Source organism: Peromyscus leucopus, chromosome X (assembly GCF_004664715.2).
Source record: "Peromyscus leucopus breed LL Stock chromosome X, UCI_PerLeu_2.1, whole genome shotgun sequence".
NCBI classification, from domain to species: Eukaryota; Metazoa; Chordata; class Mammalia; order Rodentia; family Cricetidae; genus Peromyscus; species Peromyscus leucopus.
In genome coordinates, this window is record NC_051083.1 from 99,225,486 (window position 1) to 99,513,843 (window position 288,358).

At 36.2% G+C, this 288,358-nt stretch overlaps 1 protein-coding gene and 1 long non-coding RNA gene across 2 annotated transcripts; both read left to right on the top strand.

Annotated features, from left to right (window-relative positions):
* The first annotated feature begins 6,061 nt into the window (after window positions 1-6,061).
* LOC119086609 lies at window positions 6,062-7,311 on the top strand. Its single transcript, XM_037198795.1, has one exon. It carries the CDS (start codon window positions 6,586-6,588, stop codon window positions 7,309-7,311), a length of 726 nt encoding a protein of 241 aa, XP_037054690.1. The 5' UTR covers window positions 6,062-6,585.
* A 390-nt stretch (window positions 7,312-7,701) lies between these two features.
* LOC119086718 lies at window positions 7,702-8,539 on the top strand. Its single transcript, XR_005090064.1, has 2 exons — window positions 7,702-7,750; window positions 8,362-8,539. It is a non-coding gene; the product is annotated as an uncharacterized LOC119086718 (long non-coding RNA).
* Window positions 8,540-288,358: the final 279,819 nt, after the last annotated feature.

Here is a 288,358-nt window from a genome sequence, read left to right on the forward strand (position 1 = left end):
TAGCATTTGGAAGGCAGAGATTCATCTGGATCTCTGTGAGTGGAAGGTCACACTGGGAACAGAGACAGACATGGTGGCACACACCTTTAATTCCAAAACTAGTTAACCATAAAGGTATGGAGGTCTCTACAGACAGAGAAGTGATAGAGCTGCAGAAATATGAAGTGATGTAGTTAGATGGAGAAAGGAACTAAGATGGCAGGGCACAGAAAGGTATATAGGCATGAGTATTCAGGAAGTAGATCTCTGTTGGGCTGAGAATTTCCTAGTGATAAGAAGTGGCTAGCTTGTTCTATACCTCTGATCTCTCAGCTTTCATCCCAATATCTGACTCTGTTTTTTTTTTTTTTTAATTAAAAGTCCATTTAGCAATTCATGTTAAACAAATCTCTGGGCCTCTTCTGAGATTACTTAAGGAACAGAACTTCAGACTAGACAATCAATTATTTTTTTCAAGTTTATCTGTTGGTAATTTCATACATGTATACAATGTCTTTCAATTATATCTACACTCCACTCTTCAGGTCCACTTTCTTACAGAATCCCCAACATGCCTGTCCTAACCTCATGTTCTCTATATTTATGATCAGCAGAGTCATGATTGTGGGGACATCTACTGGAGCTTGGGAAACCTATCAGAAGCCACACCCTAAGGAAACCAACTGCCCCTCCACTAAAAGTCATCAAGTGACAATAGTTATTAAGCTAGAAGTAGGGAACTGATGAAGCCTTTCACAATCCCTGCAGGAATGTCCACTGTCTTAATTCTGTGCATGTCTTATGAAGGCAACCACAGCTGCTGTGGGTTGATGAATGCAATGGCTTTGTCATGTCTAGAAGACACTATTTTGCAGCAGTCCTCCTAAACTCTAGCTCTTACAATCTTTCTGCCCCCTCTTACATAATATCCTCTGGGCCTTGGGTAGGGAGAGAATGGGATATCATTCTCCTATTTAGGGATGACCACACCATAGTCACCGCTTCTCTCAACCATATCCTCTTGTGAGTCTCTGAGTTACTTTCCATCTGCCGCAAAAGGGAGTTCCTCTGATGCATGGTAAGCATTATACTGATATGTGGGTGTAATGATAAGTAATTAGAAAGTGATTTGATACTATGCCTATTTTAGAAAAGTAGTAAAAGTAGGTTTTCCCCTAGCGCCTGTGACCTCCCCAGCCATGGATACTAGGCCAGGCATAAGTCCTTCTGTGAAATGGGTTTTAATTCCAATTACAAAGCCATGGTTTACAACCATAACATTCATGGCACTTTTGCACCAATGAACTTATCTAGTTAGGTCAGTCATTATGGTGGCCCACAGACTTCACAGTTGAGTAAGATTGCTGATAACTTCCCCATCCCCTACTAGTCAGCATAGTACCTTCTAGCACTATGTAAGCTAGACAGTTGGGAGGAATCTTCCAGGTCACTATCACTTGAGTTTGTTTTGATTTGCTTTTATGTCCTATGTACAAAATTGTGTGATGTCTTCGATCATAGGAGCTGACTGTTAAGTTCTGATGGATGACAAGAAGCAATGACAATAGCCTGAATTGACCCAGGAGTCTCTGGGGTGCCTATGACCACACTTTGTAGGGTTTCTCTCACACTTGGCACTAGGCTATTTGTTTGATACCCTATGGATTCTCAGAGCTGCATTATTCCCTTACATAGGGCAACTTCAATTTAAACTCCTTTGAGCCTATATTTTTTTAGGAAGCTTTTAAAATATAGGTTTCTATGTGGCTTTTTCAAGCATTCTTGTTGATAGCTCTCCCTCCTGATATGCCACCGTGTACCCTAGACTTCCATCCATCCTCTCCCAACTTAAACTTCCCCATTATTCTCTTTTCTCCCTTCATATGAACTGTATTCTATCACCCCCTGTTTTAATCTCTTTCTCATCCCATCCCGTGGCCTCCCTTTATAGGTTCATAGTCTCTACATGTCCTCCAAGTTAAACACACAAATCTGAAACTTTGCTGCTAGGATTCATATATGAGAGAAAACATATAGCATTTGTTCTTATTGGGCCTGGCTTACCCTTTTTTTTCTAGTTTCATTCATTTTCCTGGAAATTTCATAGTTTCATTTTTACCTGTAGTACAATAAAATTTCATTGTATGTTGGTACCACATTTTCAATATTCACTCATAAGTTAATGGATATTTAGATTTTTTTCATTTCTTGGATATTGTGAATAAAGCAACAATTAACATAGATGAGCAAGTATCTCTGTTGCAGGATATAGAGTCTTTTGGGTATATGCCCAGGACACTAAAGTTTGTCCATACATCAAATCTCTTTTTAGAAATCCACACTGATTTCCATCATGTCTACATCATTTTACATACCCACTAAGAGAGAATAAGGGCTGCTATTTCCCCCACAGCCTCAAAAGTATTTGTTGTCTTTGGATTTTTAATCATTTTTTAGCCATTTTAACTGGAGTTAGGAAATAAAAAACAGATTTTTAAATTTACATTTCCCTGATTCCTAAGATGTTGAACAGTTTTTAGGATATTTAGGATAAAAATATAATATTTTATATTGTTTTTTATGAAAATTCTGTTAAAAGCTAAAGCCCAATTTGTGACTGACTTGTTTTGTTGATGCTTTGTTTTTAACATTTTTATTCTATTTATTAATTTTCTAACAGATGTCTGCAAATAAATAACACACACTTAGATCATTAAGAGACAAGGAGAAGAGTCAGAAGGGAAATTAGAAAACATTTTAATATACATGAAAACGAAACATGATATACACAAATGTAGCAATTGTATGTTAAGTGATGTTTAAATTAATGATCATCACTGCAAGTGCCTATGTTAAAAGATAGCATTCTGCACATTTATTGAACCTTCTATTTTAAGATATTAAAAACATTTAAAGAAAGCTCAAACTAAAGCAAGAATAAGTACAGGTAATCAAAATCCAGCATAAGGCTGGGGATAGCTCAATCTGAAAAGGATTTGCTTTGCAAACCTTGAGGCTCTAAGTTTGATCCTGAGAACTTACATAAAAAATACCAGTTATATGGCTTATGCTTGTAATCTAGGGTTCACTGGTCAGCCAGTCTAGCCTATTCACTAGAGTGTAGGCAAGTAAGAGACCCTATATCAGAAAACTTGATTGATAACTGCAATATATATGCATGATCACATATAGGGACTGGCACACACACACACATACACACACATAAACACACACACATTTGCAAATAATTTTTAAAAATCAAGTATCTAATAACAAAACAAAAATCAATATAACCAAAGCCTCTGAAACTTTAACACTTTGCTTTTGGCCATACTAAGGTGAACCTGGTTTCCTCCAGTACATATCCTCAACATGATTTACTCAGTCACCACAGGTCCAAAACAACAGGGCCAAAACCATGGATTGAAACCACAAGTCAAAATCAACCCTTAATCCTTATTAAATATTTATCTGGAGCATTTTATCACAGGAATACAAAGCCGACAGACACACTCCCTTACCCCTTGTGAGAGAGACCTGTGGACCAAAGGAAGTTTGGAAAATGATGAGAAATCAATCTAATTTGTTTCTGGGCTCCAGTATGCCAGAATAGGTAATCATCCTATGGTTTACTTCAGTTAAGGGGCAAAAGCAATATTTGTCATGTTACTGATTTTGTCATTCTTACCTGCTCTCTAAGGGAATTCATATGCATCTCCTGATACCTGAATAGCCTTGGAGTAGGTCATGCTGGTGGTATATTCTAGATCTACATAGAAATCGTGCCTATGGAGATTACCATACCAGTGTATAACTGACCCAACCAAATGTCATAAATATTCTCAAGCTAAAGTACCCTGACCTGGTGTTATATGCTTGCATATGTTGTGGAGTTAGGCACAGACAGGCTTTACAATGTCAATTGGAATGGTGTCTGCAATATGCATCATTCTTTTTCACTGTTGATAGCATCATAGCTTGAAGCCATTCTTGAACCACTAAGAGAACTGTCTTCCTCAGGAAGATAGAGTGATTTTTGTGTCTATACAACAATGTGATTACTATTCCCTAGGTTCACTGTTTTTCACCCTAGAGACAATGTTCATGAAGCCCCATTTACTTTCTTCGCTATGGATATAATGACATAAGCAGTAGAACAGTGGTTCTCAACCTGTGGGTTGTGACCATCAGAAAACACCTATTTCTGATGGGCTTAGGATCTGATACATGATTAAGTAGCAACTTATACTTATGAAGTAGGAACAGAAATAATTTGATGGTTGAAAGGGGGAGGGCTGAAATACATGAGGCACTGTATTAAAGGATGATAGCATTAGGATCATTCAGATCCACTGCACAAGGAGGTCAGTGACTCTATATTAATTCCTTTTCCAGTTTTAATGGAAAGTAGTCTGGTCTTAGAAGACATCCAAGTTGAATAAGGTATGTTTGTGGTTGTTAGTGACTCCATCACATTTGACTTGATTCCATTCATCAAATGGAACAAGATAACTAAAACAGCAGTTTATGTTTAACACTGTATAGCTGTGGCTCTTTACTCCTGTCCCAAACCTGAAACTGATATTTGGTGCTGTACCTTCAAAATCCAGTGTGTAGCAAAAACTTATATGGGGGAGGGGTTGGAGAGGAGTGCACCAAACTGGCTATCCTCATATAGTGTTGCTATCTATGACATTTTAGAATCTTTCTCATTCCTATGGGGAAGTCTTTTAAGGCACAAACTTTGAATTGGAAGTTCCAACTACCACCTGGCTATTTTGGTGCCATCGTGGAAGTGGATCAGTAGGCAAAGGAAAGGGTTACTCTACTGAAGGGACAAAAGGACTTTATGGAAATGCACAATTAGAGTTACTGCCACACAATCAGAAAGAAGAAGTAACCAAGAGACTTTAGAGAGTTTTTAGCCCTTAGATTCTAGTGATAATGACAATTAGGAAGTTATGACACCACCCATTTACAAGGGGAAAAGAAGGAGAAATGCATACAATGAGTATATTGAGTAAATATCATGAATTTCATGGGACCGTTTGAACCCTCATTCATAGTCGTTGCAATGAACATGACTTAGAGTGATTGGCACCAGGACACTAGCATTTCACTGTTTTGAATAATACAGTAGTTATCACTTTTGACCTTCTGTTTCCTGGTCCATGTTGCACAAAACCTACAGAAATAAAAATTAGGTCATACAGCAGAGTAAGGAGTATGACCACATAAGGCTGTGGTTCTCATCCTGTGGGTCATGACCACTTTGGTTGAATGACCCTTTCACTGGGGTCACCTAAGATCATCAGAAAACACAGATATTCATATTGAGATTCATAACAGCAGCACAAATAATGTTATGGAGTGGCAACAAAACTATTTTTGTGATTGGGGGATGGCCACAATTTGAGAAACTATATTAAAGGCCCAAGAATTAAGAAGGTTGAGAACCACTGATTTGAGATCAATGGGATAGTGGCAGAAGATAGTTCTAGGAAAGGAAAACTAAAAGAGAATAATGAAATAGAAATTCTTCGTTTTGTTAGATAATCCTAAGAAGACTGTCCTTTGCATTTAACATGCTTGTCCTCTTTTTTTATGCATTTATGGGCCGATCAATGTGATTTTGGCAGTGAGAAAAAACACTTTCCAGGTCTGTTTAATTGTTTTTCACTTTCAACCCTTTTTTATGACTGTAACCATTTCAACATTTTACTATCTGGCTTTTTCTATCTCTTTTATTTTACCACTGCTGAAGCCTGAGCTACACAATCATTGGGTATTAAAGTTTTAGATCCATATTTTATACGTGCATAGGTGCTATTTCTTGAGTGTATGATTGTACATCATGTGTGTACAATGTCCAAGGACACCTGAAGACATCATATACCCTAGACTGGAGTTAGAAATGTTGCTAACCACCATGTCGGTGTTGGGAATCGAAACTCGATCCTCTGGAAGAGCAATAAGTGCTCTTCTGAGCTACCCATCTCTCCTGCCACTCTATACCTGTTTTATAACTCTGTCTATATTGGCATAACCCATGTCAAATAGAAGTCAGTGCAGGCAAGCTCATTCATATTGATACACTATCATTTTACTGACAATGGGATATATAGAAGACAGGGTTCCTATCGCCTTAAAAGGTATCCCAAGACAGTAAGGCCTCAGGGGAAAAGGTGTGATTCTGTGCAGTCCCCAGAATTTAAGGACCTTTATGGCTCATTGGACACAATACATGTCAATCACCATGTCTCAACCAATGAGCTTACAGCTGTGGTGACGTGTGAAATGGGCCATTATTACTCCTCAAGGCTCCGCCCCTTTATACCTGGTTCTCAGCCTTCTTGGGACTGGCCTCAGCAGGAGGCTTCTCCCTGGTGCTGTCTAGCCCTTCTTTTATAGGTACTCTACAAGTACCAACTCCATCTGCTGACTAGCGGAAAACTTTCCCTACTGCTCTCACTGCCTCCAAGGAGGTCCTTGAGGCCAACAGCCTCTCTCTACTTCGTGGTAGTCACCTTAACAACGCCTCATCCCCACCAACACCTTCAAAGCTCAAAGCTTCAGTAAGATCTTCATTGGCAGGAAATTCATGCCATGTCTGCTGTTGCAGAGCGGGACCTTGGATTACCTGACCAAGAGCAAGAAGGTGGTAGGATGGATCAAGACGCTGGACAAAGTGTCTTGCATGTGCTGACAATCCATGAGGCTGGTGATGACATCGATGGAACCACAGGATGTCTGGGTTCACAGGCAGGCTCGAGAGCCATTCTGGGGGAAGAGCCAGGGCAGGAGGAGATATGGCCCGATACTGAGGAGATCTGCACTCATGTGGAAGAGGTCTGGCCTGATATCAAGGACATCTGGCCTGAGGTCGAGGACATCTGGCATAAAGTCAAGGACATCTGGCCTGATGTAGAGGAAACCTGGCCTGAAGTCGAGGACATCTGGCCTCATGCCGAGGAAGTCTGGCCTTGTATCAAGGATATCTGGCCTGTTGTAGAGGACCTCTGGCCTGAAGTCGAGGACATCTGGCCTGATGTCGAGGAACCCAGGCATTCTATCCAGGACATCTGGCCTGCTATGGAGGACGTCTGGCCTGATGTTGAAGAACCCTGGTATTCTATCGAGGACATCTGGCCTGCTATGGAGGACATCTGGCCTGATGTCGAGGAACCCAGGCATTCTATCGAGGACATCTGGCCTGCTATGGAGGACGTCTGGCCTGATGTGAAGACCCTGACATCTGGCCTGCTATGGAGGACATCTGGCCTGATGTTGAAGAACCCTGGTATTCTATCGAGGACATTTGGCCTGCTATGATGGACATCTGGCCTGATGTGGAAGAACCCTGGCATTCTATCGAGGACATCTGGCCTGCTATCGAGGACATCTGGCCTGATATCGAAGAAATCTGGCCTGTTCTCGAGGAAGCCTGGCCTGATATTGAAGAGGACTTGTATGTCTGGAATAGCGACAAGGAGAATGAAGTAGTTCAGGAGGAAGCTGAAGAAGACCAGGACTGCAATAATGAAGAAAAGGAGGAGGAAAAGGGGGAGGAAAAGGAGGAGGAAGAGGTGGAGGAGGAGAAGGTGGAGGAGGAGGAGGAGGAAGAGAAGGTGGAGGAGGAGGAGGAAGAGAGGTGGAAGAGGAGGAGGAGGAAGGAGGAGGAGGAGGAGGACAATAAAGATGACCACTATGAATATGAGATAAAGGAGAAGATGGGGTTGAGGATCAGGGGAAGAAGATCATCCTGCATGCTGTGAGTTTACCTATGGGCTTTAGGTCTCGCTAGAGAAATTTCATTTTTTCTAATACATCATGCCCCTAAATTGTGTATGCATGCTATTAATGACCACATTCTGCTTCACCCAAGCTATGACAAGTTCAGTTATTGGAGCCCCATCTATTCAGGAGAGGGAAAGATCCTCCAAGAGGTCCAGACCCTGCCAAAGGAAACATAGAATTGGGAGGGTGTGTCTAATAGAAGGAGCTAACTCTAGGCAGTCTGTCTTTTATAATACCTGGAGTGGGATTCCAAGATATATTACACAGCTCAGAGGACCCTGAGCAGGACATGTTCTAGTACAGTGAGTCCTTGACTAATACTTCTGTAGTCTATCACCTGCTGATCTTTGCAACAAAGGGACCAAGGCCACCAAGCATTAGCAAAGTTGCTTATTATTCAATGTCTGTTGGCATTGGAAGCTCACTTGCAGGCCATGCGTGAGGGTTTGAGTTTCAAGAAGAAAATATGTTCAATTTTTGGTTGAAAATGCAGACAGATGTAAGGTACACTATATTCCTAAGATTGAAAAAAGTGGTTCATATCAATGTTTTACAATTGCCAATTATCTCTTATTCTTCCTACAGAATAAGGGCAAAGGAAGCCATGGATAAACATCAATGAATCGGTTCTTTGTGGATTTGAGACACATGGAAAGGTTTCAGTGATCCTCATCTAATATTCTTCATCCAAATATATGCAAATAAAACTTCTCAAACTGTTTAAATATTCTTTAAATTAAAAATAAATATAATTTGAAATGAATATATGGGAGAGTCTTTTATCAATACTACAAACTCAAGTTGATTAATGTCCATTTCTTTTTGAATTAGCCTACCAGTCATTGAAGCAGATTACTTTTAACTATTTTCAGTCTTCCAGTTACACTCTCAAGAAATTCCATTAGTCAGTTTAGCTGACTTATGAGAAAGAAAACAGACATGGAGGTCTAGCATAGTCTGACCTTTATTCACAGAAACTGAAAGTGACCCAGTTTGTCTGCAAGCAAGTTGGGGTACTTGAACACATAGGACAACAACAGTCGCAGCAGTACCTGGGAATTGGTGAGCAATGTCAACTCCTTAGCTCCATTCAAGATGTATTTGATAGTAAATTCTCAAATTGATCTGGCACAGGTTCTGAAGACCTTTAGTTTATCCTTCATTTCAACAGAGTATGAGAACTGCTAATGTAGAATATTGCTTCACTGTGATTGGACAAAGTTTATATCACTGAATTGAGGCCCTTTAAAATAAATTGAATAAAACAATAAATACCTGATGCTGGATACATCTAGAGATGGTACATGGAAATACTACAATTCGGAAAGGTCTAAGACACAGAGAAAGACCTAAAAAGGCAAATATTGGATAGTGTAGTGGAGAAAAATATATAAAGGAAAAAGCTAATTTCTGGATACATTATAATGTGCATATAAAGTTTAAAAATGTAAAGCAATAACTACAAGTATATATACATACACAGGAAAGTGAATATTCGTGATGCATGCAGAGAAAGTTCTATGGGAATGCAAGTACCTATTTAGGATTACTAGATATATTTTTAAGAAAAGGGAAGTATTTAATTGGATAGAAGTACATGGTTGACTTCAACAGCATCATATTATATCACTTAGGTTAGCTCAAGGGTGTATATACATGAAGTTCTCACTACACCTTTGTGTAGATTAACAGTGTTTCTTGAAGAAAAATGAAAAATAGGAAGGGTAAATTTAAAAAAACATGTTCAACAACTGGAATCTGCTTAAGGAAAAAAGTGTAGTTGGATGTAACTAGGTTAGGGATCAGAGGAGAAAGGACACCATTTTGAGGGTAGAAAGCGATGTTCTATGGGTATTTCCAGCTTCGTAGGTACTCATTTGCCTTAATACCTCCTGTTGTATTCTATGGGAACACATCTCATCTTACAACATCTTACTAGTAGCACTACTCACATGTGTACCTATATCCTACTCTTGGTCAACTTTCTAAATATTCAGACCTTTTAAAAGTTGGACCTATGCATCTTTCTTAAAGCATACACCATTGTATTTTTCCACTTGGTAGATACTTGGTAAACATGTCTTACAAAACAAAGCTTACTTAATGCACACAGAATTCCATTTTGTGTCACCGATATTGCCATTTAAAAACACATTATCAGTGATGAGATAAGAAGGACTAAGATAGAAAAAATCATCCTGAGTGAGGTAACCCAGACTCAGAAACACAAACATGGTATGTACTTACTCATAGGAGGATACTAGAGGTGGAACAAGGATGACTGGACTGCTACTCACATCACCAGGGAGTCTACTTAAAAAACAGGACCCCAAGAAAGTCATGAGGATCGCCCAATGACAGAGAAATGGCTGAGATCTACATGAACAACCTTGACATGAGTCGGAGGGAAAGAGAGCCTGTGGGACCAGGAGATCCCAGCTGGATCAAGAACAGAGAGGGAGAACAAGGAATAGGAGACCATGGTACACGAAGACCACATGAGAAAAGGAAGAAACAAAGTGCTAAAGTGGCCCACAGAAATCCACAAAGGTACCCCCACAATAGACTGCTGGCAATGGTCAAGAGACAGCGGGAACTGACCTACTCTGGTGATGGGATAACTTTGCCTTTTTAATGTTTTAAACTTTTTAAGTTAGCATACAAACCAATTCAGTATATTATGTAAGATGTTTTCTGTTTCTGAGATTTAGAAATTATGTGCATATTTTTTATATTAATTCCTTATCCACTACATGAAATTTTTTTATTTATTCTTTTATCATATATTACATCCTGGCCACAGTTTCCCCTCCATTTACTTCTCCCACTCCCCTCTCCCCTAGATCTATCCCTCCTTTGTTTAATTTCAGAAAATAGCAAGCATCTCAGGGATATCAACCAAATACAGCGTAACAAGTTACAATAAGAATAGAAACATACCTTCATATCAAGGCTAGACGAGGTAACCCAGTAGGAGGAAAATGGTCCCAAAAGCAGGCAAAAGTGTCAGAGAGACACACCCCCACTGCCACTATTAGGAGTCCCACAAGAACACCAAGCTACACAAACAACATACATGCAGAGGATCTAGGTTAGAACCATACAAGCTTTCTGATTGTTAGTTCAGTCTCTGAGCCCCTATAAGCTCAAGTTAGTTGCTTCTGTGGATTTTCTTGTGGTGTCCTTGATCCCTCAGTCTCCCATACTCCTTCCTCCCCTTCTTCCACAGGATTCCCCAAGCTCCACCTAATGCTTGGCCCTGGATCTCTGCATCTGCATCCCATCAGTTGCTGGATGAAGACTCTCTGATGACAATTATGCTAGGCTCCAGTCTATGATTATAATAGATTGTCATTAAGAATCATTTCATTGACATTTTTCAGCCAATCGTGTTTGTTTCTATTCTAGGTCTGGGCTATCCAGCCTAGGTTCCTGACTATTCAGGCAGTGTCAGGCTTGGGCTCTCTCTGGAGGCATGGGCCTCAAATTGGAACAGACCCAGCAAGACAAACAGGGTTTGTACTCACTTATCAATGGATATTAGCTGTTAAGTAAAAGATTACTATGCTACAACCCACAGACTCAGAGAGGCTAAGTAACAAGGAGGGCTCAAGGGAAAATACATGGATCTCCCTGGGAAAGAGAAATAGAATAGATTTCACAAGTGGACTCGGGCTGATGGGAATGGGAACAGGAGGGATCAGTTGGGAGGAGGATGGGAGGAAGAATATTAGGTGAAATGACTAGAATTGGGAGAGCATTTTGGAAGCAATGTAGAAACCTAGTGCAATGGAAACTCCCTATAATCTTCAAAGGTGGCCCTAGTGAAGACTCCTAGTAATGGGGTATATATGGAGCCTGAACTGGCCATCTGCTGTAACCAGGCAAGGTTTCCATTGGTAGAACTGGGACACTGGCTTCATATATACCATTTTATCTTGAACTATAAACTTCACCATGACTTTATAAAACATTAAATAATTTACTTTGACATTCACTTGTTGCAGCTACTATAGCAGTACCATGATTTTCCATCTCTTCCATTTACATTACAGTCAAGGAATATTCAACTTCAGGGAAATCTGTGAGTGAAGTGTGAAATGATAGAACCTCAGTATTGAGTGATACTTGTGAGAACCTGGGAAAATTATTTTGGTTCTGGATATGGTTAAAAATCTTAAATTGCCTATTGAAGTTATTGAACTACATATAGCTATATATAATATGTACATATAAAATATATATCAATGCATATATATATATATATATCGAGATGTGTGTAGGTTTGTATGCATCTAATATTATGTTGAAATTGCTCAAGACTAAAACTAAGTATATAGCTATGTTTTGTCTTCAGAAGAGAATATTGAGGCATGAATTTTAGAAATAAAAATATTCTTTGGGAAAATAACAGATTACTCTTATGAAAAATGTTCTAAACTGAAAAGATTTGGGGACAGCAGTGATGCCAGAACTGCTGATTGTCAATAAATGGAAAGGCAGCTGGAAGTCTGGGAAAGGGTACAAAACCAGGAATAATAGACAACAAAGAAAGAATCTGCCAACTGAACAGCATTGCCAAGTACTGGCCTTCCCAGTGGATGGTCAAAGAATCCATTGCTGAATGTTGAAAAGCATTGCTTGGACAAACCCACACAAGAGTCACTGCCATCTGTCTTTCTGGCATTTGCTGTTCTGCAGTTTACCCAGGTTTGCATGAAATATACAAATTTGGTCCTTGCAAAATCCCACTCATTGAATTAAAAAAAAGCAAAGTCAAAGGTTTCTTTTTACTTCTTTAAATTAAAACTTTATCAAAGCACATACTTCATTCAAAATTTAGTCCCTATGGTTTTTATGTGACAGCAGAGAGTATTTTAAATGTGTGCTGTTATTTTTCAAAAATTCTCTTATGATAACACAAATATTGAGATGAGGAACAATGTTGTTTATTAACTGTTACAGACAAACATATTTAGCCAATTAAATAATGAGAATAAAGTAATGCAGTTAGATTACACCCAATTCTAAATTCATAATAAAACATGAAAAGAGTTGTCATCTAGTGTCCTAATAAAGATTCTGATAAAATTCAATAATATACCTAGTTACTGGCTTTATTAAATACAGAGTTCATTGTAACTCAATCTTTTAGAATCTCTCATTGTACTGAGTTTCTATTATATCATGTGTTTCAGATTTTCAGTGTTTTTCCCTTTACTCAAACTTCTTTTAACTGGGCATGGTGTTATATAATACTCAATTAACATATTTTCACTGATTATTTATAATGAATCATTTTCATTTCTTTTGAAAAAGTGTTTGCTTCTTGATTTTCATCAATTCTCCAGAAACCTTAAATGATTGTTTGGAGTTTTGGAAAAACACTGTTCTAAAATTTTGAATCATTTTCTCCTCTCTGAGAGAAGAATGTCATGCTATTTCAATCCCTGAATAGATAATAAAAAGATGTAAGAGGCCCAGGTTTTCAAAAAATCTATAATGGTCTGTAGGCTTTTGGAGAGCACAGTTATGATTTTATTTCTATAGTAGCTAACATTTTTCATGTCCCTACAATATGTCATCTAGTACATTACTTTAAGTTTATTACCCTTAAGGAAATATCTGAATGATGACTGGGTTATTCAAGTGTCTTCATTATACAGATGTATCAAGCCCTAAACAGCTAAGAACTAGTCCAAAGTCACAAACTTAGGTCATAGTGGAAGGAATGATGCAGTTCAGGGGTATGCTACCAGAACCTATAACAGCTTCACCACATTTGCAAGAAAAAAATTAATAGTCAACCCTGAAATATGTCAGTCACTTTATACACTGTCAATGCTTCCAATTAGGTTTATTTCCAGGTTAATTTTTTTTTGTATAAGAGAGCACATAAAACCAGGCCATCAACACCAAGAGCTTATCTGCTATTTTCCTCCCATTTTATTAGCATCTATTAGTTGTACAATAGAGTGGGCTTCATTGTGATATTTTATACATGTATATAATATACTGTGATAATAGACTATTGTAGTGAGTTTCAGATTCAGGAATCAGTTAATATAAATTATTTTCCTTCTGATTCTTCTATATCCAGAGGTTATTTCCTATGAATTCCTTGAAAAGTACCCCAGAAGCAACTAATTCCACTTCAACTCCTACCAAGTAATAACAAGAAAAACAAAATATCCTGAAAACAGTTTTAATTTACTGGTAGAGTATTGGCATTATAAGAATTTCTGTCTCTATTTGGATTTCTAACAGTCATTGCAGTTTCATGTCATTTAATTTCAGTGTTGTTCCTTTTAATATCTGATTTTGGTTGAATTCAACTGGTTTGTTTTGTATATTGTGAAAATGACTTATAAGAAGACATAGCTCAAAGAGGCCAGAAAAGTAAATCTTGACCATAGCTAGAGGGAACATAGTCAAGAGGTCAGGGGGTTCAAATAAAATTTAGTAGTATAAGGCTTAAGCAGCATAGATAAGGAAAGGATGTACATCAAACCACCAAGTAGCAACTACACTGTACTTCTTCCTGTCTTCTGTGTATTACTTGATGGCACCATTATTTCACATTGTACAAGTGAAAAAACTAGAGAACATCAGATTCCATTCCAGTATAATTCAACAGTTACTGAATACTCTGAATACACCAATAATCATATCAGTGAATACCCTCTGCTCCCTGCAGTCACTGTCCTGGCTTAGTTTTAATCTAGAATGAACTTCTCAAAGTAATCTCCCTACCTTCAGTTCCTGTCCATAATTAGGTCCTTTATCCACTCACAGGAACAAATGTAAATCATGATATAATACTCACCTCTTGTAAACTTTTATTTATTTTTGATATTATAATGTATTTAAAAGATTCCTCCTTTCTCTTTCCTCCCTCCAAAGCCTTCCATATACCCCTTCTTCCTCAAATTCATGGCTTCTTTTTTGTGTGCATTTCCCTTGCTGAGACTATTTCCCCCAGTCTCAGCATTCTTTAGTTTCCTGAATTTCTTTGTTTAGGTTTGAGGCCTCAGACCTTTCCCCTGTCCACCTAGGCATATCTATTGTTCTTGTTCTGCTCATGTTTGTACCATCACAGTGGTGAGACTTTCTAGGTGTAGCTTTTTGTATATTGGTTAGTGCTACTTTAGCCACTCATGATAAAGTGAAATCTAGGCAACTACTCCAAGTGTATGACTATGTATGGCAAACTAGTGCAACAATTCATACCATTCATCAAGTGCTGAGATTTTATTGTTGTTGTTGTTGAATTGGCTTTGTTTGTTTGCTTGTTTGTTTTATAAAAAGTGTTAGCACCTGAGACTGACAGGTAGGTGGGAAATATGTGTTGTCCTCTCATGTATTAGCTAGTAGATGCTATATTATCATTAAAGACATTCTCAAGTTAAAATTCTATGTAATATTCAAATACATTCTAAGAAGGAGGCAAAAATCCTTATAACCTTGTCCGTAACTTCAGGAGATAGTGATTATTATATTTCAGTGCTATTTGGCCAACTTTGGGATGATTATTGCAATTCAGTGCACAATTGAAGTCCCTGTGGTATATAACATGCTTTTATGTGCTTGGGGTGGAATCCAGAGTTGTGTATATGCTAGGCAGGCATTGTACCACAAAACTACACCCACAGCTTTCAGATTGTTCTTAACTACTTTATGGGCAGTAATGAAACTTCAAACAATCATGTCATTGAATTTTGAAAAAAAGGAATCTAAATACTTTCATGTGTATTTTTGGAAGACAAAAATACCTACTAACTCTAGAAACAGTGAGATATTTGCAATTTATTCATAACTAATCCACTAATGTTTAATTTACAAGCTGGTGACTGTCCCAGGTCTTGGAACTATAGCAGCTAACAGGGTAAATATGTGCTCATGGTATTTATTGTCCAGAGGATATTCTGTTGCCCGCCTATCTATCTGTCTATCTATCTATATCTATCTATCTATCTATCTATCTATCTATCTATCTATCTATCTATCATCTTCAGTCTCAAGAATGAACTACTATGTCCAGAGAATAATACTCAATGATTGGCTAGCTGTGGATCACATTTTTATTTCTACAGCCAATGAGACATCATATTATGTTTTCTAGTTTCATCAAATAGATTGAAGGAAAAAACACTGCTCACATAAAGGGGGCAGGAGAAGAAAAACCAATAGAAGCCTAACTTTTATCCTTTGTGGTTTTTTTTTTTTTTTTTTTGGTAGATGGCAAAGCTGGAAAAACCTCAGTTCATATTATTATAGTCTAAAAGAATTCTGGAATCCTCAAAATGAAGGTACAAAAAGATGAGAGGGTGAGAGGGTAAATACAGTACAGCTCAGCTTTCAACGAAGTGAAAAAGATGTTGAGAATGTTTGTTGCTTCCAAAGAAATCTGAGGAATGATCAACTTCTTAAACCATCAGAAGAATATCCAGAGCTTAGTGGTGAAGGGGAAGTTGGTGGCTAAATGTTTCCCTAGCATGTGCAAAGTTCTACATTTATCCCTGGCTCTCTTTCCAAGAGAAAAAAACAACAGAGGCATAAACTGCCTTTTTCTTACTATATTTAACTTTAAGAAGACTAATGAATTTCCTTTGACTGTACATTTTTTTCTGAAATACATTTTAAAAATAATATTTTTATTATTCCTTTAACATTTTCATACAATGTATTTTGACCATATTCACCCTCCTCTCCACACTCCTCACAGATCCACCTCTACCTTCCTACCCACCAAACTTCATGTTCTTTCTCTATCTCCATTAAACCCACTAAGTCCAGTTTTTGTTGGCCAACAACTCTTGGGTATGGGTTCTACCATTAAAGAGAACTGAATATTCCTTTCCAAGCAGTTATTAAATAATAACTGCTCCTCAGTTAAGGGTAGGACCACATGATACCACCTCCCTCAGTGCTTGAATTTTGTTTGCAAAAAGCTATTATTTTCTTTTTTATTTTCTTTTATTTTATTTTTTATTTTACAATACTATTCAGTTCTACATAATAGCCACAGATTCCCTTGTTCTCTCCCTTCCTGCCCCCCTCCCCTTTCCCCCAGCCCACCCCCCATTCCCACCTCCTCCAGATCAAGGTCTCCCCGAGGACTGGGATCGACCTGATAGACTCAGTCCAGGCAGGTCCAGTCTCTTCCTCCCAGATTGAGCCAAGCGTCCCTGCATAAGTCCCAGGTTTCAAACAGCTAACTCATGCACTGAGCCCAGGACCTGGTACCACTGCCTAGATGCCTCCCAAACAGATCAAGCCAATCGACTGTCTCACCTATTCAGAGGGCCTGATCCAGTTGGGGGCCTCTCAGCCCTTGGTTCACAATTCATGTGTTTCCATTCATTTGGTTATTTGTCCCTGTTCTTTATCCAACCTTGGTTTCAACAATTCTCGCTCATACAAACCCTCCTCTTTCTCACTAATTAGACTCCCAGCGCTCCACCCGGGGCCTAGGCATGGATATCTGCATCCAGATTCCTCAGTCCTTGGATGGGGCATTGGCATAGGAGATCACTTCCTAAATATAACACCAGTAGCACAGACACTGAGACAAACAATCAATCAATGGGACCTCCTGAAACTGAGAAGCTTTTGTAGAGCAAAGGATACGGTCAACAAGGCAAAGCGACAGCCTACTGAATGGGAAAAGATCTTCACCAACCCCACAGGTGACAGAGGACTGATATCCAGAATATATAAGGAACTCAAGAAATTAGACATCAAAACGACCTACAGTCCAATTGAGAAATGGGCTTTAGAACTAAACAGAGAATTCTCAACAGAGGAAACTCAAATGGCTGAAAGACATTTAAGGAATTGCTCAACATCCCTATTTTCTTAATGACTATGTTATAGAGGCTAATTTGAAGTTCAGAGCATGAAAAGGTATAAGAAAGTCACGTTTAAGTGTTGAGATCTTTGTTGTCCTGTTATGTCTCCAGCATGTTTTAATCAATGTAAACAAAGAGTGGAAATGCAGTGTCAATGAAATCTTAAGTTGTCCCTTTCTCTCTCTCTTTGTGGTAGGGACAAAATTCGGGGCCACACATATGCTAGGCAAGTGCTGTGCCACTAAACTATACACCAGATTCCAGATGGTTCTTAATTAACTTATGGGCAGTAAAGAAACAGTCATATCCATGAATTTTCCAAAAAGTGAATCTAAATACTTTAATGGGTATTATTTGAAGGCAATATCATTTTATACTAGCTAAATCTTTAATTACTAAAATATGAAGACAAGATTTAGAAAACAATTTTATATCCATAATGAATATTTTGTAGAGATGTAAATGAATTAAATTTGTATGTCACTCTCAGATTATGCTAATAAGCTATTAAAGTGATTGCATACTCTAAAGGAGTTTTGATTATAATATCACCCCCTGACTTAATTTGATAAAAAAAATCAGAACTAGCAGGAAATATTTTACAATAATAACTATTTAATAAAAATAAATCTTTTTTCCATAATACTATTTATTCATTCTGTTTTTCTGGTCAAAGAGCTCTCTTTGTTGCTGTGTTCTAAAAAATATTCTCCCAAAAGCATACATTTCACATTTGTAAGGAATAAAATGATTCTTTGTTAATTTTCACTCTTCCCCCTCTCAAACTGACATTTAGTCCTTTCTCCATGTTCCTGATAGCCTACACATATCTATCAATGTATTATCCATATGGTGTATATTTCTAGCTCTCTTACAACACTGATCCAAACTATGACTGTTTAATTCATCTTACTCCCCCAAATATCTAACCCCACATCCACATATGTTACAGGAATTAAATAAATGTTGGTTGACAAAACTGTAGATTTTAAAGTCACTTGTGAAAAGCCAAAAGTCTGTGTCCTAAGATTTAATGAGTTCCTGTGACGGAAGGCTAAGGAAAACACTCCCAGGTGGTAAATACCTGTGTCTTCTGTCTGAGCAGTCCGCCACAAACAAAACTCTTAGTATACTAGCCATACTGTGAAACACAGAGGAACAAGAGTTCTTTGTCTGTGGTAAAATTATGACTCATAGAAAGAAAGGTAAAAACTTATTGGAAATTATTTGATACAACTGTTGTTGCTTAATAAATGAATACTCCGTGGACAGTATATTTTGTGATTAAGTTTGTAGAGTAAAGATGCTTGCCAAAGAGCCAAATGTAATCTTGCGATGTCAACTACTGTCCTAATTGGGCATCTGTACTGCTGACTTCCTTGGCTGATTTTTATCTTTGACGTTGCTTGATTTTTAGGTACATATTTTTTTTCACATAACACTGAACTCTAGTTTGATTTCTACAAGCATCTCCTTTCTATAATGGCTAGACTTCCTCCAAAATCTTGCCCACTGATGAAACAGCAGCTTTTGATTTGAATCCATTTATTCCCAATTTGAGTTTTTTTTTCCCCTGAGCTAGATTTTGGTTTGGGAATAAATGCTACTTTTTCTATAGTTGTTGGCTTTCCTTAGTCAGTACACTTCTTAAAGTCAATCAGTAGACATTTTTATTCTATTAGTTACATTGTTTTCCTTCACTTATCCTCATTTCTGGATATGAGTTTTTTTTTCTTTCAGTAATACAAGGACTTGTCAGACTCTATGAACAAATACCTATTAACAATTAATCCTTCATAATGACATTCATATGCATAATCCATACAATATATTAAACACCTGTACAAGAACAAATATTTATTTCATTTTAAAAATTCCATGTACTTTCTTGAATGTAATACTGAGCAAGTTGCCTATGCTTTCTAAAACAATTTTTATTCTATGTGGTAAAATATGTGGCATTTAAAAGCATTTTAGATTTCTGAACACATCAGTTAAATGTAAAACCTAAATAACTCCCTTCATTGTACATTATTATGGATAAATATATTTGAGGACATTTCTGGCATAGACTTCAGTTTGTTGAAAAAAAGATAAGAAACAAGACATTTATTTAACAGCATATGATAAAAAGACATTGGCTTAACAAACCTTTTCTACATTTATATAATTCTTTTAATTTTTAATTTTAATTTTTCACCATAATGTTTTTATTTTATATTTTTAAATTAATTTATTTAGTGTGGATGAACGTGCGTGTGTGTGTGTGTGTGTGTGTGTGTGTGTGTGTGTGTGTGGTGACAACATGAGCTGGTTCTCTCCTTTTAACATGTTTGTCCAGTGTATCAAGTCAATACATTTTCCAACTGACTCATCTCACTGGGACTTATTATTATAATCTTGTAGCCCTGTGACCTTAGGCAAGTCGTACTATCTATCAACCAGAGGAAATTATACCTGTTCTATTTCTCAGTATTGCTACATTTAAAAAGTACCTAAATCCCTCTCTGGCTCCTACAATTCTTCCTCCCTCTCTCCAACAAGATTCCCCAAGTTGTGCCTAATGTTTGGCTGTGGGTCTCTGCATCTGTTTCCATCAGTTACTAGATGAAGGCTCTCTGATGACAATCAATATAGTCACCAATCTGATTACAGGAAAAGGCCAGTTCAGGCTAGGAGTCTTAGCTGGGTTCATTCTTGTAGATTAATGGGAGTTTCCCTTGCATCAGGTTTTTACCTGACCCCAAAATGGCCCCCTCTTCCAGTCATATTTCTCAATACTCTCTCCCTCCAACCAGATCCCTCAAGTTCCCATCCCAACCCACGCCCAGTCCACTCAGGAGATCTCTTCTATTTCCCTTTCCCAGGGAGATCCATATATCCCCACTTGGGCCAATGGCATCACAAGAAAACCCACAGAAACAACTAACCTGGCTCATTGGAACTAACAGAATCTGGGCCAAGAACCAGGGATCCTGCATGGTACCAATCTAAGCACTTTACATATATGTAAGAGATGTGTAGCTTGGTCTACTTGTAGGACTCCTAATGATGGGAGCAGTAGTTGACCCTAATGCTTTGGCTAATTCTTGGAAAACTATTCCTCATACTGGATTGCCTTACCCAGTCTAAATACAAGGGGAGGTGCTTAGTCTTACTGCAACTTGATATGCCATGCTTTGTTGATATTCATTGGAGGCCTGCCCCTTTCTGAACAGAAACAGAGGAGTGGATTGTGGGAGAGCAGAGGAAGGGGGAGGGAATTAGAATAGAACAGAAAGGGGAAAACTGTTGCCATGATGTGAAATAAATAAATAAACTTAATTTTAAAAAGGACAAAAAAGTACATAAAATCATACAATTTTTAAAATTTACTTTACAAACAAACCTCAGTTTCCCCTTCCTCTCTCCTCCTGTTCCCTCTTCCAGACCTCCTTTCTACCCCCACTCACTCCTCAAAAAGGCTAAGACCTCCCATGGGAGTCAACAAGCATGCCATATCAAATTGAGGCATGACTAAAAAGCTTCTTAAGAAAACACTTATGGCTATTCCAAAATAGGCTGCTGCTTTAAGTTTAACAATTTAGACACAAATATTTGTGAATTATTCCAGCTACTTAATGAACATCAATACTTCACAAACTGGTAGTGCCACTTCTAAAAGCATAAGTGGCCATTCATAGTTAAATGTGTCTTAAATCTAATACAGGCATACAGTAGTGGGTTTATTTATTTTTTGCCTTAAAAATAAAATCTCATGACCTTATATGGTGGTATAACTGGATTTGACAGATTTTAGAAACTTAGTGAAACAAACTAGTCAAAAATTTGGTTTGTAAAAGGATTGATTTCACAACATATATAATTCATGATGGAAAGTTGCTTGCTCTATTAGCTGAGAGCTCATCTGAAACTGAGTATGCATAGAAGATAAATTTTAGTTCCTCTCAGAACTAAGCATTCAAATACTGTTATATAATTCATCCAGTATCCAGTTTCATAAATGTTATTTGGTAGCACTAATTTTTTTTAATGTTCAAGCAGAAAAACAATCTGGAAAATAAATACTTGATTTCCCCTTGATTCCCTGATTAGATACGGATTGCCTGTTCTGGGCAGGTGTCCTTAGTTACCATGCTAGTCAATGATAGTTTCAGCCAAAATCAGCCTTAAAGTCTTTCAAAGGCAAGAACTGCATGCCTTTCAAAACGTTATGGTTCGCTAGAGATCGTCATTGAATATAACAGCACATAAAATCGAAAAGAGTGAAAAATGTCCCTGAAGAACTAAATGTTAGAGAAACTTTCAAGTAAATAGCTCCAGGGTGAATTGGGTCTTTATGAGAGTGTGATAAAATCATATTGCCCGAATATGCCTGTCATGACCCCTTTAAAACAGATGGTGTTGAGAAAAAAATAAAAATTATTTTTGGAGGACACTAGCCAGAAGTAACACTGAACTTTAATACTTCCTACTACTATTTTATTGTCTTCTATTCAACACGGTGTTCATTTTCTTGGAATGTGTCAAGCACTAGGGTAGGTTCTCAAAATTATTTTCATTGGGCAAATATTAAGGGGCAAAATATTCACACTGTAGTTATATATTTCACTGTAATAGCTTATATTGTAAATAATCAAGAGTCAACTTAAAATTATCTCCCTGAATAGAAAATTTCAGATACCCACATCAAGGAAAACAACTGTGAAATTTATCACTCTAGAGGCAAGGAAAATTTCTAACAAACAACAAAAATAAATCGCTAAATTTAAAGTACCAAAAATTAGATGTGCTTCTGAGTTTTTCCATAGCAACACCAGAAGTTAAAAGACAATGTTTGAGATTCTGAATTTAATGCCTCAAGTCCACAATTTCATGTGCAATCAAGTCACTGAAGAGATCAGAGTCCTGTCCTTTTGTCCATGTGAAGACGTAAATTGAAGATGCTGGAGAGCAGGTACCTAACCTAGGTCATTGAATTCCCAGCCTCCAAATCTCTAAGATATTAACTTCTCACATTTATAAGCCTACCCAGTCTGTGATAAGTTTTTACATCAGTCCAATGTACTCAAACAAATGATATACTCTTTATCTCAATTATCATATTAGCAAGAACCTGAACTCACACAAACTTGGAGTTACCAAAGTCCTTCAACCATGAAGTTATTGAGTTAATTATCCAACCCTGAAGGATGTTTAGAGTGAAAAGTAGTGAAATAGAGGTACTATTAATAGTTAAAGTGGGACAGCAGGAATAATTTAGATCTGTCCTAGGCGAACTAGGACATATGGTGAGTCTAACTATTGTGAAAATACAACTCTCCACCTGGTGTTAGCTTATTTTTAATTAAAATCAAACAACTCAAGAAAATCCACAGTTTGTGGATCTTGGAAGACACATCCTAAAACATTATAAAAATATCACAAAGCCTTTTTACTGAAATGGTTTCTTTATTTTCATGTGTTCAGGCATCCATAGTTACTGTGTGAAAATAAGTGACAAAAATAATTCTAGCCCATGAAAAGTATTTTGATAAGCACACTCTAGGAATAACATTTTGTTGTTTGTTCTAAGAACATCATAAATTACTGGTTAGCTGCCATGGATATTAAGAAACGTTCCCCATAAGCCTGCAAATATGTAAATTCAGTTAAGCATCATTTTAGAACTCTAGCAACTTGACTTCACTAACTAATATATAAAGCCCATTTTACTATTTTTTGCTAGTCATTCTCTCAGTCTAATATATCAATTATATGTGAAGTGTTTCATAGCTCTAATACATAATTGCTGTGGATATTGCTCTATATAAATAAAACACTGATGGCCAGGCAGGAAGTAGGTTGCCAGGCAGGAAGTAGGTGGGACAAGGAGAGAGGAGAATTCTGGGAAGCGGAAGGCTGAGGGGGAGACGCTGCAGCCACCGCCAGGAGAAGCAGCATGTAAAGACTCTGGTAAGCCACCAGCCACGTGGCAAGGTATAGATTTATAAAAATGGGTTAATTTAAGATAAAAGAACAGTTAGCAAGAAGCCTGCCATGGCCATACAGTTTATAAGTGATATAAGCGTCTGAGTGATTATTTTATAAGTGCATTGTGGGACTGTGGGGCTTGGGGAACCTGGAGAGAAGCCCTCCAGCAACACATAATCACAATCTTCATTGGGCATGTTATTTTTAAATATGTATATATGTACAATTGGATCATAATCAGAAGAACAAATTGAAAATATACTAAATTCAACAGTCTTGCAACACTGCTCATTCTTCACCATAGAGGACACTTCATTTTTTTTTTTTTCTTGGAAGCAGCATGGTGAATATATTTGTATTTAAATTGCAATTCCTTGACAAGCCATCAACACATTGCTGCTGTTCCTGCCATTCAGACTTTTCTTCTTCAAGCATAACATGAAAAGGGAATAAGCTGTTACCCTACTGTTCACATTTCCATTGATAAACTCACGTGTGACTATTTTGATGTGCTTTGAATATAGAAGATTCATCACTTCAAAGCTTTTCAACATTACTGTAATATTTAGTATTTATGAGTATTTTATCCAAACGAGCAACATGACAATTAAATAAAACTACATACAAATAGTTTCAGTAATAAAAAAAAAACATTTCCATATTCAAGTTTACATACACTCTACTAGAAAATTCTTACTTCAAGAAAAGCTTTCCTTTGAATTTAAACCTATTATTCTTCTATTTCCCATATATTTAAAAGATTGTGTTTGTTTATATACTTTCATATTTATTTTGCTTTTCATTTTTTTCTAATTAAATGAGTTGAAAAGGAAAGTACATCGATGTTAATTTGCTTTTTGAATCTCACTCTTTGAGAAGAGTGGGTTTGAAACAATGTCACCCATGTAAACCTCTGAACCTGGCTTTTGCTAATGCTTGTAAAATTACAGAAATGTCAAGCACTCCTCTAAATTCCTGAATATGTCTAGGAAATTTTCCTTCAGAGAAATGTTTGCTTTTCTAGGTTGAGATGAGAGAAAAGAGGGTTTTTGAATCTAGGACTGTTTCTTCCCCTGCACGCAAACATGCAGCCTACCATATTAATCTAAATCACGAGGCCATCAGCATCTTAAACTTTTTTCTTTTTTTATTAAGAATTTTTTTCATTAATTTTAACACACCAATTAAAGATCCCCCTCTTCCCTCCTCTCAGCCCCCTAACCTCTCTCCTGCCAACCCACCCACCTCTCCCCCTCACAAGAAGGAAAGGCCTCCCATGGGGCATCTTAATCTTAACAAGCAAGACTGAACTGAAGCTATCCAGGAATAGAGAGTTAAAATGAAGTGAGTTAGCTCCAAAATCCAAGGTGACATTCATGTTGTATTTTAAAGTTATTAGTTTGTTACACTTTTGTGTATACATATACTCTTTTATTCATGATTTTTTGGTAGTGAAACATTTCTGGAACTAATTCTAGTTCTTGACTATAGGTAAGCCTATGATCACATCCATCAGGGGTTACTTACTGGAGTAATTGTCAGTTTCTGTCTATGGTCACACCAAAGACTATGCCAGGAAGAGTACATAGGAGTACCGAACAATATGGTGAGGGGGTAAAATCCCAGCTGGAGTTTTGACCATTTTTTCTATCTTCTGGAGAAAGCCTTAAATACAAGTGGTCTTTCTTTCCCTAACGGTTAAAGTCTGTTAACTGATAATTAGTGTACATTCTACCACAATTGTACAGCAAAAATACTGGCATTATATAAAAAAGAAATAAATTTCCGTATTTGGGTATTTGGGATGTGATAAAAATTAAATTGGAATTTTGTCTAAATGCCCATAGACTTGACATGCTTGTAAAACATTACCCATCAAAGAAACGGAGAATGACTCTGGTTTACAAAGCAAAAAGGCCTTCTGAGGAAGGGGCTTCCTTGCCTGAACATCAGCTGCTCTGGCTCAGTAAGGAAGTCCATCAGGTGTGCCTGTGCTGTGGTTACTGCACACTAGCAGGTGGCCCGCAGCACTTGTAAGGCACTTCAAAGCAACCGTTGTAAGCAATCAAGCAGCAATCAAGCAGCTGTCCTTCCTAATATCACTGTTCTGACAATCTGGAACAGTTCCTAAGCTGGGGAAAATTTCAAAATTGGAAACTAGGTTGTTTTTAGAGTTTTCTGCTAATTCGAGGACATTAGCAAGTTCTCTTAGAAATGATCTGTCTGTATCAAGGTGACTTTACTGCAAGACCCTCTTCCAGTGCACACCACATTTAGTGATGAGAGGTAGGACCAATAAAGCACTGGATTGTGGCCTTAAACTTTGCAAAATCAGGGTGAGTTCACAATGCATTATCACATAAACTTAAAACATTACTTCTCAAAGACATCATAAACCATGGAAACCATGCTAACATTGAAATTTCAATTCCAAAATCTGAATAGGTTAATCAAGCTAAAGCTTTACTGTACCCCAAACATAGGACTTGGACAATTAGAACCTACTGTATATGGGATTTTGAATTCAATTCTGAAATTAATAGTAATAATAATAATAATAATAATAATAATAATAATAAATCTCCTGTGAAATCATTTTTCCAAATTGAACTCACTATAGTCAAAATGTAAGCAAATTTCAGAGAAAAGTAATACTCCAAGTACAAAATGTCAAAACTCTTTTGAAAGCCAGTACAGTTTGTTTGGTGTGTGTGTGTGTGTGTGTGTGTGTGTGTGTGTGTGTGTGTGTGTTTTAGCTAAAATAGAACTCAAATAATTTTACTTCTTGTTTACATTCTTGCAGTTGCACTATTAGTTTGTTGGTGTCTTATAACAAGAAATCATTTTTAAGCCAAAGTTGTCAAAACAAATACAGGTTAGAAGTAACATATCTTTCCATCCAAGGTACTTTTTCAAATACCCTAAATTTTAATTGCTCTACACATTCATTTCCCAAAGGTGGATGCTGAACACATAGTACCTTTCAACAGTAATACCACACCAAATACTACAGCCTCTTGAATTTCAGTTAATTGAGATTAAAAAGTGGAGGAGTGCAGGTCATTAAAATATTTTTCCTTTTGTCATACAGGTTCTATTAAATGACATTAATATACCTCTTTTAAGAACAGGAAGCAGGAATAAGATAATGCTGTAAAATATAAATCTACAGTAATTTCAGAATTCAGAAATGACATTATCACAAGGTAGTTCTCAAAGTGGAGGATAGTGAGGATGAAAGGATACAGTGAAGAAACGGGGGGCAGAGAGATGAAGGGAGAAATGTATGAGAAATCCCATGAAAACTGATGAATATTCACTAAATAATAATTCCTAGTATTATACTTTGCTATGTTTTATTAAATGTTTCATTTTCTTTCCTCTTTATATTAACTCTATGACATTAGTCTTATTATCACCATACTATAAATGTTGAAATGGAGACTCAACTATGTAAAAAATAGCTTGGTCCTCACTAGTAAGTTCTAGATGCAGGACCAGAGTTCAGACTGTTCATACCCTCTCTTTTTGCAAGTAGCATCCATTATGTTTGAACTATAGCTCAGTAGCCAGACTACTTGGGCTTAAATTAATTTTAATTTGGTAATTTGTTTGGCCTATAATCTGTGTGACTATGAGGGAGTATATTAACTGCCAATGCCCCAGTTTCCATCTGTAAAATGGAATAATAATTGTTAGAGATGGCAGCAAACTTTTTCATTTTGTTAGTCATTTTTATCTAAAAGTATCTATATATTTCAGGGTTTCAAAGTGAAAGAAGTTCACATCTTTTCTTTTTTTAATATTTTTATTTTATAATTAACTTGATTTCCTCCCACGCCCAGCCCTATCCCCAATCCACCCCACATTCCCACCTCCTCCAAGGCATTGTCTCCCCTGGGAAGTCAGCCCAGCCTGATAGACTCAGCCAAGGCAGGTCCAGTCCCCTCGTCCCTACACCAAGACTGAGCAAAGTGGCCCAGCATAGGCCCCAGGCTCCAAAATGCCAGCCCATGCACCAAGGACAGGTCCTGGCTCCTATGCCTGGGGGGCCTCCCAAACAGTTCAAGCTAATCAACTGTCCCACTTATCCAGAGGGCCCGGTCCAGTTCCATGGGGGCTCCTCTGCCATTGGTTCACAGTTCATGCGTTTCCACTAGTTTGACTATTTGTCCCTAGAGGAGGAATTGTATGAGTGAGAGATATTGAGACCATTATTCAAATCTTTTCTTGTACTGACTGCAAATTAGGAAAGATGACTGAAGAAAGACACTGTTTACCATCAATGTATACAAGTGTTAGTTCATCTAATGCTTTCTGACGCAAGTCGACTCAAGCAAATTCTAACGACTATTTTTTAAGCATATCCTGTACAGATACTGTTTGTGTACTTTATGATACTATGAAGAGAGGGAAATACACTATGATCTAAAATGCTATACACCCTTTAGGGAACATTTGTAGAACTAACTGGAATGAACTAAAGACTAATTCAGGATGAATATATTTTTGGTAACTGATTGCAAGCAATTTGGGCTAATATACCACTTTCATTATTTGTGCAGTCTATCAATCGTTGCTATATTTGTATGTAAATGACTTAGTTTTTAACACCAATTTAAATGAATCCTCTATTAAAAACCAAGAACCAAATGTAAAACCACAGAAGAATAACTGTGGGCTGCTTTTATTATTTTCTTTTAAAAACTGTAGAAAGCTGTTGGCTGATTCATCTCATTTGCACATTCTCACTGGAAATGTAGCAAGATGAAGGTAAAATGGATATTATTTTATCTCATCTGAAATTGTCCTTTTTTTCAGTAGTGTTGAGTCTCAGAAATGGAGATTATGGGATACGGATTAAATTTAGGTTCTACAAAGTTCCATGTAGTTTATCTTGAGTAATTTTATCATATGTTTTGTATTAGGTACATCTGCAAAAGCATTTTATTCCAGTAAATGGAGATCTGCTGCACTTTGAATACTTCCATTTTTGTGTATGTCTTTCATTTTTATAGTTATGGAAGTTTTCATTGCATAATGGATATATTTGCTTATATACAAAGTTAAGAGAACATCTTATTACAGAAAAATCAAGTCTGTTACAGTTGAGACACCATCAGGTTCAGAGACATATAATAAATCATATGCTTTCTTATTTTTCCTGTTGTCATATTCATGAAATTATTCAATGCATGTATATCTTAGTCTCCTTATCTGTGAAATGGAGACCTTCAGTACAAGACACATGGAATCATGAAAATAACTGAGTTAGATAAATGTTTAAAGAGCCTGAAAAAAAAATAAGGTCAAGTTAGTGACATAAGGAAAGAAGAGGAGAGGGCAAATTAAAAGAACTTGACTGAGAAATTCAAGGTAAGGATTCTTGTAAAGGTTACAGCTGCATTAATGTGAATCAGCAGAACACAACAAAACTAGAACCAGTCATCCTTTCTCCCCATCATCTGTGCTTTCCACATACACATTGTCTACGAGATACCTTCCTTTAATCCTTTCTGACATTCATTTAAAGTAGAGACAAAAAATTACATATAACAAAATTACTACATTTTTTCATTTTTACATAAAAAGCAATGTTTGTGTTTTGCCAGGATGGAATTCTGATGTCTCCTTTTGTTGTTTTCCTTTTGAAATGGTGTTAACATTTTAATAACTTCACTTGATAATTATCTATGAATATAAAATATAAAAAAAGTGTGAGAGCGCTGTTGTCTTAGGGTTTCTGTTGCTGTGAAGAGACACCATGACCATATCAACTCTTATAAAGGAAACACATTTAATTGGGGTGGCTAACATTTTCAGAAATTTAGTCCATTATCACCATGGTGCAACAAGGTGGCATGCAGGCAGACATGGTGCTGGAGAAGGAACTGAGAGTCCTACACCCTGACCAGCAGGAAATGGGAAGTAATCTGAGACACTGGGCATGGTTTAAGCATATATGAGGCATCAAAGCCGGCCTCCACGGTGATACACTTCCTCCAACAAAGCCACACCTCCTAATAGTGACATTCTCTAACTTATGGGGGACAACTACATTCAAACTACCACAGCTGTAAATATTATTGCAAATTGAAAGCAAATCTAAAAAGCTTTGTCAGTGACTGGTTTATTTTAACTTTCCCTAACAAAGAAGATTGCTAACCAAATTAATATTTTAAGAGGATTATAGGAGAAATGGTGAATCACTGATCCACTAAATTAATTATTTTAGAACCTCTTTAATAACCGCTATTTACTAGTAAATAAATACTCAAAGCTTTGTACACCCTGAAGAAATATTATTTATACCTGATTATATTCTAGAAACATCTTTATTTTGTTGATTCTCAAGAACTATATGTATTTATGGAACAGTGTGACATTCCAATACATGTGCATGTTATGGAAGAATAGATCAAAGTCACTTGTACTTCCTTCACTTTGAACCTGTAAGGTATGGTCTATTCCAATTACCACAAGAATGTAAGAACTCTTCTACCAACAAATCTGAGGGCAGGACATCTATGCAGTATGGGTATTTTCAACTCTCCCTATGTATCCATAGCCCTACTTTTATTAATTCAGGGCGAGGAAATGCCAAAAATTGCTTATCATTTCAGAAAATTACACCTGATTACACTGCTTGAAAAAAAAACAATCTGTATTTCTTATGAAAATTATAATTCAGACTTTTCTATATATTGGTTTCCCATATTCTTTTTATTTTCTCAATATATTGGCTTCCCCTCAATCACTGACTGCTGATATTTCATCAGTCATTGTGTCTTTAAACTATTCTATTTGGAAGAGTAGGAATCTAGTTAATAATGGTAAGATGTTCTTTATATTTCCTGTGTTCTGTTTTGTATCCTTTCAACATAGTTCATAAATCAGAGTCACTCCCATGCATACAAAGTGAAAAGGGAGTTTAATAAAAATGAATTTTTAGAAAAGTTTTCTTTTAGAAAAGTTTCCTAAAATTTTTAGACTGTGGAATAATTTTATACCTATTATCTGTTTTTTACAGTGTAATTTTTTAAAATTAGTCACTCCCCAAAGCACATTCATTCTTGTGCAATTACAAATGTCAAAATACATTAATTCTTGCAGAAACCAAACCAAGTTTATAAAAATGTAAAACTTGAATACTTATTGAAAGGTTATTATTTTTTCTTTCCTTTTTTCTATCTTTCTGATGAGCATGGGATTGTATTGATCTATTCAATACATGTACTGGATATTTTATTTCGTCATCAGTGTTTCAGTGTCTTCTGGAATTTGCATGGATATTCTTATCCAGGCCGGTCTTTCATTATTTGACCTGAAATATATGCTTGTTTTTTTATGAAGGTGTTTCATTCTTCAGACATACATTAAATGTTATTAAATGATCAGCTGGTACATTGCATCTTATTATCCACAGTACTTCATATATTTTAAGACACACTATTATTTTTCTACATTTTAATGTCTGTGAAAGAAAAGTACCTGCTAAGTAGTGATGGTAACTTATTCCTAAGCATTTTTTATTGGAATGTCATTTGAAATCTGAACATAGCTATACTTATGGCCATCACAGTGATGTTTTATGCTTTTTAAGTACTACATGAATTACACTTAAAATTTCTACAAGATGAATATAAAGTTTCTGTGGGATAGAAAAAGGACAAGGGTATGAATTTGATATTAGTATTTTGATTAATCTAAATAACACCACCACCATTCTTCACAAACAAGTCTACATCCTATTCCTTAGAACATGTGAAAATGTTCCTTAACTCAGCAAAAGGAACTTAAAATTTCAAATCAGGTGAATTTTACTTAGTGGGATTGTTCTGGATTATCTTGGTGAACTCAATGTAAATACAAAAGTCATTAAAAATAGGAAGGGACAGAGAAGAGTCAGAGTCAAGGATGAGTATAACTTTAAAATAAAGAATTAAGAAGAGACTAGTATAAAAATATGGTCTAAAATATCCAGCTTTGAATGCAACCTTAAGTCACACAATATGGTGAACCTCTAGAAGATAGAAGACACCAGGAAATAGACTTTTTCATATACTTTCAGAATAACAGATCTCAATTTCATCCCTTTGAGAAATGTTTAGGACTGACCATTATATCTATAAGAATTTATGTTTTTATAGCCACTGATTTGGAATTTATTATATGAGCAATGAGAAATAAATAAATGATTAACAAAAATATTCACAGATTTTCAGACATAAAAGGCAGCAAGAAAGTATAACCTATAATGATAATTGACTTTTGACAAAGGCACAAATACAAATCAACAGTCAGAAAATAGTTTTCAATGAATATTATGGCTTACTTTGATATCAGTGTGCTAAATAATGAATCCACACTTTGCTGTAGCACACAGAAAAACATTTAATCAAAATGGATCTATATACTCAGATTTAAAATGTGAAAGTACAACATGTGTAGAGCAGGTCTCAAAAATTGACAGCCTATTGGATTGAATTCCCATTTTTGTGAATCAGGATTATTTGGAAGATGAGTCTCCACCCATTAGGTTGCATGTTGCAAATATTTTACATTTCTAAGACAACTGGAGAAAGAGCACAATGCAGTCTTTACATAATCTCAAATTGTTGCTGGTAGAAAGCAGTAGCCTAGGAGAATGCATTTCTTCTGGTTGAAAATTTCTAAGGACTATTCCTCATCTAAAGAATTATTGTGTATTATCTCTACATTCCCTTTATGCTATATCATTAGGAATTAATCATGGTGTTTTTTTTTTTTTTGTTTTTTTTTATTTTGGCCTTTGTTTTTCTTGGATTGATGTTCTAAGATTTGTAAGCTTAGTATTTATGTGATTGAATGAAGAGTGGAGGCAGCTTTTAAAGATTTGAGAAGCCCAGAAATTGTGCAACTTTGACATGTTTATATATAATGTTTTTTAAAACTGTACTGTGAAAGGGTTTATATAAAATATGAGGTCACCTTCCACTCAATGTAGATGAAAGTATGGTACACGCTGAAGATCAAAACAGCACAGATGAATCTAACATTTACAACTTTGGTGAAGCTGCCCCTGGAGACATCTCATTGAGATATGTTGAAGCCAGCAACTGGAGTTGCTGGAATTTTTCAGCATAAAAAAGACATAGCCTAATCACTATCACTTATTTAATGTCCTTCATTTGTTATAGGACTTACAACACCAAAAATGGTAAATAACTGAATAAAACTCACTTTTCTTGCTTCCTATAATGCCATAATACTCAGATAGGAAATAAAACATCGAGACTCCAATCTGGATCATTTGTCTCCAGGATGACTGCTTCCAAAGGGTTGAACTATTGATGACATTTGTTCCCTTTACAATATTTGGCATAGGCTAATGTCAGATCTGAGTCCAATTAAAAGTTTGAGTCTCCATCAAGGGCTCAAAATATCATTGGCAGCAGTCTCCACTTCACTGGGCCATGTTCATTTACTGACAAGTTAGTATAAAGGAGAAAAGTGTAAACAATGTGCCTACATTGCTAAAGTTGAAATACCTTTCAGCTTCCTGTTAGGTCCATCATATTACAGTGGTTATATAGCCTTTCCTTAACTTTTCTATAGCCATGAAATGAAGGTCATCAACATACCTTTCTGAGCTTTTGTTGCACCTATGGCGATTCAACTGAGTGAAGGCACATCATGAGAACTTAATAAACTATTATCCTTTTGTGATTCCTCTAATAAAGAATTCTAAAATGGTCTTAAAGTAACTGCCTCCATTTGTGAAAACAGATGTAGAGGGACTACAATAAAATAAACACCAATTCACATGGTGATAAAGTACAAGATTTTCCAAGTTTTCATCCACACCTGTCCATGCATGGGATCCCAGTCTTTCACATGCATTTGCATTGTGAACAAGGTAGAGGGCCTCTGTTATTTTGTTTAGTTAAATTACTTAAGAAAGGCATAACAGATGCTACTAATCTTCTTCAGAGGAATTTCTTCTTCGTCTTTTTTTTTTTTTTTTTTTTTTTGGGTTTTTTGAGACAGGGTTTCTCTGTGTAGCTTTGTGCCTTTCCTGGATCTCACTCTGAAGATCAGGATGGCCTCAAACTCACAGAGATCTGCCTGGCTCTGCTCCTGAGTGCTGGTATTAAAGGCGTGTGCCACCACTGCCTGGTTGCTTTTTTTTGGGGGGGGGATTTCTTCTTATTGAGCACCTTTGTCTTAAAATTCAGATGTAAGATTTTATAACATAAATGAAAAAGAGGGGGCAAAATAAGAAATTTAGTTTTGTAAATTCAGCTCCAAGTAAGCTTCAGAGGCATACCCTATGGGCAAGCTACTCCCTAGAGAGAGAACTATTTTTTTCTCCAGAACTCAGCCTTTGGCCCAACAGTGAAGGAGGACATTTTGATTTTTTAAGAGTTAGTCTATTTCCATTTTCACTCTTCTTTGAAATTGATGTAATGTCTTAGGCTCAGGTGTTCGTTACCTTTCTGATAGCCTAGATCCTCACAGTAAAGAAAGATTTCTATCAAACAGATAATCAATAAGGTGAAGTATAACCGAGTTTGTTATCTCTTCTTGAGAAATTTTCAGAGATTGCTTGCCAAAGTGATAAGAAGCACATTGTAAAGAAGTCTAAAGGAAAGAAACTGTAATGGTCATATACCAATGGCCTATTATACTGGGTGTGAGGCCAACAGTCTATTTTGCCTTCATCTAGTAGTAACAGAAAGCTAATTTTATGATACTAAGTACAATACAACTACCATTCCCTAAGTGTCTATGTTTAGATAGCCCTGGAAAAGATGCAATGTAAAAGATAAAAAAAAAAAAAAAAAAAAAAACCTGTCAATAAATCAATCTGAGTATCTTAACTCTTAGTATAGTTAAGATGCCCAAAGGTTGTTGTTATCAAGACACCCATTCACTTCCAGTCTAATGTCTGTAATCTCTTGGGATGTACAATTTTGGGAAGTCACTGAAGATTTTGGAATAGAAACTCACATTCTCCTATCTTCATAAAATCATTGCCCTTTTATTTTCTGTATGTATGTAATGCTAACCTGATAGGAGGCATGGCATACTTATAATATTGTTGTTTAAAACATAATGTAAAATAACCAATTATTAATTATGTCTATGCAACTAGCAACCAATGGGATTATCTGTAGTTTTAAAAATATTTTTATACTTCTTTTAGAATTCTGAACACATGTCCAAAACTATTATATCATTATCTGTATATATAACAAAAGAGCCAAGATATAATTTTAAGTTTTCATTATTTGAAGTGAATCAACATAAATTGGAATGATTTTCAAACAACAGAACTAAAAACATTATATTTTAAATGTAAACTGACTAGAACAGTCCTAGTTTGCTTGAATAGTGTGATGTATTGCAGCAGGAAAAAAATGAAATATTTTAACTATTACTGGATATGGGCTTACATATGTGATGCTTAAAATATTGAATATGTTAATATGCAAATATTTAGGAACTTACATTCTATACAGAGCATAATACAATTCCCTTTCTTTGACTAATCTTTTGAGGAAAACCTTATTCAAAATATGACACATAAATTCCATCCCCAGAGTGCTTTGCTTTTTCCTGATATAAATACTGAGTTTGGTGGTCAGTCTCCATTTTTAATGGCTATTGCTGAACCAAGAAGAGGATTCTATATCAGCCTTGACCATTACAAAATGAATAAATGTAACAAAATATCATAAGTTATCTCATAAATAAGTTCAATTTATATGCAATTTAAAAATACATAGTGAACAATGAGGAGCAATATTTATGAAAACCATAAATATTTTAATGGGTATTAGATATAAGGATGATGAATATTTGAATTAAAGAATACATTGACTTAAATAGAGCTGAAAGCTTCATTTAAATCATAAGTGTTATAAAAGAAAATTATAATTATATCAGTAAAAGAAATGTTCAATCATTATGCAATGTACATATATACTAAAACATTACATTGTAGCTCATAAGTTTTTGCAATAATTATGGGTAATTAAAAAAAACACAATTTTGGAAAACTATTATATATCAGTCATTTTCACCACACAAGTTGCCTTTCTGGATGATGGGAAGAAAATTTTACAATTAAAAATTATCCATTTTCTTCCATTTAATTACAAATGATGTCAAAAGAAGCCTGCTTTTGTAAAAGAGAACTCACAACGTTTTTTCTCTGCCTGAAGAATTTAAGTAGCTTTGCATGGAGTAGACTTCTGAACAAGAACTACATAAGTTTTGTTGAGACAGAAAATGTCCTCATGCCTTTCTGAGAATAGGATGTGCATTTATCCCTCACATAAAGAATACTAGTCTCCTATTTGTTATATATTTTCAAAAATAGCTAGAGACAGAAGTAAAATTTCTTTTAGGCAGTCTCTATATATAACCTATGATAGGCTCAAATTGGGACTTCTTTTATGCCTCATTTTTGCTGAGACATATATACCACAGTGACATATATAACATAGTGTTTAGCTTTAGTATTTTTACTACAAAACCAAAAATATCCCCAGAGAAAAATGAAAAATTAGTAAAAAATACCTATCTCTATCAACCAGGAGAGTAAGGTCCTGATACAGCTTGCTTTTGCCACTGTTCATTTAAAGAATTGAATTCTTAGTTATTCAGCTTGATTTTGTGCTCTCTCTCTCTCTCTCTCTCTCTCTCTCTCTCTCTCTCTCTCTCTCTCTCGTGTGTATACATGTGTGTGTACAATCTTAATACAATAAAATAAGACTGACATTTTCCAATAATTTCTTAGTTATGGAATTGTAATAATCAAAAACATTGCAGGCCACAGGCAGAAATAAAATAGGAAAATATATAATATTAATTAAATCAATTAAGTTATTTCTGATAAAGGATTTGGGAGCATAAGACATTAATTAGTATAGTAAGTAGGGGAATTAAACTTTGAGGAATTAAGTAATAGAGTTCTATGTAAGATGAGGTCTAGAGGCTGCCTCTGTGCAAGAAGATCAAGGCAAGAATGGGAATAATAATAATAATAATAATAATAATAATAATAATAATAATATAATGGATACATCTACAAAACATTGCCACACCCAAGGCTCAGAGAACACTGGAAGATGGAATAGAATGAATATAAGAACCAGAGGATCATAGAGTTAGCTATGAGACTGTGCTTCCTAGGAATTTCAGAAACTACACCCATAAAGTCTTATTAATATAATTGCTCACATAAGAGCCAAACAATGACCACTCCAATGAATATTTCAAAATAAACCAATCAGAGCCCATAGGGCCTTAACAAAAAACTATAGGCAACAGAATATTTGAAGCAAAATATTTGTTCTTCCACAGGGACGAAAACACCATTGGTTATCTAATACGAAATGTGCAGCCCTGAAAACACACACACAAGTACCATTATGCATACTGGACAAGTTATATTTTGGAACATACATATATACTCATATATAAGTAATTAATGAAAAAAGACCACAAATTTGGAAGAGTGCAAGGAGAGTTATATGGGAGGTTTTGCATGGAGAAATGGTATAATTGTAATATCAAAAATAAAATAAAAAGCAAAGAAAAATAGATAATATACCAAAGAGAAAAAGAAGAAACGATCCAGAAACCTATCACAGGAGAGAATAGATACCTGAAAAGAGAACAACAACAACTAATAATGAGTGATGAAGAGGTACCAAACAGAGTCTCAGGCAAGCAGTACTCTGGCATGAATGGGAAAGAGCATGGGAAAGGAATCAGAAGTATATTCAAAAGAAGTTCTCTTCTCCGTGCTAAGTGATACTGGACATTGAGGCTTCTAGAGAAGACTGCTGGGGAAAAAATGCCTAATAATGTCACAAAAGATAGACAAATAGGTGTAACAAATAGTAATTTAATCACCAGTGCAACATGCCAACACCGATGGAGGAAACTTCATGGGGCCCCTCCCATAGATGAAGTTCATAAACCACAGTCAAGTTAGTTTCATTCTAGGGATACAACATTTAGAGTGCAAGAATCAGTAAGTGTAATGTAACATGTGAATAGACTTTAAGGATGGAAGTCATCACTGAATGATAGACATTCTGAGAAAACTAGGAGAGTGAATGTATCTCAATTTAACATGTGCTATATATGATAAGACAATAGTAGTATTATAGTAAACAGAAGATAAATGATGATATTTATACTGAAATAATGATTGAGACAAGAATGTCCATTCTCTACTCTTATTTAGCACAGTGCTCAGTTTGAGTGCTTAGAACAAGACTAAAATACTAGGTATATGAATAGCACAAGAATTAAACGATCTCCATTTACAGATGGTGTGATCCTATACTTAAACACCCTAAAGACTCTACCCGAAAACTCTACTGAAAATTTTAATCCAACTAGCAAAATATTAAGTCAACACACAAAAATCAGTATCATTCTGTATATCAAAGATAAACATGCTGATAACCAAATTAGGAAAAATCACATTCAGAAAAATGTTATGGAAGATATATTATTACTATCTACATTTACACACCTAGTTATAGCATATTCATTATCATTATCCTAAAACATTATTCAACTCTAACAATGTGATATTGCTTATATCTTGTATTAGTTACTTTTCAATTGCTTTGATGAAACTACATGGTCAGGTCATTTAAGGCAGGAAGAACTGATTTGATGCTTATAGTTCCATTGCATGTATTATAGATATTTGGGGTATAAGAGTAGCAGTTGACTCATAACTGGAACAGGAAAGGGCTACCTCAAAATGGACCCGAGGCTTTTGAAACCTCAAAGCCTGCTCTCAGTGACATACTTATTCCATCAAGTTGTACCTCCTAGTCCTCCCATAGAGCCATAAACTGGGAAACAAGTATTCAAATACTTGAGATTATGGGAGTTAACTCATTCAAACCACATCATGTCTTAAACCTACTTTTATACATTTTTTTCAAGACGGGGTTTCTCTGTAGTTTTAGTGCCTGTCCTAGATCTCGCTCTGTAGACTAGGCTGGCCTCAAACTCACAGGGATCTGCCTGGCTCTGCCTCCAGAGTGCTGGGATTAAAGGCATGTGCCACCACAACCCAGTCTTTTACACAATTTTGAAGAGAAAGTATTATTATTATTTAAGTTGAACACTGAGCCAAATAAAAAATATTTCTAAAATGAAATACCTGGGTATTTTCAACCATGGACAAAAAAAGACCTTTACAGTGAAACCTTTAAAACACAGAGGAAAGAAACAGAGGGTAGTAGAAGATGAAAATGTGAAAATATGTATTAAATTTCTATTTGAGAAAGAATTAATATTTAAATTGATATTAGAACTACATTTATTCAGTTTGATCCAATTTATTCAATTTGACATTGTTTTTTAGTATATTAAAATAAATTGTCACTTAAAACCAAGCATTAAGTCTAAAAGGAGCATATATGTCAAATTTGGAAAAGTTCAAATAATTGCAATTTTTCAAGTAATTGAAGTAATTTTAGGTCCTGATAAACTATCCCACACAACTTTTTTTTCTATTCTCCATATTAAAAATGAATAAACAGGAAATATGTTCCTTATCTAAAATGTTTTGGATAAGGACTGTTTCAGATTTCAAAGATTTACATCTTGGAATATTTTCATATACATAATCAGATAACTCAGAGAGACACCTAAGGAATTCTATTTCCCACACCATTATCAACATGAGTGCTTTTTTCCTTTGATTTTAACTGTCACTGCAGTATCAAGTGATATCAAAAATATTTTTGATTTGCATCATGCTCACTGATACATACAATGGATATATTTTCAAATGTTCACAGATCATTTATACATCTTCTTTAAAGAAATATTCATGCGCATATTTTGTCTATTTATACATTAGTTAACATATCTCTCACATTTTGTCTGCAATAAATTATTACTTGCTTTTCCCCTTCTCTCTCTCTCTCTCTCTCTCTATATATATATATATATATATATACATATATATATATATGTTATGCTTTATATATGTTATTTGTCACAATATGATTAACAATTAGCATATTTTCTTTCATTATTTGACATGTCCCACCGCCACTGTGAGATAGACCCTTATTAGCATATACTGGGTTTGAACTCATGAACATAGGAACATATGATTTCCCTGCCTCAATTGATTAAAAGAATTCATCATTATGTCATTATGTCCAGATAATAAGCATACAAGTATATAAAGAGAGAGGGCAGTATGCATAATAACTGTATTATATTTCCTAAGCCTCCCGTCTACATCTTCCCAGTGCTGGAATTACAGGCTTGTGCTGCCACATCTAGCTTTGTCAAATTTATTCATTTACCAGAAAGAGCTAGTTGTTTTAACATCATTTGTTTTAAATATCATTGAATATCTATTTTTTGTCAAGACACAAATACGAGCTTATATCTGGATTTTTATTTTATTTCAATAATCTACATAGTCAGAGCCTTATGATAATTATACATAATTTTTCTGCACTATAGCAAGTTGGAAATCAGAAAATGTGAATTATCCATCTTTGTTTTGTTTTTCACTTTTCCTCCCTAATATAGGTATTATCATCCTTTGATATTTTAATATGGTCACTTTTTCCACTGGTTGGCAATAGGGCTATGTGCATGCTAAGAAAGTGTTCAATCACTGGGCAGTATCACCAACTCCCATATAAATTTTAACATCAACTTATGTAATTATTTTTATTCATATATATCTTAAATATTTAAAAGGAATTGTTTATTATTATTTTATGCATGTGTTTTGCCTGCATGCATATATATGTACCACAAGCATGCAGTGTCCACAGAAGTCAGAGGAGAATGTCAGATCTCCTGGCACTGGAGTTAGAGACACCTATCAACCACTATGAAATCTAAAGCCAGGTCCCTTGCAAGAGCAGCCAGTGTTCCTAAATTCCAAGACAACTCTCCAGCCCTAGTATCTTATGTCTTTTAATTTTATGCAAAAGGGAACTAGTTTATTAATTTTACTTTTGGATCTTTCACTAATAATATATAGAAACATATACCCCAAAATATCTATAATACATGCAACTCTGTGTACACAAGTACACATATAATTTAAATGAATTTTTCTCATCATAGCTAACAATTTTCTCCCCCAACAACCATAGACTATCTAACAACACCCACACACACACATCAGGCATGAGAAGCCCAGTATTGAGTTGTTGTCCTAGAAATTTCCCAAACATTATAGACTACTATCATTCCCCTTGGGTGCCCCCAGGAAGCAGAAGTTAAGTCCCTCGTGCCAAAGACATTATGTATTTCATGTACAGGACACAGAGGACCTGAGCTAGACCTGACCTTAAAGTCCTCACCCTGAGTACTAGCCTTCATGGTTATAGAAGCCATCATGGCAAGCTTCTTAATGAGGGAACTAATGAGTAATCTTACCAAGATATGTGATATCTATGAACCACAGAAATGGCTAGCATGATATGAGAACCCTAAGGATGCAGTAGTGGCACACATACATTGATGATGACCAACAACTCTCAAATTTGACTTAAGTCCTGCTCGACAAGAGAGAAATTATGCTCGGTACTAGAAACCTCGCCAACTAATGAAGTCATAGATGTTGGAGAAGAACCTACAATAGCCACTTCACTAAACCAGCATAATCCTGAAAAACATTATAAATATTTATCCTTATACCCAGAGATAAGTGCAGTTTTCATACCTCATCAATGAAATATATTCTTTCCACAGACAGAGAACCATTACAGAAGTCCACAAATGATACAAATGCATAGTTTTGGAGCCCACCCCCAACATCTACAATATAACTTCTGCAACTAAAGCTCAGGGATTGTTGCTGAAGACAGGGGAGAGTGAGGAATGGGAAATCTGCTGTGAGACTGTGTCCCCTAAAATTCTCAGAGAAGCTGTATCCATGTATGCAGTCTCACCAAAATGGCTGCCTAAAAATGACCTGACCAATGCTGATACACACACACACACACACACACACACACACACACACACACACACACATTTACATGGAAGGGAGAAAACTCATGAGGCCTCAAGCCTAGACAAAAAAAAAAAAAAAAAAAACTATAGGTTACTAAGAAATTCTGAAAGGAGGAGAAATATATTTCTTCCTCAGTGAGGAGTAACTAATTGGCTTTTCAATACCAAATGGGATGCCCTGACAACAATCACATATGAGTAATGTTATATACATGGAGTAAGTTGTACTTATATATTGATGATATATTGATGAAGAGACACATTCACTCACACACACACATACACACACACACACACAGACACATACAAATGCAACAATTAAAGAAATAGAGGCCATCTATTTGAATGAGGGTGCGTCTGGGAGGAAAGGGAAGTGTCAAAATAATGGGATCATATTATAATCTAAAAGGAATTAAAATTGTACAAATAAAATGTAACTAAACACTGTTATTTATTATAAATAACATTTGCAATCTTTATAACAATTTAATTTGACTGTTTTGATTTATCTCAAAATAAAAAAAAAAAAACCTATTTGTGTTCTTAGACCTAAGTATTTCTTTGGTAGACAGAATAGCTTGATCATGTTCTATATATTGACAATTCTATTAATTTGTACCTCTGAAGTATTTTTGAACATTGACATTTAATATAATTACTTAAAAATCAGATATTATATTGCTACAGTTTGGATAATACATTTTGAAAACTCAGTGCTTATACATCTAGAATATTTCTTATCAGATGGGCTTGACATGAACTATCATAGAAGAGTAGAAAAGTAAATAATGTTGGTTTCATTTCAGCATATGACTTTTCCAAGTAAATTTCAATGTACTATCTTTTAAAGGAACTCAAAAGTAATACTCAGTTGTAGTCTCTGGATTGTGTGTTCCAATTTTACCCTTCATTATATGAAGTTCTTAGATAATAACCAATGAGAATGATCACTACTTGTATACATGCTTACCGAGAGGAACATTTGATATTGGATAACCAATTGGTGTTTCTGTGCCTTGAAAAGACTCTTTCTCTTGCTGTCCATATTCCTAAATTGTCTGTCGGGTTTTTTTTTTTTTGTGTGTGTGTGTGTAAAATAGAACCCTTGTGGGTTTTCCTCTGTCCATGTTAGCTTCTCTGTTGTTTTCATCTTTGTTCAGCTCATATAGACTGAGAAGGCTATACGTAAGTATTTAGGAATATCTACTAACAATTAATGAAAAGGGGCCACATATTTGAAAGAGAACAAGTAATATATTGGAGGCTTGAAAGGAAAAAAGAGAAGAGGGAATGATATTCTAATCTCAAAAAAAAGTAAACAAAATAAAAATGATGGCTGCATCTTCAAATGCTGCTTGCCTATTTGAAATTTAGGAAATTTTCCACTCTGTGCATTCTAGAATTTAGATATTTTGGCATTCATCAAAACAAGAGAAACATAATTTTTGCCTATAGCAAACAGATGTTGAGCTTAAATTTTGAATCTCTTGTTTTCTTAAACCAAGAAAGTCAAGCACCTAAGTGATTTTTTTGTAGATTCATTCTATACTTCAATTCATATTTAAATAACTCTAAAAGATATACTCAGGTGTAAAATATAAAACACAGAATTATCCAAGGTCCACTGTTGTAGGATATACTCGGATTTATTCATCCTAATAACTCATTGTCCCAGTTATTTTTCTATTGCTATGTTAAAATACCATGTTGGAGTCAACTTGAGGAACAAATCGTCCATTTTTTATTGTGGTTCCAGAAGGGTAAGTGTCAATTATGATGGAGAGGCATGGCAATAGGCATGATATCAGGAGCATGAGGCTGGGAGATCACATCTGCACAAAGATGAAAGGGTGGGCTAGAAGTGGGGCTGAGCTAGGAACTCTCAAAAGAGAGGTAAGTAACAGTGAGCAAACAAATACATTAAAATCCATTCTGCTGATGCATTAAAATGACATAAGGGAACCCACAGTTATGTATAATGTTGTATTTGATTTTTTCCTTTTCTTCTTTCAGGATTGTACCTTTTGTTAGTATTATGGAGATTCTAACCATAACATTATTATTACTGAGATTTTCATTTCTGGTCATGTCTATTTGGAGTTCTATAGTCCTTTTGTGTTTTGATGTCCTCACTCGCCTATACATTTAGGAAGTTTTCTACTTTAATTTCATTAAATAGTCTATGTATTCTATTTGGTTTTACTTCTGCTCCTTTACATTATGAAATTTTGGTTTGACCTCTTGAATGTTTCCTTAAATTCTTGGAAATATCATTTATGCTCTTTATTTTTTCCTACTATACATGCATTTTTTTGTTATTGTCTCAATTTCATAGTTCATCCATGAAATTCAGTCTTCTATGTGGTCTAATCTGTTAATGATGGTCTCTGGTGTGGTTTTTATTTGATTGATGGTCTCCTTCATTTCATGCATTTCTCTTTGGTTGTTTTTCAATGTTTCAATTTCTGCAATAAATATTCTCCATATGTTGGAATTTGCCATCAATTTCCTACTGTTCCATTCATGTTGACGAATGTCTAGTTAAGGCCTTGGATTGATTTCTTTTATTAGTCATTCATCATGAACTTGTTATGATCATTAGTACTATCTCAAAATGGTAGCAACTTACTATTACCAGAGAAAAGAAGTTTTAAGGTAAATAGTAATATAATGATTAAAATTTTCATACATAAATGTCTGACTTAATTATATTTTGTGACTGATCTATTACTGTTCCTGAAGTCTTTCTGAAAATATTCTCCTAATCGTATATATATATATATATATATATAATTTTATGCAAGTCTTGTGATTTAATAACATAAGGCAATAAAAAGGGGGAAGATAAATCAGCTAGGTAATTTACTTAAGAACGTATTATTTTATAATTTTATGAATGAATGAAAACAATATGATAATTTTTGATGATAACTTTTTGTAAAAATATTCTATGCAACCAGAGGGCATAATTTTGGTACTTGCCTGGCAAAATTGATAATAATATGAGTTTGGGAGTGAAACACCTCTAGTTTTCTAGAGCTTAGACTTCATTATTTAATTATTTAGTCTCTGTGAATATTGGTTTATTATTCTGTAAATGAGATTATCAATATATACTAAATAGGTATCTTTTTAAATTAATGAGCAGCAATGAGTTACTATATCCTGATGTGTAGTAGGTAATCTCTATATGTTTTTGCTATTCTATGTACCTCCCTAAAAATTCCCAACATGTATATTTAAATACTTAATGTAAAATATGAATTCTCCACAATAATATTCCTTCTGTTATAATTATCCATGAATTTTCTACTGATGTATATAGGTGATCAACACAAAATAGTAAAATTCCTTGATATCTAGCATTATTCTTATGTAAAACTAAGTCAGTATACAAAACCATGCATCAAATTTTCCAAGGGAAACAAAATATAAGTTTTTCAATAGAATAATTTTCTTTTCAAGAAATATTGAACACATATGTTGAGTTAACTGCTGATCAAAGTGCTTTGATTATAAAGAATAAAGAACAATCATTGTTTCTAAGGATTAATGAAAAATTAAGCTAAGAAGATGATTTCAAAATATGATGGCTAACACTATGTTTAAATAAATGAAGAATTCTTAGCCGGGCATTGGTGGTGCACGCCTTTAATCCCAGCACTCGGGAGGCAGATGCAGGCGGATCTCTGTGAGTTCGAGGCCAGCCTGGGCTACCAAGTGAGCTCCAGGAAAGGCGCAAAGCTACACAGAGAAACCCTGTCTCGAAAAACCAAAAAAAAAAAAAAAAAAAAAAAAAAAGAATTCTTTAAGAGGAGTAAGTAAGCAAACAATTAGCTTTACTGGAGATTATTTTATTGAAAACTTATAAGAAAGGGAGTTATGTTAGGTGAGTCTCAATATGATTAGTAATTTATGCATATGTTTCATAAAACTGGAACTTGTGAACTAGTCCAAAAATTCTAGGGAATTTATATACCTGTGCTATGGATGGATATATGAACTATTGGTTTAATGTCAAGAGGTGAGTCTGGAAATGTTTAAAATAGCTTGGTAATAAACAGCTTCATATATAACAGTGCAAAGTTTGTATTTTATTCAGAAGTAAAGTAGAAAAAAGATTAAGAGGAATGACTTAGAAATATGATCCTTCAGCATTTAAGTTTTAAAAGGTGTTCTGAATAGTGTAGGAAATTACATTGGAAAATGATGGGGTTTGCAATATACTCAGTGTTTGGACATTATTACTATAAATAAGATAAGTACATGAACTGAGGCATTGGCAAAGGAAATGGGAGAATTTAATACAAGAAATAATGGGAAAATAAAATCAATACATGTTTCAATCATATCTTAGGCTATAGGATAAGTTTTCAATATTGAGGATTCTGTGATCACTGGCTTGGGACAAATATCAGTGGAGAAAACTCAAGAAGCCTATAGAACAAACCCATATAGTAGATAGCTAAGGCTTCCAAGGAGGTAAAGCCTGCAGAAAATTGAAATCTACTATCAACCACATGTGTGAGGAAGTGAGCTCAGTGGAATACCATTCAGTCCTAGTCAAGACTTCTGATTACTGTCCCTAGCTGCTCTCTGTACCAGAGGCTTATGAGACTGCCTGAATCATTATTTTGCAAGCTAACTCTAGTTTCTTGGTAGAAAGTACAGGATTCAGAATTTTTACATTTCAAGAAACAGATTATTTTCCTGTTAAATTAATTAACATTGCTTTGTGGATTGAATAGATATCCACTACATATTTTCTGTGTATGTATACCATATTAAAATATGCTACATATAACAGCTTAAATCATGATGGTAGCTTTGTGGTAGACTGGAAGGAATGACGCATTAAACCAGAGGATAGTTTTTAATGAGGGGTAATCTCTTGAAGGATTAGGTCAAGCCTAGCTCATATTAGTATGTTGTTGACCAGGTAGAGGTTTGGGGTCCAGACAGGGTTGCCATGCTTTGTTTCTCTTGTGAGTATATAGCTCTCTAAATAAAATCTTATGTGTAATACATAATCAGGAAGCTGCAGCAGAAGTAGCACCACAGTTTTGAGGCCAGCATGTTCCAAATAGCAAAGGGAAAACAAGATCTACAAAATAAAACAAATTCTGAATCACTATTTTCTTGTTAGCATGATATTGAATATGTTCCATATTTATTAATGTTTGATCAATATCAATGATAGTATCTGTATAGAAGACAACAACTCAAGTGTTTTGTGGCAGAACATTAGGAAGGAGGAAAGAATTCAGCAAAGAACAACCCCAAATGGAGGACTGAACTTGTATCCTTAAGTTAATCATCAACAGGCACTGACATCCCTAGAATATATCTGTGCTTTGTCATGAGGACAAATTGCTCATGATTGCTATTGCTAAGTACCTATCATTTTAATCTTATAATAAGACATTAAACTCTAATTCTAGGTGAAAGACATAAATAACCAGTAACATGTTTTATAACTTCAACAGCAAGACTAGCCATCTGAATATAGGAAGGTCAAGATATTTAAACAGAATAGTAGTTTCATTAAGGCTATTATTTAGTACTTGTCAGTGGAAAACGTGGTTTGACACCAAGCCCTTTACTATCTGACTCATAGACAAGGTCAGAATAATTTGTATCTAAATTACAAATCCAACTCTTCATTTTCAGAAAGAAAATCAGACCAAACCATCTATTTCTTTAAAACTATTCATCATCAAATTTGAGGATGGTGCTGAATTAGTCCTGTAACTATTTCCCACAATGGCTGAGTGTTTTTTGTTAAGTGAAGATAAATTGTCATTGACTAAAACTCATGGCTGGCTAGGTCTTAGGCTCTAGGGGAGTACTAACTATTATTTTTCTACTCAATGGACATAAAAATAAACTTCCCTATACATTCTTATCTTTATACCCATAGATTAGTACATATCTCACCCCTTATCAGAGAAACTTCTTTTCAAAGTAGCTGCAGTAATTCAGCTGGTCAATGTGAGACCAACAACTGGTCCATGTGCAGAGAATGAGACTGTAAAATATACAGCTCTAAAGAGAAGATAGATAGATAGATAGATAGATAGATAGATAGATAGATAGATACAGATAGAGAGATAGATATTATACATATAATATCTCCTTTTCCCTAGGCTCACAGATCGTTGATGAAAAGGGATCAGAAAGGCTTCATAAGTTCCAGAAGTAGTAGATATCTACAAGCAAGCTATGTTTGCCCAATATAATGGCTGCCTGCTTTACAGAAATCTTGGTGGGAAAGTCACAATCATTTGAAATCAACTTTATTAATTGGAATAGGAACTAGAAACAAGCAAGGAGTATAATAAAACTTAGAAGATATTTTTTATGTATTCATTAGCAGAAGGCTCTTCCTACATGATGAGTTAGTATTAATTTATTTAAGAGATATAATGAAAGCCAGACATAAATTTGTAGGAAATATTCATTGGTTATTTTGAAGTTTCTACTACTTTACAAAGGATCAAATATTACATTTGGAACCTACTGTGATATTTATAATGGCATATATTTCCCTCTCAAGTCCAGAACTGGTAAACAGATAAAATTTAAAAAAAAATTCACGTTATTGCTCTATTTTCTGTCAAGGTGTTGATATTTTCCAGAAGATTAAAACTAGTCCTTGTAAAAAAAAAAACTGATTAAGATCTTGAAAATGTATTTTTCATCTAGGTTGCAAAGGATCTACTTTTTCACATATTACACTTCTATTCTACTGAAATAAACTTGTAATATGGAACACAGACACTTCATTAAGCATGGAGCCATATGTCTAGGAAGAAAACAGATTCTTGGGTGAAAATATATTCCTATCTCTCTCTAAGGTGATATGACTAGTATACTAGTATACAGGGACTGAACGTTAATGATAGGTGATACACACTAGTGCTGTGTAGATTAGATAGGAGAACATATACTTGAGGTTTTAGCAATAAGACAACTGGAGGAGATCAAGGGGATACAACTTGGAAATGAAGAATTCAAAGTATTGTTATTTGCATATAATATGATAGTATATATAACTGATCCTAAAATTTCCACAAGGGAACTCCTATAGGTTATAAACACTTTCACTGAAGTGGATGGATAAAAGATTAACTCAAGTAGTCCATAGCCCTCTGATATACAAATGAAAAATAGACTGAGAATGAAATCACAGACAAACACCCTTCACAGTAGCCTGAAATAATATAATTTATCTTCGCATAACTCTAACCAAGCAAGTGAAAGACCTATATAAAAATTTCAAGTCTCTGAAGAAAGAAATTAAAGAAGAAATTAGAAGATGGAAAGATCTCCCATGCTCACGCATCAGTAGGATTAACATAGTAAAAATGGCAATCCTACCAAAAGCAATCTACAGATTCATTGCAATCCCCATCAAAAGTCTAACACAATTCTTTACAGATTTGAAAGGACAATTCCCAACTTCATCTGGAAAAAAAACAAAAAACAAAAAAACAGGACAGCTAAATCAGTCCTGAACAATAAAAGATCTGCTAGAGTCCCACCATTCCTGAATTAAAGCTCTATTACAGAGCTATAGTAATAAGAACCAAATGGTATTTGTATAAAAACAGACTCTTTAAACAATGGGATCAAATTGAATAGCCAGATGTGAATCCACATACCTATGTATACCTGACTTTTTTTATATGAAGCCAGAAATACACAATGGAAAAAGAAAGCATTTTCAATAAATAGTGCTAGTCTAACTGGATGTCAGAATGTAGAAGAATGCAATAGATTCATTTCTATCTATAAGGTGGATTGCTAAACAGACTTATTAATAAAAAACCCAGAGCCAGGTACTGGGGTAAAAATTGAGAGATCAGGGAAGCAGAAAGAAGCCAGTGACATTCTTACCACTAGAAATCAGCAGCCAAAGAGAGAGACCTACTTCCTGTATATCCATGTCTATATGCCTTTCTGTCCCTACTCTTTTACTTCCTCTCTCCACCCAGCTACATCACTTGCTGTCTGTCTGTACAGACCTTCAGATGTCCCTGGTTAGTACTTGGATTAAAAGTGTGTGCCACCATGCCTGGCTCTGTTCTCAGTGTGGCCTTAAACTCACAGAGTTCCGGATGGATCTCTGTCTCCTGAATGCTAAGACATGTGATACCATTGTCTGACCTTTATATTTAATATAGTGGTTGGTTTTTCCCTCTGATCTTGAGATAAGCTTTTTGGGGATGCGCAAATAAATTATCACTAGATTTAGGCAGGCAGCTGTCTCTGTCATTTTCAGAATTTTGGAAGTTGCTTACAATGTGCTCTGGGATGGTCTGTATGTCAAATTGCTCTGATTGGTCAATAAATAGAACACTGATTGGACAGTGGCCAGGCACAAAGTATAGGCAGGACTAACAGAGAGGAGAATTGAGAGAACAGGAAGTGTGTGTGGGGGAGACACTGCCAGCCACCGCCATGACAAGAAGCATGTGAAGACACCGGTAAACCACAAGCCTTGTGGCAAGGTATAGATTTATGGAAATGGATTAATTTAAGCTATAAGAACAGTTAGCAAGAAGCCTGCCATGGCCATACAGTTTGTAAGCAATATAAGTCTGTGTTTACTTGGTTGGGTCTGAGTGGCTGTGGGACTGGCAGGTGACAAAGATTTGTCCTGAATGTGGGCAAGGCAGGAAAACTCTAGCTACAACAATGCTCTTCCTGTTTACTTAGGCAGTATTATATCCTTCTGGGGTCTTTGAGGTAGTTGAAAACTAGATAGTTACAATTATAGTTTTCCTTAGTTATGACAAAAGACAAACTAGATATGAAACCTTAAACTCACAATTATAGGATAGATAGAATATTTTTTTTTAATTTTGCGAGATACAAATAGACTAGATATTATAACTGTAATTCCTGCTTGATAATTATTCTATTATATGTAAATTTATTATGTTAAAGTTAAAATCTTCCTTTTTGATTAGAGAAAAAAGGGGAAGTGCTTATGAGATGTCTTTCCGTATGCTGTGAATATATGTTGCTCTGATTGGTTGATGTTATCAGAAACATGACTTACTGCTGGCAAAAAATCCTTGAATGTTAGTTGTCAAGATTTTAAAAACCTACCTGTTTTACTTCAGGTTATATGGTGTCCTAAGCATAAGCACGTTTTACATTAATTTATGCTTCATATGAACAGTTACACACACATACACACACACACACACAGAGAGAGAGAGAGAGAGAGAGAGAGAGAGAGAGAGAGAGAGAGAGATCTTACATGTTTCAAAAAGCACAAGCTACACTGACTTTTCATTATGTATAAAATGATGATAAAAATTATTTTAGGGTACAAAAAAGAAAGGGAGAAAACCCAGACCTAATTTATAGTGAACAATTAAGGCAATATTTTAACTATTAACATCTATGAATTACTCATAACTTAGAACCCTTTAAAAGTACCCCAAATTAAATATTTACATTTATATGGATAAAGACAACAACTATGAAAATAGATAATAATGGTTACACCTCGTTTCTGAAAAAGCTGAATATAATATGAAGACTGATGCAGAGACTGGGATTATTTGGCCTTAAGAATGGGGAAATTATCAACCACCAGAAGCTAGAAGAGAAAATAATTTTTTCCCTAGGTCGTCAAGGAAGAGCACAGTCCAGCTGGCACTTTGAATTTTGAATTTATAACATCTATACCTATGGCAAGATAAGTCTATTCATTTCTGAATTATCCACTGATTAAATATAAACTGTCACAAAAAGCATAAGAATGTAATATAGATTTTTGTACCAGTATCTAGACGGTTCCTGTAGGAAGGCTCTAAGAATGTATAACTAGATTTGACATTGATTAAAGAGTAAAATCTTAGTTCTGAAGAACATGATAGAAAGAATAAAAGATGATTGATAGAATCGAGGATACTAACAACTTCCACTAAGAGCACAGAAAGAAGTGGGGACACAGTGGAGAAACTGTCATCTTAGAGAATGCATATATTACATATCATCATAAATAGAAGCTTGGTCATAATACATCCATCAAAGACCTCTGTGGGAGGACTCAGAAGGACAGAAGGAACATGCTATTGGAAACCAGAGAAAAGATCATCCTCACAATAGAATGGCAGATTAAACTACACGACTGTCTCACTTCAGTGGGTCTTGTCCAGTACTATTGAGGCTTCACAGCTGTTGGTCTAAAGTTCATGAATTTCCACTAGCAACATGCTTAGTCATCAGGGGAATGCAAATCAAAACAACTCTGAGATACAATCTGACACCTGTCAGAATGGCTAAGAACAAAAACACTGAAGACAGCTTATGTTGGAGAGGATGAAGTGCAAAGGGAACACTCCTCCAGTGTTGGTGGGAGTGCAAAGTTGTATAACCACTTTGGAAATCAGTATGGTGGTTTCTCAGAAAATTGAGAATCAATCTACCTTAAGACCCAGCTATACCACTCTTGGGCATATACCCAAGGAATGCTCAAACAAACATACCACACAGTCACATGCTCAACTATGTTCATACCAGCATTATTAATTATAGCCAGAACCTGGAAACAACCTAGATAATCTTCAACCAAAAATGGATAAAGAAAATATGGTACATATATACAGTGGAGTACTATTCAGCAGTAAAAAAACAATGACATCATGAAATTTGCAGGCAAATGGATGGAACTAGAAAATATTAACCTGAATGAGGTAATCCAGACTCAGAAGGACAAACATGGTATGTACTCACTTATAAGTGGATACTATATGTAAAGCAAAGGATAGCCAGACTACAACCCACAGCTCCATTGAAGCTAGCTAACAAGGAGGACCCAAAGAGGGTTGCATGGATCGCCCTGGGGAGGGGAAATAGATGGGATTTCCATGAGTAAACTGGAGGTGAGGGGGACAAAAGATGATAGTTGATGGGGGATGAGAACATAAGGGAATGGGATGGTCAAGCTGGAACAGGGGTGGAGTGGGAAAGCAATGGAGAGAGACATCATGGGGATAGGGAGAAACCAGGTGCTAGAAAAGTTCCCAGGAATCCACAAGGATGACCCCAGCTTAGACCACTAGAAATAGTGGAGAAGGTGTCTGAACTGGCCTACTCTGATAATCAGAGTGGTGAATATCCTAACTGTCATCATAGAGCATTCATCCTGTAACTGATGGAAGCAGATGCAGAGATCCACAGCCAAGCACCAGGCCAAGCTCCAGGAATACAGTTGAAGAGAGAGAGAAGAGGGATTCTATGAGTAAGGGGCATCAAGATCATGATCATGAAACCTACAGAGACAATGAAACCAAATTACTTATATACTTGTAAGCCAATTTGGCAATAGATTTCAAATTTATAATTCCCATTTACTTTCACATGGAAATTCCATCTTTAGTAATTTATCCTTTAAAAACACTCAATAATAATAACAATAATAATAAATAATAATAATATACTATTATGTAAAGATGTATGGCAGATCATAGTTTGTTTGGGGTTTCTTGGCACCAACATTTGTAACAGTTAAAATGAGAATATGAGAGAGAGGTTGTGGGGGGATGTGACAAGTTGGAAAGTAAAAGGGGAAGGAATAAAATGGTGTAATTACATTTTACCTTAAAAATTTTAAAAACTATTATTAAAAATAGAATAAAATAAAATAAAATTGAAGTTATGAACTGGAGAGATGGTTCACTAATTAATGGAATATATTACTGTTGCAGAAGGCTTGTAGCTTGAGAGTTTTCTCTCTAGGTCCTGCCAATCCCCGGCAGTCTAACAGCCCACTTACAAAATAAACACACAAAGGCTTATATTATTTAAACTGCTTGGCCATTAGCTCAGGCCTATCATTGTCTAGCTCTTACTCTTATATTCAGCCCATTACTATTAATCTATACTTTGCCACGTGGCTTGTGGCTTACTGGTACCTTACATCTTCCTTGTCCTGGCAGCGGTTGCAGTCTATCTCCCTGCCTTCCTCTTCCCTCAATTCTCCTCTCTGTTAGTCCCACCTATACTTCCTGCCTGGTTACTGGCCAATCAGTGTTTTATTTATTAACCAATCAGAGCAACACATTTGCCATACAGACTATCCCACAGCAAAGGCCAGAGTTTAATTTGTAATATACACATGGGGCAGCTCAAAACCACCTGTAACTAAACTCTTGGAGGTTCCAACAGCTTTGATATCTGCAGGTTCCGGCACTTGCAGGCTAATACCCACACAGACACCTTCCTAAATTCTTAAAGCTAAAAATTTTATATATATATATATATATATATATATATATATATATATATATATATTACTGTAGGTAGATTACAATTAGATGAGAGAATATCTCTGGTGCTCTATGGCAGAGTAGGGCAAATGTGGTTAAAAATAATGCATTATGTATCTCAATTAGAAGAAAATATTCTGAGTTTCTTCACAGACAAAACAGAAAAATAATTTAGGTAATGAATATATTTATTACATTTATCTGGCCATTGCCCAGTGTATATATGATGGATGTTATAAATTGCTATAGAGGTATGTATGAATGCAGATATTTCTTAAAGAGTATAAGTAGACTTTTTGACTGGCAGAAATATTTCCAAGTCCATGTGCTAAGTTACAAAAGTGTCAAATTCATTTGTTCAAACATGTTTCTTAAGAACATGCTGTGTTTTGTGCTCTGATGGTACTACATGTGTTAAAAAGAAAATGTTTATACTTTCCTGAAGCTTATATTATTTTCAAGTGGGGGAAATTATTTAAAACAAAAGTGATCAGGCATCACTCTCTTAAAACTTCTCTGTCTCTCTGTCTCTGTCTCTGTCTCTCTCTCTTTCACACACACACATACACACACAAAAAGAGAGAGAGACACACACATACACACTCTAATACCAGTACAAAGCAGGGAGTGGCAGGAAGAGCTTGAATTTGAGGTTAACTTAGGGTAAAAATGTGTCTCTAAAGAAGGAAAAAAGAGAGGGGGAGAGGGAGAGAGAAAAGAAGAGGGAGGGAATGGAATAGAAGAAAGAAATGAAGGAAGAAAAACAAAAAGAAACTAAGGGAAAAAGTACAGGGAGAAAAGGAACATGGGAAAAATAAGCTAATAAATCAGTAATAACATGATTAAGCAGCATTAATAACTGCAGGGGATAATTAAGTAGCAGACAATAAAAAATGAGTGTAATGACTATTGCAAAAAGCTTGGCAGTCCTCTTTCAGAATTTAATGAACCTTAATGAAGCACTGTTATACAATGGTGCTGTATGAGTTTGCAATAAAGTTATTTGTGTTGAGTAGAGTAATTCTGAAAGCTTTATACCCTAAACATTTCATTATAGCTGTGTGTGTGAGTATGTGTGTATGTGTATGTGTGTGTGTGTGTGTGTGTGTGTGTGTGTGTGTGTGTGTGTGTATGCATGTAGATGTCAGAGAACAACAAGTAGGAGTCACTTCTTTCTTTCCATTATGTGGATTCATCAGAATTTCAACTCTGAAAGTCTTGATAGAAAGAACCTTTACCCACCAAGCCATCCCACCAGCCCACGATTTAAAAAATATAATAACTGCTGGGGATATAATTCAGTGGTAGAAAGCTTACCTAATATACTCCAAACCTTGTGTAACATTCCTGAGGATACATAAAGGAACTTGTATTCACCTTCAACTAGGAGTAAACAGACAAACCAAAGAAAGATTCTTTCAAGTCAAAGTTGAATTAATAAATTTTGGGGGCTACTAACAGAAATGTGTGCAACTCAGAAACAGTTATACCATGTAAAAATCCCTACCAACTTTCATATAGCTGAGGAGCTGGGGACAGTGCTGGAATCTCAGATTAGTGACTTTTCTCTGCTTGAGGTGAAATGATAATAGCATCGTTATGGATAATGTCATCAAATTATTCTATAGATTCCCATTGCAAGAACAAAAGTAAACATTTTAAAAGATGGGTAAAGTTTTAATTAATAGAGTAATATCTCTCAGTTTACTACATGGATCAATGTTAGCATATTTTAGTGCTATTACTAGGCCTACAGAATTTCAAGATTCACTTACAGACATAGTAAATGAGAAGCTGTATGGATAGAATTAAGCAGTATGCCAAGTGATTCCAACCTCCATCCAATTACGAAAAAGAACGACCATAAAAATTTAAACATTAAAAGAAAGTAACCTGCCAGTTCTTCAGTGAACAGTACCCTGTCCATTCTGCACCATTCCTTTGAAGGAATAAAAGACAATCTAGGCTGGGGAAGCAGACAATTATTGGTGATTGTGGGCATCCAAATGACAATGTCGCTATAGTTTCAGATGTTTGAATAGTTGATCCCCCATTGGTAGTACGGTTTAGGCATGTTTAGGAGGATATAGCCTTGCTGGAGGAAGTATGTCACTGGGAGCAAGTCTTGAGGCTTCAAAACCCTGGGCTTTTCTCACTGTGCTCTTTCTGTTTTATGCTTGCTGTTCCACATGTGAGCTGTCAGTTTGCTTCTCCAGCTGCCACGATTCCTACTCCCCCTCCATGATGAATTTATATCCCTTTGGAATTGTAAGCACCAAAGAAATCCTTCCTTTTATAATTTGCTTTGGACACGGTGTTTTATAACATCAACAGAAAAGTAACTAATACAGTGGTTAAGATATTTAAACTCTATATAACTGAAAATAATCGAGTCTTGATTATTACATAGGAAAAATACAAAAGCAAAGTTTTTGATAATAATAGCAATATTTACAACACCAGTATATATCATTTTGGTATAGCATATATGCTATTCCTTTGGTTGCACTAATATTAGCATTGTTCATGATAAACCAGTAGTGAGGATATTGATAAGAAGGAAAGGTAAACAAAATCTGTGGCAATAGGACAGACATGTAGTGCTGTGATCGCTTACATAGATTACCAACTAGATAGGATCTAGTGGTGCCTGGGAGCCAAGCATCTGTGCATGGCTATGAGAGATTACTTAGATTATGTTATTTGACGTGTGAAGACTCACGCTTAATGTGAATGGCATCATTCTATGGCCTGAGGTCCCAGATTACATGAAAAGAAGAAAGAGATCTGTGCTTCCCAAGTATGGATGCACTGTGGCCAGTGTTCTTAAGCTTCTGCCATCATGACTTCTTTGCCATGATATACTACATTACCTGGAACTGTAGGCCAGAGAAAACTGTTCCTTCCTTAAGTTGATTCCTGTCAGGTATTCTGTGATAGCAATGAAAAGAGTAACTATTACAGGCAATAAGCATCAGGGATAGGTCACCTTCAGTAATAATAAAAAAGGAAGTAGTGATATGAAGAATAATGTGAAATAAGTAAAATGAAAATCTTGAATGATTTTTATTGTTGAAATGATGGGAAATCATCAAAAAAACATATTTGAACCCTAATAACTCACAAAATACACTTGCTGATAATCACATAAAATATTACCTAGCTTCATGGGAGTGTGCTCATAAATGCTGATATTACAACAGAAGGACATGGAAAATGAGAATGACTAAAGTATAATAATATAAATGCAAAACATCATAAAATTACATTATTTTGTGTCTTTACTAAGATACTATGAAAGAGAGTAATGATTATTTAGAAGCGTAGGAGAGAATGATTATTGCCTTGTTCCTGCAATTTTTCTACATTTGTCAGCAATTCAATAAATATGATTATAACCTTTTCTTGTCAACAATGTGAACTATCTCCCAGCATTTAGGAATCAATGTGCAAGAAAATAACTATGAAAATTATAGAAAACTGAAAGCATACCTTTACAACAAGTACTAGTTGCCTATTGTCAGAGAAATCGTTAGAAGTTAAATATACCTTTTGGGTTGTCTTTATCACCAGCATCTTGAAGCAATCCATTGCATCTTCACTTATAGAGCATACACTTAAACATAATGATACACTACACAATCATTGGGATTATTTGGTGATTTATGCCATTCACTTATCCTATGTAAAACAAAACCCATTCTTAAAAACTTGCCAGTTTAAGTCTGAAGTACATTTCTTAAAACAAATTGTAGTAGGAGTGAGAGCCATGCTTATATTTGGGTATAAGTATTTAGAATTCAATTTGGAATTATGTTAGTCCAATAAAGTAGCTGTAGTATGTTCTTCTATAATATCCACTACTTAATTAATAATGGGTATTTGGCTAGGTTTCCAGTACCAGATATGATTTCCCTCCTATTGAGCAGGCTTTAGGTCCAATTAGAGAGCTGTTTGTTACTACCCAGATGTGAAAACAACTATTACACCTTTAGGAGTATCTTGAGCTGGTCATTGATGTGGTTGAAAAGCATTACAGCTTGATAGGACTATTGATTGCTTTCACCTTTTAGCAGTTTGCAAAGAGCCTTCTGGAACCCTATCAACCTTAATCAAAGAAGTTTCTCTTTGCAGGAGGCAGAGACCATAACAGAAAACCACAACTAGTCAAAAATACAGACAACAACTGTTTTGAGGTAGCCAGTTCCTATAGATATATCAGCAACACAACTTGTGCATCAAAGGCTTCCTGGAACACTTTAGAAGACTGGGCAGAAATATTGTAAGGGCCAGAGGACTGTGATATTGCTTCTCCTAGAAATGACATGGAAGCTTCACCAATATAGCTGTCTCAATAAGACCTGAGTAGGAACAACATCGATAGACATGCTAACATGGAAGAAAGAAATCTCATGGAGCCCTACTTGTAGACAGAGAGCCACGGGGAACTAACAAGTGCTGAGAGGAAGTTTAGTCTTCCCCAGTGATAAGGACCTCATTTGGTTATCTAATATCAAGTGGTGAATCCTGAAATCATATACATACAACCAGTAATAATCATGGAAAAAGAGGTCATCCATTTGAGAAGTAGTAAGTGGGGGGCAGGGAAGGAGTGGGAGAAAGAGGACATAAGAGAGATTGGAGGGAAGAAAAGGAAGGGGGAAGTCTATTTAATTATATTTTAATTAAAATATAAAATTAACAAGGAAAAAAACTAAACAACACCCCCACAGAAATGTGGTAGGTCATGTTCAAACATAAAAAACAAAAGACTTGAGATTTTAGTATTCTCTTCACTGTAAATGTTTTCAGCTAAAAATATGAGGAATACATTTGTTAGCATCCTTTCTTTGTCTTTTTACATGCACACAGAGATGTACATATATATTAAATCCCATCTAGTACATTAATGCCTTTGGAATTTCTATGCACGTCAATATACATCTGTAAATATTTTTACTACACTTGTATATATTTCACATCAATTTTAATTAAATAAAACCTATTTTCTTTTTTCATTTTTTGAACAAATCATGTACTTCTCTTTTTAATGATTTTTGTCTTGATGAGAGACATAACAGGTAGACGAAACAGAGTATTTCCTCTATTTTCTTCTCAGACCAATCCCACAGAGTTGTACTTGGAGTTCTTTGGTATTTATGAGACTATTCTGTGTTAATGGATAAGTAAAAAGGAGGATGGGTTTAGCTTCTAGTAGCACCTAAGCATGTCCCATCAGAGCAATTCTGGCACAAGTAACATTGTAAGTTCTAAACAACACACACAGTTTATTAAACTAAGACATTAAGTCAAAACAAAGAGCTCACAGTGAATGGCATAGATATGACATCTTCAATACAGTTAATAGTTGAGATTGCTTATTTTTAATTAAAGCCTGTGAACTGATTCCAATCTACCGCAATGCTATGAAAAATATCTTGATACAAATCAGATGTCTAATTGGCTCAAAAATGTGGAAGAAAGAAGGCTGAGAAACTACAGCTACTGATAAAATGAGTGAGAAGAAATGTCAGAGAAAGAAAAGACAGGGAAGAAGATGGATAAATGGAGATATATGAATGAAAGGAGATATATGAATGGTCTTTGGCCACATGGTTGGCTATTCCCTGAAAATACACATTGTAAATCTGACTGCAAACTGCCAAGTTAAGGTAAACGAACGAAATTGGCTTTTGGTCTGACGACTACCACCAGGGAGACCTGTTTAAGAAAATGAATACCAGAAAACAGATGTCAAGTTTTTCTCACAAGTGGAAATTTTGCCTACACACACACACACACACACACACACACACACACACACACACACACACACACACCACACCCCACAACTATGTAGGGAGAAGAAGGAGACTACTAAAGGAGAGGAGGAGGTAAAGGAGAAGTAACAGAAGACGAATGTAATCAAAGCACAGGTTACTCTTGAACAAGTATGACTTCGTGAAATGCATAACTTTGAATAATGGTGTTCGCTAATTAAAATTTAAAATACTCAGGGAGAGGAAGGATTGTAGGAGCCAGAATGGTCAAAGATACTAGGAAAACCCCACCCACAGAATGAACAAGCAGGGCTCATAGAGGCTCACAGAGACTGAATCAACAATCAGGGAGCCTGCATGGGACTGACCTAGGCCTTCTGCGTATGTGCTATGGTTGTTAAGCTTGTTTTCATTGTTGCTGTTTTATTTTGTTTTGTTGTTTTGTATATCTACTCATGTTTATTTGTAAAGATTTTCCAACACATTTTTATTGATTATTTGGGAATTTCACATTATGTACCTCTATCACACTCACTTCACCGCACTTCTCCCAGGTCCACCTCTCAACCCTGCAAAAAAGAAGGAGGAGGAGGAGAAGGAGAAGAAGAACAACAACAACAGCAGCAAGAACAAGAAGAATAAGTAGAACAAGAACAAAAAAAGAAAGAAAAAGATCAAGTAGAACAAGAGCAAGAACAAAACGAACAATAACAACAAGAACAAGAATAATAAGAAGAAATTAAAAAAAAAAAACAAGTCCAAATTGTGCTGTTTATATACTCACTGGAGCATGGCCAAACTCCCAATGGCCAGCCCCTTCAGGAAAACTCAGTCCTTCCCCTGCATTCCTGCCAGCAACCATCAGTTGTGGAGAGCTACACTTTAACATCTCATCAAAATTTTTATGAGTTCTTTTTATTGGCTTCCTACCTAGGCTGTAACTTTTTAGGGGGTAGTGTGAAGGTAGGAATTGTCACATAGAAAGCCTTCTATGTCCCCTTTTTCAACTGTGAGTCTTCAGTCATGGATACCAATGTAAAGGTAGCTTCCTTGCCTTTCACAGTAAGTGGGAGCACAAATCATGGACTTGTACATGGTTTCTGATGATAGCACTAACTACACACACATTCACATGGTCTCCAGTGGCAGTGTAAACATCAACATGGCTCTCTGCTACAGCCCAGGTCACAGACACTATCATAGCCCGGGAGACAGCACAGCATCAACATGGCCCCTGGGACAACATGGGTCATGGACACCAGTATGGTTCTGGGAGGCAGCCTAGTCCATGGACAGCAACAGGACTGCTAACAGTAGGAATGAGAGTGTCTCTGACTCTCTTGCCTACTTGTGGGACCCTTTTCCTCCTACTTAGTTGTCTTTTCCAGCCTTGTTAGGTTTATGCCTAATGTTAGTGCATCATGTAATTCTGACTTCAGTTGATATCACTGGGAGGCCTGTTTTCTTCTGAAGGGAAATGGAGGACCATGGGTGGGGGAGCTGGAAGGAGCAAAGAAAGGGGAGGCTGTGGTTGGGATGTATTGTATGAAAGAAGAATAAAGGAAAAGAAAAAGAATCCCCAAATTTTACATGGAATGAGATATAAAGCTTCAGAATATAATTCAAAATGCTCAAAATGTGAAGAAGGGAAAATTATCAATTTTATAACAAAATCAATGAAGACAAAAACCTCAATATTCCATAACTATGTAGTAATTATAAATAATCACTTTGGATGTTAGGGGTCCTTTTAGTTTCCATATGAATTTAAGGACAGTTGTTTTCTCTATTTCTGTTAACAATGACATTGAAATTTTGGTAGGCATAACATCAACTCTGTAGATTACTTTGGGGAATAGAAATATTTTCCCAGTATTTTAGTTCTCCTGGCCCATTGGCATGAGAAATCTTTTCATGTGTTTGAATTTTATTCTCATCCTATCATCAATGGGGTGTAGATTTTATTTCACATTCCTTTCTTCCTTTGCTTCTTTTTCATACTTAAATATTTAACACTTTTGTTGCTGTTTGCAAAAGAAATTCTTCCCTTAATCCCCTTTTGGTAATTCATTGTTAGTATACAGTAACACTACTAGTTTTATATAATGATTTTTTCCGTGTTCTTCAACTTCCTGACTTCATTTATTTATGGTGATGTTTGGGGATTTTGGTAGTGTTTGGGAGTGTTTCTATATAAATTATATCTTCATTAAATAGTACCATATTCACTTCTTCCTTTCTTCAGATAGAATATCACATGAATGACCTTTAGCTCAATACCTAATAGAATCCCATTTCTTCTGACACTCTGTGAGCCTGGTCTTTCCTATCTGCATTTTTGTGAGCACTTTGGACTTACAAATTCTCATTAGAATATCCCACGAAGCTGTGCTTACATGATTCTAGGACTTCTCAAGAGTACAGCTACATTCCACATTCTTGCATCACACTTGTACCCATGCATCCATTTCAAGGATCTATGCACCCAATGATTGGGTTCATCACAGCAACAACCTCACTTCTAGGTGCAAATAGTTTGCATTCTAACAGAAGCAACATAAGAAAGGAAATGATCATTTTGACTTAGCCGTTGGGTATACATTTCATCATGTCAGAGAAGATATGCCAATGAAAGTTTCAAGTGGCTAGCCATAGTGCATCTTCCCTTAGGAAGTAGAGGAAGATACTAGTATTAAGTTCAGTTTCTCCTTTTTCCTTTTGTATGCAGTATGAAATGTCAAACTTTTGGATGATAGTGCCCATGTTCATGGAAGGTCAACCGTATTCAGATAAGCTGCATCCCTATTAGCTGGAAGGAGCTATGCTATCAGAAAAGGAAAGCCTTATCCAGCTATGAATCTTGGGAGCTACAGTAATGACTGTGCTGGCAAGATGTGTCTACAATTGTAATAGTGGCACAAATATCATGGGAACAAACCAACCTTTTTCTGAATGGGTTTAAGCCCTACTTCATAGGTCTAAGAACTTGTGGATAGATAGGTAATACCCCTAAGGGAGAAACTATTACTATTATGCTGCTAAATAGATGCAGTATTAAACTAACTTCTAGTGATCTGTTTTCAATACACATAGATTGCTGAATCTTTCAGACTTCACCAGAGAAGCCTCTATTTTCAGTTGTTTGTGATTAACACAGAAACCAACAATTTGTCAAGGTACAAAGAATGAGACTCCAGAATGCACATATATGAATCCATATTGTGCCCAACTTCCCATAGCTCAGAGATCGTTGCAGAAGACGGGGCAGAAAGACTGTGGCTGAATACAAGAAAACAGTGTCTTCAGGACACATAGGGGCAGTGGGACCTTTGAACTCACAGTGGTTACAACTGCATGCAGAATAACTGCATGAGAATAGAGCAAATCCGAGCATGGAGAGGGGATTCTCCACAAAGTCCCACTCCTATTCTCAAAGCCCTTGGCAATTGTTGACTGCTAGGAGACAGAGAGGCAGTTCTTTTCTAAAGGTGTATCCCCTGGTAAGTTGACCATGTTCCTGTGGCAGGGCACATACCCAAGAATCTTGGGACTGCATAAATTAGTCTTTTTTTTAATTCCTGACAAGTTTCCCCTCCCTCCCCTCTTCCCAGTCCCTTCAAGTTATCTCCCCTCTGCTCCCTGCCACCACTCCTCCTCCATTTCCCTCCAGAAAAGAGCAGGCCTCCCATGGATATCAAACAAACAGGGCATATCAATTTTTAGCAAGACCAGGCATCTCCCCGTGTATTAAGGCTGGACAAGGCACCCCAGTATTGGGAACAGGGTCCCAAAAACTTATAAAAGTGTCTGAAACAGCCCCTGTTCCCACTGTTAAGAGTCCCACAAGAAGACCAAGCTACACAACTGTCACATATATGTAGAGTGCCTTGGTTATTCCTATGCAGGCTCTCTGGTTATTGTTTCAGTCTGTGAGTCCTTATGAGGCCAGGTTAGTTAGTTCTGTGGTGTTTTGTGATGTCCCTGGCCCCTCTGGATCCTACAATCCTTCCTTCCCCTCTTCTGCAGGACTCCCAGGGCTCAGCCTAATTTTTGGCTGTGGGTCTCTGCATCTGTTTCCATTAGTTGCTGGATAAAGCATTTATGATGACAAATGAGCTAGGCATTATTCTGTAAGTGTAGCAGAATATCATTAGGAATTATTTCATTGACTTTTTTGTTATTTATTTATTTATTTATTTATTTATTTATTTATTTATTTATTTATTTATTTGCCAGTTCTGTTACTTCTATACTAAATCTCTGGGCTGTCAGGCCTCTAGTTCCTGCCCCTCCAGGCAGTGTCAGGGGTAGACTCCCTCTTGCTGCATGAGTCTCAAGCTGAACCAGTCATTATTTGGGACGCCCACAATTTCTGCACCACCTTTACTCAAGTACACCTTGTAGGTAGGAAAAATTGTAGGTCAAAGGTTGACTGCAGGGAATAGTCTTCATAGGAAAAAAAGTTGGTTGGGAAGAGGAGAGGAGATGGATCTGGAAAGAGTTGGAATTTGTGAATATGATCAAAACAGATGGTATGAAATTCCCAAAAGAACTAATAAAATGTATAAAAAACAAAACAAATGCACATTAAATAATAATTACTCTCAGACCATAAAAGAGCTTTTCTGACCATTGCTAAGCAAGATTTTTTCAACAAAATCTCAAGTGTTCATATTTCTTTTCTCTCAAAAGTACTCTTTCATCATGAAAGAAACAAAGTGTTGATATCTTCCTGGATCTAAACAAGAACACATAGAATGCCCAAAAATCAAACAAGCAAATTAATAAATGTAAAAAAGACTTGAACTATAATTTCTCTAAAGATAAATAAAGACCCAAGAAGCATAAGAAAATTGGTTAAACATTGTTAGTCACAAGAAAAAAAATCAAGTCAAAACGAAACTAAGGTTCCACTTCACAGTGACAGAGTAATATTTTCTTTTGTATCTATTTACTCATTAATAATATATTTTCTTGAACTGCTTAAGTAATATTTTACTTACCATATTATATTGTAATGTGCATTTTTAAAATTTATATCACTCCAATTTCTGGCTGCTTCACCCCTGGGACAGTTACTTACTAGATCCAAGCAGTTTTCAGGGAGCTATCTATGGCTTCTGGTGGTGAATGACCTCAGGGCTGACCACCAGCCCCTCGCAGGATCAGACATTTGATGTTAGCCTGCTCTCCATTGCTCTTCACTATGAAGACATTGCCATCCCATGCAACGATAAGGGAACTCACACAGGGGGTCTGGTGTGAAAGATGCTGGCCTGGGAATTTCTCCTTAAGCTTGACACTGTTGTGCTTGATCTCTACTATGACAAAGATCCTGGGAATACTGAGAATAAATAGCAGGCTACTGCTGAGATGGCTGTGGCCAATGAGGAGTTTCAGAGTGAATGGACTGCACCAACTGCTCAGCCAGAGGGAGTAGACTGGTCTGAGGGTGTGTACATGTCCTTTGTGCCCATCTAACAGTTCCCTACTGAAGACTGGAATGCCCAGTCAGCCACTGAGAACTGGTTAGCAGCTCCCACATCACAGGCCACCAAGTGGTTTGGAACCACCAGTGAGTGTTCCTGAACTGCTCTTCAGACACTTGAAGAAAGGAGAAAATGTGAAAAGAAAATAAAGTTCTCAAAAGCGGGAGGAAAATTATCTAGTTAGTCTCATCTGGAGCTGGACAGGTTAGAATTAGCTTTCATTATCTGCTTTTTTTTTGATGTATATGTATTGCTCACTATCCTTCATAGTACATGTTATTTTTTATTCATATGTTATGGAGATTACAGTTTTATATTATTCTGAATAGTATAGATTTACCCTAATACAGTTCAGTTTCTAATTACCAGACATTTGGAGAATTTTGGTCTTTCGTTTTGTTAAGGTGTATTTCTGAAAATCCCAATAGGTTATCAAATTGCCCACACACATGGAAAAAGGAAATAATCTTCCAAAGGCTTCTCATTGAGAATTTAAGATTTTCTCTCTGCTTGTTAATGAGATTCTGTCTTAGGCCTTATCTTTTGTCAGTTCTTCTTACATGATTTCCATAGAGTATTTCTTTTTACCCAACACATTTTTATGTAGCCTCAGATATATAGGTATATATAATAGGTATGCAAATCAAACCTGTACTTAGAAAACTTAAAAACAAATTTTGTTTTATTTATTGATAACCTGGAACTCATGATATAGACCAGGTCTCCACTTCACAAGTTCAGAGATCAAAAGTATGAGGCATCATGCCTGGCATGAAATTTGTTTAAAACAATTCTTTACTGTTTTTACTATTTATTAAGGATAAAATGAGACATCCTTTTGATGAGATGAATGTTAATTTTTAGATAAAAATTGCATCTTGACTGAATGCATAATTATACAGGATACTGAGCATTTCAACATTTTCCAGAGTTGATTGGTATTTTGATTTTGTAATTGTCAATTCTGTCTGGGCAACTTCATATAAATACTTAGAGCAAAGTGGCAGAGTATGTTTAGGGCTATTTCAGAAATGGTTAAATATTCTGTCTTGTTGTGGTTTTTTTTTTTTTTTTTTTTTTTTTTTGGTTTTTCGAGACAGGGTTTCTCCGTGTAGCTTTGCGCCTTTCCTGGAACTCACTTGGTAGCCCAGGCTGGCCTCGAACTCACAGAGATCCGCCTGTCTCTGGCTCCCGAGTGCTGGGATTAAAGGCGTGCGCCACCACCGCTCGGCAACATTCTGTCTTAATCCCAAGCCAAAATTCATTTAACCACTTCTCATGAGACTCAATCAGCAACTCAAAAGAATAATTCTTAAAATCAAACTTTCTGACACAATACAATCCAAAACTATAATAATAATGTAATGCTTACATTGTTTTCAACCATTAAGCCATTGTATTTCCATAAGAGAAAAAAAACTTTATAGCAAAAATAACACAACTCATAACATACTAAGGCTAAAATCTTATCCTGGATGTTATAGGACAGGAGAGCATGCATAGTACAAAGTAAACATATAGTATGTTAAGACACAGGCTGAAATGAAATGAAAACACAATACAATAACGGTGATAATTACCGTAAGAACAGAAGATTCAATGTATACTTGATTTTGAATTATTACCCCTTAGCTGATACACACTAAAAATTTTTCACTGATGTTGACTTTTTTATCATGTCCATATACAGTTGCATGGCCCTATATAAGATTGTGATGAACATTTTAACAAGCTGGACAGTGGAGAAGTAGAGAGCAAAGTACATGGGCATATTTTCCTATACCATTGAGTCATTGGTATTTTCTGTATTTCTTACTCTTCTTTTTAAAGACCACCTTCAAAAATACATAAAATATCCATAGCTCCATGGTATAGAAAAACAGGCCAATGTATTTTACTATCTTCTAAATTTCCTTTAATTAATGAATAGATAATGAAACAGTGGTAAAAATAGACAATGAATATTATTCAGCTCTAAATAAAAATAAATCATGAACATTACAGGTAAATGGATGGAGGTAGAGAAATATCATTTTGAGTAAAGTAACACAGACTAAGAAAGACAAACACTGCATGTGCCCCCTCACTTGTGGTTCCTAGCACCAACTATTCAGATGCAAGTCCACTTGGCATAACTACAGAAACTAGACACAATAATGAGTATGAGGGACACTTTAGAAAGCTGAATAATGATATACAAAAGAGATGAAGAAGGAAATGCGGGAAAACGGCGGAAGAGTTTAACTGATAAGGACAGAGAAGTCAGTGCAGAAGGAGAGGGAGGAAGGCTGGATGACTAACACTAAAGATATTTGAGAAAGTCATAGGTAGTCACATTATTTATATTTAATTAAAATTAGAATAATACATTTAAATAAATGAGGACACACATTTTCAAGGAAATTGTGCAACTTGGTAAAATAATGCTTCTCCCAAGAGCCATAGACCATTTGGTGGAAACCACAGTGCCAGGCATAAGAAACTGCTCCCCAGTAGTTGAAAGTGGGTCTCAGCATTCGTCAGTGTAGTCAGTGTTTTCTAAATGAGCAGAATATATATATATATATATATATATATATATATATATATATATATATATGTGTGTGTGTGTGTGTGTGTGTGTGTGTGTGTATGTATGTATGTATGTGTGTGTACATACATATGGATGATTGACTAGAATTACTTACAAGCTGTGATCTCTGTAGTTCAACAATGGCTATCTCTTGAAGGAAAGGCCAAGAATCCAGTAGTTGTTCAGTACATGACACTGGATATACCAGCAAACCTATCTGGTGGTGGAGTCCCAGGGAATTCCTAGAGATCTTCTGGTATTCTACATTGGAATTTCAAAGTTGGTTCTAATACCAGAGAAAGAATGCCTCAACCACAGTATAAACTTGCCAGTGAGAGTGAAGGCAAGCATGCAAAAATCCAAAGTTCCCTTCTCCATGTCCTTTTGTGTAGGTTGCCACCATAAGGTGTAGCCCAAACTTGGGGTAGGTTTTTTCACCTCAAATGATCCAACCAAGAAAATTCTTCACAGGTATGCCTATGAAGCATGGGTTTTAGTTGATTCCAGATGTTGTCAAGTTGACAGACAAGAATATCCATCAAAATCTTTTGCCAAGGTCACCACACACTTTGGACATAGGAATTGGAGGATCCAAGCTGGATCTGATCTGAAAACCTACTCCCTGAGGACTTACCCTTCATAGTACTGGACGGTGCTATGAAAGCTACCAAGGAAGGGGAAATAATCAATAGTCCTATCTGGCTGTGGTGCCCACAACCACTGAAACAAGATAACATTACTGCCCCATTCCTAAACCATTAAAACTCCCAACTGCATTCTAAATATTTTCTGATTCCCACAGATAAATACAGAACTAACCTTCATCAAAGTAACTCGATTTTACAGCAGACAGAGACTGTTACAAAAGGCCACAGCTGGTCAAAATGCAGAAACAACTGATTATGGGTTACACAGAACCAACTGATACATAGACAACACAACCCCCACACTGAAAGGAACATTGTAGAAGAGAAGGCAGAAAGACTATAAGAGCCAGATTATCAGCAAAACTATTGTGAGAGTGTCTGCTAAAAACAACAGGGAACTTTTACCTATGATACTTCCATGATATGGCTGCTCAAGCATATCTGAACGATGGCAATTCTAATGGACATGCTAACACAGAAAGGCAAAATCTCATGGGTCCAACAATTACACAAAGAATAGTCAATTAATGAATTCTGGGAGAGGGAAATTGAATATTCCAAGGGATAATTTCCCTAATTGACTATCCTATATCAAGTGGTCAGCCCTTAAATATCACACACACACACACACACACACACACTGTGTGTGTGTGTATATATATATATATATATTATATATATATATATATATATATATATATTCAGCAAATTTTGTTTATATACTAATTGTGTGATATATGTATGTAGCAATAATAATCAAAGAAAAAGAGGCCATAAATTTGTGAGGGAATGAGATGGAATGCGGGAGGAGTTGAAGGGGGTGAATTGTGTAGTTATATATATATTTTTTTTTCATTCGCCACAGCAGAATGCCGAATGCCGTTTTGAAAGTAAAAAAGAATGTAGCCCCTGGTAAGTTAAAAATGTTCCAGTCACCTGGTGATGGTGGTAAGTGTCTTTAATATTAGGTCTCAACAGGCAGAGGTAGAACAATCTCTGAGGTAGAGGCAAAAATACAGAGAAGAAATAAAAAAAGAGAACTCACCAGTGGAATGTCATGTACCTAACAATATATGAGCAGTACAAATTGGACTTGATGAGTATTAAAAAAAAGATGACACAATGAATTGGAAGAGAGTGAATATTATCAAAATATGTACAAAGTCATCAACAGCTTAATAAAAAAATACTTTCAAAAATCTTTTAAAAGAAGGATAAAGAAAAGAAGCAAAAGAATAAAGAGTTAGAAATATATATGGGCTTTAAAACATAAACTGTTTATTGCCTGATCCTCCAAACAAAAGGAGCAAGTCTCTGCTTCAGAGAATTGTCCTTCATTCTAAAATACACATCTTCAGTTTTCCACAGATGGGACACTAGGAATATCAGCATAGCATTGAGTCAACCTCTGTTTAAAAACTCCAACGTCCTAGAGCAGCAAGGGTCCTCTAATATCACAATCCCACAGCACCATAGTATTAAGCCACGGGTAGTTTAATTCTTCGTATTTGCAGTCTATTTTGCAGCCAGGGTCATGCAGGGGTTGTTCTCAGAGAGTGTTCTCCCCAGTCTTTCTATGGTGACTTACTGCCCAACTTCTAGATACTTGAGTTATTCTGATCTTTGTCTCTTAAGGTCAGCCACACGACTCTGTTTGCTTACTCTAGCTTATACACGCAGTTGGATCAGTGAATAGTTAAGAAGTGATGGTTATTTTACCCAAGAAGTCATTAGAGTCTTAAAACAACACTATAAATTAGACATAACAATTTCCACTTAAGAGATGTTGCAACTGAAGCTCACGAAGTTGAAATTACTTTCCATAATTCAGAGAAAATGACTCTCTTCATTAAAATACATGAGATAATACATGTGTGTAATATAATAGCACACATTGCCACTGATTTAGTTGAGGATATTAATGAAGGTGAAACTTTCTAAGATACTAGAAATCATTTCCATTATGAATGCAGTAAAAAACCAACCAAACAAAAACAAATAAGTCTCTTTCATTCTCAACAATGAAAAACATGGATTTTAAAATGTTATGTTGCATCAGTTTGTAAACATTCCAAAATAGAGAAGAAATTTTCAAAGCCTCAAGCAGTTACTCACATTAACCTTTGTAGCACTTAATTACTGGAATAATTACTAGAGTTATTTGAGCTAGCTAAATAAATGCTTTGTATCTTAATTAGTGTATGTAGCCACATTGAATACTTAATAAAGTAAAAGTTATACAATAGTTTATTTTCAAAAAATAATTCTAATTAGGTGATAGGTGAGCAACAAGACAAAACTACTTGGGAAAACATTACAATTCTATGAAGAATCATTTTGAAAAGGCAAGGTATTATGTTTAGTAAATGTGAATTGAAATGCTTTGCTATATTCTAGACAAAATACGTCAAATAAATTCTATCTGAAACTACTACAATTTTGCAAATTTCAAGATGCAACATTCAAGCTTGGGGAGCTAAGGTAGGAGGTTCATGAGCTTGAGCCCAGTCTGATTTACATGGTAACATACAGTGTAAAAACACGGCATTCACATTGGTATTTTAAATTCTCACCTCTTTTGTGTGTTGTACATGTAAATAAATTTAAGACAAACAGGGAAGTGAAAATCTAGTTGGAAAAGATACTATCATTCAACTTAATTCTGCCTTTACAAATTTTTGTTTAGGGCCATATAATTAATATTATATACTAAAAAGTATTTCCTTTGATTTTTTTAACCAGATCAAAAATCTTCTTTGTTAACATTCAAATTTAATATACATTAACTATAATATAATAAACATTATTTTAGGTACAATATATAAAATAAATATATAATATAACATGTAATATATAAGTAATAATATATGTGATTTCTGCTTTTTAGAAGACCCTGACAACTGAGAAAATAATATTTTTCAAAATATAACTCCTGAGTCTTCCAATCTGTTGTAATTTTTACCCTTGCTGATACAAAAAAGGCAAAAATGTTAAAATGAGATTTATATTATACACATAGTTCAGTCCCATGAAGAAGGAAGAGAAAGTTGGAAATACACTAACACCTGATTTTTGGTATGTGGCTAGCCTTAACCCTGTTAATGTAAATATATAATAAGATCAGAGAGGAACAGATTACTCTGAGATCTTTGAATTCTTTTGAATAATTTTTATGTTCTAAAGACATATTTCATGCAGTTCTATGAAGAGTTTATAATTAATGGAGAAATAAGACTGAGAAATCTAAAACCAAAGATCTATGTGCTTGTGCAAGCTCATTCTAATCAGAAAACCAGTAAACAAGTGATGAGGTCATTTGAGCAGGTGAGATATATTTCTGTAGAGTAATGTATCTACTCCAATTCTGCCAATGAAAATCAAACTATATAACATATATTTAACATATACTTTCATAGTGAGTATTTTAAAGGTGTCAAAATTGTTGTCTCACAGAGTACAGCACCAAGCTGTTTAGAAAGTGGTTGCAAATTAGCTTGCCACATATTCCATATTCTATAAAAATTAATCATGAAACTAAAAAAGCAAAAACTGCTATAGCCTAGATGTTGATGGTAGGAAAGGTGGTCCAAATGTGATGACTAGTCTGAAAAGGAAATTTTACAAAAGGGACCAATCTTTATCTTATAGTATTTCTTTCCACTATGTGATTGTACAACATGCCTGTAACTTTTACTTCTTACTACGCAGGAAGCAAACTATTCTCTCATTACACAGTGATAAATGTTCAACTAGAAACAAAGTGTGAAATCTGTTTAGTAATTTATTGGGGGAAAAACTGCTGTTTCAACCTCTGCACAGTCTCCGTGGGTGTACAGAAATGCCAGACCTTAATTACTCTACCTAGACCATGGGGGGGATTGTATTTGCATGAAGAAAGCTTTAAGGATAAAGTAATATATTCTCAGGTAAACAGCAGGTTTGTGTACACTTTCTCTGAAAGTATTGTCTTCCAGGTTCATACTCCATCCTACATATTGCCCCAGTGAGGTACGAAGTTTCCACATAATCCATAATGAAGACATGAAGGCTCCAGCCACTGTAAATAATAACTCCTTTATCCTTGACTCAGATATATCAGCTTATTAACATAGAAGTAATATAAAATTGTGGTCTCTGCTCAATACCCACTGCCATGAATAAGTGAACCTTTGTGACAAATAATGAGCTCTCTATTTCCATTATTAATGTGGGTTCCAGCTGTGTGGCAACCTCCTTTGCCCTCTGTGCCATCTCATCAGCCTTTCTTACAATTATTTTTAAATTGCCACAGTTAGTAGTAAAAAATATTGTAGATTCTTCTGAATCTCTAATCCTATAATTTAATTTCCAAATATAATAAAGTGAGATTTTCTGTAACATTTGATGCTTCAGACTCAAAATATATCTAATTTGTGTGATCTGGAAAAATAAGATTTAACCCTTTGAGAGTTTTTAGAATATTTTACTGTAGGTTTGTGACTGGATATTATGCATCTGAACATTTAGTATTTGTGTTCTCTTTGCTATGAGTCATCTTGTATTTATTATTTTTTGCCAGAAGAAGGAATATTATATTTACATTGTTAATTGAAGGGGATAATCTAGTGTCAATTCAAAAAAAGCACTTCAGTTACTTTTAAGATTCTTAGCTATTGTACTAAAGAAACCAGTGACAATCTCTTAAATAATTAGAAGTAATATGATGTACATTAGATGATGCAATTGAAATGTAGCCTTGCAGGGAATTTGAAAGAAACTTTTCTACACTTAATTTATCAATAGATTATAAAACAAAGAAGCAAATCTCCAGAAAGAGTTAGAGTATCTGTTATAATGGGCTGCTTGGAAAAGCATAACTTGTAGAAATACCATAGATCATCCATGCTGAGAAGGGAGGTTGGAGCCTGCTGAGAGCAGATAGCAAGTTCCTTTGCCCAGGGGAGGACTGATTAAACAGTGTCTCCACTTAACCAACTTATATTTTGCTTCTCTCTTGTGGTAATGCAAGTAAACTGTGGGACTTTCACAGGAACAATACAGAGGAGGAATCTAATTGTCTCACTTTGGCAAAGTTCTAAATAAATACATTCTATTTTATCAAGTTTTGCTTCCTAATTTCTTTTGAATGAAACAAAAACTAGGGATGGATTATGTACCTAAATTTCTGATAACAATATTGTTTGGGCTCATATTTAGTTTATTTATTTTCTGTTGTGTCTGCACTTGAAATCCGTAGCAATATTTTTAAGATGAATCTTTAGTTTTCAATTGCCTAGAGTTGTAAAATGTTACTAAATATTTCAAAACCCATTATACAAAGTTTACTGAAGAACTAGTAGTGTGATTTATAAGAAGTATAAAGTTCATCTTCTCCCCATATGTGACCTGTACCTCCTGAAACCTTCAGAATTTCTAAAGTGACAAATATTAGCGAATATATGTTGGCTGAGCAGCCATAGTTGCCAGGATATGGAAAGTGTTGGAATTGTCAACTCTATCCCCACACACACCTTGGATAGAGACAAAAATTAATGTTTAATGATTTAAACAGTTGAGACTATGTAAGAAAGCCTCTGAAAAATACAAACAGAAAGGAAAGCAGAGCATATGAAGCCTGTGCCTCTCTTCCATCTGAATAGACCTTAGTTGTAACCTATTGAAATAAAATGATAATAGTAAATAAATTGCTTTATTGTATTCTGTGACGCAGTTAACAAAAATTCTTCAACTTGAGCTAAATGATCTTGAAAACCCTTAATTTATAGCAGCCTAGACTTATGATTGATATCAAAAGAGACAATATTGTGGAACTGGGACATTTAAAATAAGATATGACTCTAGTTCCAGGTTTAGAAAGTCAAATGAAGTGAATTATAGGACACCCACTTGGTATCTACCTTAGAACTGATGTGTAGAAAAAGACATATAACATCTGTTGTCAAAAGTTAAGTATTGATAGGGATCAATACTGACGGAAAACAGAGGGTTTGTTTGTTTCAATTGTGTATTATTTAATATTCTAGTACCAAAGTTTGTCATTTTTTTAAGAAATTAAACACTTAAAATAATGGAAACCTCAAAATACAAAAATGAGAAATGAGTGAGCCTAAAATTCAGGTACTCAGGATGATAAGGACACAAACATTGAAAGGTGAAAGCAAGCCTGGGCAACTCTTCACAAAATCTGGAAATGAAAGATGAAGAGATACCTAAGCAGTTAAGAGCAGTAGCTGCTCTTGCAAAGGAGCCATATTGGTTCCCCACATTCACATGACTCTAATTCCAGGAGTTATTACACCTCATTATGGCCACTGTGAGCACTGCACACTGGTGGTGCACTTACATACTTGCAAGCAGAACACTCATTTACAAAAGAAAATAACTAAATAAAATTTAAAGGGAATGAAAGAGGGATATATCCCAGTGACAGTACACCTGCCTAGTTTGTGCAATGCCTTATTACCAATCTTCAGTACTGAAAAGAAGAGTATCCAATCAAAACTAACTTTAAAAATACTAGAAAATGGAGCAAAATGAGAAGCTTCATACCAAGGAAAGTTCTAAATATTTTTAAAAACATATATCATAGGGTTGAGGGTGCAGTTCAGTAATAGAGCATCTGCCTAGTAGGCATAAGGCTCTGAATTAGATCTCACCTATGCAAAACATGTGTATTTATTATATATATATCCCATTAGTTCTGTCTTCAGAATACCTAGAATATCAATTTTATGGTGCTCTGAATATAATATAATTTCATTTCTTTCTTTCTTATTTAACTAGGTTTAAGAGAATGAGCACCAATTTTATTGTTAGATATTATCATTCTTCGAGTATATTGAGACTAGACTCTTTTGTCAGATTTGACAACCAATAAAACAAGGACTAAAAGTATGGGACTCTAGTTAGTGTTTGAAAGAATCAGACCTGAGCTATAAATCAAGGCGTAGGATGATATGGACATCTTGAGCTACCAGAAGGGCCATTCATACATCAATAATTAAATCCAACCCTAAGGGCCTTAAATCACACAAGAATATTGTGTAAGAGGAGACTTTCTGATAAGAGCAAAGATGTATCATTCAACCCACTGTTAGAATCAAAACAAAATGGCCTGTCTGCTATAAGGATGACAAAATGCCTCAGGGAAAGCTTGTTATTCTTGAGAATGCACAATAGTCTCTTTGGTCATTCTCCATTCTCACCCATTGACCATCCTCTACTTTACTCTGCAATAAACTCGTCCTATCGTCTACCTTGCGCTCCATACTTCATGTGTCTCTGAACTCATCTAATAGACTTTGTAAGGACTAGAAATCTGGTAAGTCCAAGGTGAGGTCCTGATTATATTACTACAGGAAAACCCTAAATTCCTTTCATTTAAACCAATATATAATAGACAAAAAACTTGGTATTTTGATTTTACCATCAAATTTTACATGTTTTTCTGACTAAAATACCTTTTCCTAACATTCTCTCTATTCCTAAGTCTAAGTTACCCTGAGGGTCTTAACAGAGTCATTATTTTACAGAAACCTATCTTAGTACTCTCTACTGGCAATCAATTTTGATTAATTCCTAATTCCTTTATGCTACTTTTTATCATATCATCAGGTATCGCTCTCTTCTAGGACTCAGCAAAACATAATCAGATATATTGCCATTTGATGGTTGTTTCCTCTACATCTTAACTGCAAACTTGCTTTATGAAGAGATTCTTTTCTTCTTTGACATAAATGAGCTTATTGAACAATGTTCATCTGGTATAATATGTATTTTTAAATACAAATTAACTAGTTTAGCAAAATTTTTAATTTTGAAAATCAAATTAATATTCAAAAATAAAAATTCACAACCATTTCAAAGCACCATGGCTTAAAATAATACTATTAGATCAGAAGTTGAGGAATAATATTAGACTAGCAATTGTCAAGGATCAAGTTACACCCTAGATATATGCAGGATAGAAAAAGAGACTTTGTTCTGAGACTGAGTCATAGAGGAAACATTGTCCTCTATGTTTTAAAAGGGAACATTTATGATGGTCAAGAATAAAATCATTTTAATTCTTTAGTCAACAAATACTTAAATGTATATATATATATATATATATATATTTCTGTTTCATCTCTGTATTTATATCTATATATCAGGTACAGGACTAAGCAGTGGAGACATATTTTTAATGTGATTATCCAAAACAAGAACTCATTATAATGGAAACTTAGAAATAACATTTGCTAAAAAGCACTGATACCTCACTTGGTCCTACAAGATAGCCCAAAACAGGATAAAAGCTTGGCACCCATGCATAGGCATTGATCTCTTTTTCTTAAAACTTTGGATCTTGATAAGGGAAATGGGAAAAAGGGGGAAAATACTCTAATGAAGGAAAGGGAGAGAGATAAATACAAAATAAGGGAGGTAAAATAACAGTAAAGATGTCTATAAAAGTCATAAGGAATCATACCTAAAAAATCATAAAATACACATAATTCTGTGTATAATATACATATATCATTTAAGTAAAAATTTCTTATCTGGGCTGACAATGCTCCTTTCAAGAGCCAAAGAACATCTAATAAAAGCCCCAACATGAGGCATGAAAAGCTCTCCTTTTAGTAGTTGATCAGATTTGATCAAGAGACTCCCAAAACATACAAACTACTGCTATTGTCCCTGGTTACCCCCAAGATATGGCAGGTAAATCACTGTTGCTAAAGATACCATGTGCTTCAAACACAGGGCCCATAGGCCCCGAACTGTAATTAACTTGGATGCCTCCTCATCAAGGAATAGCTTTTATGATACTAGAAGGCAGCATGCAAGCTTCAAAAGGAGGGAAGCAACCAAAACACCACCCATATGATGTGTAAGAACCACAACAATGATCAATGTGGCATGGTACCTTTAAGGGTGCAGTAGTGACATGCATACCTTGGTGGTAACCAACAGTTCTCTAATTAGACTGAATACCTGATCAACAAAAGGGCTATCATGCCTGACACTAAAAACCTAGCCACTACTCAGAGCTAGTTAGTAAAGCCAGAATCTTGGAAGAAAACCTACAAGCACAATTTTATTAAAGCAGCCTAATTTCTAAGTACAATCTAAAGAGTTGTTCATATATTCTCAGGCAAGTGTACTCTTCACCTCTCATCATCATTGCAACAAATGGAGACAGTTACAGAAAACTACAACCAATCAAAACATAGAGTTCTGGATCCCAGTCCTGATAGATATATTTATAAAACACCTCCATACCTGAGACTTAGGGAATGTTGCAGAAAAGAGGGTGGACTGATTGTGAAAGTCAGATGAACATGGAATTTGCAATGAGATCATGTCTCCTAGTAACGTCAGAAGCTACATCCACAAAATCTTCCCAAAATGCCTGCCTAAACATGAGTGGAATATAGACAACAATAGACATACCAAAGTGGATAGTGGAAAGCCCATGAGGCCTCAACTCTACACAAAGAGCTAAAGGCAGCTGAAGAAAGCTGGAAGGAGCAGAGGTGGTCTCACTTAGAGAAGAGTATACCAACTGGTTGTCCAATACCAGGTGGTCTACCCTGAAAGCATACATAACAGTAACATTATACAAACTGAACAGGGTATAATTAGGAAGATATATACATATATTTACATAACAACAATTAATGAAAAATTTGCCCATGAATTTGAAAGAGGGTTTGGATAGAGGAAGGGAAAGGGAGAACTGATATAATCATGCTGTAATCTCAATAATAAAAGAAGACATTAAAAGATGAAGGCAAATTGCAACAAAAAAATCCTTTGAATCTATCATCTTAATTCTAAAACTGTTGATCTCTAATCTATTTCATTCTACTTCAAGCAGAAGAAACAAATATAATCCTGAGACATTTGATGCTATCAGCTTTTACAATGTTCTCTTCTCCAGCCTTATCCTAACTCAGCAGTCACTTTAGATTCCAGATAGAGCCGAGCCTTACAGAGAGATCACTCCATGGTGAGATCATTTTAAAGCAGGGACAATCACTGCATAGAAACCAATTTGTTGTCATTAGTAAAAAGGACTACTTTGAAACACTTTGCAGAATCTGAACTGAGTCATGATCAACAAGACCACATTTTGACCAAGACTGTGCATATATAGTCCTCAAATTCTGCCCCAGTTTTTCTTCTATTTAAACCTAAAATTCATATCAATACCCCAAAGACAGACTTGGTTATCATTGAAACTCTTTACCGATACTCCCCAATGTGGCCACATTAGTATAAACTTCTTTTCTGCCCTTCACTACAGCTTACCCTGTATTGAGATGGGTGTCCAAGCCTAGTCATGCCTTTTCCTAATGAGTCCAATGACATCATCTATTTGAAAGGGATATGTATCCAAAAGGAAAGAGGAAAGATAGTTTTTATGAAGGCTAAGTTACTACTACCATTCACCACTCAGTTTCTACAAATATTTGACCCAGTATCTGTTCTTCTCTGAAGAAAAAAGACAGAAAAGGAGATTTCTTCAAAGGAAGTGAACTGGAAACCTAGGATTTCTTGGGGATTGTCCCATAAGCTCCCAAGAAAATTCCCAAAATAAAAAAATTCTCTTCCTCATATATGTAAGCCTTTATGAAGATGGAAAATTTTTATTTTGGTGGCAATTCATAAGTGGAAAAAGACTCTGAAAGCTTTCTTGTCTCCCTTATCTCTAATTGCAAGAAGATGGGCATCGGAAATAAGTTTCATTTGGAGACAAGCAGGGATTTTAACACACTTCTTACTCATAAGTGACACACTGGTTGTTTTGGGAACGGATATTTATACAGTTTTGCTCTAGAACTATAGTTTCATGTAAATGTCTTTAAAGTGCTACAGCCTCTCAATCATTTGTTTGCAGTCAGCTCAAGACTCAAGAAACCACAGTTATTTTAAAGACATGATCCGTAAAATATATACATCTCTTTGTATTCTTTCCCCTTATCTCTCTATCTCAGTGGTTGACCCTTTGAGGGATCAAATGACCCTTTCACAGGGGTTGCCTAAGACCAAAAGAAAACATAGATGTTTACATTGTGATCCATAACAGTAGCAAAACTGCAGGATGAAGTAGCAACAAAAATAATCTCATTGTTGGGGAGTCACCACTACATGGGGACTATATTGAAGGGTCACAGCATTAAGAAGGTTGAGAACCACTGTTCTCTCTTTATTCAAAGGCTAGAATACTAAGTGTAGGGCTTTAAAGCATGTCAAGTTTCTATGTGTAGTGGTAAAATAAAACTGAATATATATTTTCTGACAGCTGTCATTGATGAGCCTTTAAGAGGTTTTTTCCCCAAAGGTATCTACTAAATAGTCAATTTTGGATAAGATTTCTCGATAAAATTTTTAAGTTGAAAATTTTAAATGTAGACACAGTTGTGTGATTTTCCAGTTGCAGGAAGAATCTTGCTTATACTTCTTTATTTACGATGCTGTGGATTAACCCCAGGACTTTGGATATACTAGTTAAGACTCTAACCTTTGAACCCCCATACTCCCAACTTCTGGTTTGAAATTCTGAGACCTTGTTCACTTCCACTTATGCTTACAAACCGAACAAATATTGCTGAACTCCAATCAATTTTAGGTCCATTTCAATTTCCCTGCATCTTTTCTGTTAGAAACATATAAGTTAAGTACATGATCTTCCTTGTCATTTACCACAGGTGGGAATTGTGTTCCCATAACCTGGATCATAATGAATTTTCTTTTAAAAAAATTACATGTGAGTTAACTTTGAAGGATGAAAATGTTTTGACCAATGGAATGAAGGTGAAAGAATTGGCTTAATCCTCTGAAAAGATCACAATTGATTCAATAATGATAGTAGATGCTAGGGACAACACTTAAAATAGGAGCTAGAGAGATGGCTCAGTGGTCATGAATATGAGCACTGGTTGTTCTTCCAGAGGACACAAGTTCAATTCCCAGGACCTGCATGGCAGCTCCCAACTGTCTCTAACGCCATTCTGTGGAAATACAAAGCCCTGTTGTGGCTTCCTCTTCTGGCCTCCTCAGACAACAGGCAGCCATGTGGTGCACAGAAACACAAATAGTTACTGAAATTGGAGGAAGTCTTGGTGGCCCAAGTTTCTGGGTTGTGGTGGTGTACACCTTAGTTCCAGCACTCAGGAGGCAGAGGCAGGCAGATCTCTCTGAGTTTGAGGCCAACATGGTCTACAGAGTAAGTTTTAGAATGTCCAGGGCAATATAGAGAAACCCTGTCTTGAAAAATAAAAAAGAAAGAGAAAAATTTCTGCATTTTAAACTCATTTATAGTGTACACAATACATGAGGCTTAATCGTGCATTGTGTGTGATATAACGAAAGGAGGGCAAAAAATATTTCTTTGTTTCTGCATAATGATAAAGGTTTATTAGTATTATGTATTTCTAGTGCCAAAGTTTGAATGTAGGGGTTTTTACATTCTATGCAAACACCCTCAAAAATAGATATATATTCTAAAACACTGTTGTTATTTTAAGCTAACAAAAATTATGTTCATTCATGAAATTCTTTTGCTTTGCTTTTTCAATTTTAGGGATCAAATTCAGGGTCTTATACATGCTAGGCAAGACCTCTACCACTGAGCTTTGTCCTTAGCCTTATAGCCTTATATTTGTAACATTCAACATGATTTTTTGAAATGTGTATATATATATAGTAGAATAACTAAATTCAACTGGCATTTTATTAATTCATACACCTAATATTTTCAAGTGTTTAAGACACTGCTATTAACTGCAGACTAGATCTCTTGAATTTATTCCTCCTATCTAAATGAAAATGTGTATCATTTGACCAATAGTTCTCATTCAGTTTCTCCCTCTAGCCTCTAGTAATCACTATTCAGCGTTCTATCATACTTAATTCACTTTTAAAGATCTGTGTGTATATGCACGCACGCACGCGCGCGCATCTGTGTGTGTGTGTGTGTGTGTGTGTGTGTGTGTGTGTGTGTGTGTGTGCCTGTAGTGGCTATAACACGACAAGAAATCCTCTGGAATTGGAGTTACAGGCAATTGTGAGGCACCTGACACAGGTGTTGAGAGCTGAACTTGGCTTCTCGACAAGCGCAGAATGTGTTCTTAACTACTAGACCATGTCTCTAGCCCCAAGATTAACTTTTAAAGGGAGATTAATCAATGCTTTCTTTTCTATGATTGGGTTATTTTTACTTCACATGATGTTCTCCACGTTCATCTACTTTGTCACAAGTGGCAGCATTCCCTTCCTTTTAAAAGACTGAATAGGATTAGGTTGATTATGCATGCTTGTATTTCTGAACATTTAGGTTATCTATTTCTTAGACACTGCAAATGATGTAATGAATGCAAGAGTACACATATACTTTCGATATAATTAATTTGTTTTCTTTTAATATATAATTAGTGTAAGAGAAAGAGTTCAATTCTGTTGCTAATTATTAAAGTCAATGACACAAGATACAGAGTGACAGAAGAAAGATTAAAAAGTGCTAGGCTTTGCTTCAAAAGAAACCAATCAGCTCCAGAGATATGAAAAGCTAGAGCTAGCATATGAATAAGCTTGAAGTGAGACCAAAAATAAGGAAGAATAGTCACATATTTTCTGGACTTGCCATAGATATAAGGTCTCTTGTCTTATGTGTTTTCATTCCTTTAATGATATGATGTTGTCTTTGGAGTAAAGGTTAAGACCAAAAATGAAACAGACACAATATGAAGACAGCTGTCAAGCCTACTCATCTTGTTCCAATCACCCAATTGCACGTCAATTGGCCTAAGTAAGGACTCTGTGTTTGCAGCAAGAATAGTCTTCAACTCTGAGAAGCAGTGTAAGGACTTGATATCATAACCCACACAGCAAAGCTGCTATGTGAAACAAAATTAGTGAGAGACAAATTATATATTTCCAAACCGCATCAGAAATAAGAGATGCATAGAAGTCAACAAAAAGCCAATGATGCTATAGGCTTTATTTATGATTCTCCTTTGTCACTAGTCATGGGACTACTGGGTCATATGTCATGTCTATTTTTAATTTTTTGAGGACCTCTAAACACTTTTGATGAGGACTGTAGCAATTTACCCTCCTACCAACAACAGACAAGGTCACAGTCTTGAGAGCTTCCCAATACCACCCTTTTATTCATTAATTCTGTGCTTTTGGAATGTGCCAATTCTGTTTCCATTTCCTCTGTCAGTTGAGATAAGCTCCATCTGAAATAATAACACTGAAATTTTATCAGCATCATGAGAGAGCAAATTATTCTACCCAAGTGTGTTTCTTTGGTATATTTTGAGTACATTATTCACAGAACCTTCAGAACTCTGCAGATAAGAAAACAGCTTTGAAAAGCTGTCCTTCTGTAAAAGAAAATGATTAGTAAATGAAAAAGCAAATGTAGACTGCAGAATTTCTATCAGATCATACCCCAATTTTTCTGTTGAGGAGTGTCTTTCCATAGGAAGAAGAGGCCAGGACATAGATGACAACAGATGACTGTCATATGGAGACCATATATGTAACACGTTTTGTGCTAAGAACATTGTCCCCAAACCTTTCATAGACAGCACTATTTCCTTTCATTCAGGGCAAGGCCATTATCCATTTAAACCCTTTGAATTCTAATTCTCCAATGCTTTAAGCATATAATAAGTTTGATGTGATTTTCCTTTTATCTATTGTCAGTATATTTAATAGACTAAACATATAGAGTCTTCTGAGGAGAAAGAACAGATTTTAAGTTTCCCTTGTGCTTAATAAAACAAATTTATATCTCTTTTTTATTTAAAATGTTCCATGTCCCCAAGAAAGTTGTATTTCATATAGTGGCAGATTGCATCGGGTGGCTTTAATTCCATAATCTTTTGGATCTGGGGAAGGAGAACCTGAATAATTGGGTAATAGTTCATTGACAAGAATTAATCATACATGTATACCTAAATTAAAGGTGAAACATGTTTGAAAATAGATGAGAACTAAAAAATTTTATTAATAGTAGTATTGTCTATTGCATAATAAGCTTAATATGTAATTGGACATCAGCTGAAAATTATGCAGGCTTATACAACACAAAAGCTACACAGCTACCTTCAATATCCCTTTCATTTACTATATTGGAACATATGAGGACAACCATGAGAATGGTATGGGGAAGTATATATACAAGAGGTAAATTGGCTTCTAGCATAAGTGGGAAATGATATATATCACACTAGTTGAAATGTGTGTGAATGTAAAGATGTATGAAAAAATAAGATATCTGTTCTTACCAAATATACATATCAGTGAGAAGATTGTGTGCTTATGTTCAGATCAAGAGAAAATTCAAGACTTATTTTTCATGAAGAAAGTAATTATAAAGGAAAGCAAAATCCAATTTGAGATTCAATACCTATTAAAGATCTTGGTTATCAGGAATCAGTTGAAGGAAGAGTACGAGGATTAAAGTTAAACTTGCAAGGCAGGCATGATGGTCATTGAGGTGGAGGCAGAAAGATGACTCAAGGCCAGCTTAGACTACATAGTGAGATACTTTCAATAAACAAAAAATGTACAGTGACATTTACATTTTCAATCACAGTGCTATATAGATATTCCAGGATAAGATGGGCTGCATAGGAGTGAGTGGTGTGGTGATATTGTGTACCCCAAAATATTGTGCACCCTAATAAACTTACCTGGGGTCAGAGAACAGAACAGCCACTAGATATAGAGGCCAGAAAATGGTCTTTAATCCTAGCATTCCAAAGGCAGAGATCCATTGAGATCTCTGTGAGTTCAAAGCCACACTGGAAACAGCCAGGCATAGTGACACACGACTTTAATCCCAGAGAGTGATGTCAGAAAGCAGAAAGGTATATAAAGTGTGAAAACCAGGAACTAGAAGCTTTTAAGCTTTTAGGCTTTTGAGCAGCAGTTGAGCTGATATCCATTTGGATGAGGACACAGAGGCTTCCAGTCTGAGGAAACAGGATCAGCTGAGGACGTGGCAAGGTGAGGTGGCTGTGCCTTATTCTGCTTCTCTGATGTTCCAGCATTGACTCCAGTACCTGGCTCCAGGTTTGTTTTTATTAATAATAACTTTTAAGATTCATAATACAGAGTGGTAGTTTGTGCTACAAGGGAAAATGCAGAGAAGATATAGAAACAAAACAATTATCTTTTCCCCAGAGTTATTCATCTTTGAAACAGTCTCATTCAAGCTGTCTTTAAACTTAATCGTTGCTATGCCTAAAATGACATTCTTTCCCAAGTCACTCTTGCTTATTTGGATAATAATTAAATATACAACATGTAAACTGCCTCATATCAAAATAACAATATTAACTTATTTCCATGTACAAAGAGGTAATTTTGGAAGAGTATCTCCACTGTTTTGAGAAAACTTTTGGAAAGCATCCTCAAATTTTTAAAACTTGTTGTTTCTGATCAAAACTGTGTAAACTCAGGCAAAATAAGAGACTAAAATATTACTAACCCAGGGTGGTGGGACTCACATGTAATCTCAGCCTCAGGATGCTGATTCAGAGTATCATTCATCAGTGGCTGATGCCACTCTGGACTATGTAGCAAAGCCTGGGGAAGGATGGGAGGAAGACAGGAGGAGGGAGTAGGAGAGGGAGAGAGGGGAGGGAGGGAGTGACAGAGGATAGGGAGGGGAGGAAGGGAATTTCTTAATGAGATTTAAACCTACCTGTGCCAATGCCTCACAAATAAATGGTTTATAAGTAGAACTTGCCTCTCCAAATGCTCTAAGGAAATTTTATGCATGGAGATTAAACTTTCATTCTTTCTTTTGTTTGGAATCTCAAAGATCAATTTCTCAAAAAGAGGAATAAATGGCAGAGGGCTACGGGTGCTAGAGTACCGCAGCTTTGAACACAATTCTGTCAACATGGCGGCAGGATTATCAAGGGGCAGGTAACGAATCTGGTTCCTTTCCCTAGTGACAGTTAGCAAAGCGTTTTCCTGAATTAAGAGAGAAAGGTTAAAAAAAATGAAGGGACACAAAATAATAATTCAAATAATGAGTGGCATGCCTGAAATTACACTTTTTTCATGAAAATGTCATTTTTAAATGCATCAAGGTAGTTTTGAGTTTAATAAGATAGGCAGTTGGGATTGACAAGATGGTTCAGTGAGCAAAGTTACTTGCAGCCAAGCCCGGCAGCCTGTGTTCAATCTTTGGGACACACAATGTGGAACAAGAGAGCTGACTTCTGCAAGTCCCCTGACCTCCACGTGTGCTGTGGCATTAGCCCATTGCCACTCTTAGCACTAAATAAGTATGTGTAAAAAAATTAAGACGAAAGGCCATCATGATATCTGAGGACACAGTAGAATGTTAGTGTGGAGAGAATAGCTAGAATGATACAGAAACAAGAAGGTGCATAAAATGGGGCATAACTTCACCCACAGACAAACAGTGGCTATGCCGTGGTAATAAAGTAGGAAGTATATTTCTTAAGTCTTCTTAAGTCTGGATCTCTCCCTACACTTACACACAAGTGCACCTGTACTCACGAGCATATACATATATACAACACCATCATACATATCTTTGAAAAACTCAAGAATATTTTCCAAAGACAATGATCATTGACTGAGTCAGATGATGTGACTTCATATGTATACTGCACTTTCCATTCTCAGGATCCCCAGGTTTATACTTTCTGACCAAGGCAACACTGATGATGATGCATAACAATTTCAGAAAGGGACACATCAAGGGACATAGAATATCATTGATTACAGTGTTTGTTGTGTGTGCATCAGTACCAGAGTCCCTCTGAGTCAAGAAAAGTGGAGAACTTCAGAGAAGTGTGTGGGAAGGTAAACATCAGGAGAATGGCAAGGAAGCTGGTCTTACCTTTGTGAGTGATGGTGAACTCATGATTTGGCAAGGATGATGGAAAAGAAGGGCAATATACTGTTTTTCATCACATAAACAGCTATATTATTTAGATTTTAACTAACTCAGACAGTAAGGAAATAGAATATAAGACAAATATGGTGTTGAGAATAATGACCTATCAAAAATATATTCATGTCCTAAATCCTAGAAACCATGTACATACATATCTTTTAAGTACAAAGATGTGACAGATTGAAGGATTTTGACATGGAGAAATGATTGCTGCTCAGCTTAGTCCATTCAATGTAACCACAAGACTTCTTAATAAAGACCATGGATACAGAAGTAGAGTGACATGATGTTGATGGCCTTGATCTTCTCTTGCTGCAATGAAAAGGCAATTTTTTGTGGCATAGAGTGAATCTTAGAAGCAGAAACAAAGACAAGATTTCAGTATGAAGATTATGTGGCATAGGCATGCTGATCCACCATGTACAAAGTGTGACATCTCACTATCTGGTTTTGTAAAGCAAAGTTTGGTACAGCTGAACCATGTCTTATACTCTATCTGAGATCTTTGCAATCCCATCAAATCTGAAGCCTTATAATTATAAAATCCGGAGGCAGATAGAAGATAGCATACATAGATTCATATCTCATGGTTTTGAAAGAAAAGAATTTCTTAAAATATATTATACTTGAAGAAAGCAATGAATTTTGCATTCCAAAGTATTACTTTCCTTTAAACAAATATGTGGTAAATACAAAATATGTAAATAGTCAATAACTAATTAAGTCTATAGATACCTGATTTGTTTTTAAATCATTTTTTTTTTGGTCTGGAGTAAAATATTATTTGTGCACTATAAGGTTCTGTTGCTGAAACTCGCTTTTAAAGATACTTTTTTATATTTTTCATTACATTTATATTTTTGGAGTGAGTATGTGTAGTGTGGTGTGTACATCATGGTGCCTGTGATGTCTAATCACAGCACTCAGGATATATTTCACCTTCCATTGTGTAGGTAGCAGGATTAGACACAAGTCTTCAGGCCTGGCAACAAATACCTTTATCCCTAGCTTTTTCTCTGGCTCTCGCTTAAGTATTTTTATCTGCACATTTCAATGTAGACATAATGTGAACCCATTCACACACTATGTAGATAATGCACAATGAGAAGTAGAAGGCACAATGAGAAGGAAGAAGAGCAGAGTCAAGATCCTCAAATGTCTCACCAAGGGGAAATACAACAATAGCAAGGAGGGAAGAAGGGTGGGTGGCAACAGTACAGTCAATATGATTGGGATTTACATGTGGCCAGCAAAGCAGTAGTAGGTACATAGAACTCATAACTCCAGTTCCCATAATTACTAGCTAGAATTCTCCCTGCTCTGGGAAACTCATTCTAAAAGAATAAAAGCAAATTTCACTACAATGCATTGAAAGGAAAACAAAATGAATATGCTTATTTTCTTATATCAGACAGACAAGATATTGTCACAGTCGTAAAAAATAATGAGGGCAGAGGCAGAAGGTTACATGATTTTGCAATATTTTAAAGAAAGGTGGGATAATATACTATGGAGATTTCTGCAGATATAGTGCACAACTTTAAATTTTAATTCTTTCAATCTTTTTTTTTTTTTTTTTTTTTTGGTTTTTTTTCAAGACGGGGTTTCTCTGTGTAGCTTTGTGCCTTTCCTGGATCTCACTCTGTAGACCAGGCTGGCCTCGAACTCACAGAGATCCCCCTGCCTCTGCCTCCCGAGTGCTAGGATTAAAGGTGTGCACCACCACCACCCAGCACTAATTCTTTCAATCTTGATGGGAAAGAGACAAATAATATTTTGTCCTCATTTGTTACAAGGTTCATGGTCAGCACCCTTATAATAAAATAAGAGATTACAAAGAGAAGAGCATAATACATTTTTCAATCAAATATGTGTATGACACAGTAGTCTTCACATGTTAGTATGAAAAGATGGAGAGAAAACTATTTTTGGTCATCTGATGAAACAAGTGGATGATTGTGAAAAATATGATTGCTTAAAAATGAGTGTGTTCTAGTGGTAATAAATCACAGTGTTAGAAGGGTCAGGTAAAAACTTGTTTATTAAGATTTTTTTAATTTTTAATTGTTTTTCAGATTAAAATATACTTACATCATTTCTTCTTCTCTTTTCTCCAATCTCTCTCATATATCCCCTGCTTCCATTGAAATTCATCAACTCTTTATCTTTAATTGTTATACACACACACACACACACACACACACACACACACACACACACTCCTAAATATATAAATACAAACTGCTCAGTCTGCAAAATGTTACTGGTAAGTATGTGCTTTCTGGGCTGACCATTTTCGCTATCTCTGTATGTTCCTGGTATAAGTCATGACGCTCATCCCATAAAGGTTTTCATGTAGGGAGCATATTAGATTAACCTTCCTAAATTTTATGGCTTGCTTCCCAAAAAACAAATCCTAGTTTATATAACCTGTTACACAGACAAAGGAAGACAGAGCAGAAAAGTTCAGGGAGACGCTCTTGCCTCTGTAGCCTTCATTATCTCCTCAAGCTTAAAAGATTCAGTCTGCTGAGTGAAAACACCGACTCTCCTAAGATGATACAGGGAGCCCTGAAAGTGACCTTCAGCATACTACTCAACCTCTTTTTAAATCTCACTTTCATCATCTGTAAATTTGTACAATACCACCTATCCTTTCAAACAAGTTGATAATATTGCATTCAAAACAGTTCCAGATAGATATCAATTTTGCTTTTTGTGTTTTATAACTAATAAAATAAAACAGAAGATATTTTTAGAATTACCTTACCAAAAAAAAAAAAAAAAAAAAGAAATGTTACCAGAGGACTGAAAAAAATCATCTTAACATCTTTCCTAGAGCACCTTCACAGGCAATGAATGAAACAGAGATGAGAGGATTGATCAGCTAAAGGGTTAATGATGTGAAAGTAAGAACTAATTTATACAGAGATGAGAGGATTGATCAGCTAAAGGGTTAATGATGTGAAAGTAAGAACTAATTTATACCTTGCAAGAATATCAAGGTAGACAGAATGCAAAGAATCAGTTGTCCTGTTGATTTACTCTTGAAGCTTTTACTGAAGTGACTATGCAGATTTTAATCCACAATGAGATAAGCCTTGTGTGTAAAAATGGTGTTTCATCCTTTTCAGTGACCCATTTATATGTAGTAGCTATGGAGACTACTAATGGAAGGGGCAATCAATGAAATATCACATGCCTGTACAATGCTATTTTTTAAGTATGATTTCAGAACTAAAAAGTCACAAAACTGTTGTTTGCCTTCAAATGGAAAGTTGGGCCTTTGAATAGTATAATCACATTTAATTATTATTTAATTATTATTCTGCTTACCTGATTCAATTTCCTGGCTGAGGAGTAGACAGTTAATCGCAATTTACATCATTGATCTGATTTTATAGTCAAATAAGAACTACTTAGTATGGCCTATACCCAAGATATGTGTTTGAAATAGGAAATACCTAACCACATTTATTGTTTATCAGTTTGCATTTCATCCTTGCATCCAGCTATAAGCTGAACTGGCTAGCTTATTTTTAATTTTGCAATGCAATAGAAAGACTTGGAAGTAAATCACAACAGCTTGGGGATTTTCCATTGCTTAATGAAAGATTCACAGTTGAAAGTTTTAAGCTGCCTTCCTGACAATCTGTCTCCTTTATCAATTTCTTAACTGTTTTCCTGCTTGATAGTCTCTTCTTCAAATAGTAGAAGACACTTTCTTCTAAGGAGTAGCTTCTTCCTGCTGATTAGGGACATTGTCTCTACTCTGAATGCCCGTTCACTGGCTAGAGCAGGAGACAGATTGGGAGATGAAGAGATGGTATTTTATTATGGTGAGAGTTGTATATCTAGTTACTTGTCAGAAGGTGCAGGGTGGTTGATGACATCCACAAAAGCATGAAGGAGGAGTATAGGGAGGTGAGTAAACTTCAGTGATTCCCAGATATAATCATTTTTTTTGAGGCAGGGTTTCTCTGTGTAGCTTTGCACCTTGCCTGGAACTCACTCTGTAGACCAGGCTGGCCTTGAACTCACAGAGATTCGCCTGCCTCTGCCTCCTGAGTGTGGAATTAAAGGTGTGTGCCTCCACTGCCCAGCAATTTTTTAATAAAATTTTGTTTTGTGTCTATTTGACTATGATGGTTTCCTCTGAGTAGTGAGAGTGGCTGCATTGAGTGTGGAGGCAGCACAGAAGAGGATTATTTTATTGAAAAGAATCTTTGGCTTTGTCCCACAAGGAACAAGGCCCCTCATTTATATTCCCAGAGATGAGTGCAATTAGGAGATGTATGCGTTTTAGTTAGAAGATAGCAAAGGGAAATTCAAGACAATTGGCTAAGAATCCAAGAGGAGGAATCATGAGAAATAGGTCTTCCTCAGAAGAAGTTGATCCCCAAAAATAAGTTTTAGTATGCAGTACTAAGATATAGTTGGTTAGGTTGAAATATGGGATCTAATTTATCCAGTTGTCCTTTCAACTGGTTTAAACCTAGAGAGCCTTGGATGTCTCTGTTGGTTTAGAAGGGAATGGAGAAATGAGACAGACATTGAGTAATGAGTACAGCTTTATTACAGAACATGAAAAATGAATGCATTGAGTAAGAAATCCCAGAAATGGGAGAGAGTAGAAAAGGAAACTTCCAAAAACTGGCACAAAAATAAGCAAAATTAAGGATAGTTTAGTTATGCATGAATACAAATGCTAATTGGAGAGAGGGGAAAAGGAGGGATGGAAATAAAAGAAGAAAGAAAAATAGAAGGCATGCTTTGTGTAGAATGATCTACAGAACCAGCATTAGAGAAAAGCAACTAGTGCACCAACTTATAGGTTATGTTCTAACTTTGAATTGAGTTGTGGGTCCATGTATAAATTAAAAAAAAAAACAACTAAAGGAGGTTTATGTCCCAATACAATATACCTGAATATAGTCCTATGACTAATATAAGAAGATGAATATGGTTAAAAATATAAATTTGGAAGACATGACTAGATACTTTGGAGAAGCTAGTTTTCAGTATCTCTCCCCATGTCCTCTGAGAAGATAATTGGAGTTGAGATGGAGTATTGGCCAAGAAGAATGTAAGTTAGGGTATCACATATTCCCACTTCTTGGCACTTAGACAGAAGTGTCAATTTATGTTCAAGAGGTGGGTCTTTTCATTGGTCATGATAAAAGAATCAGTTAAAAGAAGTAGGGACTAGGAACATACACAGCAGAAGAGAGTTAAGATAGAAGGCATATAATTTCTTCAGGGGAGATATCTTGGAGTTCCCCCAAGAAGGAGAAGATCTCCTATTAAGTTTCTGAAAAGCTGATATAAAAGATACTCAGGTAAGGAAAGGGAGGGGAGTGGGGGTTGAATAAAGAGATATTGGAGTAAATTGAGTATAAGGCCTCAAACTTTGTCACTGTAGGCAGGAAGAAACCCATCAGAATACTTATCAACTTTCTTCAACAGGAATCTGAGGTCCTCTATTGGCTCTCAAGTATATGGGGGACAGGCAATGACTTTCTTAGCTGTGGTGTTAACATATCCCTCTCGCTTGACTCTAGAAATGTGAATCCAAAGTATGATGCCTGGAACCTTAATAGCAAAGAAAATAAAAAGAAATGTATAAGAACTTTCCCATGGGATATCAAGTCAAGAATTAGGTGATCCCATACATCTCGGTTAGGGCTGAAAGGCAAAGCTAGTTTGTGAGTCAAAAAAAAAATGGAAATTTTAAGAATGATTCAGAAATTATGAAGTTAATAGTCTCAGAACCAGGGAAGGGACTTGTAAATAGAAATGGCCTAATGTGTTGGATAACCACGTTTCCTGGCAAAGTAGGATAGAGGTCCTTTTCAGGGTCTACTTAACTCATTGTACCTTATCTGGTGCCTGAGGAGTATAGGGAGCACTTTGACTGTAGAATTCTCGAGATTAGGTATGTAATTTAGGGCATGAACAAGGACCTATTGTCAGCCTAGTTTTAACAAGAAGGCTAAATCATGCAATTATTTCTGTGAGTAAATGTTTCATCATGACTGAGGCTCTCTTGGCTATGGTAGAGAATGTCTTATCCATCTAGTAAAGGTATGTCTATAAAAGTCAAAAGAACCTAAATCTTCAATATAAGGGCATCTTGGTATAATCAATTTTCCAATTATCTCATAGTTATGATTCTGTGTTAAATGGATCACAGAGGGCCAGTGTTGCATATTCACCATTTAAAGAGTGAACAATTTTGGAATATTACCTTAAAGCACCTCTTCAGTGAAAAAAAAGAAAAAAAGAGAGAGATATAAGAAAGAAAGAGAGAGGAAGGAAGGAAGGAAGGAAGTGGGAGAGAGAGAAAGAAAGAAAGAAAGAAAGAAAGAAAGAAAGAAAGAAAGAAAGAAAGAAAAGAAAGAAAGAAAGAGAGAAAGAAAAGAAAAGAAAGAATGAACAAACTGGGGAAGCTTGTAGAATCTCAATAACTTTCCATTGGATAACTTGGATATCTGAGCCTTCCATCTGCACAGAAATCATGCTTGAATGCCTTCCCTGTAAAACCCATTTTTTTTAAGAAAAATTCATGGCAAGTTTGTAGAGACTGAAAAAAATGAGGGATCAAACTACAGACAAGTTGGCTCTATGGCTGCCTAGTCAGGTAGGTAGTTCTTTCAAGTTACTTTGTTTTCTCCCTCTGATGTCTCTGTAATGTAGCAGATTTTGTTGAGGCAGCAGTGTGGCTTCTAGAGACTGGAGTACTTACAGGTCATGTTTTATGGGGGAGTTTCTAAATGTCAGGAAGTACATACCACCAATATGGATGCACGGTTGAGAAAGTCTAGAGAGGCATACTTAGAATTTATATATATGGTAACCCTCTTCTCTTTAGCTGAAGTCATTGATTGAGTGAGAACTATAAGCTTGATCAGCTGGTGTCTTACAGCACCTGAGCCTCGGGGATCTCAGGAAGGAAGACCACTGACTAGCCCTCAAGTCATTACCCTTCCACAAAACTACTCCCATCTATGAAGCCAGGACCATCTGTGTCCAGTATATTTGTGCTAGTGAGGACATTTGAACTGGATGAATTACTTTATACTTTGAGTATGTTGATGCACTGGAGTGGAGGGATCTGGTATTAGGATCATGGTGGCTCAAGTAAGAAAAATGAAGGTCTAGAGTAACTTTGGAATTTTCAAAAAGTAAGCTGTTGTCAATCAGCCAGATTGCCCATTCAAGATAGAGAAAATCTCCTACTTGTTTTGAGGTATATGCTATTACTGGATGTCCTATAGTAAGCTTGAAGGACTCTTCTCTTGGAGAGTGCTATGCAGTAGTAGGCTGAAGTCAGCTGGCTGATCTAAAGCTATTGAGTCTAGTGTTTCAGCCACATATCTCACAATATCTTTATGACCTCAATATGCAGGTTAATGTTCCCAGGACAATCCCTCTTCTCTGAGTTACAAAAGGGTGAAAGGGCATGTCTATCTGGGAAGCTAAGTTCAGGGTTCTGAGTAAGAGAGGTTTTAATTGGTTATATGCCTCTTCTTGTTGGTTATATGCCTTCTCCCACAGCAGACTCTCCTTAAAAATACACACACACACACACACACACACACACACACACACACACACACACACACAGAGTCTTAGCTACTAATCTATAAGTAGGTATCCAAACATAATGAGAAAGGACCAGCGTTGTCCCTAGGTATTAAGCAAAGAAAAATGTTTACTTAATTTAATTTTCTCTTCTGATATACTTCTTTCACTGAAATGGTCTCTAGTCCCATGACTTCAAACTTCTGTTGCACTTGCTGGGTTTTAGAGGACAAGAACTTGTATTCCCAATTAGTATGGAAGTTTTGAGTACATACATGTTGTTCTGATTGTTTCTGAGTAGGGATATAGGAAGCAAGTCATCTAAACACTGGAGTAGCTGACTCACTCCAAGGAGTTAATCATGTAAATCTTGGCAAAGGACCTGGCTGAACAAGTGGGACCTGTCCCTGAATCCCTGGAGAAAGAATGTTCAGGTCAACATATGCAAATTCTATTTTAATCCATTTCAAGTTTAAAATGGGGCGTGAGGCTAAGAGTTATGGTATGGTAGTATGTAAAAGAGTATGTCCTTTAGATCCGAGATGTAAAATAAGTTGTGATCTGTAGATTTTTAGTACAGAGAAATGGAGAGTTGGGGGATCATTGGACTGAGCAAGAGAACAGGTTTATAGATATCCCTCAAGTCTCACTACCCTTTAAAAAATCTTTTTCTAGATAATAATGTAACATTGATCCATTCTCTTTTCTTCATCCAATACCCCTTCTGCTCTCTTTCAAATTTATGGACTTTTATATTAATTTCTATTGTACACACACACACACACACATACACACACACACACACACACACACACACACACACACACACACACACATACTCCTAAAACTAATGTTTGGCCTGTGTAATATTACTTGTATATATGTTTTCAGGGCTACCATTTCTTTTTTTTAATTGGGAAGACCAGAGTCCTCTAAGGGAAGTTGCAGAGCATGAAGAGGCCGTGTCTGATAAGTTAGTAATTACAGGCTCCAGATTTCTCTAGGGTTCTTGTGTAAGGAACACTGTTTCCTATTAGGAAAGAAACAGAAGTTCTGTAAGGCAATCCTAACAGTTTGACAGATTTTGCTGTTCTTGGAATTCTTAGGGTCTACTTCTGGGAACATAGGAGAGGAGTGAGGAATATATTTTATTTCCTTACTTTCCTTTCATTAAAAAAGAACCTTGCCTTTGGTTTCCTGTTTCATTCTTTGTCTTGGAAAGTGCTCTAACACAGGTGCCCTAAGGGGATCTCAACCAAGGACAGAAGTGATTTTGCAGTTCTCTGGTAATAGTATTTAGGACATGGCCTGGTGAATATTAAGCACCTAAAACTCATATCCACTGTTATTCATGAAGAACCTTAATAAGAAAGTAAGATTAAGCTTCACTCCCAAGAAAATGTTCCAGGAGAGTCAAAAAAAGAAAAAACACATGAGAAGTTATACTTGCCTCTCAACAAAGAAAATATCATGTCATTTGTCAAGATCTCACTACAAAGTGGGGAAGCAGTTCAGAACTTATATTCCTAATTTGAATGGATGGGTTCAAATCACAACCTTTGTCTTTATAAATTATTAATGAGCTTTGAAAGTTGCTTTTCTCACCTGCCAAATGGGTAAGCCTCAAAGCTTGAACAGACACTCATTCTAACAGCTAAGCAAGCAATTGCTAACAGTGGTACTGCCTTAGTCTTTGCTAAAGCCCTGCTTTCTAGAATATTGCCTGATAAGTACCAAATGCCCTTAATGGATTATCTCAATCAAAGTGCTACAGTGAATGTTGGTTATCTTCTCTATCCCCTGCCCAAACATAACACACAGAGCAGAAAGCATGGGAACAAATCTTTGTGGTACTGTTTGTAGACAAGATAATGTGGAAAGAAAGAAATAGCTAGATAAAGCCTTGTACCTCATCTCCTAGATGCTGATGTAGCCTTCAGAAAGAATGAAGGGAGTCCCTGATAGCAACAGAAGTTTCCCAAACCATATTATTAAAGATTCTTTTAAGGTTACAGGAGAAAGTGAAAGAGGAAATCAGGAGGGTGAGGCATGGATTCTATGGTTCAAACCTTATTTTGAAGTCTTAATCCTTTTGTAAAGCTCTGACTATGAGGCAGTTAGTTGCTTGCCTGAACCTGACTGTGAAGAGGCCAGTGAAATATGTGACAGGATGGTGTGGAGAAGAACCAGCACTAAATAATTTTAGAGTCCTCCCTTCCCCTGTAGTTTCTGCTTGGATAATTCAATCCACAGATTCTTTGCCCAAATAGCATTTTTGTAAGCTTGGGGGAAGTGAACTTTCTCCTTTCTGGTCTTCATTATCCCTTTTCTCTAAGGCCATCTAAGAAGCATGACACAGTGAAACAGACAGTTTAGGAGCAAACACCTTTAAAGGTCTTTGGGAATTTAAATTGATTGAAACTGCCCGAGGGAATGTATTTTCTGAATGGTTTTTGATAAGCCATTCAAAGAAAAGAGTCCTTCAAATGACTCTATTACAAAGTTTCCCAAACTAAGCACTATTTGTAGGAACTCTTTCTTTTCCAGTGACGGGCTTAAGAATGAAGAAAAAAAGCAAAAAAGTACAAAAGAATGAGAAGGAGTTGGGGATTTCGCTCAGTGGTAGAGTGCTTGTCTAGCAAGCACAAGCCCCTCCCTAGGTTCAGTCCTCAGATACGGGGTGAAAGAAAAAAATGAAGAATGAGAAAAATAGAAAATATGACTATTTAAAGGACCTGAAGCTAACAGAAAGGCATCCCACTTGAATAAAGGATTTTTGTAGTTGTTTTGGGCAAATAGGTAGAGAAAAAACCCTCAATGTTTATCTTTACATTAGAAATAACTTTCATGGTTCAGTTTCATTTTATGTAACAACTTTCTAAATGTAAAGTGAACAAGGGAAAGAGCTCATAGTTATTTCCGTCCTCATGTGATGCTTCTCTTGGGTAGGAAGACAAAGATCTAGGCGCACTGTGTACCCAGTGCTTTGCTTCAATGCACTGCAGTTTCAGAATCTCATTACCAATTTAGTAGTTACAGGAAGGGAAAGACCTTTCATGGAGCCAAACAAATTATTTCCTCCCATTTTATTCAGTCTCTCCTTTCCCCGAGGAGAAGTGGTAGACTAGGAAGTTTACCCTTGAACTGCATTTATGTTATACAATGGTTTTTAATTCACAAATTCTAAAACCTCTTCAGCATCAAGCAATTTTTCAAAGGCTCAGAGATAACAATGAGTGGGAAAAAAGGAAGCTAGGCAGCCCAATAACAGGAACAGTCGTGGCAAGAGCAGCCAACAGCAAGTCACGTTCTTTCAGTGGTGCCTTTAGGAAACACAGTCTTAGAGGAAATCGACAATTAAAATATTAAGTCAGAATTGCAGTCTCTGAAGTGGTGACCTCTCCCCCTTTCTGGTGTGTTTTGCCTGCAAAACAGCAGGCTTAAAACCCCCAGTTAGATGATATACGAGGAAAATAAAATTTGCAAGATGAAGCAAAATTTGTTTTCTATTTGAAGGTTCACAGGACCTGGAACTGATTAGATTTTTTTTTTTTTTTTTTTGAGAAAATCAACGTAACGATCATTACTGAAATGTAACATACATTGAATTCTGTAACCAGCTGAACCACAGGTGATTAATCATTAAGGCAATCACTTATTCTCTACTATTTTTAGGAATTTTAGATATTTCATTATAAATTCAAACTAATAAAAGCACCTCTTTAGAGGCAGCTGGTTGTAAATGGGTCCTGAACTATATAAAATATAGATACAGTTAAATTAGCTGTCTTTTCCCATTAAAAACATACTGAATTTTAATGTATACAGTGCAATAGAAAAGATTGATTTTTTTGTATATAAATGACTTGTTCCTGTTCAAAAATTTCAATGATGAAGTTTTTAAGAGAAAGTTACTTAAATGGACAAGTGACATGCATTGGACAAGTGATGTACATTGTGGGCATAGCAGTTACCTAAAGCTGAAAAAGCAAAACCTTGCTCTTCCTACCAGTGTGGGACAAAACTAAATGAAAAGGCTAAACATTAGAAATTCTAATTCTTAAAAAACAAACAAACAAACAAACTTCCTTAAGTATAACTAGACATGTGGCTGATAATATGTTCAGAAGCTTTATTGATTCTACAATATGAAGCCCCACTAAAATGATAAATGAGGACTCAATTTCTATGAGTTGTTATACAAAAGGAAAACAGTAATGCACCATTTTATTAGATATTTCTTTTGTCTTTTAATTTCTTCCAAGGTCTCATTATAACAGCAGGAAAATATATATATGGGGTCCAGCTAGTGGGCAGTGCAGTGCATTCTCTTGCTTTAGTTGACATAAATTGTTTTCTAACTCCTGCTGTCAAAACAAGTAGGGGTGAACATGATTTCATTTATGATGGGATCCTTTGATAGAGTTTTCTTCCTATGAGCTATTTACGGATTATGCTTTACAGCCTGTTAGTATTTGGTGGGAAATGGAGAGAACGGGAAGGACTTATGAGTAACAAGTCTTAAAATTATGAGAGGTCTTCAGCTAACCAGTTCAGCATTTCAGCAATTTTAGTAGCAACAGTGCTTGCGGTTTTGTAAGAAGTGCTTTAAGTTCAGTAAGCAATTGGTTCTGAATATGGGCTTAAAACTGCATTTGCTACCAACATGGATACCATAGCGGATCAATTAAGAACAGGGATGTGTTATTGAGCACATACTTACCTAAACAGCTGGATATTACAGGTGCTATCTCTAATGTTCCTATAGTATCTGTTAACCCTTGTAGTGACAGCATGATGTCAGGTAACCTTGTATGTATGTATATGCTTGTGATAGTACATGTAATAAATCTTAGAAATTGCTTAACTGGAATCTTGGTAGAGACATAAGAGATAGTTATTTCTACCTTCATGTTTTCACCTTGCTGAATCACTGAGGAACAAATTAAGTCTGCAGCTTCCTAGGTAGTACTCCCCTGCTGAGCTCAAAGGTAGGTTAGGCAAGCATAGTTTTATTATACTAAGTGTCAAACATAGTTTAATGCTACTTTCTTCGTCTTTTTTATTATTTTTTTATGCCAAATTCCAGTTATTGAAGGAGGGAGGTGGTCTTAAATACAGGCTTACAGCACAATGGAAGAACCCTGGAGGGCAGAAGTTCCCTACAGATATTTTACAATCTTGCATCTAAGCTGTTAACACCCATTATGCAAGATACATAGACAAGGAATTTCCCTTAAGCATTCAGGAGGGTGAAACCTGGGAGAGAATTAGCATATCAAGGTCTAGGTCAGCAAACAAGGCAACAGTTTTCTTCTTTTTTTTTTTTTGTTTTCTTCTTAATATACTTTCTGTAGATACTTTACTAAGTGTGTATACAAAGAGAAGACTTCTTTTTAAGTTGTTACAAAAATATTTCATGGGTGTGAGACAGGCCAGTCATCTATTGATGAGCATTTCATTTGGTTTTGATCTTGACTTTTTTTTTTTCTTTCATCAAAAACAGACAATTTTAATAGAATATATTCTGATTATGGGTTTCCCCTCTCACAACTTTTCTGAGATTCGCTCTACCTCCCCTCCCATTCAAATCCATACCCTGCCATCTAAAGAATAATAATAAAATAAGATAAGACAGAACAAAATCAAACAAACCTTAATAAGACCAAACAAAGAAACAAAAAAAGCACAAGAAACACATCTACATTAACAGTATCATTGTATGTATTTCTTTGCTTACATGTAACAGTAATTTTGAGAAGTAAAAATACTGGGCAATTCAAAAACCTTTATTTTCAACTTAATCACTGGCAAATATTTGAAAGACATTCCGTCATCATGATGCTATCAGATGAGGTGAGCTCTTTCGGCTGCCATGGTGGATTATGTTCCCAGGAATTCAGTTTAAACACATACAAACAAGTGACAATGAATAACTGGAAGTCTGAGTATACATTAGGGCTTCTCTTTTGAACTATAAAATACAGTAAAGTAAAATATTTGTGGATTAGGCGAGAATGGAGGAATCAATGCAGGTTCCACTGGCACTGATGGTCTTGGGATAGCTGGATCTTTTCTTCTTAGAACCATAGTTTTGAAGATCATTCCCCTTCTTTGTGCTACTGGGAGATTTTGCAAACTAGCCTGGTGGGAGGTCTTCTGGTTATGGCCATGCTTCATTGAGGATGATAGTAGGACCCTTGCCCTTTGGTCCTCCTGTCCCTCTTTTTTTTTTTTTTTTTTTTTTTTTTTGCCAGTTTGGTACCATAAAGTGAGCTGATTTGCCCTATCACATTCTTCCACCATGGTGTCCTGCCATGGATGAAATAAGTGAATCCTACAGAAGTGAAAATCATATTCCCTAGGTTACATAGCATAACAAAACCTGATTGAACAGATTTCTGTCTAATTTTCAAAGACTACATTTCTAAGTAATATGCACCTTACCATGTCACACTAGAAAGACAGGAGGGAAAAAGAAACTTTTGATTTCAATAGGAGGCAAGTTTAGAATGAAATCTTAAAGACTGTAACTGAGCTAAGGATCACACAAATTTCACTTATATCAGGGCTAATAACATAATGCTTCAAAGCATTTTGCTTTGCTGTGCTGACTCTTTTGACCACTAAGCCATCTAATGGCCCTGTTTCTCTCCCTCTTAATCTGTCTTTTTCCCTTTTGTTTTGGGCCTAGCCAGGACCAGTAAAAGAGACAAGGAAGTTTGTGCTATCATTATACTTTATATTATATTATTTGTTTTTTAATAATTTCTTTATTTAAAATATTTTCTTTCCTTTTACATACCAACCCCTGTCTCCCTCCCTCCCTCCTTCCAATCTAGTATTATCTTAAGTCACTTTACAATGCCAAGTTATAATATAATGTCATGACCACACTATGAAGGAGATACTATCTTTTCCAAGTTTGATTAAGGACACAGAAGCATAGAGTTTAATAGTATGTCCAGAACATGATGCAGGCACTTTAATGGAGAAGTCTCCTGTTTCTGTGGCAGACAGCAAATTGCTGGGTTGTTGTTGTCTGTTTTCTGATTTTGTTGTTGTTGTTGTTTATTAGTGAACCTTCAAATTTTTTTATTTTCTTTTGTTTCTACCATGGCTCTTTGGAAAAATTTATAAAGACCAACTAAATTCTATGAGCAAGAATATGAGTACCCTCTTCATGTTAGTCAAGCCTAAGGACCTAGACCTCAGGCTGTACATGCTCAGCAATGTGCCCAGCTCTCAATGTGATAAAGAGTCTTCCCTATTATAGTAATAGGTTTGAGTTTCCCCTGCTTTCTTTTTTCTGGTAGAACACTGATTTGCAAGTTACCTCCAGGGCTCCCTTATTTGCCACAAGCAGTACACGTCTCTCTACTACTCTTTTCCCTTATGATTATTCTTTTTTGGTTCACACTCACATTGTGATAAACTTCTTGAGTTCCATCTTAGTCACATAATTACTAATTGGCAGAACATATATGTAAAACATGGCAATCTAGAGGCCAGACTACTCATTTAAATACTATAATTTCATCGTTTTGGAGCAACTGCAACCAGAAGAATTGTCTAAGAATCAATGAAAGAGAGATTTATAATAGGGAGAAGCACATGCTGTCATAAGAAAAAGTTACTTCTATACTTACAAGAAAAATTAAAAAGAAAGAAAATTAGTTTGGAAGAACTGTATGTGAAGATAGGTAATATATGATAGAACCTGCAGGAAAAGAAAGATTGTTTCTGCCTACAGTGACAAGTTCTTAGCCTATGAATTAAATTATTATAAGATTGAATTAACAAGATGAATTATGAATAGGACTCCTCCATATATGAAGTGATGGACAAGCACATGGAAATTTCATAGACATAATTCTTATGGAAGGGGCCAGATGATGGAAGGTTATATAGTACATTGAGCTACAGGAAGGAATGGGTCTTGGGGCATTTGAAGGAGAGAAGATAAAGTCAAATTATAGGAAGGGGTTACAATGCAAAGGGGCCCTTTTATGCAGATAAATGTCTCTCAGGTGATACAAGGCTGTTTTGTATTAGCTTTTATCCTGCAGCAGATATCTTTACTAATGTACATTATGACTATAAATATGGATTTATCTTACTAAAAGGCAGTTTTTCAAACTCTCCTCTTTATACAATTTCTCAAAGTAACAATATGACAACAAAGGGCACATTTTGGAGTGGTGATTGTCCTGATCTCTAACGAAGCCAGCATATTCTTCCACTTGAAGCATGTGAGTAAAGAGAAATAAAGAAACCTGTGAGCTATTTGATCCCCAGTGGAAAAAAAAATAGAAGTTAAAGTAACAGATGGTTTTCTCAAGAGGGCAGCTTGGGAATATTAATTGAAACTAGTTAATTGCTTTCATTTGATAATCAGTAAATAATGTATTTATTATCTCATCAAATAGTCATTGAGAGACTATTAAGTGCCAGCTTTGTGGAATTGATGCAAGGTAGAAAGATGGAAGTTGAGAGATATGAGAACAATAATGATGCCTTTATTCCTACTAGTTGAAAAAATCCAAGATTTTGTGGATTCACAAAAGACCATGAGTAGCCAAAGCAATCTTAAGGAAACATAACACAACTGAGGTATCACAACATCTAAACTCATATTATACTATAGTGGCGTGCTAAAAAAAGACAGCCTAATACTGACATAAAAACAATTCAGGTAGACCAATGGAACAAAATAAAAAACTTGAAAATAAATTTTCAACAGTATGGAAACCTAATTTTGGACAAGGGTGTCAAAACCAGACAGTCTATTCAGTAAATGGTGTTGGCAAAACTGGACATCTGCATGAAAAAATAACGAACTTAGATCCCCATTTTTATCCTGCATACAAATGAACTCAAAGTGAATCAAAGATCCTAGTTTAAATCCTCAAATAGTAAAACCACTATAAGAAAACATAGCTAATATACTTCAAAATCTATGTTTAGGCAAGAACATTCTAAAGAAAATCCCAACTAATAAAAGTATTTACTCTGCCCAAAGAGAGAGTAAAACAAACTAGCTTTGAGACTCAGACAGAATTACAGGAAATTAAACAAATTATCACTGGAGCAAACATACTACAAAATAGGAAAAAAAAAATCACCAAGTATACCTCAGATGAGAAGCTAATATGTAGAACTACAAAGAACAGCAAAAAATAAACACTGTTAATAAAAAACTATTCTGAGAATTTGTCTGGAAATGACCTTTGGAGTATCTGGCCTGACATAGTCATGGCTGTGGTGATATTGTGTTCCCCAAAAATATTGTGCACCCTAATAAAATTATCTGAGGTCAGAGAACAGAAAATCCAATAGACATAGAAGCCAGAAAATAGTGGCACACACTCCTTTAATCCTTGCATTCCAGAGGCAGAGATCCCTCTGCATCTCTGTGAGTTCAAAGCCACACTGGAAACAGCTAGGCATGGTAACAAGAGCCTTTAATCCCAGGAAGTGATGGCAGGAAGCAGAAAGGTATTTAAGGCGTGAGGACCAGGAACTAGAGCCTGGTTAAGCTTTCGGGCTTTAAGCAGCACAGTTCAGCTGAGATCCATTTAGATGAGGACTCTGAAGCTTCCAGTCTGAGGAAACAGGATTAGCTGAGGAACTGGCGAGGTGAGGTGGCTGTGGCTTGTTTTGCTTCTCTGATCTTCCAGCATTCACCCCAATACCTGGCTTCAGGTTTGATTTTATTAATAAGACCTTTTAAGATTTATGCTACACATGGCTCTTTCTGGGTATGTGACTGCTTAAAACTGAAGAGGGGCATACCATTTCTCTGTCTGTTTAGGTGGTCAGAGACTGGACAGCTGGTTTCAATCACCCCTGGGCAGAAGAGAAGACTACAACAGCTATTTACTTTGTTTTGTATCCATGAGTGTATTTCTCCCCATTTTGTATCTTAATAAATCATTAATAACCCTTAACACACTCCCGTGGATTAGCTTAACAAAAAACTGGGCTGATAAAATCAACAGACATATTTCATGTGTTTCCTTTCATTTGTATATTTGTCCCTGTGCTTTTCTCAACCTTGGTCTCAACAAGTCTCACTCATACAAACCCTCCTCTTTCTCACCAATTGGACTCCTAGAGCTCCACCTGGGGCCTGGCCATTGATCTCTGCATCTGGTTCTCTCAGTCATTGGATGGGGTTTCTAGCATGACAATTAGGATATTTGGCCAGGTGGCCTTCGAATACTTCAGAGATCTATTCAGAGGGTCTGATCCAGTTGGGGGCCCCTCAGCCTTTGGTTCATAGTTCATGTGTTTCCATTCATTTGGCTATTTGTACCTGTGCTTTATCCAACCTTAGTTTCAACAATTCTCGCTCATATAAACCCTTATCTCAACTGGATCAGGCCCTCCAGATAAATAAGACAGTTGATTAGCTTGATTTGCTTGGGAGGCATCCAGACAGTGGGACCGGGTCCTGTCCTTAGTGCATGAACTGGCAGTTTGGAACCTGGGGCTTATACAGGGACACTTGGCTCAGCCTGGGAGGAGGGGACTGGACCTGCCTGGACTGAATCTACCAGGTTGAACTCAATCCTCACGGGAATCTTTGCCCTGGAGGAAATGGGAATGGGGGGTGGGATGGGGGAAAGGCGGGGGTTGGGGGGGTGGGAGGGGGGAGAACAAGGGAATCCGTGGCTGATATGTAAAATTAAATTTAATAAATAAATTTAAAAAATGAAAAAAGTCAATAATACAATAAACAATACAGTTAAATACAATGCAGCCACAGTTTAAAAAAAATCAACAGAAAACTCTCAAAAGAAACACATATATCCAATAAGTATTTTTTAAATGTTCATAATCCATGTTCACCAGGAAAGTGCAGTTTGAAACTAGTTCAAGACACCATGTAACCCAGTCTAAATGGCTATCATCAACTAAGAAACCTGATAACTAATATTGATGAGGATGTGGACAAAGAAAACCTAGTCACTGATGGTAAGAGTCCAAACTAGTACAATGTTATAGAAACTAGTATTGAGTTTTCTCAAAAAAAAAAAAAAAATTGGTCTGCCACCAAACAAAAATAAAAGGTGGTCTATACCACTCCTGAGGATATAGTCAAAGGACTCATATCCTGTCACAGAGACATTTTAACATCCATGTTATTTGCTATGCTATTCATGATAGAAAGGAAAAGGAGTAGATGACCATCAACAACTTACTTGATTAAAAACTTGTGGTACATATGCACAATGGAATTTTTTCAACTGTAAAGGAAGCTAAAATCATTAAATTTTGAGGAAAATGGATGAATATGGCAAGTATAATATTAGGTTTCCAATAGTTTGGATAAATTGATAGAAATATAACTAGTCTTTGAAGTAAGGGCAGGTTTTAGACATAAAGAAGGTAGATGGGTCATATTTAGGCACTAGAACAGTGCTGGAAGGATGGGAGTCATCAATAGAGTGAGTGGGTCAGGAGAGTTACATCTTTGTGAATATATTAATGCCTTAACAAGGAGTTTAGTTCCTGATACAAGAATGAAGTCAGCCCCTCTTCTCTCCCATATATGTTGTCCTCTGCTCTGTTTAGTGCTCTGGTGCACTTCTAACATTATCTTACACTATAAATTGAGATAGTAAGGAGATTCTCACTAGGTAGATGTGCACCTCTTTTCTTTGCTCTTCCCAGCCTCTAAAACAATGAGAAATAAATGACCAGTTTGTTGTATCGGTGTGATTACAGCACAAAATTGTCTGAGGAATGTTATCCCTCACTTCTCAACATATGACAATCTAGAACTAGAATACACAGGCCTTGAATTTGAAGTATAATATTCATAGCTCCACTGTTTTCTCTGATTTATTTATAGATTATTTATTTAAAGATTAGCATTTATTAAAATGGGAGGAAATAAGGCAAGGTATCTGTTAAATTAGCACCTTGTAATGCAATGATTCCAAAGCAAATCTAGAGCATTTCTTTTCTACCCAGCAAGGTATGGCAACTTTACCGGTGAGAACTATGATAAAATCTGTGTCTGCATTAAAAATATACACCTGTGGTCCTAAACTTTTAGGTGGTGACTGGAGATTAAACTAAAGCTTCTCAGTATAACCCACTCATAGAAACTGCAAAAGGCAGCTGTGGAGTGGTATTCCTATGCAGATAACCAAGGCCTGAGATCGCTAGAGGCTCCTCTATCTTAACCATAAAGTTAGTCCTGGTACCAGAATTTAAGAAGCATATGGGACAAGGCAGAACAGTATACCAATAGTTGCTGACATTCTTCGAGAAGAGAATCTTTATAGCTCCCAGGAGACGTATAAGTTTAGCTTTGTAAGGATGGATGGAGAGGGTGGCCAGCTGTTGAGAGGCAAAAACAGGTCTGAGAAAGCAGGGACAAATATTTTTTCTTAGGAATTGCAAACTCCTCCATTGAATCCTTCTAATGAAGGATTAGCACTAGGACCGCCTTTCCAGTTGTTTGCCCTGAAACCTTATACATTAAAATGGTATGGACTTTTGCTGGCTTCATTCTGTAAAATACTACTGAAGAGAGCTTGCTGCAGGTTAATGTTTTAAATGTAATAAATAGAATTCCAGTCTTCAAAAATATTGAAAAGTGCATTAAAAACCACTCTGAGAATCTGCAGTGTCATCAAAGTTCTTCTATTACATATATGGAAATGGCTTGGAATTTGTTTGGTAAACATATATTCAATATATTTCATTAAAGCCAAAAAATGCTACATGCACAGCTCTTGGATGATATAATGTAATTTATAGTGATAGCAAATGAGATTCTTGCTGTCCTACTCAACTTCAACTTTAAAATATATACAAAGAAAGAAAAATGGGCCAGCATTATTTTGAAATCCAAGGCCTGTTGCTGTGGGATGTTCTGTATGTCCTGTGGGAGCCCATTCTTGGGTTCCTTGTGGCTTTACCCAGCAGGTCCGCATAGAGGATGATTAGGACCACAAGCCTGAGTGCAGGCATCTGAGATGGTCTGCAGTTGGCTGTGCTGGGGGATGGTCTGTATGTCAAGTTATTCTGATTGGTCAATAAAAAAAAACCTGATTGGCCGTGGCTAGGCAGGAAGTATAGGTGGGACTTACAGAGAGGAGAAATAAAAGAACAGGAAGGCAGAAGGAGTCACTGCCTGCAGCAGCCCCCCAGGACAAGGAAGATGTAAAGTACTGGTAAGCCACAAACCATGTGGCAAGCTATAGATTTATAGAGATTAATTTAAGATATAAGAACAGTTAGCAAGAAGCCTGCCACAGCCATACAGTTTGTAAGCAAAATAAGTCTCTGTGTTTACTTAGTTGGGTCTGAGCCTGTGGGACTGGCAGGTGAGAGAGATTTGTCCTGACTGTGGGCAAGGCAGGAAAACTCTAGCTACAGCCTGTTATTTAAGAACTGGCCACTGAGAGCAAGGCAGAAGAGTCTTGAAGCATTGATATAATTAATCTTTATCAATAAAAAATTGGGAGTCAAATACTAGGGTAAGAACCTAAAAGATCAGAGAATAACTGCCAGTTGCTCCCTTCCTCTCCAGTTCCTCTGAACAAAAGGGCCAAGACCCTCTCTTAGCCCCACCTTACCACTTTCTGTCTCCTCTCTCTACAGTCCTCCAAATCTCTATGGTCAGCTAGTGGCTAGCTCTGTGTCCTGAACACAATCAAAATTCCACATAACAGAATCTTTCATGAAATTGCATACATAAGATTGTTTATGATTTCCTAAAATAAGATTGCTTTAGGATTACTGAAAATTCATAAAATGGGATTGTTTCAGGGTCTACCCAAATTTCATAAAAGAAGATTGTTTCAGGACTTATCAAAAGAGTTGCAACAACCAAGTAGGTTTCTGTAAGCCAAGGCAGGCAGAAGAGATTTATATACTGTTCTAACAAGAGGCGTGGGAGCCAACTACAGTGTTAAAATATTAAAATAGTTATTATTTAAGGTGTGTTACTTTTGCTTATGTTGCATTTGTTTAATTCTGTGAAGCTGTGTTACCATACCAGTGTAAAACACCTGATGGTCTAATAAAGAAATGGCCAACAGCAAAGTGGCAGGGCTGGCAGGGAGTATATATATAAAAGGAGGGGGACTCCAGGGGTCAGCCATCCAGCTACACAGCAAGCCACAGAGTAAGAGTAAGATGTACAGATGTAAGAAAATGGGAAAAGCCCAGAGGCAAAAGGTAGATGGGATAAGTTAAGTTACAGAAAGCTGGCTAGAAACTAAGCCAGCTGGGAGCTGGGTGGCAGGTCCCTCAAAAGAGCCAAAAAAAATCAACCAACAACACTACAGTGTAATTAATTGGGCTGGCTCAAAAAATACTAACATATTTAATGTTAACATGAAACTGTACAAGCATCAATGACTGGCAAAACATGGTCTGATGACTATCTTAATGCTTTCAAAACTTTCTTACAAGAATTGGGAAGCACGCCAGGGTCACATGTGTGCCAAATGTCTTTAGTCATGACAGTAATGTCTACCTCTTCACCTGAGATTTAAAAAATCTCCATTGAAATGTGTGTGTTTACAATTAATATTCATACCTGATACTGTTCCTGGCCTCTCAAGTGATTTTTATGTACTCACTTTTGAAAGGTAAAATACAGAGAATTACAATCATTTGTGATTTTGAGAAATTTATCCACAAATGATTTCAGATAACACGGTTGTATTTTAAAATGCCAGTTCTAATTGCTTATTTTAATCTACATTATTTTTCTTTTTTTATTAACAAATTTTATTCATTCCATATACCAACCACAGAAGATCCATCCCTCATCCATTCTCCCACTTCCCCCAGCCTCCTCCCCCCCCCCTCCCCCCCCCCCATCCCCTCCTCTGAAAAGGTATGGCCTCCCATGGGAAGTCAACAAAGCCTGGAACATTTAGCTGAGGGAGATCCAAGTCCCTCCACCTACATCAAGGCTGTGCAAGGTGTCCCAGCATAGGCAATGGGCCCCAAAATCCCAATTCATGCACCAGGGATAGATCCTATTCCCACTCTCAGGGGTGTCTCAAATAGACCAAGCTACACAACTGTCTAGCCCATGCAGAGGACCTAGTACAGTCCCATGCAGGCTCCACAGCTGTCAGTCCAAAGTTCATGAGTTCCCACTAGCTTGGTTTGGTTGTATCTTTAAGTTTCCCTATCATGGTCTTGATGCCCCTTGCTCATAGAATCCCTCTTCCCTCTCTTCAACTAGACTTCTGGAGCTCAGCGTGATGCTTGGCCTTGGCTCTTGATAGAGGAAGACATCATGAGGATAGGGAGAAGCCAGGTGGAAGGGAAGTTCCCAGGAATCCACAGGGATGACCCCAGCTTAGACTACTAGCAGTGGTGAAGAGGGTTCCTGAACTGGCCTACCCTGGTGATCAGATTGGTGAATACCCTGTTATCATAGAGCCTTCATCCAGTAACTGATGGAAACAGATGCAGAGAGCCTTTATTCTACTTCAGCTCTTGCAGATTTTATTTAAAAATTGAGTAGTTTAATTTTTTTTTTCTTTTGGAATCATGATGGTCTTGAGAACGCTACAAGTCATACAAATACATTTTATATGTCAGAGAGAATTTTTTTGAACTATGTGAAGGAAGGTTGGAGATACAATTTCCATCTGTCTCCATATAGCACACTATTCATTTCCTTAAAGCATATGTATTTTGGGCAGTGAGATAGTTCACCATCTAAGCCTGATGACCTCAGTGTGATCCCAGGTCTTGCATGGCAGAAGGAGGGAACAGACTTCAGCAGTTTTTCCTCTGACTTCCACCCCTGGGTGTGGGATATATAATACAAACATTTACACACACAACAAATAAATGTAAAAAAATACACTCCATTATATACAGCAAACACACAAAAATCATGACTATAAAAGCAACAAAATTATGTTCAGTCCTATTCATTTTTACCAATTATCATATATGAAATGAAAAATCTGCTCCAAGTTCCATTCCTAAGATCACACATTGCTTTTCATATTCACAAAACCTTATTCTCTATTAATAACACTTTGTCTCTTTTCTTTCACAACCTTCGTACTTTTGAATGCTTCAGACCTGTTCTTTTGTCAAAAGAGGCTCAGCTTTTTTTGAGAATTTACTTTGGCTCCTCCTGATTAAATATAGTTTATAAATTAATGACAGCATATCACAGAGATAATATTGATTCTTCTTCTCATTATTGTATATCACCCAATCCAGGATGTCAATTTGCCCCATTACTGGTGATGCTAACTTTGAGACTTGATTAGAAAGAGTTCTGTCAGAATTCGCTATGGCCATTAACAAATTTCCTTTGAAATTAATGAGAAACTCATGGTCAGATACTTTGAGACTAATTAAATATTGTGCCCTCTTGCTCTATCATTTACACTTTGCTTTACACTAAAGATTCTTTCCCAAAGCAATCACTGCTATGAAACTTGTCAAATTACCATTTTCTAATGTGTTCATTTCTTTATTGCTTGGGATTCTGTATAATGATGAATTTTCTTTTCTCTCTTGCTAACTCATTTGTTTATGTATGCTAGCACAAGCTTTTGGCTTCGTGTTTTACTGTATGGGCTATTTTGTTGCTTTATTATTTAATTACGATTGTCCACTTCTTTGAAATTTGATCAGTATCAGCAGCTTCCAGCCAATTTCTGTGTACTTTTAAGATGTCTTTACAGTTACTTAAACATTTTCTAGCTTTATGTTATGAATCCATATAAATTCATCTACCACTTCCTCTGCTATGAAATTCTCCAAGGAGCCTAGCTCTTTGTAGTAGATAACTTTATGTAGGCTGGGCTTGGACACACAATGAGATCTTTTCTAAGAAAGAAGAAAAAAAGAGGGAAGAGAAGAGGAGAGAAGAGAAGAGAAGGGTAGAGAAGAGTAGTGAAGATTAAAGAATGGAAAGTAAAAGAAAAAAGAAAGGAAAAGAAACCAAGATACTGAAATTTGGGTTTAAGACCTGCTCTTTTTTTCCCTACTGGTCTATTACTGCTTCTGTGTGTGAATATGGAAGTTTACAGAACCTGATTTTAATAGTGATGCTTTCATAGACATCAAATAACAAAACAGCAAAGTAAGAATGTGGCATTTTACCTCCCTAAAAGTGAAAAAGTATGTTCTAATTGTCCATGATATATTTATTTGATCAGTTCAGTATTACAGTGTATCTGGTTTCAAAATTAGACATCAAAATGCCCAACAGTCCAATTAAAAATGGGCAATAGAACTAGACAGAGACCGTATCCTTTGCTCTACAAAAGCTTCTCAGTTTCAAGAGGTCCCATTGATTGATTGTTTGTCTCAGTGTCTGTGCTACTGGTATTATATTTAGGAAGTGATCTCCTATGCCAATTCGTTCAAGACTACTTCCTACTTTCTCTTCTAGCAGGTTCAGAGTAGCTGGATTTATGTTGAGGTCTTTGATCCACTTGGACTTAAGTTTTGTGCACGGAGACAGATATGGATCTATTTGCATCCTTCTACACGTTGATATCCATTTATGCCAGCACCATTTGTTGAAGATGCTTTCTTTTTTCTATTGTACACTTTTGGCTTCTTTGTCAAAAATTATATGTCCATAGGTGTATGGGTTAATGTCAGGGTCTTCAATTCGATTCCATTGGTCCACATGTCGGTTTTTATGCCAATACCAAGCTGTTTTTATTACTGTAGCTCTATAGTAGAGCTTGAAGTCAGGGATTGTGATGCCTCCAGAAGTTGTTTTATTGTACAGGTTTCTTTTAGCTATCCTGGGTTTTTTGTTTTTCCATATGAAATTGAGTATTATTCTTTCCAGGTCTATGAAGAATTGTGTTGGTATTTTGATGGGGATTGCATTGAATCTGTAGATTGCTTTTGGTAAGATTGCCATTTTTACTATGTTAAACCTGCCTATCCATGAGCATGGGAGATCTTTGCATTTTCTGACTCTTCAATTTCTTTTTTCAAGGACTTAAAGTTCTTGTCATATAGGTCCTTCCCTTGCTTGGTTAGTGTTACCCCAAGGTATTTTATGTTATTTGTGGCTATTGTAAAGGGTGATGTATCTCTAATTGCCTTCTCAGCTTCTTTGTCCATTTTATATAGGAGGGCTACTGATTTTTTTGATTTGATCTTGTATCCTGCTATGTTGCTTAAGGTGTTTATAAGCTTTATCAATTCCTGGGTGGAATCTTTGGGGTCACTCAAGTATACTATCATGTCATCTGCAAATAGGGAAAGCTTGATTTCTTCCTTTCCAATTTGTATCCCCTTAATCTCCTTATGTTGTCTTATTGCTCTGGCTAGAACTTCAAGTACTATATTGAATAAGGATGGGGAGAGTGCACAGCCTTGCCTCGTTCCTGATTTTAGTGGAATTGCTTTGAGTTTCTCTCCATTTAATTTGATGTTGGCTGTTGGTTTGCTATATATTGCCTTTATTATGTTTAGGTATGTCCCCCGTATTCCTGATCACTCAAAAGACTGCTGGCAATGGTCAAGAGATGGCAGGAAATGACCTACTCTGGTGATGGGATGGCCAGACACACTGTTAGTTGTGCCATAAACCCCATCCAAGGAAGGTCTGAGGAATCTGGATGCAGACATCCACGGCTGGGCCCCTGGTGGAGCACTGGGATTCTAATTAGTGAGAAAGAAGAGGGTTTATATGAGCGAGAATTGTTGAAGCCAAGGTTGGATAAAGCACAGGGACAAATAACCAAATGAATGGAAGCACAGGATCTATGAACCAAAGGCTGAGGGGCCCCCAACTGGATCAGGCCCCCTGAACAGGTAAGACAGTCATTTCGCTTGATCTGTTTGGGAGGCAGCTGTGTGTTGGTGCCAGGTCCTGGGCTAGTTGCATGAGTTGGCTGTTTAAATCCTGGGACCTACGCAGGGACGCTTGGCTCGGTCTGGGAGGGGGGGACTGGACCTGGCTGGACTGAGTCTACCAGGTTGATCCCAGTCCTCGGGGGAGACCTTGATCTGGAGGAGGTGGGAATGGGGGGTGGGGTGGGGGGAGGGGGAGGGGGGGCAAGAGTGGGAGAACAGGGGAATCTGTGGCTATTATGTTGAACTAAATGATGTTGTAAATAAATTTACTTAAAAAATAAAAAAAAAGAACTAGACAGAGAATTCTCAACAGAGGAAACTCAAATGGCTGAAAGACATTTAAGGAATTGCTCAACATCCCTAATTATCAGGGAAATGCAAATCAAAACAACTCTGAGATACCACCTTACACCTGTCAGAATGGCTAAGATCAAAAACACTGAAGACAGCTTATGCTGGAGAGGATGTGGAACTAGGGGATCTCTCCTCCACTGCTGGTGGGAATGCAAGCTTGTACAACCACTTTGGAAATCAATATGGCACTTTCTTAGAAAATTGGGAATCAATCTCCCCCAAGATCCAGCTATACCACTCTTGGACATATACCCAAGGAATGCTCAATCATACCACAAGGGCACTTGCTCAGCTATGTTCATATCAGCATTGTTTGTAATAACCAAAACCTGGAAACAACCTAGACGCCCTTCAACTGAAGAATGGATAAATAAAATGTGGTACATATACACAATGGAATACTACTCAGCCGAGGAAAACAATGACATCATGAGGTTTGCAGGCAAAGGGATGGATCTAGAAAAAAATCATCCTGATTGAGGTAACCCAGACTCAGAAAGACAAACATGGTATATACTCACTCATAGGAGGATACTAGATGTAAAGCAGGGATGAATGGACTGCTACTCACAACTCCGGGGAGGCTACCTAGAAAACAGGACCCCAAGAAAGACACAGGGATTGCCCAATGACAGAGAAATGGATGAGATCTACAGGAACAACTTGGACGTGAGTGGGGGTAATGAAGGGCAAGGGTCGAGTGAAAGAGAGCTTAGGGGAGTGGGAGATCCCAGTTGGATCAAGAACAGAGAGGGAGAACAAGGAATAGGAGACCATGGTAAATGAAGACCACATGAGAATAGGAAGAAGCAAAGTGCTAGAGAGGCCCACAGAAATCCACAAAGATGCCCCCACAATAGACTACTGGCAATGGTTCAGAGACAGCCCAAACTGACCTGCTCTGGTGATAGGATGGCCAAACACCCTAATTGTCAAGCTAGAAATCCCATCCAATGACTGAGGGACCCAGATGCAGAGATCCACATCCAGGCCCCAGATGGAGCTCCAGGAGTCCAATTGGCAAGAAAGAGGAGGGTTTGTATGAGCGAGAATTGTTGAAACCAAGGTTGGATAAGGCACAGGGGCAAATAACCAAACGAATGGAAACACATGAACTATGAACCAATAGCTGAGGAGCCCCCAACTGGATCAGGCCCTCTGAATAAGTGAGACAGTTGATTAGCTTGATCTGTTTGGGAGGCATCCAGGCAGTGGGACCAGGTCCTGTACTCTTTGAAACCTGGGGCTTATACAGGGACACTTGGCTCAGCCTGGGAAGAGGGGACTGGACCTGCCTGGACTGAATCTACCAGGTTGAACTCAATCCTCAGGGGAGTCTTTGCCCTGGAGGAGATGGGAATGGGCGGTGTGCTGGGGGAAGGCAGGGGGGTGGGAGGGGGAGAACAAGGGAATCTGTGGCTGATATGTAAAATTAAGTTAAAATAAAATGAAAATAAAACAAAGCAAATTTACAACTCGGTCTCCCAGGAAAATACATTTACCAGCTACAGTATGTACTGTTTACACTTCTAATTATCACTGTTCTGAATGCACATCAGAAGACTGTGCACACAAGCACCATGAGTTGAGGCCTTGGAATGTAGCTCAGTTGAGTGCTTGCTAGCCTAGCATGTACAAGGCCCTGAGTTCAATTCCCAGTACCAAAACAAACAAACAAACAAAATAATTACTATGTTATATAGTACCTCAGTTTCTTTGTATTTTTTTGTGTGATTCTTCTACCTATTGTCATTTTGTTATATAAAATAATCATTTTATTCATGGAATTTAATTATTTGCAAGTACATTTCATATCCTACAATCATTACTAATGTTTGATGTCTCCATATTCTATCTAAAGGTTTAGACCATATAAAATTATCAAATGCTATGATTGCTTGTGCTAAATGAAGAAAATCATTGTTGGAATACTCATAAGATCTCCTGAACAATTATAGCCTGAATGCTGAATGCTTTTGCCAAAAGTAGAAACTTTATAAATTTGACAGCACTATATTTTTTCTAATTTTAATGTTTTAATGTTCTATATGATAATATGGTTATAGTTATTTGATTTGTTTTTTCCCCTCACATAATATATCCTAATTATAATTTCTCTTTTCTCTACTCCAAGTTCCTCCCCACCTCCCCTTCCATTTACCTACCTCTTTCTGTCTCTCATTTAAAAATAACAATCTTTTAAGGAATAATAGTAAGATAAAAATTAAGCAAATCTAATATATCAGAATATGACAAAAGAAACAGAAGGGGGATAAGCACAATTGGGTGTTTCTCAAATAAACTTAATCATGTAATTTTAGTAATAGTGAAAAATTCACATTTTAGTGACTACACAAATGAAATGAAATTAGGTAAAAGGACCAGGAAATACTCTTCCATATCATATATGCATAGTAGTGATTTTGAAGCATGGATGATGATGGACAATTGAGAGATAGTTAATCAACTTTTTGTACTAAGAATGTTTTATACTTGAAACTGCAATTCAAAACATAAACTATATAATCAGAACTTCTGCAATTATTATTGATGCTAATGGTTTATTGCAAGTGTGCATGTGACAGTATAATAGGCAGCTACTATAAACTATTAATGTTGAACTGAAAAAGGAATTCCTTAGGCATGATGATGTCATATAAGTGGAAATTCTATGTAAAAATCCTTAGACACACTTCCCTTGCACAAGCCAACCAAAACACAAAACTCTGATAATAAAATACTGTTGGTACCCTCTTTTATCATTGATTAACAATAATATAACTCCCAAATGCAAAGGGCAGTGAAGGACTTTTTGTGGCCCACAAATGCCCTATTGCCATAGCTGGAAATCAATCTAATGTCAACTGAATGTCCTTAGGCCTTGGGAGCTTAAGGGTGGAAATTAAATCAAGCTGACATTTGTGCCAAAATTAGGTCAACTTATTGCTTCCTCTTGTAGACAGGATTTTTTGAGGTTTCTGGGATGGGACCAATTCTCACTTTTGCTTGCAAATCAATCAGAGTCAATACTCCCCCATAGCTGATACTTGTGGGTTGCTCAGCTCATGTCTCACCTCACTGTTCTTTCTTTGAGCTAAAATGAACTTCTTTCAGTTCCATAAATGCATCATGCTTTTTCCTATTTTGCATTCTGTCAACTTCCTATTTATTCAGTGAGTTGTGTTACTTGTAACATATTTCGGGAAGCATTACTTGACTATAAATGAATGTTAGCTTCCTCTCAGAAGTAGTCATTTGAAACACTATATGAACATACATTGCCTCATTCATCACACTGTACTTTAGTGTTTTGTTGGGAGAAACAATAAGTAAACAGCAAGATAAATATATATTATATTTAATTAAAATATATAAAAATATATTAGTTTTCTTTTGTGACTTGAATAGGACCTGATATGTAGAAGGATATTCACTGAATTCATTTACTACATTTTATTTATTAGCTAGTAATTGTTTTTATAATATTAGAAAATGAATATAATTCAAACATAAATTTGAACAGTAGTTAAATTTTGTGCTAAGAAAACCCTCATAAAAACATACATATTTGGCATAATATAATTATGGATCATTATGTAGTAATCTATATTTTATGTCCATATAATATTTACTTTGGGGCTTATTTATGGTTAATGTGCATTACTTATTATTTAATGATTCATGCCATAATGGGATAATTTGTAGTAGAATTGAGAACTCAGCAATATCACTTTAGAAGAGCAAAGAGAAAAAAATGAAACAAAGCAACCACAGAAAAACCAGCAGAGAATATTAAGTATAATATGAAAGGCCTAACAAGGTCTGTTTTTCTAAAATACTAAGCAGTATTTTAAAAATTGTATACATATTTAATATCACATTAAATATTGAGTTGCTGCCTATAAAAATCAATATTTCCATTAAATAATGAAATACACATGCTTCAAGAGGGAGAACTTAATAGAATATTTAACTAGAAACTAAGTTGTTCAATGGATAATTGCAAAGATAAACATTGTTTTAACCTGGTGAATTAATTTTCTATTTATAGCTCTCTACTATCTTAACATAGTGTCTATGCAGCATAGTCAACAATTAACACCAGGGTTCCATCCCAGGCCTACGGTGAAACATTATTCGTAATCACAAAAATTTTAAACCCATGCAACAGGCCTGGTCTTGGAACCACTAGTGGCCACAGCCTCTTAACAATTGTTACAAGGGACTAACTTTCCAAATTTTATGGAAATGTATTTTAAAACATTCCATTTCCAGAAGACCCATCTATTTTAATTGCTCAAGTAGGTTTCTCTACCACAAGGAGAAAGTACTGGTAAGTTATTCCAAATCTTTCATTTCCTGAAGCAGGTAATCATACTCTGAATACTACAATGCAGTTCCATTTCATTTTAGCCTTTCCAAAGTCCAAAGCTTTTAGATTATTGAAAGAATCTTAGTCTATCTGGTATAAAATGGCTGAATTGGGGCTCAGTGGGTAAAATCCTTGCTGGGCCAACATTAGCACTTGAGTTTGGATCCCCAACTCCTGCATAAAAGCTGGAAGTGACAGCACATTTTCTGAAACCAAGGTTCTGGGAAGGAGTCAGAGACAGGCAAATCCTGGCAGGGGGGCATTCCATGTTTAGCCAGTGAGATACCTTGTCTCAAAAAAAGTTTGGGGACAACGGAAGGGGACTCCAAACATAGTGTCTATAGGTACACATACATTTACACAGCAACACCCACACACATATACATACACACACACAAACACACACACACACACACACACAGAGAGAGAGAGAGAGAGAGAGAGAGAGAGAGAGAGGGAGAAAGAGAAAGAGAGAGGCTGACCTTTGCTGTATTTTCAAGGAGAGCTTCCTGCCTTTGGACTATAACTTTAGAGTTTGCCTTTGTATACTGCCATCTTATCTAAGTATAGTGTCCTGTAACAGATGGTATTTGGCACTTGTATTAGCCTCAAGTGCTCAGAGCCATTAAAGCTGCTCACAGAGGTACAAATACAGATTATGTATTCTGTCTAACTAAAGACAGCCCTTAATGTGCTCCCCTGCCCTCAACGGCTAAAATGAGCACAGGTCTTAGCTATCCCCACTGTCAACATTCCAGACCTATATGAACTTCTCCTTTTCAGCTATTTCTATCTGATTATTGACAGGTACCTATAATTCTGATATCCTTTTGCAGTGAAAAACTACCCTGACAAAAACAATTTAAGGAAATAAGGGTTTGTTTTGGTTCCCACTCTGAAGGCACTGTCAATCAAGTCAGGGAAGTGAAGGCAGCAGGCCTTGGAAATGGCTAGTCACTTTCCTCTGTCAGGAAGCTGAGGCAGGTGAATGGTGTTTATCCAGCTTGTTCCTTTTTCTATAGTCCAGGACCCAAGTACATGGAATGGTGCTGCCCTATTTTAGGATGGGTCTTCATCCCTCACTAATCAAGAAAATCCCTCATAGATCTGCCTAGAGGTGCCTCTCCTACATGATTCTAGATCCTGTCAAGTTGACAGCACTAACCATCACACCATCAGCATTAAGTCATGAAAGACTTCACCTATATAGAGACAATTTTAGATTACTGAAAATGTATTATTAATAAGTTAACTCAATCTTTAGTAAGTTTTAGAGATATTTTTATTATATATGTTTTCTGAACATTTTTGCTTGTTCTTTTCCAGACAGGGTTTCTCTGCTGTCCTGAAATTCACTCTGTAGACCAGGCTGGCCTTGAACTCAGAGATCTGCCCATCTGGGATTAAAGGCATAAGACATCACCTTCAAGCATTCTGAATGTGTTTTAATTAAACTAAAAATCAATACTCTTCCCCTCCTTTACCAGCCAAAATTCCCAAACAAATGAAACACTCGGCTGAAAGGAAGGATTTTTGGGTGCGAGAGAGTTTTTATGTTTGATATAAAAAGAACTAGAATTTCCTGGTTTCGTTTTTGCCTATTCTTATGACTATTGGTACAGTATATATTTCTCCATTCTTTTATTTTCAGCCTATTTGTTTATTTGAGTCTAGAGGATGTTTCCTGTAACACTGCATTCCATTTACAGATCATCTCTTATGCTATTTTAGAAGCCCAAGTAAATTTTTCTACTAGAAAGAAAAAACTTTCTGTAAAATTATTCCATAATCCAACTTTGCTGGTCCTTTGCTAATTTTTATATGTGTTTGTTATTGTTGTTTTGTCATTACTACATTTGTGCATTCTTTTGTGTTAGTTATTTTTCCTTTCTTTTTAGTGCACAACTGGAAATTCCAAAGTCTCTTATAAGTATTGTTATCCCTAGATCTTCTTTTTGAATTTTTGAGGAAATTTTTATTTCAACTTATATTGTTTTGTCTAATGAAATAGTAACTGACTTGGAATAAATTAGTCCTTTGAAGTGACTGGGATGGATCCTCCACTGAAATAAAATGGTAAAATGGTCCAGGAATGAGACTATTTGTGGAGCTGTAAATCCACTCTGTTGTCTTTGGAAAATCAGGAAATCATGATTTTCCTGCCTAAGCTAGAGGTATAGACATGAGTCACCATGCTCAGATTTAAGCACTTGTCTTTTCTTGGACAACTCAGAGTCATAAGTTTTCTCTTAGCAATTGTTTCCTTCAGGATCCCTCCATGAGAAGGTTGTCTCATAAAAGAAATTGTAAGTGGCCTTCTTATGCCCTACAGAAATAGTCTAGATATTATTGCTCTGTAACAATAAAAAATGTGATATTCCTCCCCTGAGACTTTGACTTTCTCTACAATAGGAGCAGTGTCTTTCCTGTATTCAAACACATATAACATAAAGATAAGGTGAGATGCATATAGGGCATTCTGTTTAAAGATTTAAAAGCCAACAGTCAAAAGCAACAAAAGGAAACTTGAATCCAATCCACTTTCTCAAAACAGTTCTCTCAAGAATAATGGTCATTTTACTTATCCTTGTTACTAAATTAATTGCTGCTTTTGATCCTTCTGATCTATGCACAAGGTTCTCAACTGACCCTGAGGCATCTAAGCTATTACCATATGAGTCATTGGAAGTGTAATAAATATGCTTGACGCCCTTCCTCTCACCTCACTTGAGAGTTGCTGCCTCTAAAGGGAGTGTTTTTCCATAGGCAAACACAACAAATTCATTCCTAATTCAATTAGTTGAGACAAGACTAGTGAAGAGGAAAATAGAAGTCTTAAAGATGGAGCAGGACAGTTTCACTTTCATTCTTCTCAGTGAGATGGAAGAATAGAACAAAAAAGACAGCCATGGAAAAGATTCCCACAAGAACAGAACATATTTTAAAAGCTAAACCTGGGCATGGCAGCCAGTCTCCAAACCCATCTGCATACCAGTCACCTCCGTGAAATGTAATAACTGCCCTGTCACACATCAGCATGAAAAGCAACCTTCGAGTTTTGTGTTCTCTATTTCATTAAGCCGGTGCTGTTGGTTGGTATCAGGTGTAGGCTTGGAATGTATAAAGGAAACTGAGCACATGGGCAGAGGAAGGGGGAAGGATGACCGGGAATGTGGGAGGGAAGCTGGGGGTGATAATTGCTGTATAAAATGAGGAGAGAAGGCAGAAGCACCAGCTACATGCTGAGTTAACAACTTTCTGACTACTGTTGGCAGGGCCTATAAGGTGTTTTGAGCTTAGATAGATACTTTTAATTGGTGTATAAATCAAAATAGCAAGTAACTTTGGCTGTTTGGATTATGTTAGCTTTGCTTTTCTGGTTTTACTAATTTGGAAATAGTTTTGTGACATATCTGTGGTTGAGAAGAAAATTTTAGGTAGGGTTTAGCTAAAAGCCAGAAAACAGAGCACTGCAACTGAATAGGATACTTTTGACAATTAAATAAATCTATAAAAAAATACAGTGGCTGCAAAAAGAGTTTTCTTAGGGGACTATCAATGCTATGTTCCAGATAAAGATGCTTTACTAAATCTCAGGTTGTACCAACTTACTTAACAAACCTTCTATACTGTGGCATAGATTTCGGCTTCTGCACTGTATTTTTGCCTGGTCTAAGATACCTTTCTCCAGCTTTTCATACCTGACAATTCTCTTTATATTTCTCAGTATCAGTTTCTTTAAAGTGTGGTTGGTACCTGCAAGTGTTTGCTACTCACAGGTATGCAATATTAAGAAAGTCACATAAACTCTCTGTGCCTCAATATCCTCTTGTTAAAAATGAGTATGACATCAGAATACTTGCATCTCAGTATCTAAGAGACTACTCAAGGACACATCAAAGATACTAAGGCCCAAAGATGCTACATTCTTTATAGGAAATACTATTCTATGTGCATATTACATACACTAATTCCCATGTATACTTTATTTGTTTTTGAAGATTTATTTTTATTTTAAGTGCATGAATGATTTGCCTGAATGTATATTTGTGCACCACATGAATGCTTGATGCCCACATAGACTAGAATAGGGACATCGGATACTCTGAGACTAGAGTTGATGACTAGATTGTGAGGTGTCATGTGGGTGCTCACAAACAAAAGCTGGTCATCTGGAAGAGCAGCCAGTACTCTTAACTGGTGAACCATCTCTCCAGATTTCTACCCCATATACTTTAAATCATCCCTAGATTATTTATGAAAACTAGTTTGATGCTGTCACACAATTCATGTGCATCCAGTCTAGTATTTATAAATGTAAAAATTCAAGTTATCTTAGAAACTTTTTCAAATATTTTCTGTCTTCATTTTTTTGAAAATATGGATGCTGAGCCATGACAAGACTGTATCTGACTTAAATCAGATCTAAAAAATACAATAGCATAAAACCCTCATTGGTTACTTATGCTTGTGATTTTGGTGTTTGAGGTCTGCAAGCTTTATAGTGCTAAACATGCATTGTACAAGGAGCTACAAAGCACAGTCTGAAGTAACATTTATATCAAGTACTCTATGAGTGTTTGTCCATTTTGCCTCATCATGCTGTTATAATGTATACTGTCATTCATTCCTTGGGAATCCATTCCTCTGGACTACACTGTGGTCATTAGAGTAGCGAATATGTTTTAGCCATCTTTGAAATCCCAGCATTTAGAATAGTAACGTACTAATTTCATGCTCAAACATGTCATTTGATTCCCTACCCAACCCTCTCTATGTCTCTGTTTCTGGTTGTCTCTCTCTCTGTCTCTCTGCTCTCTCTCTCTCTCTTTCTTTTTTCTCCTCTGTATGCCTGACTCCTATGCTTTCTGCTCCCCACTCTCTACCTCTTTAGTATTTGAGGGTAATGCTCCTATTTGCTCTCCTGCCACGTATCCCTACTGGGCCTTAATTTCTGGATTGCTGCTACTGGCAGATCTCTTTCATTTCTCCTGAAATGCTGCCGCCATTTCAAATAAACCTTGTTCCAAAATCCAGCATCACATCTCAAGCTGCCCCCTTTCTCCCAGCATTGCCAAGGCAAAACTGCTTTCATCATACTACATTATCTTGTGTTGATTTTTTATATATAATATGAAGTTCAAACTTGTGAAGATCAGAGCCTTGTATTTCTGAATTTAAACATAATAATCCATAGTAAATTATAGCTCATCATTACATGTAAGTAATGAAAAGTAGTATTGATTGAAAATATAATCATTCTCCTTGCTTACTTCTTCTTACCATAATGCTTTTCTAATTGTCCAATTTTTCCTGCTGCAATTCTTTTGTTCTCTTTTATATTTTACTCCCTTGCAAGTTTTTCTTTCATATTTTATCAAAGCTTTGGGCTCATTTTCTCAATCCATCTTTCTCTTCTTTGTTTTCTTGCTTTTATGAACATGGCTTATTGTAAAAAAAAAAAAAAAAAGTAATTCTTCTTCAGCCTCCTAACCCTGCAAGCCTTTGGTCGTCCTACCACACACATCAAAATAAAACAAGGTAGATACTAAATTGCCCATGAAGGCTTATCAACATGATTCCCTAAACATGAGCTGAATGAGGACAGTACCAACAAATATGCCAAAGTTGTCAGCGAAAGTCCAGGAGGCATGAACCTTAAACTAAGAATTACAGGCAACTAATGAATGCTGAAAGAGGGAGAAATAGTCTCACCCAGGAGAAAGTACACCAAATTTGGATTTCCAATGCCAAATGGTCAGCCCTGTAAACATACATACAAGTAACACTATACAGACTGAGCAGTTATATTTAAGAATTTACATGTAATATATGCATATAAATATGTAATAAAAATTAATGAAAAAAGAGGGCATGGATCTGAAAAAGTAAAGAAGGGCGTGTGAGAGGATTTAGAGGGAAGAAAGGGATGGGAGAAATGTTCTAATTTTATTGAAATCTTAAAATTTTTAAAATAGAGGTAAACTTCCCATTTCAGTGGTGCTTTTGGTGTTTTGTATCTGAATGTGGGTTGAGAAGGATTGTTTCAGATTTTACACAGAGGGTTGGGACAGAGAGAACGGAATGGCAGTTTCAAGAGTGCTTTAGGTAAAGGTAATTTTTTATTGGTTTAATTGGCATATGAAACGGTCTGCTTAAACATGAGCTGATCAAGAACAACAATAAGTAGGCTAGAGTGGAGGTCAGAAAGCCCAGGAAGTCTCAACCCTTCACAAAGAACTACAGGAAGCTAAGAGCTTCCAGGAAATAGAGAAATAGTCTTCCCAGAGAAAAAGCACACCAATTGGTTATCCAATACCAAATGATCAGCCCTGAATATATACAGACAAGTAACATTATGTAGACTGTGCAGGTTTTATTTATATATTTATGAATATATGTGTATAACATATATACGTATAACAACAATTAATGAAAAAAGAAGCCATAAATGTGAAAGAGAGCAAGGAGATACATAGGAGGGTTTGAAGGGAAGAGGGAAAAGTTTTAGTTATAATTTCAAAAAACAACTTTAAAATTTTCTCATTATTGGTTAGAGAGAAGAATCAGTGGGTAAAGCACTTGGTTTGAATCCTCAGAACCCTGTAATTTCAGTGTTCCTGTGGAAAAGGGGGAGATAGAAACAGTACAAACTGACAGCTTGTCAGCCAGCTAGCCACTGACAAATGACAAAGAAACCTTGTCTCAAACAGGGTAGAAAATGACCAGTACCTGAGGTTGTCTTTCAGTCCTTGCACATACACCATAACATGTTCACACCTGTATTCCCACATGTGAAGATGCAAACATTTATATCACATATACACATGTATGCACACATGCAAAAATTTTTTAGTTAGGTATCACAATGAAACTAGTTTGTGGTCATTTACTTATGGCATACTGGTGATACATGTGCTCTTATATTTAATGCTCTAATTCACTTTCTTAGTCAAGACTGCCTCCATGGCAGCACATCTTGGATTATTCAGAAGTTTGCTTATACTTAGGTTACTTAATATTGATAAGCATAACTTGATATAAACATAACTTGATAAACAGGACATGCAATTGATAAACATATAACTTGATAAATTAAATAATATGGATGTGAAAGTTAGAAAAACATATGGAGATTACTTGTTGAATCTGATTCTGAAAATCAGCAATAAGAAATAGAGTGTCAAAAAGGGTGCTCTGTTTCAAATTTATCATATATTCTATTTACAGCTCCTTGAGAAGCCACAAAAGGTTCTAAGATTGCAATTTCAGCCATCAAAATTAGCATATAAGTTAGCAAGTACACTTCTTGTGATGGCATGGAGGCTGGTATCACTGAAATTAGAATATCAAATTTAATAATTATTTTGAAATTCTAGAACAAGAATAGGGAGGGGTAAGTGACTCAATTTCTCAGGAGACAGACGATGATGGGCAGAAATCATTCAAGAAAATTAGAATTAAAGAACAGAAAGTAAGCCTGAACCTAACTGGAATGAAAGGAAGAAACATTAAACAAACAAATCAAGAACAGAAATGAATGAAAGAGTTGTATTTTCAAAATTTGCAATCATAAAATAAGCTTCTGCTAGTTCCAGTAAATAACTTACAAAGGGATTCTGGGACTTTGCTCTGATCTGAATGAACCTACTGCAGCAAAACACAAAGTGTTGGGAGGAGGAATGGGGGCTAGAAAGATGGCTCAGCAGTTGAGAGGATTTGTTGTTCTTGCCCAGGGCCCAGGTTAAGTTCCTGATAGCAACATGGTGGCTCATAACTGCCCATGACTATAGTTCTAAGTGATCTTATGCTTCTTCTGATTTCTGCAGGCAATAGGCACATACATGGTGCAATACATGAATGCGGGCAAAGCACTAATCCACATTCAATTCAATTAATTAATTAAAAACAGAAAATTTCATTGCCATTTCAATCTCACAGAACCCTGTGAGTGTGTTTGTTGTTTGCATCTCTGCATCTATGTACAGCCTCAACATTTATGGTGTACACATTCTCATTTTCCAATCAGCTAACATTTTTTCTCAGAAGTAATAACAAAATAATATTCCCCAAAAGCTAGAATCTGTCCTTCTCCCTGAATGATAGACATTCAGTTCCTGTAGCCATACCAGAACATGCTGTTGTACCATTGTATATGTACTGTTATAGTTTTCTAATTGGTCCTGATGTATTTGAACACTCAAGAATCAACTTTCTAAATAGTTGTTATTAGGAATACTTCAAAAACAATTCTCAAATATTGTATATTATACATCTTACATATACACACACACCTAAGTATATGTAAATGTTGACCTAAGTTAATATGTTCTTTAGCAAGGTGTTGTTTGACTGTTACACATTTTCTAAGCAATTAAAAAACAATAATCGTTTCAGAACATGTTCATTATTTGAAAGGCTACATTGGAGTGGCAGATATATTTATTGCAACATCAGTCTTGAAATGAAAATTGATTACTTTAAGAAGATGAGAGACAAAAGCAAAAATTACTTTAGCAATAAAAAAAATTGTGTTCCTTTTCCAACTGGCAGAGATATTAAAACCATGACCATCTTACTAGACTGAATTTTTGACAGATCTAATAAAAGTGAAACAGCTTATGATGCAGGTGGTAAGAAATTATTCTCCTGAGTGCTGGCAAGGTTATGAAGGGTACATTTTGCAGAGTGAGTTTGGGTGAATAGATTTCAATTACATTGTGATATGGAACTGTCCTCTTTTACACAGTAAAGATTCCTTTATCAGCAATGACTAAAGAGATCTGAACTGAAATATAGATCCAATTAATTTCAGGTTCCTCTGTCAGTGATACTCCTTCCTGTTTCATAAAGAAACTGGTCATTTAGATTATACAGAAGATTCCAGAGCAACACCTTTATCTCACTAAAACAAAGACCTCGGCTCACTCATTGGTTGGATTCCAAGCAGATGAGGATTGAGGGTTTGATGCATTTTGTGTCAAGCTGAAGATAACGTTCTTTTTCCACTGTGAAGTGATGCATGAGCTAGCAAAAAATGTCCACCTCTCTCTAATTCAGTTTCTCCATATTGAGCATCCTGCAACTAACTATTCACTGAGAATAATCTAATAAGCAGTTGGAGTTTTTAGGGGGAAAATTCCTTTGCTTTTTTACTTATATTTTACAATTCTGCTTTAAAGTTCAGCAGCCTGTTTTAAAAGGGTCAGTTTTTAGTTGTGTCTAGCTAAGTTGTGCAACTTGCAGTCAGTTAGCTTGGAAAATGAAAACTGTGCTTTTATTTCTGGTGAAGATGTTAGTGATATAGGCCATGTTTTGGATTTAATGAAGGTAAACACTAATAATAATCATTTTCAGACCATAATTCTGTTGTGGATATAAAGTGTTCCTCTTGTACAGTGCAAAACAGTCAGCTCTGAAAACATATAAAAAAGGTACATTATCAGGACCAAGCAGGATATATTTAGGAATAAATATGTTTATGCTTATATGCATTCAATAACAATTAGTAAAAAAAGAAAAGAAAAGAAAAGAAAGGCCATGAGTTTGAAGGGGAGTGGGAAGCATATATAGGAGACTTTCAAGGGAGGAACAGGAAGGGGAACTGTAATTATAATTTCAAAATTATTTAAGAAATAAGAACAACTCTTCTAAGAGAATCTGAGAGAGAAGAGGTATGATTAGCTTGCATTCTGAGGCAGAAAAAATTGTTGATAATTCCTTGCGCTTGGGTTTATAAATTCTACTTTATAATTGTACAAAAAAACAAAAGGGATCTCATCAGAAAGCAAAATGCAATTGAAGGCTTAGTGGATGATCCTTAGAGTAAGGATGCAGCAGAGTTCTAATGGCCTCCAGTGCTGCAGGACCAGGTATTTAGGAACTAGAATGTTTTCAATTAGCTATGGTTAACATTCAGATATTTTTGTAACAGTGCATAATATAGTAGTTCCACAAAGCTTATATTGAAAGAGAAGAGAAAATAGGCAGAAGATTATCCCAATAGTCACACTGCTTGGATTTGCACTGTGATGTGTTTCTGTGGGAAAATGGGGGTGGTGGTGAAAGCACAGCTGAGTCACAGGTATGAAGTTCAATATTTAATATTTAATGTTCCTTCAATTTAAATTCCATTCCTTCAATCGCAATTCTTCTACCGTATTTTATTTTTCTAATATCACGTAAAATCTCTGGTTATTATGCTATTTATTTCTAATCTAAAAATCATAATTGTGAACTTTACTAGCTGGCATAGGACTAGCTTCAAAAATATGTACTCATTGTGAAGGAGATTAGAATATGGCATTTAGAAAATATGGCACTTTGGTAAAAGTTATTTTCAACTAAAGACAATTAAGGGAAATCAGCTGCAAAGATAATTCTCCATCCTTCTGCAGTGTGCCCTAATGCAGAATATAAATGTCCCTCATGAGGGGGCCTCTCTCTTATAACAAGGTGAGGACGATCACCTTTATCATCAGAGACAAATTCTAAGATGAGGCACCAGAAACACATCTTACTAATGCCTTACCTCCAGTTTTTCTTATGTATCTCTTCTCCCACAATCCTTAAATCTTGTTTTCTACTTGTCTAATCACCTCTGAAGAAGTTGTTACCCATTGTCCAAGTAAAACATAATGCCCATTTTCATTACTTCTTTGAGATTTTCATTTTTTCTCTAAAGCATTCTTTAACATCAAATAATTCTTAGCTTTTTCTCTCATAACTCTGCCTTTTATTAGCATTTGCAGAAAGCAGCTATAAAACAATGATAGTCCAGAAAATAGTTGTCCTCTCCTCTAATGAAAACAGAAGCATTTATATTTCTGTGCCGCAGTCTATGTAAAGTTCTATTATTAATGTTAGTCACCGAATAATTACAGATATTAGGTGTTATTTGCTTCTTTATCATTACAGAGAGTGAGGTTTAAAAAATGAAGATTATTTGCTAGCTATGTATCAACCCCCCAATCCTGTTTGTCTGAGAGGGAAAGGTAATGACAAACAAAATTGTTTGGTTATGTGATTATCTATAAAAATAAATAGTATTACTAGTCCTGTTTCACAGACAAAGGCATTGACTTGTGAAAAGCCAAGGAATTCATTTAAGACCCAAACTAAGAGTATGTATTTGAAGTTAGGAAAACCTGAGGACTGTACATATATATCTCCTTGCTCTATTGAGTATGTAAGTGTGTAAACACTTAGCTACACTAAATCAATTGAGTTAAAAATTTGTTGAAAGGAGGAGTCACAGGAGAAGTTACTTTATCTGATCATAATGATATTAGAAATAAGCAGATAATATCCTTCTGTACTTCAGTAACAATGTCGATAAAGACAACCTTATTTCACTTTTGAACCTAGTTTCTTAGTTACTGTTCTATTGCTGTGAAGATAAGATATGACTAAGGCAACTCATAGAAGAGCAACAAATTTTAATAAGATATGACTAAGGCAACTCATAGAAGAGCAACAAATTTTAATAGAGGCTTGCTTACAGCTTCAGGGGGTTACTAATTGATCATTATGGCAGAAAGCATGATGACACACAGGAAGGCATGGGACTGAAAACTTACATCCCTATCTGCAGGTAGGCAGGCAGAGAGGGAGGGAGGGAGAGAGGACAGGGCAGGAGAGAGAGAGAGAGGGAGACATGGGCATTGAAAACCTCTAAGTCCATCCCCAGAGACATACCTACTCCCAAAAGGTCACACCCACTCCAATAATGCCACACTTTCTAATCCTTCTCAATCAGTTCCATTAACTGAGGATTCAAACATATGAACTTATGGGGTCCATCCTCCTTTAAATCACTAAATAATAGCAGTAATAATTCTTTAACATCTACTAATGTTGAGCAACTGTTGTGTGAGAGGTTGGGTGGATGGCAGCAATGCGCTTAATATATTTATTAGGAAAGGAGAATCTAGTTAACAAAATAAATAGCAGTGAAGATAAAGATGGGTCAAAACCCTGTCAGTGAAGAAAAAGAGGAACATTTAATCATGGCACTGAATTTTCCCAGAGAATTTGAAAAGTGACATGGGTAGCAAAGATGAGCAAGGCTGAGGAAGGGCTGCCTAAATATGCACTGGAAGAACAGAAGGGATTTCAGTTTTGCAGACTTAAAAATCACAATTTTTAACAAACTTATAGTAAGCTCATCTTACTATTTTACAGTAATTTGATATTAAATAATAGATCGGTCATGTGGGACAAGACCCTGCATCTTCCCATTGCTCATTCTCTCCCCACAGACCTGCTATAGGATTTTCCTAAATATCATCAAGAGTTTAATTAGTCAACAAAATATTTTACCTTCTGACTGAAACATGCTGAATATTGCTTATTTAGGATTATCTCTGCTAGTCTCAAGAATGCTTCATTTCTACTTTTTTCAGACTGATTAATTTCCCTCATTATTGTCTTTGGTTACTTTAATGATTTGTTACCAGAGTCCAAAGGCAAAAAGCATGGCTCCAGAGGTCCCAAGCATCAGGTTCATTTACTTTCACCAAGGAAAAGAAATCAGAAAGATGAGTGATAGTTGAAACAAGAAAGGAACTGATCTCTGTTGACCATACCAGGAAGGACAGTGGTCTAGGAACTTAAGTTTTGCCTTTGAGATACTAATGATATCTTGAAGACTAAGTGAAGGAAAAAGGGGTAGGATGGAGATGGCAAGAAGTATAATTAGTCAGGCAGTTTGATCAAACTGTCCTGGATTTGGGATATCCCAGGGCTGCATTTGAGGTCTTCCTGGTCTACAGAAAATTTACTACTGCTTGAAGGGCAGTTTCTGGTCCTATCATGATACAATTGCCTACATGGCTCACTGTGTCTAGAACATTTGAAATAAGCTTGGGAGAAGAAATAACTCAAAGGGAAAACAGGTTTCAGAGGGAAAAATGGAATTTGTCAGTAGTAGGGCCACTTTTAATTTCAGTTCAGTCACTGTTAAGGCTTTTGTTCCAGAACTCACTTTATTTTAGTTTTGTGACCTTTTTTGTCATCCCATTGCCTAGTTCTGACACTTAAAACTTCAATTTTGGACAGAATTTATGTTTCACTTGTTTTCCTATTTTCCTTGTTTTGGTGTAACTCTAGCTATAAATGAAATCTTTATATCACTTGATCTCGACTTCACTTGCTCTAGCAATAGCCTACTTTAGTTGACTGAGAGTAAGCTATCTTCTACTTCAAAACTTCCATGAAGGGTATGAATTTCTGGAAAAGCAGACACCTCTTCTTAACTATTAAGTAACCAATTCCTGGAGGTAGAGAAATGGCTCAGTGGTTAAGAGTGCTTGCTGCTTTTGCAGAGGACCAAGAATTGGTTTCTAGCATCCACATTAGGCAGGTCACAGCCACCTGTAACTCTAGCTCCAGGGCATCTAGCATCATCTTCTGGCCTCCACAGACACACACACACACACACACACACACACACACACACACACACACACACACACACATCAAATCAAAACAAAACCGCCAAAAATCTTAAAAAAAAAAAAAAAAAACAATTCTTTCTCATTTTTCAGGATCTATGTCAAAAGCAATAATCCTGAGACTAGATCAAGGTCCATTTACTATTTTCTTGCATGATGGCTTCATCAAAACATATAACTAAATATTGATATGAATGTCTATTTATTTTTTGCTACATAATGATGGTAGGGTGAATATAGATGAAAAACAAAATAAGAGCTTAAATTATTCTCATTGAAAATAAGAAAAGGGACCTCTTTCTCTTTTTTGCTTTCAAAATTTCATTCTCTGTTCTTTACAATTGCATCTTTTCAGGGGCTAAAAAAGCTTTTTCGAGTTGCACAACTTAGGAGTATTTCCTCCAGGACTGGAGATGCATCTTTTTGAAATGCAATTGTCAAGGAAGATAATGATCTGTCTTCCAATTTCCAGAGGGAATATATGATCATAATTTGATTCAAACAGGTAAAGCCCAATTTTGATCATAAGATAGAAAGAAATGAGCAACTTTATATGGGAATGAAAATATGACTTGCATCCACTTTGTTATATGAAAGAGGAAGTCGTCTGGTCTTTGCAAACTCTTTAGTGAATTGTCTATGTGGTATATCACATGCTGATTTCTTGATTACAAAAAATAAAAATAAACTTTTTACTCCCCTGTCTTCACTGAGAGGTCTCCTGAACTAGGAGGAATTTTGCTGTTATTGTTGGGAATGAACATAGAGCCTGTACATGCTAAGTGCATACTTAACCACAGAGCAACCATAGTGCTGGGAATCAAACCTAGGACATCACACATAATAGATAAATTATTGTAGTTATATTTTCTCAATATATCTAAACTCCAGATCTTCTATTGATTTTTTTTCAGTTTGTACACACTGAGCCATCTCTTATGTAGGAGATCCTAGCTCAGTGTAGTACTATTACCTTGGTAGGAGCTCCTGGGCTGTGTAGCAGGAGTCTTAAAAGTTCTTATTAATAAAATGAAACCTGAGGCCAGTTATTGGGGTGAATGCTGGAAGATCAGAGAGACAGAACAAGCCACAGCCACCTCACCTTGCCAATTCCTCAGCTAATCCTGTTTCCTCAGACTGGATGCTTCTGAGTCCTCATCCAGAATGAATCTCAGCTGAACTGCTGCTCGAAAGCCTGAAAGCTTAACCAGCCAAATGCTTCTAGTTTCTGGTCTTTGCGCCTTATATATCTTTTTGCTTTCTGCCAACACTCCCTGGGATTAAAGGCTCACTTCTTGGGATAAAAGGTGTGTGTCACCATGCTTGGCTGTTTCAAATGTGGCCTCAAACTCACAGAGATCCAGAGGAATTTCTACCTCTGGAATGCTAGGATTAAAGGAGTGTGTGCCACCATTTTCTAGCCTTTGTATCTAGTGGCTGTTCTGTCTCTGACCCCAGATAAGTTTATTAGGGTGCACACTATTTTGTGGAACACAATACCACCACAGAGCTGCATAAGAAAGCTTGCTAGGCATGCTAGGAGTGAGTCAGCAATCAACATCCTCCATGGTTTCTGCTTCAAGTTTCTCCTTGAGTTCCTCCACTAACTTCCCTCAAGGATAGATTGTGACCTAGAAGTAGAAGCTGAATAAACCCTTTCCTCCCCTGAATGTTTTATCAATGTGAAGGAAACAACACACACCCAAATAAGTCAACATATTCCTTGGGACTCAAGTACCATGAGGATAAAGTGAGCAGCAGCTTGTAAGAGGCGTGATACCTTTCTCATCTAGGCAGATTTGGTGATTGTGCTGCCTATTCAGAGACATGCTTGAGCTTTTCATTAAGCTGATGAGAGAGGACAGAAGGTCTTCTCCCAACTGCTCTCCTTACATTTCCCCAGTGATCCGGAAGTTATATCTCACTCAGTCATGAATTCAGTCTAAATCCGAGGCACGACAGCCACAGGTAAAATAACTGCAACTGTATGTTTACAGACCGTGTCTTTCCATTTTCTTTACTGGCGAATAGTACATTCTCTCCTCTGAGGTTAATCTTCTGTATCTGTGTCAGCAGGTGAGCTGTTCTTGTGCTTTTGGGTGGGTAAGCTCCTCAGGAGGATGACTTTTGGGTTTACAGGTATTTTAAAAGCCCCTTGAACAGATCTAGAACAAACCATGTTATGCATCCAACCTTTTTATTGTGTGTGTGGGGGGGGACGACTCTCTTTTCTCTATATTCCAGGTGACAAATGGATAATTAAAAAGTGGCCAAAATGAAAAAAAGAGAACATAGCTAATGAAGATGCGTGATGATTGAGACTCATATACTATCTGAGGTTAAAGGTTAAAGAAAATTGGGCTTTGAGATTTGGGACAGGTGAAAAAAGTTACACAATGAAATGAGGGATGAATGGGAGTTGGCGTGTGATGAGGATGAGAGATTTTCATTTCACAAGAGTTGTGTCTTGAAGTATATAGCTCACTTCCCAGTAGGAGATACCATTACAAATGGAAATCTCTTTTATAATTAAGAAGGCCCCAAAGAGTAGGTAGAGAGCTTTTCTTGTCTCTGCTTGTTGCTCAAATTGGCATCTCATGGAATAGTTCACTTTACTCCCCACAACCCACATCTCTATACCCTGATCCAAAGATCATTAAGTAGATACAACATGATTCACAAAAGCCACATCAACTACCATGATTTTAAGTATTTTAGGAAAGACACTTACAGAATGATGTCTCTGGGGGCATGAGAGAGAAGAGTAATTTTCATAAATGGTTACTGAGTCAGGATATTTTAAAAATAGCTTTCTCAACTAGGCTTATCATGTGTTATTATGTGAACCCATTCTAAAGACTTAATTTCTTAACTACTAGCACTGGTATTGCAAATGCTTTTACGGAAGCAGCACTAGTTAACAAGCATTCATTAAAACCTGTAGCTTAATGGACTGCTTCAGAGGATAGTTATATTGGAAAATGATGATGGAGTCAAAGACCACAGGATAGAAGCTTTCATTGCATTTAAGCTAATATACTGTGCCTCACCATAGTCCCATCCTCAGAATGCCCCATTTTCATCCTTTTAAAATAAAGCTGTAAGAACAGGTGCCATATTCTTTTCAACCTTTTAGCATTTTGGTCTAATATAGAAGCACTATACTCAGGAGCCAGCTTAGGAAACCTGTGCAAAGAAAATGGGATGCTGAGATGCTTTTCCACTCAGCTGTAAGAACATATCTCACAGTGAGCTACTGTAATAACAGTGATTTCCTTGTGTGACTCATGCAGCCAACTCCAGAAGTAGTTGCCAGAAAAGTTCTCCACGCTGTTAGAATAACAGCCTAACTTCTGTAACCATACTTACTGAGCCCCAACTCACAATACAATTACAGGAAGTATTCCCCCGGATTTGTAATATCTGTGAAAGTCATACATTTATTCACATGTTTGTTTCATTCTGCTTTTAATGAATCACCTTCATTGAACATAATACAATGATAAACCATCTGGACGATCTGTCCTGGATATTTTGCAAGGGATAATTATCATGTGTTTAGCTGGGATAATTGCTTTGAAGAGCACAAAATTCTCAGAATGCAATTGTACTTGTATATTTATTTAAGTACTGGCCTTACTGTTTTATAGCCATACATTTTATTAGTGAGAAGAAGATGCCTTGAAAAGAGAATAATAACAAAATGACTAAAATGGTTGTTTTTGGACCCAGAATTAGTAGATTGCCACAGTACAGAATAATTCTATGCTCCCCTGTATTAGAAAAAAATTGTTAGTAGAGCATGGGGTACCTGTTACTCAACTAAACTCCATAGAGCAGGCAAAATGGCTCAGTGTATATTTATCATCTGGCAAAATGTTGACCTTTGTCACTGAACTTTCACAAAAGATCAATCTGTTTTTTCAGAAAATAGATATTCTGCTATTTCTCCTGGCATTTACACAGGTGTATGAGACCTGTGATAACACTTCCCTTTATGACCATTATCTTAAAGGATAAAGGAAAGCAAACCTGGCCCTTTAAACTTTCTTCTTTCAGAGGTTGCATTTCAGCATCTAAGATTTTCTTCCCCTCCCTCCCCACCAGTAGTCTTAGCCTCTTCCTCTTGCTATGTTGCCCACTTGTGCATTCATACACTTATTTTCAACAAGTCAAAATCCCTGTGGCCCAACAAGTTTGTTCCTTTCTCGACTACATACTGGCATGAAGCCCAGGGAAATGTAGGGCAGGGATGGCCAGCTAGAAGAAAGAACTATTTGGACCTGGTACTATTTGGACCATATTTATGCTTGCCAAATTCAGAGGCCCACTGTGAGGTCAGGAGGGTATAATGACAGAATTAGCTAATGTTTGGGAGTTTTCCCAGATTCAGCTGGAGTGAGAGGTTACTGTTAAATATGCACACCAGCAACAGTTTTATTTAAACTTACCATCATCTCCATTTTTTTTTTAACATTAAAGTCTTTAGTTTGTATCCAAATGAGTGCCTTAGAAAATAGGTGAATTTGGACAGGGGAGTACAAAAAAATCAAATTATTATTTAGTTCTTTGGTCCAAAAGGAAATTGAAAGCTTTCAAAGTACTGCTAGAAAAATGAAATGGGCAACACATGTTATTATCATACAAATTTAATTTTATGCTATTGTTACATAAACCACCGCTATTGAAATGGAAAACTAAAGCTTCGTATAGTCAGGAGAATTAAATGTACCTTTTCCTGATGGGTTATTGTTCTGTAATGTTTGGAGACATATGAGGGAAATTCTTTTAAGGGATTTGGGCAATAGCAACATACTGGAGCTTCATAAACCTTGTCACTTGCAACCTCCTTTTGCACAATAAATTTTATGTGATCACTGGGTTTTATAGTTATATAGGTAGACAAGATAGGTACACAAATTTTTTACTGATAAAAAAATAAAAAAAAATGTTTTAAACTATTCTTTGGTACATACATAACTTTACTATATATTAAAGATAAAACAAATTTGTATAATGTACCATATTTTAAAGATGAAACAAATTTATATACTAATGAGATTAATCTAATTGGACTAAGTATTGGTTGAATATTTGATACTTCAAGATACAGAGCAGTTTCAATGCTTTTCAGAGTTGATTGGTTTAATCTTAAGAATGCTACTTGGCATAATTGTGTAGTAGAAACTGGAAGAAATATGTTTTGAGGCCTTTTTAGTCATTGTTGGAAATTGCCAAAATTCTTGAACAATTTTTAGTGAAACTTTAGTCAAATTTCAAACAGAAATTTTAAAAATGAAGCATTGTAACACAGCATATTACAAACATATACTAATTTAAGACTTACATATTGAGGACTGGCAGTAAGGAAATATTTAAAGTCTTTGTTTTATATGATTAAATCATTATGGTTTAGGGAATTTTTCTTTTGTTTATAGTTTCTGAATCAGGGTCTTACTTATGTAGTACAAGATGGTCTAGAACTCACTATGTACCCCAGGTTGGCATTGAACTCATGGTAGTCCTCCTGCCTCTTGAATGTTAGGGGAATACAACCCTGAGCAACCATAATCAGAAAAATCATGATGTTTCTGTAATAGCACAAAACAATAAAATTATTGCAACTTATGGCATGTAACCTGAACTAGGGTCTTCAAGCAGGGTTTAATTGTCATCACATTACATGACAGCATGCGCAGTGCAAAGTATAGTTCACATGCTGTGTGTTCAGAAACAATGCTTTAGTGGAGCTGCTCTTAAATCTTTTTTCTTCTGTAGTTGCAAGTATTCCTGTGTCCCAGCTGACCAGCAGTCAAGACTAATCTCTCACACTCGCATCCCCTACGTAAACACACAGAGGCTTATATTAATTATAATGGCTTGACCATTAGCTCAGGCTTATTAGTAACTAGCTCTTACACTTAAATTAACCAATAATTCTTAGCTATGTTTAGCTATGTGGCTTGGTACCTTTTCTCAGTTCTGCCTTGTCATTTTGCTTCCTCTATATCTGGCTGGTGACTCCTGACTCAGAATTCCCAGAATTCTCCTTGTCTGCTTTTCCTGCCTATACTCCCTGCCTGGCTACTGGCCAATCAGCATTTTATTTATCAACCAATCAGAGCAACACACATTCACAGCATACATAATCTCATTCCACAGTACTTCCCCCTTTTCTGTCTAATCAAAAAAGAAGGTTTTAACTTTAACATAGTAAAATTACATATAATAGAACAGTTATCATTCAAGAATTACAATTACAATATCTAGTCTATTTGTATTTGGTAAAATTAGAGAAAATATTCTATCTTATATTTATGAGTCTAAAGTTTCATATCTAATTTATCTTTTATCATAACCAAGGAAAATTATAACTACTTTGGTGTAGTCTGTAACTACACCAAAGACGCCAGAAGGATACAGCATTATCTAAATAAACAGGAAGAGCATTGTAAGCAACTTCTAAAAATTTAGAATGACAGAGACAGCTGGCTGCCTGGACAGTCACCCAAAGTTCTTCTGCAATGTTGGGGCATCCTTCTTCAGCCTATAGGTCAGTTACTTCTGTTCTATACTCAGTTACTTCTCTCTGTGTCCTGTAGGATGTCTGGCAGTTTCCTCTGTGAAACAGGAATCTGAAGGACCATCTCATCTTGCAAAGTTCAGTGGTTATCTTCCTATTATGGTGATATATTATTTGTGCTGAAATGTGATTTTATTTTTATACTAACAAATAATTTTTCTTGGGGGGGGGTCAGAGCTAATAGCAAGCCATAGCAGAAGTCTGGCAGTGGTAGCACATACCCTTAATCCAATCACATGGCAGTCAGAGTCTGTGTGTTCAAGGACATAACCAGTTTGGGGGAGACATGGCTTTAATCTCAATACCAACCATAGAGTCCTGGAGGTCTGTATAGACAGGCAGTAACGAGGAGGCCATGTGGTTGGGTTACAACCAATGAGAAGGCAGAACAGAAAGTCAATAAAAAGACAGACACATAGGAAGTAGGTCTCTTTTCTCAGAGGAAGGACGGCAGCGGCAGCAGGTGGTAAAAGGTGATCTCAGCTCTTGGATACTGCTCTCTGATCTCTGGGCTTTTAACTCTGCATTTGGCTCTGTGTTTCTTATTTAATAAAACCATTCAGAATGACATCTGCATCCCATGGGTCCTGCATGTCCAGTTTATACAACATATTGTCATCAGTTGATTCAAGGGCACTTTTTTGACCAGTGGCTAACTTTTACCACAAAGAAAGCAAACTCCACAATGAGTTTCTTCAATGCCCATTATCTTCTCTGAAGTAAATTGGTGCTGCCAGGAGGACACATGTCTCAATGTCCAGAAAGTTGAAGTTCTTAAAACATTTTAAATGCCATATTCTGTAGGTCTTTGAAGTGTTTGATGATTACCTACCTAACTGAAATATATCTATGTATACCTAAAAAACTTAACATGACTATAAGTTTGATTATCATTGGTGACTAATTATTAATCTGTGTTTCTTAATCATACAATTTTAAACGAGTTGAACAGACATAATACCTTAAACAAGAATAGAAATATATATAAAGTATAACAAAATCAACTTTAATTTTGTATCAATAAAGTAAAATATGTATCTTATCTATGTATACCTAGAAAACTTAACTAACAACTGTAAATTTATCATAGATGACTAATTATTAATCTGTATTTCTCAACTAGATACTATAATTTCAAATGAGTTGCATAAACAAAATACTTTAAACCAGAGTAGAAATATACATACAATATAATAAAATTAACTAAATTTGTATCAATAAGCTAAAATCCATAGCAATGTAAAACATTTTAAGCAAGTTGTTGCTCTTTAAAAGTAGATTCAATAATCTACCCATTTATCCTATCATATGTATATCCTATATTCCTATATCATATCCCCCTTTCTTCTTTTAGAAAGAGATTGACTATGACCAATAACAATTTGTAACCAAAAACCTAACAAAGACAAACATCCATAATCCATTTTTATGGGGGTGGGTAATGTGGGTATAGTGTTCTAGGCTACTTCCTGCTGATAGTGGGTTTTGGTAGTCTTATGGGGATCCTGAGAAAATTCGAAATAATGGTCAAGTCCTGGGAAGACTGTATATAACCTCTGTTGATAGGTACCATCTGTTAAGTTTCAGGAGGTCTGGCTTGATCAAATCTGATCCATCTTCTGGAACAAATTCATAGGTTCTCATCTTCTGTGGAAACATCTTTTCCAAAGCAACATATCCTTAGACATAAATTTTGAAGTCAAGATAACTTTAATATAGATATACATATGTATATCTATATTAGAGTTACCTTTTTTTTAATTCACATTTTAATTTTCAAAGCAGGTTATTGGGCTATCAGTTAAACATTAGTGTTGGAGAATGACATGTTTAATGTACTTACTATATTTGATAATTTAAAATAAATCCCAGTACTTATGAAGATGACAGCTACAGGTAACCATTCATGGTAAATACATCTTTGAGTCTCTCTTATTCAGACATCGTAGGTGGACATTTTAAGTGGTAATGGAGCCACACATAAGTCAGACAATATATGCATATTAAAATTCTATATCTCTTGATAAGGTAAAAATAAAGCTATATAAATTGATAGACATTTTTTCTGCAAAATTAGAATCACACTTTCATAATACTTCCAACATACACATCTTCATTAAAGCTTTGTTTAGACATAGTATCTAGGAAAACATGTCCCTACATCCCAGCGATCCATTCCTGAGTACAAGCAGACCAAAGGCCACACCCCAGGAGCTCCTGGATGGGAAGGGGCTCTGAAAGCTGAGGTAGCAATGGGGGGATGGCCCAGACAAAGGCTGGAAGGTCAGGGTGACTTTGTCTTTCCTGAGCACATTTCCTAGGATCAGCTCCTGAATGTGATTGTGCTATCCTGGTCACCAGGTCACTGAGCATCAGCCAGGTGTCTGGTGGTCTGGAGGGAGTTCCAGCCTAGGTCTCTGAACTCCCAAGTTCAAGGTGTATCTGCACTGACTGGTCCTGGACTCACCCATCCACATTTATTTCATCCTGATGTAATTTATTGGCAATGCCATAGAACAGTAGGCGCTTGTGTTCTACATTTCTTTTGGAAGTTTCCCACTTAATGACTGTAAAAACAGGAAAAATATCACTTGGCGAATGCAATCTCTCTGTTTTCAAAGCCAGAAGACAGGTGACTGGGAATGAGAGCAGTTCTGATACTGTGATTTCCATCTTTACGTGGCTTATTTTATATTACTTTTACTGTCTCTTTAAAGACTTTAATTTTTAAAACTATCTATTTCTTTATATAATTGCAAATATTCCTTTTCCTCTCTCTAACAAGCCTATGTACATTTTTTTACATACACTTTAAACTGTTTAGGGTTTGTCCCATCTAAATCTGTCTTACTGTAAATCTATTGCTTTAAATTGCAGTATTACTAGGATTGCAATGGTAGCTTTGGCTGCTGGCTCTGCCCACCTCATCTTTCCAACGTGGCAGAACTATGTTTACCAAGATCTCTGGGGGAGCCATGCTCATGGCTGACTCTGTGAAACAGTGCATCTATGCTTCTATCCAGCAGCATCTAGCCCAAAATCCTTTTCTTTTTTCCTTTATTTGTCTGTACTAGCAAAAGCTATATCCACCAAGCACCATGCTGTACAACTTGCAAATGCCACTGTGTACAGTGGCAGGAATCTGCCATGGTGCACTCAAGCCCATATGCTCTGAACCTGCCATACTATAGCTCAAGTCCGCATGCCACAGTGTCTCTGTACCTTGGCATCTCTATATCTCAACTCCTACGAGACATGAAGTAGAAAGCTGTTTTTGGCTCCATTATTGTCTGTTTAGAAGCCCTTTTTAAACTCTTTTAGGCCTTAGGGAAATTTGAGAGTCCTATGTTGGTATACCAAATGTAGCTGAAGATTTCTCCAGTCCCACCAGGCCCCAAAATCCCACTGCCTGCTTATAAAATAATCACTCAGAAGCTTATATTAATTATAACTGCTTGGCTATTAGCTCAGGCTTATTACTGACTAGCTCTTATACTTAATTAACCCATAATTATTATCTGTGTTTAGCCACATGACTTGATACCTTTTCTCAGTTCTGCCTTGTCATTTTGCTTCCTCTGTGTCTGGCTGGCGACTCCTGACTCAGCCTTCCTCTTCCCAGAATTCTCCTTGTCTGCTTATCCTGCCTATACTTCCTACCTGGCTACTGGCCAATCAGGATTTTATTTATCAACTAATCAGAGCAACACAAATTCACAGCATACAGAATGACATTTCACAGCATTTTGTTTCCTTTTCTTCTTTTCTTTCACCTTCTATTCTTTTTACTTTTATTTTTTATACCAAGTAAGCCACAGATTCATAAAATATATGCTACAGCAGTACAGACTCATTTCTATTGATGGTCACAGTTTGCTGGTCCGGGAAGTCCAAGATGATACTTCAGTTGAACCCAGACTTCTTTTTCCCATCAAAACATCTACCATGATCTTCCTATAAATACTTAGGGAGGAGAAGGATTCATGAGAACCTTCTGTAGCTGGATGTTGAGAGACCCAATATTTTTCAGATCCTATTCTGGTAAACAAAACTTTTGAGAGATCACATATGCGGTGGCATTGGCATGCTCTGTAGACAGCGTTCTGCCTCACTCCACTCTTTTCTTGAGCTCTTCTATCATTTCCACTCCCTCTTCTGTGATGTTTCCTGAGCATCAGTGGGCTTGGTAGTATAGATGTCCCATTTAAGCCTGAACATTCAATAAGTTCTTGTTCTTATCACTTTGAACAGTTACACGTTTCTACATTTAGTGTTGCTCAGTCTCCAAAGAAGTCCTTCTGTCCAAAGCTGACAGTATCACTAATCTATGGACATAAATGTAATTACCTAGAAAGCAATTTCATATGAACACCATGTCCATTTAGCAAAACAACAGCCTAGCTTCCTTACTTGGGCCTATCTCCACATCAGCTACAAACTTTTAACCAGGCTTATAGTGCCAGATGTGAATTCTCTCCTGTAGAGCAGGCATCAAAATCAATGAGAAAGCAGTTGTAATTTTGACAACACACTTGCCACTATAATACCAGTGAGCATTTTCTGCATGGCTGGTCAGCATTAATACACACGGGGTCCACAGCTGAATAAGATCATTGGTGATAATTGTCCCTTAGTAGCCTCCATACACCTTGGATCAAGATGAATGCTAGCTGTAGGTCCAGCTATTTTTCTCCCTATCCTGTGACCAAGACATGTGATGTCTTAAGCAATAGATTCTTGCCATCTTGTTCTGGTCAGCAACCAACTGACAGAACAAATGCCTTTATTATTTTGAACACCTCTGAGGCCTTCAAAGGAAGGTGGTTCACACATTGCTCTGGACTTTTCATTTAATAACCTATGGATTCAGGAAGTATCATTATATATCCATGCAAGGTCCTTCACTTTCAAACTCTTAAATTATTTTTTGGTTAGGTTACTCACTTATTAAGTTTTCTTGTGACCTTTCAATACATCCTTACTTTTGTTGATTCACCCTCCCCATAGCCTACCCAATGTCCTCAAACTCTTCGGTGCTCACTTACATACCTCCCCCCAGCATCCCCCTGACATTTTCATATCACACACATTTTACTACTCCTTTTCTAAACACTCTTCATTCCCTTCTTATGGGTCCCCCTTTAGTTTCTCTGTTCAACAGAGAAGTCCTACTATGCAACCCAGTCAAATACTGTCAGAAGAATCTCAGTTTCATTGCATATTTGATTTTGAACTAATGTGTTTTTTTTTGTGGCATTTTTGAAAGACTTTTGACTTTTGCCACATTTTTCAGTGCCCACATCCAGCTGCATGAACTCATGTGGGGTCTTAATCATGGTTGAAGAATCTTATATCTTTAGCATTCCAATGCTGCTTCTCACCTACACTGGATCTATCAATTCTACAAGCTCTATTTTATTATTCTCTCTGGTTATACACAGATAATTCCAAATTCAGAGTTGGATAGTATAGTGTGGCATTTCAAGGGGATATCTAAGCGGCAGAAACAGTGAGCGAGTCCTCAAAGAATGTGGGGTTTTGATTTAATCAGATGACCTTTGAGAACTTCTTGACTTATTTGAGTTTCAGTTTCTTATGACAAGAAAAGTAGATCTCTGCCACATCAAATGGCTACAGAGGTTAAAGAAAAAGTACTTAGGAAATATCCAGCATGGTTCTTGGAACACACTGAGTGTTCAAGAAAAGGTATTTGCTCAATGGAAATTTAAGCTACAGATTTTAAAATACATTCATTAAATATATACAACTTTTTAAAAATCAGTTCATATTACAAACTATATTTGTCATTAAATTAAGAGTACTGTTATATGAGAAGTACCTGTTTGCAGTATCATTTACAAATAGCAATTCGTAAGAGCCTTGTGTGTATGCAACTTATCCAACCTAATCTACTCACTAGTGGCAGATAGGATGACAACACAAATATTATTGGTCTCAGAAAACCATTTTCCCATGAAGAATTATCACAAATGGGGTAGAATTATAATACAAGTATGAAAGGAGATAAACTGGAATTAAAAGTAATTTGTCATTTATAACCATCCCACAATTTTATAAGTAGCATTTATCATAAAACAGGAATTTTGGACAGGCTGTATCTTACCTGTGAAATTAAAGATAAGAAAGAACTAACTTAGTGTACATAAGAAAGGGGCAAACTTGGAAGTAGGATGCGCTTGAATTTTTGAGGCCAACACCTGTCAGACAAAACTTGCTGATGGATCTTATCACAATAGGAGGCTTTGAAGGAGCAGCAAAAATGTAACTCTAACCTCAACTCCCCTAACAAATCATTGGCAAAAGTATAAATTCCATAATGGTGTTAGGAAAGTGGATTTTCTTTATCAGGATGAAGAAAAGGCCACAATAAATTTCTTGGTTTGATGGAGTAAATTCTATCTTCGTTCCCACAGTCTTATCTGGGTCATGAAAAAATAGCCTGTCTTTTAACTTTCCCAGTTAGGGTTATTTGAAAGGTCTTTGTGTGCTGTGGAGCAGGAGCCTTAAATTCTAGTACATATAAAATAGCCAACCAGGTGATCAGAAAGGGCGAGCCATGAGTATGCTGAGGAGTGGATACAGCTTCTTAAGGGAATTGCCTCAACTAAGACATGGTACATGAGGAATGCAGTACAGAAATAAATGTTGCCAGATATTGTATTATTTTTCAAAAGCAAACAAACAATGTAATGATCTAAATTATTTTTATGTAAAAAATTTCTGATTTTAAAACATCAACCATATTTTTAAAAATAAAATGGAATAAATGAGTAAACAGAAAACATACTAGCCAAGAAAAACACTCCGCACGCTGACACTGCTTCTAGAACACCTTTCTGTGACTTCTATAAATATTCCCAATACTTCCACATACTATAAATTAAATTTGAGAACAATGATATGCAATGTACTCTCATTACCTCATGCTATGTGTTTGATAAGTAATTGTATAACTTGGAACCTGACCTATGTTCTTTTTACCTCAAGGTTTTCTATTCTAATTTAAAGGAAGATACATTATCCTTTCTACATAGGATCCTCCTTATTTATGTTTTATTAACTTACCCTCTCATTCATTACTTATTCATTTATTTGTATAATTTTTATATGAATTTATATGAAAAATTATATATTTATATAGTTTATGAGCTGCAAATTTGGTTACAACTCCTGGCCTCAAGATGTCTTCAGAACCCAACCTCTCAAGGTCATTAATTTCCTAAATCATTCCAAGTCTGAATTGAACTAGTTGAACTCTAGACAGTAATGTTATTTCTTATCAACAGCAATTGCCTTCAAGTGGTAAAATTCCTTCTCTTCCCTCTCTTCCTCTCCCTATTTTTCATTCTTTCTTCAGTTCCCTCCCTACCTCCCTCCTCTCTCTCTCCTACCCTCCCACCTACCTGTCTGTCTGCATGCAGTGCTTGGGACTGAATCTAAAACCTTGTTTGTGCCAGGCAAGTCCTCTACCACTGACTTATATCCCAGGCTATTTACTTTATTTTGAAGTCAGGATCTCAGGTGGGCCGTGAATGGATGTTTCTCTTTCCTCAGCCTCCTGAGTAGCTAGGGTTACTGGCCTGCTCAACCAGGCCTGGCTGTGTGTTCTTTTCTTTCAATGCTTTCATTTACATTGCAGTGATAGTCAAGTACCAAGGTATGTTTTAAATCCTTGCAAATCTCTCTAAATTTTCTGAGGGCCACAGATGAATATCGATTTGAATTCCAGAAAGATGTTCAATGCCAGCAATTCTATTCTATTTTAATTTCATTGTTCTAACACTAAAGATTCTGGATTCCCTCTTTACTTACTGTTTAAGACCAAGCCAACATTTTTTGTGGTTTATAAAAACAAATGCTTAAAAAATCAAACAAAACAAGAAATTATGAACATTTTTAACCAATGAAATCTTTACAACCACATAGAACTACCACATTTCACAAGCCGTTTAACAATCTGTTCTTGTAATGAATCATTATGCTGTTAGCATTCTTTCTAGTCAATGAATATTATTAAAATAAGCATCATTTGCAAATAGCTTTCAAACATTCTCTCATATGTGTTCAACTACTTAAGGTGAATATTTAGATCTTCTCAATAGTTTTTTTTTATTTCTATGCAACACAATGATAACTATTTTACACACACACACACACACACACACACACACACACACACACACACGAGGATATATACTTAGGTAGTTTGAATGTAGTTGGTCCCCATAATCTGGAAGTGGCACTAGCAGAAAGTATGGACTTGTTGAAGTAGGTGTGGCCTTGTTGGAAGAAGTGTTTCACTGTGGGGACAGACTTTGAGGTCTCCTATACTCAAGCTATGTGCATGGTGTAGACACAATTTCTCTTCCTGTTGTCTGCAGGTGAAGATGTAGACTTCTTAGTTCCCTCTCCAGCACCACGTCTGCCTCAATGCTACCATGTTCTGCCATGAAGATGATAGATGAAATCTTTGAAACTGTAAGCAAGCCTCAATGAAATGTTTTCCTTTCTTAAGAGTTGCTATGGTCATAGTGTCTCTTCACAGCAATAGAAACCCGAAAAAGTGGGTACTGGGACTGGAGTATTGCTGTGATATGTCTGACCATGCTTCTGTTTAGAGGAATTTGGTCTTTGGTATTTTGGGTTAGGAAAGCAGTAGTGTAACACAAATCTTCAACACTCTTATTAATAAAAAAAAAAACAGGAGGCAGGTATTGGGGTGAATTCTGAAAGACCAGAGAAGCAGCACAAGCCACAGCTAATCTCACCTCACCAACTTCTCAGCCAATCCTGTTTCCTCAAACTGGAAGCCTCTGAGTTCTCATCCAAATGGATCTCAGCTGAACTGCTGCTAAAAGCTTAAAAGCATAAAAGCCTCTAGTTCTTTTTTTTTTTAATAAACTCCAAACCTAAGAGCACAACAATATGGTTTAAAATATTTTACATAATGGGAAATTTCTAACTAGTCACCTTTTCTCTCATCATCATTTACATAGCAGTATAAGGAGCAAATATGTGTTAAGGTGGTATTAGTCCCTATACATTATCTCATTCATCCATTAAAACATAAATACAGGAAAACATGTAATTTTATATAAATGATAAAATGTTCAGACAAACATGAAAATGTTAATAGAAAAATTACAATGAGGAAACAATATAGAAAAATGTTTTTCAAGTTTAATAATGTGTTTTAAACAATATATTTTGTGCACTGACTGAAAATGATTTTATGTAGATGTGCACATAAGTTTAAAAAAATATATGTATGTGCAAGTATTGTATATAGAGATTAGTGTGTCAGGTACCAAAAATGAATATAATTTTGTTTAAAAAAAGCCTCTAGTTCCTGGTCCTCATGCCTTATATACCTTTCTGCTTCCTGCCATCACTTTCTGGGATTAAAGGTGTGTGCCACCATGCCTGGCCCTGTTTCCAGTATGGCCTTGAAGTCACAGAGAACCAGATGGAGCTCTTCGTTCTGAGTGATAGGATTAAAATGATAGGATTTTCTGGCTTCTATGTCTATCTAGTAGCTGTTCTGTTCTCGGAACCCAGATAAGTTTATTAGGGTACACAATATATTGGGGGACACAATATCACCACACAGTAGAATGCTTTACGCATTGTTTACTGGGTCATACTAGTCAGAGCATGGAATACAGTGATGTTGAGGGTGATTCATACTGGGGGACTGGCTCAAGAGGTTTCACATTAATATGTAGCCTAGAGATTGTTATTTTGCTATTTTGGTGAAGAATGTGACTGTTTTTTGGTCTTGTCCAAAGAGTCTACCTGAGACTAAAGTGAAGCGATTTGGATTAATTCCATTGGCAGAGGAAATCTCAAAACAGACTAGATAGACTCTGTCATTCAGTTATTAGTGTTAACTCTAATGAAGATTTATAATGAAAAGGAGCATGCTGAGTAAAGAAAAACACAAAATGTACATTTGAGGAGAAAAGGAACACCAAGAGGTAGAATGGAGCTAAGTTCTGTGTTTAAGGAGATTAAAAAAAGGAATAAAGGGAGTGGAGACCTCAGGGTAAGATCCCATACAGCTAAGCTTCCAATTTGTGAAAAGGGATTAAAGAATAGCTCAGAATCAGGTGGTGGTACCTGCCTTTAATCTTAGCACTTGGGAGACAGAGCCAGACAGATTTCTTAGCTTGAGGCCATCCTGGTCTATGGAGCAAGTACCAGGACAGCCAAGCTTAGGCAGTGAATGTAATCATCAAAAACAGAAAGCTGGTAAAGATGTAATTAAATGAGGGGGCTGTGCTCCAGCACAAGCAAGCAGCAAAATGTGGCAGCTTCAACCACATAGTGCTGGCTTTAGAGTCAAGGATAGGAGGAAGAATTTAGGAAACCTTCTTCTGAGACTATGGAAAGCCTCTGAGGCCAGGCATGTCTCAGGGACATCCCTGAATGGAAGCTTAGAGAGACTACTGCGTGAAGCTGTGAAGGTGAAGCCTGGATTGCCTTGGAGCCCCCAAGATGTTGGAGTTGCCAGAATAATGGGATACTTGCCAAGGAGAGCTACAAACAGGGAGTGGAACCAGCCCAAGAGAAAGAAATATGTTGCTGTCAAGAAGGCAGAATGGAATTGGAGATCTGAAGAACATTTTGACATCAGACATGGAGATGCAGAATTTGGAGTTTGCCCAGCTGTTTTTCAGTCTTGCTTTGGTTCAGTATTTCCTCATTGTGCTCCCTTCCCTGTGTTTTAGAATAGTAACCTATATCCTGTGCCATTATATGATCGAAGTATGTGATCTGTTTTTTATTTTGAATTTATAGCCAATTACAATTAAGAGATTGCATAACTAAGAGACTTTGAACTTATAAACATTGTTGAGACTATCATAGACTATGAGGACTTTTGAAGTTGGACTAAATTCATTTTGCAATATGACACTGTTACAAGCTCATGGGGGCCAGGGAGAGGAATGTGGTAGTTTGAATGTAATTGACCTCCATAAGCTCATAGGGAGTGGCTCAATTAGGAGGTGTGGCCTTGTTGGAGTAGGTATAGCCTTGTTGGAGACAGTGTGTAACTTTGAGGTCTCCTATGCTCTAGCTATGCTCAGTGTAGACACAGTTTCACTTCCTATTGACTGTGGATCAAGATGTCCAATCGACGAGAGAGAAGAGGGATTATGAGCAAGAGATATTGAGACCATGATTGGAAAAAGTACAGGGACAAATAGCCAAACTAGTGGAAATGCATGAACTGTGAATCAAAGGCAGAGGGAGTCCCATGGAACTGGAAGAGGCCCTTTGGATAAGTGAGACAGTTGATTAGCTTGAACTGTTTAGGAGGCCCCCAGGCAGTGGAGCCAGGACCTGTCCTTGGTGCATGGGCTGGACTTTTGGAGCCTGGGGCCTATGCTAGGACATTTTGCTTAGCCTTGGTGTAGGGATGAGGGGACTGGACCTGCCTTGGCTGAGTCTACCAGGCTGGGGCTGACTCCCCAGGGGATACCTTGCCTTGGAGGAGGTGGGAATGGGGGTGGATTGGGGAGGGTGGAAGGGCTGGGGGGTGGGAGGAGGAGGATGGGGGAATCTGTGGCTAATATATAAAATTAAGTTAATTATATAAAAAAACAGGTAGAACTCTCAGCTCCTTCTCTAGCACCATATCTGTCTGCTAGCCGCCATGTCCTGTCATGTTGATAATGGACTAAACCTCTGGAACTGTTGAGAATCATAAATTCAAAACTACCTCCAGCTACATAGTGAGTTCAAGTCCAAGCTTGGATATATGAGACATTGTCTGAAAAAAAAATTTAAAGAAGAAATAAAAGTCATTTTTCTACTAATAAAAAACTCCTTTAATTAGATCAACTGTAGTACTGATTTTCTTAATCTGGCTGTGGACACTATAAGTGTGTTTGTCTCGTAAAACTGATTAAATTATATAGACTTCTGACTTGTGTAATTTTATATACGCACACATATACAAAACATTTACACAACTGCTTCTGGTATTGTTTTCATATTTGGCATTTGGTGTTGATGAAAAAAATCAATAATAGTCCCATAATTTTCCCCCATACTAGTTAAATATAGTAGATATTTTTGGTTATGTATCCATTAGCCAGTCACATTTTATCTCTTATTTGCTGACAGAATTCATTTCTATAAAAGAGCATAACCATGTCAGACTCTCATACTACCAGCATTTACTAAAATTGGAGTATAATAATATGATCATATTCTAGCCACATAGGATTAGGCAAAATTTTGCCATAAGGCTGTGAGAAAGATTTTCTGCACTAATACAAGATAATAATTTTCATTATCTTATAACTGACCATCAATTTGGAGTCTATTTCAATAAGTAATATGAAATTTGTTCTCTAATTTCTTTTCTAGATTTGATTTCTGAGCTTAATTTATACCTGCACAGTTTTATTTCTGTTGTGCTAAGCTATTATTGGCTATAATCCGGGCTAGTGGTTTTAATATGTGTACTTTAATTATAAGAATATTTAATACAATCTACTGTGCAATGGAATTTAAATCATAAAGATTTTTTTTCCATCACAGGCAGTTTATTTTGTTCTATTCATTCACAGTTAATACAGAAAATACTTGGAAACATTTCCATATAATGTTTGACACAGAAATCATCAAATAGGAGTATACAATGTTGACAGGAGACAGTACATTTATAATTTATAACCCCAAATGTATTTATAAATTAGAAATGGAAAGATCTACAAATGAAATTATGAAGGTTCACCAAAGTCATTTAATCTGTCAGTTTCTCATTCATTTTTATGTCTTAATAATATTCTATTGTATGAATAAGCCACATTTTATTTCTCTCCAGTATTTGATAGCTATTTGAGTTGTTTTAACTTTTTTACTATTAGCAACACACTGCTGTAAACCTTCATGTACATGTTTCATAGGTGCACATTTTCAGTAGTTTGAAGATATATTCCTAAGGGTAGAATTGTTGAGTAACAGAGTAACAATGTTTTGCATTTTGACCAACCACCAAACTGTTTTGCCAAAGTGGCACACCATTTTACAATCTCACCAAATCCTTGTTTTTAAGGCTCTCATTTTTGTACAAAAGCATTCAATCATTCTGTCAGACCAAACCAGGAAAAGTAAGCTATAGTTCAGAGCTGTTCTATTCCATTTACTATGCAAAGCCATTCTTGGTGTTTGCAACTCTCAGCCCTTTTTAGTATTCTTGCAGTGTTCACTTTTTCCCCCACCACTTTTTTTTTCTTCTTTTTTTCTGGTTTATTTCTATCTATTACAAATGTATAAAAAAATCCTCCATCAACGCTGCTGATAGCAGCAGAACCTTGAGAAATATACCTTTGGTTTGCCTCAGAAAAGGAACACATATTGCACTGTAACGTTTATAAAATTGGCGCAAAACATTGTGATAATGTTACAATACCAGTTTTAAGAGTTCAGTGACTAATGGGGAGCCGATGGGATACATGCACAACTGTGAAAGCGATCTCACTTAGCCAGCTGTACGCATAGACTATAAATCTACATTCAGATCATTTCTGAACTAAGACTATCATCTCAGTTTATCTGTTGAGGTCAACCAGGAAACCCTAGAATATACCTTGATTTTTGCAAAAAACAAAATAGCGGGAGGGGTTTCTTCAGCATTTCAGTCCACGAGTAACAGTATCCTAACAGGCAAAGTGCTCTCTCACTGTCAACATAGAATAAAGATAAATTTTTAATCTTATGGATTATATTTCCACACTAATGACATCTACATATCATAATAAATAAGTGTATTCATTGAACTGTTAGAGATCACTATGAGTTTTAGTCATAGCTGACAAATGCCAAAAAAAGGTATGAATCAAGGAAGAAATTTTCACAGTAGTTAAAATTTGTAGACATATTGTGATAATGATTAAGAAAAGAATTAATATTAAGATTAGTTGAAATGACCCAGGTAGATTCCATTACACAGTGGGGAAAGGATAGGTAAGAACAATGAAGAGAAATGGCTGACCTAACCATAAGACTAATTGCTGAGAAGACAGTCGTTAGTTGAAATTAAAATACTCTATCAAATTTGGTTAATGTGTCCTTGATCTTAGCTGACAATCAAATTCTCTGAAGTGTGATCTAATATATAAGGCTGTAGAAACAAACCTTCAAACACTAATGGTTTGTGATTTCAGACTTAATGTAGTACTATATTGTAGGTAATGTATTAGTTTTGAGCACATATGGAAGAAACAGACATAAAGAGAACTGGAAGTACGTGGGAACTTTGCAAGACCTTCAACTTCACTGGTATCCACTATTCTCACAAGGCTTCAATTCCAGTCAGTACATTGAAGATCTACTCAAAAGGCAAAAATTTCTTTACTAAAATAGGTATATACATGTTTTTCTTTAGTTTGTTGAAGATTGAACCCAGAATCTAATTAATGAAAAGCATACACTCTACCACAGTACTGGATGGATATAGTTTCAAAGAAAAGTTGCAAGACAAAAGGCATTTGACTTGCAGTAGTAGGATAAATTCAACATTAAACTCAATGGCAGAGATGTGTTTCCTTATGCACAGCTAAATTTAGTTGGCACATTTGCTCCAGATTCATCAATATGAAGATTTAACTCCCTATGAAGGGCCAATGCTGAGAGTGTTATACAACTTGTGACCACCTGGAATCAAGGATGCTTCTTTTATTCATTGTCTATATATTACATATTTTATCACAATATATAGTCATTGCCACATGGCTCTGGTATTAAAAAATATCTAAATTTATGGGCAACAAGATGGAACAGCAGGTAAAGGCACTTGCCTAGGGGCTGTCAACCTGAGTTCAGTCTATGAACTTACAGGGAACTATGGATGGGGGTCAGTACAAATTGTTCTTCTTATGAAGTGGTCTTCTAAAAAGAATCATATAAATTATGATAAATGAATGCACTTTACAAAAGGACATGAGGAGAATGCCCTAATATATTCACATTGTCTCTGTGGGAAAGGCAAATGCCTGGGAGAGCTATTCTTGGTACTTTTCACATGGCCAAAGATGTTAAGACATAACACCTGGTATATTCCCTCACTGTACTTGTATTTGTTTAAGCTAACTGTAGATGTAACCAACCATCTTATTGAATAAGAAACAGAACCAATGTAAAAGAGAAAGCTAAGAGGTTAGAGCTCAGAGCTAAAACCTTACCCTTCCTCCTGTGGTGATCCTACCTCTCCAAAAGAGACCTACTTCCTGTGTGTTTGTCTTTACATAGTCTTTTTGTTCTGCCTTCTCATTGGTTGTAAACCCAAACATGTGGCTGCCTCATCACTGCCTGTAAGTACAGCCCTCCAGGTCTTAAAGGCATATGTCTCCAATGCTGGCTGTATCCCTGAACACACAGAGATCTACCTAGCTCTGTCTACCAAGTGCTGGGATTAAAGGCGTGTGCCACCACCACCATGCTCTTGCTATGGCTCTAATAGCTCTGACCCCCGGGGCAACATTATTTATTAACATACAATTAAAATCACATTTCAGTACAAATAAAATACCACCATAGCTAACTGCAAACGTCACCTCATATTTTACTAACTTTAACAATAAAAATGAGAGATACATTATTTGAAATACACTTGAACTCATATTCCTGGAGTCCCCTAGTTTATCACCACTCAAGTATTTGGAATATCCTTTGATCCTAGGAAACTTATCCTTGCTGGCCCAAAGGCAGGTCAACACTCTAGAACTCATATGATCATTGAAAAGAACCAACTCTCAAAAGTTACATTCTGACCTTCACAGACATGCTGTGTTACATGTAATGCATGTACACACACGGTAAAAATATCTTTTAAAGAATATTCAGATTGAATTATAACAATGATTATGTTGTTTATGATGGTGTTTACACAGGGTGATATTTTCCATGCATTGATTATTAACAAGGCCAGGTTTCCTTTCAGGGTATTTTAAACTTTTCTCTTCTTACTTGGCCTCCTTCTTTCAAGAAGGTCTCAAACTTAGAGAATGAGATAAATTGAGAGTTTCGCAGGTCAATTGATTATTTAACTCTGCTATCAAAGTTTATCAGGGAAGATGATTGATTATATATTTGATTGTTTGTCCCTAAGTACTCTCTGTTGGTATTCTTATTCAGTTCCCTGAATATGTTGCCTTTGTGGACAAAACCATATTACTTTTAAAGCATTTTCTACATTTTTATATCCATTCCATTTTTTGGAAACCCATGATAATTAAAATTAAATTGTCAAGAAAACAAAACCTTGTTATGGTTACTACTGTGTTCTTCCTCTAGGAGGAACCAACTTGTCTAGTAAAAACATAAAACCAGCTAGTCTAGAAAAAAGTTTTTAACACTACCTATAAAAATTGATGTAAATGATTTTTGGCTTTTAACAAAAGTAGGAAATTGGACAGAGAAATCTTTTGAGCTTCCTGGCAACTTGTCGGCAGCTACCTATCTGAGAATATTGGAGCTGACAGGTGTACTTGAATAGAGCTCAAAAACATCAAGGAAATGCTCCTGCTAGACTTGTACTTTGGATATAAATATTAGAAGTTGGACATAAAAACCTAGTGAATGGCTTATTACCATTCTATAAATAATGCCATCAGTTTCTCTATGGAAGAAAACAACTTTCTTCCTCTCTGGCATTTATGAAAAATGAATGACTTCTATATATGCTGATATGTTTTTGTATTGTTCAGAACTATCCACTGATAGCTAATTGGGCTAATGTTAGTAGTGCTATTGTTGCAAGCTAATGTGTTGTTATGGTTTCTTATTGAGAATCAAGATGAAAAGAATACTAATTATTGCAGTCTAATTAGCATAGATATTTAATTTCTTTCAGTACCTGTCCTTATCTTTAACTCCACTCTCTGAGACATCTCTGGCAGTTAGGGAAAGTTGGTATGATCTGCCTGTTTTGATGAAGACCTTGAAGCACAGAGCTGTGGCTAGTTCATGAGCACACAGCTAATTACTGACAGAGCAGTGATGAGTGCTTTGTATTTCATGCTGCTGCTCTGATGACAAACACGTACAGGAGGAAAACAACGAAAGAGACCTATTTGTTTTTATTTTATTTTTCAATTTACAATCATAGTGTCATAATAATATTATCAGTCATCAATACTTTTAGACTCTTTTTATCTAACCAGAACTAAGAATGTTAAATACTAGGTCAGTGAGATGGTTCAAGGATAAGGTACTAGCTGCCAAGCCTGCTAACTTGAGTTCAATTCCCTGAATCCACATGGTAGAAAGAAAGAACTTATTCCAAGAAGTTGTCTCCTGACATCCACACACATGCTATGACATGCATGCTCCAACATACATACATACATACATACATACATACATACATACACACAATAAAGACTAAATATAAAAATGTAATAAAAATTAAATACCTTCTGTTTGTCAACATGGTTTTCAGATGGTGACCAGAAATAATTCACCAGTTCTTCCTAGTACCCTCGATTATTTTCACAGAATAAGTACAGGAACACTAAGATATTTATTCAGCACTAGGATAATTGGGCTTTTCCTTTAAAGTAACTATAATTGTCACAGAAAAGTTTACAGTTTTACCTATTGGAAATAGTAGTTAATATTACTGAGTTTGAAAATAGTACTTAATGTTACTGAGTTGTTATACACAGAGGATTTTTTTTTTTTTTTTTGGTTTTTCGAGGCAGGGTTTCTCTGTGTAGCTTTGCGCCTTTCCTGGAGCTCACTTGGTAGCCCAGGCTGGCCTCGAACTCACAGAGATCCGCCTGCCTCTGCCTCCCGAGTGCTGGGATTAAAGGCGTGCGCCACCACCGCCCGGCCCTACACAGAGGATTTTTAATTAAAATACTTGAGTCTATACAATAGGATTTTAATGTGTATGCTGACTAAGACTGATTCAACTTATGGGAAGTTTATTACTACTTGAAGTACTTTAAATTGGAATTGACAAAACAAAAAGAGTTAGTATTTCCAATATTATTATCAAAATCGACATGGGAGCATTTAGAATTAGAATTAGAGATGTGGTGTCAAGAATGATATACAGTAGAACATTGGAAGCATAGATCTCCATGATAACTCATATTCTAAACTCTGTATTCATTTTATGTCATTCTTCACAGAAGATTCTGCTACCTTGAATGAGCTAATTTGTTGTTCTTGATACAGAAAATGTGATTAGATTTCAAATTCCATGTGAATAGAAAAGCTTTTGTGCTTATAAATATTTGTACACATGATGATTTTTTGTCAAAGATGTATGGTGAGGTTTGGTTATGGATATGTACTGGCCTCATTAAATGCTAAGTATTGAAATCTCCTTATAACAAAAGATCTTTTAATTGCTGAATAGCAAAACTGTTGCAAATGCTTTACAGAAGACTGCTTATAGTATGCCAACTGCTCTACTAAGTAGATGGTTTACTTTCTCTTAACTTCATAGCAATTCCATAGCTGTACTGTATCGCTACATTCTAATTTTTCTGAGGAAGAAGCATGGTTATGGAGATTAGGTAACCTGGGTAAGATTTCCCAAAGAGTAAAATGAGAGAAAAGTTCATTAATCGGATCACTTTATGAGAATGAGCTAATTTTTGTCAAAATGTAAGAGTGGTAAATTGGTAGCATACCGGGATTATTTTATGTGATAAGCAGGTATTGGTTTTAAAATTAATGACTACAATTTTCTTCATAATGCTTTGTTATTTTTTACTTTTCTAATTTCCCAATTTAAAAATATGCCATATCCAAGTCACTTTCTTTCACCTATTTCTATTTTATTGTCTAAGTGGCTGTAGCTCAAATTAACTGTTCATATTTATGGCTTTCTTCCATCTTTTCCCATTAGGACCTTAATAGGGTCAGATACTTTGCATATATATGTGTACATAGAGAGTCTAGTAAATATTCATTATATAAATGAATAAATAAATAAATGAATTATAATGAGTTAATCCCCCAAGTTTGAAGGACCTGAGGGTTAAACATCTTTTGACTATTCGATAATATTTCTTTTTAATAAAACAGAAGCAGGTTTGGAGTAAAAACATTTGACTGAATATAAGTATAAAATTTAGAAATTATTTACACTCTTTATTCCTAGCAACTCAGCTGTTTTCTTTTAAAGTAACATAACTTAAAAATATTCTGAGTGTTAAAAAAGACATTAGGCAGTCTGGAATATAACTCAGATTGTTTTTTAATATGTATGAGGAAGTGGATTCAAACCTTACTATCACCAACATATTTTAAAGGGAAAAATAAGTAAATGGGTTTTGGGAACTTATGCAGAGATGGTGAATATCATTATTAATGAACATAGGTAGAAAATACTCTGTAGTGTAAAAGCAAATAAAGTGTGTTTGAAAATATAGTTCAACATTTCAATTGAATAGCAAGGCTCCAGGAATGCTCCAACAGAACACTGTGGCATTGTTCCTAGTCTCAATTCAAATGGGAAGCCAACATGTAATCATACTGTTACAAATGATTGAGATGCAGATCATAATTCACAGGGAATTTTCATAAATGAAGAACTTACTTTGATCTTAAGATGACAAGAAAAAGATAGCTTCATAAAAATGGGATTTAGTTGCACCCTAAAAACAGGATTTTATTAGTCATCTACTGACTGATTCAACCAACATCAAATGAAAGCCCACAGTGAGGACAAAAATGTACCAGGCCTTCTGGAAGACTGTTCATTTCAGGGAGTACTCTCCTGCTCTGAGAGCTACCATGATCTAAGGGAAATAGATTTAAAGTTCCTAACTCATATGTAAGTCGATATAAAAGTAAAAACTTAATCAGAGAAAAGGATGACTAAGTGCATCTGAAGAAAGATGATCAAATCAAGAATAATTTACTATAAATGAGGGTTTTTGAGTTAAATCTTTGGTCAGATGAATTAAGGGTAAATAGCAAAGTAAGCTGAATGCAAGCAGAAAAGGGAGCCATCATGGTTAAACCAAGAGGCTACAAAAAAGACCAGCTTGATTTATACAGATGGACACAGATGGAGAATTCATATTGGGAAATAGTGGAATATAATTGTATATTGATAATAAGTAGTCAGACCACAGTCATCTACATTAATTGGAACAATCTCTAAAATAAATTCAATGAAGTAAAAGATGCTATATTTGTTGTGAATAAAATTATTCATAGAATTCAAAGAAATAATTTTAAATTTTAGAATATTGAGATATATTTCTAAATGTAAAAAATAATCTGGGTGCTATGCTGCATGCCTTTAATAACTGCACTTGGAAGATAGAGGCATGCTGATATCTATGAGTTCAAGGCTAGGTGGGCATGGTCTATTTAGTGAGTTGAAGCCAGACAGAGTTACACGGATTCTACTCCCCTAACAAAGAAAGAAAGAGAAATACACAATAAATGATGGCTTGAAGATTTTTCATATTATCTTTTTTCATATAGCTTTCATGTAATTACCTATTGCTCTACATAAGACATTATTTTGTCATATAAATATGTATGAAAAAATAGATTAATTGTTATTCCTAGTGTAAAAACAGTTTTATTTCTGCTTGGTAAATCATTATCAATAACATCATGTCACTTTTTTGAATTGTTATATCAAATTTGGTAGAACTTCAATCAAACTTTCATGTGTGAGCTGGCAGCTTTCTTGGCACTTTCCATTTTTGTCTGCAATGACTAATTTTAGACACCTTTTGAATTGATGACATTCATTAACAAATTGTCATCAATGTCCTAGAAGCAATAGTTAAATTCTGAATTTTATGCTATCTTCTTCAGCATCAGATGACTTGCCAACTTCCTTTCAGACGGATTACAAACAAATCCTGGACCTATAACCCTATGTGCAAGGCAAAGCAGAACACAGTGACACAGTGGTCTCAGATTCCATAGTAAATGTATGGCACTTGTATTCAGGTTTAAAAAGAAATACATAACCCTTTGAACACATTGCTGAAGATTGGCCAGCACATACAAGAAGTTGAGATTTAATGAAGACAAACAAAATTGGTAAAAAACAAACAAAAAAAAACAGAAAAAAAACTTGGCAATTATGGACCTTCAGTCTGTGGACAGTGGAGTTGATCATATTATTCTATCTCTTTCATGTATGCTTGGAAAGACCGAGGCAGAGGCGTAGTTTTCTCTTCCTCAATATTTCCTTTTTGTTTGTTTCCTGTGGCCCTACCATGCACATCTTTTTTTCTTTTTTCCTCATACAAATTAACCTCCCAAAGGCTAAGCTTTGTTTTTAGTAGCTTTTCAGAAATTCCACATTAGGGTAAGAGTTTTGAGTTCTTTGGATGCCTGGATGCGGACAGTTAATCCACGAGCGTATTGAAAGAAGTAAGATAGATTTGAATAAAACATGCAAACTAGAAGTCATAAAATACTAGAGTAACATTTTCTCAAAAGCAATTAGTGGCAAGTGTTTATATTAGGTGATAAGCTAGTGGCACAAGAGCAAGTATTCTTCTAGGGATGAACTGAATTAAGTTCCCTCTGAGAATGTGCGCCTTGTGGCCACTGGCAGTTGGTCCATGCTGTAGTGGACTACCTCATGCCTATGTGCTTATGGGCAGCACTAATTGGATTTGGTGTGTTACAAAAAAATAAAAATAAAAGTAAAACAAATAAATAGTAAAGAAGGACATGTATTTGAGTGTAAGATGTGATGACATGGTCCTGTGAAGAGTTGAGAGACATTGGAATGATATGATAAAGATATGCCAAGCCAATAAAAGGACAATGAACAGAGAGTGAGAAACTTTGGAACACTGAGTCCTCTATAGAATATCTTCATCAAAACCTCCCCTCAGGGCTCAAAGAACTCTGCAAAAGTGGAGGGGCTTATTCATTGACTGTGAGAGGGGATACAGGTAGGACTTCCCTGTTTTCCTTACTGCTTGTAATAGAGTATGTAATCTTGTCGTAGGATGTCATAGTATCCATGCCATCATCTAACTGCACAAGTTGCTTAGTTATGTTGGAACTCTGTTTCTTCACTTACACAGAGAAATTTGGAGAAAAAGATGGAGTAAACACAAGTATGAAGGAGCCTTGGATCTACCCTACATAGCATGTCTGAGTGTGTGTGTGTCCCTGCAAAGTATGCATGCTCTCTAATGAAGGCAACAGATAGAAATACAAGCATACATAAAATAAATACTAAGATTTCCACTCTAAAAATGATACATTGTATACATAGGTAAACTTTTCAAAGAATAAATTCAAGCAAATATAAACAAAAATATGTAAATTATACCAGAGAAACATTAAAATGTTTTAGAAATAAAGCCATTGTTGGAGGCATATTTATGTTCATTTAATAATTTGTGATATGGTGATATTCATTCTCATACTCAGGTACTGTATAATAATACATTGCAAATACAATGACAGTTACCTTATCTTGAAGCAAACTTTCCAATATGTATTAATTATGTCATTGACAGTATTCATTTCAAAGCCTATAGAAACTAAATAGCAATAACAAATTAAGGAAAGTGTTCCAGTGTGGAAAATAGTAAAAAATACACATCATTTTAGGTGTTAAAAGCCAAATCCACACTGAGATTAAAATGGTCATAGGAGAATGAACTCTGTGTTATACAGAAAATTAATGCTTGGAGCTAACTGTCACCAAAGATATGGGGAAGATAAGTATAGTAAACAAAATTAACCACTTCAGTGTTGCACCTTATTTACTTCTGCAGAATCTCAGTTACCTTTAGAAAAGGGACCAATGATACAGAGGAGTAAGTTGAATCGACAAAACTAAGACAGCTTTTGCTTCGTTTTTCTGCTTTTCTGTTTTGATGCAGAGAGCACTCAATGTTAACATTCAGCAGGAACACTCAAATTTTTGGTATGTATAAGTATTCATAGAATACATATAACTAATAATTACCACTATGTCTGAGGATCTCTAATGAAGCTAGCCCGATCTGTACCTTTACAGTACCAGGCAAATCTCTGTGTTAGGGCCACAAATTTACTCATAATATGGTTCAGAAAGGCAAAGGAAATGAAATGATTCTTTCAGAACCAAATGACATTTTGAGACATACCAATTAAATGTATTGCAGGGGTTATGTTAGAATCATGATTAGAACAAAATCATGTTTTTGTTCTAATCTATGAAGATGTTTTGACATAATTAGATACATTTAAATATCAGCTATTAGTTGATACTATGGAATTAGTGTTTGTTTGGGGGGTATAATAATGGCATGGCATCTGTATTACTATGAACTCTATAATACTATATTTGTATGTAAAATGGTATTACGTTTATGCTTATTTTAAAAATAAGCCAGCAAATGAAAGGAGTTGACGCTCAACGGGTAAAGGGAATTGGTCAATTTTGGTTGTCATTCTACCTCAGTATGAGGAGAGATGAGTTCATCACACTATTCCGTCTCTTTTGTGTATGTCTGGATGGACAGAGGCTTAGTCTCCTCATCCTCTTTGTTACCTAGTTCTCTTTTGTTGTGGCTCCAGCACCTCAGGCCACTTTCATTTCAGCAGCATAGTTAGAAATGGCTATTGTCTACATTGAACAGCAGGCCTGAGGACATGCTATTATAGGATAGAAACAATAATCTAAATGCTATATATATACACATTACGAGTGAAGGCCTACACATAGTCCCATGGATGTATCACAAACACATTCAAGAACTGTTACCTCTTAATTAGAATCCCAGATGATGGATACATATTTTTTAAAAGGTAGCTGAGTTCATACTAAGGAAGAACTTCGGCTAAACAGAATATTATAACAATAAATTTCCTGTGTTGAACATCTGGTCCAAAGCAGGCAATTTCACAAATGCTCTGCCTAGACTGTTCTCATTTTATCCAGCCATTATTTTGTCAGTTATTTTCATTTTGATAAAAAGTATTTTTGAGTTTATAGTATTACTACATTTCTCCCTTGCCTTTCCTTCCTCCAAACCCTAAAATATAGCCTTCTACACTCTCCTTTAAAGTCATTGTCTCTCTTTGCTAATTTTACTGCACATATATATGCAGTAAACTTAATATGTTCCTAAATATAACCTGAAGTAAAGACTTTGATCACTGTTTAAGTGGGAATAAGGAAATATGCCACTTACTGTTCAGAGTATATTCTAATATATGTATCCTTAAACAATTTTGTTATATAAACATCCTAAAATATATTTGCATACATCTATATGACAAAACCCACTATATACATAGGCTATCTTATATAGCTTTTCACTCTCAGCTACAAATCTATACAGCATCTAACTTTACCATGTAGGTAATTATAGTACAAGAGTCAGACTTTTGTATGAAAAAAACAAAGATATAACATAGGAAAAATAGAATGATAAGGGGAGTTTTTGGTTCCATTATATTATGTAATATTATCCCATTATTGACTTAAACACCATGCAGTGTGCAGCACTAAAACAATTCTCCAGTGATAAGAATCTCAATGTCCCATGCCTCATCACACTGTAGGAAAAATGCAATCCACAACCATCCACCTAGTTATATGCTCTTCTCTCTCCTTCTGTCTCTCTTTGACCATGGAACATCTTTATCTATTTTTTTGGCAGATATAGTCATTATAATAGGCTCAACTTTATATCCCATTTATTTAGCTGAGAACCATTCTGTCAGTTCATTTTCTATATTCTCTTCTGTTTATGACAACACTGAGTTTCTTCAAAACAATTCATGTAGAACAAAACTTTTTCAATTGTCTTGAAATGGTCACTCACCTGATGTTAACAAAAATTTTTAGATCATTCCATGGCAGATAGGCATGTCACCTTGAATATAATTTGTATCTCTAAAACAATGATCCCAGGAATGACACAGCATTCTACTTAATCATTACATCCTGAAAAGATGAAAATTAGTCATGCAAAGGTCAGTTATTCCCCTGTTGTATACGCAAAATATTAAAATTCTAGTGCTCTTAAAAAAACAAGCAATGTCACAGAGTTAGGGAACAATTATGCAAATGTGCTAGTTAAAAATTAACACTTGGAGAGCAAGAACACTCTATTAAGATTAGGATAGGTGCCAGGGATTCCGTCTCTTGAAAGACACTGGCCAAACCAATTTCAAAGCGTGTTGGAAGTATTTAGTCCTCCACAACTCAAGAAGTACTATATAAGTACAATATCTCGAAATACGTTTGTATCATTATGGAAGCACAAATAGAATTCAATTGCCTCCACAGGAGAAAAGGAAGAAACAAAGTGCTAAAGAGGCCCACAGAAATCCACAAAGATACCCCCACAAAAGACTGCTGGCAATGGCCGAGAGACCGCTGGGACTTACCTACTCTGGTGATGGGATGGCCAAACACCCTAATAGTTGTGCCAGAAACCCCATCCAAGGACTGAGGAATCTGGATGCAGACATCCACGGCTAGGTCCCGAGTGGAGCGCCGGGAGTCTAATTAGTGAGAAAGAGGAGGGTTTATATGATCGAGAATTGTTGAAAACAAAGGTTGCATAAAGCACAGGGACAAATAGCCAAACGAATGGAAACACATGAACTATGAACCAAAGGCTGAGGGGGCCCCAACTGGATCAGGCCCTCTGAATAGGTGAAACAGTTGATTGGCTTGATCTGTTTGGGAGGCATCTAGGCAGTGGTACCAGGTCCTGGGCTCAGTGCATGAGTTGGCTGTTTGAAACCTGGGACTTATGCAGGGACCTTGGCTCAATCTGGGAGGAGGGGACTGGACCTGCCTGGACTGGGTCTACCAGGTTGATCTCAGTTCGCAGGGGGAGGCTTTGCCCTTGAGGAGGTGGGAATGGGGGGTATGCTGGGGGGAAGGGGAGGGGGACAGGAAGGGGGAGAACAAGGGAATCTGTGGCTGTTATGTAGAACTGAATAGCATTGTAAATTAAAATTAAATTAAATTTTTAAAAAAAAGGAAAAAAAAAAAGAATTCAAAGTAGGTTTCTATCCAGATGAATGAATGGGGACAAAATATCTGCCAGAAACTTCTATTTGGCCATATTCCTTCAGACTGCCTGGAAAAAAAAAATGATACAGCTATCCTTCTCGTTTATGTCACTATACAGTCATAAGCTGTGAGGCAAGGGGTTTAAAACTCAGTTCCAATTTTCTCTGCAACTACCAATTTGTTTCTTTGAATGTAGCATATTCTTTTAATCTAGCACATTGCTTTGAAACAGTCTCAAGTCTCTTTATGATGTTGCTGTGGAAATGAGTTTGATGCTAGGATTGGATTATCATTTTGATGAAAATTAGCTTCTTGAATACAGACTTCTAAACTAATTATATGAGTAGTGTTTTGTCCCTTAGAATAGTTAAAAGAATGAAAACAGGCATCATTTGACATTGAATGCTTTTCCAGATACAGGAATGTGGGCTACCCCATTGATTCCTACACTCAAGCCAGTAGGTTTACCTCCATAGGTATTTGGCTATATATATTGCTCTTTCTCCTTTTACTCATTATTTTTGAGATGCTATCAATTTACAGCCAGCATTACTACTAAAGGATACATCTTTAAATAAGGAAGACCTTCCAAGGCTATCAGAAGCAATACCAAGAAAGATAGGGGCATTGGGTGATGAGGGAAAGGATGAGAACTGCAATTTCTAAAATGGACTCCTAAATTGGGGAAATGGGAAAGGTTTTTTTTTTTTTTTTTTTTTTTTTTTTTTTTTTTTTTTTTTTTTTTTTTTTTTTTTTTGTACCTGGTGAGGTAGCACAAATACTCAGAATAGATTTTCCTTAGTGGCAGAGAATCTTAAGTACAAGAAAAATGTTTTCAACACAATCCCTCCTATGAGTGTCAGCTGAGTGAAACTCAATATCCAATTGTTGATGAGTCTCTATTACTGTCAGCTAAACCCATTTATCACTGCCAAATACTGTGCAGTTTCATGAGCCTTCAGTAGAATCCTTTAACAGCCTCTGTTGATGTAGAGTTCATACCTAAAGCACAGAGAGCTGATCATTTATCATTTTGACTTACAATATAGAAGAGAGAACAGCCATATTTAACTGGTGCATATTTATGGGACTTTGATTGCACGCATTTGACTTTCTGTGCACCTGAGGAAACGTACAACAAGCCATTCATTTATTTTTAATAGATTTGACTCTTTTTGTTTGTTTGTTTAGAGTACCTTTATGTCCTTGGAAAAACTGATCATGAGGCAAGAGATATCTTTCCCCCTTTCCTGTATCCCATAAAATGTAGCAGTAATTAAGGAAGGCTGGGTGTATGCACACATATGTGTATGGTGCATGCAATGGAATGCAAGGATTTATGCATGCAAAGTAAGCACAGTACTACTGAGGTATAACCTTAACCAGTTATGCAAATTTTTAAAGTTGTCATGTTGACTGAAGATCCATTTTCATTATTTGGAATATGATATATGGAAACAATTGTAGATGTAACCAACCGTCTTATTAAATAAGAAACACAGAAACAATGTAAAAGAGAAAGTCTAGAGGTCAGAGCTCAGAGCTAAATCTCACCCTTCCTTCTGCTGTCCCAGCTTCGCGAAAAGAGACCTACTTCCTGTCGGTTAGTTTTTTTTAAAGTATGTTGTTCTGCCTTCTCATTGGTTGTAAACCCAAACACATGACTGCCTCGTCACCGTCTGAATGTACAGCCCCCTAGGTCTTAAAGGTATATGTCTCCAATGCTGACTGTATCCCTGAACACACAGAGATCTTATGGGATTAAAGGCATGTGCCACCACCGCCACACTCTTGCTATGGCTCTAATAGCTCTGACCCTGAACACACAGAGATCTTATGGGATTAAAGGCGTGTGCCACCACCGCCACACTCTTGCTATGGCTCTAATAGCTCTGACCCCCAGACAACTTTATTTATTAACATACAATCAAAATAATATTTCAGTACAATTAGATTACCACCACAAACAATAGATTTAGAAAAGTGTGAATATGTGTTGATACTGGATTTGATCTCTCTCTCTCTCTCTCTCTCTCTCTCTTTCTCTCTCTCTCTCTCTCTCTCTCGTCTCTTCCCCTCCCCACTGTGTGTGTGTGTGTATGTGTGTGTGTGTGTGTGTGTGTGTGTGTGTGTGTGTGTGTTTGGTGGCATGCAGCACTTTCTCCCTTTTCTATTCAATATAGGTTTTATTCCAATATTTATGATTTAAGTGTGTTTTGGTTGTACAATTTGCAAATATGTTCTACCAATGTGTAGCTCAAATTTTCATTTAACAGGGCTGATAAAAATGCAAAGGATTTTAAATGTGATGAAATCTAATTTTCAAATTCTTTTGTATCTCCTGCCTTTAACATCATGACTAAGAACTCTGCCTATTCTTGAATCATGAAAGCTCTTCTATTATTTTTAATAGCATTTTGTATTTTTACATTTTTCATTTAAAACTATTATCTATTTGAGCCTAATTTTTACATGAGGTACACAGCATCACACAATCAAGCTGTTAATGAATTAAATGAATGGAATCTGTTTTAGTTACCAGGATAATCATTGTGTATGGCCTGCTCAACACACAAAATCCCTGTTTTGATAAATTTTATTATATATCAAGTAAAGAAAATATTTAAAATAGTAATATAAGCGAAATTTCCATTAAACAGGTTATGAAGAATACAGACTATGAAGTTTATATAAGGCTGGGTACAATTAGGGAATGCAACAAAGTATACAATATACAGGTGGCCCATCCAGGAAGTGACATTTAATCTGAAATTTACAGCTAAGGGGAGCCACTATCCAGGTAAAGGTGGAAGATTCTTTACAGACAAAGAAATTAATATACTGAAGCTTTTAAGTTACAAAAGAAGAGTTTGGCAAATTTGTGGAAGTAAAATGTGTCTGAAGGGAAGTAAACCATATAAACAGTAAAGAGAATTTGCTAAGATGGAATTCAGGTAGCTAAATTCAGATCTCACAGGTCAGGAAAGATGTGTGGATGTTATTCTTAGTACAATAGGAAGCCATCAAGCTATTTCCCACAGAGAAATGACAGGATGGAAATGCTCAGGGTTTTAAGAGACTGCACATACTACTAAAAATCAAATGTGGCGTTAGGAAAAATATTGGTATTATAAAAGTATTTGAGGGCCGGGTGGTGGTGGTGGTGGCGGCGGCGGCGGCGGCGGCGGCGGCGGCGGCGGCGCACGCCTTTAATCCCTGCACTCGGGAGGCAGAGGCAGGTGGATCTCTGTGAGTTTGAGGCCAGCCTGGGCTACCAAGTGAGTTCCAGGAAAGGCACAAAGCTACACAGAGAAACCCTGTCTCGAAAAACCAAAAAAAAAAAAAATGTATTTGAGAATATATATACATATATATATATAGACACATATATTATTTCTTGACATCTTAATGCTTTAGAAAAAGCACTAGATTCATCTAAGATCATTGGTGCCTCCTTCTCCATGATAAATATCATAACTTCAAATATATGAATAAGAATATTTCCCACTTTTAGTATTCATATTTTTGCAAAATAAGTGTATATATGTATTTTATTTTATCTTGCAAAATTTTCAATAATTGTCTAGAAGAGTTTTTTTATAATTTAAAAAGCACTATGATAAATATCCATTCAAATGTCAAGAAACAAGTAAAGGTATAATGAGGAACCAAGATTTAAATTTTTTCTTTACATTGGTATGGTATTTATACAAAGTGCTTTTCAAATTGTATGATCTGGTTGCTTGCCCAGTATTTGTTCTACTTCCAATGACTTTCCTAGTCTCTCTTCATTTGTCTAATGGGCTTTCTGTTGTCTGTTTCAAATGAGATAAAGAACATGCAAACTGTCCCAGAAGTATGAAATACTATGCAAATGTAGTATATTATAAAGCTAAAGTCCCCTATTTCTACCAATGCTGATAAGAATTAGAGATGTAAATGCTTTCATTCATAAATAACATGATGAATGAATGAGCTCCAAGGAAATGTTACCCATGTGTAGGCCATCATCAGGGAAGAAATGGTACTTTATAACATACTTATTGAATCAATGTGTGTGCTCATCAATGAATAAACTGATAAAGAAAATGGGGTATAAATAAACAGTGGAATAGAAATAATTTAGCTGTGAAAATAATAAAATCATGTCATTTGTAGCATCATGGATGTAACTAAAGAGGTTATTATACAGAAATTAGCTGGACAGAGAAAAACACACACTGTATAGTCTCAAGTATTTGTGTTATCTAAATATTAAAGTTCAAAGAAACTTATAGATCAATAACTAACACAAAGAGAATAAAAGTCTTTGGTCAAAGGATGTGTCATTTTAGTTAGATGCAAGGAAAACTTCAGGAGATCTATTGTATAATATGGTTATTATAATTAACGTTCTATTCCTCAGAAATAAAGTTTTGGGGAGTTATTTGTTCATACAAATGCTACACATAAATCACATTTTAATAAAAAAAATTATAAGCCTTAATAATTATATTTTTACTTTGACGTTTTCATACATGTATAAAATGTACTGTGATCATACCCACTCCCATTACCCTTTTTTAATCCCCCTACCTCTACTGTGGAACCGCTTTTTCCCAATTCTTCTCTCTCCATTGTTCATGTCTCTTGGGATATTTTGTGACCTATTGAATTTAATTAGGTTTGTTTATGTTAGCATGGTTATGGAGTTATTAACTGGAATATTGGCAACTTATGAGTGGTTATATCAATGAAGAAAATTATATTCTCTATGTCTGCAATCATTAACTGCCAATAATAGCTCTTCAGGGAGAGGTGGAACTTCATGAGCATCTCTGCTGTGGGATGTTCTGTATGTCCTGTGGGAGCCCGTTCTTGGGTTCCTCGTGGCTTTACCCAGCAGGTCTGCATAGAGGATGATTAGGACCACAGGCCTGAGTGCAGGTGTCTGAGATTGTCTGCACTTGGCTGTGCTGTGGGATGGTCTGTATGTCAAGTTGCTCTGATTGGTTAATAAATAAAACCTGATTGGCCATGGCTAGGCAGGAGGTAATGGGCGGAACTAACAGAGAGGAGAAATAGAAGAACAGGAAGGCAGAAGGAGACTGCCTGGAGCCACCACCAGGACAAGGAAGATGTAATGTACCGGTAAGCCACGAGCCACGTGGCAGGGTATAGATTTGTGGAAATGGATTAATTTAAGCTATAAGAACAGTTAGCAAGAAGCCTGCCACGGCCATACAGTTTGTAAGCAATATAAGTCTCTGTGTTTACTTGGTTGGGTCTGAGCGGCTGTGGGACTGGCATGTGAGGAAGATTTGTCCTGACTGTGGGCAAGATAGGAAAACTCTAGCTACACATCTCCACTACCCATGATGGAACGTTTATTATTTCAATTTGAAGTAATTTTATCTGTAAAGAAAACTTCTTAAGTGTGCTGGAGAGATGGTGCAATATTTAAGAGCAGTGGATGCTCTTGAAAATGACCCAAGTTAAAATCCCAGCATCTCGATTCCTGGCCAATGCATGACTTACATTTTGCCGGGCGTTGGTAGCGCACGCCTTTAATCCCAGCACTCGGGAGGCAGAGGCAGGCGGATGTCTGTGAGTTCGAGGCCAGCCTGGTCTCCAAAGCGAATTCCAGGAAAGGCACAAAGCTACACAGAGAAACCCTGTCTCGAAAAAAAAAAGAAAAAAGAAAAAAAAAAATCCCAGCATCTCAAAGTGGCCCACAACTGTCTGAATCTCCAGTTTCAAGGGTTCTGAAGCCTTCTTCTTGTCTCTGCAGACACTGGGCATGCACAGGTTTCACAATAATACATGCAAGCAAAATACTCATACACATAAAAATCAAATCAAAATAAATCATTGATGTTCATGATAATTATGGGTTTTGAGACATGAGAACAATTATTTTCCTTGACAGGGAAGTATGTGTAAGTATTATTCTACATTTATGTTTCTTAAAATTGTCAATAAGTTGCATAATTTCAAAAAATTAAATGTTTTTTGAACTAAAATATATTGAAAAATTTATATACTATTATTTGCAATAATAATAAGAGCTGAAATAACACATGTTCAAAAATATAATGCTTAAAATAATTACTATAAATTCATATGAGGAAATATGTATAAATAGAATAAATTACAACATAGAACAATATAAATGAATAATTTACATTACTGTTTAATGGAAGATTGTTTACTATAGATATTTCATCCATTTGAAGTTTATTGACAATTGAGTATAAAGTTTCTATATATAGAATTCTGAATAGTAGCTATACTGGAGATCTGTTTACTGGAAAGTGGACTGAGGATTGAGGTTTTGGATATATATATATATATTATACTAGGTGGTAGTTACTGTGACATATCCAGGGAGCTACCCTATCACGGAGAAGAAAAGAGTAGCAACCTAAGAGAAAGTTATACCTAAAATATCTTAGAAGTGGTAACCAATGAATAACTGTCTATAGGTGAGCAAGAGGCACTAAGGAACAACTTCAAAACAAGCTACAGGGAGAGGAAAGGGTAAGTGGGAAAAAGGGACCAAAGGGACCAATGCTCCTGGTACATAGAAGGTGCTGTTCATGATGACCTGCTCCTTTTTCTATTGATCACTAAGCTGCATACGAGCTTCAAGGATTTTTAGGTGGTAACATGCTAGTATGCTCTATCATTTATGCTAGCTTCCCTGTTGACTGTAATAATTTAGAAATTATTTTGGTAGTCTGTCATTATGAGACTCAAATAAGAGTTACCAGTTAGTCATAATTACTTAATCAGTGTTGAAATTCCCCATGCTTTTACACATCTCCTTGTGACTTTAATTTAAAAGGACCAATAAGAGATTGATTGGAGATGAAAAAACAATTAAACCAATGTCAGGTTATATAGTATTCTAAGTAACCTGCTCACAATTTATTGGCATTAAAATAATTTTAAAAGACGTGGATACAAACCATAGGGTAGAATTAGTATTTCAACATAGAGAGTCCATGCTTCATACCTTTTACAAATTAAAAAAATATGAATTTTAAGCAGCTGATAGCTAACCATATCTCCTAGGACATGACTAGATAAATTCATAAATGGTGGCCTCGAGATTTTCTCTATTCATTTCTCCTGAAAATGTAGTTGCATTTTGACCACTTTTAAAAATTCAGGTTGGATGTATTGGATTTCAGTCTCCAGCAACATTTTCACAGTCATCCACTTCTAGGATCAACATGTTGGAATACTTTCCTTTATTCACTAATTAGTTTTGCTTTTTTTGATTAATAATTAATATTTCTTTCCTTTAGAATAGATTTTTTATCACATAATATACCTTGATTACAGTTTCCCCTGCCTCTATTCCTCCCAGTTTCTCCCCACCTCCCATCCCATCTGGATTCACATCCTGTTTATCATTAGAAAACAAACAGGCTTCTATGGGACAGTAATAAAATATAGTAGGATAAAACAAAAACTCACATATCCGATTAGGACAGGAGTGCGTTTCAGAAAGGAAATGAATGAAAAGCTTGATCGCTTTGCAAGTCCCACAACATAAAGCTGAGAAGTCAGCTTCTAAGTTTGTCAGTTGCAGAATTCAGGGCTTCATGAAAAGCAACCATGCTTTCAATCTACTTCAACACTTCAGTTGTGAGGAGTCTGATAAGAAAAGTTTCCAAATTATTGCAAATGGATCCTCACTCTGTACTGAGTTGGGTTTATATAAGTTTCTGGCTTTGTGAAGTGAAGTATCACATAAAACATGTGTTAGAACTTAATGCAACTCTAGAGGAAAACAGTCCGAACATAACAGGCAATTCCTGACTTATTTTATTTGTAGGATTACTATATGCCAAACATGGTTCTCATTACTTAACAAATATTAATATAGTTAATCTTCACTGCAGTTCTATGAAGTAGTTTCCAATGTTAATAGTTAGCACCGTTTAACAAATCAGAAATTTGAGGTTCCAATCACACAGCTTGTAAAATGTCAAGTTCAACTCTAACTTAAACTATGTAGTTATAGCACCCCACCCCACTAACCATTGCATTAGTCTGCCTTTTTACTGTCCAAGACTCAGAAACTCACATACAACATGATTTTTAAAATTCTCAAATTTGTCTTTTAGTAAGAGGGTAAAGGGGTGTTGGGAACCCATTAAGCAGTGGTTCCTGAGGTGTGTTTGTTGGAATACCATGGGTATAAACATGACTGAATGCTGAAGTAGTTTAGATTCTACACTATTCAGACTGTAAATACAAGGACAGTAAGGTTCATCAACTTGAAATTGCTTTTTGAATGATGCCAATGAATTTCAAGTCAATTTGAGAGGATTAAGGGATAATATGGATTTGCCAAATACTCGGAGATGCCAAGGAACCGTGAGGGCACTTGTAGGCTTATACAGTGTATTTAAGAGCTTTAAGTATGGTTATGAGTTTTTAATTCTTTGACTTCACTTTTAAAAGCAACTTTCCAGAGTCAAGTGCTGACTACATCTGTCTCTAAAGTGGAGGTTATATTTGAATAGTGGCTTTTCAGTATTCATTGCTTTCCAACATTCCTTAAGGTACCACAGTAAGAACATGGATAAAAGCCAATAAAATTGAAAGTTTTCCTACATTTACCACCATTTCAGACTGAGTGGAAACGTGGTCATCTTTTAAGATAATCCTATGATATAATGAATCTTGATGAATGAAAATGTAAAGGAAAAATGGCCAGTATTATAAGTTCTTAAGTCACGAAACTCATAGTTCAATCTGTTATCTATATGCTAATTTTATATTAGGTATATTTTGGCTCCAGGATACTGCTTTAAATATGCTGGTGTGGTTGCTGAGAAGAATAAGTGCATCTTCAGTTGTATCAACTAATGTTTATTTTTGTTAATATTTTAATGTGGTATCTGGTATTGTTTAAAATAAATGTAGTTCAATGCATAAAAAAGGAGTATCTGTTGCAGGAGGATGAGACGGAGCTATGGGGGTTGTGAAAAGCCTCAACTTCAGAATATGCATGTATGAAATTCTTGATGAATTTTTGAAGGGGGAAGAAAAGCAGAATGGCAGAAATTAAACATGCAGAATAAAGGTGAAAAGTTTGGTCAAAGACTATCAAGGGAATCATTTGCCCATGAAAGACAGTACAAAGCACAGATATTTTTAGAAAGTTGCCATTTTGGAAAAGAATTTTGTGTTTTTCTTAGTAAACAGAATGATTACTAAACATTAAAGAAAATTAAAAGAAGGATTCACTCGGGTTAAAAATAGAAAAACACTTCGACCAAGCTAAAATAATCCATCCTAATTACTTATTAGGAACTGTAAACTAAGTTATTAATGAGCCACATGGCTGACTTGATGGTTTGAATACACCAGTTCATTTGTACCAATCATCTAAGCTAGTTCCTGAATTTGGGTGCAGCACAAGGGATTGATTCCTGATGGGATAACCCTGTTCTTTCCTCTAACTTCAAAAAGTTTAATAATCTTGCTTTGCATTATTCAAACCTCAGGACAGTTTCAGATCTCAAACCATCCACTAGTGACACCTTGTTTAGTTAAAATCATGCCAAACACATGGATTAGGATCATTGATTTTATTGGTCTGAGGTGGAAAACACTCACATTGGAAAATTTAATACTCCTGAATTAACCCATGTTATGCAGCTGGCTGTTTCCAAAGCTAGAAATAAAACCACACTGTTTAAAGCCTCAAATAATTACCTTTCCTGTGGTTAAATGAAATCCAGATTGCATTCCACCAAACAGAGCAATTTAGGATGTGAGTTAAATTGCATTTCTGGAAAAAAAATGAAATCAGAGAGCTGATTTTTCTTAACGACATGGTAATGAAGTTGGAAGGAAGGAAATGTAGTATATAAAAAGCCTTTTCTACTTTATACAATTTCTTATCTGCTTCCCAAAGGGAATTCTAATACAGGTAGAAGGTCCGTTGGAATGTTTTCATTTCCATCTTCTGCCATAATGATAAAAGTTTCCAATGTAAAAAGGAGTTATTAATCCTGAATTAAGGTTATATGATTCCTTCCTATATACTATAAATTAGAGTCTCCATAGCAAAGACTTTTCTCATTGAATTTTTAGATAAAATTTGAAGTTGGTTTTATTTTTAATGAGATACAATCATTTTTAAAGATTTAATTTTAGTTCTTAAAAGTATCCCATTCTGTCTCCACATTGAAACTGAAGGACAAGGTGACTGGAAAATGGGAAGAGGGGACTTTGTGTCTTTCTTTGGGTTTACTGTAAGAGGGAAGACACGGAGTACTAATGCCTAAATCAATTGTTAGCCTTCGAGGCCTTTGTTGATTAAGAACTTTTGTTACTACTGTTCTCTTTTCAAATTAAATTAAGTTTTTAACATAGATGACATATTCTCATGATTCAAAAAACAAGATAAATAAAAATAGATGAAATAAAAACATCTTATTTGCTTCCAACTCCATAGCACCCAGTTAGTTATGCACAATTTCCTAGAGGCTGTTATGAGTGTAATCTGTTTCTTTCAGAAAAATTATGCATATATGTGAATGTAAACATGAATTCCCATAAAATGATTTTGGTTTCTGAAACACTACCATACACTCATATATAGTACTTTTCACTATGAAATACACAAAATGTTTCAATATATTTGCTTGTTTCAGCTGCATAGTATTCTATCACATGATTGTAGTGTTCTATCACACAAGTCATTTAAGTCAGTTCCCTCCAGATGGAACATAGGCTGTTCAAAATTTGTTGTAAGCAACAATTTTATGTAAATTGCCTTGCACACATATCTTCTATGCAAATCCGTGTGATAGGTACATTTCAAAGATTAGCCCTCCCTTGTTGTTTTCTACATCTTCTCTGGGGAGTTTCGAAATGTTAACCTTTTTTAAAAAAATATTAATTTCACTGTTTCAACAGTTGTGTAGAATATTTTTTTCTTTCTTTTAGCTTAAAGTTATGTTTTAATTAAGTCACTTTTTAATTTTAATTTGATTTCGTTTTGTTTTTTTGAGGCATAGTTTATCTTTGTAGCCTCGGCTCTCATGGGACTCACTTAGTAGACCAGGTCGGCCTCAATCTCAAAGATCTGCTTACCTCTGCCTCCCAAGTGCTGGAATTAAAGGAGTGCACCACCATGCCTGGGTAAAATTTTAGTTAACTTGTTAACTAAGAAAAAAAAACATAGTTGTTTGCATACTAATTGGACACCATATTTTGTTTTACTAAGTGCATAGGTTGAACAATGTCTAAGGTTAAAACTATCATTCCAGTCATTTGTCATTCCTTTTCTTTTTAAATTGAAAATAGATTCTTTTCTCTTACAATATACCCTGATTGTAGTTTCCTTTCCCCTTTCTCCACTACTCTCAGTTCCTCCCCACCTTTCTCTTCTCAGGAGCCACTCCTTTTCTGTTTTCTCATAAGAAAAGAACAGGCTTCTAAGATATAGCAAACATGACAAAATACAATCTAATAAGATGAAGAAAAACCTATCATATGAGAGTTGGACACAGCAGCTCAGCAGAGAAAAAGAGTACCAAGTACAAGTAAGAGTCAGACCCACTCATAATCATAGTCAGGAACCCATAAGAATACTAAGCTAATAGCTATACTATACACACAGTGAACCTGTATAGACTCACATAGGCCTTGTGCATGCTGCTTCAGTCTCTGTGAACTCATATGAGCCTGGCTTAGTTGATTCAGAGGGCCGCCTTCTCCTGGTATCCTCCTTTCTCTGTGATACAATTGTTGTTCTTCATCTTCCAGAGAAATTCTTGAACTCAGGAGTAAGGTGGGGAGATTTGATGGAGACCTCCAATTTAGACTCTCCACATAATCTCTGGCTGTGGGTCTCTGCACCTGCTCCCATCTGCTGCAGGAGGAAGCCTCTCTGGTGATGACTAGATAACACACTGATATATGAGTGTAGCAGAATATCATTATGAATTATTTTATTTATTAATTTTATTTATTTATTTATTCATTTATGTTATCTATTTTTAACTAATTGTGCTTGGTTTTACCATAGGTCTCTGGTACACTTTGTCTCTAGTTCTTTGTTAATGTTAGTTCTAGTGCAGTATTAGGTATGGGTTCCTTCTCATGGAGTTGGCCTTAAGTAAAATCAGACATTGGTTGGCTTCTACCACAAGTTCTCTGCCACTATTGCCCTACCATATTTTGCAGGCAGGACAGATTATTGGTCAAAGTTTTCGTGGCTGGTTTTATGACCATGTTTCTCTTTTGGTAACCTGTAGAGTACCTTCCTGCACCAAAGAGACTAGAACTACAGGTAAAAGCTCAATGTAGGCACCAGCTCAAATTCTCCATGTTCAATGAATTATATGGCTGCTGTGCTCAGCAATGAGGACCCACTGTCAGTTTGCAGAGAGCAACCTTTTGTCTTAGCATCAGCCTGGGTTGTTTGGGAATTTTATGGAACCCCCTTGGCCAAAAACTCAATTGAATGCAACCCAGACCCACAAATTGAAGTCTTGTCTGGTTACAAGAGATGACCAGTTGATGTTCCATATGCCCCATTACTAGGAGTCCTCATTAGGATCACCTTCACAGATTTCAGGAAGTTTACACTGTACTAGGTTTCAACACATACCCCAAGTGGCACCCAATTCCAGTCATAGCTCCCCTTCCACTCTATCTCCTCTCACACAACTGATCTCTCACACCCTTGTCCCCTTTACCCCCAAAGTCAACCCATGAATTCTATTCTATTTCCCCCTCCCAGGAAGATCCAAATGCCCACCCCTTCTAATCTCCTCTATAAGCTTGGTTTATCATTTATTTAACAGCTAATACCCACTTATAAGCAAGTAGATACTATATTTGTCTTTTGGGGTCTGGGCTAGCAAACTCAGGATGTTTTTTTCCACTTTTATACATTTTTTTCTGAAAATTTTATGTATTTGTTTTTAAACAACAGAGTAATATTCCAGTGTTTAAATGTACCACATTTTCTTTATCCATTCTTTGGTTTAGGGACATCTAGGTTGTTTCCATTCTCCAGCCATTATGAATAGAGCTGCTATGAACATAGTTGAACAAGTATCCTTGGGGTAGGATGGAGTTCCTTTGGGTATATGCATAAGAGTGGTACAACTGGTTCTTGAAGTAGATCGAGGTCCAATTTTCTGAGGAACCACCATATTGATTTCTATAGTGGCTATACAAGTTTGCAATTCCACCAGTAATGAAGGAATGTTCCCTTTGCTCCATATCCTCTCCAGCATGAGTTGTCACTTGTGTTTTTGATCTTAGTCATTCTAATAGGCATAAGATAGAATCTCAAAGTTATTTTGATTTGCATTTCCCTAATGGCTAAGGATGTTGAACATTTTTATAAGTGCTTCTCAGTCATTTGAGATTTCTCTGTTAAAAATTCTCTATTTAGATTTGTACCCCATTTTTAATTGGATTATTTGGTTTGTTGATATGTAGTTTCTTGAGTTCTTCATATATACAGGATAAAAGTCCTCTAGCAGATATGGGGTTGAAGAAAATATTTTCCCATATGTAGGCTGCCATTTTGTCCAACTGATGGTTTCCTTTGTGTTTTGGGAGGTCACATTTATTAATTGTCAGTCTTAGACGCTGCACTATTGGTGTTCTGTTCAGGAAGTTGTCTCTTATGCCAATGCTTTCAAGGCTACTCCCACTTTCTCTTCTATCAGGTTCAGTGTGTCTGTTTGTGGTCTTTGGTCAGTTTTATGTTGAGGTCTTTGACCCACTTGGACGGGAGTTTTGTGCAGGGTGATGCTCATTCTACTGTGTGACAGCACACAAACATTTCTTGCTCCTGCCTAGTTATAAATTAGCATTCCTTAATCAAACTCTTCCCAATATTTATTTCTTCTTATTCTCTATTGTTATTTTAGCAGTACTGTGTATTGCTGTTTAGCACTCTTAAATTCATTTTAATTATGTTAGCTTAATCATTTACCACATTTTTATTCCAATAAACAACTTCTTAAAAACTCACTTATTCATATTTTATTTGTCTAAATAAATATGACACACTATTTTGGTTTTCTTGTTTCTATTTTTATACTTTTATTATTACATATTAATTATATATAGTAACTAATATGTTTTGTTATAACATTTTCATGCATGTATTTCAATGTATTTTAATCCTATTTATTTCCCATTACTCTTTTGTTCTCCACTGTAGCTAGAAGGTTTCACTGCTCTGCCCAGCCCCACAGTCCTGTAGCTGCTTATAAAATAATCACTCAGAGGCTTAATATTATTTACAAACTGTATAGCCAATAGCTTAAGTTTCTTGCTAACTAGCTCTATCATCTTAAATTAACCCATTTCTATTAATCTATATTTTTACCACATGGCCATGGCATTACTAGTCTGCTGTCATCTTGTTGCTCCTTGGGTGGTGGCTTGCATTTCTTCTACTCTCCTTTCTCCTTCCACTATCTGTCTTAGATTTTCTCGCCTGGCTCCATCCTGCCCTGCCATAGGCAATGCAACTTTATATACAAACCAATCAGAGAAACACATATTCACAGCATACAAAAAGATACCACATAGCACTCCACAACTGCTATTTATCCTCTACATTTTCCCAAGTAGTAGTCCCCTTTCTTCTTTTATCCATTGTATGTTGTGAAACAATACATTTTATTAGCGTTAAAGGAAGATGGATGCAGGGTCATTTATAGGAACATGGGCAATTTATCAGTGGCTATACCACTGAAGAAATGTTTTGTCTGTTATCAAGCATCCATCTGTCTATAGGCACTAAGAGATGACTGGAGCTTTGTGAGCTCATCTTTTCAGCAACCATTAAATGACTCAGTACATGAAGAATCAGTGGGTGCCTCACAAGCCTTTCTATCCCACGTAAGGGAATGTTGACAGACCCAATATTGACCATATCTTGTGTAGGCGACTACAGATTCTGAGAGTTCAAGGTTTTATACAGTGGCCATGATAAGACAAGAATGTAGCATTCCACAATACTCCATTCCTTCTGTCACTATTAAGGCTAGACAGTAGGGAAGAAACTTCCAGCCCAGTTCCAAATAAGACAATTTTTTTTAAGATTTATTTATTTATTATGTATACAGTATTCTGCCTGCATGTGTCCCTGCAGGCCAGAAGAGGGCACCAGATCTCATTACAAGTGGTTGTGAGCCACAATGTGGTTGCTGGGAATTGAACTCAGGACCTCTGGAAGAACAGTCGGTGCTCTTCACCACTGAGCCATCTCTCCAGCAATTTATTTATGCATATAATTTATTTTGACTATATTAATACTCCATACCTTTCTCTTCCCCTTTACTCTCCCCCTACTTGTTTTCTTTCTTCCCACAGGATACTTTCTGCTTTCATGCATATATTTTATACATTAATAAAAATATAAGACCCAGAAATGAGAGAAAATTTTGGGATATTTATCCAGAATGTGAATTATTTGATTAACTTGAGGATCTCTACTTTCATCTGCTTCCAGGGAAAAGCATAATTACATTCTCTTTTATGGATGAATAAAACTCCATTAAAGACATTCTCAAACAAAATAAAATTAAGAGAATTTGTCATCAGACTCTTATCTCCACAGAATGTTTAAAGCAAACTGTTCGAACAAAATGGAGAAGAATTCTGAGGTCTTTAAAGAAAAAAGTACAGCCACCAATATGGCTTGGTAGATAAAAGCCTTTTTGCCACCAAGCTTCATGACCTAAATTCAATCCCTGGAGCCCACATCCCACATTGTTAAAGGAGAAAATCGACACCCACAAGTTGTTCTCTGAAATCTACACACATACCATGGCATACACACACACACACACACACACACACACACACACACACACACACACACACCAAAAATCATCAGAAAGGGGGAAAATGATACAAACTTCATGGGTTAAGTCTATTCCCCTTTCCTTTTCTCTCTTTTCACTTCTTTTACTTTTCTGTTTTTATTTTCTGTGTTTTTGCTTGAGACAGGACCTCACCATGTAGACCAGGTTGGCTTCAAACTTGCTATATAAAGACAGCTGACCTCACCCTTAAGATCTTCTGGTTCTACTTTCTTGAACATTGGGATTACATAGATATACCAACATGCCAGGCTTTATGAGTTTCTTTAACAGATGTCACTAAAGTATAAGTTATATCACCATCTGATGTGGCAGCCAACATATATAGGAAAAATGCTTAAGGAAATAATGTCTTAAAATCAAGTTACATTCATTGAAAACTCACTGAACCTAGAGAAGGAAGACTACTGAATTCAGCAGGGACTGCCTGATTACCACCTTGTGTCCTGTCCTGAGTAAAGATGAAGAAGTCACACTTTAATGACTAGACATCATAATTATTGATCTTATTCATGTTTCCTCTTAGGGTATTCTATGTATCAGTCTTTAAAGAGATACATATGAATTATTAAGTAAATAATAGTGAGATAGTAAATAAGTAAACAAATGGAAGGAAAGTACCGTTGCTTCACTCAGCACTGGTAAAGAGTGGCAAGTTAGGCCTGGTGGTGGTGGTGGTGGTGGTGGTGGTGCACGCCTTTAATCTCAGCACTTGGAAGGCAGAGCCAGGCGGATCTCTGTGAATTCGAGGCCAGTCTGGACTACCAAGTGAGTTCCAGGAAAGGTTCAAAGCTACACAGAGAAACCCTGTCTGGAAAAACCAAAAAATAAATAATAGATAGATAGATAGATAGATAGATAGATAGATAGATAGATAGATAGATAAGTAGAAAAGTAATTAAGACAACATTGTAAAAAAAAGAGTGATAAGTTCAGAACAGAAATCTTAAGATGTTCAAGTAACCCATAGGGGGCCAGCAAGACAAAAACAAGAGGATGAAAGTAGCATGAACAATCTCAAGATAATTCAGTGGTAAACTTCAACTCTAACATCTTGGTAATACTTCAAAGTTCACGATCTAATCTTTTCAATTAAGAGAAAATAGAAAAATGACTCAACTATAAGGAACTCATTCATGCCACATATAATTTGAGGCCTAAGGCAAAGTCTAGTAGTGTATGCCTATAATCCCAGCTACTAGAAAATCTGACACAGGCTGGTGGCAAGTTCAAAGCCTGCCTTAGATAGATAGCAATTCTGGGCAATTTAGCAAGCCCCTGGAAAAAAAGAAAAGAGCAAAGATTAAGTAAGATATGCAGTTCAGTAGTAGAACTAGCCTTGATTACATGTTCTGTTCAAGATATACCTGGACTACATGACACTCTTTCAGAAAAATAAAAATCTATAATGATTCAACAAAGAAAGAATATCCATGTCAAATATAGAGGTGAACCAAAGACTCAGGATGAAGTGAAACATATAGTATCAGACTTCCTCTGCTTCATTCTCCTTTCCCTAAATTATCCCTCATTCTCTTACATTTTTTGTTGCTTTGGATTTCATCACTTGAACATTCTGGCCAAATTTATACTATAGCATGAGCCATAAAATTTTTTTACCACATGTTTAGGTTACTTATTACATTTCCATTGACTCTAAATGTTTAAGGACATAGTTTTTCAGGCAGAAAATCATCTTAGATAGCTATTTTATTTATTTTTATAGAATGTATATGTCCTATATCCAGGAAGACTCATTAAGTTATCTTTCCTTAATTCCAGGAGCAGCCCAAAATAAGGAAATAAAATTATATCACAGAGAGACACAACTCATTAACAGACTACAATTAAAGTAATAAAAAAGTGAAAAATAATGAAATATTAATAGGTATAAATCAATCTGACCAAAGGATAGATTATTTAGAAAACTGCAATAGCAAGGTGGTGGTGGTGGTGGTGGTGGTGGTGGTGGTGGTGGTGGTGGTGGTGCATGCCTTTAATCCCAGCACTTGGGAGGCAGAGGCAGGTGGATTTCTGAGTTTGAGGACAGCCTGGTCTACAGAGTAAGTCCTGGGACAGGCAGGGCTACACAGAGAAACTCTGTCTCAAAAAACCAAAACAAAAACTAAAGCAAAATTCCGTTTATAAAATACCTGGGCATGGTGGTGCATGCCTTTAATCTTAGCACTCAGGAGGCAGAAGCCAGAGGATCTCTATGAATTCAGGGCCAGCCTTGTCTACAGAGTTCAAGGACAGCCAGGGCTGTTACTCAGAGAAACTCTGACTCAGAAAACCAAAACCAAAACAAAACAAACAAAAAACAGCACCCCAAACCAAACAACAATGAAAAACTATAATAATATATTTATAAGAGCTTCAAACCATAAAACAATGAACAAAATTGCAAAGTGAAATTGAGAAATCTATATTTATATAAAGATATAAAATATTAAAACTATCTGATTTAAAAGCTTGATATAGAACATTATATATTTGTTCCTTATTTACTTACCTTCTGAAAGTAAATTTATTTATGAAAGTGGATTATTATACTTTAATTTTCAAGTTCATCCATTCTTATGTGACTGGTATATTGTTATTAGGTACTTTAATTAAATTTTTATGGAAAAACATCTTACATTGAAAGCATATTAATTTTAGATGAGTACAATATGAATTTTTACTAGCTAGAGTTTTGTTTAATGTAGATTTATGGAACACAGAGAAAGCACACTTTTCTGGTTTGATCAATTATGTGAAAACCTTAAGAATTAAGAGTACATTTGTAACTTAGACAGCTGAGCCTCATGAGGACATTAATGAAAATAGTGGTTGGCATTTCACTCCTGTAAATAAAGCTGCTGAATAGAACTACTTCGGTGATCAATATTGCCTAATTCAAAGCCAGAAGCCTTTGTAATTGTAAAGGACAAGGGAAAATAAATCAATCAAGAGAATGTTCTAACCTTCTTGTTAGATATCTTAACTTAGAAATGCCATTGTTCTCTTATTTTCCAGTAGCACCTATGAAGTAATGTAAGAAACACACTTTCAGAACAGCAGTGTGCTCATCCTTCAATAGAGACATTGAAACTTCCTAGAAGGCTCTGTCAAGGCTGAAAATACTTTTATGCAAATACCTGTCAAAAGTAGTGTTGCCGCATTGACATGTAATCTGTTACTTTTCATAGTGCAATAATGGTTTATTTCTTTTTATAGCTTAGAAAAGGTTCATAACAATCTCTTCAATGCAGCCTTTATCATTAATGAGTATTCTGATGTGTTTTAAGGGGAAATAAGATGAAAATTACACATTATATCTGGAAATTTTGTTATACCCAGTTACATTCTCCAGCTAAAATGCATTTGCTATGTATTTCCAAAAGGATTGCAATATATTCAAATTTCTTAAACCATCTCATGGAACTAGAGTTTTTTTCTTCTACTTAAAAATACAAAGCTTCATAACTAATGAATAAGGAGTTGTTATTTTTAAATAAGCATTGGAATATGTTTTGGTGCATTAAGAAATATGTTTTTATTTCTGGTAGATTTTATAATAATTACATTCCTTTTCTTTTACATAGTTTCATTATAATACACACATGTGTTTTTTTCTGGGTACATCTTTGTACTTCTTGAATCTGAGTTTACATATTTTATCTATCTATCTGCATATATATCTGTATATCTAGATATAGATATAGATGTAAAAGTAGGTAGTCATGAATAGTTATAGATAAAAGAAGTCATAAGGAATCACCCAACTATTTACTTAAAATTATAATATAATACACATTGATATGTATGTACATACACACATATACATATATAGTTTAGTGATATTTTTTCTTCTGAGCTGGCAATGGTTCTCCCAACAAGAGTCCTAGACTATCAAAAACCTCCCACCAGGCATGAGGAATCCCCAGTTTAGCTGTCCATTAGAGGAGTCCAAGAGACCCAAAAACAGTATTGCTGTTGTACTTGGTTGCCTCCCAGATGTTGAACTTCAGACACGGGATCCTGAGGATCTGAGCTGTATCTGACATGAGAGTCTCCCTAAGGACTAACTTTCATGGTACAAAAAGGTGCCAAGAAAATTTCCAAGGGATGCAGTCAACCAATAATCCTACCCATCTATTATGCCTTTAAAGTATAACAACAAAGCCGGGCGGTGGTGGCGCACGCCTTTAATCCCAGCACTCGGGAGGCAGAGGCAGGCGAATTTCTGTGAGTTCGAGGCCAGCCTGGGCTACCAAGTGAGTTCCAGGAAAGGCGCAAAGCTACACAGAGAAACCCTGTCTCGAAAAACCGAAAAAAAAAAAAAAAAGTATAACAACAAACATCATGGCAAGATATCTCTAAGGGTAGAGTAAAGGCATGTATACCTTGGCAGTAACCAATACATCTCCATTTGGACTTAAGACCTTCTCAACAAGGTAGATATGCCTGATACTAGCCAGGGATGGTAAAGTAATTGGATCTTTAATGAGAACCTCCAACCACCATCTTACTAGATCACTGTAATTTCGAAATACATTCTAAATATTTATTGTTATACCCACAAATAAGTCTCAATCATCATAAAAGAAACACCTCTTTGCAACAGATGGAGATCATTAAAGAAAACCACAACCCATTCAAAATGCAAAGAGCACATGACTAGGTGGTGCACAGTCCAACAGATATTTCTATAGCACAACTATTGCATCTAAGGTTCAGAAATGATAGCAGAAGTATGGTGATATTTTATTTGTACTGAAATGTGATTTCATTTGTGTGTTAGTAAATAAAGTTGCCTGGGGTTCAGAGCTAATAGCAAGCCATAGCAGAAGTCTGGCAGTGGTAGCACACGCACTTAATGCTGATCACATGACAGGCAGATCTCTGTGTGTTCAAGGATACCACCAGCATGGAGACACATGCCTTTAATCTCAATACCAACCATAGAAGACCTGGAGGTCTGTATATATGGGCAGTGATGAGGAAGTCATGTGGTTGGGTTTACAACCAATGAGAAGGCATAACAGAAAATCTATGAAAAGACAGATACACAGTAAGTAGTGCACTTGCTGAGGGAAAGGACAGCAGCAGCAGCGAAGGGTAAGCTCAGCTCTCAGCTACTGCTCTGACCTCTTGGGCTTTTAACTCTGCAATTGGCTCTGTGTTTCTTATTTAATAAGACTGTTCATCTACAAGAAAGATTATAAGAGCCAGAGATACAGAAATTTTGCAAAGAAATTGTATCCCCTAGGAATGTCAGAGAAGCCACACCCATGAAGTCTCATGAATATGGCTGAATAAACAAGGATAACACCAACAAACACTCTTCTGAGGAAGAAGAAAAGTCTCATGCAGCACCTATCCTTAACAAAGAACTACAAGCAACTACTCAATGCTGAGAAAGGGAGAAGTAATGTTGCCCAGGGAAGAGTATTCCCAAATTGTTATCTAATACCAAGCAGTCAGATCTGAAATAATAGACATACAAAAAACCTTAAAAGGAGTGAGCAGGCTTTATTTATATATTTAGAGGCATGTGCATGTATGTGTGTGTGTGTTTGTGTGTATGTGTGTGTAAGGATACATAAGAAGGGTTGGAGGAAGAAAAAGGAGGCAGAAAATCATATAATTATTTTTGAATTTGAAAAAAAATAATTAAATTACATACATAAAAGAATTTAAATAAGAACCACAAAAAAGAAAAAAATCATTAATGAAAATATAATTATATCATTTCCCCCTTCCATGTCCTCCCTCCAATCCCTCTCATGTTCCCCATTCACTTCCTCTCAAATTGATAGTCTCTTTTTGATTATTATTGTTACATATATATGTGTGTGTATGTATATATATGCAACAAATATATGTGTATATATGTATATATATGCAACAAATATAGAGATATAACATTGTGGGTTTGTTTAATGTGACTTGTGTGTATACAACTACAGGGCTGACCACTCTGTATTGGATAACCAATTAGGGGGCTCATCACTAGGAAAGACTAATTCTGCTCTGAGCAGTCATTGTAGCTCTTCATCTAGAGGTGGGGCCTGTGAGTTTTTCCCTTCCAAATTAGGATGTATACTGATATTGTCATTAATGTGTATATTCATTTATTGAGCATAAATTTTTAAATAATCATGTATCGGGCACTGAAGAGACAGAGGTATATCATATGTTTTCCCTACTCCGAGGAATTATCTGCCATTTCTTTTCCTACTACTTTTATGATGTATGGTTTTGGATACAATCAGAAATATTTAAAAAACAGAATTCATTAGCTTAATGTGTAGTAAGAGTATTAATGGGAAGTCTTTTAATAAGACATAGATAAATGTCACCTAATGAGAGGGAACAATTTTGACTTGGATTGGCTAGGTTGGAGTCAAGACAAAATTTTACACAGGCAAAATGAGATATAACACCCTTGAAGGAACAAAATTAGGTTAGTTGTATTATTGATGCAAGGACCATAAAGGAATGGATGGTATTGTAAAACTCAGGCTCTACTTATGCCCTTGATGCTAAAAATGGGGAAAAAGTGATTCCTAGGCCGGCAATTCTAGGCTGAGGCTGCATTTGCTTAAATATAAGTCAAAGTGGCAGCTCCAGTTTCTCGGCCTTCAAATCGTCTTTATGTGGTTGTGCAGTAATAATCCATTTCTCACACTCTATGGAGAAGCAATGTAACATGAAATCCCCTTCACAATTCATTTTTAGGATGACATTGACCACTGAGGTATCAGTTCAAAAATTTGTTTGAGGGCAAACTAGAAAAGTTACTATCTTCAACAATTTTCACTGCTGAAATTTAATGTGGTGGTATCATTATAGAATGGCCCAATGGTGTCATATAAGCCTTCGGCTTAGTGAAGATTATAAAATACTGGAGAAAAATTTACTAAATGACGATTGAAAATATAAATTCCTGTATGTTTTTTTAAAGATAGAAATATATTCTACGACAGAAGGAAGATAATTGTCTTTGCACCAGGTTCATATCCTATTATCACTATCATTATATTAGACATTGTGTAATTACTAATTTGGCACTTTCGTGATAAAGGGAAGCTAGCAGAATGCTTAACACAGTCCCCAAACATGTCAACTATCTAGAAGTATGTGTGAAAATTCTTTTGTCACCCAGTATTAATTATTCAAAGCAGTCTCAAAATTCTAATAAGTAATAGTCCTTGGATAATTTTGGCAAGATATCAGAGAGCTGGTCTACATTTAGTTGATGTGTTTTTATTTTATATAGCACTATTTTCAGTTACATATGCTGAATCTCATATACACAAAAAAATAAAAACTGAAGTTTTGTTTTTAGTATTTGACAGTTTTATATATGTGTATAATACATTTTAGTTGTTTAACCCCATTATCCTTCCTCAGTCCCTCTCCCTTTTACTCTAAATACCTTCTTCCTAAGAAGTCCCTGTTCTACTGTGTTGTTTTTTTAATGTGTGACCCTTAAAGTTTAATTGCATTTACTTGCATGAAAATGAATGTGTGGTTATTTATTGGAACATGTAGCAACTTTTCAGTTGCTTCACAAACAGGAGAAGATGATAGCCTACCCGCAGTCACTCAGAGTGAGTAGTCCTTCCTTTGCAGTTAGCTATGGTGGTATTTTATTTGTACTGAAATGTGATTTTGATTGTATGTTAATAAATAAAGCTGCCCGGGGGTCAGAGCTATTAGAGCCATAGACAGAGTGTGGCGGTGGTGGCGCACACCTTTAATCCCATAGATCTCTGTGTGTTCAGGGATACAGCCAGCATTGGAGACATATGCCTTTAAGACCTGGGGAGCTGTACATACAGACAGTGACGAGGCAATCACGTGTTTGGGTTTACAACCAATGAGAAGGCAGAATGACTATGAAATGACTTACACACATGAAAATAGCTCTCTTTCGGGAAGCTAAGACCACCACAGGAGGAAGGGTGAGATTTTAGCTCTGAGCTCTGATCTCTTGGCTTTCTCTTTTACATTGGTTCTGTGTTTCTTATTTAATAAGACGGTTGGTTACATCTAAATATATGCAATATTTCTTTTGAATAATAGTAATTTTCATCATTTCAATAATTTTAAAGCATGTAATCCAGCTCATCTATAACACTGAACAACCAAAAAAATCTAACTTCTAAATGCAAAAAGGAAATCTTGTACCCATTAAGAGGTTGCTTCTTATTTTCTACCCATACTTCTTGAAAACAATCTAATTTCTGTTTCTATGGACTGGCCTCTTCTGGACACTTACATGTAAACAGAATCATATAGAGTGCGAATTTTTGCCTAGTTTATTCTATTTTGCACACCATTCTCTGGGTCCATCTACATCTTTATATTGTAATATGAGTCAGTACTTTATTCCTCTTTGTTTAAAATATTTTATTTTTAATTAAAATATAATTACATCATGTTCTCCCTTCCTCTCCTCCCAGCATGTTCCATGACTCTATTCCTGCTCTCTCTCAAATTCCTGGCCTCTTTAAATGTTACTGCTCCATTTATACATATGAATGTATAAAGTAGTTGTTGAGTCATCTTTGTGTTGCCTGTATGTTTTTGATTTCAGGTAGATCACCTGGTATTAAATAACCAACTATGGAGCTTCTCCCTGGTGGAAGACTATTTCTCCTACTCTCAACATCCTCTAGTTGCTTCCAGTTCTTGTCTAGATCCACCCAACTCCATGTAAGCATGTCTGTTGACATTGTCATTGTTCATGTTTTTTTTTAATTTTTTTCAGGCAGCAATATTCTGAAAGGTTAAGTTTCTTTGTCACTCACAGCAGACTTTTTGGTTTTCTTGGTCTTACAATCTTTCAGTCCCTCTCCCTCCAAGTTATCTGAGACTTAGGTGCAGGAACACTTCAGTTTTAGACCAATTGTGGTTTTCTATAAGGGTTCCCATCTGCTGCGAAGAGATGTTTCTTTGATGAGGGGTGGGAGCTACACTTATCTGGATATAAGGATAAATATTTAGAATACAGTTAGGAATTATGCTGTTCTAGTAAAGGTTCAGAGGTAGGTTCTTTTCTAAGTTCTGTGCCATCAATATCCCTGGGCAGTTGGCTAGTTTTCTAGTACCAGGAATGACTTCTGTCCTATTGAATGGACTTTAAGTTCAACATGATAGCTCTTAGTTACTGTCAAGATAAAAGTGCCAATATTACACCTATAAGAAAATCTTGCTATGTTGGCAATTGTTATGTTTCATAGTCATCATAGCTAGGTAGGACTATTAATTGCTTTCCCCAATTTGAAGCTTGCATAGCACATTGTGGTACAATGAAACTACTCCTTGTGGGCGGGGGGAGGCTTTGGGGTTAGATCCAGTTCAAATCATCTAAGTCTTTTGAAACACATATATGCTGTCTTCAGCAATGGGGACTTGTCTTCAACATATAGGAGGTAACCAAGGGCAACAGCAATAGTCTATATTCTTTAGAGAGATTCTTTTAATGCCATTACCAACAAGAGAATGTTCTCATATGTGGTATTGTTAGTCTACAGCTCTTGAGGGGAGCATTATCACTCCAAGTGGCACTTCATATATATATATATATAATATATATATATATATATATATTTATATATATATATATATGTGTGTGTGTGTGTGTGTGTGTGTGTGTGTGTGTCTGGGTGGGTGGGTGTGTACACTTATATACATACTTATGTGCATTAGATATAATTTTATGTTATAACAAAATATGATTCCCTATTGCTTTTTTCTTTTCTTTTTCTTTTTTTTATTGGTTTTTTGAGACAGGTTTTCTCTGTGTAGCTTTGCTCCTTTTCTGGAACTCACTCTTTAGCCCAGGCTGGACTCAAACTCACAGAAATTCTGCCTGGCTCTGCCTCCTGAGTGCTGTGATTAAAGGCGTGTGCCACCACCGCCTGACTCCCTATTGCTTTTTCAAACATCAGTGTTATTTAGCCCTTCTCTGTCTCATTATGTCTTCCCTCCCCCTCCTCAATTATAGCACGATCCAGGTGATGTGATAGGGGAAATATGAAAAACTTCACATCTGTATGTATGAATATATCACATTAATTAATTACTCGATTCAATTAATATCTTGCTGCTTCTACTTTAGGATAATAGATGAAAATGCTGCTACAATCATTTGTGTTCCAATTATTTTAACACCTTCTGTATCCAAATGGAATTTCAGGTTGTCATGGTAATTCTGATAAGCTTTTGTGGGTAATTGCCATATTGATTTCCTATCAGCACTGTCTGAGTGTTTCACTGTAGCCAGTTCTTCATCATTATGTTTCCTTTTCACTTTTAGTGTATTCCTTCTGATGGGTGGTATCTTGTGGTGGATTTCATTTGCATCTTAAGTACTTATGCATGGTCTTTGAAGAAACATTTGTTTAAACTCTTTGCCTATTAATAACCAAGTTGTTTGTGTTTGTTCAGCTGTAGATGTTCTTTGTTCATTTTTTTTTATACTTTTATCAGATGAATGCCTTGCAAATATTTTCTTCCTTTCTTAGGCTACTATCAATGTATAAATATTTAAAAATTTTATATAAAACCCCATTCATTTGTCTGTTGTTGCCTATACTTTTGGAATCATATCCAAACAAATCTGACTCCTTGTATAATATTGGCATTTATAGCCCTGTATGGGGGTAGAGTTACTCTTTCTCATAAATTTTGATATATGATTATTAGGAAGTATGAGAATTTCTCTGCACAGTGCAGATCAACTGTGTACTTGGGATCCTGCTTTACCAGCTTCCTGAGTGCTAGAATTATAGGCATGTCCCACTATACCCAGCATAATGTGTTTCACTTTAATCAACCTCAAAGAATTTTCTATTTTTATTCATAACTTCCTCATTAACTCAATTTTTAAAAGTACATTTAAAATTTTTCATGTTTGTGAATTTTACTGAGTTCCTATTGCTACTATCTTCTGGTTTCTTTCCACTGTAGTCAACAAAAATATTTCACATAATTTCAATGTTTTAGTTTAAAAGTAATTGTTTTGTGACTAGTTATATGGAGTATCTCGGTAATTGTTTCATGTACATATAAGAAGAATTTGTATATTATTGTTTAGGAGTAAAGTGTCATATACATAGGAAATTCATAAAGCCTTTCTTATTCCAAGTAATATAAGTAAGATCTTTCCTTATTTGCTAATTTTATTTGATTTGTTCCAATATTTACATAAGGATAGACCACTATTCAATCATCTCACTGCCAATGCCAAGTAAAAACATTTCAAATCCCCTGTGGACATCTTACTACACAACTTTTCCTTTTAATGCTTTTTTTCATTTTTGCTGTCTCTCCCCACATCCCACTGACAGGCACCATCAAAAGCAACTGTAAATTTAAGTATTTTTCTCTAGTAAATGAAATAATTGGAGATTTTTCATAAGTCAGGTCCCCAATTATTTCAATTTTTTTGTATTTTTCAATTAGCTTATACCTAGACTTCTTTTTCTGGGTAGCTCTCTTTTCTCAGGTTTCTCAGTTTCCCTAATTCCTCATTCTTCAATTCATAGATATAATCTAGTTCTGCTTGAACTCTTCTCTCCTACTTTAGAGTGTGGAATATAGTTTTAGGGGAAAACAATGGGATTCAGGGACCCACCTCATTTATTTGCCTTGTGTAGCTTGTTGCCCACTGTGTAAAATTAGTTACAATCAGGGACCATTTAATGATAGGGATAAATTCTGAGAATTGTATTATTAGGCAAGGTAGGATTTTTTAATGTGAAAGCATGACAGAATATATCTATACAAACTAAGATGGGAACATGGCCACTAGGTGTTATATATTATGAAAATTATAGTATTATGAGTATATCATGTTATATGGTCAGCTAAAACACCATTATTTAGCAAGTGACTAATTTAATACATTCAGCTCTCTTTTCAATTCTCATTAGAGAAACAAATCTAGATTCCAGTATTCCAGTATTTATCTTATCATAACCAGAAATAAGAAACATGTTATCTGCCTTTTGTTTGTTCATAGCATAATGTTATGTAAAAGCTGAACCAACATGCAAAAATTAAGAAGATGTTTGGGCATCTAGAACGCACTTAATTTCTATATGATTGTGACCCAACCCTATGGTGGTATTTTATTTGTACTGAAATGTGATTTTCATTGTAAGTTAATAAATAAAGTTGCCCAGAGGTCAGAGCTATTAGAGCCATAGCAAGAGCGTGGTGGTGGTGGCGGCGGCAGCGGCGCATACCTTTAATCCCAGCACTTGGTAGAAGAGCTAGGTAGATCTCTGTGTGTTCAGGGATACAGCCAGCATTGGAGACATGCGCCTTTAAGACCTGGAGGGTGGTACTTACAGGCAGTGATGAGGCAGTCATGTGTTTGGGTTTACAACCAATGAGAAGGCAGAACAGAAAGACTATTTAAAGACAGAGATACAGGAAGTAGCTCTCTTTTGGGGAGGTAGGAACACTGAAGGAGGTAAGATTTTAGCTCTGAGCTCTGACCTCTTGGCTTTCTCTTTTAAATTGGTTCTGTGTTTCTTATTTTAATAAGACAGTTGGTTACATCTACACAACCCTAAACTCACCTGTTAATAAATTATGCATTTGGCAAGAGATAATTCTTTTTTTCACTTGAATTTCCTGGTTTGTTATTAAAATGCACATATCATAAACATACTAATTATATGTGAATGATGACATGGCATCAAGAGATTTTCCTTGGAGAGATATGAGTGACCCAAGCATGTATGCATACACATTTTTTTACGTCTAGCAACTGTTAACTTCTCATCAATAAGTATTTCCTCTCCCTAGATAAAATCATGATCATCCAAACCTTAACTAAGCTTATAATTGACTCATTGCCCTTGATATTATTCCACTATTTGATTTGTTGTGTTTTATTTGAAATAAACTAATGGCAAGGAACAAATTGCTGTCTTTAGTCAGAAATAATGGAAGAAATGAAGAATTATGGTAACTTATATAGAAAACTTATCTTCCTGCTTTTCCTAGGATCCCAGATGGTAGACAGAAAACAAAGATGAAACATACGCATTCTCTCAGCTCCATACAAAAGCTCCATGAAAAGTTCAGTACTGCTGGTATACCTTTCCATACTATCATCTGGCCATTCTTGGATAACATTATTCTGCCTTCCATGTTATCCTTGAAGTTCTTTGGATGAGATACCTGTCTTTTATGTACTCTGTGAGGGAACTGATGAGAGGAAAAAGGGAGACTGACCCTAGGACACCTCTTGTTCTGAGAATAAGCAATTTCAATCAATTATCCACTTGATACATTTACTTATTCAACAAAGTCTTATTGAACCAGTCAGTGTGCATCTGTGTATGAATTCACCAGATTTTCAAAGATGAATCGAATCCATTTCTTACTCTCTGAAATTCTAAGTATGTCTAAATGCAGGGTCTTCAGTGACTTCTGATTCATCCATTTCTTAGTTCTATATTCCCTGATAATTATATCCCTCTTTTCTTATATTAAGCCAAAAGTCATTTGCTTGCCATTTCATACAGTATTTCTCAATTTGCTCTCTAGGCAATACGCAATAAGTCTATCTTTATTTGAAAAGGCTCAGTGTCACACCTATTTCATATCAGGTGCACTGTAGTGTTTTCTCTAATGAGCAAATGAAACTCTAATTGGGCTCTCATCCTCATGCTCTGATTCTCTTTTCTAAAGATGTTCATTATTTTTCTTAACTAAACAACCCCAGTTAGATCAAACATCATTAATGTGACATCATATTCAGTCCTCAAAAACCAATCTAGTTGCTTTGCTTTCATGTTGTTAGCCTGTTACTCTCATATTAAAGCAAGGAAAAAGAACCATACATTCCCATGATGACATAAACATGCTTATATTCATATAATTTATTTTCATTGCCTTATATCGTATATTTCGTTTCATCCATTATTAACACTGAAATGGGACTTGGAGTTTGTTAGTGCTAATATCTTTTTAAATTTTTATTTTATTTTTGAGATTATAAGTTAATTACACATTTCTCCTTTCCCTTTCTTCTCTCCAAATGCTCCCATTTACCCTTCCTTAGTAATGACATATATCCCTTCAAATTAATGACAGTTCTAAAATCACCAGTTGTTATAGCACACACACACACACACACACACACACACACACACACACACTCCTAAGTATAATCTATTTGGCCCATATAATGGTATCTATATGTATGTTTAAAGTGCTATTGTCATTTTAAGACTGAGAACTGGGAGTTGCTCTATTTTGTGCTGAAATTCACTCAATTAGTAGAAAACAGAATGCACCAGTATATTTAAATTGAGGATTGTTATTGACTATAGAAGGAATGTTTCTAGAAGGCTTCCCAGTCCTTTACCAATATTTACTCAGTATGATCCAGAAATGCCAAAATCAAGCAATGTCCACATGAAGAATGAAAATGGAACCCTCACTGAGAAGCATTCCATTGTTAAGTGTTATGATTCCTACATGCAGAATCATTCAAATGATTATCCTGTTCATTTCAGAAAAATGAATTATCAGACCAAATTATGTACTATACCTTGTAGCCTTAGTGTAACACAGCAGGTTTTATGCAGAAGGGGTAATATACATCCTGGCACCTAAAAGTGGACTTGATAATATGAGATATTTTGACCACTGTGATACAAGTATACCTAATACAAATTAGGTACACAAGTTCCACAAGATTGCTTATCATCTCTTTGGATTATATCATTACTAATAGAAATCTGTCTTCTAATTAAGTGAATATTTCTAGAAGAAAATGAAAGAAGGTCACACGGAAGAGAGCTTCCCTGTTACTATCATGGAAGCAATCTGGGTTAGCTAAAATGAAAATGTATCATATGCAACATATTTTCTTATTCAACAACTATAGCTGACTATTTAGAAAATAACAAACCAACATGAGTCTACTGATATGAACCCCTTTCCAATGTATCTTACATGACAGTAGCCTCTGAAGAGCTCAGGTTTTATATATGAAGAAAATTTCCAAATCAAATAACAATGTAGGAATCACTGAACAAGTTTTCTATAATAATACATTGAAGTAGTCAAGGAGTTTGGAAAAGCCTTGTAAAGTTCATTTTTAAATTTCACTTCTTGAGTCCAGAAAAGAAAAGCACTAGAAGTTATCTTCAAGTAAACTTGATATATAAAATGCTGACTCCCCATGGGAGACCTGGATTTGGGGATGTGGGGATGCCTGGTGGCTTGGGAAAGAGGGCTGGAGGGTGGGAGGAGGGGGGATCTGTGGATAGTATGAGGAGTGAGTTGAAAATTTCTTAATAAAGAAAAATGAAAGAAAAATATGAGTGACAAAAAGAGAAAATGGCTAAGTAGCAGTAATAGCAAAAGGGGGGTTAAAAATCAAAGAAGTGCTTTAATCCAGCAGGAAAGGAGATTGGAAGTTGCTTTTCATCATGATAACAAGTCAAAATCTGAACTTAGCTCTGCAAGAGAAGTGTAGTCAGTGTGAATTTTGGTAGCCTTATTACAAAAGATAAAGATGAATCCAGGGAACACTACTTAAGAGAGGAAAACTCCATGAGCAGAAACTCTTGTAGGTATAGTATCAGGATAGTGAAACTGGAACTGTGATTGACAGATCACTGGAAGGGCAGTGAAGACAACCCCCCAAACCAGAAGTCTCTAGGGGCATTCAATCATGGGAGGGAGTAGTTCTTGCTCGTGTTAAATTTTTCCCTCGGGAACTTATCCAAGCTCTGTCCGAGGAGGTTGGATAAACATCTGTCATTGTGCTTTTGTTAGAGATAGAAAAAGTATTCATTTTGAAATGTTCTAGAACATTGTGTTCTTACCAGTTTCTGCCTACCAGAGTCTACATTATTAGAATTTTTTTTCTTTATTTCAGTCAAGATTTCACCCAAACTGGCACTAAACTCCTACACTTGCTTCCCAAGTACTGGAATTAGAGGTCTGTACTTCCATACCTACCCAGAACTAGTGGGATATAATCAGTGCCTGAATGATTTGGAAGAAGGAAGATATTGATTACAATCCAATCAGCCACCCTGTACCAGCTAACAGGAAGAAAATAATTTCTAAAATAGCAAGTTATTATGAAATATACAGCCCAGTAACACAGACTTACTAAGAATTTGGAAGCTAATCAGGTTCTATATAACACTAACCTGCCAACACATTAGTTTCACACTGCATTACACAAGGTTAAAGGCATATTTATATCAATTCTTATACTGAACACATCAAGACAGATGTCATCAAGAAAATGCTACAAGTCATATTAAAAGGTAAATAGAATAAACAAAGCACACATCCCATCCACAGTCAGGTATGGCTGGATGTTGGAGCTTTGAGACTAGGAATTTAAATCAGCTATAATTAATACTACATATTCACTCATGGACAAAACAAACAGTAAATAGAGTCATAAAGGAAATATATTGATGGAAACAAAACCTAGCATAGAATATCCAAGAGTTGTGAAACAATTATATAACACATTCCCACAGATAATGAGATATAACAGGGAGAAAAAAAAAGACTAAAAGAAACAAAAGAACTGTGTGAAGAGATATTGATATTCTCCAGGGGATAACCAACCTATTTGTAGAAGATAAAAGAGGAACTTCAGCTGACTTCTTTTCAGAGTATTTCAAGGAAAGAAGAGATGGCATGAAAAAATGAAGCTATGGAGAGAGATGAAAGTTACCAACCAAGGATTTCATACCCTGCAAAAGATAGACTTCTAAAATGAGGTGGGGCTAAACGCATTCTCTGATAAATAAATGTAGATGAATTTCTAAATGGTCTTTTTAAATAAAAAACACAGAGCCAAAAAAAGAGATCAGGGAACTTAGGAAAGCCATCAGCCAACCTTACCTCACCAACTCTGCAGCTTCCAAATGCTGCAACTTCCTATTTACCCATACCTATTTGCCATCTGATATTCTCTCCATTCAGCTACATCACTTTCTCTTCCTGCCCAGCTTTTTCACTTCCTGCCTGTCTGTACAGACCTCCAGACCTCCATGGTTAACTAGTTTTGGAATTTAAGGCGTGTGCCACCACACCTGGCTCTTTTCCAGTATGGCCTTGAACACACAGAGAACCTGCCTGCCAAGTGATAGGATTAAAGGTATGTGCTAACATGGCATGACTTCTGTGTTGTGGCTGAGTTTTTTTCTCTGATCTCCAGGTAAGCTTTATTTAATAAAGAACAAATAAAATATCACCACAAATAAAACTTGATAGAATTTGTTTTCTGACCGGGCAGTGGTGACGCACACCTTTAATCCCAGCACTCGGGAAGCAGAGCCAGGTGGATCTTTGTGAATTCGAGGCCAGCCTGGTCTACAGAGTGAGACCCAGGAAAGGCACAAAGCCACACAGAGAAACCCTGTCTCGAGCCCCCCCCCCAAAAAAAATAAAAAGAACCTGTTTTCTGTAGGTGTGTCTTGTTAAAAAATATTCCACAGAGAAAAGAAAATTTATATAGTTGAAAAATAATCTCTCCATAGAGTTCACAATGGAGTGGGTAGGATAATGAAAGATTTTGCAAGTAATAAGTAATTACAGGCTGTAGTAATTATTTGAAAAGCACCAAGGAATGAATGAGAAACTGACTGGGTGGGTGGCCATTTAAGGTTCTGTGTATTAGTCTAATTTCTTGAGAAGAAAACATGAAGGTGGCATTAGAAGCATGAGAGGTTTATTGGTAGAAACTGTCTTCAGCAAAGAGAAGTTTCCTTGCTGAGGTCTGAGGACTATATTATCTGTGGGCATAAGGACAAATATTAGAATACTTCTGCTGCTTTACTAAAGTGCTGGTTGTAGGACCTCCTCCAAGACCCATGACTTCACTTGTTAGCTACATTACTAGTACAAGGCATAATTTCTCTCTTCTTTAATGAATCTTAAGTTTAATCAGAGAGCTATTGCTTATCACCAAGGTGAGCAAGTTCCTATTGCAGCCTTGGGGAGATTGTGCCATGATAGTCATTGCTGTGGTTCATATGTGCCATAACTGAGTAAGACTGTTGGTTGCTTTGGAAGCTTACATTGTGCTTTCTGGTACCATGAAGATTTGGAGCTGGGAGGTTCAGCTGAAACAGAACATGCACAGAAAACCATAATCCATCAAAATGAATAGTTGGGAGACAAGTCCCAACTGATATATCTACAACACAACTCCTACACCTAAGGCTCAGGTAGATATGGGCAAAAGAGTGCAAGAAGCAGAAGAACAAGAAATTTTATGTGAGACTGTGCATCCTAGGAGTGTCAGAAACTACACTCATAAAATCTCAGCAACATAATTGCCTAAACATGAGCTAAACAAAGACAAGAATGGACATGCCAAAGTGGAAGGGGGGAAAGTCCAAGAAGCCTCAGTCCTACACAAAGAACTATGCCTCAGCTAAGAATGCTGAGAGTGGGAGAAATAGACTTCCCAAGGAAGTGCATACCAACTTGTTATCCAATACCAAATGGTTATCCCTGAAAACATATGTACAAGTAACATTATACAGACTGAGCAGGTTGTAGTTTTATATTTAGGAATATATACATATACATATACATCATATATATATGTGTATACAAATCTTCATATGTTTATGTAACAATAACTAATGTTTAAAAAGGATGTGAACTTTAAACATTGCAAGGACAGGTATATGGGAGGATTTAGAATGGAGACATGGAAGAGTGGGATTGTATAATTATATAATAATTTTAAAAAGTAAAAGAAATAATTTAAACTAATAAATGAAAGTCAAATCAAAATCTAGCAAAATGCCTATATTACAGAGCCAGCAGAGGCTTATAAAGCCTTCATACTGATGATAATGCAGCTCTAGCTTCTGTCAAGAAGAGAAGTTATAGAGCTAAAGTTCTACTAAGGTTTCAGCTGATGGGTGGCTCTCAAACTAGGGTTCTCTATCAGAGGAGTCCTGTATAACCCAAGAAACATAGCTGAGTATTCTTGTTCCACCTAGATATTGGTCCATGAAATGTTTGATGTTGCAATCAATGTGTGGTGATATCACAGGGTGGGCTGGTGCTAACCAAAGGGGACCTCATTGATTCTACCATAAACACCTGGAGATATGGGTAAAGCTTATTCATTCCTGATATATATGGGGTCCAAAAGAACTTCTTGGAAGAAGCGAAAGTGGATCTAAGAGTTTAATAATAAGGACAGGCAAATTGTGACATTTATCATTGAGGGTATATCCTAGGCAAATGCAGTGACTCTGCATTAGAAAAGAGGTGCTTTGAGTCAGTACTAGAAGGGGATCCCTGGATTACAGGGAAATGTGGCATGAGATGAGGTTTCAGTGGGAGGCAAAAACTGGATCATCCAGTTTTCAAGGTAATGGTATAGAGTGCTTCCTACTCCTGCTTCTTTCTTTCCCTTCTCCTCTCTCTTCATCCAAAGGGCAAAGAGAATTATCTAAGTTGGAAATGAGAAAGTCAATGTGGTCTGGTTTCCTTATGTGCTTCCTGAAAACCATTTAGTGTAATAATCTTGCTTATATTCTCTCTCATTTTTATTTGACATTGTATTGACAGAGTGTTTTATGCTTCTCATTACCCTCTCATGTAGTTCCTTATTTGATTCTTACATAAGATCCATAAGAAAGAAACCTGAGGGAAGGCAAGTTATTCTTCAAAATCATCCAACACCTCTTGGATAAAAAATTACTTCACACAACTACCAGCTTATATATTCTTCCAACTCACTCACTATTAAATGTATTCACACTCTTACTTATTTCATTTGAAAAACACTGTACATGATAATAGGGTGTGATTTAGACAAAAGAGCTGAAGAAATCTGAAAAAGTGCATGAATTAACTTGAAAGAAAAGTATAGCCAAGTCATTCTTGATTCTCAATGCTCTCAGGCAGTAGGAATCTGAGCCCACAGTCCAGTTAAGCCAGCTCTTTGCATAAAACTCAGCAGGAAACTCCAGAATGGCTTTGCACCTGCTCTAAAATATTGGCAAACAGAGTTCTTTCCAAACAAGCAAACCAGGGAATTAGACTTCAGAGGATCACTCATGCCTAGCTAGTTTGCAGGATAATGGCAGTCAGCCCAGATGGTCTGCATACTGTGCTACCTAGATTATACTGGATGGCTGTGGACACTGACATTCAAATACCCACTGCAGTATCCATTTTCATTATGCAAATTCCTCCCAGTTAAAAGCAAATGATGCAAACTCTATTTAAAATCAGGTATCAAAAGTAGAATTATTTTATGACCTAGTATGCATCATAATATGCTTATAGGATCAGATCTACATTACATTCAAATGCAACACTGAAAAAAATAATTGTCTTTGTTCATGTGTGTGCTTACATGTTTAGGCCTAAAAGATATTCAAGATTTTGTACTTTACATTTTCATCAAAAAATATTTCTGCTGCTTATTTCTTTAATTCAAATGAGAGCATGCCTAATAAGACTTTTATATGCCTATAGCTGAGCTATTGTTATACATAATCAGAACAATGTGATTAATACTATGGGTTTTGTTTCTAATTCAAATGCCAATGTACTGTTTGATGTCTCCCTCTCAATATTTACCCCTAATTCCCACTCTAACCTCTGTACATTTTATTATAGTTGAGTCTGAAGACAGCTCACTGTTTCTCTTTACCACTGAAACAAAAGGTTTGGAATTCTTTATTTTGCTTTATTTCTAGATATTGTTGTTTTCTCTCTAAAATTCCATTCTTTAAAGACCTGTATTCTAAGGGATGGAATGTGAGGATTTAAAATTAAAACATTTAATGGAACACAATTCTCTATAATTAGATTCATGATTAGGTTCAACTACTTACTATTAGATCTTGGGCAAGCTATTAAATGGTCCTAAGCTCCAGCTTACGATCATCCAATTGAAGATGCTAATACTTCCTAAACAACGTTCAGTGACTGAATACTTATGAAGTATTTAGCTTTGTGCTAGCTACACAGTGAGTCAGAATCATTATTTAAAGAGCTTATAAAGAGCAAACACAAACCTCAGAAGTCATTATAAAAGGCAGAATGTCTGAATGTGCTAGAGAAATGCTAAAAAGCATTTTGCTCATTATTCTACTTATTGTTAACTAAAACATATTCTGCCAAAATAAAGGTAAATGTATTTGCACTCACAAACATATAAATTTTCCATGGCAAAATCCCCTAGCCCACTCTTCACTCACCAACAGACTTATAAGAGTATCATTTAACATATTTCCTGAATATTACAATGTGTAATGCTGGAGAGTTTGGGCAAGGATACTAATAGATAAAGATAAAAAGAGTAACAAATCAGCAGAATAAGAGTAAAGGGTTATGCAATGCAAATAAAAAGGAAATTAAATAGAGTACATGGCCATGAACTCAAATTTTTAAATAGTTTTTTAATCCCAAGTTAACAATATGGTGTCTTATTGATATTTAACTTATTCTGAAATATCAATTGTTAAATTGTAGTTTACTTATTGATTTCAATGAAAGAAAAGATTATTTAGTACAGTGCAAGGACAAGCACACTGGGTGTTAACAATACTACTGAGCACATACTTCTAGTTTCTAATGATTTTCAAGAGAGGAAAAATCCCTGTTATCCAAGCATCCCTGTATAAGTCCCAGGTTTCAAACAGCTATCTCATGCAGCGAGCCCAGGACCTGGTACCACTGCCTAGATGCCTCCCAAACAGATCAAGCCAATCAACTGTCTCACCTATTCAGAGGGCTACACAAATATTTGTTTAAAATGCACTTAGATATAATACTAAAGGCAAAATAAATCTATAAACTTTACAAGAGATGTGTGAAGTGAATATGAATAAATAAATACACTTATAAAAAAAAAATCCCTGTTATCAAAAATAACCACGGTTTGAGTGTTTGCACAGGCACTGTGGCTTTTGATATTGTTTTGGCCTGATTTCTACTGCTATAGCAGATTACTGGCAATGAATAATTGATAAGAATACAGTTTCCCTTGGTTCATGATTATTGAGACTAGAAAGTCTGAGAATGTGATGCTAACCTCTGCTTGGCATCTATTAAAGGCCTTCTTGCTTCATCATAGAAAAGCACAAGAAAATAAACTCCGGTTATTTTTATTCTTATTAATTCTTGTGGGTCATCATGAGAAACCCATGTCAATAAACTAATTGTGATTGCCTCTCAAAGACTCCACCTCCAAATTCATTAGTATTTGAGTTTTAGATTAAGTTTCCAAACTGGGGATTCATTGGGGGCACATAAAACTTCATCATGTATGTAGCTTCACTTCACTTAGGTAAGTTTTATCATAATGTTAAAGAAAAATGTCTGTATTAAATCAATGATATGCTCACCTAGCTTCCTGCTTCTACTTTGGCCAAAATCAATCACAACCATTTTGACATTTTCATCATAAGGATACAGCATCTAGACATTAAAAAGACTCCCAGATAATAGTAATGTGCAGTGGAGTATGGAATCTATTACAACTATTATTCCAACAACTCCAGTTTAAACAATACCTGATTTTCAGTTATGTTCTGAACTATGTTATTCTGTCTTTAATGTTGTAGGTATATTACATAGCAATTCATGGATGGGATGCTGTGAGGGAGAAATTGATGAAAATCTTCAAATAAAACTAAAACTTCTTATACATCCTAGTTAGTCTACTTAAAGCTGTGTTTGACCGGCACTGTACTTAAAGATTGAGAAATGCTTAAGGCACTTTGAGTTACTGCTTGCCACCCCTCCCTTTTACTTGGCCTTCATATGTGACAAATTTTCTATCAACTGCCATAAATTTTACCACTTCCATTAAATGTGAGAATGTGTTGTGTAGGCTATATAATGTTCCAGCTTTCTCTATTTCTTACATTAATTATAATTATGGAATAGTCTATTTGTAGTGACTCCAATGTGTCTGTCTGTTGGTCTGTCTCTCTGTGTGTCTCTGTCTGTGTTTCTCTCTCTCTCTCTCTCTCTCTCTCTCTCTCTCTCTCTCTCTCTCTCTCTCTCTCTCTCTCTCAGTTTTGAAACCAAACTCAACAAATCCTCCAGGAGGCAGAGCAAAATAGAAGAAGGAAATTTCATTCCATGTGTTTTTAGTTGTTTATCTGTGAGTGTTCAGACATACAGGTATGCTACAGCATATGTATAACAGTCAGAGCAGAGGACAATCGTGTGACTCAGTTCTCTTCTTCTACCTTGTGGGTCCATGAGATTGAACTCATTTCATCAGACTTGGCAGCAAGCACCTTTACCAACTGAGCTATCTCACTGACCCAAAAAAGACTTTTCAAAATGACAAAGTAGATCAGAAGGTAAGTTTCATCACAATTTGATAATTTTGTCCAAAAGAAATAAGAAAAAAATAATGAAACCATATATTTATTTTAGAGCTATAAAACAATTCTGAAGAATTCTCATAGAATGTTCAGTCCTTATTCAAGTTTCACAGATCAGTTTTTTCTTCCTGGATGGGAATTGCAGGACTTCTTTGATCAGGTTTTTGTGCAGCTTGAAGTAAATCACATTGTAGGTTACCACCATGGTTCTTTCTCCAAAGAAAATAATCAAACAGCACTGTTTCGGAAGCCTTTCACAGTAACTTGATATAAAGAAACATTAGAACAAAACAGAGATGGCAGAATGTTAAAAATGAAGTTTGATCCTGGAGTGGTAACAATTTGTGAAAACTTGACTTACTTCATGGATCATGTGACAAACTTGGCAGCTGTTGTTTATTGGTGACATAATGTATTTATATGAACTAGAAGGCAGGAAAAAATGAGACACATTGTTTGTAAAGCAGAGTCCCTCTCTGATAGTTTGCCCAGAAGCCACTATTTTCTAACTTAACAAAAGGCCATAGAGACATAATTACTAGAGAACAATTAGTTTTGAAGGGGATATCATTAATTACAATACACTGAGATTTAATAAGGATCCTCTTTCCCTCTTCATTTTTAGGAGTTGGGTATTTTGAGACAGAGTCTTCTCTGACCTCCTAGGTGCAGGGATTACAGGTGTGTACCATTATGCCTGCCTAGGAAGGATAAATCTTCAAAAAATTGCTTAGTTTATTAAATAGAGTGATGATTACAAGAATCTAAGATAAGTATGGCTGATAAAGCTAAATTGATATGCAAAGCAAATATAACTAATAATTATACAGAAACAAAAGAAAAATCAAGAAGGGATTCCCATTAACAAAGCACAGTATTAAATAAGATGTTTTATGGACCTAGAGTTTGACCAAGCAGTGTAGCCTGACATTAGAGATTATATTAAATATTTTGCAAGGGCCATGAACTACATTTTTAAATGGGTCTGCCTACAAAAGCACTCACCAACAAGACATATAAAGGAAGACCCAAACATTCATTTTTGAAAATTTTCTACAGGCATGAGAAAGGGCCTGATAAGGCCATGGCTTTAGAGTAACAAACGGCAAAGGGTCAGAGTGAACTCCCCTTCTGTCAGTGAGCTTCTACACATGAACTGTGAAACACTGATGTATCCCCTGGAAACAAATGAAATGATGCTCAAGAGCACTGGCTGCACCATTGATGGCCCTAAATAATGATTTTGAGCCAGAATCTAAGGATTGGATGAAGGTAGTCATAGTAGCAGTGAGTGAAGGTATTTGCATAATTCTGAATTGTTATAAGAGCCTCTTGTTGCAGGACTCAACATGTGTCCCAGTAAGTGAAAAAAAAAATAAGTACTGGAAACGTTGGTACAAAGGGTGCCAGTACACAGATGGAGAGATAGTAGGTCATGTTCTATTTACAATGGCAAGGTTACCTTGTGTAGAACTGTCCTTACTACGAGTAACAAACAGAAGTACTGGAATATGGATAACGAATATAAGCATGCAAACTAAATTCAAGATACTTAGAAATCCATTCACCACGATCAAAATGCACTTGCTCCAGAGATGCATGGATTATTCAACAAACTAAACAATGAATGTTGTTAATTGGATAATGGGCTCAAAGACAGCATCTAGATAGATGCAGAAAAGGACTTTTGATGAAACCCTGCATCTGTTCACATCAAAAGTTCTGTAGAAACTTGAAGTAGAAGGAACATACCTCAACATAATACAGGCTATATATGTCAAACAATAGCCAACATTATATTAAATGGGGGAAAACTCAAACACTTCCACTAAAGCCAGGAATAAGGCAGGGATGGCCACTTTTTCCATTCTTATTCAGTATAATACTGAATAATAGTATAAGAGCAACAAGTGAAAAGAAGCAAATAAAAGCAATACAAATAGTAAATGAAGAAGTCAAAGTATCTCTGCTTACAGATGAGGATTCTATATTTAAAAGACCCTAAAGAGTTTTGCCACAACACATGTAGAACTGATAAAATTTCAGAAAAGTGACAGGATACAAAGTTAACACAAAAATAAGTATCTAACCTATCTACTAATGATAAACAAACTGAAAAATAAATCCTGAAAAAAGTTCCATTCGCATTAGACTAAAATATACTTTGGAATAAACCTGGAATGAGAAAGATCTCAATGGTGAAAACTTTTAAAGTACTGAAGAAATAAATTGAGGTGGACACTGGTAGGAAGAAAGACCTTCTGTGTTCATGGATTAGAAGAAACAATGACTGAACCAACAACCAGGGAGTCTGCATGGGACTGACCTACATCCTTTCTCTCTCTCTCTCTCTCTCTCTCTCTCTCTCTCTCTCTCTCTCTCTCTCTCTCTCTCTCTCTTCTCTCTCTCTCTCTCTCTCTATATATATATATATATATATAGTTATAGTTATAGTTATAGTTATATAGTTATATATATATAGTTATACAGGTGTGTAACTTCGTCTTCTTGTGGGGCTCCTAACAGTGCAGGCAGGGGATGTCTCTGATTCTTTTGCCAGCTTCAGGAATCCTATTCCTCCTGATGGGTTGCCTTGTCCAGTCTTAACAAGAAGGGATGTGCCTAGTCTCACTGCAACTTGATAAACCTTGTTTTATTGCTATTCATGAGAGGCCTGCCGTTTTCTGAATAGAAACAGGGTGGTTTGAGGGGAAAAAGGGGAGGTGGGGGAGAGAGACTGGGAGGGGAGGAGGGAGGGGAAACTGTGGTCTGAATGTAAAAATGATTAATAATAATAGTAGTAGTAGCAGTAGTAAAAGAAAGAAAAAAAGAACCATAAAAAATCAATGTTATGAAAATGCCAGTTTTACCAAAAAGAACCTCAAGATTGAATTTTAATCAAATTTCCAGTGATTTTATTCCCCCCCCAAAATAAAAAAATCTAAAAATTCATACAGAAGCTCAAGAATCCCTAGATAGATAAAGCAGTATCCTGCAAGTTTGAGGACAGCCTGGTCCACATATCAAATCTCAAGCTATCCAGGGATAGACAGTGAGACACTTTCTAAGAATACTAGCCCAAATTAATTGTGCAAAACAATAGATTTCATCATATTTTCATATAAGTACACTATGTTTTTTGGATCATGGTTGCCCTCATGCCTTCTCTTGTCCCTCTCCTTCCTCCCCTTCCCATAGCTCTACTTCCATATAAATACACTACTTTGACTTTCATGCTCTCCATGTGTGTTTAAATGTAAATATAAGCTTGGAGAGGCCATAGAAGAATTTTAGGTGCCCTGTTCTAACAAACACCACCTTATTCCTTTGAGACAGGGTATCTTACTGAACCTATATTGAGGATAGCAGCCAACAAGCCTCCCACCCCTACCCCAGTGATGGATTCCAAACATGACAGCATAGTGTCTCTCTCTAGACTTGTGGTGGGAACTCCAAATCAGATCCTCATTTTTGCATCACATCTGTCTTACTCACTGAGTCATCTCCTCAGTCCCATTATATTTCAAAATATATTTCTAAGATAATATGTAAAAAACAGTGAAGGATACATTTTAAGATATAGACTGGAAGCAATATATTATTATAAACTTTGCTTGTTAATTTATGATGTTTTAAGAAATTGAAAGGTGGAACAAAATAGTGCATAAATAGGATCCTCCATCAATTACTTCCTCATAGATATGTGAAAATGAATACCTATTCATGAACCAAAATACCTTCACAGAAATGCATATACTAGGCGAGAAAACACAATGCCTGCTTTTAGTATAGTACAAAGGAAATATATATAGAAGACGACATAATTGAAAGAGTTGCCAGAATCATGCCTAATCCAACTTTAAAATACATGAAGAGAAAGCCTCTTACTTATGAGAAGAAAAGGTATTAAATCTTTATCTTGGATTTGTAATGTAGTACCAGGCCCACCATGGTAAAATTTAACTCTGCACAAAGCCCCATGATCCATTCCATTGACTTATATATCTGCATTAATCAGGTGGCTGGCCACGATAATGATACGTCTTCCATTTGAGAAGTAGGATGTGGAGCAGGGCTCAAGTTTCTGGGGTTCTGCACATCAATTTTAGATAGGACTTGGCCACAGAGCTCACAGCTACATCTTCTGTCGTGATAGTGTGCATCAAACAGAAATAGCATACCTCTTTAGCTGATAATCACAGAGTACCTATACCTATCCTAGCATCAAAGAAATACTTGTTCATTGGTAGGAAAGACCAGCTTTGAACCTGTATATCTGCCAGTCTTGGCAGTAATCCTGGGGTTCCACACTGAACCTGGCTCTGCAGATCCTGGTCTTTGTGAGACGTAGGTGTGAATTGCCTTTCTGTCTAGCTTTGTGGCCAAGTGTCCGTATCTACCATCTGTGTCCCAGTGTTAGGCAGTTATATACCAAGATTAGTATTCAAAGATGAAGCTTCTAAATCAACTCCATCATGAGGCAGAGACCTGTAGTTTAGTAAACTGGGTTTTTGTTTTACATGTATCACTGCCACTGAGACACTGTGTAAGTCTTTCTAGCTTTGAGATGCAGGCAAGACACAGATTAATATCAGCCAAAATATCCAAGGGTCTTTCTTTATCAGCATCTGAAAATATGAGAAATTAGATAGAAAAAGACTGTTCTTTAGAACTCAGTGTCAGAATGGTATATACAAATATTGAGCAGAACCTAAGATCTACCACTGTCTGTCTGGCCTATGAATAGAGGGTCTGCAATAGGCCCAGTGTTTGGTGGATATACATAGCCTTAATCAGTTCAACTTCTATTATAGTAAGCATAACCCATGGATGGTTGCAGTATCCTCAGGCAATGAGCCAATTTCAGAAGTATCACATGGTAGTATGAGTCATGGTTCTACCTTAGGGTAACTTTAGCACTGTGCTAATCTTCACGGGCTGAGAATCCATGGTTGTTACATGGCTTTGAGGTATGGCATAAGAATTTAATGGAGGTCTCTTCATGGTAACCTTGCCCTAATCTGGAAAGGATTTCATAAGTGTCTACCACATGCAGGTAGTTATGTAAGAGGTATATGGATTTGCCTCAGGCCTAGGGAGGGGCTTGAGTGCAAGATTATTATTGTTGATACTCCCAGGCACATGTTATAAAGTTCAACTAAGGATTTGGGACAAATCTAAGCTTGATTTCCCTTTAAAATACAGCTGCAGACTGAAGTTAATCTAGATCTAAGTGGCCTCCACTGCTGAACTGGTGAAAGTGACTATAATTTTAAAGAAAATAAATACCCTGCTTAGATTTTTCTGGAAAGACAGGGACAAGACAGATTAGGAAGACTAAAATACCTCAACATCATATCACAAGAAGATAGATATCAATAAATGTTATGATATCAAGGGCTTTCAGGAAACTATAGTCCCATGTAATAATAAAAAAATGATGGCAGAATCTGACAAGATATTAATTAGCTAGCAAGAATGAATAATAGTTATGGACAATTTAAAATAACTGCTTTAAAGAAACTGAATTTCTAAACAACAGAGAAAAATTCAGGGCTCTAACAGCAATAGAAGCAACTCTTAGAAGTCAAGAAAATTTGGAGGAGCTGCAAAATGAAGAAAATGGAATTATACCTCTAGATGAAGAGCTACAAGCAATCGACAGGTCCAGAGAAAGGAAGAAACTGACTTCTTCAGGCATCAGGCCTTTGATATGTTATCTAATCCCAAGTGGTCAGATTCAAACACATATGTATGAGCAACACTAAATATACTCAGTAGGTTGTGTGTAGGAATGGTGGTAGTGATGATGATAATTATAAAGCAAATATCATCGATTTGAGAGGGAGAGGGGTGGGTTCAGGAAAACAAAAAGGAAGTGATAGAAATGATGCAAATACAGTACTTATGTACAAAATATTTTAAAAAGAAAAGAGAAATAAAAAGAGAGTCTGTTGGATGTAGTGGCTAATGTCCATGATCCTACCTACTTAGGAGGCTGAAGCAAAGAATGCATTGGGTCCAGGAATGCAGATCAGTACAATCAACAGCGTGAACAACATTTCAAAAACAACCCCCTAAATAGTGAGCTCAGAGATAAGCTTTTTGAAAATACACAGCTGGAATCCAAACTCCAGAGTGGTTGAGTCACATCTCTTAGCTGCTAAGCCATCTCTCCAGGCCTAAAAGTTTTTGGAAGGTTCATAGAAACCATTAAGTCAAAGTCTATTTTACAATAGACAAAACCAAAATATTAATCAAGGAATCAAAATACATTATTGCTGTTAATCAGCTAACAAAAAAGGAAGGATATTATATGGAGAAAATAATAGAAACTACACTAAAACTAGAAAACAAGTTATAAGACAACTATAGAAAGATCTTATTTGTAATAATTACCTGTACTTTAAACAGATTACCTTCCAATGAAACTTCCATTTGAAAAACATATAATGACTGAAGTGGCTAACAACAAAGAATTATGTGTTGCTTTCAAGAAAGTCACTTCATTTCTAAGGGCAATGACTAAAAGTGAAAGGTTAGAATGAAATAGTCTATATAAATGGAATTCAAAAGAAAACAAAAACAGCCATGCTTACTTCAAGGAAAACATGTTTAATTAAAAGCAGGAAAAAGGAATGTCATCACATAATGACAAAAGGCCATAAGTGAAAGTATATGAATGGATTTGGTTATTCTCAGAACATGTAAATATATAAAATCAATTTTAAGAGCCATAAAGGGAAAGATAAGACTTCAATATAATATTGGATAACTTCACAAATCCTCTTTCAGGAATGGGCAGAGCATCCAGAGAGAAATTCAATAAAATGAAGTGATATCAACCAAATATACATTATAGACACCTACAGAACATTTTATCCAATTGCTATACAATACACATAATTCTCAACAGCACTTTGAAAATTCTACAGGACAGATAACACAATAAGCCATAGACTCCTGTTATCAAGCTTTCACAATTATAATAATAGAGTTTAGATTTTTCTCAACACAATTTGATAAAGCTAGAAGTCAATATCAATAAAATCTACACAAAACATAACAGCTAGTAGTTCATGAAACCATCAAAACATGACATACCCATTGCATGCATGAACTCAGAACTCAATGCAAATATGATTATCTACACAACACCTGCACAAGATTGAATCTATCAGTATTTCCTCACAATGATGGAAGGGCCCATGATTGCCCCTCCCAGGAACCATTGTCCAGTTACCATCTGTTATTTATTTTCTTCAGTAATGTGACCACTATTAATGTGCCATTGTTCTAGTAAGTGACCTTCTACACATAAAAGACAAAAAATAATTAAAATCGATGGAATACAGATCAAAGAAAATATGAGAAGCAGTATTCCAAAAGGAGCAGAAGGTGGGTGAAAATTCATTATATAAATGTAAGAAACTGTCAAATAATGAAGTTGAATATATCAAAAGCCTGTGGAATAGAGCAAAAGCAGCACTAAGGAAGAAGGGTTGACAATGAACGTATCTAAAAAGCAAGCAGATGGCATATAACCTGCTGTTATATCTCAATAAATTAGAAAAATATTAATAAACCAAGTCCTAATGTAGTCAAATGAAATCCATAACTGAGATGAGGACAGAAAATGAATGGTGACTACAAAAATACAAAAAAAAATCAATTAAATGGAAACCTAGTTGCTTTAAAAATGAAAACCATAACACACCCTTAGAGAAAATAAGAGTGAAGATTCAAATTAAAATTAACATTAAAAATAAATATTTCAAGTAAAAGCAGTTAACTAGAACATCACTATAAATTATTATGAATAACCATACTTCAAGAAACTTGGTAACCTATAAAATTAGATAAATTATTGGATATATACAACAGATACCAACTCTCCTTAAATTATTGTAAAATACTAAAAAAGAGGACCTTTTTAAAATTACATTTTATGAGATCAGATTTCCAAGGTAGGAAATTCAGTTAAGGATAAAAATTTTAAAGCTAAGAAAATTACTGTAAAATATTGTTGAACAATTGAAAAAGACACAAAATAGTAGTAAGAAATCTTGAAGACTTGAATTTGAAAATAACTATCATAAACTATCCATAATATTCACAGAGATCCACAGATTCAATATAACCTATGTTACATGGCACTGTTCACAGAACTTGAACAAATTCATATATATATATATATATATATATATATATATATATATATATATATATATCACAAAAAAGAAGTACCAAAATAAGTTTTGAAGAAAAGAATAATCAAGGAGGTGTCATATTGACCTCAAAATATACTGCAATGCAGAAAATAAAAACTAAAACCTAAAAGCACACAAAAAACAGTGGTGAGTATCTGTAAGAAATTGGTGAAAGTGAAAAGACACAATCAAATAAATTGTGTGAAAAGTTAAACTTAAAAAATGTTTTTAGCCAGGCGGTGGTGGCGTGTGCCTTTAATCCCAGCACTTGGAAGGCAGAGCCAGGCGGATCTCTGTGAGTTCGAGGCCAACCTGGGCTACCAAGTGAGTTCCAGGAAAGGCGCAAAGCTACACAGAGAAACCCTGTCTTGAAAAAACAAAAAAAAAAATGTTTTTTAAGAAAGACACGGAGAGGTGGATGAGATCTGCATGGACAGCCTGGACATGAGTGGGAGCAGTGAGGGGCGAGGGGCAAGGGAAAGAGAGCGGGAGATCCTAGCTGGATCGGGAAAAGAGAGGGAGAACAAGGAATGGGAGACCATGGTGAATGAAGACCACATGAGAAAAGGAGGAGACAAAAAGCTGGAGAGGCCCACAGAAATCCACGAAGATGCCCCCACGAAGGACTGCTGGCAGTGGTCGGGAGACAGCCGGGACTGGCCTACTCTGGTGATGGGATGGCCAAACACCCTGATAGTTGTGTCATAAGCCCCATCCAAGGACTGAGGAATCTGGATGCAGACATCCACAGCTAGGCCTTGGGTGGAGCGCTGGGTGTCTAATTGGTGAGAAAGAGGAGAGTTTATGTGAGTGAGAATTGTTGAGACCAAGGTTGGATAAAGCGAGGAGACAAATAGCCAAACGAAGGGAAACACATGAACTATGAACCAAAGGCTGAGGGGCCCCCAACTGGATCAGGCCCTCTGAATCGGTGAGGCAGTCGATTAGCTTGATCTGTTTGGGAGGCATCTAGGCAGTGGTACCAGGTCCTGGGCTCATTGCATGAGTTAGCTGTTTGAAACCTGGGACTTATGCAGGGACGCTTGGCTCAATATGGGAAGAGGGGACTGGACCTGCCTGGACTGGGTCTATCGGGTCGATCCCAGTCCTCGGGGGAGACCTTGATCTGGAGGAGGTGGGAATGGGGGGTATGCTGGGGGGAAGGGGAGGCGGGCGGGAGGGGAGAGAACGAGGGAATCTGTGGCTATTATGTGGAACTGAATAGTATTGTAAAATAAAAAAAATAAAATGTAAAAAAAAAGAATATTTAAGGAAAAAAAGAAATCTGATTATAAAAAAAGTAAAAAAAATAAAAAATAAAAAAAAAAGATAAATCAAGACAAACAGAAAAGCAAAACTATGCAGATTAAGTATGAGATAAATTTAATTAGTCTTTTCTTCTCCACGCTGCTGCCACTGCCTCCGTTCTCCTAAGTGGAGTCCTGTTGTATTTTCAAATTAGTTTACTAAAATACAATCCTTTTTGTGTGTGTGAAAAAAAAATGTTTTTTAAAAATCAAGTATATTTTGTGTTGACCAGCTACTTCTGGGCATGGATCCCAACCTGAAGTATGGTTGATACACCTAGTGAAACTCCGTTGGGGAAAACTTTGCCAGTAGTTATCAATAGCCAGTTGGCTAGGGGTGGGAGCCCATACCAACTTGCTCCTCTAATTCCGGGACCCCATCTAGCTTGAACCTCTAAAGGATTTAGTTGTCCTGCCACAGACTCTTTCAGTCCTGCTGTCTGGGAAACAGTTTCCTTGAAGTCATTCATCACCTGTGCCTCTTACAATCTTTCTATCTCCTCTTGCACACAGATCCCAGACGTTTAGAGGAGGGGTATGAAAAAGACATCCTATTTAGGAATGACAGCTTCTAATTTTTGTTTTGCTTGTTTTGGTTTTTGTGCTCCCCATGCCCCTTTGAGGGAGAGAGAGAGAGAGAGAGAGAGAGAGAGAGAGAGAGAGAGAGAGAGAGAGAGAGAGACAGAGACAGAGAGAGACAGAGACAGAGACAGACAGAGAGAGACAGAGAGAGACAGAGAGAGAAAGAGACAGAGAAATATGAAGTTGGGGAGGATGGGAGGACCTGGGAGGAGTTGGGGAACATAAACAATATGATCAAAATACACCATGTTAAAATTTTTAAAGCAAAAATACTCTCTCTGTCTCTCTTTCTCTCTCTCTCTCTCACATACACACATACTTTAAAGATGAAAACAATATATCCCTAGTGAAAAGAGAGAGAGAAGACTCAAATTAAAATTAAAAATGAAAAGGGAAACATTTTAAATATCTATGCTTTGTGAACAAAATTACCATGGAAATAGTACATGATGAGAAACATAAACCCATATAATTGAAAGAAAAATCTAGATGTGAACTCACATATCTGTAGGCAACTGCTTTTCCCACTGGAGAAAAGACAGTCTTTCCAGGCAAATATACTGCATAAACGGAATATCTTCATGGAAAAATATTGAAAATATCATCTACCTCCCTTGAGTTATAAGAATCAACTAAAAGTTGTCTAATGGATATCTTTTGAGGCTCAAAACTATGAAACTCATAGGAAACAACTAGGTGAAAGGTTTTAAAATATTGGATTCTTTTTAATAGGCTCCAAAAGCACAGACAACTAAAGCAAATGGGCTGAATCACATGAAACTAGAAAGCTCCTGCTCAGCAAAGGAAACACATTTCAGGATACAGAAGCAACCACATATTTGTAAACTATACTTATGAAAGGAGGTTAACACATATTTGTAAATTATACTTATGAAGGAGGTTTATATTCAGCATATATAGTTAATTTCAAAATTCTGTATTAAAAAAGTCACTGGAAAATTGAAGGGTGTAAGGGATGGCTTAATTGGTCAAAATTTTGCCACACATTATATAAAGACCCATATTTCTGATACTCAGGATCCAAATGAAAGCCTGGGCAAGGTGGTACTTGCTTTTAAAGCCAGTCATGAAGATACAGAGATAGAATGATCTCTGGGGTTTGGTAAACAGCCTGTCTAGTCAAATATGCCAGATCCAGATTCCATACAAGACTGTTTCAAAAACATAAGGTGGAAAGCAATTGAGAAAGACACCCGATGTCAACTATGAACAAGTACACATGCTCTCATGCCCAGAAAAGGAAAAATGGACTAAATACCTAAATAGACACTGCAAAAAGAAGAAAGGCAAGTGGTCAATAGGTATATGAAAACATTCTTAACAATATTACTAGTAATACACTAAAGAACATTGCCACTGTTGATGAGTGTGTAATTATTTCAGCCCTTATAAAAATGACTTGGAGGTACCACATGACCTATCGGTCTTACTAGTGGATATAGAAACATGAAGAATGAAATCGATATGTTGAAAGGATATCTGCATTTCAATGCTTACTGAAACACTTTTAAAAAATGGCCAAGAAATGATAACCCAAGTGCTGTCTTTTTTTTTTCCGAGACAGTGTTTCTCTGTGTAGTTTTGCGCCTCTCCTGGAACTCACTTGGTAGCCCAGGCTGGCCTCGAACTCACAGAGATCTGCCTGGCTCTGCCTCCCGAGTGCTGGGATTAAAGGCGTGCACCACCGCCGCCCGGCTCCCAAGTGCTGTCTTTTATAAATAAATTTTTAAATCAATTGTCAATATTAAAAAAAATATTGTGGATAATACAGATAAAACTGAAGTGAGTTTTGTAAGTGAGATGAAGTAGGTACAGGGAAATTAAGAGTTTATGATGTCATTCCTGTGTGGAATCTGAAAAAGTTGAAGTTAAGAAGTAGAAGAGTTAAGTGATAGCTATCAAGGATCAGGGACAGTAAGTGATGGCAATCAGTAGGAACTAGGTTATAGTTAAACAGCCATAAATGTTATGGTGACAATAGTGAATAGATACTGTATATCTCAGAAAGATTGTATGTGTTTTCATAATTTCAATTGCCAATAATATCAATCAACTATTTGAACAATCAATCTAAAGGATACTTATAATCACATCAAGGAATTATAGATGAGTGGATTCAGATACTAATGGAAATAGAAACATAAAGAATGTAAAAAGATTGAATTTGTATATCACTGTATTTTGAATGCTTTCACTAGAAAAAAGTAATAAATGTTCTGGAACATAAATTCCTTTGATTATATAATGTACACATCTATTGCAATATCACATGGTATCCGATTAATATATATTTAATATTTATATTTCTGTGTATCAGTTAAATGAATTAATTTTTTTTTGGTTTTTCGAGACAGAGTTTCTCTGTGTAGCTTTGAAGCCTTTTCCTGGAACTCACTTGGTAGCCCAGGCTGGCCTCGAACTCACAGAGATCTGCCTGGCTCTGCTGGGATTAAAGGCTTGAGCCACCACTGCTTGGCTTCAATTCTAATTCTTTCTTCTTCTCATACACTCTTCTCATTTCCCTCCATTCTCATGCCTCTCCCTCTCTTTCCCCCTCCCATATAATACCACCTCCATTCTCATTACACCTCACTTACTATACCATCTCCTTTCTCATTTCCCGCAAATGCTCATCACCTGTCCCTTCTCATTCCCTTTCACTCCTCATCTACCCTCTCTTCACATCAGCCCTCCATTCTCATTTGATTTCCTCTTCATTCCTCTTGTTCTCTTTTTCCTTCCATTCTCATTCTCCTCCCTTCTCGGTGCTCATTCTTTCTCATCTACCCTTCTTTCTCATACTCAGTCACTTCTCATATCCCCCTTATTGTTCCCTCTCCCTTCTCAATCCAAATCCCAATGCCTTCTGATTCCCCTCCCTTCTAATCCCCCCTCCAATGACATTCCCCCTCCCATATCATTCGCCCTCCAATTATTACTGCTTACTGCTCATCCCTCCTTCCTCCTCATCCCCCTCACTTCTCATTTCCCTTCTCTTCTCATCTGCCCTCCCTTTTATTCTGACTTCCATATGATTCCTCTAACATCTTATATTCTTCCTTTCTCTTCACCCATGTTTTCATTCTGTTCCCAACTCATTCTCCTACACTTATCATTCCCCCTAAATTTTGATATCCCCTCCCTTTGCTTTCAACAATACACTTCACCCCCACTCACATCTGATACCTCCTCTCTTCTCATTAACCCTCAGTTCTCATCCCCCCTAACATCTTATTTCTTGTCTCTTCATAAGAGGCCTCCTATATTATTCACTCTCACATCTTATCCTTAGTCACTTCTAGCCTCCATTTTCATCTCCCCTCCATTCTCTTTCCCCTCCCATCTCATTCTCCTCCCTTCTTGTTTCCCCTCCCTTCTCATTCCTCCTCCCTTTCTCATGCCCCTCCCTTCTCATTCACCCTCCCTTCTCATCTACTTCTCTTTTCATGCTCCTCCCATCTCATGCCCCTCCCTTCAAATTCCCCCTCCATTCTCATCCCCCTCCCTTTTCATGCATCTCTCCTCTCATCCCCATTCCCTTCTCATGCCCCTGCCTTCTCATTCTCCTTCCTTCTCATTTCCTGCCACTCATTCCCATCCCTTTACTTTCTTTTGTTTTCTTTTTTCTTTTTTTGTTTTTTTGAGACAGGGTTTCTCTGTGTAGCTTTGCCCCTTTCCTGGAACTCACTTGGGAGCCCAGGCTAAATGAATTAATTTAAACAAAAGGATAATTTAAGTAAGTTTGAGTATAAGAATTAATACCAATGTTATTATTGTTAGAAATGTTCCTTAAGAAGGTAGTCAACATTAAATCAATACTGGAAGGATTCTAGAATGTGACATATATTAGAAAAGAATACTTGATAAATACCTATTTTTATATTTGAACAGTGTCTAAGTTGTTTAGATGAGCTAAAAGGAGATGCTTTTGTTAGGGAAGTAAGGAACCTATAACTACAATGCATTTGCTTTCCTCCCCACTCTTCCTGGAAGGTTTGGATGGCCTTTTATTTCTCTGGTTCAAATAAAGGACAACTTTAAAAGGTCAAAACTATTGATGTGCCAACAGGGAACATCATATAAAATGAAAAGGAAAATAATGATGATAGGCCTCATTCTTGTAAAATATCTTCTTTTGTCTGAAAAACTATTATCACTACTGACGCCCCTGGATTTGAACTCATCTGTTGAAATCACGAACTTGGATTCACCTTGTTGAGTACCTAAGGCTCAGGCTGACACTTACTCCACAATTCTCTGTAGCATGAATCTTAAAAGTTCTTATTAATAAAATCAATCCTGAGGCCAGTTATTGGGGGTGAATACTCGAAGGTCAGAGAGACAGAACAAGCCACAGCTATCTCACCTCACCAGTTCCTCAGCTGGTCCTGTTTCCTCAGACTGGAAGCCTCTGAGTCCTCATTAAGAATGAATCCCAGCTGAACCGTGCTGCTTCAAAGCCTGAAAGCTTAACCAGCCGAATGCTTAACCAGCCACATGCTTAACCAGCCAAATGCTTCTAGTTTCTGGTCCTCACACCTTATATACCTTTCTGCTTTCTACCACCACCCCCTAGGATTAAAGACTTGCTTCCTGGGATTAAAGGTGTGAGTCACCATATCTAGCTGTTTCCATTGTGGCCTTGAACTCACAGAGACCCCAGATGGATTTCTGCCTCTGGAATGCTAGGATTAAAGGCATGTGCTATCACTACCTAACTAGTGGCTTTTCTGTTCTCTGACCCCATCTAAGTTTATTAAGGTACACAATATTTTGGGGAACACAATACCACCACAATCCTCCATGGATAGTTCATACTAGAAACATTTTCTGAGAGATAATCTTGGCTCCTATTACTTTCCTCTTGCATTTAATAAATTTATAAATAATTTATATCAGTTGAAACAAATTTAGTTTATATATTCTCTATGCTCCCACTTCCATTTGGATTTTCACACTACTTAGTTGGACTTATTTGATGTAAGTATAAGTGTTGGGGAATATTATTTTAAGGCATGTTACATTTGCTTATGTTGCATTTGTTTAACTCTGTGAAGCTGTGTTACGGTGCCTGTCTAAAACACCTGATGGTCTAATAAAGGTCCGAATGGCCAATAGAGAGGAAGGAGAAAAGATGGGTAGGGCTGGCAAGCAGAAATAATTAATAGAAGCAGAAATCTGGAAGAGGGGAGATCTAGGAGAGAGAGAAGGAGGAAGACATTAGGGGCGAGCCACCCAGTCATAAAACCAGCAACAGAGTAAGAAACAAATAAAGGTATATAAAAATAGAGAAAGGCAAAATCACAAAGGCCAAAGACAGACAGGGATAATTTAAGTTAAGAAAATCTGGAAAGAAATATGCAAAGCTAAGGCTGGGCATTCATAGTTAAAAATAAGCCTACATGTGTGATTTATTTGGGAGCTGTGTGGCGGGCCCACCCAAAGAGCAAATACAAACAACAACATAAGCATCCTTCATATTGCTTTCTTAAAACAGATGATTGATATTATTGCCATTAGATTATATGAAAAGACATTATCTCAGAGACAACAAGGATGGAGACCATAAGTGGATTAAAGACCACAGAATTGTAGTTTATATCAACTTGCTGAGGTATACATATTCCCTGCCTCTGAAAATACAGAAACAGGGAAGAGAGTGTTACATAGATATGACATAGGCAATGATCCAATATATTTACACATAAATGAAAAACATCATTTCTTCTTATTTAGCAATTGACAATCATCTCACTGCTTGAGTACAAAACACTTTTAATTAAATTTGATGAATTAGTGATGCGAAAGCTTTACTCCATTATCAAATCTTATGATTGAAACCCCTAAAATATTTAATTTTGTTTTATATGCATGAATGGTTTCCTAAAAGTATATAGGTATGTCATACATATCCTGAGTATCCTCAGAGGCCAGAAGAGGGCAGGCACCTGATTCCCTGAACCTGGAGTTACAACAGGTTTGAGCAATCAGTGGAGCTTAAACCTTGTTTCCTGTAAGAGCAGCAAGTATTCGCATTGGTGGAGCCATTCCTCTATCGCCATTTTGAATATGCTTTTAAAGTATGTGGTTTAGAACTTATTGCAGACTGTTTCTCATTTTTCTTTTTTCTTTTGATTCCCATTAGTATAGCTTTTATATTCTTTTATAATAACTATTTTTAATTTTATTCTGGTAATGTTGTTTGTAGAAATAATCTTGTGTAGAAAGAATTGACATTTGCTTCTGCTGGGTGGCTGTCAGCACTTGCAATCTGATATTAGCACAAGTCAATTTTAGGAATGAGATGACATGCCTATCTGATGATGGTTGTTGGACTCTTATCCTAGTTCTTTAAATTTAAAAATCATTCAGAAGTGCCTTTCAGCACCTCAAATTCTGAATGACTCCTTTAGAATTACCCAATCCCCTAGTGCTAAATGGATAAATTTTTTAAGCATTGCAGAACTTAACATCTTAGTATTATTTAATTCTGCTGGGAAGCATCCAAAGAGGCACAGAAAAATCCATAAAAATGCGTATTCCAATTTTGAAATAAAACTTTATTTACAAAGATAAGAAGTATGGTTTGCAAATCACAGTGTGTCAATTTTGCCACAGAAGAAAAATAGCTCCATATGTCCATCCACCTCCAATCCTTCCATACTACATTAAATCATCACATAATTTTCTGCAAGTTTGTTAGTTCATAACTGCCTCCAAGCAGATGGTTTTTGTACTTTAATTAGCTATTCTAGCTTTCTTATTTAGTGAAATTAGTTGAAATGACCCATTTCACCATTATTAAAACAGTAGAGTTTTGTAAAAAAGTCTTTGTTTAAGAAAAAAATCTACATGCCAACATCCAGGTAGACCAGCACCATTTGTTGAAGACACTTTCTTTTTTCCATTGTGCAATTTTGATTTCTTGGTCAAAAACAAACTGTCCATACATGTGTGGATTACATCTGGATCTTTGATTCCATTAATCCACCTGTCTGCTTTTATGCCAATACCATGTGGTTTTTATTACTATATCTCTGCAGTAGAGCTTGAAATCAGGTATAGTGATACCTCTGAAAATTCTTTTTATTGCATAGGATTGTTTTAGCTATCCTGTTTTTTTCATATTAAGTTGAAAATTTTTCTTTCAAGGTTTGCATAATAGTGTGTCAGAATTTTGATAGGTATTGCACTGAATCTGTAGATTGCTTTTGGTAACCATGTAAGAGAATGCAAATAGAACTATATTAATCACCCTGCACAAAACTCAAGTACAAGTGGATAAAAGACCTCAACATAAAACCAGATACACTGAACCTGATAGAAGAGATAGTGGGAAATAGTCTGGAATGAATTGGCACAGGAGACAACTTCCTGAAGAGAACACCAATAGTGCAGGCACTAAAATCGACAATTAATAAATGGAACCTCATGAAACTAAAGAGCTTCTGGAAAGCAAAGGACACTGTCAATAGGACAAAACAGCAGCCTACAGAATGAGTAAAGATCTTCACCAACCTCATATTCAACGAAGGGCAGATCTCCCAAATACATGAGGAACTCAAGAAACTAGACATCTCCAAACCAAATAATTCAATTTAAAATGGGGTATAGATCAAAACAGAATTCTACACAGAGGAATTGCAAATGACCAAGAAACAATAAATGTTTAATATTCTTATCTATCATGGAAATGCAAATCAAAACAACTCTGAGATTCCATCTTATACCTGTCAGAATGGCTGAAATTAAAAACACAAGCAACAGCTCGTGCTGGCAAGAATGTAGAACAAGGGGAACACTCCTCCTTTGCTGGTAGGAGTGCAAACTTGTATAGCCACTATGGAAATCAATGTGGCACTTTCTCAGAAAGGGAGGAATCAATATACCTCAAGACCCAGTTATACCCACTCCTGGGCAAATATACAAAGGATGCTGTATTCTGTTCCAAGGACACTTGCTCAACTGTTCATAGCAGCTTTATTCATAATAGCCAGAAACTGGAAACAACTTAGATGTCCCTCATGCAAATAAAGGATTATAAAATGCAGTACATTTACACAATGGAGTATTGTTCACCTGTGAAAAACAATGACATCATGAATTTTTAGGATGGAGTAACTATAAAATATCATCCTAAGTGAGGTAACCCATACTTAGAAAGAAAGACATGATATATACTCTTTTAAAGAAGACATTAGTTATAAAGAATAATTATACTGCAAACCACAGAACCAGAGAGGATAATTAATAAGGAGGACTTAAGTGGGGAGACATATGAATCTCCCTGGGGAGGGGAAATGGAATAGACATAGGGGGTTATGGGGACATTTACAGGAGATATCGGGTGGGGAGGATGGAGGTAAAGAGTGCTGAGAGAGAAAACTGGAATTGGGGTGCATCTAGAAATGTAGTACACTGGCAATCCCCAGGAATCTACAAATGTGACCCTAGCTAAGACTCTTCATAATGGGGGATATGGAGCCTGAATTGGGAATCTTCTGTAACCAGGCAAGACTTCTTGTGGAGTGATTTGGACACCAAAGCATCCACATAACCTCCAACCTACAATTTGTTCTGCCTACAAGATGTGCTAGAAACTTATGAAGGCATCACCATCCCTGAAGCTCTACCACTGGAATCAAATTGAAGACCCTGACATTAAACCATACAACTATGAACACCTGATTTTTGATAAAGAAGCCAACACTGTACAATGGCAAAAAGAAAGCATCTTCAACAAATGGTGCTGGCATAACTGGATGTCAACATGTAGAAGATTGCAAATATGTCCATATCTTTCACCATGCACAAAACTCAAATTCAAGTGGATCAAAGACCTCAACATAAATCAAGTTACACTGAACCTGATAGAAGAGAAAGTAGGAAGTAGCCTTGAATTCACTGTCACAGGAGACCACTTCCTAAATATAACACCAGTGGCCAAGACACTGAGAGCAACAATTAATAAATGGGACCTCCTGAAACTGAGCATATTCTGTAAGGCAAAGGACACAGTAAATAAGACAAAATGGCACTCTACAAAAAAAATGGGAAAAGATCTTCACCAACCCCACATCTGACAGAGGGCTGATCTCCAAAATATATTAAGAACTCAAGAAACTAGACATCAAAATACCAAACAATCCAATTTTAAAAATGGGCTACATAGCTAAACAGTGAATTCTCAACAGAGAAAGACATTTAAGGAATTACTCAACATCTTTAGTCATCAGGGAAATGCAAATCAAAATGACTCTGAGATACAATCTTACATCTCTCAGACTGGCTTAGATCAAAAACACTGATAACAGCTTATGTTGGAGAGGATGAAGAGCAAAGGGAACACTCCTCCAATGTTGGTAGGAGTGCAAAATTGTATATCCACTTTGGAAATCAGTATGGCGGTTTCTCAAAAAACTGAAAATCAATCTGCATCAAGACCCAGATGTAAAACTCCTGAGCATACAACCAAGGAATACTCAATAATACCACAAGGACACTTGCTCAACTAAGTTTATAGCAGCATTATTCATAATAGTCAGAACATGGAAACAACCTAGATGCCCCTCAAATGAAGAATGGATAAAGAAAATATGGTACACGTATATAATGGACTACTACTCAGCAGTAAAAAACAATGACATCACGAAATTTGCAGGCAAATAGATAGAACTAGAAAATATTATCCTGAGTGACGTAACCCAGATTCAGAAGGATAAACATGGTATGTACTCACTCATAAGTGGATAGTACATGTACAACAAAGGATAACCAGACTACAAACCACAGCTTCAGAGAAGCTAGATAACAAGGACCCTAAGAAAGATGCATAGATCACCGGGCAAAGAAGAAATAGATGAGATCTACATGAGTAAACTGGGGGTGAGTGTGGCAATAAAGGGTAGGAGATGGTCAAGCTGTAACAGGGACGGAGTAGGAGAGCAATGAGAGAGATACCATGATAGAGGGAGACATCATGGGGATAGGGAGAAACCAGGTGCTAGGGAAGTTTCCAGGAATCCATAAAGATGACTCCAGCCTAGACTACTAGCAATAGTAGAGAGGGTGCCTAACCTGGCTTACCCCAGCAATCAGATTGGTGAATACCCTAACTATCATCACAAGTTCCCATTAGTTTGGTTTGGTTGTCTCTGTAGGTTTCCCCATCATGATCTTGATGCCCCTTGCTCATAGAATCCCTCTTCTCTCTCTTCCAAGGGACTCCTGGGGTTCGGCCTGGTGCTTTGCTGTGGATCTCTGCATCTACTTCCATCAGTTACTGGATGAAGGCTCTATGATGATAGTTAGGGTATTCACTGATCTGATTACTGGGGTAAGCCAGGTTAGGCACCTTCTCCACTATTGCTAGTAGTCTAAGCTGGAGTTATCCTTGTGGATTCCTGGGAACTTCCCTAGCACTTGGTTTCTCCCTATCCCCATGATGTCTCCCTCTATCATGGTATCTCTTTTATTGCTCTCCCTTTTCAGGCCTTAAAAATAATTTTCTTTGATCACTATGTGATCACTAAACTAACTAAAATGATATTTCAGTGCTTAATATCTGAAAGTTTAATTAAATATATAGGTGTAATTCTGAAAAGTCATTTGATGGGTGATGTCATTCTATATGCTGTGAAAATGTGTTGCTCTGATTGGTTGATAAATAAAGCTGTTTGGCCAATGGTGAAACAGAATAAGTTAGGCAGGACATTCTAAAGATAGAGGAAGGAAGAAGATAGAGCAGGGGAGATGCTGCCAGTCACTGCCCTGAGAAGCAAAATGTAAGAGTACCAGTAAGCCAAAAGCCACATGGCAAAGTATAGATTTATAGAAATGGGTTAATTTAAGAGATAAGAACTAGATAACAAGAGGCTTGCCATGGCCATAGTTTAAAAATAATATTAGCCTGTGTATGTTTATTTAGTTCCAAGCAGCTGTGGGACTGGTGAGTGAGAGAGATTTGTCTTGATCATGGGCCAGGTAGGACACAGGAAAACTTTCAGCTACAGTCATTTAAAATTTTTAATGGCAAGCAATATCAACAACCCTAGAGATAATGGGAAAATCTGATTTTTAGAGTTGCCCTAGTGTATTATGAAAGAGTCATCAAGTCTTTGGTACAAAGTTATGAAGCTGCAACATCATGTTTTAAGATGAAGAGAGAGAAGGCTTGGTGATAAATACATGATTTCAATATACAAATTAAGGGATGCAAATGGAGAAGCACAGAAGCTAACAAGTATAGGCTACAAGCTTCCAAGGACACTTCAGAGAACTGTGAGAGAGAACATCACCAGCCATGGCATGGGGTAATTTGATGATCATGTTGGCTCATGGTAGACTCATTGAATATGGAAATGGCCAAGAGCAGTGAACAGTTGAAACTGTTCTTCCTCAAGTAAACTGAATTAACAGATGAATCAGGGCAGTGCTATCAAAGACTGTCTTTGTTGCATGTACATGAAAGTGAAAATATTACCACTGGCCTCTGATAGGATGAATCTACTTTTATAGAAGAAATCAGGTGGGATAAAGCACAGAGTAACCCTCATATTCTCATATATTTGAATACTCATTCCTCGGGAGTTATAACTGCTTGGGAAGGGTTCTTTGATATTTCAAAAGCCCACAACATTCTCATTCAGCTCTTTCTTCTTCATGCTTGTGGATAAAGATATAATCTCTGAGCTGCTGCTCCTGTGCCATGTCTGCCTACCTGCCTGCCTATGTTCCTGGTGCCATGCTCTTTGCTGTGGTGATCATAGACGCTAACTCTTTGAAACTGTAAGCTCCAAATAAATGTTTTCTTCTATAAGTTGCCTTGGTCACGGTGTCTTATCACAGCAATAAAATAGTAAAAAAGGCATAGACAATTTAACACATTGGAGTACGATAAGTTAGAAAAGACCAATTATTAGATACTAATTTATTTATCTATTTAGTGGTTACCTGAAGCACTGTTTGTACACCATATTTGCCAAGTGTGACTCTACTTGCTACCTGGAACAGAATGACTCAGAAAAATGGATGAAACAATGGGTCTTTGCCTTTAACAACCTGCCAAATGCTACACATGCATCTCTTAAATATTGTTTCCATGTTCACCCGGCCTTGTATAAAGCAAGAGTGCAAAATGGACCAGATGCTGAGGCCTTTCAGGAACTATTAGCCTGAAAGTTAATTAGGCTTCAGTTCACCACTGAATATATCTCCTCTTTTCTACCTACATTGGTGTTGGAGTGCTTATTCCAGAAAGATTCTTGCAACACTATTTAAGAGGAAACAAAGGCAATGACCTTACTACACAACAGTTTAAAATCATTCTGAGACTATGAATATTTTCAATGGTAGAGTCTTTACAAAGTCAGTGTACATAAAGCTGTAGATTTAGTTCTTAGCACTTCTAAAAAAAGTTCTAGAAATGATTTCTAGAAATTACCATACTAGCTATAGTCCCTATGCAACTATTTAAACAATGACAATCCTCAAACTCTTCCACAGATTGACATTATTTAAATTATTTCCACTTCATTCCATAAACTCAGGATTAATTAACCTCATATCAAAACTTGGCAAAGATATTGCAAGAGAATATTGCTACCTAGAAATATAATCATGAATGTACATATAACAAACTTCACAAAAATTCTACAAAATTAGCCAGTCAGTGGTGGTGCATGCCTTTAATCCTAGCACTTGGGAGGCAGAGGCAGGAGAATCTCTGTGAGTTTGAGGCCAGCCTAGTCTACAAAGTGAGTTCCAGGAAAGGCACAAAGCTACACAGAGAAACCCTGTCTCAAAAAAAAACTCTATAAAATTAAAGATCATTTTCAAGTATAACATGGCCTATTACTGACTTAATTATATTGAAATACAAAATCAACCACTGAAACACCATTAATACTCATGATTGTTTCAACAGATGCAGAAAATCAATAAGATAAAATTTCATTTTATATTAAAGAGATATTGTATTAGTTTGGGTACTCTAAATGAATGTAACTGATAAAATGAAATATATATGGAGTGCAAGATAAAGGAGGTGATATTGTGGTGAGATAACTAACACAAAGGGCCTCTTGAAAATTCCCTATGGAAGATTCCTAAAATAACACACACACACACACACACACACACACACACACACACACACACACTTACACATACCTGAAAAGTTTAAGTTAACTTATGTGAGGGCTATTCTAGGCATTCAACTCAAGTATATCTGGCACTAACTGAAACCCAAGCAGCTGTGCACAGCAGATGAGGGGACCATTTGGGGTGGGAAGACCTGCCTTTAATACAGGTCATTTGAGGCCATAAACTCACCTTGAATCCAGATAATTTGAGGTTGGAAGACTCACCCTATATCTGGTATATACCTTCTGGAGCAACCAGTATAAAGGCCATGGAAGATGGAAGCTTATGCTTTTGGTTCTTTCCCTTACTCTCACTGATTCATTCCTTCACTGGTATTTGAGCCCAGTTCTTCAAGATTCTGACATATACTGAAGACCAGCTTAGATATTCAGCCATGTGGACTGAACAACTACTGGATTCTTGAACTTTTGGTCAGGAGAGGGCCATTGTTGTATTAAGCTAGGCAATAACCTGTAAAACACTCTAATAAATCCCCTTTGTATATAGAGAGCAATTTATCCTAGCAGTTTTGTTCCTTTCGAGAACTCTGGCTAATTCACCCAGTAATGAGAGGACAATACCCCAATTAGACAACATATGCTATGAAATAAAATCCCCAGCACCAGGAATGGGTTACCTTTTATGAGTTGTTGGCATATGGAGTCTCATAGATTCCCAAATACTAGAGACTATTAGAAATGCTATGGATTGCCCTTCAGAACTTGAATCTAAAATTCTGTTTGCTGAAGGCACCACACATTTGAGACACAGAACACAAAAATTCTACCTGGTACTCAACTGAACAGTTCATCACTACTATCATGCATTCATGGTGCTTGAAAGTGATATACATGCTACTAGAGGAGAAAAGTAATCATCAATTACACCCATCAGGTGAGCCCTGTAAGCCATGCCCACTGGTACAAAAGTAGCACACATGTTATGGGAGCAACTACTTTTTGATTGTATTTAAGGCCCACTGCATGAAATGGAACCCATACCTGACACTGCTAAAGTGGCCAAAAACACAAGGCTAGAGAGGTCAAGGGCTCTACAGGAAAACTTGCTATTATGATGCTACATGTACATAGCAATAAAATGACTCCTAAGGACTTACTGCTATCCCTATATATCAGAGACTTTCTCAACTCTTATAAGGGGAAACTTCTTCGGGCAAATGTCAATTAACAGAGAAACCCAGAACTAGCAAATATGCAGAGAATAGGAGACTTTGGAGGGTTCAGCCCTAAATGGGATATCTTTCTTACACCTCCCCCATCAAGGCTCAGAAGAAGATATGGAAAGATTGTAAGAGCCAGAGATGGTGAATAACTTCAAGAAACTGAAGTCTTCTAGATACAGCAGGGCAGAAGCACATGTGAACACACAGTGTTTGTGACAGCATGCATAAGAGCCACACAAACTCTAGCCAAAATTCCCCCATAGAAGGGCAGGGTGGGCATAGTGCCAGTCTTTGCAGTAACTGAAAAGGCTCCACACTGGAAACTGTTGCTTTAATTCTGTAGCATCTATTTTCCACTACCTTGCTCAAATCCAGCTACACTGGCATTCTTGTTGCTAGAACATACTAGCAACTCTTCTGGCTCAGGTCCGTTGTGATAGATTGTTCTTTGTTCTGATATCCACAGGGGTTACTTCTGTTCTTAGTCTGCTTTTCATTATAGTTTAAAAATATACATGAGAAAAGCAACTTATAGGAGAAAATAGTTTCAGTCCATTTTTGGATGGCTGAACTGCTCTGGGTCTGAGGCAAGTGAAAACTTGCAATAAAGATTTTGCTGATCTCCTTGTGTTCCAGAAGGAAAGTGAAAAAGATCCAGAATACACAAAAGGACAAGCTATATACTTCAAAGTCATGCCCTCAATGATCTGCTTACTCTAGCCAAGCCCCATAATCTAATAGCCAATTTAGTTTGAACATCCTCAATGAATCACCATCTTTGTGACCCAGTAACCTGTCATCTAAGCCATATACTGGCATCTAAGCCTTCAGTACAGGGACCTTCATAGAGAATGATTCATATCCAGACCATAAAATCTCCTTTGGTGATTAGGCATTACTTGACCATCCTTGTAAAATGAAGACTTCTTGCAACTCCTGCACTCAGAAACAATCTACACATACAATTATTCTATTATATTGCTTTACCTGACTTTTCTCCTTATCACTTACTATAATTTACAATGCAAGCTCCATATCAGCAATAATTTTTGTCAAATTCATTTCCTATCATGATGTCATTCCTTATATTATCTATGCCTTTGCAGCTACTCAATAAGTGTTAATTGCAGGAAATGAGGGAAAAAGTCTATATGAAGCGCTTTGAATCAACTGGCATTTTCTTATAATTTCTGAAGTTTCAAAGCTCTCCTGGGATTATCTTTAATTAATTTGCATCCATTTCCCTGTAGTGGAAAAAATCAATAAGAAGATATCAGGTGTGGTGGTGCAGGCTTGAAACTCCAGCACTTGCAGTGCAGAGGCAGAAGAATCACAATTTCAAACACATGGAGTTTTATGGGATTCATCATATGAAATCTGAGGAATCCATGTACATGGATGGCAATATGGAAATTGTGGGGTTATGAGATATAACAGGGTCACAAGTTAGTTGTTAAAACTAGATCAAGGTAGAATTTCCATTGCATTAAAGGAGGATAATTATACTAATACCTTGATGGAGAACCAGCTTAACTTTTGTTTTTAGAATAAGAATTCTAATAATAGAATTCTAATAATAGAAAAAGCAGGAACTCAATCCATATAAGCAAAACATATTCACCAACATATGTGTTTTCTTGCTTTCTCCCACTTTTGCTCTGAAGCATTCATCCATGTATATGAGAATATATTTATGACTATATATTTACTTATGTATAGCACTAGCTTGATGAGTTCCAGTGTATCTTAGTAAAAGCTAGCTTCTACGAATATTTGAATAGAATAAATAGGTGTCTCCTTAGCTATTTACTTTATTTATAGTTATCAGATACAACATATGACAATGGAAAAACAGGTAGCTCATCTTCCCAGTATCATTCACATAACTTAAGAATAGGGGTGGATTTATTAGTGGCTGTGAGAAGAAAGATGGGATAAAGCAAAGTAATTTTATTCTAATTAAAATATATATTTTGATAAGACACACAAATCAATAAAATATAAACAACAAAAACAATATAAAGAATCAATGAAACAGAGTTGGTTCTTTGAGAAAATTGGTAATATTGACAAACCCTTATCTGTATTAACTAAAATGTGGAGAGAGAAGAACAAAATTAGAAAAGGGGGACATAAGAAAAAAACAAGCAAATCCAGAGAATCATAAGGACATAATTTAAAAAAATATATTCCACCAAATAGGAAAATCTAAAAGAAATGGATAATTTTCTCATTGCTAAAGAGTTATCAAAGTTTAATCAAGGTCAATAAGTAATTTAAACAAAAGATCTAAAAACCTCCAGTGAAATAGAAGCAGTTATTAAAAGTTTACCGCTAGGCGGTGGTGGAACACGCCTGTAATCCCAGCACTCAGGAGGCAGAGTCAGGTGGATCTCTGTGAGTTTGAGGCCAGCCTGGTCTACAGAGCTAGTCCAGGACAGGCTCCAAAGTTACACAGAGAAACCCTGTCTCAAAAAACCAAAAAAAAAAAAAAAGTTTACCAACCAAAAACAATTAAACAAACACAAAATAAAACAATAACAACAACAACAACAAAAAAAAACCCTCAAGGCCAGCTGGTTTTAGTGCAGAATTCTACCAGAAGAGTTAATGCCAATGCTCCTCAAATTATTCCACAAAATAGAAACCAAAAGAATGTTGCCAGATTCTTTCTATGAGGCTACAGTTATCCTAATACCCAAACCACATAAATAAACAACAGAGAAAGAGAATTTTGGACCAATTTACGTTATAAACATAGATGCAAAAATTCTCAATAAAATACTTGCAAACTGAATTCAAGAATACATCAAAAAAAATCATCCACCATGATTAAGTAGGCTTCATCCCAGAAATGCAGGGAAATTGAACATATGTAAACTGATAAATGTAACCTACCATATAAGTGAACTGAAAGACAAAAAATAAAAAATAAAAAAAAACACACATATGATCATCTCCTTACATGCAGAAAATGCCCATGACAAAATCCAATACCCCTTCAACATAAAAGTCCTAGAGATTAGGTATACGTGTATACAAGGGACATATCACAACACAATTCTTTACAGACCTTGAAAGGAAAATTCTCAACTTCATATGGAAATGCAAATGACCCAGGATAGTTAAAACAATCCTAGAGTTGAAAGGACACATGGACATAGGAGTCCACCCATAATCCAGAAACTATCTCCAATTGACAACCTTTTGAAAATGAAAATTTAGATTTCTCTGAAATGTCTTTCTAGGGAAAAAATTCTTAAATGTAGACTGCATATCCAGCAGTACATAGCCAACAGATAGTGAACTCATTGTCATCTTTGAAGGTTCCTTGTCCCATAATGTTGTGTCAGAGATTTTCTATTTTATTTTGTATTTTTATTATATATAAAATGTATAATATATAATGTTCATATAACATTTTACATAATATACTTATAACATTATGTATGTATGTATGTATGTGTGTGTGTATCTATGCATGTATAGTCTCTCTTTTTACACTACAGGTCCTTTGTGTATATATTTTGGCTTCTAGTTTAGTGTTTTTATGAGATACCTGAGTGTGCAAATGAGTGAGTCTGTGCATCTATATCTGTTTCTTGGGCTCTTAACCTTCTATTTGTTTGTTTACTTATACTCAGATTGTTAGTTTTTGTTCTGCCTTATTCTCATTATATTTTATTAGTATCGCTTAGAAGCTTGTTTGTTCTCTAATGAGAAATGGAAAGGTGGTCAATTCGGATGGGAGTGGGTGTGGGGAGAAACTGGGAGTAGATGGAGGAGAAACCATAATCAGGATATAATATATGAGAAAAATTTATTTTCAATAAAAGGAAAGAAATTAAAAATACATATAAAATAAAAGCAACATGCATATACAGAATTCTTTAGCTAATGAATCTTCTTACAATGTCAACTTAGCCAATTAACTTATTAAATAGTGTGCCTTTCATACTGGCAAAATCTCCATCCCCCTCAGAAGGACACAACTAATTGATCTTATAAATGATGCTATTATTTTAAAGCAACTAGAGACAATGAGATGTCAACTACCTGGCAGATAATAAGAATAATGATCCAGTTTCTATGAGTTAGTAACACTAGCTTTCTTTGGAATTCAGGAAAGAACTGAGGATGTGGCTAATTTGAAGGCTTCTTGGAACAGTAGAAAATCAAGATCTTGAACCCAAGAAATATAGCCTGTGGAACTGTGAGGGGAGTGACTGAATTATGATTTTGGTTTTGCCTTATGGGTTGCACTTCTCAGTATGAGAAATAGTTCTGCCTTCTACATTGCCACTCTGCTGTGACCATTCTCTGGAGCTCAATAATTATGTCAAAACTGAATGTCACTTTGAAATTTTATTTTTAAGGCAACGCCAAGTTTGAGGAAGAAAGGGGAAGTTGTAGAGTAAGCCAAGGACACAGACCGATATAATTCCCTATAACACAATGGTGGTTCCTTAGCTTAGTGAATGAGAGCACTGAAATAACAAGGTCAATTTATAAACCATACTGCAACGATTGTTTTGTACAAAGATGGTATTCTAGGTTTAGAAAACACAAAGATGATTAAAATGAAAAAAACACAAGGCTGAAAATGCTAGAATAAGACAATGGCAAAGTGAACCTTACATATGTAAAGTTCAAAAAACTCTACTTAGTACAAAATGACTAATATTTTTCCACCTTGAATGATAATAAAATCCCTAATGGAGCTGTTAAATACATAAATTTGTCATCATTGGAAATTATACCACTTTAAGCTTTTCAGGTTATTCTTATTTGAGCCATGTGTGAGAATCGTTGTCATAAACATAGGTATTGTTGCTGAATATTGTAAAGTATGTGAATGACAGAATTAGCTGTTTGGTTATGAGATATAGGTATATGTAACATTCAGAGTGCCTGGAAATAGAACAAATCCCAAAAAAACTCTTCTGCAAATTCATTTGTTGTCTATTTATTCTCAGTCACAGAATTCCATCCCTCACCTCTGGAACTAACTTGGCAGTGAGTATTTTTCATGATGAAGGCATTAAATGTAAAGGTAAGAACTCAGGTCAAAAAACTTTCTCAACCCAAGAAAATAATTTCAATGTCAGATAGGGAAAGTAAAGATAATATAAAAATACTCACTTTTCAAGTAGATATTAAATATTGTCTATATATGGGGTTACAGAAGAGAAGAAAGGGGAATAATTTATGCAAGCCTTTTATCTACCCTGGAAAAGAGTTTCAAACTATAGTCTCTGTGCTCAGGAAGTGACTCTTGCACCTGTAGTCACTTTAGCTCTCTCCATATACAGCATATTGTATGAACTCTGCCTAAAAAGCAGTACAAATAGACTTGAACCATATGGGACAATTACTAGTGAGGAATAAAAAAGATAAGGTACCACTTACAAAGAAGTGCTTAATAAAATAATTTACAGATGATACAGAATGAAAGGGAATGGGATGTATGCCCTATGGAGAAATATTTTTTCTACATTCCTAGACCATATTCCTCCAAAGAAATCACATGATCTCTTTATGTGTCTGCACATAACATGTGAACTGTAAAGGAGTTTATCTCTAAGTGAACCAGTATATGCACAGTGCCTAGAACACCACCTGCTGCATAGTGGGCTTGAAAATATTGGCCATTTGTGATGGGTAATATTGTTGATCAACTTCACAGGATCAGGAATTGCCAAAGAAACAGCACTCTGGGAAGTCTTGCAGGGTTTTCAAGTAGGAAGACTCAGTCTAAATATAGGTAACACAATTCAGTGGTGGGTCCTGCACTGAATACCCAGGAGTGAGTGAGTACAAGCAGTCATCACTTACTGCTCCATTACTGGTAGGTGCAATGGGTTCAGATCACTCCCATTCTTGCCACCTTGACTTCCCTGCCAAGACTGATGATATACCCTCAAACTGTGAGCCAAAATAAACCTTCCTTCCTTTAAGCTGCTTCCTGGCAGGTATTTTTGTCACAGTTTCAAGAAAAGTAACTAATACCATTATTATTATTTGTAGCATTAAAGTGAAGACAATAGGTTGAAGGCACACATGATCTAAGGTTAAATTATAATACTAGGATGTAGATTCTAGAATATTTGAATTATAAGATAGACTTTAGAGATGCTAGGGAGCAAAAACACTTTCTAGGGCCACTGAGGCACTGTGGTATATTGAAAAAGAGCACAGAAATTACCAGTCGAAGACATGCACTCCAACTTACCTATCAACAATAATTTTATCATTTAATTTTTATAAATTTCAGTTTTTCTGATCTGCAAAATCACAACTAGAGCATTTTGCATGCCTACACAAAGTAAAATTATCATGTGTCTATCTGTATGTGTTTCTGAGTATATGCCAACGTTATATAAATGTATTCCTAATCAAAAATGGTGTAAATATACACATGAAGGTAATTAATGAAATGTAAAACAATATGCACATGTACATCTTAGTTATGAGTATTAAGTATATATTACTCGAGTGCTTTGTTCTACTTCATCTAATAATATTATAGAGACAAAATAATCTAAAAGAACAGAAGTCTGGCCTTCTGATGCTAGTCCTACCAATTAGTGGACCATTTTACCTCATGAGTTCCTGCAAATTCACTGAAAGATGAAGAATAAAATCTATCTTATAGTTCTACCATGAAGATTAAGAGAGATAACATAAGCATACAATGAACTTTAGCACTATCTAGGACATAGTTGATGCTTGTTAATATTTAAATTATGTCCAAGGAAGACATATACAACTATATATTGAATTAAAGATAATATAAGAAATAAAAATTACCCAAAAGAAAAATGCGTGGATGTTGTTCTGTATGCTGTGAATGTTTTGCTCTGATTGATTGATAAATAAAATGCTGATTGGCCAGTAGGCAGACAGGAAGTACAGGCAGGATAAGCAAACAAGGAGAATTCCAGGAAGAGGAAGGCTGAGTGAGGAGACTCCAGCCTGCCATCCAGGACCAGCATGTAATGACACACAGGTAAAGCCACAGAAAACATGGAAACATATAGATTAACAAAAATGGGCTGAAATTAAGTGTAAGAGCTAGTCAGAAGGAAGCCTGAGCTAATGGCCAAGCAGTTTTAATTAATATAATCCACTGTGTGTTTTCTTAGGTCTGAGCAGCTACTTACCAGGTGGGACACAGAAAAAATTTCAGCTACAGAAATATGTATAGCAGTCATGTGCTTTTTACTTTATGTCTTCATTCAGTATTGCAAACATTAGGTTTCTGCTTTGTGCTAGATGCTGTGCTCGAGAAATCTCATAATCCCTGTCAGTGGCTTTAACTAAGATAGTGGACTCCGTTCGCAGTTTCTCTCTCCAGAAATCTGTTCTGTTCAGTTAAGGGGTATATTCTTAACACCTAGAAAAGTGTCTGGAGCAGAGTCAGTATTTAACAAATATCTGTTGGTCAATGGGAAAAGATTTTAAAGCCGGATAAAAGGAACAAGTTTGAATGAGAGAATGGATTCCTTAAAGGGATGAGTGAGTCTTTAAGGGCACTTGAAGTTATCTCAGAAAGGAACTTTGCTTCTTCCTATATACTGCACACCTGAAGACCACCCTAAAAGAAAATCTAACTTCAGTTCCTCCATAAGTCTTCTCACATCTTAACTGAATTGGATTTTGGACTGTTCTGCTCTGGGAATCACTGGTTCATTTCTACTGTCCATAGGCTTTTGTGACTATAGGCACCAAAGGTAACAATAATCTTGAGCAGAGGATATCCTTTACTCCCCCCATCTCTTTCTCCTCCCCACTTTCTTCCTTGCCTCTTATTTTTTCTTTTTGACTTCTTGTATCATGGTATGATTCAACAGCTGATGCAGTCTACATTAGCCAACTGTCTCCAGAAATCTCTAGATGAGAAAAATATACCATCCCCACATTCCTATGGACTCTAAAACCTTATGGAACAATTACAAAGCAATTTATAGCCATCTATATTTTTTCCTTGATTGCCCAGGATATACCCAGTTGAGCCTATTGCTTTCATCTCATCAAAACCCTAAGTTAAATGAGTAGCATTCCCTTCTTCAAAAGTTTGTTCTACTCTTCAAATGATCTTTTTTTGTCATTTCCTTTTTGCTTGGAACAATGAGAGAAAACAAAGGAATATAAGAATGCTCCCTCATCAAAACTCTGAGCAACTACTTCTTCCATCCAAATTTTTTCTCATATCTAATGCATTTTTATAGAATGAGGATAAGGGATAGAGGTAGCATAGCATTTCTTTTGAAGTCCTATAGGAAGGACTTGGATCCAAACTGTCATTAAAATGGGAATATTTACTCTGGAAAATGAAAGTCATTAGTAGTCTGTTTATCTGTCAGTCTGTCTTAATATCCATTTTTCAACCATATCTTTGTCAAACCAGAAAAAATAAAATATGAATATAATTTACCTATCTATCCAACTATGTATCCATTTTCCTCTATATCTATATGTTGTTGAATCCAAATATCAAAGAAGCTATTCCTATTTTAGTAACTGTTCAAATCCCCAATAGTCGGCACATAGTTGATGCTCAGAAATTTTTGTTAAATATATCAAAGCTTAAGAAACATGATAGTATAGCTGGGTCTTAGGGGAGATTGATTCCCAATTTTCTAAGAAAGCGCCATATTAATTTCCAAAGTGGCTGTACAAGCTTGCATTCCCACCAACAGTGAAGGAGAGTTCCCTTGCTCCACATCCTTTCCAGCATAAGCTGTCTTCAGTGTTTTTGATCTTAACCATTCTGACAGGTGTAAGGTGGTATCTCAGAGTCATTTTGATTTGCATTTCCCTGATGATTAGGGATATTGAGCAGTTCCTTAAATGTCTTTCAGCCATTTGAGTTTCCTCTGTTGAGTATTCTCTGTTTAGCTCTATCGCCCATTTCTTAATTGGACTATTGGTTGTTTTGATGTCCAATTTCTTGAGTTCTTTATATATTCTGGATATCAGCCCTCTGTCAGATGTGGGGTGGGTGAAGATCTTTTCCCATTCTGTAGGCTGTTGCTTTGTCTTGTTGACCATGTCCTTCATTCTACAAAAGCTTCTCAGTTTCAAGAGGTCCCATTGATTGATTATTTCTCTCAGTGTCTGTGCTACTGTTGTTATGGGAATATTTCCAAGGAATGCTCAATCATACCACAAGGGCACATGCTCAGCTATGTTCATAGCAGCATTATTTGTAATAGCCAGAACCTGGAAACAACCTAGATGCCCTTCAACTGAAGAATGGATAAATAAAATGTGGCACATATACACAATGGTGTACTACTCAGCAGAGAAAAACAAAGACATCATGAGGTCTGCAAGCAAATGGATGGATCTAGAAAAAATCATCCTGAGTGAGGTAACCCAGACTCAGAAAGACAAATATGGTATGTACTCACTCATAGGTGGATAATAGATGTTAAACAAAGGATGTCTAGACTGCTACTCACAACTCCAGGGAGGCTACCTAGAAAAGAGGACCCTAAGAAAGACACAGGGGTCACCCAATGTCAGAGAATGGATGAGATCTACATTAGCAAACTGGACATGTGGGGGGGGGTAATGAAGGGCAAGGTTTGAGGGAAAGAGAGCTAGGGAAATGGGAGATCCCAGCTGGATAAAGAACAGAAAGGGAGAACAAGGAAAAAGTGGCCATAATAATGAAGACCTCATGGGAATAGGAAGAAGCAAAGTACTAGAGAGGTCCCCAGAAATCCACAAAGATACCTCCATAATAGACTACTGGCAATGGTCAGAGAAAGTCTGAACTGACCTACTCTTGTGATAAGATGGCCAAACACCTTAACTGTCATGCTAGTACTCTCATCCAATGACTGATGAAAGTGGATGCAGAGATCCATGGCCAGGCCTTAGGTGGAGCTCTGGGAGTCCAATCAGAGAGAAAGAGGAGGGATTGTATGAGTGAGAATTGTTGAGTCCATGATTGGAAAAAGCACAGGGACAAATAGCCAAACTAGTGGATACACATAAACTATGAACCATTAGCTGAGGAGCCCCCAGCTGGATCAGGCCCTGTGGATAAGTGAGACAGCTGATTAGCATAAACTGTTTGGGAGGCCCCCAGACAGTGGGACCAGGACCTGTCCTTGGTGCATGCATGAGCTGGCTGTTTGGAACCTGGGGCCTATGCAGGGACACTTTGCTCAGCCTGAGTGAAGGAAGGAGGGGACTGGGACTGCCTCTACTGAATCTACCAGGCTGAGCTGAATCCCCAGGGGAGTCCTTGCACTGGAGGAGATGGGAATGTGGGGTGGGCTGGGGAGAGGGTGGGAGGGGCTGGGAGGAGGGAGGACATGGGGATCCATGGCTAATATGTAAAATTAAATTAAATTATAAAATAAAAAGAAACACTGGTTTGTAAAACCTTTTGATCTATTGAGAGACTGAAAATAATCAGCAAAAATACAGAATTTTTATATCAATACTGCAGGGGTAGAATCTTATATATCAAAGATACCAAATGATATGCTTAAGAGTTTGTGTTGCTGTTGTTTTTATTTTATGTGCCTATGCCTGTAAGACTAATTGCTAAATGATCTTATTAACAAAAAACCTGGAGCCAGACGTTGGGGTGAAAACCTTCTATTCAGAGGAATAGAGCAAACCACAGCCAACCTTACTTTACCAACTCCTTAGCATCCAGAGAGAGCTACTTCCTGTATTCTCATGCCTATATCTTTTCTGTGCCCTGCCATCTCACTTTCTCTCTCTGCCCAGCTACATCACTTCCTCTTTCTGCTCAGCTCTATGGTTTTTTATCTGTCTGTATAAACTTTCAGACCTCTATGGTTAACTAGTGCTGGGAATTAAAGGCGTGTGCCACCACACCTGGCTCTGTTCCCAGTATAGCCTTGAACTCATAGAGAACCAGATGAATTTCTGCCTTCTGAATGCTAGGACCAAAGGCATGTGCTATCATTGCCTGACTTCTATGTTTAATATAGTGGCTGGATTTTTCCTTTGATCTCCAGATAAGCTTTATTGTGGTTCACAAATAGAATATCACCATATATGCCAATCTATACCCTGGATAGTATTTAAAATATTTTAATCTTCATGACAGTTTTTAGTACAGCTTTGTTCTGATGTGAGATTAATAAAGGATTGATAAGGAAAATGTCAAGAAAGTGTTGAGAATAAATCACTGCATGATTGCGAATTATTATATTTAATTTCTTGATATCAATATTGTTTACCAGAGCTTTAGACCATCAAATGTCCAACAAAGTGTGTTTTAGAAATTAAATGAGAGAAGTTAAGAAGAATTTGAATTTAGTTTCTATAATAAGTTTATTGCTTTATTCATTTATTTTTCTTTTAGAAAGGAAAGATGAATAGATATTACTTAATGACTTTCTGTTTGCTAGTAAAAGCTTCATATGTCTAAAGTTCTATTTCAGTGATGAAAATAAAAACATTTAAAATTATGTATAATTAACATACTAGGTAATATATAAACTCTATATAGAAGCATATAAAAATTATGAACCTATAAGACCATAATACAAAGCATCAAGCTTATAATTTAATAATATCAAAAGGAATTCTAATAATTAAAAAACTATAGAGAAAGAAATCAGATTTCAGAATGAGCAGAAATGACTCCACAGAAGCATAAATTGCCTTTTACATTTATTCTCTGTTATAATTTAAGTCTATTAATGTTTTGTGCTTAAAATTTCAATGCACTGTAGTGGGAAACGAAGAAAAATATTTTACACTACACTTTACTCTTTGTCATGGTTATTTTCTTCACTAGCTACTGAAAAATCTTATTGCTTATTGAATTGACCATGTAGCAAGCTGTTTCTCTCAGGGGAACAGAAGTAATGTACTGCCTTACTAACTCAATAGAAATGCCTTTCATTCTTATGACATTCAGTTGTTATACTGTTTTATGGTTGCAGTCAGACAAACCATCCACTGCCACATAAAGTTATTTTCCAGTTAGTAGCATTTCTGCTCTTTAATCTTCAGCTTTGATGGAGAAACTATGATAACTCAGTATTTGCAATTCCAATTTATAAGATGAATTATTTCTATTTCTTTACATGCTTTCTCCAAATAATGTCTTATGATTTTTAGAGGTTCTCATAACATACTATTTTATTTTTTAGAGCAACTATCATAATGTATTTTGGTACTTATTTGTTGAGCACCAGTTTCCTTATTATGTTATAAGAATTTAAGTTGTACAGTTTTTATCCCTCTAGAACCTAGGCGAAATATTTATTAAAATATGTTTTTATCTTAAGATGTTTGAAGTACTCTTTAAACCATTCTTTTAGAAAATAAAAGTGTATGAGATCTTGATAATAATATCTAAAATGGAATAAAATTGGTTTCCATATAATAACAAAGTGGTACTCATATTATTTACCTTAAAATTACATTAAATACTCTAGTGTCAGTATGCAATGTATAAATGTGCAAAAACTTTATTATGTATTTTAGAAGTATCCTAATTAGAAAGCAACATGAGAGATGGTTATTACTTCAAGTACCATAATTGAAATGTACATGATCTTAGTGACAAAGCCTAGGAGATACTAGAATATTTTCTCAGTAGAAAAAAAAAAGCTCAGTGTTCCAGATATGCAACTTGGTACACAGACCTGTAGTTCTATAACATAACAAGGCTGTGTTAGACCAGTTTGGCAATGCTCGAGGGCTACAGCCATGTTCTTGATTAGACCACAGCTGTACTTACCCTTTAGTGACTCTTTCATATAAGGTATCAGTCAGAAAGTCCATAGCAGGAAATGGCACTCCCAAAAATTAGTAGGGGAGGAGATTTAAGAGTTCATTTTCTTTGTAAGTAAAAGACATACTGTATACAAAAGCAACTTGTCATTTACTAAATATAAAAATTGACTTAGGTTCAAGATTTGAACCATAACTGTTCAAATATATTTTATTTTTAAAATGTTTCCATATGGACCTACAGATTATAGAGTGCATGGCAACTCTATGATCACTGAAAAGTAGTAGTTAACAATGGAATTTGAGATGATAATTGAAAGAGTAAATGATACTATTATACTGGTTTTTGTTTCAAAATATTTAAGCATTTGTTTTATGCTTTGAGACAGCAAACTTACAAAACTAATACAACACCTTATTTTTTTTTCATAGAGTGAAGTGAGGTAACCCTCATTATCTATCAACTAAAATTCACATATGACTCCCAATCTAAAGCAGTGTTTTGTTTTTGTTTTTATTTTGTTTTGTATTTCTGTGAAAATTGTTATTCACAGCTACTTGCCTAAACAGCCTGGAAACCTCAGATAGTCTCAGATAAACACTACACTCCTGTACAAGTCAGGAAAGCTGAAAAAGGTCAAAATATATGTTCCTGAAAAGGCTTGAATTAGAACCACTAGTGACATTCAGAACAGCCAGGTGGTTGCTCTGAAACTAAATAAGACTTCTACATCTGCCAAATGCTTTATCTATTCTTCCTATATATGGTTCAAAATATTTTACAGTGAATGGAAATACTAAAGTACAAATAAAAAACTAAAGTAGAAAATAAAAGGACAAAGTCAGTCTACTAGATGGGAGAGAATGCAGAAAAAGCTTAAAAAACACCATTGGATTGTTTTAATAAAACACACTATTTGAATTGCTCGCCATTAAAGATTCATTGAAAACATTTCTATAAGCTAATTTTATTGTAACACAGTATCATAGATTTCATGAAATATTAAGTTCATGTCTCTGTATCTTCTTTGCAATCATCCCAGTAAGCAGCTAGAACATTTCCAATAGTTTTATGCAGGGCATAAATACTGCACTCATTTTGTGAATGAACTACACATCAGTGAAGGTTATGATTGGTTTCCTGAGATTGTTTAGTAGTAAAATAGAATTATGCACATCTCTTTATCTCAATTGTGATTCTTGAAGGTCTATTTTGTAAAGTTCAGAATTTCCTCAACATAAATGTATCCATAGGAGAACATTTTTAAATGTCATTCCTTTCAGTTAAAGCTAAAAGGCTTGACTCAGTTTGTCTGTGAGGTAAGCATAGTATTACCTATCAGGGAAAAAATACTTTGTTTAATTCAGTTAACATTCAGCGAGGGAAAGGAAAGAATGAAAGCACAGAACTTCAAACCAAAATCAGTTGTGCCCAAATGGCTTAGAACATGACTTCCACATGAAATACTTGTAAAGATTTTTAAGTGAATAGGTGAAATTATGGGGAATGAGAAAGTAAGTTTCAAGGCATGGGAAAAAGTGCTGAGGTATGGGCCAAAAAAACATCTTCCTAAAGAATGCTGCAAACTTAGGAAAATTCAGTCACTGCATATAGATAAATAGCCAAACCAACTCTTTCTATTTGTTCCTGAGAGAAGGAGAAAGCAGATGAGAGCTTGTAGGCTAAAGGCTATAATGGCTAGTCCCCAGAATACATGCTTTGTAATATGCCAGTAGAAGAAAATCTGTTACCAAGGAGTAGGCCACCATGTCATTCTTTCTTCTATAAGGAATTGTAGATGAATTTCTAAACGATCTTAATAATTAAAAACACAGAGCCAGAAATTTGGGTTAAAGCCTGAGAGAAAGATCAGAGGACTAGGACAAACCACGAGCTAACCTCACCTCACCAACTCTGCAGCTTCCAAAGAGAGCTTCTTGTATACTCACATTTATATGCCTTTTCTGTTCTCTCATTGGCTCTCTTAGCCCAGCTACATCACTTCCTCTTCCTACACAGCTCTGTCACTTTCTGTCTGTCTGTACAGACCTTCAGACCTTTACAGTACTGGGATTAAAGGTCTGTGTCATCAAGCTCGGCTCTGTTTCCTAGTATGGCCTTGAACACACAGAGATCCTGCCTGCTGAGTGATAAGATTAAGGGCATGTGCTACAGCTGTCTGACTTCTTTGTTTACTTATAATTGCTGTACTTTTTCCTCTGATCTCCAAGCAAGCTTTATTTATTAAAGCACAAATAAAATATCAACACATTTTGGCATAAATAAAATATCACCATGAGGGGTACCAGCTGAGTAGCAGGCTCTTTATTTGGGCATATGCCATAAAATGTAAAACCAGCATAAGATGGATGAAGCAATGATGAAACAATGTAAACAATGATGTAAGTACAGCCCCAATGATTACAGGATGCAGACAGACCTTAGAGGGGTATAGTAAATTAGGTAAGATTCTAATAAGGATCATATTAGTAACTGAAGTTCCTAAAAGCCGCACCTATATTGACGATTCTGTGAGACTGATTGATTTGATGATCATGAGTGTAAAGAGTTGGAATGTGGTAGAGTCTGAACAAATTAATCTTGGACTATCTTTATTTCCCTAATAGTTTTTGCCCACCTGTGAGTCTAGCTTATTTCCATTCTTTGAGCTGTCAAGTAAAAACTTGGAAATGTATTAACAGACCACATTTACCAACCCAAAAAGGTGAGAATGCCATCCAATAATATCTAACACATATAACACACTTTACAATGCTTTCTTGAAACCAGCCCACTGGATATGCTCACACCAATGTATTTTTAAAGTACCTTCATTTATTTATTTTACATCCTGACTGCAGTTTCCCTTCCCTCTCCTCTTCCTAGTCCCTCTCCCCCAACCCTCTCTATTCCCAACCCCACAATCCACTTCTCTGTTTCTCTTCAAGAAAGGGCTTGTCTGTAGTGGTTAGCTGTTTCAGCTTTGACCTGGAAGTACTACCTCCATTGAAACTTCCAGGAACTGTCACGCCTACGAGGTGGGGCTGAAAGAGGACCCCTTAAGACCCATGATCCAGATGTGCTGGCTCTCTTGGTTCCCGTATCCTGGATGCTGGATGTAGACTGAGCAGAGTTCTCCAGAGAACACCGCTGGACTGCACTACACCTTTCCGAGACCCTGTAACTTATCCCTTCACTTGTAAGTTACCCCACAAAATAAACCTCCCTTTTAACTACGTGGAGTTGCCTTAATACTTCCACCAATACATGTCTCCCATGGATATCAACAAAATATTGCATATCAAGTTGCCATAGGATTAAGCACCTCCCTACATATTTCCAACTTCCCTTTGTTCTGTAACTATAAATGAAATGAGACTGGATCACAGAAGGTAAAGAATTCAAATGCCTAAGGTGGACAAAAGAAAGAAAAGAATAACAATGGAAGACAGTGGTGCATACAGGACCAGGCTGGTATAAGCCACACAAGTGCGTCCATCTCACAAGTGTTGCTGAACATTGCACAGTGCCAAAGAGAAAAATTATAGAATTTTCAGGAGAATGGGAGCTTGTCATGAAGAAATTTCATCCCAAGAAGCTAGACTAAGCAGTAAAGAACCAGATAGGGAGAGCAGCCCAGGTAGTAGGAAATAGTTTTCCAAATAGTAGAAACAGAATCCAAGTGGTCACAGGATGTCAGCTTTCTCTATATAGTTTGCACTGAGATGTATTTGAAGTAGGATATTTCTTTGTAAGAATGAATACAAATTTATAAGTAGAAAGGATAGCTGTGGTTCAATTAAGCAGCTACTGGAAACAAGTCCCTTGTACATTTTAGTTTACTGTAAGTATCACTTTTGTGTGATGAGTTCTAAAATAATTTATGCTGTTCTTTGAAAGAAAATATCTGGAGAAAGGTAGACAGCTTTGGCAAGTATAATCAATATTTTGGAATAAAGTAACATTTAAGCATAATTAGGTCAAACTCACTACTCTATCTTCTGCTAGAAGACATACCCTCAAACGTGAAGTCTAAGTGCTAGACTAGAAACAGTGAGACTTTTGCTGATTTTGATCATCTAAAGTAAGCATGGATGGCAAAGTAACGTGGGGACAGATGTTCCGTTGTTGAATCCATTTATCTCCAAGCAATATTTTTAAAGTAAATTATCTACTTATCACTCTTGGCTCAATCTTTGACCAAAAAGCCAGTAATCAGAACATATATGTTCTCTTATTTTTGCATCATATCAAATCATACTCCCATCCTTGTTGTTTTTGCTTTCCTCTTCCCTATCACTGCATCCTAAGATTGTCCTGCAAGCTGACTGGGCTTTCAATTAAATTAAGTGCTGTGGGATGTCCTTCTGTATTCTGTGACTATGTGTTTCTCTCATTGGTTGGTAATAAAGTTGTCTTGGCCTATAGCTAGGCAGAATAAGGCTGGGCAGGAAAGCCAAACAGAGATACAGGGAGAAGAATGGAGTAAGGGCAGACTCCAGCTAGCCACCAAGGAGGCAAGACCTATAGAATATGAGATAATAAGCCATGAGGCATGTGGCTAAACATAGATAAGAATTATGGGTTAATTTAAATGTAAGAGCTAGCTAGTAATAACCCTGAGCCATTGGCCAAGCATTTATATTTAATATAAGCTTCTGCATGTTTATTTGGTACTGGGTGATTGGGACAAAAAGACTCTGCCTCTGGTTACAATAAGCATTTATCAACCTTGCTTGTTTGTTACAGGAAGAAAGTTAGATGCTTACAATAGATATGTAATAAATCTTTTCCTCTTATTTCAAGTAGTTGTAGTCTATTGGGGATTCTGGACAAAAACGTATTCTTAGGAGTAATGTTTTTAGAAGACAAGTTTAGAAGTAACATGGGTATCTGTGCCCTGAAGTCACAAGAGTAAAATGAGACCAGGACCCACATGATGCAAATATTCATTTTTCTCCTATTTCCTAACAAAAATATCTGGACCCTGTAAATGTAAGGGTCTTATTAAATAAGAAACACAGAGCCAAATGCAGAGTGAAAAGCCCCAGAGCTCAGAGTAGTAGCTAAGAGCTGAGACTAAAAACCCTTTCTTACCCTTCACTGCCGCTGTCGTCCTTCCCCTGAGAAAGAGACCTATGTCCTGTGTGTCTGTCTTTTTATTGACTTTCTGTTCTGTCTTCACATTGGTTGTAAACCCAACCACATGACCTCCTCATCACTGCCTGTCTGTACAGACCTCCAGGTCTCTATGGTTGGTATTGAGATTAAAGGCTGTATCCTTGAACACACAGAGATCTGCCTGTAATGTGATCAGGATTAAGGGCGTGTGCCACCACCACCTGGCTTTTGCTATGGCTTACTATTAGCTCTGACCCCCAGCCAACTTTATTTATTAACATACAAATAAAATCACATTTCAGTACAAATAAAATATCACCATATTTCCCCTTTCTATTTTAATAAAAAGCAAAAAGGAAAAAAGTTATACCTAATATAAGAAAAACTATATACAATAGTACAATAACTATATACCATATATACAAGCAATAAATACCTAAACAATGTCTAGTCCATTTGCATTTGACAAATTCAAAGAAAATAATTCCATTATCTATCCTATTTTGGTAAGTCCAAAATGTACCTGATTCACTTTCTATCCTAATTTATATTACTAACAGAACGATCTTATAACATCTTTCAAATTTATACACTTACTCTTTAGTCAGTTTCTTTTATAAAATTCTTAACAAGGAAAGCTATAACTATAATTATCTAATCTTCAACTGTAACTAACTACTCTTCAACTCCCTCAGAGACCCAAGAAGGAAATAATATTACCTAAAATAAAAAATAAAAACAGGAAGTGCACATAAGCAGCTTCCCAAAAGAAATGTGAGATGACAGAAACAGCCAGATGCCTGGACAGTCACCTGAGGTTTCACCGTAGTGTTGGGGCATCATCTTCAGCCTATAGGCTTAGTGTATCTGACAGACTCATGTGTGAAGTAGGATGTACACAAGGTCAACAGTTCAACCTCACATTGGGTGAGAGCAGTCCATTGCCAGAAACACCTGAATTCCACTAGTGTCATGTCCTGATTCAGGATTTTAAATTCTGGAAATTGTTGATGTTTTTTTTTTAATTCAGCTGTCCATTCTTCTTGGCTGTGTATATGTGGCTTCATCTCAGCATCCTGTTCTTCTCCATATCCCTCTATTAAATGCTATTCTACTATTGAGAGGTGTGAGTATAGTTACTCTTCAAGAATAACTGTGTCACCTGTCATCCCACTGCACATCAGAAGCCATCAGCCCATTGCCTGTTCAGCTCCCTTCGAAGGAAAGGGCACTGTACCTTTGCCGGATTGCAAAGGCCACTTCAGGGATGGTGCTATATTGTCCTGGCCTCAGAAGATGCCTGTTGCTAAAGCCACAACCACACTTGTCTTGGCAAAATCAGTAGTCCTTTGTTTCATGTCCTGTCTGTCCATTTTGTCCTGTTTGTCAACAGTTGATTCGAGGATACTTTTTTGTCCAGTGGCTAACTTTTGCCACACTGAAAGTTAACTCCATATACAGTTTCTTCAATGCCCATATTTTCTCTGAAGTAGATTGGTATTGGTACTGCTATTCTAACAGACTCATTCTCATGGAGGGTTAATTTGATGAATAAATTGAAATAAAGACTGATCATAACCATACAAGACTCATCTTAAAGAATATTCTAATATTTATAATACCTCATTCCTCTCTGGCATGAGCACAATATGCCACAAACAAAAATTAAAGCATTTTTTATTTCCACAACTTAGGAATTTAACAAATAACAATAAATACACAAGGTTCAGTGGTTTCAGTGATAATAATTGGTTATATAATTACTCCCACTCCAGTAATATGTCTGAGGTAAACTCTGGGTCTTTTATTCTAATCATAATTACAATGATTAACACTTATCAAACATCATACAGTACACCTTTCTATATATCTGTATGCATGTCTGTGGTTTACAGAATAATTGTTTAATGAGGCTTCTGAACTATTCAAAAACTTTTAGAACCCTATACGCTGATCTGATAAATTGTCAGAATGATGTGAAACCTCTTTTCTAGAAAGAAACTATCACTAAGGATGGAGATTCTCTATTAATAAGAACCTGATCGAATCAGACCAGTGCCAGGAGGGGAGCTGCAACTGAAGCTGCTGGATCTGGATTGGACAGTAATGCTGCGGAGTCCAGCTACGTGGTGAAAAAAACTGTGGTCTGAGATCAGGTCTAGTTTCAGGTGAGTAAACAGGTAGACAGGCAAGCAACTGAGTAGACTGCATCAGCATTAGGCAACAGAGTGGGGCTGAAGCTCCAGGGACAATTAGGGAGCCCTCTGCTTTTCAGTTCTTGACAAATGCATACTACGTATCAGGTGTAGATGTGTTGGGAGACCATCAATTTATGGGGCCCAGGTCTGGGGGGCAGAGAGTTCCATCCTTTCCTAGGTGTGGCATGTTTGATATGTTCTTGGGGCTAGTTTCTGTGATTTTAACATAATCATATGCCACTATAATCTCAATTAACCCTAATAAATTTATAGGGTGGCTTCTTTTGTATTTTCAAGAATAAGTAATTTATTAATCTGTGCTCAATTGGTGTTGCGTAATGGGTTGGTACAGTTTGTGGGGCCACTGATAGGCTGTATCCATATGTCTTCAAAAGAAGTCAGACACTTTTTGTAAAATGTAGTCGCACAATCTGCAAAAATCAATGTTTTCTGTGATATGGAATAGCATGGAGTAGAGCATTACCCTGATCTCAATAGTCTCATAATTTTCATTTTGATTCATAAGAAGCCATGATGATGATTGATACTGATCAGAGTTACACAGTTAAAATAACAGCCTCTTTTTCATAATTGTTCATTGCTTTCAAGGGCTGACCTCAAAAGAGAAACATGTTCAAAGAAGAACTTACATTTCAGCCAGTAGGAACTATCCCAATTTTTCTGGCCCATTTACATTCTGATTTAGAATTTGGAATTTGTATGTGGAAAGAATAAATCAGGTAGCAGGAATTATTGAATTTATAATTTATATGAAGTTGGCATGGAAATGACAATTACAGTGATTTAAGTGGAGCAGAGAAAGCTTAGTAAGGGAATGGGGAGAGGAGGGAAGGAGGGAGGGAGGCAAAGATTCCATGATTTTTTTAAAGATACAATGTGAAGTAGACATCTTTTTTCTTGACAATGTCAAGTATCCTAACACTAACGTTACCTTGGTTGTTGGGGTCAGAGTGTATGCCCTGGCAGCTCTAACAAGTAGATGAAGGGAATTTAATCAATGTGTTCGTTTGGAGGAAAAGAACAAATAAAGATGTCCAGTGATTCTCAAGTCCATAGTTTAGGTCCTGACATGAGGTTTAAGTTTAAAAAGAGGCCATTAGGTATGTATAACTAAGCAGTCCTGATTAAGGTGTGAACTTAATTTGCCACCATTGCCTTGGTTCCAATCTCTCCTGAAAGGCAGTCTAACAAGTTGTCATGACCATGGAAAATGTCTTTTCTAGAGAGAAGCTACCCTTCAGGCACCAGTCTTTTCCTTCTACCAATGTTGGATCTCTAGGGATATTCCAATTTATTTGTTTTTTCGCAATAGTCTCATAGCCAAAAGGAAAGGCACAAGTGTCTCGCTAGAATATTTCATTCCTGTCAGGAGGGTTATATGGTTAGACCACAGTGCTGGGCTCTTCCTGTACCTGACGGAATAGACATATCTTTTTTTCTTCTTTGGGAAGCATTTTTCTAGTGTTTGGCCCAAAGAACAGGAGAAGTGCTGCGTCCACAAGGAAAAAAAACAAACAAGTCCTTAAGAAACAGTGTTTTAAGAAATGTACTTACTCGTGGCCAGCCTAGTCTACAGAGCTAGTTTGCAAACAGCCAAGGCTACACAAAGTAACCCTATCTCGGAAAGACCAGAAGAAGAGGAGGAGGAGGAGGAGGAGGAGGAGGAGGAGGAGGAAGAGGAGGAGGAGGAGGAGGAGGAGGAGGAGGAGGGAATGAAAATAAATGCACTCACATTAATGTATTCTATTTGACACAACTTCTTGGTGTTAATATTCCAAAACTGTAAAACTACAGCAAAGGTCTGTAGGGACCATGAACAAAGAGCTAGTGGAAGACTGCCTGACTCTCATTTAGGCTATTGGTTGGGGAACAAAAGAAAATTTGAACTCACGTGGTATCAAGCTCTTACATTAGGTTTCAGTATGATAAAACTCTAGGTTAAAGGTTAGGGAGAGAAAGTATGATCCAGAAATTAGGGTTCACTTCTTGAATTCTTAGTCTCACCAATATAATAATTTACAAACATACTAAGAAGAACTTGTGGGAGCAATTAGATTAGAATTTGATAAATAAAAAGGCAGGACTAGAGCAATATCTCTTGAATAAGACCCAATTTCAATTTCTAGCACCCATTTTGGAGAACTCACAAGTATCTGAGTCTCCAGTTCCAGAGAATCTAACCTTCTTGTAGAATTCACAAGTACCTATACTCATGTACACATGAATACACAAAGACAAACACAGAGATACACACAGATACAAACACACACACACACACACACACACACACACACACACACACACACACACACACACATCAATGTAGGCGAAATGAAAATCTGGGCTTTGGAGAAGGTGATGGAATGTCAAGGAAAATAGCCTTATCTTTTGCAATAGAGGTTAGCATGTAGCCACAAAGTAGAAGTGAAGGCAGACTATAAACAAATAAAAGCACACAAAAATTACTGAAGAGTTGATTACATGTTGGTCAACTACTTCTGAATACAAGGTGTGTCCTGGAAGAAGTATGAAGCAAGTAATTATTATTTCGTCAAGTGCATGGAATCAAGTTAGACTATATGCATCTATGTTTAAATCCAGGAGCACAAAGAAATATATTGCTAAAACAAAGAAGATTACATTAATACCACATGGGCTACCTTTGAACAGACAGTAAAATTGAGATCAGCAGATTTAGAGCAAAGGATAAACAACTGGAGAAAAGAAAGGAATATTTGAAACCACTCTTGTCTAACACAAACACATGCACTTCCTTTTTATACTTACTTAAAATTTAGATGAACTCCACACAGATTCCCCCTCCAAGGGAAATTGTCCAATATTGTGTGAATTTACAGATAACACAACCAAATCGGCAGCCCTGAATTTATATACTATGTTTGCTATCAAAACCAGATATAATTACCTCATAATGTGGTAACATTCTAAAACTGTCAGTTAATTCATTTCCAATGATTATTGTGTATAACAGTAGGGAAAGACTAAGATAACTAAACTTTTCCCACTTAAAAAAAAGGATAAAGGTGAACACTATATTGCTATGGGGAGTTTATCTTTTGCCAGCAGATAGAATACTGAGTGCTTAATAGCCTGAAAATGTATCCAATTTCATTCACTAGACAAGTTGTGCTTCTACTTTGGATTTCCATATGTTTGTTGACCTTTATGTCTCATATTCTAGCTTTATGGCAAAATTTCCTTTGCTCTTTTTTTCTGAACAGAAATGTCTACAATAGCCATTGGAAAGAATTTCTTTTAGCAGGGGATAGGAGCAAGGCAAGTATGTTTATCCTATTGTATCATAGTTACTTTTTGTTTCAGAGGTAGAAGAAATAGAGATTTACTTAGTGAGCAGAAAGCTGATAATTAGAGTCCAAGATTTTCTTTTACATAGAAATGTAGTTGTATCTCTTTAAGTTTTGTACCCTGCTTATTCTCTAGTCAATTTATAGGCTTAGATTTAATGTTCTGTATTTCCATTGTGTCCTCTACCTTCTTAAGTATATTAGGATCCAGTGACTAGAAAAATTCCTCGTAGGAGTTATAGAAGTTTTATTACTATTTGTAGGTTTTCATATCCTGTCTCAAAACTAGGTAGAATAACCAGACAAAACTCTGCAAATAGGTACATGATGAATCACATGATAAGCTAATTCTATTCAACTACTTTTTACACATTACTACATACTAATTGAATAATGCACATTGTTTTCAAGGGTACATATTACATTCAATAAGACAGACCATATTCTGGTCCATAGGACAGCTCTCAATACATTTAAAGGTGCTAGAACCCCTTGAATGAGTTCTCTAATAATAAAGAATTTAGAGTATAATAAAAATAAAATATCTGGAGAGATTTTGTTATTTTGATATTAAGTACCACTAACATATGTACGTTAAAGAAAAAATAGATAAAAAATACTCTGAACTGAACAATTTTGGTGGTACTTTATTTGTACTGAAATGTGATTTTAATTGTATGTTAATAAATAAAGTTGCCCAGGGGTCAGAGCTATTAGAGCCATAGAAAGATCATGGCGGTGGTAGCACACGCCTTTAATCCCAGCACTTGGTAGGCAGAGCTAGATAAGTCTCTGTGTGTTCAAGGAAACAGCCAGCATTGGAGACACATGCCTTTAAGACCTGGAGGGCTGTACTTACAGGCAGTGACGAGGCAGTCACGTGTTTGGGTTTACATCCAATGAGAAGGCAGAACAGAAAGACTTTATCAAGACAAACACACAGGAAGTAGTTGTCTTACAGAGAGGTAGGACCACCACAGGAAGAAGGGTAAGGTTTTAGCTCTGAGCTCTGACCTCTTGGCTTTCTCTTTTACATTGGTTCTGAGTTTCTTATTTAATAAGACAGTTGGTTACGTCTACAAACAATTCATATTGAGTGTAATTTACCAGTGAAGCTCAAACATAATGAAGCCATTACCAAATAAAACTACATGCTGATATTTCTCATGATTATGGATATAAATATTGAAAAAATTAATGTATCAATTTATAAAAAGGATAGTACATTGTAGCTGAATAATTCATTCATGAACTAGACACTACTTTAAGATTTTCAAAGAAACCAATATAGCATATTATGGGATCAAAATGAGCAAAAGTTCTTACACAATAAGAAAAAAATTAACAAAAATTCACTGTCTACCGTTGAATGAAGTCTTTTAAAAAATTATACTCTCTTTGATAAAGAACATCTATAAATCATCTAACAGTCACACTTAATGATGAGTTTGTGACATTTTTACCAACAGATTAAGAAGATAAGAATGTGACATTCAATGATTACTATGAATTGTTTTCATGAAGATTATGGACCTTGTGGTAAATTGAGTTAAAATAAGTAAATACAAAAATCAATAGAACAGAAAAGAAATGACAGTCTCCAAAGATAAACTGCATATCATAAAGTACAAATTATGTCAATCTTACACAGTCTCAATTTATAGATAATCCTAAGTTACTTATCAGATATGAGGATATAAGATCAAAGTGAATATAAAATTAAATATAAAAATTTATGCCATCTAAAATTAAAATAAAGAAGTCTGAGAATTTATTTGGAGACTATATGTGATAATTTAATCTCAAACCTGACATAATATTAATAATAGACATCATAGATGATATTAATAAATGGAATTTTATACCATACATTCTACTGACAAGACACACCAGTTCTTCCTCTATAATCTGTAACTACTACTCAATGTCAAATATTAATTTTAGAAGACATGTTTGAAGAAATAATTATTCTTAATTTAAAGACACAAGAACATGAAGATAAACCTTGAAATGTTTCCTTTTATATTTCTATAGCTAAATCTGTGCATAATAAGCAAAGGACAAGCTTTATACAAAGACATTTAACTGCCTCTGTGATTGATTTGGTAGACACAGAAAATTCTGCACTCATAGTATACAAAATTATAATTATAGCCTTGGAATTTTACTTTCCTTTCTCTTTTGTATCCACTCTTATCCTAAGAACCAGAATGTAGCAAACTCAGCACTGTAATTAATGAAGAATCGTATTGTGTTTTAAATGAAGAGCATTGTGTCTCAGTGATGCATGTTAGAAGAGAGACTAACAGACAGATTGGGCATTGCAGCACAAAAGGCAGGAAAGACACTGACTACACAACAAAGAAAGCAGAAAAATATGACCGGTAATGCTGAATATAATATTCCCTACTCCAAAATTGTGTTGAAGTCCAATATCTTACATTAGCAAAGAGAAATTTTGAACCTCTGTATGCAAAAAGGAAAAAACCAGAAACTTAAACATCTGTCTTCGTGAAAGCCAATGTATCAGTACAATTACTGAGAAAGTAGTGTTAGGGGAAAAACTACTCTTATTTACACTTTTATTTTCTCCATTATTATTGAATCATTTCAAAGACCAGAAAGATACACACAGGGAGCAAAGTAAAAGACTTTCTTAGTATTCTTTTCTATTTATAACTGTGATCTTAAGAAACAATTAATTTTGAATGAACATCTTTTTATCTTCTGACATTTACGTAATGACTTTCAGGTAAGTGTCAAGTTTTAGAAGACAAAACTCACTCTGTTATCCTACTGCCTAAATCTGAAAGAGATAAATGCATACTGTGAAATAAAACACAAGAAACTAAATATTTAATAGCTTTGCATTTATATTAACCTTTCCAAATCTTTTATTTAGGATGGACTGAAACTTCAGTGTTTTAATATCCTGAATGCACTCTCATTCATTTTAATTGTGTTGATATGACTTGGCATTAAATAAAGCAGATTATAATAATATAAGCAGTTTACGGAGTGAGTTTCTAAATTTCAGAAATAGAGATGATCATCTGTAACAATTATCTGATGTTTTGCTATGAGGGTCTCAGGTCAATGATAATTTCCCAGGTTTTAAGAAAGAAAAAAATCTTACGACACAAGATTTTGTTGTTATATAGAAGGAAATTACTAAGACTAATATAACCATAGCAGAGTATTAATTTCACTAATGAAACAAGATATATGCAAGCCTAATCCAGACTAGTGGAGACAGAAAAGGGAAGTGGGCAAAGTCCCACCCATAGCCAAGGAGTTATAGGCAATTTGATAGCCACTGGCTATAAGAGTGGAACCCCTGGGAAATTGACCAAGTTTTGGTGGAAGGTCACACAGTCAAGAATATATAGGCATTACAAATTAAACTGGAGAGATTGAAGAAAAAATACACAAAGTTCTAAGTTCAGTGGGTAGAGAAGAGGAGGTGGAGCTGAGAGGAATTGGGGGAGAGGGTGAATGTGATCAAAACACATTGTACAAATTTCTCAATGAACTAATGAAAGAGGCTGGAGAGTTTGCTCAGTGGTTAAGCACACATACTCTTTTTGCAGAGGACCTAGGTTCAGCTCCCAGAACCTACATGCCTGCTCAAAAGCATTTAGAATTCCCTTTCCTGGGAGATTTGATGCCCTCTCTCAGGCTTAGCAAGTATCATGCAAGCAGGCAGTGCACTGTTATACATGTAGGCAATACATTCATATAAAATATTTTTTAAAAAAATTTTTATTTTAAAAGACTAATAAATCTTCGAAAGAAAAATGAAATACATTATTTTGCACCAGGTCTGACTGATCTTTGCTCAGGAAGACTGATTTAAAATGATGCCAATTCACACATTTCATCATGGAAGATGATACATGAAATTTTATAAAATTTTTTAAAAGAAAGCCATAAGCTAAAGTTTCTCAGTCACACTGCCCAGAGCTTTAGTAGGTAGGCTAAGGTGGAGCAAAGCAAAGTCTTCTATGGACAGCAACTGTACTGATTTTACAGTATTCTTACCTTTATAGTTTCGAGTGGGGCTGGAGGTCTGCTAACTTGAGTGATATATAGGGCAGTTACTTCTTGCAGAAATGAACTAGTGGTCTAAAAGTGTATATGTCTTTACAATGTGATAGAAGCAGTCATTTTTTTTTTCTAAAGAGACTATGTCAGAGTATATGCCTTTCAGAATGTATGCTTTCATTTCTTTTCTAAACATTTTCCCAACAATCCATTGTATCAGACTTTGACTACTCTGTAGACTTTCTAAAATCAGTGTCTTATTATTACCATAATCTATCTGCCCTTAATTCTTCGGTAAGTAATTTTCATATGTTTCGGTATTTCTCTTTTTTTTTCTATTTTCTGAATTATCATGTCTTTTGGCTTTTGTGGTGTGCTCTCTTATCCTCACCGATTTAAAAGACATTCTGTGTACTATTACACATTTAGTATTAGTATTATAACTCAATGTTCTTTTCATAATAGTGCATAATAACTATCCATACCATCTGGTAAATAAATAAATCTGATCAAAAATACTTGTAAAGTATTTGGTTTAAAAGTAGCCAATTTTTTTTTCAATTCCTTTTTTTTTATTATTATTTTACAACACCATTCAGTTCAACATAATAGCCACAGATTCCCCTGTTCTCCCCCTCTCGCCCACCCCTCCCCCCAGCCCACCCCCCATTCCCACCTCCTCCAGATCAAGGTCTCCCCCGAGGACCAGGGTCGATCTGGTAGACTCATTCCAGGCAGGTCCATTCCCCTCCTCCCAGACCGAGCCAAGTGTCCCTGCATAAGTCCCAGGATTCAAACAGCCAACTCATGCAACGAGCCCAGGACCCGGCACCAATGCACAGCTGCCTCCCAAACAGATCAAGCCAAATGACTGTCTCACGCATTCACAGGGCCTGATCCAGTTGGGGGCCCCTCAGCCTTTGGTTCATAGATCCTGTGCTTCCATTCATTTGGTTATTTGTCCCGGTGCTTTATCCAATCTTGGCTTCAACAATTCTCACTCATATAAACCCTCTTCTTTCTCACTAATTAGACACCCAGTGCTCCACCAGGGGCCCAGCCGTGGATGTCTGCATTCAGATTCCTCAGTCCTTGGATGGGGTTTATGGCACCACTATCTGGGTGTCTGGCCATCCCATCACCAGAGTAGGTCAGTTCCTGCCATCTCGCAACCATTGCCAGCAGTCTTTTGCGGGGGTATCTTTGTGGATCTCCGTGGGCCTCCCTAGCTCTCTGCTTCCTCCCCTTCTCACCTTCTCATGTGGTCTTCATTTACCATGGTATCCTATTCCTTGTTCTCCCTCTCTTTTCTTGAACCAGCTAGGATCTCCCACTGTCTTTCCCTGGACCGTCGCCCTTCATTGTTCCCACTCATGACCAGGCTGTTCATGTAGATCTCGTCCATTTCTCCGTGTCTTTTTTTGGGGTCCCGTTTTCCAGGTAGCCTCACTGGTGATGTGAGTAGCAGTCCAGTCATCCTTGTTCCACATCTAGCATCTTCCTATGAGTGAGTACATACCATATTTGTCTTTCTGAGTCTGGGTTACCTCACTGAGGATGATTTTTTCTAGATCCATCCATTTGCCTGCAAACCTCATGATGTCATTGTTTTTCTCTGCTGAGTAGTATTCCACTGTGTATATATGCCACAATTTATTTATCCATTCCTCAGTTCAAGTGCATCTAGGTTGTTTCCAGGTTTTGGCTATTACAAACAATGCTGCTATGAACATAGCTGAGCAAGTGCTCTTGTGGTATGATTGAGCATTTCTTGGGTATATGCCCAGGAGTGGTATAGCTGGATCTTGGGGAGATTGATTCCCAATTTTCTAAGAAAGCGCCATATTGATTTCCAAAGTGGTTGTACAAGCTTGCATTCCCACCAGCAGTGGAGGAGAGTTCCCCTAGTTCCACATCCTCTCCAGCATAAAGTGTCTTCAGTGTTTTTGATCTTAGCCACTCTGACAGGCGTAAGGTGGTATCTCAGAGTTGTCTTGATTTGCATTTCCCTGATGATTAGGGATGTTGAGCAATTCCTTAAATGTCTTTCAGCCATTTTGGTTTCCTCTGTTGAGAATTCTCTGTTTAGTTCTAAAGCCCATTTCTCAATTGGACTGTTGGTCGTTTTGATGTCTAATTTCTTGAGTTCCTTATATATTCTGGATATCAGTCCTCTGTCAGATGTGGGGTTGGTGAAGATCTTTTCCCATTCTGTAGGCTGTCGCTTTGCCTTGTTGACCGTATCCTTTGCTCTACAAAAGCTTCTCAGTTTCAAGGGGTCCCATTGATTGATTGTTTGTCTCAGTGTCTGCGCTACTGGTGTTATATTTAGGAAGTGATCTCCTATGCCAATGCGTTCAAGACTATTTCCTACTTTCTCTTCTAGCAGGTTCAGAGTAGCTGGATTTATGTTGAGGTCTTTGATCCACTTGGACTTAAGTTTTGTGCATGGTGACAGATATGGATCTATTTGCAGCCTTCTACACGCTGATATCCAGTTATGCCAGCACCATTTGTTGAAGATGCTTTCTTTTTTCCATTGTACACTTTTGGCTTCTTTGTCAAAAATTATATGTCCATAGGTGTGTGGGTTAATGTCAGGGTCTTCAATTCGATTCCATTGGTCCACATGTCGGTTTTTATGCCAATACCAGGCTGTTTTTATTACTGTAGCTCTATAGTAGAGCTTGAAGTCAGGGATTGTGACGCCTCCAGAAGTTGTTTTATTGTACAGGTTTCTTTTAGCTATTCTGGGTTTTTTGTTTTTTCATATGAAGTTGAGTATTGTTCTTTCCAGGTCTGTGAAGAATTGTGTTGGTATTTTGATGGGGATTGCATTGAATCTGTAAATTGCTTTTGGTAAGATTGCCATTTTTACTATGTTAACCCTGCCTATCCATGAGCATGGGAGATCTTTCCATTTTCTGACATCTTCAATTTCTTTTTTCAGGGACTTAAAGTTCTTGTCATATAGGTCCTTCACTTGCTTGGTTAGTGTTACCCCAAGGTATTTTATGTCATTTTTGGCTATTGTAAAGGGTGATGTATCTCTAATTGCCTTCTCAGCTTCTTTGTCCATTGTATATAAGAGGGCTAAAAAGTAGCCAAATTTTTGATAAAATGCAGCTAGCATGAAACAAGAGTTTTGTAGCTAGAAATGAAGTTGATAGTCATTGAACCATCTGTTTGATATAAAAACTCACATATATTTCCTCTATAAATACTTGCAGAAATAAAATGAGGTGGTTATTTTTATTCACCAATTTTATAGAAAATGAAACATAAACCAATAATTGGGGCAAATTTCTTAGCAAGCAAGTAGCAGAAAAATTGGGATTTTAACTTTTTTTGTTGTTGTTGTTTTTATTGTTTTAAAATCCACACGCTTACAAATCTCCAGCAATTTATTAACTCGACCTTGTCTCGCCCAAACAAGGTAATCAATGCATATTGATGAAAACTTGAATGAATATTAGGACTATTGTAACACAGAGGGGTTTGGCTGAAAGTACCCAAATATTTGTCAGGGAGTCCAGGGCCAACCATATGAACTATCTTTGAGACAGAATGGAGCTGTTCACTCCAAGAATCTCCATCCATTCCATTCAGTATTATGAGAGGACAGTCAAGACAAACTGATTCATATCAAGGGGAAAAAAACACTGAGGTTGCCTAATTTCTTGTACTTTAATTGAAGTATAATTGATTAAAAATTACATGTGTCTTTATTGTGCACAGCATGATGCTTGCTTAATTTATGTATTCATGGTGAAATGAATGAAGAACAAAATCAGTTTATCATGCATATGTATCTCACGAATCCACCAGTTAGGGGATAAGGAAATTTGAGGTCTATGCTCAGTGAATTTCAGGTATGCAATATACACACTGAAGCATAGTAACCATGCTATTTATTAGTTCTCCAGAACTCAAGAATATTGATAGTGTAAACATTCTACCACATAATAAGCACCTTCCCATTTTTCCTAGTTATGAGGCCTAGTAACTGCCATTCCACTATATGGGTAACTTTTTAAAGTTCTACCTAGAAATTGGATCATTTATTATTTGCCTTTCTGTTTGTCTTATTTTATTGTTATGACAGGATTTTCTTTTATTGCCTAAATAATACTCCAATGCATTTGTTGCCCATCTATCTATTTACTGGCACTTCACCTGACTCTGTGTTTTAACCAATGTGAATAATAATACAATCAACATGGCAATACCTATTTGTCTTCAAGATAAAAATTTTGTCTGGGCCTGGTGGTACATACTGGTAATCTCAGCACTTGAGAGTAAGGCAGGGGTGTTTGACATTCTAGGATAACCTGGGAAACATGGGGAAAACCTAGTCTTATAAAAGACACAGATATTATTTGTGTTGCTGTAATAAACTATCTGATTTTTAAAAGCTGAGTGGTAATGGGGTTTATTTTAGCTTATAGTTCTAGTTCATCATACCCGAGAAGTCACAGAAGCTATACCTTGAAGCATCTAGTCATATCTATATGTACATCAGCAGTCAAAAACAGAAATAAACAAATGCAAGCATGTTCATTTGTTTATTCTCAGATTGATATCTCCATTCCTACACAGTTTAGGGCCTGCTATCTAGGGAATGGTGTCACCCACACTGGGCTAAGTATTTCCATATTAATTAACCTAAAAGATAGTCTTCTACACACATATTCATTGGGCAGCATAATACAGATAATCACTCACCAGATGATTCCAGGTTTTGTCTAGTTGATAATTAAAGCTAAATATCACAGATAGATAAAAAATAAGATCATTCTATCATAATTTATAAGACATTAAAGACAGTTAAATTTTGATATTCCACAAAGTTTGAGTATGGTGATATTTTTTTTGTATTAAAATGTTATTTGTATGTTAATAAATAAAGTTGCCCAGGGGTCAGAGCTATTAGCAAGCCATAGGAAAGTGGGGCGGTGATGGTGTATGCTTGTAACCCCAGCACTTGGTAGGCAGAGTTAGGTAAGTCTCTGTGTGTTCAGGGATACAGCCAGTATTGGATACATATGCCTTTAATCTCAATACCAATCATAGAAAACCTGGAGGTCTATACAGAAAGGCCGTGATGAAGCAGTCATGTGGTTGGGTTTACAACCAATGAGAAGGCAGAACAGAAACTCTATATAAAGACTTTAACACAGGAAGTAGCTCTGGTTCGGAGAGGTAGGACCACCGCAGGAGGAAGGGTAAGGTTTAGGTCTTAGCTCTGACCTCTTGGCTTTCTTCTTTGCATTGGTTCTGTGTTTCTTATTTAATAAGATGGTTGGTTACATCTACATTTGAGTTCTGTTTTCTCTACATAGTCATCAACACTCCTTTTATCTTGTTCTTCTGATAATAACCAAACAAATGTAAGGTAATAACTCACTATTGTTTAGATTTGAATTTTCCTAAAGGTTGTCATATTTAAAACTTTTCATATATTCATTGGTTATTTGTGTATCTTTTTCAATAAATAATTGATTGAACTCTCTTACCCAACTAAAACTAGATTTTTTTCTCATTATTGAGTTACTAAAAGTCCATATATGTTAGATATTTCCTTGTTAATATAGGTGGAATCGGTAATATTTTCTCCATTCTTATGCTTGTTTTTCTTCATTAAAAATATTTACTTGGCCCCCTAAACAACCATCCTCTGCAACAACAGTAGCCCCTAGAGGCACAAGCACCACTTACACCCATTAGAAGAAGAAGTGAGTACCTGGTCTCCCATTTAAACTGCCCCAAACTCTAGGCCTTAAGCCCCAGTGCACATCCCATGTCCCTGCTCCCATCTCAGATGCAGGAGCTGACCAACAAGAAATATTACATGACTGCCCCCACCCATTGGATTCTGTAACCTACAAGATCCACTCTGCCACCAAAACCTACCGAACCCATCATCTTTGCCCTGGCCAACCATCCCCTGCAACATTAAGAGCCTCTAGACGCACAAGCCCCCCATACAGCAGTTGGAAGTACTGCAGCCCCTATAGACACCAGCACCACTTATACAGATTGGAAGAACAGACCCACTCTGCTGCCAAATCCCACCTATCCTAGCATCCTCCCCATGAACAGTCCACTCCAGCAACATCAGCAGACTCCATGGGCACAAGCACCATCCACACCAGTTGGAAGAACAGACTCCATAGGCACAAGTAAAGCCCATTTCAACCAGAAGAACTGGACGATATGCTGGATCTAGGCACCTAAACCCCCACAAACTTCAACTGAGTCAACTCCACTCAATCTGAAAACCAGCTAATCACCAGAACACTTGGTCATTCAGGCAAAAAGGCAACAAAGGAAACAGACAATAAAGAAACAAAAGGCCAATCCAACAAAGACATCACCAAAATCAACACCTGTATCTATAATTATCCCAGTACCATATGGGTAAACAGCAGTGTAAGAATATACATTTAATAACATAAAGAGAAATATGGCACTACCAGAACCTAGTGGTTCTACAACAGCAAGACCTGAACATCCCAATGCAGATGAATCAGAAGAAAATGACCTTAAATATAACTATATGAAGATGATAGAGGCCCTTAGAAAGGAAATGAAAATTTTCCTTAAAGAAATTGAAGAGAAGACAAACAAAAAATTGGAAGAAATCATTAAATCCCTTAAAGAAAGCTAAGAAAAAATCAAACAGGTGAAGGAAACAATTCAAGGCTTGAAAATTGAAATTGAGAAGATAAAGAAAACAGAAACTGAGGGAATTCTAAAAATGGAAAATATGGAAATGAAAAAATGGGAAAAATGGGTAAATGAACAGGAACTACCGATGCAAGCATACACAACAGAATACAAGAGATGAAAGAGAGAATCTCAGGCATTGAAGATATGAATGAGGAAATACATTCATCAGTCAAAGAAAATATTAAATCCAATAATTTAATAACACATATATCCAGGACAACTGAGACACCACAAAAAGACCAAATCTAAGTGACTGCAAAATATCTGTCTAGAACCTGCTGACTTTCAGAGTCTCCATTGAGAAGTCACGTGCAATTCTGATAGGTCTGCCTTTATATGTAACTTGACTTTTTTCTTTTGCAGCTCTTAATATTCTTTCTTTATTCTGTATGTTTACTGGTTTGATTATTATGTGGTAAGGGGACTTTTTCTTTGGATCCAGTCTATTTGGTGTTCTGTAAGCTTCTTGTAGCTTCATAGGCATGTCCTTCTTTAGGTTGGAAAAGTTTCCTTCTATAATTTTGTTTAATATGTTTTCTGTGCCTTTGAGCTGGGATTCTTCTCCTTCTTCTATCGCTATCATTCTTAGATTTGGTCTTTTTATGGTGTCACCGTTTTCCTGGATGTATATGTTATGAATATATTGGGTCTGTAGTTCCTGTTCATTTACCCACTTTTTCCATTTTTTCAGGAAGTGGTCTTCTGTGCCAATGATTCAAGGCTACTTCCTACTTTCTCTTCTATCAGGTTCAGCATAATTGTATTTATATTGAGGTCTTTCATCCACTTGGATTTGAGTTTTGTGGCATGTGATAGATATGAATCTATTTGCTGTCTTCTACATACTGCTATCCAGTTATTCCAGCACCATTTCTTGAAGATGCTTCCTTTTTTCCATTGTGTATTTTTTTGCTTCTTTGTCAAAAATCAGGTATTCATAGGTGTGTGGATTTATTTCAGGTTCATCTATTCATTTCTACTGATCTACATGTCTGTTTTTATGCCAGTACCAAAATGTTTTTATTACTATAGCTCTATAGCAGCTCTTGAAGTCAGGGATGGTGATACCTCCAAAAGTTCCTTCATTGTAGAAGATTGTTTTGGCTATCCTTTTTTTTTTTTCCATATGAAGCTGAATTTTGTTCTTTTGAGGTATGTGTTGTATGAATTGTGTTGGGATTTTTATGGAGATTGCAATGAATCTGTAGATTGCTTTTGGTCAGATTGCAATTTTTACTATATAAATCCTGACTATCCAAGAGCATGGGGGATCTTTCCATTTTTTGATACCTTCTTCCATTTCTTTCTTCAAAGCCTTAAGGTTCTTGACATATAGGTCTTTCACTTGTTTGGTTAGTGTTACCACAACGTATTTTATATTATTTGTGGCCACTGTAAAGGGTATTGTTTCTCTGATTTCTTTCTCAGTCCATTTATCATTTGAATATAGGAGAGCTACATTTTTTAGTTAATCTTGTATCCTGCCACATTACGGAAGACCAGCCTACAACCCACAGCCCCAGAGAAGCTAGGTAAAAGGAGGACCCTAAAAGGGATGCATGGATCACCCTGGGAAGAGGAAATGTATGAGAACTCCTGGGTAAACTTGGGGCAGGGCAGGTGTAGAGGGGAGAGGGTGGAGGATGGGAACATGAGGAATCAGGATGGTCGAGTTGGGGGAGGGATGGAAAGGGAGAGCAATGAAACAGATATCTTGATAGAGGGGGCCATTATGGGTTTAGGAAGAAAGCTGGTACCCAGGAAACTCTCAGCAATCCACAAGGTTGACCCTACCTAAGACTACTAGCAGTAGTGGAGAGGGTGCCCTAACTGGCCTTCTCCTTTAATCAGATTGATGACTACCTAATTGTCATCATAGAGCCTTCATCAAGTAACTGATGGAAATAGATGCAGAGATCCAAATCCAAACACTGGGCCAAGCTCCAGGAGTCCAGTTGAAGAATGGGAGGAAGGATTATATGAGCAAGTAGGATCAAGATCATGATGGAGAAATATGGTGATACTTTATTTGTGCTGAAATGTGACTTTATTTGTATGTTAATAAATAAAGTTGCCTTGGGGTTGGAGCTAAAAGCAAGCCATTTAGCAGAAGTCCTGCAGTAGAAACATATGCCCTTAATCACATGGCAGACAGAGTCTCTGTGTATTCAAGGACACAACCAAGCAGTGACCCAAACCTTTAATCTCAGTACAAACCATAGAGACCTGGAGGTCTGTATAGACAGGCAGTGAGGAGGAAATCATGTGGTTTGGTTTAAAGCCAATGAGAAAGTAGAACAGAAAGGCAATAAAAAGATGGGTCACACAGGAGAAGGTCTCTCTCTGAGGAGAAAGATGGCAGCGACTGGTAAGATAGAGGCTTTGCTAGTGCTCTGATATTTTGGGCTTTTAACTCTGCATTTGGCTTCGTGTTTCTTATTTAATAAGACAGTTTAGAATTACATCTACAGAGAAAGCCACAGAGTCAGCTGACCCAAGCTTATGGGATCTCAAGGACTCTAGATCAACAGCTAGGGAGCCTACATTGGACCGATTTAGACACTCTATATGTGGGTGACAGTTGTGTAGTTTGATCTGTTTGTGGTACCCCTATCAGTGGGATTAGGACCTATCCCTGGTACATCAGCTGGCTTTTGGAACCTATTCCCAATGGTGGGATGCCTTGTTTAGCCTTGATGCAGGGGGAGTAGCTTAGTCTTGCCTCAACTTGATATGCCATGGTTTAGTTATCTTTCTGAGGAGTGGCTGGGGGACTGGGTAGAAAGGAGGTAGGGGAGGGAACAGAAGGAGAGGAGCAAGGGGAAACTGTGGTTGGTAATTTAAATAAATTATAAAATTTAATAAATAAATATTTACTTGGATGTTTAGTTATTTTTTCTTTTATTATTTCCTACACTGGGAATCACACATAAGAAGCACTTTACCACCAAGAAATACCCCATCCCTAGAAAATTTTGAATTTGATATTGTCATTTTACTTTGTTCTTATCACTTATGCTTTGAACATCATATTCAAAAAAATCATTTCCCAGACCAACGGTGAGAAACCTGTTATCTATTTTATTCTGGTGTCCTTAAAATGCCATTTTCCCTTATTTTCTTTTTGTTTCTCTGACTGGGTAACTTCAAATGACTTGTCTCAATGCTCATTGATTCCTTCTCCTGCTCACACTCTCTTTTGATTTTTTTAAAAGCTCAGGAATTCATTGTGTACTATTGTGCTAGAACTTTCCTTGATTTTCAATGATTGATTTCTCTTTGTTGAGTTTCTATTTTTGTTCCTGATACTGTTTAACTACCTCTGTTGTCTTGTACTTCACTGAGTTTTAAAGAATTCTTGAGGCCAATGAAATGGTCTATAGGTAAAAGTTATTGCCATGCAAGTCTATCTTGATTTTGATTCCTGGTGGAAGGAGAGAACTAACTCCTAAAAGTTGTCCTCCTATAACATGTACACACACACACACACACACACACACACACACACACACACACTACACACAGTATTAATAAATCTAAATTAAAGAAAAAAATTAGTCATCCTCTTCAATATTAATGTAGAGTACATATCCCGTCCTGTCATGTAGAAGTCCAGGATTGGATTTGCTGACCCAGGGCTATGCCATCCTTAAACGAAGCCCATGCTGCCCATCATAGGTTTGCTTGCTGCCTGCCGCATGAATGACCTCCAAGTAGTTAAATCAAATGAGATGGCTTTTTGCTTCTCTCTTCCACTCTCTTCCTCAGGGAAGCTGCTGAGATTTACAGTTTGCTTGCCCTGCAGTATTTTTCTTTTTAAAACTTGAATACAATTGTCATTGAGCTTCACGCACATTCACACATACACAAACTCACACACATGAGCAAGGAAACTATTATGAATTATTTGTCAGACAGTTCATACATCTCTGCTTATACAGAATCCATTGATGCTATGCTATTTTATTCCATTGGTTGTGTTTCCCCCTCCCACTGGTCATCTAAGATACTGATGCCTGTAGGTATCTACATCATTCAGAAGTTTCGTTTTCTAATCTTTACAGAATTTCCTGGGTAGGAAAAGTCCCTCACTAGTCAGTGTGTTCAGAGGTTCCAAGTGGGTTAACTAGGGACATTAAAAAAAGCTTTCTGCTATAATCCTTATATAGGATAACCTTGTATCTGAGCCTATGGCTGGAGAAGTCTGGTGTCAAGAGCCACAGGGGGAAAAAATCCTGTAATATGAGTCTGTAGTCGTTACCCTAAATCTGAATTCTTTGAAACGTTCCCATAGCTAATATGATACCAAGATCTGCTAAGTAACATTTGTCAACTGGATCTATTAGGAAAATTCTAGACCTTGGGTCTTCAGATAGATGTCAGAAGCATGTTTTCAAGGTGCCGACATGACTGGGTCTACTGGCAACATATAGCGATGGCAATAGCCTAAATTTGTGTATAGGTGGCCATGTGCATTGGCAAGCCAGAGGACAACCTATAGTGGACAATCTAATATTGGGGTAGGCCTAGAGTCTTGGGCTACTGGACCAGCTCAGAGCTTCAGGCTGAAGAGAATATTCTAGTGCTGGTCCACAGCAGTATTAGGCATCCACTTTGTTCTGTATCCCATGAGAAAGATGTCTTTGTGCTGACCAATGATAGAAGATAGATCATTTACAAATGTAGTCAATTGCTCCTACTGTCTTCTTCCATGCATCTTTTAGGGTTTTTTCCCCCATTCATGCACAGTAATCTCTCATCTGGAATTTTATTGTTAGGAAGGTATGTTACAATGTATATAAATGTTTGAATTGAATTTTAATAGACCATCTTGGCATTCTCCTTAAAGTTCTCTATTTAGAAGAATTGTATCAGCAGGGTATTTACACTTTGGGGAACCTTTGGAGTATATCAAAGCCTAATATAAGTAATTGAACATTGGTGACTACAACAACATTTGTAGCAATGCTGGGGGGATCTATTCACTAATCTTGCCATGGGAAGGCGACATTATGTCATTTATATAGGAGAAAGAAGGTTAATAGTCTCACATTAAATTTTCATCATGTTGTAAGGCCATTGTACTCATATCTTCATAACAAAAAGGGTTATCCCCTTTTTCTGTTCTTACTGCTATTTATTCTAGACTTGTACAAATTATATAAATATGAGAGTCATGTGTATCTCTGTCATGTTTCATTTCTAAATAATAAAGAATTGAAAAATGGGTGGGTTAGTACTACGTGTGAGACTTATCCCGCACTTCTGTGTTCAGTGTTTCAAGATGGTATTTATCTTTCCTTCTGAAAGTCCAGATAGAATGATGCTGAAAACAAAACCCAAAGTAGGTTTCCCTCAATGATCAAGATGATGAAAGATTATGTGTGTAGCCATTGATACCACAGGTACATGTAAGTAAACATAAACTACCAATGAGAGGTGGCATTTTTCCAAGGTAACATCAGTTATGTCATTTTCCAGAAAACCCATCTGGATTCATCTTCTCTGAACAGTTAGTGCCCTGTAAAACTGGCATATTTTATAATGAGTGGGCACAATGCCTTACAAGCATATGGACAAGAAAGTAGATAAGCCAAGCATGTGTAACAAGTAATTTGTTTAATAAGCCTGGATTTCTGCCAGAATTTCTAATACAATTGCCTTCTACTAGTTCACACATCCAAATCAAATGAATGGCAGTATAAAGCTTCAAAATTAAAGTTTAAACTCAAAGGATATTAAAGTTTATAGAAGGGTATCATTGCATGTGTGTGTGTGTGTGTGTGTGTGTACATATGTGTGTGTGTATTTTAAAGTGATAATATAGAAGCATTTCTCTGTGAGTGCCAACTGAAACAATAGAAATATCTTGGGAAAGAATTTCTTAGGTTTACATATTGAACAAGTTTTCTTAAATTTTATATATAGTAAGTGCCTTGTGCGTGTCTGAAATCCAAATTTAAATGAAATATTTAAGTAAATTTTGATTTCTTCTCAAAAAGTTCTTAGAAGTAAAGGGATATTTGCTTTTGTAAAATTATTCAGCATGCAAACTGAACTAAATACAATAAAATTTCAAAGAAATGTGTAGATAGAGGTATTTGCAAAAATGAGAACCCTAAGATTACAGTGTCTTATTTTTAAATCCCTTGTAAACTAACTCTCCATCTTTCTCTCTTTCTGTATGTGTGTGTGTGTGTGTGTGTGTCATCTTCTCTGTGTCACCCACTCTCTGTGTGTCCCTCAGTCTCTCTGTCTCTCTGTTTCTATCTGTCTGTCTGTCTGTCTCTCTGTCTCTGTCTCTGTCTCTCTCTCTCTCTCTCACACACACACAAATTTAACTAATTTATTACTTAAGAAATTGTAATTTGTCTTTTCTGGTCCATGTGAGCTCAAATAAATGGTTTATGCTAAACTGTGTACTCTGCAATTTATTATTTTGTTATGGATCTAAATTAGGTTTAATGGGGAAGAAGAGTAACAGACATCATTTGCTTGTTGTGTATAAAGATAACGGGGCCAACATCTCATCCTACACTCTCCAAAAGCATTCAAACTGAAGGAATAGACTGTAAACTCCTTCATTACCATGTCATTTGCATATAGCACAAACTCATACAAAATGGAACTGGTAGCATAAGGAAGCTTTACACATTTATTTAAACTATAATGGTCTGTAATTTTTTTAGAGAATAATATATTAAGTGATGTATTTCCAATACCTGGTCTAGCTCTCTAGCATGATGCGGATTTAAATTATAAATATACATTAACTCATTTTTCCCAGTAGAATACTATAATTTCTCCTAATCATTTAACTAGAAAAGATTATTTTATCACATATATTGATTGACTTTATTCTCTTCCAATATTTTCTATAGTTTTGGCTTTATTTTGATTATTAAATCAACATGTGCATCTTAATAGTTCTAATTTTATTAGAGCACAGATTTTTGAGCAATTAAATATTGGGCAAAGCATAACAAAATTTCTTCACCTCTGAGACAATGTTAATTACACATCTGTAAATTAAAAATGGGAAAGACAGGGATCAAGACTGTTTTTCTCAATTATGTGGATACTGCAGTTCGAAACTATGAGGCTGAAAAGTATAAGTGTGTTTGCTTTCAAAGTCTCTTGTTTATGTGCATGTAATGCTTCATTTTCACCAGGCATTGCAAGCACTGGTGCTGATGTAAAATCTACATCTTATGCCAAAAGCAGAGGCTCATCCCTTTAGTCCTAGCACTCACTGGGCATAGGGAAGCCTAACTCTGTTGAGTTCAAAACAAGCCTTGTTTATGTCGAGAGGATCGGGCTAAGAAAAAAAGCAAAAACAACATTCAAAAAAAGAAAGAAATAGCCCTCATCTCAAAGAGGGTACAAAATAGTTTATTCTCAGGCCAATATGAGTTACTATAGCATAAGAACATGGATTGTGGATGCCTACATACCATGTTCCAACAATAAAAAATAAAGAAACTCATAAACCAGTGTACTCTTCAAATATTGTTAGATAATTCAAGTAGGTAGGCTATACCTAAAGTAAAAATAATAAAATAATAATAAAAACTGGTATAAACCTCAGGTTCTATCAAATGACATCCTTAGTTTTGGGGTTTGTGGAAACTGGTTTATTGAGTTAATACTAACATGTTTGGCATGACAATCACAAGGACGTTGGGTTAGAAATAGTAGTGCAGAATAAATAGCTTTTGAAAAGGCTAAAGTCAGACCAAAGTGAGCTGTAAATTAGGCTCTGGAATGTAACATTCCAAGTCTCAACAATCACTGAAATTAGAATCATCCTTGTAGTAGCTTCAATGCAGGTTACAGCTTCTTTGTAGGGACTTTTGGCTCAAACACAGTATCTAAAGTACTGAGATTTCAAACAACTTGATGCCATGCCATACATACTGTGCAAGCCACACACACTGTCCACAAATCAACATTGTTCAGGGAGAGTGTTAAGGCCCCTGTGGAGAATAACTAACATTCTTCTTGAAATGGATTAGACTTGTTTCTCAAATATTACTTTCAGGTGTTCTTCAAAATATCATCTTTAGCCTCTTTACATTCTGTCCATTTTAGGTTCAGTGGACTGCCAATCTATCATAATCTTCTCAATATTCTCAACTCCCTTTCTTTACCCCTTCACTGCATCCACGAGTAAAGAAGCCTGCCTTTGTAGGGCTACCACATCTACTTATTTAGGTTATCTAGAAGATATCTGAGGTCCACTACAACTAATTGTTTCAATGAATAACTAATAGTCACTTGCTGTTGCCCTACATACTCTAACATAGAATTCTACATACTATTTTCTGGTTGCTGGGTATGAGAGAAAACTCACATGATCATAAAAATCTGCTGCCAAATGAACATATTTACAGTCTCAAACACAAATGGAGCAATAATAGACCAAACAACTTTTCCTCATCAACTTTTCTCATTCTCCATTTTGCTCAAATTACTGTTTATAAATCTAGTTTTGCTCCCTTGATCAGACAAAAATGATTTTTTTTTCAGTGAGAAAATGCAAGAAGGACAAACCATTAATATGCTGCCATTTGGTTAGTTTCCTCTTCACATTTTAGAATCAAAACAGTGTTATTATTGCCACCTTCTATTTCAGCAACCTAACTCTATTATCCTCATTCCGCAGCCTTAAATTTCTTCTAGACTAGATTTTCCCAGTTATCATTGTTATATTCCCAAGACCCGTCCAGTGTTAAAAAAAAAAAAAAGAAAAAGAAACAAACCAACACCTCTATACACTCCACGTAGCTCATGGGTGCTAGAATCAAGCTCCACAAATGGGTTAACTAGTCTCACTATCTTCACTACATCACCTACTCTATTACCTATCCCCATTAGCCCATTTTCAGTCACTTTTTCCAAATTTGTTGTACAAAGATAATAGAGAAATTCTTTGTGGTATATGTATATATCCCTTATCTGACTGCTACATGTGTATGTACTGATCACTCCTTCCTCATGTTGCCTCCTTCAGATTCTTAGATTCCCATCTGCCTGGTGTTTTTTTCCTTAATCACTTAATCAATTTCTTTCAGATGCTTAATTTACTTTTCGTATCTTAAATGCTTTAATTTTGAAGTTTACTTTAAGCCCTCTTTTTCATTATTCATACTTTCTGGGCTACTTCACCAACATCCACACTTTCAATATACTGATAACTCTGCTCTTAATTCTAGACTACATCTTTGTCTTTGGTTATAAAGGTAAATACATATTTCTCTGCCTGATAGTGTGGTTTGAATAAGAATGGCCTCCATAGGCCAATATATTTGAATGCTTAGTCATCTGGAAGTGGAATATTTGATAAGGATTGGGAGGTGTGGCCTTGTTTCAGAAGTGTGGCTTTATTAGAGGAAGTGTCACTGGGGGTGGGCTTTGAGTTTTCAAAAAGCCTACACCAGGCAGTCTCTCTCTCTCTCTCTCTCTCTCTCTCCCTGCAGATCAGAATGAAAAGCTCTCAGCTACTTCTCTACCACTATGCTTTCCTGCCTGCTACCATGCTCCCTACCATAATGATGATGGACCAAGCCTTTAAAACTCTAAGCAAGCCCCCAATTAAATGCTTTCTTTAATAAGAGTTGCCCTGGTCATGGTTTCTCTATACAGCAATAGAACAATGAGTAAAATAGACAGGTAAGTTCTCTCTCTAGAGATAATAGGACTTAATATGCCTCAAAATAAATTCTTTAGCTTTTAAATTCCTTAATTATCATTACACAATGAATAGTATTTTAAGCCACCTGAGAACCACCATATGGCTTCCTTGTTTCCCTTATTCTTTCTCAGCAAATTCACCACATAGTCACTTTCCTGCTTAATGTCTACATAACCAGTCCCATTACTTTTTGGTATCATTGATACTATGTTTCTTTATCTTCTTTCAGCCTGAGTTATCCATTTTGCCCTGCAGTGGGTGCCATTATTCAAGCTAATCTCTCCAGGCACCCCCAACACCCATCCTTAGGTAAGGTCAGTATTTTATATCAGAATTTTAATACATCCATCCAAGTTCCTCTAACCTGCCATGTCTAAGCTTCTGTTATTCCTTCAATAATAATGCTAATAGCCACTAATTTGCTTCTTCTTTCTCTAGTTTATGCTGTCTCACCCACAGCTCATATTTTCAAATACGTCCATTATGAATTTCAGCTGTATCTCTTAGATTATTCTATGATGTTTATTGTAGGGCAGAGCAAATAAAGTTTTGAGTGAGTGTGTACTGTTTGACAGGAGCCAATCATGTCAAGAACAAAGAGCCTCCAACCTATAGAAAATTGGCAAAGCTCAAATAGGGTCAGGCTCAGAAAGGCAAAGCTTTCCTGTGGTCAGAGTACAAATATTGACAGTGTGTTCAAGTACAAGTACGTGTTTACAGATGATTGACCAGTGTGTGAAAAAAGAAACTAACAACCATAGCTTCTTCCCTTCAGATGTTTATAACCTGAGACAGCTTCCATATAGAGACCTATTACCTAGACTACCTAACTTCCTCCTGTGCTATGTGTAATAAACTTGATGAGGTTTGCGGTTGTTGGGTAGTTGTTACATGCAGTTGTAAGCCACCGTGTGGATGCTGGATGACAAACCGAGGTCCTCTGTCAGAACAGTAAGTGCCTTTAAGGCATCAGCCATGTATGTCTCCAGCCCCCATCACGGAATCGTTTTTAATAAATATACAAAAGAATACAAGAGCATCTGAATCACAGATATGCTGCTTAGAGAAGGTAGAACTAGGTAAGGCATCAGAGTGTGCTTTCTTATTTTTAAAGTAACAATCAGGCTATTGCCTTATAGGGTAGTTGTGGAGATAAATATGAGTACTTAGCATAAGACATGTAATTAGGTGAGCAATCAGTAAGTGTTATGCACTCAATTTCCTTCAATGAATAGTAATTGTACTGAATTGAGCAACATAATATAACATTCAAGGTAAGTGAAGAAGAAGCTCAAAATTATAAGACAGTGGAGAATATAAACTCCAAAACTGGCATTTGGATTTCATTTTGCATAGTACTGAGGCAGGTAAACACAGGGATAGTTAAGTTACCCGGGGTATCACTTCTTGAAAAACAATCATTTCTGTTCCTTCCTGGCAAGATAGCAGCCAGCAAGCACTCTCCTATGTGTAGGATCATTTTCAGTCAGGCATATCCTGGTAGGAGAGATACTTTTTTAAGGCCAGCTTTTATTGGGGGTAGGGTTCAAGTGCAGTCATAGCCAGTCAGATTTTGAAGTGACCTATCAGGGAAAAAATGCCTACTTATCCTCTCATATATACACATGATGGAATATATATATATATATATATATATATATATATATATATATATATATATATACTTAAAATTACAGGATGTACAGCATACACATGCACAAATTCTTCAAAATAGTGTTATTACATCTCTACCAACTAGAGTAAGGATCCACCCCATTCCTGCCCATGGGATCAGCTCCTTTCATCCATGACTAAACTCTTTAAAAGAACCTCGTAATAAAACATGGAGCTCTTGATTCACATGCTTGCTGGAGCCAGCTCCCATTCTATGTATTGTACTTTATGACTACTCTCTTAATTTTGATAAATCAATACTTTTAATATTCAAGAAAGAAATATCTAGGACATTGCATCCCAGAAGAACCCTGAGATTGCCCTCAAATAATGCTACAAGCAGATGGTAGGTCTTAGACCTGAGTGTAACCAACTGGTCTGGAAGGAAAATATTTTTTTTTTTTTTTTTGGTTTTTCGAGACAGGTTTTCTCTGTGTAGCTTTGCGCCTTTCCTGGGACTCACTTGGTAGTCCAGGCTGGCCTCAAACTCATAGAGATCCGCCTGCCTCTGCCTCCCGAGTGCTGGGATTAAAGGCGTGTGCCACCACCGCCCGGCAGGAAAATAATTTTAAGATACACTTGTGTGTCCCCCTTCAACTGTCAGATTACAGAAAGAAATTGGAAGTTTCTGAAGAATCTCATACTGGAAGAAGTGAGAAGCTGAAGGCTGGTGTCAATGAGAGAAGGAATTTTTCTCCCAGAAAGAGATTCATACAATTTTGACAATTTGTCAAACTACCTTACAGGAGAGACTGGAACAAAGGCAACTACACTTGACCAAAGATGCTTAATTATGCATATCTCTGACTCTCTATTTAAATCTAAAGCTCATGTCTGTATCACAATGAAGGACTGGGTGGACACTGAACCTCTCTATTTTCTCCCATTTCTGATGTACCCACATTGGACAAATCTCCTTTCTGTGTTTTTCACTCTCACTTGTCTGTATAATTGATTTATTGGGGGCAAGTGGCTGCACCTAGGTTGCTAGTGCTGTCATGTTCCAGGCTTTGATCCTAACAGCTCTCATAACACTGGGTCTTCCCATCAAAATATTACTGTGCTTCCAGACTTTAGTAACTTGAAATACACTCTGAGGAAAAATCAGAATAAATGCCTGTTATTCGTATATGCCCTTTGTAGCACCTCTAGGATCCCTCCACTTTCTATCTGTGACCTCCCTGAAATATCACAGAGTGATATCACTGCTCTGCCATCCAGCCAGCTGCAGATTTTTCCCAGTAGGCTCAACCCTACACTGGAATTTGCAAGCACTGATTAAGGTTTGAACATTCTCAGGTATTAATAAAGAGGTTTAGTTCAATGCTCAAAATACTGAAAGAATTTAGCCTGAATCCAGACCCCAAATTTTTAAATTCTCATGTAAGATGCATACTGTTACCTCCTTGTTATGGAGAATAGCTAGGCATAGCATACTTTTCTCTCATAGTCTATCATGAGGATAAGCTGTGGAGCATGACCAGGTCCCATAATAGGAGTTTCTCACTGTCTCCCTGACATTTAATAACTCTTAGAGTTCTAACCAGCCTCATCTTAGCATATTTGGGATCACCCCTTTATGGGAATTTCTGTGCCACAGTTTTTGGGTTACAGCAGCCACATGTTAAAAAGAGTGGAATACTCCTCCATTTTCAGAAGGGTGTAGAGTGAAGAAACACCAAGCATCAAGTTTTCTCATTCAAACAGCCTTGGAAGGCCTTTAAAATGAAGTGCATAATCATACTCACAGAGGTTTTGTTCTGGTGGTCATGATTGCATTTTCAAATAATCACTAGCAGTGGAAATTATCTTATTGAATGTCTGAAACAACATGGCTGCATGTGTTATACACTCCATGTATATAAAGCTATTATTGTATTAATGTCTCAGGTTTTACTCATTATAACACGCAGCTTTCTATATGGAATACAAAATTCCACTTTCATGTTTTAAAATTGTGCATACTACTCCATTTTAGTAAAGATGCTTAATTTAAGTTAGTTTTAACTACCTTAACTTCTTCAGCCTCAATATATAACTTGTGGATCATTTGCTATTTTAAAATAATATTACAAAGTATACTGACATTCATAACATGTCATACTTTTTGGAAGCAATGTATTTGCTGGGTTCAACGTTATATATTTCTTGTTTTCACTTTGAAGAGCAGTCAGTCTCTTCTTGTCAATGAATGATGTTGGGATACAAATTTCAATTACTTTAAGGTGGTAGTAGGAGTTCTGTATTTATGTAGGAGTTCAGTATTTATGAAATGTTTCATTTTAATAGTTTATAAATGTATGGAAACAGCATGTGTAACTAGCTACTTAGAAATGATTTGAGCTCCATATTGCTTGATTAATCTGCTGTTACTAAAATGACTTCACTAGTTTCCACTTCTGGTGTTTCCAATGTAATAGCATTAAGGGATAGATGACCTTGAAGAAGTAATAAGGTCATGGACGCTCTATCCTTGAGAAAGGGAGGAAAGTCCTTTGAAACAAAGGTCTCTATAGCATTTGGTTACCTTGCCTTTCCACCTTCTGTCATATGAAGATATAATCTTCCCCCCTTTCAGATTCTCCTTCAACAATTAAGCACCTTCACCAGGGTACAGAACCTCTTGGTGTCTTGGTCTTGGACTCAGCCTCTGGACTGTGAGAAAATCCACTGTTGTTCTTTATAAATTGCTTAGTTTCAAATTTTCTGTTATTTCAGGTGAAAAAAAAACAAGAAACCTTCTCACTTGTAGATATAACATCAGAATGTCATTAATGCTTTGTTTTACATACCAGTGCTCACCTTAACTTTCTATTAAAAGCAAGTATGTTTGGGTATAAGAATGTTGGGGAAAAAATTGGAAGATATTTGTGTTATTCCTCCCTCCCTTTTTGGCAAACTCGTCTCCTTACTTAATGTGAATACACACTCTAAAGCTATCTTTCTCATCCCTAATGAGTAGCATGGGTAGTTTGTGCTTTCCATGAATATAATATGACTTGTGAAAAAACAGGCTCCAAGTCTTTCCACAACTAGAGGTGTAAGTTTGCAATTCCTACTTGCTCCACTAGATGGCAAATGTGCAACAATAGCCAAAATGTCCCCCAGAAGGAATTATAACTAAGTTGATGACTAGGGAAGCAAGAACTGAAACACGGGTATTTTTAAGCAAAGTACAATGACTGTGTGAAGGAACTAAATTGAATATAACCTGGTGCAAATATGAAGAGGACAGTTTCTTAGAAATTTGTTGACACATTCTTAAGGGTAAACACACAGATACCTCCATTGCTTGACGACATAGACCTCAATCAAAGAATTTAGTGGTTCAAAACAAAAAACATACATTTCACATAGGTAATAGAGATAATTTTGGTTATGTTTCCAATTTCATTCTGTGAAATACTGTGGGGAGTTAAAATTATCTCACTGTGGTAGGCATCCTTAGATATCCAGATTTGCTAGAATGTTTACATATTTTCTAACAATGTCTAATTTGGCTGCACATTTTATTGCATTTCACCCAACAGTTTTACACTAAAGAAACAGAACCTACCTTGAGCAAACAGTGCCAAATGCAAAACCAACAGATCAATCTTGTCGTGAAAACAATATATCTGAACATCGGAAAAAGGCAAAATGTCTAACAAAAACGAAACGATGAACATTTTTAAATGTTGATATTTCTACTTCAAAAGACATCACACTTTTGTTAAAACTAATCATCATTCAAATTTCATAATCATACAAAATATCTTGAGAAACTGCAGTCAGAATGAAAATATAACAAGAGCTGTAATTTGACATGTTCTGCTGCTAGGGCTAGTAATTTGCAAGGAAGATAGAGGAACAGCAGGGGATGTAACTAGTTTGCACCTCTTTGGGCCATGGAGATTAATTCTTTGCTGGAGAAACAACTGCTGTCAACATACACATGTGAGCTGATTTCTAGAGGAATCTGAGCTGCTCTAGAGAAATGAGGAAGTATCAGGAAACCGAAATCTTATTGCAGATAGGTAAATAGTTATATGTGTTCCCTTCGTTGCATTGTATCTTCTTTTTGTCCTACTCCTGCAAACATTAATTCACTCAAAAACATGTTCAAGCACCTACAAGAGCTAAGATATTCTTCTAGATACTGGGACTGCAGCATTAAGGCAAACAGCAATAACAACTAATTTGAGAAGGATAAAAGTTAATAATGTATATGTTTAAATTCAAATTTAATATATCTCAAAGAAGGAAAAATGCAAAATGCAATTCCAGAAACTTATGCAATCATTCAATCTAAATCCCTAGTCAATGAGATTAGATTGAGTTTGGGGATTTTATTCAAAATAGTCAAGCAAATATAAACACTTTATGCGTATGATTTTTGAGTGAGCATTTTCCTTAAAAATTTTATGATTCTCTTAAAGCTTTTATTGAATAATGCACAGCTTTTCTGAATAAAAAATGCCCCCCAAAGTGACTGATTTAATAAATTTCAGGCCTACAATCTGTTCTTTGTCATTTTAAAATAAGAAACAATGAAAACTGATTTTTTTTTCATAAAGCATTTAGTGACAAAACCTGATACAACCTAAAGCAATCCCACTGCAAAGGATGCAATCTAGTTTGCAGGTTTTATGTGACCCATCTAACATACTTGTAAGCCTGCACCTAAAATTTCATGCATTTGTTTATGTGGTGCTCTTAAGGAGCTGGCGGGTGATATTACATAACATAGACTCATCACCATGTAAAATTGGAGAAATCAACAAACTAATAAGCATTAAAACAGGACAAAGGGTATGAATAAACAATTTCTTTACAAAGATGAGTAAAATACCTAAACACACAAAAATAGCAACTAAACTCTACCTATAATAAGTGAAATGTAAATCAAAAGTTTGACAGAGCTTATCAGGAGGTTGCAACTGGATAGAGGAGTTAGGAAAACTTCAAAGATGCCTTTGGCCTTGAAATTAACAATCTTACATCTAAGAAAGTCTTGACTAATTGGAGAAAGAGTTCTATGTATAATTTTACTTATGTTCCTATTAAGTTTATAATCACAGCATACCAGAAACAACCTAAATTCTCCCCCTTTGAGAGATTATTTCAGTAAATGTAGGATATGTAAGATATAATTAATAAGGAAGATAAAAATTCATTTTGACAATTTCCATAATACTGCTTAAGTGAAACTAGACAATAAAAGACAATATACTGTATAATATGTAATTTTGTATAAGGGACATGAGTTGTGAATGTGTTTCCATATATATCTTTATTTTACCAAAAGAGTTCACAAGAAAGATAAACTGAGTTAATTGAATTTCCATCTATAACACATCATTAGATGATGGCAAAAGTAAGAAGAAAGACAGTTCTTTGAGAATCTTGTTTGTATGTAACTTTGGTTTTCAAAACATATTAATGCCTCACTACTTAAAAAGTGGTATTTAATGCTGTGGAATAATGCTTTTATATACTGGTTTAATAAAATGCTGATTGGCCAGTAGCCAGGCAGAAAGTATAGGCAGGATAAGCAGACAAGGAGAATTCTTGGGAGAGGAAGGCTGAGTGAGGAGACGCCAGCCCACTGTCCAGGGAGCAGCATGTAATGGCACACAGGAAAAGCCATTGAAAACAGGACAACATATAGAATAACAGAAATGGGCTGAGATTAAGTGTAAGAGCTATTCAGTAGTAAGCCTGAGCTAATGGCTGAGCAGTTTTAATTTTTAAAAAAGTGATATTTAATTAGCAAAAATATAAGGTCTAACATTGAATACTGGAATAAAAAATGGATTTAATTATTAATCACATTTATTAAAAACCACACAAAGGAAATAAATCCAAGTAACATTTGAGCATGCTTTCTTGGATATCCTCACAGGGATATGTTCTAAAGACACAAATAATCATAAAGAAGCCATGAACAATAGTTGTGGGTAGGTTTGGTAATATGCAGTAGTAATTATAGGCAAGTGCTCAAGTACTGAGCTATACCCCAACCCTGTGATAGTAATTATAAAAGAATTTTGTGTGGAATGTGGAATTGAATGAATTAGTAGATACATTGATACTCAGACAGAAATAGAATTCTATAGGTAAAAGAAAACAAACATGTAACCAGAAAACAACCTTCCGGTATTAGGTTAGAATTGCAATGACCACTATAAATACATGAGTCAAATAGTTTGGCCAGTGAAATATCCTAGGCTTAATGACATCTCATGAGCAATAAGAATATCTATTGCCCATACACTGACCTCTACATACTCTCTACACTAAATTTAAAAAGCATGAAAAATTCTTTGGAGAAACTGTTGATTCCAAGGCCAGGAAGGAAAAGTATAATAGTATAGTATAATAGCTAGGAATATCTTGTCAAACTAGAATGTAAGGAAGTATTTAAATACTTGAGGAGACATGTCAAAATAATGTGAGAGTCAGCCTGAGGAAGACTCCACTTGATCATTTTTAAAAAAGAGATTGGCCACATGAAATAATCGTGAAGCAGTGACTTGATGCATACTGGATTAAAAAAAAAAACATGAGTACATTATAATATTAAAATGGTATGGGGGAATCCTTTGATTTAGAAAATTGTATATTATGAGAGGAATAATAGATATTTAAAAGCAATATTTACAAGTACCAATCAAGAAGCATCCATGGACAAAGGATCTATGGGCAAAACATTCACACAATCTAAATATGACATTTGACATACTATTTCCTAACTACAAGACAGTGTAGCACTAATCTTAAAAGGTCTTACTAATAAAAACAAACCTGAAGCCAGGTATTGGGATGAACGCTGAATAATCAGAGAAACAGAATAAGCCACAGACAACCTCACCTGGCCAATTCCTCAGCTGATCTTGTTTCCTCAAATTGAAAGCCTCTGTGTCCTCATCTGAATGGATCTCAGCTGAACTGCTGCTCAAAAGTCTAAAGGCTTAAAAAAGGCTTTAGTTCCTTGTCCTCACACCTTTCTGCTTTCTGCCATCATTTCCTGGGATTAAAGGCATATGTTACCATGCCTGGCTGTTTCCAGTGTGGCTTTGAACTCACAGAGACTCTGCCTGCCTTGTGATCCGATTAAGGGCGTGTGTGACACCATTTTCTGGCCTCTATGTCCATCTAGTGGCTGTTCTGTTCTCTGAATCCAGATTAGTTTGTTGGGGTGCACAATATATTGAGGAACACAATATCACCATAAGAGGGGTTCCTCTACAAGAGAAACTTGTTATATAACATATTAACCAACTTATCTAAAATGAAATTACAAATAAGGGGAAAATTGCTTCATTCTGTGGTGTACTAACGAATAAACATTAGCATGTGAAATTTCTTTCACAAATGTTTAATCTAAATCTAATCAGGAAGAAATAATCAAGTTGACATTAGCAAAAGAATAAGCCTAGACTCCTCCAAAATGTCAGTTCCCCCAAAAATAGCAAAAGGAGGAAATCACAAGAAAGTTATACTAAATTTAAGAGGCTGCATAGTTATAAGGTTATCTTTCATTGGATCCTGGATCAGAAATAATGATCTAAAATGACATTGTTGAGATAAATGAAGAACTATAGCTATGGTTTATAAATTATACAATAGAATGCTAGCAATATTGTTAAGTATAATCACTGTGCTACAGTTGAATAGAAAAATTTCCTTGTTCTTAACAATTTATAATAAAGCGTTTAGAAGAAAATTAACTATAATGACATTTAAAAAAGTTTAAAAGAGCATTATATACATATAAGCACATATTTTCTCTATAACCCTTTTTACAACTAATAATTAGTCTATCTAAATAACTGGCACATTTGTTACCAGAATTCTGGGGAGTCCCTTTGTGGTCACTGAATGATGCCAGGAAAATTGAGGTCTCCTCTTAGGGTACGTGGTCCCATTAATAAAAGAATCTAAGAAAATACTAAATTGGAAGCTGGTGAACAACTTGAATAGCGTTTAGGAGGAAAACCCCTTTGGCAGGCAAGTTGTAAATCTTAGGAGAAAGAAAGAGAATGGAGGAGAGGAAGGTATAAACCTTTCCTGTTGAAAACAGCGTGCAGGTCAAACTCATGGCAAACAAGAAATCACATGATGTTTGACCTTTATGCTAGTAATTAGAGAAAGTCTACCAAAGTCTAAAGTATCAGAAGAAGCATACTCAGGTTCTGGCTCCCATCTGAAAGAAAATGGCAGGGAAAGCTTTCACTTTTATGAGTTGGGACTCAGGGAGGTGGACAGACCCAGCAAAACCTCTGGTTTCTCAGCCTGTAAGGACTGAGCTAGGGCACGGATTCTGGTAAGGAAAGTACTTTATTAATGAAAACCTAACTTCACTCATTTCTTTGACATGGCTTAATGTTGGCCCACTCTCCTAGGTGTGGTGCGTTAGTTGAGTGATTGATTTGGCCCAACTGGAATGTTAGGTCCACACTCAGGCCAGAGATTCTTTTCTCCTGACCAGAAGGTTTCCTGTAACGAGCTTTATTGCTACTCTAACACATGATAATTCATTAACCACCAATATAACTTGTGTATAGGTGAAAACTTTTTAAAGGAAAAAGTTGTAGAGCAAAGAATCTAGGTAGGAACTCAACAGATGGTATATTACAACGAAGGCAAGTCTTAGACTACATTCTGTAACACTTAAAAACATTAACGATCCGGGAAAAATGTCACACAACCTGTTCTTGTATATTCTTTGAAGTCTTTATCATCTATCCTTAGACACTGGCAATTCGCATTAAAGTTTCTTCCAGAAATGGGTGCACTGGCATTCTGATGATAGGATGGATTCACAGTATTACAATCACGTAGAACAGCAGATTACCATATTAAGAATAAGGGCTGTGAATACAAGCTTGGCAGAAGTTACAACAGTGTCTTAAATCTAAGAATGTTTCTTTGAAGCTATTAGTTGGTTGAGCTGGTCAAATACTCATATATAAGGGTGGAGGCTCATTTCAACTTCTTAGTTCACTATTGTGACATTACCAATTAAAAGTTGTTTCTTACACTAATTCAAAACACTTCTTTGTAAATTTAGAGACAATCTGAATAATTCAGAGTATGGCCTTGGATCAATGATTACTAAACACAAGGAATGCAGATCTATGGAAGAGAATACTTAAAATGTGAACTCACTATATCTGGGTTATACATTAATATTTATTTTTTACCTGTATTTTTACTACATTATATATAACCAACATGTTTTAAAGTAAATTATAGACAAATTAATGTAAGTTCAATTTCTTGCTTTCTATTATATTCTGTTTAAAACTATGATACTTGCTGAATGTGTTTGTATATTTATTCATGAATTATTTTTACTTACTCATTAATCCATTCATTCTATATAGAAAATATTGAGTGGTTATTTTGTGTTAAATGTTGTTTTGTGTGTTAAATAAAGCATAGACAGTGATTAGGAACAGCATTTTCCATCAAACTAAATGGCAAAAACTAGACATATAGTGCCCTGTCTTGGATATAAAGTATGGGAAAATGTTTCACAGGAAAGCTGGTCTTTGATATGGTTCTTCAAGGACTAATAGGCAATGGGTAGAAAAGGGGCAGAAAATCAGTCCAATAAAAGGCAACATGATACATAAAGGCACACTGAAAGAAAACAAGGTGCATCGATGTCAATTAATAAGAAATAATTTAATGTGGCTTCAGCATATGCTACATGAAAAACATAGACAAAAGACAAAAACTTGTCAAATTGTGACATCCTTTTGTTAGTGAAAATCATTTTTATTTGATACCTTTCTCAACCCCAAGTATTTAAAAAAACTTGCTTGTTCATAAGAATCACTTAGTAATTACATAAAATTCAAAACCTTAGGGATGACCAGTAAAAATTATGCCGAAGAAGTCTGGAATTTGCCCAAGTATTTTGGCAAATACTACTTTGCACAAGTTCCCTACACGTAGGAAGACTACAGTGGGACATGTTTCAATTTACTTGGTGTTCATTTGCTTATTTGTTGGGTTTTTTTTCCTGTTTGGTTGTTATTTTTTCAATGTCCTGGTCTGCCACAAGATGTTTCAACTAAGAAACAAACAGGAGTGTACAGATTTTTATTTTATTCCATTATTTGAATTACTGATTTAAAATACAACATTCACAGGCACATGTGAGAAATACAGCTGGTCACACTATGAAGTAGATTACAGATGTAAAAAAGGCATAACTTAAGAGCCTTTTATAGCAGATCAAGAATAATATAATGATGCTTTGATTCAGGACTGAACAATGGGATAATGATAAAGAGCTATATATAGGCTTTATTTAGAAGGAAAATGGATGGGGCTAATTTTGATTATAAATGAAATAGGAAAGAGGAGATTCTGAGACATCTCATAGTATTCACTTTTGATAATCAGCTATCCACAAAATAAATATATCATCTGAGAAAAGATAGAAAACTGGCAGGTTTAGAATGACAGTTTAGTGTATATAAAATGTACATTATTGATATTAGAACTACCTGTAGAATTATACTGTAGATTCGGTCCTATGTGTTAATGAATGTTTGTTATTTAATTGGAATAATATTTAAAGATAAAACTGTTTTGAATGTCATGGCGCTCATTTGATTATTACTATATATTACAAAAAGATGTGGCTTCTGGAGTAGGCCTACTCCTAACTTAAAGAACAGCAAAAGAGCTTGTTTTATTCCTAATAAAATATTGTTTTATTCATAATAAAATATTTCTGAAAATGTTCTCAAAATTTCTCTGCTGAACAGACCTTGAAGATCTTGTCAAGTGAATTCTATATAAAAGATTATTATTCAAAATCAAAAGTTCTATGTCGACATGAAATTCCACCCAAACTATTTATTCACCTTTGCAAATATTTGTTAATGTAAGATCTTATACACGTATTGGTCAGAGTATAAAGAATTTGGCACTCATGTATTATAATAGTAGGGAAGTAAAAGCATGCAGTCATTTTGAAAAATAGGATTACATTTCTTTAAAAAAGCAGAAGAATTATTACTTTGTCCAGTAATCTATTCTTAGGAATAAAACAATAAAATGGAGAAATTTATAAAAGAATCTCCATTACAGTATTGTACATAGGTACCCATGTAGAAAAAATTACAAGTAACTTTTTAAAAAAATAACTGGATAGAGAAGGGAATGGCTGTACAACAATTAAATGGTTCAAGCTATTGATCTGTGAGACAGCATGGATGAAAGTCAAAGACACTATTCTAAGTGAATAGAGCCACTTTCTAAAGGTTGTGTGGTATCTGTGAGCTTACTTATGTTACACTTTGAAAAAAGCACTATTAAAACTATAGGAATAGAATGCAAATCAACCCTTTCTAGTTTTTCAGAGTGAAAAATTCTTCACCTAAATAGCATAGTGTCATGGAATGTTTTAGTCTAATACAACTTTCCTGCATATAAATGGTTGTAGTTATTCCCAGCTTAGATTTATGTGTTAACTTTCAGAACTATAGCCACAACAAAGATTAGTTATTTTAGTACATTGTTTACAAAATTAGTGGGACAAATAGCATGATTAGATGACCACTTGCCAGAGTCGGTTCTTGCCTTCCTCAGAGTAGGTACTGGGGGTGGTGGCAGAGGAATCAAACACAGATCACCAGGATTGGTGGTAAATACCTTTTCCCATTGAGCCATCTTGCTGTCCCTTACTTTATATAATTTCCCTAAATATATATACTTGCCCTTTTCTTCAATACAACTTCTCAGTTTGAGTATTGATTTGTAACTCTAGAACAGTGGTTCTCAACCTGTGGTGGTCAGATGACCTTTTCAAAGGGTTCACCTAAGACCATCAAGTGAATGCAGATATTTACATTATGATTCATAATTACAGTTATGAAGTAGCAATGAAAGTAATTCTGAGTTTGGGGGTCACCACACATGAGGAACTACATTAAATGGTTACAGCATTAGAAGGGTTGAGAACCACTGCCCCAGAAGATATTTATGACTTTGTATTTCTCACCAAAATGTAAACTAAATTCCCTCCAGATAAAATCTTATGATAATTAACCCACTCTGGTAATTTCTACCTATGTTTTAGCATCCCATCACATCAATTATTCTTTGTTCTTTGCTAATTATACACATTTTCAATTGCAATCAACTGATTTCATTAGCTGTTGTTTAACAATAAAGCAATAAATAAAGTCAGCACACAGATTTTGTCAAAGAGAAAATTGTATAACAAATTTGGTTTCAACACATGTAACTGGATAGTATCTGAATTGAGCAACACGTATTTCTGTAGGTAGAATGGGTGGTATCAAGTAGCTTGAATTCTAATTGGTCTTAATAAAAACCCAGAGCCAGATATTGGGGTAAATGCTAAAAAATCAAAGAGACAAAGGAACAACTCACAGCCACCTCTCACCTCACCAACTCCTCAGCAGAAAGGGAGCAAGATCCTGTCTCCAGGAATCCTCAGACTAAATGCAATTAGCTCCTGTCTTCTCCCACCTTATATTCCTTTTTCCACCCAGCAATATTACTTTCTCTTTCCACCTCCCTAGTGCTGGAATTAAAGGCAGGAGATCCTAAGGGCTGAGATTAAAGGTGTGTGCCACCACTTCCTGGCCTCTGTGGTTAATTAGTGGTTTAGCTCTGCATTCTGATCTTCAGGCAAGCTTTATTTGTTAGATCACAAACAAAATATCATCACAGTATCGTGAGTTTTGAACAGAGATTAGCTTTATCAGCAAGGCAGGGTTGAACAGAGGTCAACAAGGAAGTTCATCATTGCAAATTTACTTTCTTCATAGTGTTTTCATAGTGATAATGGAAAACACTTTCTTATTACAGTGACTTGGGTGAACTGGAAACCCTTATGTGTTTTTTATATTCCGTTTACCCTTTAAACTATCAATCAATCACCTTATTGAAAATAAAAACTAAAGCTGATACACCTCAATATGTTCAGGCTTGATCGCATGGCTAAACCTAAAACGAGATACAGTTGTATCACTATTGATTTCTGAGCTCTGATAATTTCTTTAATATCATACTTGAGCTCAGGTTGGCCAAGAGGTGTATTAGCCCAAAGCTAGTATGATTACTTCTAATCGTAGTACCTCCTGTCTCGTGCAACAGTTAATTTTTATCCAATGTTCTCGACACAAACGTGCCAGCCAGTATCCAATCACCTCTACATAACTATATCAGATCCACATTTATTTTTTCAGGCCTCAGTTTCTCTGTAATTGGAATCACTTTATAACAACATCCTGCTCTCTCCAGTACATAAAACACAATGGGTCTATAACTAAACTTATTTTAGAAAGAGTTAAATGATGACCTCCCTTAAAAAACTTCAATACTTGGACACCATCTGTCAAGAAAAAAAAAAAATGATTCACAAAACTGAGGAATATTGCACTTCAGAACTATAATGTAAGCACAAAAATATTTACTTAAGGAAACATGAACTCTTCTGCAAAACCACTCCACAAAATGTTCATCTACACCGTCAAAAAAATGACGTCCAAAAGCCACCAAAATTAGCCAAATGTAAATAACGTAACGACAGTACTATATAAAATTTATATAAAACCATAAAAACATAAACTTATTCACAAAATTATAATACTACCAAACAAAGTCGCCATATCATCACCTCTATTCTTCACGTATAATACTCTACTTGTTTAGAGCTATACCATAACAAAATTAAATAATTTATAAGAGATCAATGCAGTAGAATAGAAAAAATAAACTAATCCTACACTTTATTAATACAAGAAGCTCCCGTGGCCCCATGGCATAGCACTATTGATCTCAATTTATTTAATAAATAAAAATAGCTCAAAAAAGAAAAAAAAATACTTCTGTTCTAAAAGTATAACAAATATGATTATTCAAATCACGGATTTAGGACAAGCACTGGGCGTTTCGTAATTATCAGTTATCAACTTTAGCTCCTGAGCAGAAAGAGACAGTTTATTGCCAAAATATTAGAAAGCTCTCTATTGACTGCAATTAACCCTGAAAGACATTTGTCCTCAAAATGTTTATCATAGCTATCAAATAAGGCTAAGAAGTAAATGTTGGTTACTAATCACGACCAAATTCATCACTTACAATAATGAACTTATATTTTTATCTGATAAAATCAATGCTTAAAACCTTTCGCTTGTATTAATTCTTTCCTAAGCAGTGAGGAAATAGAAGACTGATACGCAAGACCTGCCAAAAATGATACACAGTAATAGCAGAAGACTTACTGACATACACTAAATGCAAATATTCATACTACAGTTCATAATAGACGTATATAGGCCTGTATAGCTCCTGAGGAAGAACACTTTTTAACACACCTGATACAAATTAATTGTAGAATAAAGCCATAAGTAATCCAATAGCACCTGATAATAAGTAAAAGACTAATGACAATGCATATATAGCGTTACAATAATTATACTGATATGAATTGCTAAGAAATTGTGCCAGCCCGATACTATTCTAACCAGAAAAAGTTATAAAGTATCCTTCTTCCAGTTTAAGTACAAACAAATTTTACTTACAAACACCTCAAACAACCCAAAACATATGTATCTTGAAACTACCATTATAAACACAATAATAGGGAACCTAAAGCACAGAAATAGTTTCTAGCTTTCGCAGTCGTGTTGTAAGGTCATCAAGCAAGGACCGTCACACCAAATTTATTGTTTCTCATAATGTTGCTGTAAAAATTGCTCGTATATTTATTGACGAAATTAATATACAGACACACCATTTCCACTCAACCACCAAACATGAATGACACCAGAATGTTCAACGACCCCACCAAATTGTAAACAACTACTAAACAACTCAAACACACCACAAAGGGAGAGACAGGGAGAGAAGACAAGACAGAGACGCAAGAAAGACGCGAGAGACAACGACGAGAGACGCACCGACGAAGACACACGAACCCCACGATGAGACGATGAAAGACAGAAAGCATATTATACTTGCACTCACACACACCACACTTATACAATATAACAAAAAACAACAAAAAAATATTAAACAAAGATTGCTCAATATATAAATAAATGTAGGAAAGATAGATATCCTAATATAGTGTTCTTTACACTACCTGAGAATTTTATAATTTCTATTAAACAATGACTATTTACTAAAAATAATAAAAAAAAATGCCACAAATCTCTTCTCAAATGAGAGTGAAAGAGATAGTAGAAAGTGACAAGAAGAATTATAATAGAAAAATAATAAAAAATAAACCCACTCATCCTCCTCCCATCACCTCCCCACGTCCCACTCACTCTACACCTCACCACCACCCTGTCGTCCCTCACTCTCCCTCCTCTCTTCTCACACCCTCTCGCCCACCATGCGCGCACCTTTCTGACCACCCTCTGTGAGTGAAGCTCATCCCTCCAAACCCATCCTCGCATTTCTCCACGTAGCCATCCTACCATCTGCTTGCAGACCACGATCCCTAATCCCACTGGCACCAACCGCCCCAACTGCCTCTCACACCCTCCTCGCTGTCTCTACTCGCACTCCCAACAGTA

Excerpts from the sequence above, each read along its gene's own strand:
- LOC119086609 (XM_037198795.1), top strand. The coding sequence starts at position 6,586 with ATGTCTGCTGTTGCAGAGCGGGACCTTGGATTACCTGACCAAGAGCAA.